The 232003-nt window shown below is 32.1% G+C and overlaps 24 protein-coding genes, 2 long non-coding RNA genes and 2 other non-coding genes across 72 annotated transcripts; 13 read left to right on the top strand and 15 right to left on the bottom strand.

Annotated features, from left to right (window-relative positions):
- The first annotated feature begins 1358 nt into the window (after positions 1-1358).
- On the top strand, positions 1359-5640 carry LOC123896856 (fumarylacetoacetase). Its single transcript, XM_045947264.1, has 14 exons — positions 1359-1726; positions 2138-2216; positions 2380-2438; positions 2704-2828; positions 2921-2995; positions 3352-3427; positions 3628-3727; positions 3814-3873; positions 4067-4137; positions 4251-4313; positions 4446-4510; positions 4619-4715; positions 4838-4963; positions 5356-5640. The coding sequence occupies exons 1-14, from the start codon at positions 1520-1522 to the stop codon at positions 5416-5418; spliced, it is 1266 nt and encodes a 421-aa protein (XP_045803220.1). The 5' UTR covers positions 1359-1519; the 3' UTR covers positions 5419-5640.
- A 1387-nt stretch (positions 5641-7027) lies between these two features.
- On the top strand, positions 7028-9042 carry LOC123898769 (BAG family molecular chaperone regulator 5, mitochondrial). Its single transcript, XM_045949783.1, has one exon. The coding sequence runs from the start codon at positions 7277-7279 to the stop codon at positions 7853-7855; it is 579 nt and encodes a 192-aa protein (XP_045805739.1). The 5' UTR covers positions 7028-7276; the 3' UTR covers positions 7856-9042.
- A 2021-nt stretch (positions 9043-11063) lies between these two features.
- Positions 11064-13005, bottom strand: LOC123898197 (acyl-CoA--sterol O-acyltransferase 1-like). Its single transcript, XM_045949092.1, has one exon. It carries the CDS (start codon positions 12436-12438, stop codon positions 11359-11361), a length of 1080 nt encoding a protein of 359 aa, XP_045805048.1. The 5' UTR covers positions 12439-13005; the 3' UTR covers positions 11064-11358.
- A 2162-nt stretch (positions 13006-15167) lies between these two features.
- Positions 15168-18520, bottom strand: LOC123899521 (rho GDP-dissociation inhibitor 1-like). The gene is made up of 5 exons (XM_045950672.1): positions 17850-18520; positions 17696-17762; positions 16612-16830; positions 16330-16454; positions 15168-15453 (listed from the first exon to the last, which is right to left on the bottom strand). Exons 1-5 carry the CDS (start codon positions 18048-18050, stop codon positions 15382-15384), a joined length of 684 nt encoding a protein of 227 aa, XP_045806628.1. The 5' UTR covers positions 18051-18520; the 3' UTR covers positions 15168-15381.
- A 4398-nt stretch (positions 18521-22918) lies between these two features.
- LOC123898543 lies at positions 22919-26187 on the bottom strand. Its single transcript, XM_045949526.1, has 5 exons — positions 25745-26187; positions 23801-23912; positions 23628-23709; positions 23328-23382; positions 22919-23219 (listed from the first exon to the last, which is right to left on the bottom strand). The coding sequence occupies exons 1-5, from the start codon at positions 26153-26155 to the stop codon at positions 23079-23081; spliced, it is 801 nt and encodes a 266-aa protein (XP_045805482.1). The 5' UTR covers positions 26156-26187; the 3' UTR covers positions 22919-23078.
- A 3146-nt stretch (positions 26188-29333) lies between these two features.
- On the bottom strand, positions 29334-34219 carry LOC123896795 (probable lysine-specific demethylase ELF6). Of its 32 annotated transcripts, none has more exons than XR_006804618.1 (10): positions 33627-34079; positions 33345-33503; positions 33141-33174; positions 32987-33016; positions 32264-32810; positions 31657-31735; positions 31420-31487; positions 30434-30529; positions 30195-30333; positions 29334-30037 (listed from the first exon to the last, which is right to left on the bottom strand). XR_006804618.1 is itself a non-coding variant. In XM_045947172.1 (6 exons), the coding sequence occupies exons 1-4, from the start codon at positions 32478-32480 to the stop codon at positions 31312-31314; spliced, it is 411 nt and encodes a 136-aa protein (XP_045803128.1). In that variant the 5' UTR covers positions 32481-32810; the 3' UTR covers positions 29334-30037; positions 30195-30333; positions 30434-31311. The 32 variants fall into 32 exon arrangements, 1 of the variants encoding a protein (XP_045803128.1); XR_006804635.1 differs by having other exon boundaries at positions 29334-30026; positions 33627-34072; XR_006804641.1 differs by having other exon boundaries at positions 31689-31735; positions 33627-34072.
- A 10739-nt stretch (positions 34220-44958) lies between these two features.
- LOC123896781 (fruit protein pKIWI501-like) lies at positions 44959-46703 on the top strand. Its single transcript, XM_045947152.1, has 2 exons — positions 44959-45097; positions 45837-46703. Exons 1-2 carry the CDS (start codon positions 45083-45085, stop codon positions 46305-46307), a joined length of 486 nt encoding a protein of 161 aa, XP_045803108.1. The 5' UTR covers positions 44959-45082; the 3' UTR covers positions 46308-46703.
- Positions 46704-47073: 370 nt separating this feature from the next.
- On the bottom strand, positions 47074-52994 carry LOC123896780 (E3 ubiquitin-protein ligase UPL5-like). Its single transcript, XM_045947151.1, has 3 exons — positions 51224-52994; positions 48685-49268; positions 47074-47726 (listed from the first exon to the last, which is right to left on the bottom strand). Exons 1-3 carry the CDS (start codon positions 52755-52757, stop codon positions 47463-47465), a joined length of 2382 nt encoding a protein of 793 aa, XP_045803107.1. The 5' UTR covers positions 52758-52994; the 3' UTR covers positions 47074-47462.
- Positions 52995-59997: 7003 nt separating this feature from the next.
- On the bottom strand, positions 59998-62397 carry LOC123898287 (F-box protein CPR1-like). The gene is made up of 2 exons (XM_045949202.1): positions 61057-62397; positions 59998-60610 (listed from the first exon to the last, which is right to left on the bottom strand). The coding sequence occupies exons 1-2, from the start codon at positions 62223-62225 to the stop codon at positions 60571-60573; spliced, it is 1209 nt and encodes a 402-aa protein (XP_045805158.1). The 5' UTR covers positions 62226-62397; the 3' UTR covers positions 59998-60570.
- A 4851-nt stretch (positions 62398-67248) lies between these two features.
- On the top strand, positions 67249-67820 carry LOC123899328. Its single transcript, XR_006805566.1, has 2 exons — positions 67249-67466; positions 67570-67820. It is a non-coding gene; the product is annotated as an uncharacterized LOC123899328 (long non-coding RNA).
- Positions 67821-73169: 5349 nt separating this feature from the next.
- On the bottom strand, positions 73170-73243 carry TRNAI-AAU. The gene has a single exon. It is a non-coding gene; the product is annotated as a tRNA-Ile (tRNA).
- A 497-nt stretch (positions 73244-73740) lies between these two features.
- On the top strand, positions 73741-79982 carry LOC123899702 (tonoplast dicarboxylate transporter-like). The gene is made up of 6 exons (XM_045950913.1): positions 73741-74255; positions 75639-76116; positions 77909-77952; positions 78061-78156; positions 79011-79524; positions 79790-79982. Exons 1-6 carry the CDS (start codon positions 73761-73763, stop codon positions 79825-79827), a joined length of 1665 nt encoding a protein of 554 aa, XP_045806869.1. The 5' UTR covers positions 73741-73760; the 3' UTR covers positions 79828-79982.
- TRNAI-AAU lies at positions 77060-77133 on the bottom strand. The gene has a single exon. It is a non-coding gene; the product is annotated as a tRNA-Ile (tRNA).
- Positions 79983-82409: 2427 nt separating the features above from the next.
- LOC123896169 (26S proteasome non-ATPase regulatory subunit 12 homolog A-like) lies at positions 82410-96444 on the top strand. Of its 5 annotated transcripts, XM_045946588.1 has the most exons (12): positions 82410-82548; positions 82662-82853; positions 83214-83285; positions 93098-93253; positions 93367-93471; positions 93584-93640; positions 93751-93947; positions 95168-95267; positions 95376-95488; positions 95595-95745; positions 95838-95915; positions 96009-96444. In XM_045946588.1, exons 1-12 carry the CDS (start codon positions 82546-82548, stop codon positions 96225-96227), a joined length of 1443 nt encoding a protein of 480 aa, XP_045802544.1. In that variant the 5' UTR covers positions 82410-82545; the 3' UTR covers positions 96228-96444. The 5 variants fall into 5 exon arrangements, with proteins under 5 accessions (XP_045802544.1, XP_045802548.1, XP_045802545.1 ...); XM_045946592.1 differs by lacking the exons at positions 93098-93253; positions 93367-93471; positions 93584-93640; ... (4 more) ...; positions 95838-95915; positions 96009-96444 and adding exons at positions 83485-83589; positions 83702-83758; positions 83869-84065; ... (3 more) ...; positions 85956-86033; positions 86127-86562 and having other exon boundaries at positions 83238-83369; XM_045946589.1 differs by lacking the exons at positions 93098-93253; positions 93367-93471; positions 93584-93640; ... (4 more) ...; positions 95838-95915; positions 96009-96444 and adding exons at positions 83485-83589; positions 83702-83758; positions 83869-84065; ... (3 more) ...; positions 85956-86033; positions 86127-86562 and having other exon boundaries at positions 83214-83369.
- A 1230-nt stretch (positions 96445-97674) lies between these two features.
- Positions 97675-103323, top strand: LOC123896168 (tonoplast dicarboxylate transporter-like). Its single transcript, XM_045946587.1, has 6 exons — positions 97675-98614; positions 99445-99922; positions 101490-101533; positions 101814-101909; positions 102363-102882; positions 103154-103323. The coding sequence occupies exons 1-6, from the start codon at positions 98135-98137 to the stop codon at positions 103189-103191; spliced, it is 1656 nt and encodes a 551-aa protein (XP_045802543.1). The 5' UTR covers positions 97675-98134; the 3' UTR covers positions 103192-103323.
- Positions 103324-107003: 3680 nt separating this feature from the next.
- Positions 107004-107726, top strand: LOC123897728 (cysteine proteinase inhibitor 1-like). Its single transcript, XM_045948471.1, has one exon. The coding sequence runs from the start codon at positions 107079-107081 to the stop codon at positions 107430-107432; it is 354 nt and encodes a 117-aa protein (XP_045804427.1). The 5' UTR covers positions 107004-107078; the 3' UTR covers positions 107433-107726.
- Positions 107727-117527: 9801 nt separating this feature from the next.
- Positions 117528-123680, top strand: LOC123898560 (putative MO25-like protein At5g47540). Its single transcript, XM_045949545.1, has 11 exons — positions 117528-118016; positions 118925-119089; positions 119321-119439; positions 120839-120913; positions 121213-121306; positions 121409-121468; positions 122106-122174; positions 122566-122664; positions 122995-123039; positions 123108-123210; positions 123300-123680. Exons 1-11 carry the CDS (start codon positions 117897-117899, stop codon positions 123362-123364), a joined length of 1014 nt encoding a protein of 337 aa, XP_045805501.1. The 5' UTR covers positions 117528-117896; the 3' UTR covers positions 123365-123680.
- A 2450-nt stretch (positions 123681-126130) lies between these two features.
- Positions 126131-130664, top strand: LOC123898559 (inositol-phosphate phosphatase). The gene is made up of 12 exons (XM_045949544.1): positions 126131-126262; positions 126350-126408; positions 126496-126546; positions 127362-127442; positions 127554-127657; positions 127756-127840; positions 128099-128153; positions 128230-128273; positions 128652-128720; positions 128808-128908; positions 129885-129941; positions 130398-130664. The coding sequence occupies exons 1-12, from the start codon at positions 126247-126249 to the stop codon at positions 130492-130494; spliced, it is 819 nt and encodes a 272-aa protein (XP_045805500.1). The 5' UTR covers positions 126131-126246; the 3' UTR covers positions 130495-130664.
- A 9056-nt stretch (positions 130665-139720) lies between these two features.
- LOC123898558 (cytochrome b561 and DOMON domain-containing protein At5g47530-like) lies at positions 139721-142201 on the bottom strand. The gene is made up of 3 exons (XM_045949543.1): positions 141364-142201; positions 140424-140678; positions 139721-140281 (listed from the first exon to the last, which is right to left on the bottom strand). Exons 1-3 carry the CDS (start codon positions 141997-141999, stop codon positions 139946-139948), a joined length of 1227 nt encoding a protein of 408 aa, XP_045805499.1. The 5' UTR covers positions 142000-142201; the 3' UTR covers positions 139721-139945.
- A 13087-nt stretch (positions 142202-155288) lies between these two features.
- LOC123896284 (cytochrome b561 and DOMON domain-containing protein At4g17280-like) lies at positions 155289-155867 on the bottom strand. Its single transcript, XM_045946695.1, has one exon. The coding sequence runs from the start codon at positions 155865-155867 to the stop codon at positions 155289-155291; it is 579 nt and encodes a 192-aa protein (XP_045802651.1).
- A 3091-nt stretch (positions 155868-158958) lies between these two features.
- LOC123896283 (cytochrome b561 and DOMON domain-containing protein At5g47530-like) lies at positions 158959-159534 on the bottom strand. The gene has a single exon (XM_045946694.1). The coding sequence runs from the start codon at positions 159532-159534 to the stop codon at positions 158959-158961; it is 576 nt and encodes a 191-aa protein (XP_045802650.1).
- Positions 159535-165746: 6212 nt separating this feature from the next.
- On the bottom strand, positions 165747-169542 carry LOC123898557. Of its 10 annotated transcripts, none has more exons than XR_006805340.1 (8): positions 169112-169542; positions 167836-167975; positions 167545-167694; positions 167266-167453; positions 166730-167178; positions 166416-166480; positions 165970-166143; positions 165747-165883 (listed from the first exon to the last, which is right to left on the bottom strand). It is a non-coding gene; the product is annotated as an uncharacterized LOC123898557 (long non-coding RNA). The 10 variants fall into 10 exon arrangements; XR_006805343.1 differs by having other exon boundaries at positions 165747-165879; XR_006805337.1 differs by having other exon boundaries at positions 166096-166143.
- Positions 169543-172584: 3042 nt separating this feature from the next.
- Positions 172585-175588, top strand: LOC123898555 (U-box domain-containing protein 4). Its single transcript, XM_045949541.1, has 2 exons — positions 172585-174303; positions 174850-175588. The coding sequence occupies exons 1-2, from the start codon at positions 173002-173004 to the stop codon at positions 174910-174912; spliced, it is 1365 nt and encodes a 454-aa protein (XP_045805497.1). The 5' UTR covers positions 172585-173001; the 3' UTR covers positions 174913-175588.
- A 3176-nt stretch (positions 175589-178764) lies between these two features.
- On the bottom strand, positions 178765-183301 carry LOC123898554 (inositol transporter 4). The gene is made up of 6 exons (XM_045949540.1): positions 183018-183301; positions 182302-182372; positions 181073-181408; positions 180872-180979; positions 179757-180362; positions 178765-179564 (listed from the first exon to the last, which is right to left on the bottom strand). Exons 1-6 carry the CDS (start codon positions 183151-183153, stop codon positions 179073-179075), a joined length of 1749 nt encoding a protein of 582 aa, XP_045805496.1. The 5' UTR covers positions 183154-183301; the 3' UTR covers positions 178765-179072.
- A 9655-nt stretch (positions 183302-192956) lies between these two features.
- On the bottom strand, positions 192957-195156 carry LOC123896282. Its single transcript, XM_045946692.1, has 3 exons — positions 194851-195156; positions 193008-193515; positions 192957-192975 (listed from the first exon to the last, which is right to left on the bottom strand). Exons 1-3 carry the CDS (start codon positions 194858-194860, stop codon positions 192957-192959), a joined length of 537 nt encoding a protein of 178 aa, XP_045802648.1. The 5' UTR covers positions 194861-195156.
- Positions 195157-201194: 6038 nt separating this feature from the next.
- Positions 201195-202100, top strand: LOC123896281. Its single transcript, XM_045946691.1, has 3 exons — positions 201195-201510; positions 201634-201789; positions 201880-202100. The coding sequence occupies exons 1-3, from the start codon at positions 201195-201197 to the stop codon at positions 202098-202100; spliced, it is 693 nt and encodes a 230-aa protein (XP_045802647.1).
- An 8229-nt stretch (positions 202101-210329) lies between these two features.
- Positions 210330-210626, top strand: LOC123896279 (putative F-box protein At3g16210). The gene has a single exon (XM_045946690.1). The coding sequence runs from the start codon at positions 210330-210332 to the stop codon at positions 210624-210626; it is 297 nt and encodes a 98-aa protein (XP_045802646.1).
- Positions 210627-215979: 5353 nt separating this feature from the next.
- Positions 215980-219796, bottom strand: LOC123896817 (heterogeneous nuclear ribonucleoprotein 1-like). The gene is made up of 4 exons (XM_045947201.1): positions 219514-219796; positions 218743-218965; positions 217013-218225; positions 215980-216506 (listed from the first exon to the last, which is right to left on the bottom strand). The coding sequence occupies exons 2-4, from the start codon at positions 218956-218958 to the stop codon at positions 216493-216495; spliced, it is 1443 nt and encodes a 480-aa protein (XP_045803157.1). The 5' UTR covers positions 218959-218965; positions 219514-219796; the 3' UTR covers positions 215980-216492.
- Positions 219797-232003: the final 12207 nt, after the last annotated feature.

The raw sequence follows: 232003 nt of genomic DNA, 5'->3' as shown, positions 1-232003 counted from the left end.
AAATGTTACACCTCTCAATAACGTTTTAACCGATATAAATTTTATAAAATCCACCGTTGGATTGAAAGTTTACATCATATAGATCATTTGTGTAAAATTTCAAATAAATCCAAAATCATTTGATATGTTATTGAGATACATCAAAATTAACGGTTTTTGTATTTTTTTAAATGCCGTTAATCTTTATGTGTCTCAATAGCATATCAAATGATTTTGGATTTGTCTGAAATTTTACACAAATGATCTATATGATGTAAACTTTCAATCCAACGATGGATTTTATAAAATTTATATCGGTTAAAACGTTATTGAGAGGTGTAACATTTGGTGTCAAACTAGTTGGTGTCAACGGATCCTGACTCATATATATATATATATATATATAGAGAGAGAGAGAGAGAGAGAGAGATCCGTTGACTCTAGGAGTAAGTCTCCATCGACTTACTCCACTTAATAACTTGATATCGGCATTATATTTCTTCAATCCAATCGTTGAATTCAAAGATCTCATTGAGTAGATCAACTCCACAAATTTTTATAAAAATTCACAACCGTTTGATACTTTTTCTGATAACTTCAATTGAACGTACAAACTTTTAAAAAAACCGTTGAATTTCAATAGTTTGAATACATAACTACATTTTTGAACGTACAAACTTTTAAAAAAACCGTTGAATTTCAATAGTTTGAATACATAACTACATTTTTTTGAATTTTTATAAAAATTTGTGGAGTTGATCTACTCAATAAGATCTTTGAATTCAACGGTTGGATTGAAGAAATATAATGCCGATATCGAGTTATTAAGCGGAGTAAGTCAATAGAGATTTACTCCTGGAGTCAATAGCGATATATATATATAATGCCATATCTCTACTAGATAAATTAATTGGAATGAACAATTTTTTTTTTAATAATTTTTGTGATTAAAATATATAGAAGGGATCCGTTGACTCCAGGAGTAAGTTTCCATTGACTTATTCCATTTAAATAACTCGATATCGGCATTATATTTATTCAATCCAACCGTTAAATTTAAAGATCTTATTGAGTATATTAACTCCGCAAATTTTTATAAAAATTCAAAAAATGTAGTTATTTATTCAGACTATTGAAATTCAACGGTTTTTTTAAAATTTTGTCGTATGTTCAATTGAAGTTATCAGAAAAAGTATCAAACGATTTTGAATTTTTATAAAAATTTGTGGAATTGATCAGCTGAGATCTTTGAAATCAACGGTTGGATTGAAGAAATATAATACCGATATCGAGTTATTAAGCGGAATAAGTCAACAGAGATTTACTCTTGGAGTCGACCGATCCTACCTCTAAAATATAAGCTAAATCGAATTATTAGCATGACAACAAATTAATCGTAGCAAAAAAATAAAAAAGAGTTTCCATTTCCTAGTATTACTCTAGCAATTCAATATATATAAACACTTCACTCTCCTTCAAAATTCATTGTCTCTTTCTCTCTACTCTCATCCTTGACTTCATCATCATCATCACTACAACAATGGCGATTCTTCAATCTTTCATCGAAGTCCATCCAGATTCTCACTTCCCCATACAAAATCTTCCATACGGAATCTTCAAACCACAACCCACTTCTTCTCCTCGTCCTGGCGTAGCCATCGGTGACTTCGTTCTCGACCTCTCTGAGATCTCTTCTGCTGGTCTCTTCAATGGCCCTCTTCTTAATAACTCCGATTCCTTTCAACAGGTTCGTTCATCAACTCAACGAAACCCCTCCTCTGTTTTTCACTAACCCCCTTTCCATTTTTGTTGCTTCAAAATCTCAACTTTAAGCTGTTTTTCAGTTTTTTAATCGATTAACTTATTTGGGTTACTTCAAAGTCTTCTTTTTTATTGCCTAAGATTTCGTTTTTAATTTTGCTACTTTTCAGTTTTCACACTCTTTTTGTTTTTAGCTTAGAGATCGGAAGGAAGTGAAAAAATGAACCTTATTCTTAGGATGAACAAAAAGTTTGTATCTACTATCTACTATCTACTACTAGTATTATATATCCTTTTTAGTAATTTGAAACAAATTTGCAACATTGTAGTTTTATTTTTTATTGTTTTAATGTATAGTTTAATGATGATGTTTTTTGTTATGATTTTGATTTAACAGCCTAATCTAAATAAGTTTGTATCACTCGGAAGGCCAGCATGGAAGGAAGCTCGTGCTACTCTTCAAAAACTCTTATCATGTATAATACAACTTCACTGTACTTTGATTTGTTTTGTTTATTTGTTTAGATCTTTAGTATGATTCTGTCATGTTCATGCATGTTCAATACATTAATTTTGTATGAGGTGTAATGTTTGGTTTTCATGTCAATTGAATTGAATTGTTATTTTCTTTGAATTCAGCAACTGAGCCAACTTTGAGAGACAATGCAGTTCTGAGGCAGAAAGCACTTGTGCCTTTGGTATTACACATTGTAGTTAATGGTTATTTTCAAAGGTGAATTCTTCGGTACACATCTTATTTGGATATGTACCGGTACACTACTGAGGTGGATAATACTGATAGGTTTACAAATAGTGTTTATTAATTTTTGGACCTGTCAGAATTATTATCACCTCAGTGGTGTATCGGTGTATATCCAAATAAAATGTGTAACGAAGTGTTCACCATTTTCAAATTGTTGTGTTGTGTTTTTTCCTTAATAATTTTGATGTGTACATTTTCAGAGTCAAGTAGAATTGCTTCTCCCTGTTGCAGTTGGGGACTATACAGACTTCTTTTCGTCTCTACATCATACTAAAAATTGTGGACTCATTTTTCGCGGACCGCAGACTCCTGTTCTAGAGAATTGGTGCGTCGGTTTTTTTAAAGGCTTTTCAAATAAACCAAGAGTAAATTTTTTTCTTGTTGTGTATTGAAAAATGAGTAAAATTTGTTTCGTAGGTATCACTTGCCGGTTGCTTATCATGGAAGAGCATCTTCTGTTGTTGTTTCCGGAACAGATATTGTTAGACCAAGGTGAGAAGTTTTGTTACTAATTGAAATGTTTTCTAGTCATCAGTTCATGTTCTTAGAGGAATTTCTAAATTATCTGTTTTTTTTTTGTATGTTCAATTATTATTTATGAACTTGTTGAGATATATAATATATTCAATCAATGTTTTGTTTCTTAACATAGGAAGTTTTGTAATGCATGCTTGCCTCTAGCATATGTAGTTTTTTTCTTAATATGTGGGAAATAAGCAACCATGACAATTATTGTGGGACTGAGGAGTAATAAAAATATAAATCTTTAGCTCTTTTTGTTGACATGTTTATTTAATTGCTTTGTATGTCACATTCACAATATTGTGTTACTTTGTGTGTTTGTTCAGAGGTCAAGCTCATCCTGCCGGAAACCCTTCGCCTTACTTCGGCCCTACATTGAAGCTTGACTTTGAGTTAGAAATGGTTAGCTTTTTGTCTAAATAGATTTTCTTATGCCACATTTTTCGCTATAATACATATTTAGTATTTTATCTAAAATTATGAAAATCAAGGTTATTTATTCTTTCACTTACTTTGTTTTTCGTTGTTCTAAATTAGTTGTTATGGTAATTACTGCTTTTCATTTGTTTTATTATGAATTAAAATCTTAATTTGCTTTACAGGCTACTATTGTCGGACCTGGAAATGAACTGGGAAAACCTGTGGATGTTAACAACGCCGAAGATCATATCTTTGGACTTGTTCTACTGAATGATTGGAGTGGTAATTGTTCAATTCAATATATATTTTTTATGTTACGCGCCCTATAATTTATTATAATCGAAATTTCACTGAATTGTATTTCGCAGCTCGAGATATCCAGGCATGGGAATATGTTCCTCTTGGTCCATTTCTTGGCAAAAATTTCGGTAAGTTGTTTCATTAATTACTTCAAATGTTAAGTCACATTGAAAAAATCTGAGCATTTGGGCTCATGTAGTATACCTGACATAGATGATTGCCCGTAATATTTTCTCTAGATGGTCGGAAGTTATCATTCTCCTTATACGTGCTATTATAGTGTTAATCTTCCATTATGTTTATGTGTCAAAAATTATATAGCTACGTCGATATCACCTTGGATTGTGACCTTGGACGCATTAGAACCTTTTGCTTGTGAAGCTCCAAAACAGGTAAATGGTCTAGAGACTATATATTTAGGCTACTCATGTCTGAAGTTCATAATAAACACTTCGATCCATTTTTCTCTCTCGATAAGTATAACACGCTGATCCATAAAATGCAGGATCCTGCTCCACTTCCTTACTTGGCTGAAAAAGTATCCAAAAACTATGATCTTTCACTAGAGGTAAGATAGCATTTCGGTATTTCCTATTCCTTCTTTTGTACATCAATGACAATATTAATTCACAATCTTAGTAGACAACTACCTACTTTTCGATTGATTAAGTTAATCATAAAACATCATTTTTGGTACAAGGTTCACATTAAACCTGTCGATCACAAAGATTCAAGCGTTGTGACACGGAGTAACCTCAAGCACTTGTAAGAAATTTATTTTCAAATAATATTAATTTAATCGGTCATGTACCATTTGAAACTGTTATACATAAATAATATGCATCAGCTTATTTTAGCCCTCTTGCTTTGTAGATATTGGACATTGACTCAACAACTTGCTCACCACACAATCAATGGTTGCAACTTGAGGCCAGGCGATGTCCTTGGAACCGGGACAATTAGTGGCCCCGTAAGATTCAATATTTTACACCGTCTAACTTCCCAATACATTTTTTTGTCTTTCAGAATTTGTTACCTATCAATCTGGTTGATGAATTTCAGTTATATTATAATGCTTGTTTTTCACTTTAGGAGCCAGAAGCTCGTGGATGCTTACTAGAGTTAACCTGGAATGGACAAAATTCACTCTCCTTGAATGGGTTAGATAGAAAATTTCTTGAAGATGGAGATGAAGTCATCTTAACTGGATATTCCAAGGTTACTATCAATTTAACATCTTTAATGCCTTTTTTCCTTCTCAAAAGTGATGTTATCTTTCTTCAAATTTTCACGAGAAGTTTCGGTTATTTGTTTTTTACTAGTCAGGTTCCTGTGCAATTGCACAAGTTGCTTTCATTTTACGCATGTTCAAAATAGTACTGTATTTAAATTAGAAATGTGAGTTAGAATCAAAGTAGTAGTAGTAGTTTTTGAAAGTAAAATATCAATGAAGATGCACTTCAGTTTGTTAAGATTTAAGAATCAAGAGAAAGACACTGTCTTGATTCTATAGCACGTCACAGTGGTTTCTATGTATGATCTAATACTGCTTGTGTATATAAATAAAAGTATATATTGTCTTGAATGATGATCTAAATCTTGCTTTGCAGGGAGACGGTTACACTATTGGGTTTGGTACGTGTTCGGGCAAGATTGTTCCAGCAGCACCGTGAGGGCAAGTATTTTTTCCACGCTCTTTTCCAGTGTGTGGTATGGTGTTGGTCGTTGAAGCTATAGAATCATGAAGCCCTATGTGATCTTACATCTGAATTGTTAACTGTTTTCTGCTGTAATTTATTCATTACTTGACTTCGGAAAGTGACTTGAATAAAACCGGCTTCTATGAGGATTGTTAAGTGCTTTTAATAATGGTCATAACGTTCTTTAGCTAGTTATTTTTCGTTGTTAGAAAATTGTTATCCAGTAACCAAAATAAACCAAAGTATAAACGGAATTGAACTCTTAACATATTGCAATTTGAAGATTGGGAGTTAGGACCAGTTGATCAAAGTGAAGTGTTAGAATGGCAGTTCCCGTGCCTTGCAAAGCACTAGATAAATGACTACTCGAATCTGGGTTTTGAGCATAAAGATTCCACTAAACATGTAAAAAGTGGACCTAATCCTTAAGGGTGTGGCAATGCACATAAGAAATTATTCCATCGAACAGTTTCTCCTCTGAATCCTGGAATAGCAACATGATCCGAATGCCCTGTCCAAGCTAAGGAACTGACTCTAAATAGTCTTGACAAATGATAATTGAGGCGGGATTTGGCATTTTAAACCACGGAACGTTTGGTTAGATATCAAACCAAAGTTAAAGAAAAAGGGAACCCAAAAACATGATACATCAATGCTAGAAGACTCCATATACCTTAACAATGGATTTAAAATAGCAAACCCAATCATATAGATTCTAATATTCTATAAGACCAGTCTAACATTCATCTCAAAAAGGAGTAGTTTAAATAACCAGTTAGTACGATGAGTAATAATTACATAATGCACCCAAAAAAGTAAAGCAACACAAAAGCAAAAGAGAGAAACATCAAGGAAAAACATGTTCTCTTATTGTTACCTTGATTGAGCTTATCATCATCTTAAAATATATGAATTGGAGCAAACTCATCGAGTAGTAACAAAGATAGTTAATTTTTTTTAATAGCAAATATAATATTATATATACAAAAAATACAAGAATGTGTTGCAAATACACAACTAGAAATTCAACACCCAAACAAGTTTTAAAATAACAAACACCAAGAAAAAATAAAAAACATCAAAAAATATACTACGAAGAAAACAAAACAGACGCACCAACTCCTAAAAACAAAGCATACCCCACCACCCCAATCATGAGAAGACTAGACTCTCCTCGATGAGAAGAAAATATCAACTATTGAGACAAGACGGACACTAAAAGACCTCCAACCAACCAGGACCACCGAAACCCAGCTCCACACACGCACAAAGCTAGTTACTATTAAGGTGAGGGTTGTGTGAAGTAATTCATAATCAAATGTCAATCCAAATTAACATGGACACCAATAAAGTATTTTTACCTTCAAACCAATGGTTTTCATCACATTCAAACAATAAAGTAGAAAAAATTAGTCGTGCTCTCCATCAAACCAATGATTCTCATCACATCCAAATAGTATTTTCACCTTTTTCAATATTTTTTATTTATAACATTCGATTATTTATTCTTTTTTAGACTATTATACAACTTTGACACAGTTTCACGCAATAAATCTTTGATTGTTGTTATGTAATCAAATAATCTAAATCATGCAATTAATTCACACAATATAACGATATCTACTGATGACCTCTGGTCTCAGAAGTTAACACAACACCTAATAATACTAATGTTGCCGCCAACACCATTCAAGGAAATAATATCCCAAACACACAAAACAACAAAATCCCTTTCCTATTTTACTCCAAAAACTCCACTGTCACAAAACTGAGATCTCTCACTCACACTCTGCAATCTCTGACTCCAAAATCACGCCCTTTTCCCAATGAAATGAAACCTTCTTCCAAATACAACCCTATATTCTTCCACCACAATGACCAAACTACCCCTCCCCAACACCCAAATTCCACTCAACTCCCTTCTTCCAAATCCCAATCTCAATCCAACGCCGCCCTCACCATCCAATCAACCTACCGATCCCACCGCATCCGCACTCTCTACCGCCAAATCTCCACCGTCGATTCCGAAGCCGATCACCTCCAAAACCTAATCCAGCTCCAAGACACAGTAGACTCTATTCGCAACAACCACATAGAAAAACTCAAAATGAACGAATCACTCATGAAACTACTTCTGAAACTCGATTCGGTTCCAGGAATCGATCCAACGGTGAGAGAAGCCAGAAGGAAAGTCACCCGTCGGATCGTTGGTTTGCAAGAGATACTTGATTCTGTTTCGGAAGCTAAAGTTGATGAATGTAATTGGTGGTCGTTGAATAACTGGGATCATGTTATTGAAGAAATGGAAGAAAGTGTTTGTAGAGAGAATGGTGGTGATGATGATATGGAAAAGTTTTGTGCTCAGAATCTTGGATTTCGTTGCTTACAAAGGTTTCTTCGTGAACCTTGATTCACTCTTTATTAGTATATAAATGTTGTATACATAGTGTTTGATAAAAGGTCTACGACTGCGATCTGGATCGCGATATCATAGTTTTTGATGTTTATACAAATGTAATACATATATAATTGAGTCCAAATGGTTAGTTGCGATTCTATGCAATCTATGGAAACACAATACTATCTGATCTGATAAATTTGGTATTATAAGTTGCATCCAACTTATATTCATGTCTTGTAGGACGATATTTGCCGGTGTGCACTCTCAGTTAGCTGTTTCTGGAACCTGTAGATCATCAGTTTTTTTAACACGGCATGAATCCTAGTTTCCTGCATGCAAAACCAATTAGTTAGTTAATCAAAAAATTTCAGCATATGCAAGTAAAGAAATAATGTAAAAGAAAATATACCTCAAAATCCAAGTTCCAGTGATCTGAACTTGTTTGGATTGTTGAACTCTGGAACTCCCCACAATGTTACAACCTCAACTATCAATCTACAATTCCTCGGAACATCATTGATAGCTGAAATCATATCAACGTTGTGGGGAGTTCTTGAGTTCAACACACCAAACAAGTTCAGATCACTAGAACTTGTGTTGATGGATTATGAGGTATATTTAATACTCCCTCCGGCCTTAATTATAATCAAATGTCACTTAGACTAGATACATTAGTTATTCAATGTATCTAAAAAGTGACATTTGCTTATAATTAAGGTCGGAGGAAGTACACTTTTTTACATTTTTTTTACTTACATGCTGACATTTTGATTAATTAACTAATTTTAATTGTTTTAGCATGCAAGGAACTAGGATTCATGTCGGTGTTAAAAAACATTGATCTACAGGTTCTAGAAACAACTAATTGAAAGTGTGGTTGATACCCTTACCGCGTTTGATGTGGTCAGAAGCACCCGCAAATATCGTCCTGTAAGAGATGAATATAAGTTGGATGCAACTTATAATACCAAATTTATCAGATCTGATGGTATTGTGTTTCCAGAGATTGCCTGCCGCGATATAATAGCTTTCGATTCCCAGGCCGCATAGTATAGTTTTTGAAAATATATGATGCTTAGTATAGTACGTTATGTGTTGTATAATATTAATTGTACTACCTAGTTACCTACTAGTACCTTAGAAGCTTTAATTGTACTTTAGCTAGCTATAGCATATCTACAAGGCATTGAGAATGAGATTGATGTGGCATAAATGTGTCAAACTAAATTAAACCTTAGTTGAATTTCAAGTTATATGATAAATTCAGAACAAGTGCAAGATACATTAACTATTTTGGATTTTCTTATCTTTGTTGATTCAAATATAGTAGGAGCTTAGGAGTTTATTTGTAGAACAAAAAACAAGTAGTTAAGGCAATAGAAGAAAAGTACAGCGATTTCTCTAAGGGGGCTAGTTGACGCAGTTACACTTGCATTTGAACATGCATCTCTTGCAATCATAGAGTGTTGGGTAGCAAGTTTTGCAGGCACATTTGTTGATGCAATTGTACTGGAAACCACCGTCCCACAAGCAACGACCCATGCAGTGAAGCATTGACGTGCATGCTGGACAACTTGTTTTCATCTGGTATACAATGCAGTCTTTGCACCCTCTGCCAAATGGGGGAGGACAAACCATCATCATAATAGGTGAAACCATCAGTAAGATCATCAGTGACAGTGCTTGGATTTGGATTGCCATTCTCTGCTTGTTCATCTCCATGATGTCTTTGTCTTGTGCAAAGTATGGAGAAGAGTGTAATCTAGGATATGAAGATACTACTATATATGGTAAAGTCTTAATGCTATAAGAATTCTAACTTCTTGATGGATCTACACAACAACACAAGGCATTGGAACTTGGAAGTGAGGAAGCATTTAATTTGATATTGAATACCACATTTAATCTGGGAAGGTTTGGCAGCAGAGCTCTCTTGGTTTGCACAATACTCTATCTTATTACTGTCACAGGTCAAACTAAAATAATCAAATGGAATGCAACTGTCAAAGGCAAAGTAAATACCTGCTGGGTGGGTTTTGGACTTCATGCAGTCCAAAATACTGCAGTGCAGACAACCAATCTAACCCATTTGTGTATTAATCAAAATGAGTAAATCACCATTTTACTTCTTTAATTTGTAATCTTTGTTGTTTGGATTTGGAATCACAATCAGATAGTTCGACATAATTACGGTGACACTCTAATTATGTTTAAACTATTTTTTAAGAATAAATCAGTAAATTAGTAAAAAAAGGGAGAAACTATACTAAGTGGAGGGCCAAACCTTTACCTAAAGGAAAATAAAAAGAAAGAAGCTGAAAAAGCAAAAATAAAAATAAAAATAGAAATAGAAAACAACACCAAAATTAGAAGTGTCAATCCCGCAAAAGTTCCAAAAGATCTTCATAAGGAATGAGGAGGCGGTGAACTCTTAGAGCGGGCGTGATAAGTCCCAATGCTTTTTGCTAGCCGTTGTTGATGATTCTTAACTTCTTTTGAGATATATTAAACTCTTCTCACATCCTTCACTTGCTCTGTTCCCCAAGCTTGTTTTATTTTCTCCATATCATCAATTACCACATGCGGCAATTGTATTTCAGAAACAACGTAAGAGTCAACATCAGAATGAACTTGGTGCAACTCGTTTTCGACATAAATCCCATGGCCTGCCTTGTGATTTGGTGCATGTTATAAAGTAGGCGCTCTCTCCGACTGCGTTTCAGGAACCAATAATATCTCATTGTCCTGCTCTTGTTCCTCATGATCCTTATTCATCGGAGAACACATGTCTTCTTGTTGTAACTTATCAACACCGATAACTTTCCCATCAACAATGGTTATTAGTGTATTAGAGTCCGCAAATCCTAAAAGAGGATTATTATCCACACATTTGTGAGCAGACATATTATTGGATAGGAATATATTTACTCAATATTATCCACTTGATTAACTTTTCCATTAGCCAAAACCTCTTTTTGGATAGGAATATATTTACTCAACGTACGTTTTGACTTCTCATAAAAGACTGCTTTCTCTTGATCCAATTTAGCATTAAATTTACAACAAGAAAATATATGACCAATACAGTGGTAATGTGATCAAAAGAGCAGAAGATTATAATATTCAACATTAACAAGAAAAACATAACCTAGTAGAACCAACATTTAATGCATTTAACATAGAACAATGACTAATGATTGGGTGAATATGATTTTTTCAGAAAAAAAAGGAATTTGGATTGAATGTTGTAAGTATAACACAAAGATACATGCAATTTTCAATTACAGCCGTTCAGACAGCTCAAATTACATACTAATAAAAAAAAGGTTATATTTAGTCTCAATCATCAATCATTGATTAGACGATTCATAAGAATAACTGCATGACCGTATCAAATCTAAGTCCAAGAAAAAGTAATATCTTGTTTTTACTTTACAAATGGCAAAGAATATCATCAATGATGGTATACTATCCACTTTTTCTTTTCACACAGAAAACACAGCGCTTACAAGTTAGTACAACATATGGTACACGTCCTTCCCAAACTCAGTTAAAGCAATCAACTCTCTAGAAGCCTTTTCATAAACACGACACCGTACAAGCGCCGGAACAAACAACCACAAAGCCGTATACCACACGAAAACCACCGTAAACAACCACGAAACCACCTTCGGCAACCTCAACTTATCACCAAACGCCTTTTTAACTCCAACTTGTATAACCAAACACACCCCATGCAAAATAAAAAAACACATTGCATCCCACGAGGGTTCCCACGTTTCCCACGTGCGTTTCTCTCTTTTAATGTAATAAAAAACAACTTCATGCATCATAGCTGACACGACAAATGTAGCCAGAATCCCGGGTACTGGGGCCCACTTTCTTCCAATCAAACGGCTAGAAATATTCATCACGGGGTCATATACCGTAGGGTGTAGTACTCGATTCACCGTAATATTCCACCTTTTCCCCCAAAAATCTTGAAGTGATGTACTTAGATATGGTTTATCAAATTGTGGCTCTAAATCAACATTCAGAATTTTTCTGGTGAATGTTGAAGCTAATGCAAAAAAAAATTCAAGACCAATATACATGTGGATTGTGTATAATAAAAAAACAAATTTTGGATGGAATTTTTCTTTTTTACTATAGAGAGGAATTAATAAGGCTAATATGATAATTATTGTTACACATGCATAGCTAAGTGTTGATTTTGATTTGTGGTCTTTTTTTGAAATATTGGGTTTTGAGGGGTGATTTTTATTGGGTTGGTGTTGGAATTTGATGGGAAGACATGCTAGGGAGATGAAGTGAAGTAAAGAGAGAGGAGGGTTAGTTGAGAGAGGGCCTTTGTTAAAGGCAAAAAGGAAAAGTTTGAAGGTGGAAAGCCAACCTATGAAGAAAGAAGAGGGGCCTCCAAGGTGGATTGAGGTGAGTCTTAGAGGGAGGAGGAAGAGGAGGATGATGGCTGGTAAGAGGGATAGAAGTCTTGGTATGCCTTGAGAGGTTAGTTTGCCAATTGTGTGGCAATAGGACATTGTTGATGCAGCTATTGTCCATACCATGATGAAATTGTTAATTTCTCCTTCCATGTTTTGATATTTGATTTGTCCACCCTTTTTCTTTGTTTCTTGTGGGGTGGTTGGTTCCTATAGGTAGGGAGGGTACTAGTAGGGGTGGACAGGACCCGCATAACCAAGCCAACCCAGTTAAACCGGACGGTTTTTTATGTTACGGGTCGGTTTTAAATGGATTTCGGGTTCAAAAAACAAGAAAATTGGTTTTTAATGGGTCTAGTCGGTCGGGTTCGGTTTTCTAAGTTACACCCATCGGTGACCGAACCGGCCCGAATGTGTCTTGTTATATGCCAGTGATGTAGATCAGTTACTGTATTTTACTATGTAGTCAAGTATATTTAATACTCCCTCCGTCCCAAAATATAAGCAAAAGTGGGTCAAATAAACTTGATGTTTTGTTGACCAACTTTTGCTTATATTTTGGGACGGAGGGAGTAGTTTTTATTGGTAAGTAATTAATGCATTCAATTTTGACATATGGATAATAGCTGGACATTCACGTGTAATGCATACTTGGTACAGTTTCCTATAGTAGTACTAGCAAGTCTATTACTGTCAAATAAAAGCTAGATTAACTATTATTAATATTTATATTTATTATTATATACTACTCCATATTTACCCGTCAGACCCGAGACCCGAAAAACCGAAGCAAAAAAGGGGTTGAAATGGGCCTAATAATAGCAACCGTGGATTGGGCCGATTGGTGGTTTTGGGCCTGTACCGATCCAAACCGGCCCGTTGTCCACCCCTAGGTACTAGTGTAGTGTATATATCGTTGGGATCCAAAATAATATAATATAATATACATAATTTGAAAGGTTATACATTATTATGTTATGTATAATAATATAATATTAACTCAGCAATCCAAAGTTAAAGTTTTTCTGTTCGGTTAATATTGATGGGTCTCATAAAAAATTTATAGAAATTTCTACACGTGAAGGCCTGATTAGAGATTCGCACGACAAATTCATTCGTGACTTATATAATAGACTTGAATCATGCTCTGCTATGTGGGCGGAACTATGGGCATTCATATTGGAATAGATATGTCAAGTCAGTTGAATATCAGAAACGTCGGTTTTGAAATGGATTCTCTGGCCGTGGTTAATATGATTAATTTAGGCTCAACTCCAAATGCCTTCCTCCAACCTCTTCTCCAAGAGGTAATCTCTCTTCTCCACCGTCCTGGATGGAGAACTTCAGTCTATCATGTGTATCGCGAGGCTAATCGATGTGCTGACCTGTTAGCAAACCTTAGACACTCTTCTTTAGATTTTAATTGCAATTTTTTCAATGTTTTTCCTTTTGCTTTGAACTTCTTCTAGAAGATGATGTAAGAGGGGTTAGTTTACCTCGCTTAGTAGTTTAATTCATTTTCTTTATATATATATTTTGTGAATTTTGTTTGAAGAATTCAAATTGTAATTGGTTTTGAGTTTATTTTTTAGAATAAGAGTTCTAGATTGTTTATTGTCTAATTTTTTTATAAGAGTAAGTGTTTCGGATTGGAGCAAAGACTCAATCATTTAAAATCTAGTTCAAGGCCCACAACCTAGTGCCTTCTAGAACTATAATGCATTTCTCATTCCTTGACCTCGACGGCTAGAAGAAGACAAAAGGTGGGGGATCCAACGGGAGTTCAATGCATATGTCAATATGTGTACATCTTCTCCCTTGATCAAACCCCTCACTCATTCTCATACTCGAATGTATCACTTTCGGGGAGACGAAGTGCGATCCAACTTGTTCGCCCATTCACCCAGCATCTTCAGTCCAATCCCGATCAATATGTTTAAAAGTTAGTGTGGTGTTTTCCTTTTAGTAATCAACGCAAAGTTGCTAATATGATTTTTTTTCCTTTTCAAAGACAAATTGTTTGATTAATAGCTATAAAATCTACGCAACACAAACAGTTTGAATCTTCTACCGTTGAAGTATGGTGTTACAGTTGCAAGAACCGATATATTTAAAGAGATTAATTACTAGAATTGTTTCTCTAAATATAATGGTCGATTGTAGCACTATACTACATGCGTATAGAATCTAAGTCGGAGCACAAGATGTGCAAGGATAAAAGAGTACAACGACAAAGCTATATACCAGAATCAGATCACGACATATATAAAGCAGGAGACCTTCTTTTGCCATCCTATGAGTTTTTCGCGCGCTCTATTTTTACTCATTCGCTATTTAAGTAGCAAATGTTATAAAATGGTAAATTTTAGAACAAACACCGTCCACTACTTAAGTAGCAGATGATGTTTAAGAAAGTGGTAGTGCAACAAAAGAATGTCTCAAAGTAGTACCAGAATAAAACTCAATAATCCAAACATGACCTACAATGCCATTAATTCCTTCTATCCACACCACCCAACTATAGCTATCACCCCAGCTGCATTGATTGAGCCCACTTCAATTTAAACTACACTTTCTCAAGCCTCAACCAGACAAACAAATTTGTTTTTTCTCACAAAATAAGTATTATAGCTAAAAAATAAAATAAAAGATAAACAAAATTCTGAATATTTTTTTAAAAATTAAATCAATGTACTTATAGGTTTTTTTTTTTTTGACAATACAATGTACCTATAGTTTTTTTTTTTTTGACAAAACAATGTACCTATAGTTAAATGACCAAAGGAGTGAACATTTTAATAAAGTATTTACATGCAATTATTCCAATAAGAAACAACTAGCATATATAAGAGGCAAAACTCAATTTTATTGAGAAAACTATCTATGAAATGAATAGAAATACCAATTTCATCCTTCAAAATCCTCTCATCATTGTTAAGATTACCGGTCTCAGACAGGATTAGAAACAAACAAATAAACAATGAAAAAGAAGCAAGTAAAACACTGAAGGAGATTTCAGTACAAATAACAATGATTAAGGATTAAACATAATCAATCCATGATTAAGGAAGATAATTCAGCTAGCTTGACTCCTAATTACTGCCAGTCCTTTTTGATATCAAAAGTGTAGTTGATCTCCAAGTAGCACTTGTTATCATCATCAACAAACTGCAAAAAGAGAAACAAAACAAGAATTTATCAAATCAAACAAATGAATCAACACACCGTGTCCGTGTCTGGTGTCTATGTCAGTGTTTCATATGTTAAAATAATGTGTTTTTACTTTTTAGCCTTTGTCAATTGCTTCATGCAAAAGCAAAAGCTTCATACGTTAAAATGCATCAACACACCGTGTCTGTGTCTGGTGACTATGTCAGTGCTTCATACGTTAAAATAATGTGTTTTTACTTTTTAGCCTTTGTCAATTGCTTCGTTCAAAAGCAAAGGCTTCATTACAATTCTATACAAGAATTAATGACTCTCAAATGCTATCTATTTTTTCGTCTCGGATTCAATCAAAAATTCATTAGAGTAGGGAAAAGGAATAGATCAATCTTGAAATGATAGTCCTTTCACTTGTAAGGGAAAATATGATTCAAATTTCAGAAAAGTGGTTGAAGGTGTGCATGTGAAATGCAACATCAAATTTATTAGAACATTTATTGAAGGACTGATGTAGATGCAAAATAGTATAAGCATTAATTCAGCTTCACATGATTTCCAGAACAAGTAAAAAACTATGGAAGCAGATAAGAATTCAGCTCAAGATTAGTAACTCATAGCAGCTGGCAAATGAAAGCAACAGCATTCATAGTAGTATGAACATAGTAAATACACGAAAGTTGGTACAAATTTATACCTTCGTCTCAACTCAATTTCAAACGGTACGCGACCAGTAATTTAGTTTACATGTTTGGAATCACAGCGAGTTTGATAAAGTCATAGTGACACGCTATGATTCTGTCAAATGCACTGGAAAACCTAACATGCACTAACTCTTCGTTCGGTGTTAATGAAGCGCATGGATATGTTAAAAAAATTTACCTTACTTCTAGCTGTGTATGCCCCTCTAGCAAAAATCCCAGATGGTGTTGTCTCTTCAGGCATCTCATGAGTGTAAGTCTCAGTTTGAGGACTAAAAGTTCCAATCATTTCTTTACTGCTATCAACTGTAACAAACAAACAAACAAGATTCGACAATGAGACAAGTTTATGGTTTGTCATAAGCTGTTTCGATATATCTCTAAAACAGTCTCGCGAATGTTTATATCAGTGGATACACTCGAATAACGCAATCAAAACAAGGTTATGGTTGATATGAGTTACCTTTGATACCAGTTTTCCACACAGTGTTGGTGTATTTGAGACCAGAAACAATGTTATGGTTGACCTGAAAAGTGAACTCCAACCTGTATTTGCTACCTTCTTTCAAAGTAAACCACATACCCTTTGGATTTCCATCTTCTGGTATTGGAAGGACGATATCATCTCTACCAGCAGATTTTATTGCAAGACTCAGGATCTTCACTTCTGGCTCTAGACTTTCTAAATTACTCATAACCAATGGATTTTCATGAGGTCAAGTTACAAAACAAGGAACAATGAAATGATTTAATGTAACAAATATTATTATAAACATGATTAAAAGCAAAAATCGACCACACTAAAATGATATTTGATACTATTTCAATTACCAGATAATGATACAGAATTTGTACAATTTGAAATGATAACATTTTTCTGTCTTAACCCTTTGGTTCCATGGTAGGGGACTCTCATAAATCCGAGTTCGGACGGGAGGTAAAGTTTGGCTAAGGATTGTTCCGGCACAGAATTCGAACTTGGATTCTCGTTAACGTTTTGTAATGATAATAACAATTGAAAAAACATACTTAGGCCTAAAAAAATGATGCAAATTGTTCAATTTCTTTTCCTTTTTTGAAATCAATGACCAAGGGCCCGTTTGGATTAACTTAGTTAACTTATACAAAAAATAAGTTTTTATGTTAATTCATAAGTTCTCGCTAGTAAAAATTGTATCTTCATAAGCTATTATTTCATAAAATACCTTAACAAACTTATAAATAATACATAAAAGCTTGTTTATTTCTATAAGTTGTTTTGTATAAGCTTAAAAATAAGCCAATCAAGTTGGCCAAAATGACATTTTTCTGTTTTAGGCAATGCTTTGGGACTGTGACTCAAAATCTTCAAAGGAAATTCATAGTATTAATTGAATTGAAGCTTATTTTGAAGCCAACAAACAATGCAGAAAAAACAATACAAAGATTTAACAGATATAACAAAATTAGAAACAGATAAAGTAAAATTAACATATCATTAACATGAATAAACATAAAATTGAAAGAAAAAAAATTGATCTAAAAAATTAGATTGAACAATAAATTACCTCCAACAGCATTGATGTCAACACTTCCAAGAAGCTGCTCCTTCCACCTCCTCAAGCTTTCATCATCCTAAAATCACAAAAAAAAAAATTAGATTTTTATTTTCTTTTTCTAAAATTTCAAAGACAACAAAATAAGAAAGAAAGAAAGAAAAACCTTATCCTTTTCAAGTTGTTCCTTTAAGGTACATTGTGGACCCAATTCAATCTTCCTATCTTCATCATCATCTTCGTCCTCAGTTGCAGCAACAGAACTTTCACTCTTGTATCTGCTAAGACCACCAGCAGCAGCAGCTTCTTCATTATCACTTTCTACAACTTTTTTATCTTCAGAAACATTGTCATCATCAAGACCCATTTTTTCTTCAGAAACCACTTCCTTCAATGGTCGTAGAAGATATCAAAAACAATAACCCATCAACGAAAAAAGGACAAAGAAGAAAAAACAAAAATGACCCAGTTGGTAGAATCTTCTAAAAACAAGAATGGGAAAAGAAAAAAGCTATCTTGGGTTTGTAACAAAAAGAAAGAAAGATAGTGTTTTTGTCAAAGAATCACAAAAAGGTGAGAGATTGAAAGAATAACGGTTGCAGAGAGAGAGAGAGAGAGAGAGAGAGAGAAGAGTGTGTGAGGTTTTTTGGGGAAAAGAAACAGAGAAGAAGGAAACGGTCTTGTGGTGATCCGAAAGAAAGGAAGTTTCAATTTTGAAAGAGAAAATATAGTAATGAGAGAGAAACTTTGTGTGGAGAGAGAGAGAGAGAGAGAGAGAGAGAGAGAGAGAGAGAGAGAGAGAGAGAGAGAGAGAGAGATTTTGGATGTCACTCTCATGTTGTTGCACCAAGACCAAGATTCGAGGAAACTTTTTTTTTTTTATTAGTATAATTATTTTTGTCAAAATAATTATTTTTAAAAAATAATTAATTGGAATTTTTTAAAGCTTTGCTTTTTAAAAAAGAGAAACAGATAACAAATAAGTTATTCTTAATCCAGAGTTTGGTCACGAGATAAGTAAAGTCTGACTGAATTTTTTTTCACCCAATAATTGAACTCAAGTTAACAATATGCCCTTTTGATGAAATTATTAATTATTTAAGCTCAATGTCATAGTTAAAGATAAGTTATTTTGTTTGACAACAAATAGTAGATAGATGATAATGTGTTTATGAAGTTTTAAAGCTGACTTATAACCAATAAGGTGAATAGTTGAATTTTCGGCGTTTGATAAAATTAGCAGTTGAATTAGTTTATCAATATGAATTGATATAAAAGACATATGTTTAATTAATATTTTAACTTGTTTTCAAGCAAGATTACAAAGATAAAAATTGAAAGGAAAAATATAAGCTATAAACTAATTCAATTAGCTTATCAAATAAGCAATAAGCTAGAAATAATAAGCTATAACATTGTGAGAAAAAAAAAAGTTATTAAGTTTACATTTCAATATGAGCTTATAAGTTATAAACTACAAGCGGCCGTTCTGCGCCTGTCGGTGTGATCCATATTTTCTATTATGTAAACTTATATAAAAAAACACAGACATGCCTTATGTTATGGAAAATTTGTTAATAAAAGATTTTTGCTGCTAAAAAAAGACATGCCTTATGTTATGGTGAGTTTGTTAATAAATTTTTTTTCCTACTCAAAAAAAAAAAGTCAAAGGTATTACTGGTATTATGAAAAGCCGACACCAAAATTTTTTGTATCTTCTTTATATATAAGTATAAAAGATAAGTCATAAGCTAAAATTTTGGTATTGCCAAATATAGCATCGATCGATTGATAGCAAATAATTTATAAGATAGTTTATAGCGGATAAGTTACCTAAATTAATGAGTTTATAGTGTTTGGTAAACTTAATAGTTAAATTGTCCATAAGTCCTAACTCAGCAGACAAAAATACCGAAATTATTAGACCGGACGTCATGACCGGGATTTAAACCCTAACTCCTTCACTTTTGTACGAGTATATAATTGTTTTGTCATTTAAGCTATAAAAAAATAAAATATAAGCACATGAGAAACAAATATTATAAGGAAAATGCTAAACAGTGCCCCCGGGACACTGATTAAGCATGTTAAAATAGAAATTTTGTCTTGAAATACGTGCATTCAATGCCTCAAAAGTACAAAAAGTTGTCTTTTCAATATAAATTTTATTTTTTATTTCCTTTTTAAGTATGCTTAACAAGTGCCCGGGGGCACTGTTTAGCATGACCCATATTATAAAACAATTTTTTCTTTTGTCACATGTAAGTTTTAACTTAACGAGATTTGTGAGACTCAAATAGACAACAAATTCTTTTTAAGAGTTTTAACGCTATTGCATGCTCAACCTATTGAGCTATTTGATTTTGATGTATCTATGAAAAATTTTAGGCTTAATTACTAAATTGGTCCCTTAAAGATATTTTTGGTTTCAAATTGGTCCCTTAAAGAAAAAAAGGCCCAAATTGGTCCCTTAAAGACTTTGCCGTTAAACATTTTGGTCCTTTCCGTCCAGAAACTGTTAATTTGTACAGGTGGCAAACTGAGTGCTTATGTGGCATACAATGACTAGGCAAAAAAAATAGGTGATTGTCTATTTAAATTTTCTTGTTGATTTTAATCAAAAAAAAATTAGGGTTCATCCTCATCCATTCTCTTCTTCATCCTCATCCATTCTCTTCTTCTTCTACATTCCAATCCTCTTCTTCTTCTTCTACATTCCAATCAGCATAAAATTAGAAAACCCACCCACACCAACAACCAACCATTTCTTTCTCAACAACAACTACAAACCCATCAAAACAACTCAAAATTAGCACAAAATTAGAAAACCCCAAAATTCCAAGATCCGGAAATTGAACCAAATTAAAACCCAAAATCTGGAAATAAAGAAGGTCCACGCGATGATGATGTTGTTGAGAATCAATTTTTGAGAGATTTATCTCCGATTTATAAATAGAAGACATTGAAGTCGTAGATATTGTATTTTATTGGTAGTTTTGTTTCTGAGTGTGAGTTCCATGTTGTCTGGGAGCCTTGCTTTTGTTTTAATTTCTTCTAAATTTTTTGCGGTTGCAGCATGCTGTTTGGTTTTCTCCCTTTGTTTTAGGCACATTTGTTTTTATTTTTTAGGGGATTTGGTTTTTTAGTGCTTCGGGTGGGTGGCACTTGTTGTGCTAGGAGTTTGTTTGTTTGCCTTTTTTGCTCCTCTTCAAGAAAGTTGCAGATTTGTTGTTGATGTTGTAGATGAAGAATCATTGATGAAGAAGAGGATTGGAATGTAGAAGAAGAAGAAGAGAATGGATGAAGATGAAGAAGAAGATGAACCTTTTCTTTTTTTTATTAAAATCAACAAGGAAATTTAAATGCACAATCACCTATTTTTTTGCCTAGTCATTGTATGCCACGTAAGCACTCAGTTTGCCACCTGTACAAATTAACAGTTTCTGGACAGAAAGGACCAAAATGTTTAACGGCAAAGTCTTTAAGGGACCAATTTGGGTCTTTTTTTCTTTAAGGGACCAATTTGAAACCAAAAATTTCTTTAAGGGACCAATTTAGTAATTAAGCCAAAATTTTAACATTTGTATTTCTTTTATGCGTTATTTAATATGTTATATCGTCTTTTTCTTTTTAGGTGTTAACATTTATATTTGAAGTTAATTGTAAGTTTTGTTTTGAACTACTTTGATGTTGTAACTTAATGATTCAAGATAGCTTTATCCCTCAAATTTATTTCATCTTTATTAGTGTTGGTATATCTTACATCATCTATATTATCCTTCCCCCAATTCCCTCCACAATTCTCTCTCTCTCTCTCTCTCTCTCTCTCTCTCTCTCTCTCTCTCTCTCTCTCTCTCTCCTAGTTTGTCCCTTTCACTTTAACATCACCATGGCATTGTAGCACATCACTACTATCCTATAAAACATTAATAGTGACATTGACACATGATTAATAATTTAAACAAATATAATTGATTAATTGTAACTGCATGTATTACACTTGTTTGTTTCCATGGCAATAAGGCCACCGCCGTGCATTTTATATGAAGCTACACTTTTTTATTTTCACGGTGCAAAGGATATAGACGTGCGTATTGGAAGTACAACGTGTATCCAATCGGTGCAAATCATAAATTTGCTTTGACGTTTGTAAGTAATCAAACACGCTTTCAATTTGAAGTTCCGATTGACAGCTTTAAATTGAGCTTCAAATCTTTTATTCTACAATTTTACACCAAACAATGAAGTTCAGGTGAAATATTTTGATGCTTAATTACATCATATGACTACACAAAAATACAGTAGATTTATGGTAGCAATTCAATAATGTAATGCAAAGACATTGAAATTGTTCTCATTATTTTATTCTCAATTAGTTATGTAACAGGGAATTGTTGTTAGTTAAATAGACGTATATTTTTTGTATGGAATTGATTTTGGCCGACAAAAGTTAGTTTTTATTTTATTTTAGATGCTTGCCTTGCATGCTGTGTTTTCATAATTAATTTTTTATCAGAAATGATATATAAACACAATTTTTAGACAAAAACTAGACAAATATTATATACACCTTTTTATTTTTTAAATAATATAATATAATTTATAAATTTGCGTGCGTACTTATTCCCTCTTGTATTAATACGATGTCAAATACGTGTCAACCAAATTTGTGTTTAAATAACTCGGCTCATTTTTTATTAGTGGTATTCTCTAGATTACTATATGATTCATTCAAATGTGCTCAAGTTTCTTGTTGAAGTGTAATCCATGTACAGATTGTAATCACAATTCTAACACATGTTCTGAAAATTAATTTTTCAAATGGGGAATTTTTGCACCATTCTCCTAATTTTATACTCAACAAATATAATGATCACTCGCACTTGAATTTCAACAATCAACTTACAAACAAACTCAACACAATCTAATAAGAAATTAGAAGATTTACGAGAGTATATTTTCTTCAGAAATTTACTCCCTCCAGTGAAATCTAAACTACTCCTTTGACTTTTGTACATGCAATTTTTTTGGATACAATATACATGTAATTGTAATTTTAAAAAACAAATGATATAGATTGCACATGATACTCTCAATTAATGGAGAGGGTCCTTTCTCAAAGTTTACGATCCGATTTGGTATTTTGGAATTTGAATTCAATTTACAAAGTAAAAATTTAATTAAGTCGTCTAATCTTAATCTAATGATATGTATAATAAAGACCTAATTAAAATATATGATTTTAAATATGCTTTACTTTTTACATGATTTTGGTTCTTCCCTATTTTTTTTTCTTCTATTAATAATATTATTTTTGCATAAAAAAGGTGTACCTAAAAATGACAAATTAATTGACCATGGCATGATTAATTTCTGACAAGGTTTTCTATAAAGCTCATTTCATAAAGAATAATAATAAGGCTGCCATAGAGAACAAAGCAAGCACAATACATAAAATTCTTTTTGCCATATTCCCAAATTCTGATCTTGTTAATGAACTTATCTTCAAAATCTCTTTGAGGTTTGTCTTCATTTTCTGTATCATGTAAGGAAAAAAAAAAGTGACACACAAGCATATATTAATCATCAAACGTTTTTGAATTGTATAACATTATTATTCATATTAAAAAAAATTGTTGCATACCAGTCTCATGAAGGGCTCCAAGAGTAGCAATGGCTCCATAAACATCTCAATATTCCTGAATTAGGCACAAAAAATATATGTCATCAATTCTAAGTAATCTTAATTAGTTGAAAATTAAATGTCTTAAATTTGATGTATGTTTGATATCACAGATTGAACAAAGTTATGATGATAGCTTCGTGATTTTGTTGAAACTACACTGTAATATTTGTAAAATTACAGTGATTAGCTCTGGTTTTGTCAAATTCACCGTGATACCAAATAAACACTCTACTCTCTGTGGTTTATTTGAGAACAAACTTTATTACTGCCTTTCCGCGATAAGTTTGGCATATGTGGAAGCTAAAACCTTTCCCTAAAGGAATGTGTATAGTGTTCCATTCTGCACATGGAAGAAATCATATAAGATTAAGGATAATTTGGTGATTAAGTAACTTGATTATGTAAGAGGAGATATTAGGATTAATATTTACCAAATTTCCAATGGACCCCAACATTCATGCCATCATGAAGACTGGGTTTCACCACAATTTGAATGTTGTCACCTAATAAACGTATCAAATGAGAAAAGAATTCCAACACTTGCTGCAATGGAAAAATGGATGAACCATAAGACATCATGAATTAGATATTTTACATTTAGAATTATGATGGTTCAATATTTTTTTTCAAAGAGCCTATCAATAAAACTTATACATGTCAGAACTGACTCCAAACCAGATTAAGCGGTCCAGTAAATCGGATACCGATGATGAAAAAAAATCATACATGAAAAATGCGAAGAAGAGAGATATTGCGAGTTCAAACCCGCACCCTATCACATTAATGTCTCAACAATATTTTATCATTCGAGTTGCACATATAAATACTATTTTGGTTCAACATTTATGGTTTATGGATATTTGAAGAATTTAAGCATTAGCTGACAATGATAGAAAAATTAGATTGTTGGTATTTATCTTAAGTTTTTTAGTTTTATATTACTCCTTTATCTTAATTTCTAATTAGTTCTTTATCCTTTTCTTGTTTAAATTTAGACCAACATGTTCTAAAACATAAACTTCCAGGTAAAATTATTGGACCATCTACAACAACAAAATATAATTGTGTCACAAACATAACTTGTGTTACAATCTAAAAGCTGTTGTAGAAAGCTAAAAAAAAAATAGGCTTAAATGCAGTTTTACCCCCCCTATTTTGAAAAATGCGGAATTTTACCCCCCCTATTTTAAAATGCGGAATTTTACCCCCCCCTATTTTATAATTTGTTGGATTTTGCCCCCCCACCAAAATTTTGCACAAAATCTACTTCTGAGCCTCAAGTTCAAAGCTACGCACAGAACTCAATTTGGATCAATAACTCACCAAACTGGTACCGAAACGACCGCAATCGAGTTAGTTTTCCACAGAATCAAACTCCACTAAATTTGGAGTTACAGAGAGAGATTAATTACTGTTTTAGTGAAGGTCTGTTCAAATTAATTATCGTATGAAACTACTACTGGTATTCTCGTCATTCCTCTCACCCTGTAGCTCATTTTTTAATACTATTTACATGTATGGAAATCTAACGAAATTACCCTTGTTGGAATTTCAATTTCGTCGAATTTGGAGTTACGATGTGTTCGGTAGACGATGTTGAATTTGAAGATCACAAGTAGATTTCTGCAGAATTAGTAATTGGACAGACCTTCACTAAAACGGTAATTAATCTCTCTCTGTAACTCCAAATTTAGTGGGGTTTGATTCTGTGGAAAGCTAACTCGATTACGGTCATTTCGGTAGCCATTTGGTGAATTATGGATCCAAATTGAGTTGTATGAGAAGCTTTGAAGTTGTGACTCGAAAGCAGATTTTTTGCAGAATTTTGGGGACATACCTTCACTAAAACGGTAATTAATCTCTCTTTGTAACTCCAAATTCAGTGGGGTTTGATTATGTGGAAAGATAACTCGATTACGGTCATTTCGGTATCCTTTTGGTAAATTATTGATCAAAATTGAGTTGTGTGCGAAGCTTTAAAGTTGTGACTCAAAAGCAGAATTTTAGGGGGGGCAAAATCCAACAAATTATAAAACAGGGGGGGTAAAAGTCCGCGTTTTAAAACAGGGGGGGTAAAATTCCGATTTAATCAAAACAGGGGGGGCAAAACTGCATTTAAGCCAAAAAAATAAAAAAATATGAGTTCGATTTGTAGAGTCGTTCGTTTATGAATAGTTCAACACCATATAAAAAAAAATGTCACGTTACCGACTCACGAATTAGTCTCATAAGAGGATTAACGTTGATAACATTTTATTACGTATAAAACTAAATTGAACCAAAAAAGAATATAGGATTAATTAATTATTAATTAATTAAGAACTAAATAGAGTAATTTAGTTTTGTTAGTGTTGATATGAAATAGGAGCAAATACCGTTTTTCCTTGAAAAGCTTTGAAGAATGAGAGGAAATTGCACACACATCTACATTCATCAGCAAGTATCTCAGACAATTCGTGGATATTTTTATTCTTAAAAGCTGAATAAAGTTTCATAACTGCATCCAATGCTTGATCATTATCTTCTTCAATTGGTTCTTCTGAATTCTTAGCATCAAAAGAAATAATTGAAAATCCTCTCTTCTTTCTAGAATGCAATTTTTCATGAATTGAATTTTTGCATGAAAATGAAGTAAGAGAATTGGCATGTATATGAACATTTATATGTAGTTTTCTAGGAAGAGAAATATTGTAACAATTATTATAGGTTTTAGAAAAGGGTAGTGAAGAAAATGACATTATTCTATTATTACATTTTATGGGACCATTGATAGAAAAGGGAGACATTGAAGATGGGAACAAATTTCAAATTTTCACCATGGAGGAGATAGGAAAAAATAAAATAAGTTCAATCTCCAAAGCAAAAGAGAGAAAAAAGTGTTATATAGAAGGTGTATAAAATAATATGCTTTAATCTTAAGGCAAGGTTGAAGAATATTTGATGATATAAAAAGAATAAAAGTTATTGATCCTTAATTCAACTTCTAAGCTAGGTATTTCCTCACAGAGTCGTATACTATTATCCAAGATTTCAACCAAGTGATATATATTTTTTATATTTTAAATAATAGTTTTTGGTATTAATTAGATTTTTTCTCTTATTGATCTTACCTTATATCACTATTTTTTTTTTATCACTATTTTTTCAAGCATATAAAAATAATCTTAGTAGCTATTTAATTTATTTTTTCAATTTAAAATTCTGTCTTTTATTCATCAAATTTACTCATTAAAACACCTTTTTTTTTTCCTGGAAGTATTTATAAATTCAGAGGGGGTGTATTGTTTAGGAAACGAGTGAAGAGAGTAAAGTACCTCTCATTTGAAGGTTCTTAGTAAAATGGGTCAAGCCCAAACTATGATAGAAACAATCTATCCACAATTGCTAAATGTATACCAACAATAGAATGTACCACACACACATACATATTTGGCGAATTTGACTACAGTGCTAATTTTATTTATTTTTTGGTACATACTACAGTGCTAATTTAGTATTTAAAAATCCTAAATATTGGACCATATTTTAAACTCTGGATGTATGAAATGTGCTTTTCAAAACTTTTACATGTGTGTTTATCATTCACTAAAGAGAAATTGTCTTCTATTCAAAATTGGAGTGCTAGAAGATCCGATGTTTTCTCTCCCCATCCCCTGTGATTCTTTTATACACTCCAATATTCCAATTTTGCCCTTGCAAAAAACTTCGGTTCGCAGAAATCGAATTTTTTCTAGTACAAATTCAGAGTAAATTTTGGTTTTTATAAACCGAAATTTGTTTTCAAGACAAAAAAAACTTCGGTTTCTATAAACCGAAGTTTTTTCAAGAGCAAAATTGAAAATTCAGGGAATAAAAGAATCACGGGAGAGGGAAGAGAAAACATCAGAAGATCCATCATGAAATTAACCATGTGACTGATTCATTTGCCAAATAGTAGAATGGGAATTTTTAGTTTGTTGGTTGATATGAGTGTTGTCATCTTTTATATATAAGTTTATAATTTTATCTTGTTTTGTTAAACCTTTATCTTTCACAAACAAATTTTTTGTTTATTAAAATTGATTAATTGATGGATAGATTAAGAGATGGATAAATTAGGAGGTGTGTTATTATGACACAAGACGGACATCATTTTTGACATCATATAAAATACAATTCTGGTATGAGTGGTGTTTAAATTGAGGCGAGAGAAAGAAAAATTGAATATAAAATTTTGTTTTTGAAAACACTTTGGATAAACTAATTAACAATCTTCGATCCTTGATCTCCAATCTAGTATAGGAAATTGGAATATGGATAACTCAATTTTCCTATGTGTTCTTGCTTGAGTTATTTTAGTGATACTTAGTAATAATAAATAAATGTCTCAACTGATCAATATCATACTTTATATATATGAGTGTGACGAGAGTAGTGAGTGAGTTTCTCTCTCCGGTTCTCCTAAACCATTTCGATGGTTTCTCTTCCCCCTTCTCCAAAATGGAATTTTTTGAGTGAGAAGAGAAACATGAGGAAAGAGAAATCATCAACCATTTTGGTACATAGGCAGATCTATTAGAGATTAGACTTAACTTCGAAATATTCGAATTCATCTGATTCACAACAAAATAATTATAACGGTACAACTATAATGTATATGATTGAGCAAATACTATACTAGTACACTATTTACTCCAATTATTCTAATAATATAACATGGGCATGGCAGCTAGCAATGTAACAAAACTAGGGTTTTACCCGTGCTTCGCACGGGTGGATTAAATTTAAAATTAAATTTTTATAATATCAATGATAAGAATTTTGGGAGATTAAAACTTAGACTAAAATTATGATGTATTATTGAAAATATTTCTGTATAATTATTTTATGATAAATATTTTGATTATTAGGGATGACAATTGGTAAGGTATGGTAAGAGTACTATGATACCTATTCCCATACCCGCACGTTGAAAAAATACATATATCCATTCTCATACCCGCTTGTGTAATAGAGGAACAACAAAGTAGGAACAACAAAGTAATAAGTTGTTTGCGGACATGAATATATTCAAACATAAATCAATTTATCTTCAACTCAATTTATGTCAAAATCAATTTTACAGAATCAATTCTGCCAAAATCAAATTTTCTCACCGCAGTACCAAACATACATTAAATGTTTAAAGGAAAGAGTGATACTCAAATGGAACCTTCAACACTTTTCATGAGTTTTTGGAATATTCAGCCTACTTTGATGCTGTAAGTAAACTAAGTGCAGATAGTAGTACCAAAGCAAATACTGTTTTAGCTTATTGGACATAAGCTTATAATAAGGCCATTGATCTCAGCTCCATCCAAATTAGTTAGAAATGCTCCTTGTGGAATTCAAATGGTACGGTAAGGTTTCCTTCATTTACGAAAATTGTGTCTTCGGATTGGAATTTGATGTTTCATCTCCTGCAAGTTGACATCATAATATTGTCCCGCGTGCCTCTGGTGGTTGGAGTCTCTTTGGAATTTTTTAGATTGACTTTGTTTTGTGGTTTTTTAGTGCCTGTTGTGTGTAACCTGGTATTTTTGCAGATTCTGTATCTTTTCTCTCTTTTAGTATCTCTTGAGCTTAAGGATGAATCATTAATATATTAGTTGATTCAAAATTCAAGTTGACCGGATGAACAGGCTTACCAAATTTCAATTTATTCACTTTATATTTCAATTTGATTTGCGTTTTCATATTAACAAATGCTACACTACATAATCTATGCATTTAATATACAATCTCAGCCAATTCTTAATTATTTAAACGTGTACTTCTTCTCTGTGATAATAAGATCACATCTCATTCACTTAGTATATTTTTTAGAAGCAAGTAATTTATAGTGGACAAAAGGGATTAATTATATAAACGTGTACTTCTATCCATGTAATGCAGTTCAAATTGCCAATAAATCAATCCACCAGCACAAGTTAATTAACACCAGAATGATACTCTTGTCATGGAGCTTAGCAACACATCACCTATATGAACAATGTTTATCAAAATGAAGAAGCATGTACGTGGATGCAAAGCTGGCATACAAATGTCTTAATATGCATAACTGTTTTACAAGTAGTCCAGTCCAGGATATTAAGACCAGTACATGAAAATCATCTTTTATGGTGTAAGTTCTAATTTTGGTGTATGGCGTATTCAAAATTAGTCGCACACTATACACATCTAACAGAAATATCAACAACAATCAAAGCTTTATCCTACTATGTAAGGTCAGATACTTAGATAAAACGACGCCATAATGTTTTATCATATAAATTATGTTGACAGCCACACAATTAGCATCTAAGTATTTCTTCTTAATTTCACCTATAGTTTGTCTCAGCCTTCCCTTGTAGCCATTAGGTTGTGCTCCATCTGATCTACTCTTGTTACTACTAAATCTACAGGTCTCCTCCACACATACTCAAACCTCTGTAGTCAATAGCAGTGGTGGCGGCCGTATTCACAGAGGTGCATGGTGTAGCGGATGTCTGGTGCTACGCAAAACTCCATGGTAGAGTGGATCTACATAACGGCCATAGCGCAGTCGTGGAGGAGTTGTACCGAAATCCCGGAGAGTGTGTCTGTCATTGACTACATACACTCAAACCACCTAAGTCTAGATACAATCATCTTTCCTTCCTACAAAATTCCTAAAGAGAAGAAAAGTTAAAGTAGCTGAATATGAAACAGATCATTCTAGAAAAGTCCTAACAAAGCTTCTGAATTATCAAAGGAAACAAGTTGAAAAACCATTAAAAACCTATGCTGGAGTCTAGACATATTGTGTTAGGTAGAAATCAAATTTACCTATATAGTTTTACAAGGAACAGCACAGCCTGCTTCCATCCGCACCAGACAAAGATGATTGAGCAATGAATGCCAAAAAATCCTAGAATATTTATTCGAAAGAAGGCAACTTCCAGAAATTCCATGAATTGAAATCCTCCTGCAACCAATGTTCAGCAAGAACAAGGCCCAAAAAGTTATATCATAAACAAAACCTTATGACACATGCGAGAGAGAGAGAGAGAGAGAGAGAGAGAGACCTGCTCAGATGATTCTGTCGGGGGCGCAAAACCTCACCAGATTCAGACTTGGATTTCACTTTGACCAAGTTAGCCCCCTGAGTTTTCTTTCTTTCCCTATATGGAAGTTCATCAAAAGTGAGATTCGTAGACCACCTTAACTCCAACAACTTGGCTGCAATCTCAGCACGCTCCACTAAATCTCCATCAGCATCTTCACCATCACCATTAGAACTTGGCCCAAATACAAACCTATATATTCTCGAATTACGAGAACCATTCCCAGCTACAACCTGATCCTCAGAACTCAATCTTTCCGAATCATAATTGCAACTTTTCGACTTGAATTGCGTCTTTGACAACTTTTTGACAATAGTTTAAAAGATACTACCATGCAAATTCGCTACCATAATTGCAACTTTGTGACAATAGTAACTACTATGGAGCATCATTGGTTTTGTAGCATGGTAGTATCTAGTATCTAGATAGCCCAAAATTCGCTACCATGGAGCATCATTGGTTTTATAGCTATCTGATGAAAATAGTTTAACAGCCACTTTGTGATCACAAGTTGTGCCTAAAGAATTCTACCATTTCACCCACCTAAAGGATATATTGGTATTGTTATAAAGAAAAATTGGATCTGCCACCAGTTTTGATTAAACACTAACTGGCTAGAGGATATATAAATGACCAACACATTCTACTTTTAACCATTTGCTTTCAGAATTTGAAGGCCATTGGCCAATAAAAGTTGTCTCCTAATTCTTCTTATCGCATATCACAGAATATACAGATATTAAAAAAAAATCTACAAACCACGAGCACTTTAATTGAAACCGTGAATATGTATGTGATTTGTCATGTACCGTATGTCAAACAGCTCTATATAGCACACATTATAGAAATGTCTGTATTATCACTCCATCATATACAGAGTAAAAACCTATAACATTAACAGTATTATGCAAAATATCAGGAATGTACATAAACTTCAAAGCAATTACCATGGCTGAATCCTACATGATAAGCTCTTGGAAAAGTCACCACAAATTCACCAGGGTTCTGTACTAACCTAGAAAAAATCACCGGCATGGATATTAGTACTAATTCAACAAAGAGAATAGGAGAAACAGCAGAAAAAACACCAAATATAGATCTCAAAAAAAAAAACTCTAAGCATATGTTCAACATCATGAGTCATTCATGACATAACAGCATAACAAATATGGCAAACAACTGACCTGCAACAAGGAATCCCAGATGCAACAATTACCTCAGGTGATAAAAGAGTTGTTTTCTCGCCCAAAAGTTTCAAAGCAGCTGCCAAGATAATAAATTGTACTTGAGTTACAAATACTTTAGGAATAAAATGGATATCCTAAAAGGAAAACATATGAGCTGAACAGGATTTGAAATCAAACGTATAATTCTCTTTTGGCAAAACCACCAAGAGAATCCACATTTTTAGAGAACATAAATATAAAAAGAAGTTTAGCAGCATCAAGAGGGATTGGGAGAGCCTTCTAAGTTGCCTACTTGCTTTATAATATCATCCTGATAAAACATAAATATTCATAGTGATGGATATTAAGGCAGACATGTATCCAAACAGGAGACAAATTTGCTAGCAAATATAAGAAAACTGGCACTCTAGTACCAAATATTACAGATCAAGTCTTGTTATAATTTCCCCCTTCCATATGCATGAAAGAAATTCCAGAAGCAATATAGTAAAAATATTTAATGAAATTATTAATTCTATCTTCAACCATAGGTGCAAAATTTTCATACAGTTATAGGAAGAAAAAACAATTTTGTAAACAGATAATAGTCAAAGAATTCACATACCTAATTGATCAATATCACCACCATAACCCTCTGTACGGATGACTTCCTCAAAAGCAAAGGCATAATTTCCAGGAACAGAATACCAAGTCTTAGATGAGCCAGTGTGATGAAAATTCAAGCTGTGAAGCTCATGATCCTCTACATGCCAGGCAAACCAACTGAACAACATGCCAATGTATATCATAGGTGAAGTAACACCGGGAATATCGTCTGGCATGAAACGTGTTAGTGAGCCTGAAGCGCGAGCAACAACTTGCAAATTCCAAGGACTATTTGAAAGTTTCCAACCAGCAGTGCCTTGCAAATCATTGTAGGCATCTGAACTCTTCTCCTTAGAAGACCGCGACACAGTTCAAGGTATACGAAATACAAACATAAATACTCTGATAAATTTCATGATTTTCTATCAGATTGAAGAATGAATGAATGAATGAATAACCCAAACGACGTGACGTACCTGGAGATTTAGAGCAAACAATCAAAAGCAAGAATGGTACCAGATGGTCTATAGTGTAACTTTAACCATGGAAGCGCAACTCGATCGTCACTGAAAAAAAATAAAAAAATAAACACAAACCAACCAACACAAAATAGAAAGGCTACAGAAAGAACAAATTTGAATCAACTGCACAAACAAGTCATGCAAAAGATGTATGAAAGTAAATAAATATTCCGCAAATATGAATACTATGAACAAAATGAAAACATGATTAAGAAACATACTGTTAACTGCAGTCTGAAACGAAAGTTAATCTGTAAAAATTAAGAAAACAGGGTTGACAAATTCTGAAGTATGATGGTAAGAATGCTTTGATCACATGATAAAAACAATCAAAACAGCAACCTTAAAAGAGAATGGTTGTTAAGCAAAACTCACCTTGTATGCACAAATAGGTCGGACATAAACTCCTCTGCAAAAACAGGGCAAACATGAAGAAATATGAGAGATAAAAATGAGCACAGTCAAAAAACAAAACATCAAAACAAATCCACAAAACACAAAAACAAACTCAAAATAACAAATCCAATTCCAAATAAAAAGCAAAACATCAAAATAAATCTAAAACCAAATGAAACAAACCTTAGTATCAACAAGAACCATTTCAACCGAAGTAGAATAAAACAACCTCCCAAAGCTTAGAAATCTGGATCTTGAACCTCCAAAAGCTTAGAAATCCGGATCTTGAACCCCCAAGCAGTTCTCCCAGGAACAACATCGGACAAACAATCAAACCCAGACCTAAAAGCCATCACCGATTGCATAGCAAAAACGAATACAGGAAGAAACAAAAAGAGGAGAGAGTGAGATGATGAGAAAACCACCAGAAACGAAGCCATATATATAGCAAAAACAAGGACGCACCAGGACAAACAAAACGCAAAAGGAAGATTGAAAAGCCTGAAGACTAAAAGGCTGGCGGACCAAAAGGCTGGCGGAGGGAAAGCGGAAAAGCAACCGGCTGGCAAAAGGCGAAAAGGGAACGGAAGAAGGAAAGCGGTTACGCAAAACACCCAAATGTGCAATCTACAGTAGCACTTTGGGCGTATCGTATTGTAAGGTTTATTGATCCTCCCAAAAGGACAAGAACATAGTTGTAAGTTGTACGTGCTTGGATTGGATGTTTTGAACCATTGATCCAAATTGTTAAAGATTCAATTCAACAAACGTTAACGGTTCAAGGTGGGGTTTTATAGGCATAACAAAAAATTTAAAATTATTCTCATAATCACAATCATTCAATGGCATTTGAAGTTTTAACAACATTGATACCACACACCCTTCCCATGGACCTTGTTTGTTCCTAATATGTGACACAAAACGAAAAGGCAAATGTATTATAGAACAATAATAAAAGAAATATCCAAAAAGAAGGATCTAAATGAAAACGATGTTTCTCAAGTGGTAGTAGTCGTTTTCTAAACTAAAGCTTGTCTCCCAAAACGAACTAATTTGATAATTAGTCCCAATCTTGTTGAGTCTTCACTTTCAAACTGAATTGTAGTAAGGTAGAATTTCTTTCATGAATCAAAGATTAATGTCTTCGAATTACATTGAGCTATAGAAAATAATTTACTTGAGGCATTATATGTATGCGAATACTCTCTCATTTATATGTTATTCAACATCTAGTCTTTTATTTGATGTAAGTATTTTTTTAATTCACACTTGACACATCAATATTCTATCGGTCAAGTGTGAGAGCACACTCAACATGCTTGATCTAACACTAGGAACCACTTATTGCTCCCTCGTTGAATCACGTATGAGAGTACTCCTAACATACTTGATCTAACACTAGGAACCACTTATTGCTCCCTCGTTAAATCAATTTGGGCTATGATATCACCGTTAGAGCTTCCAAGTGCACTAGGATGAAGAATCATCACATTGGGTCAAGAGTAATAACATAAATGAGTTTGAACACCGATTATTCACGTAAAATTTTAAGACCTTAGGGATACATGAGAGGAGCATGGATAATAATTCATATTAAGCTATGAACAACCACACAAGGAATCTGAACATCAATTCTTAACCCAAAATCTTAAGACAATAGATATACTAGTCTTTTTGTTGAAGGCAAGTGTGAGTGATTAAATATACATTTGAAGCTTTATTTTACATTTGTTAATAATTGTTCCATTCTCTGAACTATTGCGGTAATCTTTGTGGTGTGATGTCATCCATTTCTTTGTTTTGTGTTAAATTTTGTTTTTAAATATTTATTAACTACTCCCAAAGTTTGATTATGAGCACCCATTTGGGGTTGATCTAGTGGTGTTGGCTTGGATCCTTGGAGTATGCTCCTCTCCAAGTCTCATGTTCGATTCCTTCTGGTGCCAATTTCGGTGGGATAGCCATACAGAGAAAAAAAACTCTGGTTTTAAAAGAGCTCCCGCAAGTGGGCGGTGAGATTGGTCCCCTTGAATTAGTCGGTCCTAGGGCCGGATTACGAAGTATTAAAAAAAAAGTTTGATAATGAGTAAAGATTGGTCAATTTTCGGTTTACAATATGTGCTGGGGAAGGAAATGGTGTGATTTTTTTAAAATCAAAGTTATGTTGGTCGATCGTTCCTAACAATTGTTTTTCCATATACACAGATGAAGAATCAAACCGACGACCAAATGGTTGAAGGATCTAAATATCTATCATTTATGTCATGGTAAAGAAAAAAATAGTATTTAATTTATACAAAATGATGTTTTAAATAATGTATCGGTTTAGTAAAAAAAAATAAATAATAATGTATGGGTTTTGTTATTTTATAAATGTAAATTGGGCTATTACGAGAAGGACATTGTGCAGCTATTAGAAGAAAATTAAAATTGGACTTCTTCTTTTCCCACCTCCCACCATTTCTCACGTGTCCCATAAAATTACAGAAATATTTCCTTCGCATTTTAGAAAGCGAACATTATTCGCACCGTAGATAGCGAGTGACCAATTTTTATGACCCAACTCCAACGTCAGTATCAACCACGTCCCCAGGTGAAAATTTTGAAAATATTTGTTTGCACCTTTGGAGGCGAAAACCATTTTATATGTTCGCATTGTAGAATGCGAACACTCCACCTATTTATAGAGTGCCCCACCTTCTTCCCCTCATTTGAACTGTTTGTAAAAAAACCAAAAACTAGCTCAAAATCCCAAAACGCGAAAACATCACAAAATCGACAGGTTGTTGCTTATTGATGGTTGACTGGTTAGTCCACATTTCAGTGAATCTATAATTTTTTTCGTGTTTTTTTTTTATCTAGTTGGTTAATTTCACTTTCTAGAAAGCGAACCATGTGTAAGTTGTTTGCTCTCTATTGAAAGTGAACTACTCTGATACTAATGGTTTGTTGGTTTTTGACTAATTCGATTGATTATATATGTATATATTTTGTCAAAAAAAATTGATATATATATATATATATATATATATATATATATATATATATATATATATATATATATATATATATATATATATATATATATATATATATATATATATATATATATATGTTATGCAATTTGAACTATTGTAATTTTATTGTGCATACATCGTATAACTAATTTAGTTAAGTGTGTTAGAGAGAAAGGGAGGTTGAGATCGAGCGCCCGCCTAGGCCTCAACGTCATCGTCAGCGCCAACCTGAGTCTGAACCTGAGATTCAGGACGATGAACTTTTGGATCTTAAGCCATTGCAGATCGAGATGTCAGATAAGGAGGATCGAGGAGGAGGAGGATAATGATGAAATACAGAAACTATAAGGTAGGAAAGTGAAGTATAAAATTCATTGTGTCGTTTTTTATTCCTTCTATCTTTACCTTGTTGTACCTTTCATTTGTCTTAAATTTGCTTTCAAATTTATTTTAACATTGGTATTTTCTCAAAAGAATTTTTTTTTAACTAATTAATTCAAACATCTATTTTATTTTGTTTTCTTGTACTTTCATACATAATACAAGGTTTACTCTAATCAGCATGTATTTAGGGTCGTTCTTGTTCTGGTTACAAAGAAGCAGCAAATTTCAAAACGACAAGTCACAAATCTCGTCGTCTCAAACAAAAATTTTCAGTGAGTATTAATTGAAGTGAATGAAGTGCTTATGTGACGATGTAGATGTGACTTCGCTAATGTCCATCCCAAAACTACGTGTTTACACGCTGGAACCATTATTATTATCATGCAATATTCTTTAATAACGACATCAAAATAATAATAAATAAATTGTAAAAAAAATAGAATATACGAAGATGATGCATGAAAGGAATCTATCCATGCATGCAGACCGGATGATGATGAAAAACTCTTGTATGGTCATCATATTTTGGACATGTCACTTTCATAAAATTGTCTTAAATAATATATATTTTTATGCGAGAGTTTAATCTACAAAATATAAGTATTAGATAAAACACCACTGGACAAAGTTTAATTAAAGTATTAAATAAATTTTGTCATTTAGATATTTGGTCACTGTTTGCTAAAAATAGTTGATAGCTGATAAGTTAGTTTATAGCGGATACTTTATAATTAAGCTAGTTTTTAACTTATAGTGAATAAGATGACTGATTGAATTTGTAGTGTTTGGTAAAATTACTGGTTGAACAAGCTTATAAGTATGAAATGACATATAGATATGATTAATCAATATTTAATTTTTCTCAAGTAAAATTTTAGGGATAAAATTGGAAAAGAAAATGATAAGGTATATGCTCATAAGCTACTTGAAATAGTGTCTGAAAAATAAGCTATAAACTCATAACGAAAAGATCGTTACCAAACATGGTTTTTAGCTTATAAACTATAAGCTAGTTTATTTGTCTTCCCAAAGAGAATTTTGGTGAACAAAATATTATTTTGATATTTTAGATAATTTGTGAAAAAAAACAAAAAATTATCTCATGATTCAATGGAAAACAAGAGTTTCAGATTTTCAGTTCTTGTCCGATTTATTAGTTTCAAAACAATTTTAAAATCAAACAATTATCACATTCAATCTTTTATTTTATAACCGATCAAATATACCGAGTGTCTTCAAATCTAATTGTGGTGTTCAAATATTTTGAATGTAGGGCCAGTATTATGAAAGTTGGAATGATTCAGTCACCTGGTTGGAAAGCTCACCATAACATGTTCTACCACGTAAAGGAATCAAACCCATAATGGTTAAGTTGTTTTTTTAGACAGCCAGACATGGTCTTATTCAATTATCAAATGTGTTGGTCCTAGTCAGCATTGACATGGCAAGATCTTATTGGTTAATATATAGGTTAAATGCTCTAAATTAAATCAAACCATCAAGCTCAAGGATGTCTTTGTTGTCCAATTGTAGTGATAACTCTCCACCGCCCTTCAAACTTTTCATCTAAACTTTTGTCGCTTTACAGATCATATTTTGTGGTAAAATGTCTTAACAAAGTTCTAAATTCTTGAGCACATCTATTCTATATACTTTTATAGTCAATAATTCATCGGTAAAATTCACACACATTAAATGTAATGAAAAAAAATGCTGATTTGATCATCCGCCTCACAAGTCATTAAAATCGATTAAAAAATCGCCTGTCACACCCTGGGAATTGGTTTCACCCGAAGCATCGGATCAATGATCACCCAACGTACTGAAACAACGTAATTATATTGTTTTCGGAGATTAACTAGGATATAAAGTCATTAAATTTGGTCTAATGGTGAGAGATTTATGTAGTAGGTTAGAGGTCCCAAGCTCGATCTCCAGCTCAATTGTAAATAAAAAAAAAAAAATAAAGACTAACTAGCATATTAATTCACTCAATAAGTTTCTATACATTATTATAATTTATAAAGATCACATAAATATTTATAAATTCTAGTTTAATTGGTAAAAATATCGAAATTATTAGATATAACGTTGTGATCGAAATTTGAACTTTGATCTTTTGATCATTTATGTATATAAATTTTTAATGACTTTTGCGATTTTATTAATCTACCAACAAAATAAAAAGGAGGATCACATAAATAATAAGAGACGTTGAGAATTGATAATCGAGGATGGCAGAATGGATAAATTTGTGGTGACATTCAAATGGAGTAGCAATTAACATCATCATTTGTTTTTGTTGATAAATAGAAATTAACATTATCTTGATATATACATTATAGAGCAATGAGCATGATCATGAAGATCCACGATAATGTTTTTTATTTTAAATTATTTCATAGCCAACATGATAGTGTCTAATACCAAAAGAACAATAAGACGTGTACGGCTAGAAAATAAATACAGATAAAGGACAAAGGCTAATTTAGTAGCGTGATTCGTGATATATGATCATATCATGCACAAAACAACTCATCACTTGTAAACAAAAACATATTCCAAGAGCAACCCTATTTTTAGTTTTTACTCTATACGTACCACAATATATATCGTTTTGCCATTTTTACATATATTAAGAAAGATAATTAATATTGTATGGAAAAGAGAGATTATGAGTTGATTTACAAAATTGTCCTTCATTTATGGTATGAAAAAAATAAATTAAAGAATTGAAAGAAGAGAGAGTAATAAATAGTTAAAGATATAATAGAAAAAATAACATTAAATGCTTCATTGCTAATATAAAGCGACATATTGTGGTACAAAATTTTCCCCCAAATTTAGTAATATATATTGTGATACGGAGAAAATACTTTTTAGTGTTTTCTTTTGTTAATAAAGAGCAAAATAGGGGAAAAACCTAATAGGCTAATACACTACGTATACATATATATATATATATATATATATATATATATATATATATGGGTTTTCTAACTTAGACCCTAGTTAGGTCTAAGTTAGCAAGGTGCACCTTTTCAATTGGACCAAAATACCATTCTTTTAATTTTTGAAAGAATAGAGCAACAGGGGCATTTCTGTAATTTTACATAAAAAAAAAATAATGACACGCGCCCCCACCTTCTTAAAAATTAATAGACGTGGATCCAATGTCGCGCGCGTACGGAAGGACCATGGTTACAGACCGTTGATTTCCATCAGACAGCCAAGATGTGATCTCATTAAGGCTGTCTGATTGATCAGACAGCCCAGATCATCCTACCATCCTGTCTGCGCCACACTAGATTATAAGCTGGAGAGAGAAAATTTTACTTTTGAAAAAGGCAGCCACGTGTCAGCATATGACTGGGTCTGCCTGATTTTTTCCATTTTATGCTTTAAACTCGATTATTTCGTCGTAAATTAATTTTTTATTTTTTAATTTTTATACCAAAATTCATAATTTTTTTTTCTCTACAAATAGAGACTTGGTTCGTTTGATTTGGACACCGAAAAAAAAACGCGATTTTTCACTACTTTAAACTCGATTATTTCGTCGTAAATTAATTTTTTATTTTTTATTTTTTATACCAAAATTCATAATTTTTTTTTCTCTACAAATAGAGACTTGGTTCGTTTGATTTGGACACCGAAAAAAAAACGCGATTTTTCACTACTTTAAACTCGATTATTTCGTCGTAAATTAATTTTTTATTTTTTATTTTTTATACCAAAATTCATAATTTTTTTTTTCCTACAAATAGAGACTTGGTTCGTTTGATTTGGACACCGAAATCCTTCTGAAACCATTTATATGGTAGAATGGTTTCAGAGAGTTGTAATCTGAAACCATTTTGCTGGTAGAATGGTTTCAGTGAGTAATTTATTAATTGTGTTTGCTTCTGAAACCATTTATCTGGTACAATGGTTTCAGAGAGTTGTAATCTGAAACCATTTTGCTGGTAGAATGGTTTCAGTGAGTTGATTATTAGTTATTTGCTTCTGAAACCATTTAGCTTGTAGAATGGTTGCACATAGTTGTATTCTGAAACCATTTTACTGGTAGAATGGTTTCAGTGAGTAATTTATTAATTGTGTTTGCTTCTGAAACCATTTATCTGGTACAATGGTTTCAGAGAGTTGTAATCTGAAACCATTTTGCTGGTAGAATGGTTTCAGTGAGTTGATTATTAGTTATTTGCTTCTGAAACCATTTAGCTTGTAGAATGGTTGCACATAGTTGTATTCTGAAACCATTTTACTGGTAGAATGGTTTCAGTGAGTAATTTATTAATTGTGTTTGCTTCTGAAACCATTTATCTGGTACAATGGTTTCAGAGAGTTGTAATCTGAAACCATTTTGCTGGTAGAATGGTTTCAGTAAGTTGATTATTAGTTATTTGCTTCTGAAACCATTTAGCTTGTAGAATGGTTGCACATAGTTGTACTCTGAAACCATTTTACTGGTAGAATGGTTTCAGTGAGTAATTTATTAATTGTGTTTGCTTCTGAAACCATTTATCTGGTACAATGGTTTCAGAGAGTTGTAATCTGAAACCATTTTTCTGGTAGGATGGTTTCAGTAAGTTGATTATTAGTTATTTTGATGAGATTAAGGTAGTGAAAAATTGGGTTTTTTTTTTCTGTGTCCAAATCAAACGAACCAAGTCTCTATTTGTAGAGAAAAAAAAATTATGAATTTTGGTATAAAAAATAAAAAATAAAAAATTAATTTACGACGAAATAATCGAGTTTAAAGTAGTGAAAAATCGCGTTTTTTTTTCGGTGTCCAAATCAAACGAACCAAGTCTCTATTTGTAGAGAAAAAAAAATTATGAATTTTGGTATAAAAATTAAAAAATAAAAAATTAATTTACGACGAAATAATCGAGTTTAAAGTATAAAATGAAAAAAAATAAACGCAGCCAATGAAAGAGTGACACGTGGCCTTGCCTTTTCAAAAAGGCTTTCTCTCTCCGCGTCAGGCTTCAGCCACGCGCGCCTGTCGGCGCGTGTGATGCACGCGCGTGATTTTTCTCCAATAATCGCGTGACACGTGTCCTGGGGGGGGGAAAAAGAAGTGGGGGCGCGTGTACTGTTGCATAAAATTACAGAAATGCCCCTGTTGCTCTATTCTTCCAAAAAATTAAAAAATGGGTATTTTTGTCCAACTCAAAAGGTGCACCTTGCTAATTTAGACCTAACTGGGTCTAAATTAGCAGCCCCCATATATATATATATATATATATATATATATATATATATATATATATATATATATATATATATATTTAGGCATAAGTTCCTAAAATGCAATTAAAGAGAAGACTTAAGTTCAATGAGGGGAGTTTCTAAAAAAGTTACATTATATGAACTCTTCAGACTAAAAATAATTTTCTAATGCTATGACTCCTTTAAGATTTGGATCGCTCCTCCTCTTCAGTTGGATAACATTTTTCTTGCAGATACCTTCAGAGTGTATAGACAACGAATGACTGGGCATGTGTGCGCCAATTTTGATTTTTAGTTTTTAAAATGTGTTTTATAAGTGTGTTTTTGAAAATCATTTTTAAGAAGAGAAAAACAAAACTCCTTGAACGTGTTTTACTTTTTTAGTTTTAAAATTGATACACGGAAAACAAATTTTTAAAACACTTTTATAAAACAGGATTACCAATCAAGTTTTTTAGTTTTCAATTTTTAAAAACTAAAAATCTGTTTTTGAGAAGAGAATCAAACATAGTTGTTTTTCTTCTTTTTATTTTTCTCATAATAAAAGAAAATGATAAAAGTGATTAAAAAACATTTTTTTATAGAGCAATGATAAAAGTGATTTAAAAAAAAAAAAAAATCTGAAACAATATCCTTCTTAGAATCTAACTGAAATGATCAATCTATGCAAGTAATAGTAGTAATTTTGGAAACATGTACTAGTCTTTATGATCAAGATTTTGATAAGAATTGAATGTATTAGCCATTAGGAAGAGCATATACAGCATGATAATAGTATGACATGGCGCATCAAACGGCTGGAACAGGGCCCATGTCACGAGTGTATGACATGGAAAGCATAGCCACGTGGGACCACATGGATTTTTTTTTACAAAAGGAAGGGTTCCCAATGCACAGATAGACCGATTCAGGGAACCAAAAGTTGTCCACGCAATTAATCACTTTTTCTTTTCTTGTTTTTTCTTTCCTATTTTTTTCTTAAGTGGGTCCTATTTTTTTACCCTTTGAATTTTGGACTGTAATAATGATGCCAATTGATGAAATGAAGGGTCCCTTCCCTTATCATGCACCGGCCTAGTTCCTTTGTTGCCTTTCTATTTGGTTACTTGTCTAATCTTTTCAATCTTTGCTTACCAAAAGCTACTTATAAACCTTATATTTGGCTAACAACTTTACTTGACCACAATAGAAGAAAAGAAAATAGAGGTGAGTTAAAATTGTCATGTTATTTAGAAGAGTGAATGTTGAACGATTTATAAATTTATTGTTTTAAAATTTTGGGGTAAGATGTGATGTTCAATTCACTTGTATCGATGCTTTGAGCTCAACGTGGATGATTTCCGGCTGAACCATCTTGACCCAACATAGACGAAGTAACAACAAACTCACACACACAACTGACGTAAATCTGATACCATTTGCGCACAACTACAAATACTAATCATTTGAGTTTTGTGGAACCCAAATAGACAGCAAATTCTCCCCCTTTTTTTTTGTGACTAACACTTCCTAAGAGTTTTAAAGCAGATACATGTAAAAATTAGCTGAACAATAAATTTAATAAATTTAAGTGTAAAAATCAATTATAAAATTAGAAGTTACAATTTTTAAGTTCATGTAAAAACAAACTTGAGACAAAAATCAATTATACTCTAAAAAAATCAAACATATTAAAATTAATTTTACACCTCTAAAATTAATTTTTGGTTAATCAAATATACACTCACTCTTCACATGATATTTGAGAGTATAGGGGTTGGTATATATAGGCCACTAATTTATGTCTTCACATTCAATCAATACTAGCATTAGGAAAAATTACTATAATGAATACAACACTCATCAACCAAAACCTAAATTTTTATGCGTATAATTACCAAAGCTAACTCAACTACATTTTGAAGTATATTCTATATTGTGTACGATTAACGATTTCAGTGCACATCTGTATTTTTCTTGTCTATAAAATTTATTGAATTTTATGTTTACCTATTTTTCTTTATTTATGATAACTCCATTTTGGGTTGGGTACCTCTATATAGCTGCTTAACTTTTTAGTATGGGAAAGCATGGCTCGACTCTAGGTAGTGTGTTATAGAATTAGTGACGTATCACCAACCATAGATCAGTTTAAATGATAAGAAAGTTAAAATCTTTTAACAAGTGATTAGAGATTAGTCATTACTAAACAATAATAAAAAAAATTCATCTAAAATTGGTGATGTATCTGAGGCCCTATTAATTAAGAGATGTAGAATTTTTTAAATAAAAAATTAATTATTTTATCATACATGTAAAAAATTATTGAATAATTGTATAAATTCTTTTTGGAGAATGTTAACTTGTGCCCTTAAGGGCACATGTTAAGAAGATAAATGTGGAAAAAATTTATTAAACTTGTGGTGTATTCAATTATCTAAACATTAAATGTTTTGTATCATTAAATGCTATATTTCTATTTTTAGGTAGCTTAACATGTGCCCTTAGGGCACAAGTTAACATGACCCATTCTTTTTTTACTCATCAATCATCATCTAGTCTAGTCAATACATAAAACCTAAGTTATAGTTTGATGCTTTAATAACAAAGATGTTAGTTGGTGCAAAAAACTCTTGACCGAAAATTTAAATCTTTTGGAGTACATAAAATTAAACATATTTGGTAAAATAACTTTGAGATGCTTAGTAATAAAATTGAATGACATATTTTTAATGTCCCCGTGAGCTTAGCTCAGTTGGTAGAGATGTCGCACTATATGTGCAGGAGCTCGAGTCCGAACCCAGGACACTCCATTAATTCACTTTTAAGGTAGATTTTCTAGCCACTAAGCTACTTGACAAAAAAAAAATGTTGTTAACATTAGACTCTTTAAAAGGAAAACAAATTGGTTATATTTGCTTCATTTCATTATATATACATAAAATAATTACAGTAATTTCTTAAAAAAAAATTCCAGTGATTAGCAATTTTATTTTATTTAGCAAGGACAAATAAACAAAAGGAAAAATACACTGACAACTAGACATATTGAATGTCTTTTAATTAATAATAATAAGTGACATGAGCAGTCTAGTTGAAAAAGATTCTTACAGAACAGGTCACCACACACACACAATCACACATGTACATTTCTACAACTATTCATGACTTTATACATCTATATAAACCACCCTCACTTTGATCACTTCCTCATCTCACTCTCACTACTATTAATTTCTCTATTCCTTATTCATTCACACACCCTTTAATTTCTCAGTTTTATTTCAATCCTTTCTCTCTTTCCAAATGGCCAGTGTTGAGGTAAAATAACTCAATAAGATACATAGTTTCTTTTTATTTTTTAGGCAAGATACATACTTAGTTACTTTGTGACTCTATATAACAATTTTAATTTGTATATTTTCCTTTTATTAACCTACGTGTAGTTTAGTTCCTACATCAACACGATGAAAATCAAAGCTTACTAAGTACTAACACAATACTACAACTATTTAATTTTTTTTTCTTTCATTTTTCTTATTTTGTTTGCTATAATTATATATCAATCAACTAATTAACGAATCAATTTGATCTTCTTTTAATTTCCTCTAACGTGCGATCTACAAATAATCACAGCAGATTACCATTGATATACACAAATCAACGCTTTGTAATAATGATCTATTTCTTTTTCTCGATACATTAGTACTTCAGATCAATTATATAAGCACTTGGTGGATGATCGCGCTTCATCGCAAAATAATTTAATTGATCAATAGATCATATAGTTGCATACAACACAATATCATAGTGTGTGAGTCTTGCTGCTATACTATTTAAAAAAAAAAAAGTTCAGATGATCAAACCTACCATTGCCCAATGTATCTAGCAAAGCTAAATAGATTAGTTCTTCCACTTCTTTAATATAGCCTAAGCTCTAAAGTATATTTTGTTATTACCATTATGGTGTAGAGTTTTTTATTATTATGATTATTTGATGTTTCATTGGAGTATATTACAAAAAATTTGCTAAATGAAAGATGGTGCTAATTAATTATAGGTTGCACATCAAGTACCACCAACAACAGTGCAAGAAAATGAAACAACACCAGAGATAATCAAGACAGAGGAAACAATTCCAGAACAACCAGCCACTGAAGTTACTGTCACAGAACAACCAGAGTCCGAAGTTCCTGCTACAGAAGTACCAACAGAAGAACCAACACAAACAACAGAAACAACAGAAGAAACTCCAGCTGCTCCTGAAACACAAGATCCACTTGTAGTTGCGACCAAAGAAGTGGTAGCAGAAGAAGCCAAGGAAGAGAACTCAGAAGCACCTAAAGAAGCAGAGGAATCAGTTGAAAAAGTGAAGGAAGAGGCGGCAGAAGTAGAGGAGGCTAAAGCAACCAATGAAGATGAGTCAGCTCCACCAGCAGCAGAAGCAGTAGTAGAGGATGAGAACAAATCAGTTGAATCAGTGGAAGCTCCAGCAGCAGAAGCAGTTCCAGTTGAGACTCCAGAAGCTTAAACTAATGAAGAAGGTGTGAATGGAACTGATAAAGAGAGTTTAAATTAATGGTTCTAGTTGTTGGGATCAGGTCTACCATTTTGCATGTCAAGGTTGAAAAGCTTTTCTATTTATTATTTCTATATTTATTTTCCTTTATTAAGTTTATTATTATAATTATATATATGGTAAGTCTTTGGATATGGTTAATTTATATGGAGGGTATAACTTGGCTCCACATCAGCATATATACACATGCCGAGTGGTGGACATGTGAAAATCTATTCCATGAGTTGTGTATTGAAGTGATCAGCTATAAAGTGCTATGCATCTTTGGGAAGGTTACATGAGTTTGTCATGGTGTGTTATTATGTTTCTCTAGATTTGAATAAATGATATTTACTGTACTTTATTTTATGGTACTCTTGTTTTTCTCCCTAACCTAAGAATAGTTATTTCTTATGTTATGTTTTTAATTTGGACATGAATCAGTATATTATATACTACCTAACTCCTAACAAATACTAGGTAAGAATTTGTTTCACATAAACCACTACACCTACTTGAGATTTAACAGAGTGAGACAGTCATAAGTTAACATCTCTCCATACATCTTTCTCGGTGCCGGGTCTTGAATCGAGTACCTCGAGGTTGAAGAGTAAATCCTCAACCAAGTGACCTCTCGGAAAACAGGCATCTCTCCACACATCTTAGAGTGAAGAAGAATTGCTTTGCTTCCATAACATTGTCACCAGAAGAATAAAGAATGATAAATTAATTGTAGGAATTATCAAAATGCTAATGTTAATGCTAATTCTTAATAATGGGGAAGAGTTTCTCTTGGAGCATGATTGTCCTAACTTAAATGTCAAAGCATGGCTAAGCCATTGCTATCTACTAAAATGACCAAACATCAAAACTTTTGTTCTTTCCTTCAATCCTGTTTTCTTGACCCCTCATATAAACACTTCACAGAAGATCAACTACATTGCTACCCCGAATTGATTTGAGAAACAGAACTAGAAAGCCTTCTCAGATTATCATTTCGAGAAAGAAAAAACAAAAAAGAATAATCCTATCCTAAATTTGTACAAAGGTGAGTAATTGTATTTCTATGTGCAATCAAAAGATTCAAAATCACTTCTAGCCAAATTGCAGGTGTATTCTATTAATCATTCACAGAGTACCGAAACTGCAGCTCATGTGTTCTTGAGTGATGATTCTAAGGCGATCTTGCATGATAGCCCTAGAAGAATACTTTGGAAAGCACAGCTCGTAAAAACATGTGTGAGATGAGGGCAAGTGATTATCAGATTTGCTGGATTTGCAAATGAATAGACGGGAACCCAAACCACGGAAACCTTCAACTGGTAAATGTTTCACAGATGTCCAAAAGAACAGTAGAACCTTCTTTTGCTCTGCCGACATTCTCCCAACGATCTGCCAAGTTTTCATGATAGAATACGATATTAAAAAAGTTAACACCAAGTAGCATCTCCTTGCAAATTTAAATGATGAGATATTTTAAAAACATTCCAGAAAGAATCATTTCAAAGGTTTCAATAACCACAGGCTTTTACTTCAAATAGTAACTTAAACTATTTTTAAAAAAAAATTAATAAGAATAATGATACTTTAAAAAGGCATAAGAACTTACTATGCAGATTTATTGTATGTGAACATATAACATGGAAGTATTGAAAATTCTACATTCTGGCATTTTGGAATTCTTCATAACATCGATTTTAACAAGACTATGCAAAGGTAAATACAGCTGTACTATGGTAGTTTAGAGTTCAATAGTCTATCACTGAACTCAATTTATTATAGAGCATGGTATTTATGGTTGTTGTTATAAACGAAATATTAAAATTGTGATTTCATGCATCAGTAACAAAAGTATGTTACTATTTGGAAGCATAAATGAACTAAAGGGAGACATTTATACAGAATGTATCAAATCAAAACTTGATCCAAACAGCGCTAGAAAAAATGAATAATTTAAACAAGCACATGATAGAACTCTAGCATTACTGATGACCAGGTAAGGAGAGAAATAGATTTCAAAAGTGGTTTTATGTCGAAACAAGGCACAAAATTTCGTCATGGAAATGGGGAAACTTTAAAAGTAATCAAGATTAGAGGACATGGAAACAGGGACAGCCTTAGAGAGCACCATGTAGCAGGATACATGTTTCCCAATAAAGCCACTTCTGCATATAAAATATTCATATAGGGGGGAATTGATTTAGTTTGTTCCTGAATATGAAAATAGAATAATAAATTTACACTCACCAAGGAGTTTAAAAAATGCAAGTGAAGAGTGGAAAATAAAATAACAAGTTGTGAAGATAAAGGTAAAGAGAATGTGATTACATAAGATCAGTATCCTACATACCTCCCAAAACCAAGTTATCCGACAATCATTCTCTTTATAGCCATTATACTTAGTATGTGCCTTCCAATCTTCAACAGAAATGGCATTTTCACTTCCATGCAACATCCAATCAAGATCTTCAAGTTCTAAATATCGAAAGAACTCTAGCCTTGAGCCAGATATAATATCAGCAAAACCCGCGGCAAAATGTGATACCTGCCTAGATATGGATGTCACAAAACGATTCTGTATAAGAAGATCAACATACTTCTCCCTGTTCTTACTACCCACAACAAGGCTTTCGCCACCAGGGCAAAGCTCAATCACTTTCCTGTGTCCTAATTCTTCCACCTCTATAGAAAATGTCAGTCCTAATTCATCTGAATCAATATAATCAGCATTCATCTCCAATATTTGCTTGCAGCTACGATACATTATAGGATCGGCATCTCGGATATCTTCTAAAGTAATATAGTTTCCAGCCAATTGCTTGAAAAACACACGATCAAAATAAATACCCACTTGCACCTTACTCTTCAAAGCTAATGCAATCATACGTCCAGAGAAGCTGAAGTACTTTAGGTGTAGAGGATGTACCTTAGATGCTGCAGACAATTAAAAGAAGAATATACTAAATATGATTGCACAGAAGCTCTTCAATATTAACAATAATATCTATTGATAAAAGATTACAGAAAAAAAACATCAAATACTAGTATTACACAATGTCTCCCGATACAGAGTTAACCGATGGAAACTAAAGTTTTGTGACAAAATGCTAATGATAAGATATGTAAGTATTACACAATCCAGAGTTGATATAGGTGGACTGGCAGCCAATCACCATTCCACTTTAACTCTTTTTTCTTCCCTTCCTATCTCTTTCAATGCAGTTCAATTTATCATGCAGATTTTGATATGTATAAATCCTAGATAAAAAAAACAGTATGCCGTTATAACGATGCTATGAACTTTGGATGTCAAGTTTTTGGCCTGCCATCTAGCATCCCAATAAACAGTCATTTCTTAAGTTGAAAAGTTATTAGTATAGGGTTGGGTTGCAGGAAAATTGTTATTCGACTCACAATAAAAAACGTCACTTTGATATGGCAAACTAGTGGGGAAGAGAAAAAATAAGCATAGAATTATGTAATAACTAAGTTCATCCCTTGAACACATAAACAGTCATTGCCTAAGAGCAGTTACCATAGTCAGCAGATGGGCAGAGTACATTACATGTGATTATGATTGATCAATTCCTGACAACCTTTTGTTACAAGGTTATCATTGTTGAATTTGTGAGATATATGTAAAAGAAGACAGAGAAAAATAGGAACCTGAATGTTATTGATACTGACTCAATAGTAGATTGATACAAAAGTCTCAACACTTGCTCTCGAAGAATCAAGAAACCCAATTTGGGAACAAACGAATGATCAAAAGCTTAACCATTAAGTAGAACTAACTGCTCAAAGCTTAAAATCACTTAAAATAAGGATTCATATTCATCAATAAGAAAAGCTAAACTGCAACGATATTAGGTCAGTGCTCACTCCAGCAGCTGATTCATTCAGAGAGAAATGCTAACTAGTAACAACACATCGCAAAGCATTAAGAAACATACAAAATAAACGAGCAATGTGCAAATATGCACAACAAACTAAAAATATTGTTACGAAGGACCTAAAATACTGAATCCACAAACATTGGGATGCAATCACAGTGACAAAAGACCAAAACAGCAGAAAAGCCACCCGGACATGTTCACAATGATTAAAAAAATCTATGAAACAGCAAAGAAACCTCTAAAACACACTTCAAACGTGGGACCCACGGACTGGAAGTGGTTCCAACAGAAACCAGGAAGAGGAGGCAAGTCTAACAGAACCAACAGTGAGCTTGTCGGTGGTCTGGAGGGTGGCGTGTGGCCCTTACGTGCTGGCAGGCCTGACGTCAGCGGAAACATGCATTGCTTTGGGGACTGGTCGATCCGACTCTGGCGAATCTGTTGGCGAGGTCTTTTAGGATCAAACTTGGACACCCAAAAACCCAAACAGAAAAATAAACTAGGGTTAGCCTTGACAGTGGCTGAACTCGAAGACAAAGAACTAGGATTTCGAACCTTGCTCGGAAAAGAGAAAAAACTCTTACAATATTACCAACTTTGGGAATTCTACAACATAATAGTGGTGAGACGGTTCAAGGAGGATCGAACCAAACTCTAGATACCATGTTGAATTTTGTGAGATTTTATGTAAAAGAAGAGAGAAAATAATAGGAACTTCGAATATTATTAACACGGACTCGATAGTAGCTTGATACAAAAGAATCAATTCTAATCCCTATTTATAGAGATACACAGACTCACTCCTAAATCAAGAACAAATCAAAATAACAATAAGTAATATCATTTTGTAAACATTCTATAAATCTTTTCAAATATATGTTTCTTTCGAAGGACACGGGAACAATGTAATAGCCATCGAAAATACTTTGAATGCATGGCAAACAGAAGATAAAAAATTATGCATTAGATATCCAGATTACAGAAGAAACTCACCAGCATTAGGAAAAAATCTCCTTTGGTCATTTGGACATGCCACAAAAAGAGCATTTTTTGGATTAAATATTTCCTTACACACCAAAACAAACCACTCCCTCAGAACACCTGGTCCTGTAGCAACTTCATTCTTGAATGCCATAAATAAACCTCCTTCCAGAGATGTAGGCTTAGCTCGTGATATGTACTCAAAAGATTCGGCCAAAACATCAGACCTGCCAATAAGCATCTCATATCCCAATAATTCATGTCTTAAGTCAGGGAATAGTGTCATCGCCAAATGCCTCCTGGATTCAAAATCGGTCACACTCATGTTCTCAAGTACCCACCTATGATTATCCTTCTTATCCGCAAACCGGACAATCAGTTGAGATAGCATACTTTTTCGACGCAACAAAACTCCCCAAAACATCACTTCTGCCCCGCTATATAGCTTAGATATGTGATACAATTCCTTCAGGATTAAAAGGTAATGAGACTGCCCATTATGGATAACATCCCCACCCCCTTCTCTTTGTTCCTTGTTAACCAAGCAATTCTCCATGACTTGAAAACACTTGTCCATTTTGGTCAATAACTGAATAAATACATTACGAAATTGATCAACTACTCCTGCAATTGAAGGATCCTCCTCATAGCAAATTCCATTCTCATATTCACCGAATGCTGGTTGTTTCTCGGCAATTCCATTCCTCAAAGGTGTCGAGAATTTGACAAAAGCCCAAACAACACTACATGAAAGCCCCTCACTAGTCGGATAACTCATACTCAAATCCAAATAACTCAACAACACCTCTAAAGTCTCACAAACACAGAAAAAAATACCACGAAACAAAACCCTCCATTTAGAATAATTCCTAAAGGGGGTAACACCACCAACATTCGCCAACAGAGTTGCAAAACCATTCCGGCAAAAAACATACAAAAGATCATCACACTTACACCCTACCTCTCTAAGCAATTCACAAAACTGCAAAAGAGCTTCAAGGTAAAAAACCTGCACCTCTTTGCACTTCAAGTCTAAACATATTTGCACAAATTCCTTAATCAACAAATCAGCAACGCTTTTATTACTAGCATTGGGCGACATATAAAGTTCTACCAACAATGAAGGAATTTTCATAAACATAAAAACATCAAAATATTCAGATTTTTTCATGTAACTTCTAAAGTGACTTTGAATAAATTTGAAAGGATCATTCGCATTTTCACCTCTACAAAGTTTGAGAATCAATGAAGCAATAAATTCTGTTGCTCCCCAAAGTTGAGGACACTGTGTACTCCTCAAGTATCCGAGCAATTGAAGAGTTTCATCGTTTTCGATGCCGCATTCGCCGAGATTCTGTTCTACCTGAAGCTGTTTTCCTTTGTAAATTAATCGTAATTCTTTAATCGGAATTTTGGTTTTGGATGAAAGTTTCTTGAGAAGCAATTCCACTGTGTCTTTTCTTGAAGCATGAATCACTAAGGAGTTACTGTTCCAGCGTACGAAGAATTGGAACCTCGACGACGTCGTTTTGGTGTTTTCTTTCATCTTTGGAGGAGGAGGTGTAGTTGTTGTTGCGGCGGAGCTATTGGTGGTGTGTTGGTGGATATAAGCGACGGTGAGGGTTATGGTGAATGATGAGTGATGACATTTACGATAATAACCCTCACCGGCGTGAGTGAGAAATTAGAAGCTAAGTGATCGGTGACGGTTACGGAGCGAGTGATGAAATAATGAAACAAAAGTTGTTGCGTCACTTGCGTGTGTTATAAAAAGCTTTATGCTACTACTACTGTATCTTTGGTGCCAAGACTAATTTTACGCGAGGATTCGGGTAAAAGTAGAGTAAAGATTCTTCTTTTTTTGGACTAAAGATAGAGTAAAAGATTTATTTACTTTAGGTTTCGTTTGATGTGAAAAATATAAATACTGCAAAGAACAGTACATAGGGCCGGCTTCGAGATTTTGGAGACTCAGGGTAAATAATAAAAATGGATCCCAAATAATAAATACATTTTTTTTAAAAAAAATCATTATTTATCTGAATTGTAAATAATATTAACATCAAAATTGGTATTTCTTATGCCATTTTTGAGGATTTGCAATAAAACTTTTGATGTTAAAAAAAAAAATTATTTATCTATGTAACTAACATAAAAAAAAAAGTTATATTTCGCAACGTTAATATTGAACCGATAAATAAAAAATTGAAAGATAATTAATAAATTAAATTATTATAATATTCATTAGGAAACAATTATGGGAATTGCTATATATTACGAAAGAAGATACGCAAGAAAAACAAGAATGGCTAGGTGCTCTGCTTTAAACAAACTAAAAAATATCAGTTGCGTGAAAAACGGAAATCATGACCGTGCCTTGATAAAATATAGGGCCAAGATCATTTCGTGTGTTTCTTATTTTCACTTTCCCGTAACATTAAGCATTTCCGAACAAGTATAAAACAAATAGACATATTATGCTAAAAAGTAAACAAAAAAACTACAAAGTAAACACGGGATCCCCATCACCCTAGAAACTTAGCAACAATCCACGCACCACTGAGCCATTGGATTTCTCTTGTAATATTGTCTCCAGAAAACTATATAACCAATACTATGATTTGTTGGGCTAATAAAAAAAAATTGAGCCCCAATTTTTTGGAGGCCCTGGGCTCGGACCCAGCTTGCCCTGGCCCAAAACCGGCCCTGACAGTACAGTATAAGACAGAACAACACAGGATAAATGTTTGAGGTGTTGAATAAACTTTGTGTTGTATGATGTTTGGTGGATAAAAGGTTATTTTGGTATTTTAGACAACTTGTGCTGAGGACAAAAAGTTGTCCCGTGGTTCTGTGGGGGACAAAAATTTCAAGTTTTGTCCTGTCCTTTGGCCCCCAGTTTGTCCAGTACCAGAAACAATTTTAAAATCAAACACAGTACAGCAGAAGTTGTGCTGTTCAGTTCCTTATTTTAATGTCTGTTTGGTAAAATGGAAAGAAAAAAAATGAGAGGAAAAACATATTACAAAAAATTGATGTATTTAGACTATATTATAGACTGTATTTAAACTATATTATAAACTAAATACATTCATTTTTTAAAAATTAGTTTTTTTCTTACATTAAGGACTAGAGGAAGTACCAAACGAACCATTATAGTAAAGACTTATTTACTTTGTTTTTTGGTCAAAAAGATTTATTTACGACTAAAGTAAAGATTTATATTAAAATTTTATTTCATTTACTTGTAAAATATTTATGCTGTGTTTGACCAAAAAAAAATATTTATGCTGTGTTTAAGGTTTTTATAATATATTATATCTAAATAATATTGCTAATTTTTAAATAGTAATCATTTATCATGTGTGTATATTGATAATTTATTTCTACTAAAATATTAATTCACGGTAACTAAATAATAATAATAATAATAATAATAATAATATTCCATAACAAATGTTCAATCTTTTTTTATAGGGTTTAATAGTTTATAGTAGTTCACTTGCAATGACGGTTGGATTGGGTTAGGTTAGACTTAGACTCATATGATAAACCAATTTTTTTAATTATGATCAAGATAAATATTGACATTAGTACTCCCTCCGGTCATATATATATATATATATATATATATATATATATATATATATATATATATATATATATATATATATATAGGGTTTTCTAACTTAGACCCTAGTTAGGTCTAAGTTAGCAAGGTGCACCTTTTCAATTGGACCAAAATACCCATTCTTTTTAATTAATTAACCAAAATACCCATTAACAGACGCGGATCCAGTGTCGCGCGCGTACCGAAGGACCATGGTTACAGACCGTTGATTTCCATCAGACAGCCAAGATCTGATCTCATCAAGACTGTCTGATCAATCCGACAGCCCAGATCATCCGGATCCATCTGATTCCAGCGCGTGCGCCACACTGGATTACACCCTGGAGAGAGAAAAATTTGCTTTTTAAAAGTAGGACACGTGTCACACAATGGTTGGCTGGACGTGATTTTTGTTCATTTAATACTTTGAACTCAATTATTTCGTTGTAAATTAATTTTTTATTTTTTATACCAAAATTCATAATTTTTTTTTTCTACAAATAGAGACTTGGTTCGTTTGATTTGGACACCGAAAAAAAAATACAATTTTTCACTATCTTAATCTCATTTTTTGTCTACTAAATACGTTACTTGTGTGTTGTAATTTAACACGCACCACTCAACCAACTCACTGAAACCATTATACCAGGAAAATAGTAGATAATATTATGGAACTTTTGGTATATTTTATGAAATTTTTGGAGACCTGAAACTATTTTTAGTTAATTAAATGAGATAAAACGGTAATTAAAAACTAATGTTTGCTTCTGAAACCATTTTACTGGTAGAATGGTTGCACATAGTTGTATTCTGAAACCATTTTACTGGTAGAATGGTTTCAATGAGTAATTTATTAATTGTGTTTGCTTCTGAAACCATTTATCTGGTACAATGGTTTCAGAGAGTTGTAATCTGAAACCATTTTGCTGGTAGAATGGTTTCAGTAAGTTGATTATTAGTTATTTGCTTCTGAAACCATTTAGCTTGTAGAATGGTTGCACATAGTTGTACTCTGAAACTATTTTACTGGTAGAATGGTTTCAGTGAGTAATTTATTAATTGTGTTTGCTTCTGAAACCATTTAGCTGGTAGAATGGTTTCAGAGATTTGTACTCTGAAACCATTTTCCTGGTAGAATGGTTTCAGTGAGTTGATGTAAGGTAGTGAAAAATGAGATTAAGGTAGTGAAAAATTGGGTTTTTTTTTTCTGTGTCCAAATCAAACGAACCAAGTCTCTATTTGTAGAGAAAACAAAATTATGATTTTTGGTATAAAAATAAAAAATAAAAAATTAATTTACAACGAAATAATTGAGTTCAAAGTATTAAATGGAAAAAAATCACGCCCAGCCAATCAGACAGCGACACGTGTCCTGCTTTTAAAAAGTAGATTCTTCTCTCTCCAGGGTGTAATCCAGTGTCGTGCACGCGCTGGAATCTGATGGATTCGGATGATCTGGGCTGTCTGATTGATCGACAGTCTTGATGAGATCAGATCTTGGCTGTCTGATGGAAATCAACGGCCTGTAACCATGGTCCAGCGGTACGCGCGCGACACTGGATCCGCGTCCATTGATGGTAATTTGGTTAATTAATTAAAAAGAATGGGTATTTTTGTCCAACTGAAAAGGTACACCTTGCTAACTTAGACCCAACTGGGTCTAAGTTAGCAGCCCCCATATATTTTATATATATATATATATATATATATATATATATATATATATATATATATATATATATATATATATATATATGGGGGCTGCTAACTTAGACCCAGTTGGGTCTAAGTTAGCAAGGTGTACCTTTTCAGTTGGACAAAAATACCCATTCTTTTTAATTAATTAACCAAATTACCATCAATGGACGCGGATCCAGTGTCGCGCGCGTACCGCTGGACCATGGTTACAGGCCGTTGATTTCCATCAGACAGCCAAGATCTGATCTCATCAAGACTGTCGATCAATCAGACAGCCCAGATCATCCGAATCCATCAGATTCCAGCGCGTGCACGACACTGGATTACACCCTGGAGAGAGAAGAATCTACTTTTTAAAAGCAGGACACGTGTCGCTGTCTGATCGGCTGGGCATGATTTTTTTCCATTTAATACTTTGAACTCAATTATTTCGTTGTAAATTAATTTTTTTTTTTTATACCAAAATTCATAATTTTTTTTTCCTCTACAAATAGAGACTTGGTTCGTTTGATTTGGACACAGAAAAAAAAACCCAATTTTTCACTACCTTAATCTCATTTTTCACTACCTTACATCAACTCACTGAAACCATTCTACCAGCAAAATGGTTTCAGATTACAACTCTCTGAAACAATTGTACCAGATAAATGGTTTCAGAAGCAAACACAATTAATAAATTACTCACTGAAACCATTCTACCAGTAAAATGGTTTCAGAATACAACTATGTGCAACCATTCTACAAGCTAAATGGTTTCAGAAGCAAATAACTAATAATCAACTTACTGAAACCATTCTACCAGCAAAATGGTTTCAGATTACAACTCTCTGAAACCATTGTACCAGATAAATGGTTTCAGAAGCAAACACAATTAATAAATTACTCATTGAAACCATTCTACCAGTAAAATGGTTTCAGAATACAACTATGTGCAACCATTCTACCAGTAAAATGGTTTCAGAAGCAAACACTAGTTTTTAATTACCGTTTTATCTCATTTAATTAACTAAAAATAGTTTCAGGTCTCAAAAATTTCATAAAATATACCAAAAGTTCCAGAATATTATCTACTATTTTCCTGGTATAATGGTTTCAGTGAGTTGGTTGAGTGGTGCGTGTTAAATTACAACACACAAGTAACGTATTTAGTAGACAAAAAATGAGATTAAGGTAGTGAAAAATTGCATTTTTTTTTCGGTGTCCAAATCAAACGAACCAAGTCTCTATTTGTAGAAAAAAAAAATTATGAATTTTGGTATAAAAATAAAAAATAAAAAATTAATTTACAACGAAATAATTGAGTTCAAAGTATTAAATGAACAAAAATCACGTCCAGCCAACCATTGTGTGACACGTGTCCTACTTTTAAAAAGCAAATTTTTCTCTCTCCAGGGTGTAATCCAGTGTGGCGCATGCGCTGGAATCTGATGGATCAGGATGATCTGGGCTGTCGGATTGATCAGACAGTCTTGATGAGATCAGATCTCTGTCTGATGGAAATCAACGGTCTGTAACCATGGTCCTTCGGTACGCGCGCGACATTGGATCCGCCTCCATTGATGGGTATTTTGGTTAATTAATTAAAAAGAATGGGTATTTTGGTCCAATTGAAAAGGTGCACCTTGCTAACTTAGACCTAACTAGGGTATAAGTTAGAAAACCCCTATATATATATACACGCACATATTTAATTTATTGTAGAAATGATGTATATAGACAATATTGTAGTCTAGATACATCAATATTATTCTGTATATATGGACTAGAGGGAGTATTTGACACATTTACAATATAATTATCTCTAGTGGAAGGAATAATTAATTATTTAAATAAAAAGATGCAAATAATAATTTTATGAAATATATCATCTATTTTAAAATTTTCTTTCATTTACTTGTAAAATGTATGTCTTGTGTATAAAGTTTTATAATATTCAAAAAGATGTTAATCTAATATTTCTTTTTTTTTTTGGTCAAGTTTAATCTAATATTTCTATTATAAAAAGATGTGAATCTAATATTGACTAAATTTTTGTAAAAATTAAATGAATTGCTTAAGATTTATTATATTTAGTTTGAAGAATAACAAATGAGAAAAAAAGATATGATTGGGGGAGTATAATCAATCCCTTATTTGAATTGATTACCATGAAATCATCACTAACAAAATCAGGTGATAAATCCTACCACTTGAAAGCACAAGCACTCTCTTCAAGTCCTTGACTTAAATAAAAGTCTAAACCTCTATAAGTGGATCTTGAGCCAAAAATTGAACTAGCCTTTATAGAAGTCAATTTTTATTGTTACATTATTTTATTTTTTATTTTGACGGTAATTTTTATTGAAGCAGTGCTATTTGGTACGAAGGAACACCATAAGAAAGGCAAGAACGCATGGTCAGTCACGTGTTGTATTAAGTACCAACTCACTCATCTTCACGTGTAGTGCTCCGAGCCTTGTAACCAAGCCTCTGATCAATCCAACACTTCATCCCCTTACTCAAATTACTGAACTTTCTTCTAAAGCAACTTTCACAATATCAGTACAATAAATTGCATCTTTGTTATTCATGTATTTATAAGTTCTATAAGATATTTGCTTGTGGGCAATTGCATCTCTATGAATCAATTTCATCAACAATATAGACATAAACAATCCAAAAATGGAAGTTTTCTCTGCATCTACAAAAAAAAAAAAAAAACAAACGGAAGTTTTCTCTGTATCTACAAATCGAATACTTCGATTCTTTCACCATCGTGGTTCAATAGATCCAGTTAGTATCTTAGCCATCAAAACTTCTTCAGGTATCAATTCCACTGATCAAAAACCTCCGCAGGAAGAATCAAAACCTATCTGCAACTGGAAATCAGACAATATTTTATTCGGCATCAGATGTGACAAAGAGATTGAGGGAGACGGTGATGCTCCTCAAAGTGCATCCTTTTCCCCAATTTCTTTTTGGATTTTTTGTAAGAAGAAAACAAAAATTAGAGAAAAAAAAACTGAGATGGGCCACGTCATTCGCGTGTTTCTTGTATACATGGTTCGTACCAAAAGGCATTTCCCTTTTTATTGTTGCCATGACACCATGAAAATAACATATAGAGAATAAGTATTCCTAATGAACGGGCAAAAACAATACCACGACAACCTAATGTGCCAAAAGCCTTTGACTAACCATCAAAATTAAACTTCAACTAATGGAAAAAATCAAAATACTAATTGACTTGCTTGATACAAGGAGAAGAGCAAAGGGTGACTTGCCGGCCTAAAATAAGAGTTATATCCTTAATTTGCAAGCTCCAAGAGTCATTGATAGATTGAAAAACATTGAGAAAAATGATCAAAATCATGATTGAAACAACGCAAATCTAATGCCGCATTTTGACGGTGAAGTTATCAGAGACGGTTACAAAGTCACTGATGAAACAGAGCAAAAATAGATTTTCAGGGAGGAAAATGTAGATGGGTCACACAAGTAGTGCACAACTAGTTTGGTTGACAAGAGTTTTCACAAGCAAACAAAGCATAAATACAATTAGTGTAAGGTTGTCAAATGTAAAAGTTTCATTACACTTGATGGTAAAAACCAGATTAACATGCATACATACAAACTCACACAGATAATAAAATTAGTCACTACTTTTTACACTATACAGGCTTCTAGGCAATTTTTCTACACTTTGTATAACCGGTGCGGTAGGATTACTCACAATTATAGACCAAGTGATACACCAAATAAAAGGAAAGAAGTCATGTACATCTGGTATCTGTATCTGATCTTCACCTTCTTTTTTCCTCATCTTCAATATTCTATTCTGGCTTTGAGATTTTTGTTGCACTTTCGCAGGCCTTTCGTTCACCATAGGTCATCCCCATTCATGGTTCCACCGGGGTTCCCATCATATGATATTTTTACATAAGTGTGATCTCACACCATTCAAAAAGATAGATAAAAATGGGTGGAGCACTGGAACTCCATTCCTTCCATCCCCAAACACAACCTGAACATCCTGTTTCAGCTACACATCACCAGTTCTTCCTTCACTCCCTTACAATGTCAATTTAAATCCTTGGGACAAGAAGTCATCCCTGTATGAAAAACATGAATTCCATTGAAGTAAGCTCGACAATATCACAAAAGAATAGTGATAAAAAATCAAATTTTGGAAATAAATTATGCCATAATTTCATGGCGTGCAAATTTCTAGACAACAATTTTCTTCAAAAGACGGAATCCTGCAAATCCTTTTGTCTAACTTAATTTCTTCCCCCATGAGAGGAGGATCGACTTTAGCTAGTCACAAGGTGAACTCTTAAACTAACATACAACACATCATTCATTGTTTGCTACTCTTGAAATCAACATAAACACTATCAAATACATATAACAACATTTACATAAACAAATTATACAAGGAAGGTGATTCAATTTGACCTTAAATATAAGTTCAAATACAAATATCATATATATGATGGGCTCAATGAACTAATATAACTTATACACATAAGAAATTCAGATAAACTATAACAAGTACCTTCTCTTGCTTATACTTTCGCATCTCAACTTGAGCTGATTCTCCTTCCTATAATTATCAAAAGGTAAAGAAGGTGGTACAAGGCTTCCAACACAAACCATAGCTTCATTCAAACTAGGAATTCCTTTAACATAACTAACATTTCCACTCTTAAAATCATACCAAAACAGCTTCTTACGATCGACTTCCAATAGAACCATTTTTCGATCACTAGAATAACATAAAGGCCTCAAAGATTTCACAGGTAAAATCAAACATGATTCCACCAAAGTTAACAATTTACACCAACTATCTCTACACCCATATTTTCTCATCAACCAAACATCAACTTTAGTAGCTTGATAATTCACAATCATACATAAACATCCACCCAAAACCGCAACATCGATTTCAAAACTCGCATTCTCAGCGTCAAAACCATCAATTTCATTGTTAGTATTAACTACTCCTAGTTCAGGAAGATCAACCTCATTGAAAATCTCATGTGTTAAATCAAAAGCAACAATTAAATCCGGTTGAAATGGTTCGAGTTTCCGAGTAACAATCCAATGAAGAGAATTCTCAACATAAACACCCATAGTTCTAGCACAACAAAGAGCATAAGGCATACTCGGAAGAATTTTCCATGAATTCAATTTCGAGCTGAAAATTCTCACTTGAGAATCAAAAGTACGGTGTTGTAGATCAACAAAATAAGAGATTCTAACGAGTTTATAATCTCCGGTGACCGAATCGAAACCGAATCCATGAACACGAGCAGCGAAGAGAGTAGTATCGGATTCAGAACGAGGAGGAAGTTGAAGATAAGGAATAATCCGATATTTACGGATGTTAGGGTTCCAGAAAGCGATATCATCGGCGATGTTAGAGATGCAGAGAATACCGTTACATGAACCGAAGAGAGTTATACGGTTACTGTAACACATGAGAGGGTGGTTAAGTTGAACGGAGGTGGTTAGGTTAGGGAAATCGATTTGGTAGAGATCGGAATTGTGACGGAGGATTAAGCTGAAATTGAAATTGAAAGAGTTTTTGAGATGAAGGTTGATGAAGTTGATGCTATCGATTAAGGAACGAAGTGATTTTGAAGTTGATCGGAATCGGAGAAGGGATTGCGTCGGTAAGAGGGAGAGTATGTCGGTGAATAACTCCGGTGGAATGTTTGCCATCGGCGGTGAGATTGATAAGCGATTTTTTATTTAAGCGATTATTTGTTTTTTTTTTTTTTTGTTTGCTCTGACGCTGAAATGAAAATGAAGGAAAATGAAGGGAGGTTAGGGATTAGGTTTGGGTAGTTGGTGACACGTCAGCAGCATTTGGAGTGAAATGAATGACGTTGACAGATAGAGTTCGTATGGCCTAGTGTTCACGAAAAGGTAGTCAGGCGGGAAGGTGACACGAAATTACTTTCTTTTCCCCCTTTCTACGGCAAGAAGGGGTATTAAGTACTTTGTTTGGTTTTAGTTGGAGAAAGTGTAAGGAAAATGTGTGGAAAATGTATTTCTATGTAGATTTTAAGAGGGTGAGTGAGTACTGAGTAGCAAATATTGCTCTGAAATTGCAAAAAAAAAAGTACTATATCTCTATGGAATTTAAGAGGTGAATAGTCAATTACTGTTTTGAAATTGTAAAATTCTTAAATACTCTCTTCGGTCATTTTTATCAAGGAAACGCATTTAATATAGTTGTTTAAATTTATTCCATGTATACCCTTATTTAATTCCTCTTTATTCAACTAACTTGATTATTTTTAAATTCTCTCTCATAATAAATAAGGGTATAAATGAAATTGAACATTTAAAACATTTAAAAATTGGTCAAAATTTCTTATAAAACAGACCAATTTTTTTTACAAAATATTTCTTATAAAAAGGACCGGAGGGAGTACTTTTTTGAGTTTTTTTTTTAAGTAGCAAGTACAGTAAGATTGTGAAATTGAGTGGCTTTTATTAAATTGTCTCTACCTTTATTTATTTTGTTTGTGGCGATGATATGTACTTAACTAAATACGTGACACATATCAACGTCACTTCACGTCATAGATATTAATTGATCATGATAGAGAAAGAAGGAGGGGGTGGGGGGAGGGAGTTGGAGAGAGTGTGCTTGTGTGAGTGAGAGAGGGAGAGAGAGAGGGTAGTTGCAACATTAGCAACAATAACAACAAATTTAATAATATTGTAAAATATTCAAATTAATTTGAGAGGAAGTTAGAGAGAGAAATAAAGAGAGAGATGTATGGGAAGAGAGAGAACAATGCCAGCAATAACTACAACAAACTCGTAAATATTCAAATTAATACCTAAATTTTACAACTTAATAACTTAAAAGCAAAATATACCCCAAAGTTTTCAAATGTTATACAAACTGAGATCTATGTTGCATAGGTGTGGGTACGGTATCGGTATTCGGTATTGGTACAGGTGCGTGTACGGTACCGTACTGGTACCGGTATGTGGTACGGCATTTTAAAAAAAACTAAGGTACGAGTACGCTCGTATAATTTTTTTTTTAATATAGTTATATAGTTAAAATAATAAAATTATTTTCTTAAAGCAAATAGTTAAACATAAAAAATAGCAAATTTTAAAAGTAGTTATATTGTGGTTTACACGTTTAGGAAATTATGAGTAGTAGTAAGACTATACGGCTCTATTTTTAAAAATAAATAAAAAGGTAAGGAGACTGGATTGATTCTAATTTTAAACTAAAGTAAATCTTTATTAAAAAAAATAAATAATAAAAAAAGAATGGGATTGGAAAGTGTTGAAAAAAAAAAAAAATAGTTTTTGATGAAATATGTACCACGTGTGTACCTGGAGAGTACTACGCGCGTACCCCGGAAGTACCACGTGTGTACCTGCATGAAAAAACAAAAAAAAAAAACTCGGTACTTTGAGGATACGTATCATGGGAGTAACATACACATATCGATACCCGATGCCGGTACTTTGTCTAAAACGGAGTACCCGTGTAACATAGACTGAGATAACATTCTTGTGTGATCAGGTCACATAAGTATTAATTTTAGACACACTCACTAACTCACATACACTTAAAAATATACAATTTTTTTATTATATATGAATTAATTAAAAGAATAACATAAAAAATTAACATTTATTGAGTGTGACTAAAACACTATATTTAGTCATGTCACCATATAAGAATAACTAGTATTTAGACATGTGTCAAGCATGGATAAAAATGCATTTGTAGATTAATTGACTTATAAATAATATATTTTAATTAAGTAAAAAAAAATAATATATTTTACTTTAAACTGAAAAAAAACCACATAAATATTTAAAATCTTATATAATTTAATAATTAAAATAATACTATGTGATAAAAATTAACTGTAAAATTTATGTATAGATTTTCTTAGGAAGATTTCTATATATCGTATTTTTTTTATCAAATAAAAAATGTATCATAGTTGTTGTTTGTATTTCTCCACCAAAATAATTATAAAGTTGATGGAAAATAATTTCTCCATGGGATATATGGAAGATACTGTGAGGTTTCCTAAAAATAATTTGAGGTGGATATGAATTAAAAAAAAAAATTATGTGTATCAATATATGAGTATATAAACTACAATATAATTAACAAAAAAATTGAATCCCGTATTAATATCTAAATAGAAATATAGGTTCCCGTCGAAATTTAAAAATAGTCTCCCCATTAACATATGAGCAAAAATATAGATTTAAGTAGAAATTATTTAAAAAAAGTCATTTGTATTAATGCATAAATATAAATATATGTTCCCGTATAAATTATAATAAAAAATAGGCCTATATTGATGTATGAGATGAAATATAAGCCACATAGAATATTTTTAATTTTTTTTATTAATATATGAGTAGAAATGTAAGCTACAATATACATTACAAAAATAAAATAGATCCCATATTAATATATAAAAAGAAATATAAGTTTAGGTAGTAATTAAGAAAAAATAATCATCGTATTAATAAGAGTAAAAATATAGATTTCGTAAAAATTACAAAAAGAAAAAGATGGACCTTCAAATTAATATATATTAATAGATCCCGTAGAAATGATTGATTTTTATTATGGGATATGATCAATTGACATCAAATATTTTGCTAAAAATGTCAAATTTGATTCATTTATTTTATTTAATCCAATGATTTAAAACAATTGCTAAAAATGTTTGACAAAATTAAATAATTTGTGATTTCGGGGTGGGATAGGTAGCTCAACTGGTTGAGCTAAGAGTTAAAGAGCAGGAGGTCTAAGGTTCAAGTTCTGACAAAGGAGTAAAAAAACTAACATAACATTGTAATACTAACAACTAACATTGTTTATATAAAAAAAATAATAATAATTTGTGATTTTTCTCAAAATCTTTCCTTAAATAATATTTTTTTTTTTACTTTTTGTCCATCACCTGAAGAGAGAAAAATGGTTATAGTCATAAATTCATAATGGTGATTTTTTTTTTCAAAAGAGGAGTAGCAAAGTGCTACCCCCTCATAAGTCATAATCATGACTTTAATGCAATATTATCATACCAAAATGTCATAATTTTCTTTTCCAATCCATATCTATGTTTGTGGCAGCCACAACATATGAGGGCAATGATATTCTAATTTAAAATTTAATATTAAGGTACACGAAAGATTGAATTTCAATCAATTTTTCTTACCTCTTGTTACTACTTTTACGGTTTAGTAGGCTTAATATAAATGATTTGTCCAAAATTTTACAACTTACAAAATTAGAGAAAGTGTGGTGTTCATAAAAAAAAGTGTGGTTTCTTTTGAATGAAAAAATAGAGATCACAATTGCACTCTCTTTAGAATTTATATTATTAAGGGCATGTTTGGTTCGAGGTAGATGGAGGAGAGGTGAAGAAAAATGATGGGATAATCTTGACAAAAAAATATTTCTTTTTTTTTAATCTTTTTTATTTGTTGCGTTTCTACTAAAAAGTGGAGGGGAGAAGATGATAGGAACTTGCTAACCAGTTTATTACTCTCTTTGCCCCATTTCTACGGCAAGTGCCATTATTTGTTAGGTTTTAGTCAGAGAAATTGTGACCTGTGAGGAAAATTGTGGAAATTATTACTAGAAATTACACTGTATTCCAAATTATTAATGTAAACAATTTTATACGGTCATTTTTACCACAAATTATCTTAATAAGTTCGAGTTCAATGTCTTAGTTTTCAAAAAATATCTTCTCCCAAACAAAAATTGATGTTTTTTTTTATTTTATTGTTAATCATGTTGTCTAGTAGTTAGAAATTTCACCCTTATTAAGATGAATAAGCGGAATGAAGAGATTCGAACTTTGACCCCTGCAATGTCCTACTAACTGAGTCAAGCTCACGAGACCAAAAATTGATGTTCTACTTGTGTATAAACATGCTCTTACCCAATAGTGCGTTATTCCAACAAATAACTTTACCATGGTCCATAAATAAAAATATCCTTTAATTGTCATGAAAGGTTAAAAAGTAATGAAAAAGTTAGGAGTGATGAAAGGTTAAAAAAAAATAAAAAAATAAATCAGTTTCATATAAGGACAAATCGTTTAGAAGAAACCGCATTCAATTCTTAAAATAAATAATTTTTTATTAGACTTTACTTATCTTTCAACTAATGTGTAAATTATCATGGCTCTCTCCGTATAAAAATCGGATGGTTAACACACAAAAATAAAATAATTTTTTTTCCTTTACTAATATAAAATGTGAAGTAAAAAACCCTTTATTACAGTATTATATGGCTTCCTTCCTAGGTATGCTAAAAGGACAAACACAATACATTAATATACTTAGGAGATTTTTTTATTTTTGGTCTAGTACTTAAAAGAGATATTTAATTATAATGACTACTCCGGACACAAATAAAAGAAAAAATAATTGTTTACGCAGTGTTTAAGAAATTTTGTTAAATGTAGTTAATTTTCTTGATTTAATGCAAAATATGAGTTAAGTTTACTATATTACCCTTTGAAAAAGTGATTTATGCCTTGGAAATCATATAAACTTTTGAAAAGTGAAATGATTAAATAAGAGTATATTATGAATAGTAGTATTAATTAGTTTAAAAGTAATTGACTTTTGCTTATATTTGTGTCCAAAATTTGAAGTTTTTTTTTTCTTCTTATATTTGTGTCCGAAGGGAGTATAATTTTATGAGGGTGTTTATAACTTCACAAGTACTAAAAACTATTTAATTATATATAGGAGAGTATGAACTTTATACAATATAAAGAGATCGAATTAATGTACCCAAAAAAAAAAAAAGAGATCGAATTATATTCTAAATGTTACATGCAAAAGGAAAAAATATGCTTGAAATTCAAAAGTTTGCCTATGCTTTGATTTTATTATTTTCCTTACTTTTTGTTGCAGCGAAATTTGACGATTGTAAGTCATTTTTTTCATCATTTTCAAATTTATTTCTTTACATCATAGTTCGTACACAATCTCTTATCATATTTTAGTAACATTTTTTTTTAATCTTTTACAGATTATCATGAACCATATTGTGAAGATGATGCCGATTGTGAACAAGTTTGGAACATGTATTATGTTTGTAAGTGCATTAATGAAAGATGTAAATGGGTTAAAAAGCCTCTTTGATTCTATGAGTATTAAACTCAATAGATTAGAAAAACACCCTACAAAGAAGAATAAGTTAATTATTGTGTGGCATATTAATGTGCAACATACATTTTGATAGAATTAGTTATTATATATGCATTCAATAATTTTATTTTATTTTCTTTTCTTAATTTGATGAACCCTAAATTTATGATTATGTACTATATATATAAGATAAGATGATGGTAAGGCAAGACAAAGTACTATTCTTTTTTCTTGATTGTATATGCTCAACAACTGTGTTAAGTTAGAGAAGCTCTGCTATTATTTTCTGCCACAAAACTCGACAAGTTTGATAATGCAAAACCTTAAACTCAACAATTTATCTATCGTAAAATGAATCATTATAAAATTTGATTCAATATGTTGGGTAGCCTCCGGCTATATTAATATGTTTGTAAGTGTAATGTTGAATATCCCTGAAGTATACTAAAGAAACAAAATTGAGTTCATTGAGTAAACAAAATTATTTCATTATGCAAATAGTTATCGTTCAACCAAGGGTGTGTTTGGTAACATAAATAAGCTAACTTATAGCTTATTATACGAGCTTATAATCTTGTATAAAAAAATTAGAGGTGTTTGGTAACCAACTTTTTTTACTAGCTTATAGCTTTTTTTCATATGTTATTTCAAGTAGCGTTTGAGCTTATAGCTTTTTACACTTTATTCCATTTTTACCCTTTAATTTAATTACTACGCACTCTAAAAAAGAAACTACACACTATCAATTATGTCATTTTATATTTATTAACCACTTTAAAAATTAATTTTACCAAACACTTTAATTTCAATTAACTAGTTTTTCAGCTATTAGCTAGCATTTTCAGCTATCAACTATAAGCTAACTTTTCAGCTATTAACTATAAGCTAACTTTTCAGCTATCAGCTAGCTTATAGCTTATTTTTACCAAACAGACCCCAAGTATGCCACGCTTATCCTTATTGGTGAGTGCTGTATAGCTATAAAAATATATGATTGACATAATTTTTGTGAAATTATAGGATTGGCTCGCCAAACCGACTCTCCGTAAAAAATAAAAAATTGATTGATAAGGCGGTTGATTTTTTTTGTTTCATTCTCTGGTTCCTAAGGGAAGGGGGCCCTAGTAGTCCAGAGTTCGGGGGTGAGTTCTGGCATCAAGTTGTTTCAGTCCCCTCCCAAATGCAGTTGCGGGGATCGAACCGTGGTACTCCCTACCAAGTTCAGCGCCAATTATGCATAAATTTTGTAAGGTCTCAATGAAGTTAATGGTTACTTAATAAAAATAAAATAAAAGAATTGGTGGTTTTTTATTATTACGTCTCTCCAGATCTAAAATAATTTACATAAGAAAGAGACTACCCTAAACAAATTAAAATAAGTCAAGATAAATATGAATTTTACATTTTTATTTTGGTGTAAATTAAAAATCAAATTAAACTTGAAATAATTTTTTTTAGCATAATGTGGGAAAAAGGGCCAGTCCAGCTCAAAGTGGAAGAATGTTTCTCTTCCTCCCACAGCCCGTGTTCCATTTTTACCCTCCATTTTTTCATTTTCGTCATTGTATAAAAATTTCGGAACGTGTTTTCTAAAGTTTTTCAAGTTTAAATTCGGGAAATTTTTTAAAAACACATTCTGAAGTTTTTTTCCAAAGCACAAAAAATTTGAAAAACGCGTTCTGCAATATTTATCCAAGGGCAAAAATGAAAAAAAAAAAAAAGAGGGGTAGAAAAGAAAGAAGGGGTGGAGAGAGAAATCTTCAAAGTGGAATTGGGATTCATAAGGCTGGTCCAGAAAAACCAAAGCATTTCTTTGGAGAAAAATTATCTTTCCCCCTCCTAAGACTCTCTTCCCCCCCTCCCCCGAATTTCCTTTTTTATCCTCGCGAAAAAACTTCAAAACGTATTTTCTGAAGTTTTCCTAATTCAAATATTATTTTTACCGACAAAATGTTTCAGAGAATACATCCAAAGTTTTCTACGCAAGGGTAAAAATGAAAATGAGAAGGAGAGGGGCGGGAAAGATAATTTTTCTTCATTGGACTCTATCCGAACTGGCCAATAACACTAGTCCACTTAGCGCCATACATAGATGTAAGATAGTCTTTCTTATATTTAAGATATAATTTAAAATATAAATGTAAGATTGCTTAAAAAAAATATAAATGTAAGATTGCTTAAAAAAAATATAAATGTAAGATAATTGATCTTCTCCTTTGTGTTACGCAAACAGACAAAATACATTTTTTTTTTGACATAACGGTTGCTTATAGCATTTCATTCATAACTAAATCACGAATACATGTTGGTACATCAATGAAAATATTAGAGCTAGCTAGAGATGGGGCTACCCTTGCAAGAGCATGAGCTACCTCATTCGCTTGTCTCTTCGTAAACTCAACACGAGATTTTTCAAAATATAAACTAAATAGACGTTTGCATTCCTCTACCACATCCCCCACCTCTGTTAAAACACTCCCTTCATTATGGAATTGATCAACAACATTTTTGGCATCCATAGCAAAGTCCACATTATCAATTTGCAGATTTTGAATCCACCGGATAGCATGCAAAAGACCGAGCGCCTCGCCTAAATCCACATTACATATCAGTGATTTCCATATGGTTTTTGCGAGCACAAATCTACCTTCGTCGTCGCGGATGCACATGCCAATACCGACTCGATTAAATTGAGTCGTGAACGACGCGTCAATGTTACACTTGTACCTCCCTTGTGTCGGTTTCTCCCACTTACACGCCATCAGCCCGGCCGTGCTTCTGCTGGATTCGGCCGAATTACCATGTTCTGTTGCTGCCATATCTGCAGAATTCGGTGTTAACATGTTACTGTTATTGGCCTGCACCCACGCATCAAGCAGTTGCATAGCTTTTTCTACTATTTGAGCACATGTCGCTGTAGTGTTTTGCCAGAGTTTGAGGTTTCTGTGTTTCCATAAACTCCACATGATTGCCGCCATCCGAGCACTTTCTTGCAAATTTAACTGCTGCAGTAGCAGAAAAATGGTTTCTGGTGCGGTACTAGTTGTGTTAACAGCACCTTCAACTCTATTCCAGAGGCCACTCGCACTCCAAACTTGGATAGACAAAGGACATGTGAATAAAATGTGAACAGTATCTTCATAATTATCATCACACACAACACAGTTCGGTGGACATTGAACTCCTTTATCTCTAAGTCGTGCGCGAGTTGGGAAGCATCCCCGACATATTCGCCACACAAGATTTTTAACCTTTGGAGGAACCTTCAATCTCCAAATGCTAGACCAACAGCCCGATCTTTTAAGATGAGAGGTACAGACAAAATACATTATCAGTTAAAAAAATACGGTACCAAAAAATATTTTTTAGTAGGATATATACCATCAAAAAATATTTTTCAATGAGATTGAGAGGGTTATCAGCAACATAGAAAAAAAAAGACCAATTGTCGAAATGTATGGGTGTTTGAAAAACATGACTTGTGGTTTATAATTTATATACATGATGATCAATATCATTTATTGATTATTTCTGTATTGTCCTTGTTCACCAATAAAGGAATCACATGTATTTAAATCAACTCAAATATACTACTCCCCGATCTAAATTATAAGTCGTTTTGAGAAATATTTTATCTTAAATTATAAGTCGTTTTATAATACTATTAAAATATTAATATTATTTTTCTGAGTGAATATACGAAACAATAATAACCATTAAAAACTTAACTTAAACATATAAGTAAAGGAGTCAGGATTCGAATTCCGCTCACATTGTCTAACTTCACCATTTCGACATTTTTATCAGTTGAATTAGAATTTGGGACGTTAATATTAATTTTTTAATTATACTCTCAACTATATATCTTTCTCGTACTAATAAAAAACAATTTTATAAAATAGTAACTCTTAATTTTTGTTTTCCATACTAAATTAATTATAGACAAGGTGGACAACCACGAACCATTGGTTACACACACCTACTAGTATTTTTGTACGAAAGGAATGCTGATTTTAATATTCCATGCCCTACAAATCGATTGTACAATCCTAGTGTTCTATTCACCACACAGTTTACATGCAATTAATTTCCTTGTTATTATTATCATCAAGTAGTAGAAACAAAAGGGCCATCTTATAATTGCTTTAAGCCATTTGACACGCTTTTGATGGGTTTGGCAAACTTTAATTAATTTTGGACCATGTTGGTAGATGAAGTTGTGTTAAAGTAGATACTTATCATTTATCAAGAAGTTTCACATAGTTGGAAGAAAAAGATAATTAGAAAGTTATTATAAATATGACGAGTTATATTGAATTTTGAGAGAGTTTACAATTTTTATGTGCAAAAAATGTATATAGTAAGGCAAACAACTAAATGTTGATCATATTCATTGATACGGGAATCATGAGTAATCGATTTAGATACAAGAAACGGATCCAAGCACTAAAGATGTAGTGTTAAAAGTCACTTATTTGGTTGTTTAAGACCCAATATGTTGATCCAACTCAATAAGCTCTCCCTCACGGTCCAACACATATTAAAATATCGATAATTTGTTGTTGTTGGTCCACTGTACATCCAAAAACTATTTGATCTTGTTCAAGCCAAAGATAATAGGTAGATAAAAACCCTCATTTTAATTGACGAGTTCTTCCACGGCCTCCTGAATTTGGATATAAACAAGCGACTTAGTGCGAGGGATGCCCGGGCTCCGGGGAACGCTAAAACATGAAGAAGGTGGACATTACATAGACTTTTAGGGTGAGAATGATGGGGATCACATTACTTCGAGCTTTGAGCATACAATGCAAAGGAAGTCAGTTTCAAAGGACTTTGGTCTGAGGATACACAAACCCTCACCTCAGTGTTAGCTAAATGTTTACGTTAAATATAATAAGAGTGTGAGGTAAACTATAATAATAAGAGATTGAATTGTGATATATGCTTCCTGGTATAAAAAAATTCTAAAAGATATAAATTTTTAGTATTTTTTTGGCCCATGCAGGTCTCGAACTTGTGACCTAGCACGACGCTCTAACCAACTGAGTTAATGGGCCAATTGTTATTAATATGTTGATCCAATATGTTGATCCAACTCAATAAGCTCCCCCTCACGGTCCAACACATATTAAAATATCGATAATTTATTGTTGTTGGTCCACTGTACATCCAAAAACTAGTTGATCTTGTTCAAGCCAAAGATAATAGGTAGGTAGGTAAAAACCCTCATTTTAATTGATGAGTTCTTCTACGGCCTCCTGAATTTGGATATAAACAAGCGACTTAGTGTGAGGGATGCCCGGGCCCCGAGGAACGCTAAAACATGAAGAAGGTGGACATTACATAAACTTTTAGGGTGAGAATGATGGGGGTCACATTACTTCGAGCTTTGAGCATACAATGCAAATGAAGTCAGTTGTGATATATGCTTCCTGGTATAAAAAAATTCTAAAAGATATAAATTTGTAGTAATTTTGTTGGCCCATGCAGGTCTCGAACCTGCGACCTTCGCGTTATTAGCACGACGCTCTAACCAACTGAGCTAATGGGCCAATTGTTATTAGTTTAAGTTGTTTTGAATAAGGACGTATAAGCAGGAAAAACATTTTCATGAACATATTCAAATAAGGTGAATTTTTCAATACATATATTATATGGATATGTATCGGTACATTTGTTAAGGTGGATGATTCTGATTGGTTTAAAAATATTATTTATTGATTTTTCTATATTAAATATTATTTGTGGACCACTTACAATCATCCACTTAAGCCGTGTACTAATACATATTTATATAATATGAGTACAAGAGTGTTCACCTTATATAACTACCTTCGATCTCGAATGATTTTCCAACATCAATGAATGAAGGCAAGAAGCTATAACACAAGTATTATCAACATATCAACTTTTTAGAATTTTACTATTATACAATTAAGGATATTAATATTCAAAATTATATACATTTAACATGTGTAAAACTGTCAACTGAGTCGTTCATTGCAGAGTCGGAGGAGTAATAATAAAGGAAGCTATTTTGGCTACTTATGTGTTACATGAAAAAAGTTCATGAATAAATGCCCCACACTTCATAACCACCATTATTTTTTTGCTTCAATTTTTCTCTCATCCAACATGGCCGGAGAAAACAACACTCTCAAGGCACCACTTCTACCTCTTCATGAACCACCAATCCAAGAAACACCCAACAACAACAACAATTTCATTGCAATAAAACCAATATTAAACCTTAAAAACTTTTATATAATTTTAGGACCTTTATTGTCAATTATTATATGTCTTCTAGTGAAACTAGATGCTCCTATGACAAGCACAAAAATGGTTGGTGTGATTGCTTGGGTTTTCACATGGTGGATAACTGAGGCTGTTCCACTTCCTGTTACTTCTATGTGTCCTCTGTTTTTGTTTCCTCTGTTTGGAATTGCTTCAGCTGATACTGTTGCTCATTCTTATATGGATGATGTTATTACTCTTGTTTTGGGAAGTTTCATTCTTGCTCTTGCTGTTGAACGATACAATGTTCATAGAAGATTGGCTTTGAATGTGAGTATTAGTATTACTCCAAAATGTTTAAATTTTTCAATTGTTTATATTTTTTTAACCCTCCGATTTTTAAGAAAAATTAAGCCCTGATAATCTGAATTCGAATAAAAAATAAAATCTGATCAATAAATATTTTGATCAGATATGAATACAATATTTCTAATTGATTTGATCCAACTAGAAGTTCCTTAGACGTTTGGGTTCAAACCTTTTTTCTTTTTTGTTTTGGTACTAATCATATGGTTCTCGGGGGAAGAGACTCTTGTAACTCAAAGTTTAACGGCGAGGTAAGTAAAGTGTCGCAAAAAATTATTTCTACTAAAAATCAAACTTCTATTCTTCTAAATAATTTTTCTTAAAAGAAACTTACTAACCATTTAAGTTCAATGTCTTAGTTTGAGTTCAATTTTTTTTCTTATGTGGTTTATGTTTATAATTAAAGTTTTCATTAATTTGATTTTGATGATTTAGAATGTTCTCTTGATTTAATGTTAATTTGATCGAATTTATTTTATGTTTGTCTTGCAATCTTTGTGGAAAATATTTCATTTTAATATTATACTCAATTGTTTGTTGTAGAGAATATTTGAAGCTTGGACTCTTCTCCACCTATTATCATAGGATGAATATTTTTTATTTCTATTTTCTTTGAAATTAAGTTGATGTTACGTGGCAGAAAATAATTGAATGTCTGATTTTAAATAATAAAAAATGCTAAATAGTGTCTCGAATCACTGGTTAAGAAAGCAAAAACCAAAAATAGTAATTTAGCATTGAAACTTGTACAATCAACTTCTCAAAAGTTTAAAAAATGTTATTTTCTATTCAAAAATTTTTTGTTTTTGTTTTCTTAACCAGTATCCCAGGGCACCGGTTAGTATGTCCCTTAAATAATCTCCTAAATAATTTTGTTGCACTTAAATAGCATGGCCAACATGTTGCAACATGATTGGCACTTAAACATGTGTTTAGGGTTCAATATCATGTACACGTGGTGGAGCATATAATAATGCACTAAAGTCACAAATTCTTGAAAAAAATGTTAATAATTAAAAATAACATATAACATTCAAATGCTTCTCAATATTTCTAAATAATTTCAAAAATAACTTATGATCAAATATATTCAATTTCAATTACTAACTCTTCTGTTTTGATTCTTCTCCACATACTTACCGGATGATCTAGGAATTTTTTCTCGTTTTGAGACATTATGATTTTGAGGTCAACCCAATAACAAAAAAGGAATTTATAAAAACGTGGAATCCAAACTAAACAAAAAAAATTACTAACTCAAAATAGTAATAATTTTATACTAATTCACATCATGCTAAAAAATAATCCGCTATGCTATGATGTAACATGATGTAATTCTTATCGTAGGTAACTTTGGTGTTTTGTGGCAATCCACTAAATCCATCAATGCTACTATTAGGCCTATGCGCAACCACATTTTTCGTGAGCATGTGGTTACACAACACCGCAGCAGCGGTAATGATGATGCCGGTAGCAACCGGAATCCTACACCGCCTACCACCAGCAGATGAGCAATCAGAACTAATGAACAAATTCAGTAGAGCAGTGATTCTAACTGTGGTCTATGCTACACCAATTGGAGGCATAAGCACTCTAACAGGAACAGGTGTAAACTTAATAATAATTGGATTGTGGAAAAGTCTTGTTCCTAATGCAAAACCAATAAGCTTCAGCAATTGGTTTTTATTTGGGTTTCCTGTGGCTGTTTTGTTGCTTCTATGCTTTTGGTGTATGCTATGTTTGATTTATGTTCGAAAGGATTCAAGTAGGGTTTTGTCTGATTATTTGGATAGAGCTCACTTGAAGAGGGATCTTGAAGCTCTTGGTAAGTTTTTCACTTTTAAGTTTAATTATTTAATTTTTCTTCTTCTTCTTCTTCGTAAATAACTAAATACATCACTTTTTACCAACTCAACTTTCTTTTATTTCTAAATATTGATAGTTTGGTTCTTTATTTTGCGTTTTCTACAATCTATAAGTTAATAGAAAGAAAGATGTCCATCGTGTTCAAAAACGGAATCTCTTTTTGCTTATTTATAAATTTTAGAAATGTAAATGACTTATTTGTTCTGGTATACCTAAAAATCTTACATCGTTTAGGAATCGAGGCTAAATATAGTTTATATACAACACTCACTTTTTAATACATCGAAGCGTCTTTTACAAAGAACAAAATTGTGATGGCTCACACGCAGTCCAAAGCGGACAATACCTCAAACATATCCGATACACTTAAAAATCCCGAGAACTCACATGCGACCCAATGCAAACAATATGTTAGAACATAGTGTGATATACTCGAGATTAGTTTGGCAACAAAACAAAAGGAAATGGGAAAATATGTCTTTTGCAACCCACGTTGCTTCCTCTCCCTCTCGGCTTCTTTGGATGCATTTTAAATGTCAATTGTCAAAGGCTTGATGGAGAAATTTACAGAAATATAGTTATAAAATTTTGGATTTTCTTCTTCTTTTGTGATAAATCTCCATCGGGAAAATATTTAATTAACAAGAAAAATTTAAGAAATATATGACATTTGACTTCATTTAGGACAAGAGAAGTAGAGAAAATTTCATTTTTTATATCTATAAAAGTAATATACTAGTATATTTTATAAATAAGACAGTAAAACAAATTATTTTGGGATCATAAAGAAACATAAAATGTTTTAGATGAAGAAAACGAAGACTAAAAATAAAATTAGATGATTATTATAGTTGGAGCGGCACGGAAGGGAAGGGAAGGGAAGGGAAGGGCACAAAAATTATTGGCCCATGCAGGTCTCGAACCTGCGACCTTCGCGTTATTAGCACGACGCTCTAACCAACTGAGCTAATGGGCCACTTGTTAATTATTTTGTTTTGTTGGATGATAATAATTTAAAAAAAAAAATGAATATTTAACTACTCTCTAAATTTGAGGAATCGAAACTTTTTATGTAAGTCAAGCTTTATGTTTTTTTCCACGATGCTTTTCTCTCCATAACTAACTAACTAGGAAAAATAGTACATTTTCCGATTTCTTAAATTACCCAATTTTCTATTGAAACAAACACAATGTTACAATTGACAAGAAGACAATGAAGAATCAGGATTAAAAAATAGACCAGTTCTAAAAGTTGTAAAATTATTTTGCACATAATGTGCGTTGCATAGTACATAGATGATTTTGACCTGACTGTATTTTTCTACATATAGTAACTTAATTGATTCATCACTTTTTTTAGTATTTTACTATGTTAAACTCCACCCATATGCTGAATAGGATGTCTCCAAAATTTAAACTTCTTTGCTCTAACATGGAAGTTGTTCACACTGCATGCTAAAAATGAAATTTATTTATTTTATATAGTTTTTATTTTGAGAAAAAGAAATATTTATAAAATTATTATACACTGTCAACTAATACTAACTATTTTTTCCGTCACGTCATCCCACTTCATCCCAATTTCTTAATATGACATGATAAATTGATAATTTTTTTATTGGACTTTACACGGTTGATGCATCTACATTAAACTCTTTTATTTTTGAGGTAGAATTTTAATGTAAAAAATATTTCAAACATTTACTCCTAAATAAGTTGATGTCATTGTAACTTTTTGGATTTTTTTGCAGGTCCCATGTCTTTTGCTGAAAAGATGGTGTTATGTGTATTTGGGGTATGTATAACTATAAATTTTGGCTTTTTGAAGCTAATCATAGAGAAACTTATATTGTTTTGCAAGGAAGTAATGAAGTTGTGTGATTAATATTAAAAATATATACAGTTGTTGATAATACTATGGATGACAAGAAGTATCTCAGATGACTTACCAGGTTGGGGAGTTTTGTTCCATGGCCTTGTTGGTGATGGTAGTATCAGTGTAAGTAGTATCTTTATACCCAACTCTGGCAACTCGTACCTTGTGTGCCCAAGAAATTCACGGCAAAAATTAATCACCGCTAAATAATAGTGAATATTTCGTACTTATAATATGATAACAAAAAAATATCCGACACTTGTTTGGTCTTGGAAAATAAAAAATAACAATTTATTTTTAAAATTTTATACTGTCAATTGATAATTCTAAGGGCCTTTTAGTCTTCATAAAAATATATTTGATCATATTTGAATTTTTTCAAAATCAAATCTACATTTTTTATATTTTAATTGTGGTGTGACATCGTGATTTTATCAAATTTATCATCAATCAAACCTGCACTCAAATAATTCAAACACACTAAATAAGCCCCGCGGCCAGTTTATTTTAGCTCAAGTGGTTTGATGAGCTCCTTTTAGATGGTTTCTTTCTTCACCCCTAACTTTCTTTTTTCACGCAAAATACGCCGAAAATTTCAGAAAATATTTTCCGAAGTTTTTTTTGGTGTAACTTTTGGTAAAATTTACACTAATTTTTTTTTTCCAAAAAACATTTTATGAAGTTTTCTGCACGAAAAAATAAATTTGGAGGGTGGAAAGAGAAATCCTCCTCCTCTTAGACGAATCAATCGTTCGGGAGAATCCAAATTCGATTCTTGGTAGGAATAATTCTTGACTATATTTTACTTACCTTACGATCGAACTTTGGATTATCAGTAATCATACCACTTTTCCTTAAAAAAACTATTATTTTCTTTTCTCTTCATAAAATAAAATCTCTTTTAATTTAATCTAAAATGACTCATTTACACCAAGAATTGTAGTGTACAATATTAAAATGTTATGCAATTAATGTAGGTTTTGGCAGCTGTATTATTGTTCATAATCCCAAACATGAAGCAAGATGGTGAAAAGCTGATGAGTTGGAATGAATGCAAAAAGTTACCATGGAACCTAATTTTGCTACTAGGAGCTGGATTTGCCTTAGCTGATGGAGTACAATCTAGTGGTCTAGCAGAAGTAATGTCAAAAGCATTAGAATTCTTAAAAGATGTTCCATACTTAGCAATTGTTCCTGCTGTTACTTTACTATGTAGCATAATCACTGAATTCATTACTTCCAATGATGCCACAGCCACACTTCTAGTACCACTTTTGTATAACATAGCCAAAACTATTAATGTGCATCCACTTCTTCTTATGATCCCTGGTGGTATAGCTACTGAATTTGCATTTTGGCTTCCAACTTCAACACCTTCAAATGTTGTTGGATTTGCTACTGGACATATTGAAATTAAAGACATGCTTAAAGTTGGTGTGCCACTTAAGGTTGCTGGAATTTTGGTTCTGTCTCTTCTCATGCCAACACTTGGTGAGTTGTTAATTGTTTTTGTTTTGGATTTTGAGTTTTGTGGCACCGATACTTCTGATGATGATTTATGTGTTTGGTGTTCGATACTGACACATGAGATTATATTCGATTAATTAATTTTTTTAAATTATTAATGTGATCGACATGTGATTGTAAATGTTGTTTCCATTATCAGTGTCGGTGTTTCAAAAGTTTTGATAGATATTAATTGTTTAGACCAATTTGGTTGGAATAGAATTTTGATGTCTAAGGTTTGCTTTTGCAGGATCTATTGTTTATGGTACAAATGGTGGTACACAATAGGTGGCAGATGTAAACTCTCATTTGTTACCACATAGATTTCTTTTTCAAATTATACTTTGGTTTATAATATGATATGTTTGGGATAGAATATGATTGTATAATTGTATTTATAGATGGTACATGAATAAAAAATAATAGATACACATTCATGAAAAGGAAGATGTTAGATAGTAGATACACATTCATTATATAATCATGAAAAATGAATATTTATTGGTTTATTATAGGGCATTTTTGCTAACATATATTTTTCTTATATTTATTGGATAATGCTAATGCACACCCACTCAAAATTTAGAATGTGTGTATTAGCGAGCTACATCTTTCTACTTTTGTCACAAAAACCATTTTCTATTTATTCAAAAGTAATTAAATCTATGTCTTTTTTGGTCATTTTGCAACTCAACACAACTTTTTTATTTCTCCTAGTTTCAACCCATCATCTTTGTTGCTGAAAGAAACTGATTGTATTTCATTAAAGGCAAAAATTTTGAATGTGGCAACATGATCTCCAGACCAAAAAAATGCATACAAATTAAATTAAGACATAATGGAAGTATATATGGAACACACAAATATTAAAGGCATGACAAAATGGTTTCAAATTAATGGATTGAGGTAGAATTTTAATGGAAATGAGAAAATGGTTCACTGATAGCTCTTTTTCTCGAAGACATCTGAATGTTTTTAACACATGAGCGGTGGATAGAGACAAGGAGAAATAAAAAAGTTGTGTTGAGTTGCAAAATGAGAAAAAAAAACATAGATTTAATTACTTTTGAATAAATAGAAAATTGTTTTTTTTGTTAAAAGTAGAAAGGTGTAGCTTGCTAATGCACAATTTCACACCTTCTAATTTTTGAGTGGGTGTGCATTAGCATTACCCATATTTATTATAGTTAATTTGTATGTATAGTTGATTTTTTTGACGAATTGTATGTATAGTTGATGTTCCATGCATTTTTTCTTTCTTTTGACAGAAAAAAGTTCAAGATATGATTATCATTTTAAAATAATATAATCTTTACTATATCAAATATATAGAGTAAACTTTGGTCCTTGAAAGTGACACTCGCTGTTATTGTAGTCCATGAATCATCAACAAACATTTTAAAATTCCTGAATGTAACTTCCGTTAGTTAGAATAGTCCATGACGTTAATTTTTAACAAAGAACCGTTTGATAGTGTTGACGTGGACGGTTTGTTGACCAATACATGTCACTTCTCTTTAAAATTTGATGCCACGTAGACAGGGACCATATTGAAGACAAAATAGAGCATAAAGGAAGAGGAACGTTGATGACTAAAGTGACTGTTTTAGATGAACGGTGAGGGACTAAAGAGAAAGGGAGAAGAGAGGAGAATAACAAAGTCTGTATTATTTAGTATGAGTTTTACGTGATATATATGTTCTATTTATAGGCAAATGTAAAAGACCAATAACATGGGTCAAGAACCTATATAGACATCCACTAAATATTCATAACACTCCCCTTTGAATGTCCATCAATGATATGTCTCATTAAAATCTTTACTAGAAAAAACTCAATGAAAAAAATTCTAATGAAGGAAAAAGAATATAACATCCTTTTGAAGTTGTCTCAAGTAGGGGTGTACATGGGTTGGGCAAATCCGGTCGACCAGGTCAAACCCACCCAATCCAACCCAAAATAATGGGTTGGGTCGGGCAAGTGGGTGGATATGGATTTCAAAGTGCTGCACTTAATTTTATTTTTTTATCAATGTTTTTTCTTTTACTTAAATTTTTCTTATTTAGGTCCGTTTAGGCCCGCCCAAAAGCGAAGCGGGGCGGGGCGGGGCAACTTAGTTGTCTGGGCTCAACAACTCAAGCCCGCCCGTTTATTGGCGAGTTGGCGGGCCGGCCCGCCAAATACTTTATTTTTATTTTTTTTTAACTATTTGAATTATAACTTCACAATTCTTGCCTCTTAGTTAATGTTAAAAAAAAATACTACAAGAAACATTAATTAAGTTAATAAGTAATTTCTTACAATTACCCTTAATTAAACTAACACTTACAATTACCCTTAATTAAACTAATAGAAACATCAACTAAGTTAATAAATAATTCATTACAATATAAGATAAAAAGATAAATACTAGCAAGTGATAATTCCCATTTGAAAAAAGCAAACAGCCTGTGATGCATCCAGTTCCACCAAAACATGGCTCAAAAAATTACAACTATGTCAATACCAAAAAGCCAAAGACCACAACATAGTTAATGAATTCAGGGACACAAAACATCAAAAAACTAGCAGCAATTAATCAATCTTTTGAGTGGATGAGTATCACGGGGGCGAAGTGGAAGAAGGGAGCAAACGGCGGATGAAATGAATGAAACCCTAATTTTGGAAGAAGGGAGCAGACGGTGAAGTGAACTTTTATATGAGAGAAAATTGGATTGAGATTTGGGTTTTCATTCCAAGCTAAATTTTCAATAAAAGTAAAAAATTATAAAAAAATTAAAAAGTCGCGGGCTAACACGCCCCGCCCCACCCGTCTCGTTTTTAGGCGGGTTAGATGGGGGCGGGCCACCTTAAAGTAGCGAGCCGAAAATCTCAGCCCGGCCTGCCAAAAATGGCGGGTCAAACGGGTCGGCCTGGCGGGTCTGGCCCGTTTTGCCACCCCTAGTTCTCACACTTTTTCTTAGCTTTTCGATTTCAATTCTCATCTCGCGCAAACCTCACTCAAACATGGTATTCATCCATCCAGATTCCTCTATTTCGGTTTCCGCTACTGTTTTCTTCTTTTTTGATTTTCACTTTGATGTTATTCTAATGCTATAATCGCTTTTCAATTTGTTTTGTAGGCGTCAGAGAATTTAGATGCAAAGATAGAGCAATTGCTGAACGTAGAGAAGCAGATGTGGCTCGCCGGTGAAATCGCCGGCACCAGAAAAGCTGCAATTGACATTTTGCAACTCTGCTTTGAAGCCGAAGCTTGGAAAACTCTAAACGATCAGATTGTCGTTTTATCTAAACGACGCGGTCAGCTTAAGCAGGTATTTGATGCAATGCGCTGAGGTTTAGGGTTTTGGTTTTTTAGAATGTAAATTGTTCATTGTTGTTTACAATTTCAGATTGATCAGTAATGTTAGATGAGATTATTGATGGAAAATTTGTTTAGATAAGCAACGAGGCATTGTGTGCTTAAGTTAGAAAGAGTTTAGGGTTTTTGTTTTTTTAGTCTTTGATGTTTCCGATTTCACTATCGTCGGTATTTAAGGAACTTATATCAATTCACTATTGTTCCAGATTATGTATAATTTCACTGCTAGGGTTCAGTTTAGACACCTTGTAGTTGTTGTATAATTAGTGATGTTTTATGGTACTAATGATGAGCCTATTATATATGGATGCAGGCTGTAACCGCTATGGTCCAGCAGGCTGTAACCGCTATGGTCCAGCAGGCTGTAACCGCTATGGTCCAGCAGGCTATGGAATATATTGATAAGACACCGGATATTGAAACTCGTATTGAACTTATCAAAACACTGATCAGTGTATCTGCAGGGAAGGTTAGTTAGTTATGTTTGAATTCTCCATTGTGTTTTATTATCTTTTCACATAGAGTTATCCATCTTATAAGAGATATGTTTTGGCTATTTGTATGTTGTACCGTGTTCTTCTTAGATATACGTTGAGATTGAGAGAGCACGATTGGTCAAGAAACTTGCCAAGATTAAGGAAGAACAGGGGCTTATTGCTGAGGCTGCTGATCTGATGCAAGAAATTGCGGTCAGTGTGAACTTGTTATGTTTTCATGGCTTTTGTGTATCTTTGTTTTTGGATGATACTGATTAGTAGAAATTATTGGTTGGTTCACTTATTTAATGGGTAATCTTAACAGGTGGAAACTTTTGGTGCCATGGCTAAAACTGAGAAGATTGCATTCATTCTGGAACAAGTACGAGTCTCATTTTTTGTTTGTTTCAGTGATGATAAAAGTAGCAGGCTGATAAATTTTTATGTTGCTAATAAATTACTAATTTGGTCATCTCCCATGTTAAATTGTAGGTTCGGTTGTGCTTAGACCGTCAGGATTATGTCCGTGCACAAATACTCTCAAGAAAGATAAGTCCAAGAGTATTCGACATAGATGCATCTAAGGAAAAGAAAAAGCCCAAAGAAGGCGATAACATGGTTGAAGAGGCTCCTGCTGATATTCCGTCTCTACTGGAGTTGAAAAGGATTTATTACGAACTCATGATTAGGTAAAAATTCATAAAGTTGAAATGAACTCCACCATAAAAAACTGAACCCCATTTTGTACCGTTCATAAACTGAACTGATAATTTAAATACAATTCACACATTTTACAAATTGAACTCTCCGTTATTTTAAATTCTCAGAATACAAATTCACTCACTTTCACATATTGTCATGATTCATGAACCATCTAAAATTTATATTATAAATAAAAAATCTTATATTGTTGAGACTTCAGAGTTACAGAGATGCTATGAAGGCCATTTATAGTTCTTGCCATTTGCAAACTCTAACATTCTGTACCGTCACCGTGTATACATTTAAATGGCCACAACAGGAACCTTTTGGTTTGGATCATATTTCCAATTCCTTTACAGACATTTCTAAATTTTAATCACTTATTTCCTTTACAAATCCAAATTTTTTGTTTTTCATCCCTGCTTTCTATTCTTGTTTGCCACATCCCAGTTCTTAACCATTTTGAAATAAAGCATGATGCCTGTCATTGACCTGTTTTAAGTTAGACATTTTGACATAATGCAAAGTTTATCTGCCATTTAAAATTTTATGAAAGAGGATTATTAAAAAGACGTAAACTAGATATATAAAATGAGTTTGGATTTTAAAGTTGATAAACATGCTGGTTATAGTTATCCTTCCTAACATGCGGATTCGTTGTCTTTTACCGTTGTTACTGTTCAAAAATATAGTGAATCTGTCACATTGTGTAAATTTGATCTTCAGAAAGTCAATTCTTTTATTTTCATTGTAAATTTTAAATAATGCAATTCCTATCGATTTTCGTTTATATCTATGTTTATGCTGTCTGGTTGTTGAACCATTGTTTTGGGTCTACGGTAGGCAGCCTTTCACCATTGCAAGATGTTTTTTTTTCTTCCCATAGTTTAAATAATTTTCAAATGCGTATAATTCAGTCCATTTGAATCATGTTTCAAAATTATTTTGTGTTTGGTAATTGATTTGTTACACGTGAGTTGTGACAATAATGAAGTGTAGGGAATTGGTCGCAGTGCAGTATATGTGGCAGTAAATTCCACATAGCTTTCTAAATTTGGTGCTATGCTTCTATACCTTATGTCGAATTGATATAGTTGATTTATCTTCATGCTACATATTTTTCAAGTACCAGGTTCATAATATTTCTTGCCGCTGATCCTGAAATCTTTTTTTTTTTCTTATGCTGTTTTTCTGTCCGTGATTTTAGGTATTATTCCCACAACAATGATTATCTTGAAATTTGCCGTTGCTATAAAGCGATATATGAGATTCCATATGTTAAAGAAAACCCTGCTGAGTTTATTCCTGTAGGCTTTCGATTCTCTTCCTCTATTTGCTATCTCTGTTACTGTTTGATTCTATTGCTAAACGATATTATGATACGACTAATTTCCAAATACTATCTTTACATGTAGATCCTGAAGAAAATATCTTGGTGCTTGGTTCTTGCTCCTCATGATCCACTGCAATCAAGTCTTCTGAATTCAACCTTAGAGGATAAGAATCTATTTGAGATTCCAAACTTCAAGTATGTTATCTATTTTTTTATCTCGCATGCTATCTGGTGGTCATGTTCAAATATTTTGTTTAGGATTCCTTGTCATTGGATGTAACTGTTATATGTTTGTGTCTAGGCTTCTCTTAAAGCAACTGGTCACCATGGAAGTCATCCAATGGACTGCTCTTTGGGAGACATATAAGACCGAGTTTGAGAACGAGATTGTATCTGGAAAGTTTTTAAGTGAAAAAGTCGCAGAAGATCTAAAACAGAGAATTATTGAACATGTGATTAACTTATGCCCTTGCACTTCTTCTTCTTTATGTTTAACAGCTATTTATGTGAGTATTAACATGGAGTAATTTTGGTAATCTTTCAGAATATTCTTGTTGTGTCAAAATACTACGCAAGAATTACTTTGACGAGACTTTCCCAGCTTTTGTGTCTCAGCCTAGAGGTGTGTAATGCTAGTAATGGTTTTGTTCTGTTAATCTTAATTAATTTGTTTTTCAACGGGATTTTCCTAATCAATTATTCTTGCATAATTCAGGAAGCTGAGAAGCATCTGTCTGATATGGTTGTGATAAAGGCTCTGGTGGCCATGATTGATAGACCTATGGGAATAGTTTGTTTCCAAACATCGAAGTACAGCAACGATATTCTTAATTCATGGGCAGCAAACTTAGAGAAGCTGCTCGATCTTGTTGAGAAGAGCTGTCATCAAATACACAAGGGAACCATGGTCCATAAAGCAGCTTTGAAGGTTTAAAAAAGGTCTGCATATCGGTAATTTTGGGTTTTTCATTTGAACGCATTTGTATTAAACAGAGTTATCTTGATTATAATTTATGAAATTTGATTTTATTAATAGGGAGAAATAATTTTTTTATCAGATTTTACTTCCTTTGTGGTTGAATTTTGGATTACTAGAACCTCCTTTCTTTGAGAAATGAAGAGTTGACACAAAAATAAGTATTAGTAAATAAGAGTGAATGTTAGTATCATATACATATTTATAAATATTAGGAATATTACGTGTAGTTAGTTTTTTTATTTTTTACAAGATTATGTGTAGTATATTATAAACTCTTGATCTGACTGATTATATGTAATCTGTTTTCATTATATCGATAATTTATTATTGTTCTTAATGTTTTTCTGACTTAAAACTCTGAAAATGACTTTTTGATTTAAGTGTTTGGAAAATATTTATTAAATAACAGAATATTTCAGTTTTTTTTTTTGTGTGAAACAATGTGGTCCAACATGATTTTAGCTTTCATTTTCTAAAGTCACATTGAACTCGTAAACTCTATTTAGACTCGTGAATCTGAGTTTGTATGAGTCTATCCGGATATAATCGAGTCTACCCAAAAAATAGTTTGGAGTGAGATAACTTATTAATTTTGGCCATCTAATCTCGTAAGTCGACTCACGAGTTTGACCCGATGAAACAAATCGATCTTGACAAAAAAGTATAAAACATAACTGTATAACTTTTGTTGTACAAAAATAACCCTCAATAATTATCTCTCAAGCATTTAGAGAAGGGCATTTTTGCTAACATATATATTTCTTATGTTTATGTTTATTATAGTCGATTGGTTGTATGTGTAGTTGATGTTCCATGCATTTTTTGTTTCTTTTGACAAAAAAAAGTTCAAGGCTATGATTATCATTTTAATATAGTATAATCTTTACTATATCAAATACATATATAAGAAAAAAGGTTAAATAAAACAGAATGATAACGAGTGTTCTTTTTTTGGGTAATAAACAATTATAAGTGCTGTTAAAATACATATTATCTCTTATTCCAAATTGTCTAACACGAGACTTTTTACGCCCAATAAATAATTGTATGTCCAACCCCTCACAGTCACATGGTTCAAATTGACTTTATAAACCAGCAAAATTAAAAAAAAAAAAAAAAAAAAGAGTGTTGTACGAAAATTAAGATAAAATAGCAACTCTAGTCTAATTCAAAGCAAATTTTAGATAAATATATTCATTCTTCTTTTTTGACAAAACATTAGTGTAAATGCTAAACCTAACTCAAAGTTACGGTTAATTTTTAGTTCTAATTAATTTAAAAAATCTAAAATTTACTTAATTTAAACTAAATAAGTGTAATTAAGCAAAAAAAATTACTAATAACAGTGTTATTAGTGTTATATATATCTAACAGCCGGTACGCATGAAATTTGAACTTTGTTCATAAAATTTAGAAAGTTTAGCTATTCATGAACAATTAAATGGAATGCATCTTCTACAAATAAAAGACTGTGGTAAGAAAACCCTTCCGATCAATGCAGTAATCCTTAGGCAATCAAAACTAAAACGAAATGTAACGCCTGCCAACAACCATTAATCACCTCGACATTGGTGAACATCGATTGTTACAACTCCACTCATCAATGGCTCCAAACGACGCTTATATAACGTAAAACCTCTCATTTGACTTATTATACTAACTTGAACGTTAAAGTGTTTGCAGAAGCCTCCACCAACTTCAACCTTGACGGTTCACTATTCGACATCCGACTAGTTCTTCTATCACTTAGATCAACTACTATTTTTATTTTATTGATGAAAATATTTTGGCTACTTTCGTGTCCCATGATAAAATATTCATGAATAAAATCCCCACACTTTTATTTATATCTCCCAAACATGTTTTCCAATCATAGCCACCATTTCTCCTCTCATTTTTCCAACATGGCCGGAGAAGACACTCCATCACCCATTCTTGAGGCACCACTTCTACCCCTTCACGACGAACCGATCCAACAAACACCCAACATCAATTCCTTTACAATAACATCATCAATTTTAAACCTTAAAAACTTTTATGTCATTTTAGGACCTTTGTTATCAATTATTATATGTCTCCTAGTGAAACTAGATGCTCCTACAACAAGCACAAAAATGGTTGGTGTGATTGTTTGGGTTTTCACATGGTGGATAACTGAGGCTGTTCCACTTCCTGTTACTTCCATGTGTCCTCTGTTTTTGTTTCCTCTGTTTGGAATTGCTTCAGCTGATACTGTTGCTCATTCTTATATGGATGATGTTATTGCACTTGTTTTGGGAAGTTTCATACTTGCTCTTGCTGTAGAACGCTACAACGTGCACAAAAGATTGGCTTTGAATGTGAGTACATTATTCCAAAGTTTAAATTTTGTACTATAATTTTAACATCGAAACGGATATTAATTAAACCGGATGATACCTCCAAGTAACCGCTTTGAATTGATTTTTTTTTAATCAAGACATTGTGTTCGGGTGATTAATGAGTTTTCTCTAGAGCGAATTGTTTGAGAGAATCTGAGGGGCCCCTTCCTCGAAAACCAAATGGTTAATACTTAATACTAAAAAAAGATTATTTTATATGCATAAATAGCTTAAATTTGGACAAAACTACAATTGAACCATTTAAATAGCTAAATTGTAGACAAATTTTTTTTTTTTTTTTAACTATTTGAATTATAACTTCACAATTCTTGCCTCTTAGTTAATGTTAAAAAAAAATACTACAAGAAACATTAATTAAGTTAATAAGTAATTTCTTACAATTACCCTTAATTAAACTAACACTTACAATTACCCTTAATTAAACTAATAGAAACATCAACTAAGTTAATAAATAATTCATTACAATATAAGATAAAAAGATAAATACTAGCAAGTGATAATTCCCATTTGAAAAAAGCAAACAGCCTGTGATGCATCCAGTTCCACCAAAACATGGCTCGAAAAATTACAACTATGTCAATACCAAAAAGCCAAAGATCACAACATAGTTAATGAAATTCAGGGACACAAAACATCAAAAAACTAGCAGCAATTAATCAATCTTTTGAGTGGATGAGTATCACGGGGGCGAAGTGGAAGAAGGGAGCAAACGGCGGATGAAATGAATGAAACCCTAATTTTGGAAGAAGGGAGCAGACGGTGAAGTGAACTTTTATTTGAGAGAAAATTGGATTGAGATTTGGGTTTTCATTCCAAGCCAAATTTTCAATAAAAGTAAAAAATTATAAAAAAATTAAAAAGTCGCGGGCTAACACGCCCCGCCCCACCCATCTCGTTTTTAGGCGGGTTAGATGGGGGCGGGCCACCTTAAAGTAGCGAGCCGAAAATCTCAGCCCGGCCTGCCAAAAATGGCGGGTCAAACGGGTCGGCCTGGCGGGTCTGGCCCGTTTTGCCACCCCTAGTTCTCACACTTTTTCTTAGCTTTTCGATTTCAATTCTCATCTCGCGCAAACCTGATGTAGGAGGGTTTCCTTAGTAATTTATTATTTTAGATAGATTTAGTTTTATTATATTTTAGGTAGATTTCTTATTTTTATATTTCACCTAGATTAGTTATTTTTATATTTTAGGTAGATTTGTTATTTTTATTTAGTTAGGTTTGTTATTTTCTTTTACAATATTTTAGGAGATTTGTTATTTTTATTTTTCACTCCTATTTAAGGTAAACTATTGTAGCCTTGAAGACAACCTTTTGATTTAATAAAATTCAGAGATTTTTCTCAAATTTGGTGGATTCCAAATTACTCTTTCGGTGGACTCCGAAACCCTATTTTGACAAGTTTGTGTTTGCGGCTTGTCTTTATCCATTAGGTTTAGCGTTTTGCTAACCTAGCGCTTCCGTACTGCGTCAGTTGGTATCAGAGCCTCTATGACTAAGTGGTCTAGAGTTCGATCCCCGCCCCCCTCACTTTCTAATTAAAAAGTGGAATTTAAGCATATGGTAGGTGAGCCTATGCATTATCCACGCTTCAAGCCCAAGTGGGCTCTTGCGTGAGGGGACATGTTAGAAATAATATAAAACCATTGATATGACTTTATTCCTAACAGCTTAAGCTTTTGGGATAATCGTTTATTCCTGACGCAGTACGGAAGCGCTAGGTTAGCAAAACGCTAAACCTAATGGATAAAGACAAGCCGCAAACACAAACTTGTCAAAATAGGGTTTCGGAGTCCACCGAAAGAGTAATTTGGAATCCACCAAATTTGAGAAAAATCTCTGAATTTTATTAAATCAAAAGGTTGTCTTCAAGGCTACAATAGTTTACCTTAAATAGGAGTGAAAAATAAAAATAACAAATCTCCTAAAATATTGTAAAAGAAAATAACAAACCTAACTAAATAAAAATAACAAATCTACCTAAAATATAAAAATAACTAATCTAGGTGAAATATAAAAATAAGAAATCTACCTAAAATATAATAAAACTAAATCTATCTAAAATAATAAATTACTAAGGAAACCCTCCTACATCAGTCTCCTCTGCCTCAAAAGAACTCGACCCCGAGTTCTCATCTTGATATTGACTCATGCGTTTATCATAATAGAAACTTAGTATTGGTTCTGCTTTAATTATCAAATTCTTTCTCGTTTGCTTGATTGCTACTTTTTGCTCTCCCTTTAGTCCTGCCTCATACCGACTCTTTTCTTCTTTAAAAGCTTGATTTTTCTCCTCTAACTTGAGATAATAGCTTGTTAATCCGTTTAATAACTCCACAACGGCGGTAGAGCTTATATGCATAACATGAGAGTACCCATAAATGTTCATAAGTTTCTTTGTTTGTGTTGTCCTTAAGGTCGCATCATATTGCGCTGCCAATGACGATAAATTTGTTACACGACATTCTTTCTCCTTTGTTTCTTCATCAATTTCTGGCGTCGCCTCTATTTGGATGTTGCAATCCATGCCATTGATGTTCTCGTTGAAACTACCCTTCAATTCTAGATTGAGCACTCCTTCCTCATCGATTGTAGTTTCTACCATTTTAGACTCCACATCCGTTTGATCCTCTTTCTCTGAATCATCATGTTCAACGATCTCTTCCTTCTCATCTTTCGATTCATCAACTTCAACCGAAGCATCTTGTTCAACAACTACTTCGGTTTCTTTCGGTTTAGATTTATAAGCAGGATCGTCAAGTTTCTCGGGAAGAGATAGTTGGTTATCATATAGGGTTTCAGTAGCCATGTGATGTAGATGAAAATTATTGGCATGATTGTTGGTATTGGCATTATTGAAGATGCTACATGCTTCCTCGAATTTAACATTAACATACCAATTAACATACGTTATCAAAACAGAATGTTTAGCAATATCTTTAATCGTTTTACGCGAGTTACCTGTCATTCTGTAAGCATGCCTCAAAAGGTCGGACAACGAGTAATCTTTGTTGTAACAAAACGGACAACGATATGTCGAATCAGAGATTTTAAACTCGTAGTAATCATTCTTCAACCTTTTGTAATATCGACGCTCATAGTATTCCAAATCAGATTCACCATGAGTATGTTCTGATTTTATGTACGTAACAACATGGTTGTTATTGCGAACCCTAATAACCGGAATTGATTCTCCCATGGCTGATCACGTTAGGAAAAGAACAGGAGAAACCTGCTCTGATACCAACTGACGCAGTACGGAAGCGCTAGGTTAGCAAAACGCTAAACCTAATGGATAAAGACAAGCCGCAAACACAAACTTGTCAAAATAGGGTTTCGGAGTCCACCGAAAGAGTAATTTGGAATCCACCAAATTTGAGAAAAATCTCTGAATTTTATTAAATCAAAAGGTTGTCTTCAAGGCTACAATAGTTTACCTTAAATAGGAGTGAAAAATAAAAATAACAAATCTCCTAAAATATTGTAAAAGAAAATAACAAACCTAACTAAATAAAAATAACAAATCTACCTAAAATATAAAAATAACTAATCTAGGTGAAATATAAAAATAAGAAATCTACCTAAAATATAATAAAACTAAATCTATCTAAAATAATAAATTACTAAGAAAACCCTCCTACATCAAAAGCTCACTCAAACATGGTATTCATCCATCCAGATTCCTCTATTTCGGTTTCCGCTACTGTTTTCTTCTTTTTTGATTTTCACTTTGATGTTATTCTAATGCTATAATCGCTTTTCAATTTGTTTTGTAGGCGTCAGAGAATTTAGATGCAAAGATAGAGCAATTGCTGAACGTAGAGAAGCAGATGTGGCTCGCCGGTGAAATCGCCGGCACCAGAAAAGCTGCAATTGACATTTTGCAACTCTGCTTTGAAGCCGAAGCTTGGAAAACTCTAAACGATCAGATTGTCGTTTTATCTAAACGACGCGGTCAGCTTAAGCAGGTATTTGATGCAATGCGCTGAGGTTTAGGGTTTTGGTTTTTTAGAATGTAAATTGTTCATTGTTGTTTACAATTTCAGATTGATCAGTAATGTTAGATGAGATTATTGATGGAAAATTTGTTTAGATAAGCAACGAGGCATTGTGTGCTTAAGTTAGAAAGAGTTTAGGGTTTTTGTTTTTTTAGTCTTTGATGTTTCCGATTTCACTATCGTCGGTATTTAAGGAACTTATATCAATTCACTATTGTTCCAGATTATGTATAATTTCACTGCTAGGGTTCAGTTTAGACACCTTGTAGTTGTTGTATAATTAGTGATGTTTTATGGTATTAATGATGAGCCTATTATATATGGATGCAGGCTGTAACCGCTATGGTCCAGCAGGCTGTAACCGCTATGGTCCAGCAGGCTGTAACCGCTATGGTCCAGCAGGCTATGGAATATATTGATAAGACACCGGATATTGAAACTCGTATTGAACTTATCAAAACACTGATCAGTGTATCTGCAGGGAAGGTTAGTTAGTTATGTTTGAATTCTCCATTGTGTTTTATTATCTTTTCACATAGTTATCCATCTTATAAGAGATATGTTTTGGCTATTTGTATGTTGTACCGTGTTCTTCTTAGATATACGTTGAAATTGAGAGAGCACGATTGGTCAAGAAACTTGCCAAGATTAAGGAAGAACAGGGGCTTATTGCTGAGGCTGCTGATCTGATGCAAGAAATTGCGGTCAGTGTGAACTTGTTATGTTTTCATGGCTTTTGTGTATCTTTGTTTTTGGATGATACTGATTAGTAGAAATTATTGGTTGGTTCACTTATTTAATGGGTAATCTTAACAGGTGGAAACTTTTGGTGCCATGGCTAAAACTGAGAAGATTGCATTCATTCTGGAACAAGTACGAGTCTCATTTTTTGTTTGTTTCAGTGATGATAAAAGTAGCAGGCTGATAAATTTTTATGTTGCTAATAAATTACTAATTTGGTCATCTCCCGTGTTAAATTGTAGGTTCGGTTGTGCTTAGACCGTCAGGATTATGTCCGTGCACAAATACTCTCAAGAAAGATAAGTCCAAGAGTATTCGACATAGATGCATCTAAGGAAAAGAAAAAGCCCAAAGAAGGCGATAACATGGTTGAAGAGGCTCCTGCTGATATTCCGTCTCTACTGGAGTTGAAAAGGATTTATTACGAACTCATGATTAGGTAAAAATTCATAAAGTTGAAATGAACTCCACCATAAAAAACTGAACCCCATTTTGTACCGTTCATAAACTGAACTGATAATTTAAATACAATTCGCACATTTTACAAATTGAACTCTCCGTTATTTTAAATTCTCAGAATACAAATTCACTCACTTTCACATATTGTCATGATTCATGAACCATCTAAAATTTATATTATAAATAAAAAATCTTATATTGTTGAGACTTCAGAGTTACAGAGATGCTATGAAGGCCATTTATAGTTCTTGCCATTTGCAAACTCTAACATTCTGTACCGTCACCGTGTATACATTTAAATGGCCACAACAGGAACCTTTTGGTTTGGATCATATTTCCAATTCCTTTACAGACATTTCTAAATTTTAATCACTTATTTCCTTTACAAATCCAAATTTTTTGTTTTTCATCCCTGCTTTCTATTCTTGTTTGCCACATCCCAGTTCTTAACCATTTTGAAATAAAGCATGATGCCTGTCATTGACCTGTTTTAAGTTAGACATTTTGACATAATGCAAAGTTTATCTGCCATTTAAAATTTTATGAAAGAGGATTATTAAAAAGACGTAAACTAGATATATAAAATGAGTTTGGATTTTAAAGTTGATAAACATGCTGGTTATAGTTATCCTTCCTAACATGCGGATTCGTTGTCTTTTACCGTTGTTACTGTTCAAAAATATAGTGAATCTGTCACATTGTGTAAATTTGATCTTCAGAAAGTCAATTCTTTTATTTTCATTGTAAATTTTAAATAATGCAATTCCTATCGATTTTCATTTATATCTATGTTTATGCTGCCTGGTTGTTGAACCATTGTTTTGGGTCTACGGTAGGCAGCCTTTCACCATTGCAAGATGTTTTTTTTTCTTCCCATAGTTTAAATAATTTTCAAATGCGTATAATTCAGTCCATTTGAATCATGTTTCAAAATTATTTTGTGTTTGGTAATTGATTTGTTACACGTGAGTTGCGACAATAATGAAGTGTAGGGAATTGGTCACAGTGCAGTATATGTGGCAGTAAATTCCACATAGCTTTCTAAATTTGGTGCTATGCTTCTATACCTTATGTCGAATTGATATAGTTGATTTATCTTCATGCTACATATTTTTCAAGTACCAGGTTCATAATATTTCTTGCCGCTGATCCTGAAATCTTTTTTTTTTTCTTATGCTGTTTTTCTGTCCGTGATTTTAGGTATTATTCCCACAACAATGATTATCTTGAAATTTGCCGTTGCTATAAAGCGATATATGAGATTCCATATGTTAAAGAAAACCCTGCTGAGTTTATTCCTGTAGGCTTTCGATTCTCTTCCTCTATTTGCTATCTCTGTTACTGTTTGATTCTATTACTAAACGATATTATGATACGACTAATTTCCAAATACTATCTTTACATGTAGATCCTGAAGAAAATATCTTGGTGCTTGGTTCTTGCTCCTCATGATCCACTGCAATCAAGTCTTCTGAATTCAACCTTAGAGGATAAGAATCTATTTGAGATTCCAAACTTCAAGTATGTTATCTATTTTTTTATCTCGCATGCTATCTGGTGGTCATGTTCAAATATTTTGTTTAGGATTCCTTGTCATTGGATGTAACTGTTATATGTTTGTGTCTAGGCTTCTCTTAAAGCAACTGGTCACCATGGAAGTCATCCAATGGACTGCTCTTTGGGAGACATATAAGACCGAGTTTGAGAACGAGATTGTATCTGGAAAGTTTTTAAGTGAAAAAGCCGCAGAAGATCTAAAACAGAGAATTATTGAACATGTGATTAACTTATGCCCTTGCACTTCTTCTTCTTTATGTTTAACAGCGATTTATGTGAGTATTAACATGGAGTAATTTTGGTAATCTTTCAGAATATTCTTGTTGTGTCAAAATACTACGCAAGAATTACTTTGACGAGACTTTCCCAGCTTTTGTGTCTCAGCCTAGAGGTGTGTAATGCTAGTAATGGTTTTGTTCTGTTAATCTTAATTAATTTGTTTTTCAAAGGGATTTTCCTAATCAATTATTCTTGCATAATTCAGGAAGCTGAGAAGCATCTGTCTGATATGGTTGTGATAAAGGCTCTGGTGGCCATGATTGATAGACCTATGGGAATAGTTTGTTTCCAAACATCGAAGTACAGCAACGATATTCTTAATTCATGGGCAGCAAACTTAGAGAAGCTGCTCGATCTTGTTGAGAAGAGCTGTCATCAAATACACAAGGGAACCATGGTCCATAAAGCAGCTTTGAAGGTTTAAAAAAGGTCTGCATATCGGTAATTTTGGGTTTTTCATTTGAACGCATTTGTATTAAACAGAGTTATCTTGATTATAATTTATGAAATTTGATTTTATTAATAGGGAGAAATAATTTTTTTATCAGATTTTACTTCCTTTGTGGTTGAATTTTGGATTACTAGAACCTCCTTTCTTTGAGAAATGAAGAGTTGACACAAAAATAAGTATTAGTAAATAAGAGTGAATGTTAGTATCATATACATATTTATAAATATTAGGAATATTATGTGTAGTTAGTTTTTTTATTTTTTACAAGATTATGTGTAGTATATTATAAACTCTTGATCTGACTGATTATATGTAATCTGTTTTCATTATATCGATAATTTATTATTGTTCTTAATGTTTTTCTGACTTAAAACTCTGAAAATGACTTTTTGATTTAAGTGTTTGGAAAATATTTATTAAATAACAGAATATTTCAGTTTTTTTTTTTTGTGTGAAACAATGTGGTCCAACATGATTTTAGCTTTCATTTTCTAAAGTCACATTGAACTCGTAAACTCTATTTAGACTCGTGAATCTGAGTTTGTATGAGTCTATCCGGATATAATCGAGTCTACCCAAAAAATAGTTTGGAGTGAGATAACTTATTAATTTTGGCCATCTAATCTCGTAAGTCGACTCACGAGTTTGACCCGATGAAACAAATCGATCTTGACAAAAAAGTATAAAACATAACTGTATAACTTTTGTTGTACAAAAATAACCCTCAATAATTATCTCTCAAGCATTTAGAGAAGGGCATTTTTGCTAACATATATATTTCTTATGTTTATGTTTATTATAGTCGATTGGTTGTATGTGTAGTTGATGTTCCATGCATTTTTTGTTTCTTTTGACAAAAAAAAGTTCAAGGCTATGATTATCATTTTAATATAGTATAATCTTTACTATATCAAATACATATATAAGAAAAAAGGTTAAATAAAACAGAATGATAACGAGTGTTCTTTTTTTGGGTAATAAACAATTATAAGTGCTGTTAAAATACATATTATCTCTTATTCCAAATTGTCTAACACGAGACTTTTTACGCCCAATAAATAATTGTATGTCCAACCCCTCACAGTCACATGGTTCAAATTGACTTTATAAACCAGCAAAATTAAAAAAAAAAAAAAAAAAAAAAGAGTGTTGTACGAAAATTAAGATAAAATAGCAACTCTAGTCTAATTCAAAGCAAATTTTAGATAAATATATTCATTCTTCTTTTTTGACAAAACATTAGTGTAAATGCTAAACCTAACTCAAAGTTACGGTTAATTTTTAGTTCTAATTAATTTAAAAAATCTAAAATTTACTTAATTTAAACTAAATAAGTGTAATTAAGCAAAAAAAATTACTAATAACAGTGTTATTAGTGTTATATATATCTAACAGCCGGTACGCATGAAATTTGAACTTTGTTCATAAAATTTAGAAAGTTTAGCTATTCATGAACAATTAAATGGAATGCATCTTCTACAAATAAAAGACTGTGGTAAGAAAACCCTTCCGATCAATGCAGTAATCCTTAGGCAATCAAAACTAAAACGAAATGTAACGCCTGCCAACAACCATTAATCACCTCGACATTGGTGAACATCGATTGTTACAACTCCACTCATCAATGGCTCCAAACGACGCTTATATAACGTAAAACCTCTCATTTGACTTATTATACTAACTTGAACGTTAAAGTGTTTGCAGAAGCCTCCACCAACTTCAACCTTGACGGTTCACTATTCGACATCCGACTAGTTCTTCTATCACTTAGATCAACTACTATTTTTATTTTATTGATGAAAATATTTTGGCTACTTTCGTGTCCCATGATAAAATATTCATGAATAAAATCCCCACACTTTTATTTATATCTCCCAAACATGTTTTCCAATCATAGCCACCATTTCTCCTCTCATTTTTCCAACATGGCCGGAGAAGACACTCCATCACCCATTCTTGAGGCACCACTTCTACCCCTTCACGACGAACCGATCCAACAAACACCCAACATCAATTCCTTTACAATAACATCATCAATTTTAAACCTTAAAAACTTTTATGTCATTTTAGGACCTTTGTTATCAATTATTATATGTCTCCTAGTGAAACTAGATGCTCCTACAACAAGCACAAAAATGGTTGGTGTGATTGTTTGGGTTTTCACATGGTGGATAACTGAGGCTGTTCCACTTCCTGTTACTTCCATGTGTCCTCTGTTTTTGTTTCCTCTGTTTGGAATTGCTTCAGCTGATACTGTTGCTCATTCTTATATGGATGATGTTATTGCACTTGTTTTGGGAAGTTTCATACTTGCTCTTGCTGTAGAACGCTACAACGTGCACAAAAGATTGGCTTTGAATGTGAGTACATTATTCCAAAGTTTAAATTTTGTACTATAATTTTAACATCGAAACGGATATTAATTAAACCGGATGATACCTCCAAGTAACCGCTTTGAATTGATTTTTTTTTTTAATCAAGACATTGTGTTCGGGTGATTAATGAGTTTTCTCTAGAGCGAATTGTTTGAGAGAATCTGAGGGGCCCCTTCCTCGAAAACCAAATGGTTAATACTTAATACTAAAAAAAGATTATTTTATATGCATAAATAGCTTAAATTTGGACAAAACTACAATTGAACCATTTAAATAGCTAAATTGTAGACAATATTTTTTTTTTTGACAGATTGTAGACAATATATGTTTTTTCAAACATTAATTTTGCAGTTGTTTATGTTTTTTGTTGTTTATGTTTCTAAGTTTTAATTAATCTTGATTTAATATTAATTGATGGGATTTCCTTTATGTTTGTCATGTGATCTTTGTGGATATGCTCAATTATTGGTTGTAAAACATATTTGAAGCTCTTAAATAGTTTGGGTTAAAAGTTAAAGAAAATAATTAAAGAGAGTCAAAAGTTAAAGAAATTAAATAGTTAAAAAGACTAGAGTTTTAGTCTGAATAATAAAATTAACAAATAATTATTAATTTTAACCGTTTAAAGAATAAAATAAAAATTGAAGCTTGGACTTTTCTGACATGGGTGGATGAGACCTTGCTAAATGTGTCCGGTCAAATTTTTCGATAGATATTAGTTATTGACAAATTCAGTGAATATTTTGCAACCAGAACATATGGTTGCAAAAATAGATCATCTATAAATGACTTGCTAACATGATACGCATATACAGATAACCTTGGTGTTTTGTGGCGATCCATTGAATCCAGCAATGCTACTATTAGGTCTATGCGCAACCACATTTTTTGTGAGCATGTGGGTACACAATGTGATAGCAGCGGTAATGATGATGCCAGTAGCAACCGGAATCCTACATCGGCTACCACCGGCAAATGAGCAATCAGAATTAATGAACAAGTTCAATAGAGCAGTGATTTTAACAGTGGTGTATGCTACACAAATTGGAGGGATAAGCACTATAACAGGAACAGGTGTGAACTTGATAATAGTTGGAATGTGGAAAAATCTTGAACCAGAAGCAAAGCCAATAAGTTTCAACACTTGGTTTTGTTTTGGGTTCCCTGTGGCTGTTTTGTTGCTTCTATGCTTTTGGTGTATACTTTGTTTGCTTTATGTTAGAAAGCACTTGAGTAGGGATTTGTCTAATTATTTGGATAGAGCACACTTGAAGAGGGATCTTGAAGCTCTTGGTAAATTTTCTCTTCTAACATTTTATTCTTGTCTTAAATATAGTTTTAGTTCTCCATTTTGTGTTTTCATTTTTAAAATATTTGGTTCTTGAATTTTTAAAATATCTTACATTATCTTCATCAATACATTTGGTGATATTTTTTATGATGTTGCTAATCTGGAGTGATCAGAAGAAGTGACCATCGTCGAACAGCGAACTGTCAATGTTGTAGTTGGCTGAGATATCTGCAAACACTTTGACATTCATGTAGAATGTGAAATGAAATGTTTTTAGCATAAGAATTGTGTGCCTTGAAGTGTTGGACGAGAACGCCTTATATACGAGGGACAATGGAGTTGTTGAGGCATTGGTGAGTGGCCGTTACAAGATGTCGTCCATCAATGTCGAGCGTCGGCACCATTGAATATCGTAGAAGTGTTACGCTTCTCATTGTACTTTATTAAGTTGAGAAAAAAAGAAAGTGAAGAGAGGTGTTTCTTCAATACACCCTTCTAATTGGCAAAACAATTTTTTCTCTCCACCACAACTAGCTAGGAAAAAATATTACAATTTGTGCCCTATCTGTACTTTAACCTATTTTTCATTGAAACAAACACACAACCCTACAATTGATAGAAGAAAATGAAGAATAAGGAATTAAAAATGGAGAAGTGCTAAAGGTTGAGAAATTATTTTGCACAAGAGTGTATACATAAGATGATTTTGACCTATCTGTATTTTATACAAATAGTAACTATTGATTGATTACTTTCTAATTTTTTTATCACGTTTTTCATGTTGAATAGATGTCTCTAAAATTAAACATTATTCTTTAATTATGAATCCTCAAACTTTGCAAAGTCCCTCTTTTATTTATTAAGCAAGTTGTACCTAGAGAGAATTATTGAGACTTGAGACAATATATGACAATTAAAATATACTAGTAGATCTCACTTTCTTGAATTTGGATCACTTACTGTTGTGGAGCTTGTTCACAACGGCATCCTAGAAATACACACAATAATTTCTTTTATATAGTTTTTAAGTTTAACTATATTTTTAGTACTTATAAAATGAGGACTATTTAAGTTTAGCACACACATATCCAAAAAAAAAAGTTTAATTGTACTTCCAAATTTTATTCTATTTGTGCAACAAAAATATGTACTTGAGTCATATAAGCAAAATATGAAGTAAAATTCAACAATTTTTTGTAGAGACTAAAATTGAAATATCGTAATCTTTACCAAAAAATTAAAAAAAATAAATCGAAAGATTGTAATTGTTTTAAGAATTTAAAATTTTTTTACTCATATTTTACTTTTGATGTAGAAGTGATAAACGAAAGTTGATTCAGTTAATAAGAAGTTGACTCATATCTTACAAGGATGTAGTTTGAATTTCCACTTACGGTTGGTATGATCCGTAAGTACACCCGCCAATGCTCTCTGAGTCTTGAAACCTATGTGGTTTTCGAGACCCAACCCATCTAAACCATTTTATATGATATAAAATGACAAAAATATTTCTAACATTTGCTCCTAAACAAGTTTATGCAGTTGTAACTCTGTTACGGATTTTTGCAGGTCCAATGGCTTTTGCTGAAAGGATGGTGTTATGTGTGTTTGGGGTATGCCGTATATCTAGCTAGATTATGCCATGATTATTTCATCTTTCTTTGCCTTTGCAAAAAAAAAAAAAATTCTAGTTAGATTGTTTGTATCCCCTCTTTTACGGGTCATGCTCGTCTTGTGCAGAGACCTAATTATTATTAATAATATTTGCTGTTAAAAAAAAAATTATCATTAATCATGATCATGAGTATTTCATTTTTTTTTTTTTGACAAAATGGGGTAATTAATTTATTTTGTTTTCCAATGACTTAATGAAGCAATGTGGTTAAAATACAGTTATTGATAATGCTATGGATGACAAGAAGAATCTCAGATGACTTACCTGGATGGGGAGTTTTGTTCCATGGCCTTGTTGGAGATGGAAGCATAAGTGTAAGTATCTCTATACAAAAATTTCATTAATAAATTCCACAAAAAAATATGTTTGGTCATGAAAAATGAAAAATATTGATCATTAAAAATTTAAAATAGGGAATTTAGTAGCTCAATTTGAGCTAAGGGTTATATGAACTAATTAAGAAGTTAAATAACAAAACTCTTGAAACCACCGGATTCTGTGCGGTCAGAGAGAGGTGAATGCACTTCAGTCGGTCATATTGTGACCGTTTGATTAAGATCAGATGGTCCAAATTTTCAGCTTGAATTTTATATTTAAAAACAGTAAAACTTAGATCTTAAAATCCAGACCGTTTGATATTGATCGGATGGTCCAAATGTCCTGACTGTATACACTGTGACTACACATAATCCAATTTCGTATTTGACAACAAAATTTTGATCTCCAAACATAGTTTCTCATAAAAAAATGTCATGCAATTACTGTAGGTTTTGGCTGCTGTTTTATTGTTCATAATCCCAAATATGAAGCAAAATGGAGAAAAACTAATGAATTGGAATGAATGCAAAAAATTACCATGGAACCTAATTTTACTTCTAGGAGCTGGATTTGCCTTAGCTGATGGAGTACAATCTAGTGGTCTAGCAGATGTATTATCCAAAGCCTTAGAATTCTTAAAAGATGTTCCATATTTAGCAATTGTTCCTGCTGTTACTTTACTATGTAGCATTATCACTGAAATTGTTACTTCCAGTTCCAATGCTGCCACAACTACTCTTCTTGTTCCACTTTTGTATCACATAGCTAAAACTATGCATTTGCATCCACTTCTTCTTATGATCCCTGGTGGTATAGCTACTGAATTTGCATTTTGGCTTCCAACCTCAACACCTTCAAATGTTGTTGGATTTGCAACTGGACATATTGAGATTAAAGACATGCTTAAAGTTGGTGTGCCACTTAAGGTTGTTGGAATTTTTGTTCTGTCTCTTCTCATGCCAACACTTGGTGAGTTGTTAATTGTTATTGTACTTGTTTTGATTTGTGTAGCAATGATAGATACTTCTGATCGAATGTGTGTCTGATAATTTATACTAACACGGCACTGACACATTTGATTATGATCAATTTTCAATTAATTAATTTTTTCAAATAATTACTAGTTTGAATGTGTGGTGTTTGTGTCTATGTCTTCATAGGTTCATATAGCTAGACATTTGCTTTGAGAAGACCAATTTGGTTGGAACAAAATTCTGATGTTTAAGGTTTGCTTTTGCAGGATCTATTGTTTATGGAACAAATGATGGTACTCAATAGGTGGAAGAAGCAAACTCACATTGGTTACCACTTAGATTTCTTTTCTAAATTATACTTTGGTTTATAATTTTGAGTATATGATTGTTTTTAGAGTGTAAAAGGTATGAAAAATTGATGGGAGAAGAACACACACATTCATCACAAATCATGAATATATTAAAAAAAAATTAACAAATCATGAATATATTAATATCAACTGTTACAAATCATTTGTTAACACTTTCTCAAAAAGAAAAGAAAAAAACAGGAAAAGAAACAAAGCATGAAACAGAAAACAAAGAAAATGTTTTGAATAAACAAGGAATCAGATTAAAGGATTGATGAAAATTCATTGCTGTTACGGACATCTCTAGGATTAAGTGTGTCGCGGTGTCGGACACGTGCCGATATCCGATACTTGTATGACACTCGTATGACACGTGTTAGAAAGTGTCCTAAAAAATTTGTTTTTTTCCTTTGCTTCGACACTCCCAGACCGGTGTCACTTCTTGTCATTTTAAGAGGCGCGTGAGAAATGATGGTGGATGCAAAAATAAATTCTCTATTAATATAGGCTAAACCACTAAGCCCAGTTAGTATCGACTGTTGTGGAACAAAATGATACAAGGTTAACATTTGCCAATTGCCATCTTTGGCCCCTTCTATCGACACCCCCTCCTCATTTTCGCTATCCACGCCCCTATTAAAATTTTCTATTGTCCAAAATACTCAAGGCCTCCTCTCATTTTGACTCTAATAAGTGTGAAATACCCTATTCCATTCTATTAAAAAATAACTATAAAATTTGTGCACCACAAATTCTTGATAGATATTAGTCATTACAAAATATTGACGAAAATTACGTACATAAAACATAGTAATAAAAAAAATAGTCTAAAAATCAACAGCAAATACATCATCTTTTTCTCACGATAGTTGCTTGATAAAAAAGATGAAACGTTGTTTTTTTTGTTCAACCAACAATGAATTGGTTTAAGTAGTAAAAGTATTGAGCCTTTTAAATAGGTGGTTAAGAGTTTGATTCATAACTTTTGCGTATAAAAAGAGTTTGGTTGAAAGAGGATAAGCCATTTTATGTATTCCACATGTTGTTTCCCTGACAAATATTAGTTATCACTAACAATGACGGAAACTTCGTACTTATATCACAATACTTTAAAAAAAAGTAAAAAAAAAAGAAAGAAGCAAATTGTTATTAGTGTAAGTATTTTTATTTATCATCCAATCATTTGACCAAATGTTTAATCAGTTGATTAAATAGCAAATCTGCTAACACATCAAATTAGTTTGACAATTATCAAATTAGTTTGACAAATACCATACTAAATCTTGAATTAAGAACTAGTCTTATTGTCAAAAATGTTGAAATATGTTGACGCGACGGGGAGGCTTGAGTCCTAAAACGTCTTTATCACGGGATGTGGAATTGGATGTGTCTTCATGTTCACTTGTGGGTGAGGGTACATCAAATTCCAAATTTGCACTATACATTTTTTTAAGATGTTCACATATTTACTATTACTACTCCTATTTCCTTTGAATTTTTTAAGCAATTATTTACTACCATTTCCTTAACACGCATGATTTTGCGTGTTGATATGTCTCTGCTATCTATTATTATATCCAGCTACCCAATTTATTTCATTTGTTACAACAAGCTCTTCAAATCCAACGGCAATTTTTTAAGCTCGTTTATGACCAATGACCAAGGAGTTGGAGGATGACATTTTCTTACTACTAAACTAATACTACTACCTCATAAACAACATCTCAAACATTCTATCAATCTTATTATGATTTTTTTTTAATGAAAATATTGTTTAAGATATGAAAAAGTGTTAATTTATATAATAAAACAATGTATTCAAAAATAGACAAAAATATGTATTAAAATTATTATATTAATTTGAGTGGTTAAAAATTGAAATAAGTAATTGGGTAAATTATTAAATTAAATGAGAATATTATTAAATATTTTTTACAGAATTAAACATTTTAATAAATATTGTAATAAAAAGTGACAAATAATTCAAAACAATTGCCACAACAAATACTCAAAAACGGTGTTTATAAAATTAAAAGCTAACATTTAGGACAAAAATGAGAGAATAATTTTAATAATAAAAATGTTAACACGTGGTCTAAGAGTAAATGTTAAGAATATAAGGATGCATGTTAAAAATATAAATGTAATAATATTTTATTAAAATTTGTGCATTATATTCTTACATATTAAATTCTTCTATATTATTAAATATAAAAATTTCTAATTTTTAAATAATTTATGGTGTGTCCTTATATGACCTAATAAATCAGGTTTCCTTATTTGTCCTTTTATGAAAGAAAAAGGTGTCTTAATAATTTGTGTATAATTAACGCCACCCATATACTACTTTTTCTTTGCTTTAACATAAAGCCATCCAATGATCCAATTAGTTAAGTATATCCCAGTCAAGGATTTGTAAATTGCACTAGTTAATGGTTTTCTTGGGCGTTTGTTTCACGGAAAAATGGATTCTCATTTGTGAGAAGTACTATATTTAGTTAGGCACAACATAACACTAAATAGTATGGTACTCTTTCCGGTCTTTGTTAGTTGAGAAATTTTCCTTTTTAGATTCATTGTAAAACTAATGTATCTGAACAATATTATAGTCTAGATATATTAGTTTTACAATGAATTTAAAAAGTCAAACTTATCTTTTAATAAGGACCAGAGGGAGTATAAAATTAAAAAAAGTTGAAAAGAAATTGGTTAAAGTAATATTTATTGATTTGATTATTTTATTTTTTTTTCTTTTAGTATTTTTATTTATGTGTTTGCGTCTAAATTTTGTAAGTAAATGTTTGTGTCTATGTAAGACTATATCCTCATTTATCATCTGTCATAGTTTCTGCAGTGTGTCAATAAAGTAGTGCGGCTGATAGAGTATTTGTTTTGTGTCGGAATTAAGATTATGCTATTATTGGTAGGGTGGTTACGCTATTTTGGAGTATATAACACAATCGTGATGATAAAAATATGGAATGATAATGCTAGAATGCCAAGTCAAGTTGGACGAGCTGCATTTGATCATTGGATGAGAGGTTTGATGTTCATAAGATGTGAAGTACTGATGATCATTATGTCCTATTTTTAAGCACACAGATCGGTGGAAAAAGTCTAGTATGGAATGGTTAAAATGCAATTTAGATGCATCGTTTTTTGTCGATCAGAAAGGACATCGATTAGTGCTTGTTTTCGCTATAGCTTCGATATGATGTGTTTACTGCTGGATTCACACAGTGGGAGTAGATTGTTCTATCAACAAAGGAGAGTGAAACATATAGACATTATTGTAAGTCATGAATGAAGCTAAGTATAGAGGCTTTGAACGAGCTCAATTTGAGAGTGACTCTCATGTGCTGGTTGAAACAATTCGTATGAAGCTGTGAGACAATTAAGAGTTTCTTCCAATCGTTAATGATATTATTCTTATTATGTTATCATGTATAAATTTTGAAATTAAGTTTATTAAAAAACAAGTAAATTTGTTCATGTTTTAGTTAGGACGACCAATTCTTTAACTAATTTTCATAAATTTGAGATTATTTCTTCATATATTAAATTTTTGGTAATTAATAAAATTTATTAAGCCATATGTTAAAAAAAAATTATTAAGCTTATTTGGTTAAAAAATAAATAAATAAAGTAAAGATTAGGACGAAAAAACGCGTGGTTATTGAGAAATAATATCGAGGGGTAAATCCGTAAAAGCAGACACGCGAATCTAGCGTAACCTACCGGTTATAAATAGCGCCACCAAACACATTATAAATGTATAACCAATCTTGAATCGAATAAACAAATTCCTAAATTTCCCCAAAAAAAAAACATTCTCAGAGCGATGAAACTTCTTAACAACGTTGCAATCTTTGTTCTTCTCATTCTATCCGTCTCAGTAATTTCCGATGCTGTGAAGAAAGATGTTCTTGTCGGTGGGTATACTCCAATCAAAGACATAAAAGACCCACACGTGGCAGAGATCGCGCAATTCGCGGTAACAGAGTACGGTAAACAATCTGGTACGAAACTGATTCTTGTTAAAGTGATTAAAGGTGAGACACAAGTTGTTTCTGGTACAAATTATCGTCTTGTTTTGGCTGCTAAAGATAAATCTGTTACTAAGAATTATGAAGCTATTGTTTGGGAAAAACCATGGCTTCATTTCAGGAATCTTACTTCGTTTAAACCTCTTTAATTGATTTTGTTATGTTAATGTTATCATTGTAAAAGTATTATTATAATTTGTGTTTATGTGTATTTTGGATTAAGGATTATTATAATAAGGTTTTGATTTAGCTAGATGAAGCTAAATCTATGACCGATGATGTATATAGTATATTTGTGTGTGTTTAGTTCTTCTTTTCTGGGCATTTGGGGTTTTCTTCACTGTGTTGTTAATCGTGATGTCAAGTTGCAGGTTTCTTAATTAATGTACTTCCTCCGTCCCATTTTATAAATATAAATATTAGTATATAAGATTTTATTTTGATCAGTATTTTTAAAATATATAAGTTTTTATAATTTTTACTATAGAGAATTAAAGATATTAGTGATCAAAATTGTGTGTTGGCATACGTGTATTAGCCAAACTAGCTATTATATTTTGTGACGGAGGGAGAATATTATAAATATGTCATCTCTTATTTATTTTTAACATTGCCATTGGAGAGTCTGAGAGTGATGTATCTTATAAATGTGACCCTTGCTTATCTTTTGTTTTTGCTGGTACATCCCTTATGCAAGGGATGAAGCTACAAAATTTTTTAGCAATAAATTGATATAAAATATGAAAAAATGTTAAACAATGTTCCCATAAGCATATTAATACAAAAAATTGTCTTAGAATTTCGACATTCAATATCTAAATAGTATATAAGATTAGTATATAAGATTTTATTTTGATCAGTATTTTTAAAATATATAAGTTTTTATAATTTTTACTATAGAGAATTAAAGATATTAGTGATCAAAATTGTGTGTTGGCATACGTGTATTAGCCAAACTAGCTATTATATTTTGTGACGGAGGGAGAATATTATAAATATGTCATCTCTTATTTATTTTTAACATTGCCATAAAATATGAAAAAATGTTAAACAATGTTCCCATAAGCATATTAATACAAAAAATTGTCTTAGAATTTCGACATTCAATATCTAAATAGTATATAAATATTAGTATATAAGATTTTATTTTGATCAGTATTTTTAAAATATATAAGTTTTTATAATTTTTACTATAGAGAATTAAAGATATTAGTGATCAAAATTGTGTGTTGGCATACGTGTATTAGCCAAACTAGCTATTATATTTTGTGACGGAGGGAGAATATTATAAATATGTCATCTCTTATTTATTTTTAACATTGCCATTGGAGAGTCTGAGAGTGATGTATCTTATAAATGTGACCCTTGCTTATCTTTTGTTTTTGCTGGTACATCCCTTATGCAAGGGATGAAGCTACAAAATTTTTTAGCAATAAATTGATATAAAATATGAAAAAATGTTAAACAATGTTCCCATAAGCATATTAATACAAAAAATTGTCTTAGAATTTCGACATTCAATATCTAAATAGTGTAAAAAGTTACATATTTTACCAACATTAATTTTATCTTCGGAGACACCGTTTAGCGTGTCACCTCCTTCCTCACTCATAATATATAGGGAATATGTGCTTTTCTAACTTAAACCCCCATGACTTTAAGCAATCCTTTCCAGCAAAATGGATACTTTATTATCTCAAAGGTGCAAATCGATAAACTTGATGAGTGGCACTAAGATTGTTCATGGTTTAGTTCAGACAGAAAACTGAACTGAACCAAACCATAACAACAGTTTGAAAGAACCGAACTGAACTGTTACTGTTATCTCCCGAACTGAACCGAACCAAATTAAAGGTTCGGTGAAACAGTTCTTGGTTTCTAACCGAACCATCAAGTGGAATCCTAATGACTTGATCCTCATTTTCTATGAACTGCATACTCTGTCCCATGATTTAGGAATTGCAAACTGAAGAATAAGGTCTGTAACTGTTTTCCAATTTACCCATTTTGCTGTTTCTAATGCTACTGTTTTCCAATTTCCTCATTTTACTGCTTCTAACGTTACTTTGGATATTCTATGGATTCTACTACTAGATAGCTCCATTGTTTATTTAATTTATTTAATGTATCCTATGAAGCAGCGAAAAGTGATTTGATTTTGAAAAAAGAACAAAAAAAACTGAAATAAATTACTAGCGCATGCAGTTCAGTTCGAAATGGTTTGGTTCAGTTATTTGCGGTTCAGTTCTGGTTAGTGAACTGTACTTTAAATATAGGTTCAGTTCACAAACTCTTCATTTGGTTTGGTTATTTTTAGTTCGGTTCGACGGTTCAATTCAGTTCATGGTTATTTTTGAAGAGTCCTAAAGCACAATACTCTCATAACTTATTTCAAGAATGCAGACTTATTAGGTGGAATTTGATGTCACTCCCGTGTTTTTTTGTTTTAGATTTAACTTTTGGGTTGAGTCAAGCTTCATGTTATATTCATTAGCCTATATATATATATATATATATATATATATATATGCAATTTTTCATCATCTCACAAGGCATGGAATATTCTAACCTCGACCTATATCTCAAACTTATATCGACTTGGACGTTTGATTGTTTTCTACGGATATTAATATTACCCCTTTTTGTCATTGCTGATCATCTCCGACACTCGGATTCCGACCTTCGGATCGAAGCATCCTTCTACCAGTCCATCACTATAAATTCTCTACTCTCTTTTTATCTCATCGGATTAAAATTGAATTCTATTCACAACACTTTTACTTTTCTCGTTTACTACTAACGTTTTTCGTTTCCTAAATCAAACATTTCCTCTCTTTTTTCATTTCAGTATGTTCCAAAATTCAATACTCTTTCTCTTCTTTGCTGAAAGGTTTATACAGTAAAAAAATGAAGTGTACTCCCTTTCGCTAAACTCAATCTCTATTGGTTGAGATTCACATTTAATAGGTAAAAGAAATTCAAAATTCTTAGATTTTAGGTGCTCAAATTCGCTAAATTACTTTAATAAATCAAATTTATCAACCAACAATAAAATATACATTGAAATTTTTCAATTTAAATGCAATTTTATTTTTCCAAATTTTTTAATAGTGCAATTTAACTTCATAATTTTAATTATGCGATTTTGAAAAGTTAAAACCAAAGCTACACCAAATGGACTCTTAAGGTTTTAGACTTTTAGTCACTATTTAAAAGTCTTCTTTCATAAAATATCACTATATAGAAGTAGTCATTGTTCAAAGAATGTGGCATATAGAGACAATAATATTTGAATTTTTTCTTAGTTTATATTTTTGGTTGATAGATTTTTTCATACTTTTTGTTTTATTTTACTGTCTTTTTGTTCATGGGAAGAAGTGGTGGAATTGGTGAATAATTTATATTGAAGTTTCTGGGGGTGCTAGGGGAGGAGTTTAGGTTTAATTATTTATGAAAGTCATAGACACAAATGAGATATTAGTAAAGATCCATTTATTAAAATGAGTTCAACTAATTTTCTACTTGTATCCAATTTCTTTTATAAATAGACAACAAATGAATCATAGATAAATAGAGCAAACCGGCGAATATAATTAGGACTAGATATTAAATTTAACTTTTGTTTATCATTTAATTGTGTGGTCTATTTGAAAGTCTCATAAAAAACTTATTTTTTATGACAAGATTTTGTTGCTTATTTTTTAAGCAATTGGTGGACAAGTTAATTCTCCTCCTTAAAGACTCAAAGTAGTATTTTCTACTCTAATTGTTTTCAGTGCATGTCTTTTCAGAATGTTTGCAAGGCCTAAAGTCCTAAACCGATACCTACGTATCAAATGAATTATACATAGTTTGTAGTATGGAGACAGACACATATCAAAGGAGTGTACCCAAAAAAAATAAAATTATATTTTCATCATACTACCCATTGCATACGCTCTATTTAAGTGAGGAACTTAAAAACTTGGTTAATATTTTATATTTATATCCAAAGCTAACCAAATTATAGTTTATCAGTTTTTTAAAGTATATTTTTTATGTCGTACCTACATATTTATAAACTATTTCAACTGTTAATTTTATCAAACACTACAAATTCAATCAGATAACTTAGTTTATAAATTATTCATTATAAACTCAGGTGTTATAAAGTAGCTTGATTGAAACATAATTGGTAACTAGTTTTAAGTAATTTTAAACTAAATTTATCTGATTGCATGATATTTTATTATTTTGTGTGCCATCAGTATGGGTTGCACATTAATTAGGTAAATAGATGTACTAGCTACACAAACATGTGAATGGGGGAAGGCAAGAAAGAACCTTATCGGTTCAACAGTGGCTGGCCCTACTGGCCTTAAGTCATGCATATCAGTCTTTTTCTTTCAATTCATGTTTGTGATGGAACACAACTCGTGTTCGGATCAAGATTTCCTGCTGCAGAAAAATGACGTAGTTGATTTAACATCAAACGACCCAAATCACAATAAAAAAAATCAACCTTGAACAATCTCAGCAGTTAATTATGATCAAATGGATGAAAGCAGTAACTACATCACATAATTACTGCGGTAAATCTGTTTCTCTCGTGTTCTCGTGTAGCACACATGTACAACTCATCATCTTGTTGTGGAGGGATCGATGTGTACAGCATAATCTAGTATGCTTAAATAGATGAAACAGAAAGGAAGTATGCTATAACCAAAATTATTGGTACCCTTTATTTAAATTATATTGGATTGTTTTATGATTAAAAATGTAAACCATAGGTAAGAAAGTTGATATATATGTCTAAATTAAGAGAATAAACAATTATTTATAAAAATAAAATAAAAATAGAACTACGGTTTGTTAAAAAAAAAGTTCCTATAAACTTAGCTTAGTGTGTGTTTGGTTTAGCGGTAATTAGAATTGAGTTTGGTAGAATTGAGTTTGATAGAATTGATTTTGGTTAAAAATGAGTTGATTAGAATTGATTTATGTTTGTATATATCAATTTAAAAGTGATTATCAACATTTGATGTTGTTTGGATGATTTGAATCAAAATTACTTTTGAATGTGCAATTACCAAAAGGGTCTTTAATTATATTATAACTAATAAATAAATTTTAAACAACACACTTAAAAATTATCACCGAAAATAAAGTCTTAAGCCCAACCCATTAGTTAAAAAAATCCAATTAAATCATTATCCCAGAACCTTCTTCCATTTCTCGACTCTCGTGTCTCTCTATCCCATTTCTTCATAGCCTTTCTTAGAAATGAGTATTGGGCCTAACTCATCATTACAAAACCGGCTTGTAAGGTGAGGATTGCCTCTAGTATATAAACACTTAGTCAGGCCATATCGCAACCGATGTGAGACTTCTTAACACCCCCGCTCGCGCCAAGCGCTATGGGCTTGAGGCGCGGATATGAATGGTGGAGGGCCCGATCAGAAACCTGATTGCAGGCGGCCCGACGAAGTGGCCCAGCGAATCGTGGATAGGCTCTGATACCATCTTAGAAATGAGTATTGGGCCTAACTCATCATTACAAAACCGGCTTGTAAGGTGAGGATTGTCTCTAGTATATAAACACTTAGTCAGGCCATATCGCAACCGATGTGGGACTTCTTAACAGCCTTCAATGGCTTTCTACCCTTTTGATATTTGTCCACCTCATAATACTCTTCTACCATTTCTCCTTCCCCTAAAATTTCAATATTTCTCTACCATTCTATGATTTCTCCATCACTCAATACTTGTGTAATGGCCTCAACTCAAGCTTACAAGGGAAAAAACAGATCGTATGATTGTGTTTCTAATGGAAACGGAAACATGCAACTAGTTGAAGGAGTGAATCTGAGTGATGTGAATTAGAAAGTTGTTTGCAGAAATTTGGAGAGAAAAAGCGAGATAGATCCAAGGGTAAATAGATAGATATGTAGGTGAGGGCAAAAAAAGGAAGAAAATGAGTTTATTAACTGTCAAACCAACAGTAAAGAAGAATTGATTTGAGACTCAACGCAGAAGCTAGGATTTGGAGCTTCTCCTAGAATTGCTTTTGGAAGACTGAATCGATTTTACAAAGAAGAGTCAAACATGTTGAAAAACTGAAAAATCATGGTGATGGCATTAAAACACACGTCTAGGGGTTACAAACGCGGAACCAAACAGGCGCTTAGTTGTTAAAAAAACACAAACTAAGATACATGTCACCTCTATTCTAATGAATCTTAGTAATATTCAATACAAGATGAAGATTGAAATAAAATAGAAACATGTCACCTCTGCTATGAGAAGTCTTTGAAAAGCATTGGCAATTGCAGGATCAATACCAATCATGTCAAACTCAATGTCATCATTCGTGAACCGTATCACATCAACCTTAAAGTTTTGACAAAAAATATCCAATCTTACACTGTTATCAACTCCCAAGGCTGCATAAGCCCTAGAATAATTTTTGGGATCTGTCTGCATACACCAAAACATGAACTTGTAGATAATTGAAAATAGTTAAAAAAAACAGTCAGATACAGAGAAAAGAAGGGGAATACAAGTGGAGAAACCCAATCGGAGACTATTTGGATTAACTTATTTGAATGTATTGGTTTAAGCGCCACTTGTGAGACTGTTTGAGAAAATTTATGAAAATGCCAAAAGTTGTTTTCGGCTTATATCTAATAAGTCATTTAGGGTTTATTTGGATCGCCTTATCTGAACTTATCTACTGGTATTAGTTTTGTGAGATTGTTTCAGAGAACATCTTATGACAATTTTTTTAAGTTTGTTTCAACCTATTTTCATAAGCTCTCCAATATAACTTATGAAAAAAATAGCTTGTAGCATATATAAAAACAATATATTTTTATTTTATCTTTTTCTATAAAAAAAAAGCTTATGTAAGCTTATAAATAAGCGTTTATCATGATAAGTGTTTGTTCTGTAAGCTGTTTATCCAAACAACATCCTGGGAAAGCTTAAGAAAATAGCTTATAGGTGGGTTATATCATATATGAAAACAGTTTGACTCCAATGTTTTATTATTAAAGAAATATATCAGTTCACATAATACTCCAATGTTTTATTATTAAAGATTATGAAATGCATGATGACGTGGTTTTCGACATTCATGAGTTGTTGGCATATATGTTCCCAGTTATTATTATTATTAGATTAAATAACAATGCCACTAAATTTTTTATTTGATTTTTATTATTAAATTAGTAACTTACAAATGATTTTAGTGAATTTACTAACAAAAAGTTTCACCCTTTAACATTTTTTTTAGGATTCTCCTATATTTGATTATGGAATATATGAAGAGTCCGTTTTTAAACCGATCATGCGATGAACAACTCTGTATCAGAATACAACTCTACATCAGAAGTCAGCATCTAGCTCCAATACTATTTTTCTCACAAATTAACCACTGAGTATCTTCTCTCCTTGATTCATTGAATCTTTAATATAAACCAAATACTTATTCAATGAATTTGAAAGGTGAATATATTTTATAATTAAAGCCGGAGAGAATAATTACTTATAGATATAAGTGGTTACTTAAGTTGTTTATCTAAAGGGTTATGTTAATCAAATATGTACGGTACAATTAATATATAGTTTTGCCATTATAAATTTACAAACACTTATAAGCGCTTTTATGCAACAAAATACTGAATTGTGAAGTTAGACCCTGTTTGGATTAGCTTATTTTTGAGCTTACACAAACAGCTTATGCAATATAAATTAGATTTTATGCTATTTTATAAGTTCACACTAATGAAAATTGTATTTTTATAAGCTATTTTATCACAAACTACCTTAACAAACTTATAATAATACATAAAAATTACATAACCTGTTTGCGTAAGCTCAAAATAAGCTAATTCAAACAGGACCTTAATAACTTTGGTGAAGCAGGTGCAATTTAAAAGAACGATAATAATAAAAAGGGGAAGATAATAGATACATGTTGAGGAGCATCGATGTTATAAATGACGCAAGTTTTGTGAAGTTCAAGATGTGTAGGACGCTTCATCGGAATTCCTCCTCCGACTCCATTAAAATTACTCCTTGATTGATTTTTCCTGATTTGGAGCCCTTTTAAAATTACTCTTCCATCTTTGATTTGTTTCCCATGATTTCCTTGCTTAAACTTAGCATGAAGTTACCATGATTTCCTTTATTGACGTAAAATTGGTCCCTCATTTAAATTCTCATTATTTCCTTCCTCCATATATCATTCTCATTAACAACAGCATCAGCATTAAACTCAGGGAATCTCCTCGCTTAAGAAAATAAATCTCGACCCCTTTAATGACATTTCATTAATTTTTGTTGGTGTTTTTGACTGCGGCCAGATATTTATAAGGTTTATTAGTTAAGGTGTAAATTGAGTTTGCACTCTACATAGCAAACTATGTTTGAGTTCATACTCTACACAGCGAACTGCGTTTGTGTTCCCACTAAGTTGTGAATTGTGTTTTACCATAATAGTTTTATTCATGGAGGTGTGAAGGGTTCATATGTTGAGTAAAAAAAATTGTCACCCGTTACATAGAATGCGAACTGAATTTGCTACCTAGATATCGAGGGGGTATTTTGATTGTTTTAGGGAATGCGTGAGAAAGTTTGGGGGCACAAGATAAAATGTTTGGTATGCTATGGCAAATTAATTTCTAAGATTTTTTTTATGCCTCTCGTACTTCTCGCGCCATGTTAGTTTTTTATTTAGCTCTTTAGTTACTTAAGTAGCAGAAATTATTAAAATGGAAATTTTAGAAACTTTTTTGAAATCATGACATTTGTTGAAAGATAAGCAGAATGAAGATTATGAAATAGAAGACAACATCATACGGTCGGAGCGCCGCCACGCCGGCCACCGTTGGTCGCGTTGATCGCTGTGTTGACCACCGGTCCTCCACCACCTCTTTTAATTAATTATTTTATTATATAATAAACAATTTAAAGAATTTTAAAAAATTGAAAATTGGGCCTGAATTAGCTATTGGGCCTGAATTTTCAAACCAATTCCAAACCAAATTACAAAATGTGGTTATGGTTTATAATTGGTGTTCTTTTATTGGAGTGGTGTGGTTTTTTTTTTTAAATGGATTTTGCAAACTATGATTGGATATGAATTGGTTAGTAATTTGGTTAAGGATAACCAAATTTTTTGCACACCCCTAGTTTTAGGGAATATGTGAGAAAGATGTTTGGTATGCTATGGCAAATTAATTTCTGAGTTTTTTTTTTACGCCTCTCGTACTTCTCGCGCCATGTTAGTTTTCTATTTAGCTCTTTAGTTACTTAAGTAACACAAATTATTAAAATGGAAATTTTAGAAACTTTTTTGAAATCATGACATTTGTTGAAAGATAAGCAGAATGAAGATTATGAAATGGAAGACAACATCATGTGGAAAAGGAACAAACTGTCATTAGTAACTTGAGTTGCAAGCTATCAAAGCTCGTAAGCCTCTACGAGCAATTATAACTACCTCTTAAGTTGTTAGAACTGTTAGTTATGATCTTGTGTTACTTACTTCATCATAGTTTTCATGTACTCGATTGTGACTAGTAAAACACCATTACTCATTTATCACCATAATATTTATCACATCCAGTCGTTTAGAACAATGACATCACATCAGGGTAAATCCATTCCTTACATGAGTGGAGGATGTATCATATTTTGTGCCAGAGTTGTTAAAATTTGTTGTCGTGTGTAGTTGGGTCTCAGTGGTCACCTTATTGTATTTTCTTTCTTAGTGGTTGTTTATTTTCTTTTCTTTAGGGTACGCAGTATACAAAGGTAAAGTCAGTGCGGTATGCAGTGCCGATGGTTGGATTTAATAACAGTGGTGACAATCTAAGTTAGATCATGATGGTTTAGAAGGAGAGAAAAAGAAATTAGCGCAAAATATGAGGTGAGATGGATAGCTCAGCTGGTCAAACTAATTGAGCTAAGGATTAAAGAGCCTGAGATTCAAGGTTAAAGCCCTGACAAAAGAGAAAAAAAAAACAAACATAATATTATAATACTAACAACTAACCTTCCTTATAATAAAAAATATTAGAGCAAAATATTTTTTGCCTTTTAATTAATATAAGGACGTGTGGCATTGGATGATGCCTCAGATTACTCAAACGGCTAATAAAGAACCAAAGACAGTATGTCTTTCGCGCCATAAAGTCACTCGATCCCGATCCGTATTAATCATAACTATTTTATGGACAAAAATCATCCTATCATAATCCGATATTATAAATTATGGAGTATTTTCATTTTCATTTTTTTACCGAACTTAGAGTGGTTGAATTAAAATCGACGTAAAAGGGGGAAAAAAGATGAAACAAAAGTTTGTTTTTTCTGGTATTAGTATCAAAACTTGAATCTAATCTCATAACAGATCGTATCCTAATGCATCTTCATTCTGGATTATCCACACATAATAATTTCATTTTTTTTCTGATAAAAATCTGAATCATAAATAGTAATAATAATTGAACTAACTAATATTAATATGGCAAAATAAAAAATCTCTCTCTCTCTCTCTCTCTCTCTAACTCTCTCTTCACCATTCATCTTCATCTTCCTCGCTGAATCAGAAACCCTAACCTGAGAAGATGAAGGGTCTCTTCAAGCCAAAGCCACGCACTCCTATTGATATTGTGCGCCAAACCAGAGATCTTCTTATCTACTTCGATAGCAGCACCGAATCACGCGATAGCAAGAAGGAAGAAAAAGTTTGTTTCTATTATCTTTAGATCGCAATTTATTTTTCAGATTTTTTTTCCCGTTATGTTTGAATTATGAATGAACTCATTGCAATTGTTAATCGTTGATGAAATCTTCAATTTCTATTAGCTATGTGCATTTTCAGCTTCCGATTTTTAAAATTTGTGTTTATGATGTTTTTATATATTTAATTTTGATATCGTGCTGTTGTTTCTTATTAGGAATTAGGATATGATTATTTTTTTCTTCCATATTTTGTATTCATGCTATAATCAGCAATTTGCAATGAGCATATGTTAGATGTAATTCGCAGCTGTATTTGGCAGTGATTTGTTTCAAATGATTACTTCAATTGTTGGTGATTGATGAATGATGATCATATTTTATCATTGCAATTTTCTTGTAGATGTTATTTGGAATTGTTTAGTGGAAATTTTGTTACGGTATTTAGGACTTGTTTCGATTAGCTTATTTTAGCTTATGTACTAGTGTAAGTTTTGTGTTTGCGAGACTGATTGGGAGAACTTATGAAAACAACTTGTGACAATTTTCATAAGTTTTTTTCAGTATATTTTCATAAGTTCTTCAATATAACTTGTGAAAACAACTTATAGCATATACAAAAACAACTTGACTTTATTTTATCTTTTGCTATAGAAATATCTTATGTAAGTTTATACGTAAGCATTTATCATGATAAGCGCTTGTGCTATATGCTACAAATGAGTTGTTTATCCATGTAGGGCTAGTTTTTCCCGGTAGGAACTTATACTTGTATGTCAATGTTAAATGTAACTGTGCTTGTAAGTTATACTTGTAAGAGAGTAAAATTTGTGTAAGGAACAGCTGACTGCATATGCTAGCAAAACCACTCATTCTTATTTGATGTTTACTATGTTTATGATGCATCTTACAGCAAATGAATGAGCTATGTAAAAACATCAGGGAGCTAAAGTCAATTCTTTATGGAAATAGTGAATCTGAACCAGTGACGGAAGCTTGTGCGCAGTTAACTCAGGAGTTCTTTAAGGAGGACACGTTGCGACTGCTTATCAATTGTATTCCTAAATTGAATTTGGAGGTATTAAGGAATTTTGAGACCAATATATTTGCAGTTCAATAAGCATATTTTTTTTATTACTTATTTGATATCGTAACTGCCGTTAGATTTACGTGTATGCTTGTTAAGATGTTAGCATTGTTGCACCGTCGGGTGATGGTTTGAGTCGCACACGGATGTTTTATCTTTATACTGTATTGCAACTGTTTATTATTTGTAAAAATTGAGAGTCAAAACTATGGGCTTTTGCAGGCCAGAAAAGACGCCACCCAAGTTGTTGCAAATTTACAAAGGCAACCGGTTCAGTCTAAGTTGATCGCATCTGATTACCTGGAGAAAAATATGGATCTTATGGATATTTTGATAGTTGGGTAAGAAATATTAATATTTTTGTTGCTTAATCATTTTTGTCCTACTAAGCTTTGAAATCAATAGGGTGTACTTTTCTCCTTGACCATGCATGGAAAAAAGGCAGTCAGAATCGAGATTCTATCCTATGCAATATAGGGAAGGGGAAGTAAAATTGTGGAATCGTATCACTAATCCCAAGATTATACAAAATGATAGGGAATATCAAGTGAGAGAAGTGTTTATAATGAGAGGATTGGATAACAACCCTTAGATTAAATTAAACGGCTGTGATCAATTTACTAATTAAAAATCAAACCACATATTATACATTTCTGCTCGCTATTAATTTACCGTGCCTTCATGTTCGTTCTGTAACTTCTCTGTTTCCTGATGCCTTTCTATGGACAACAACATTTAGTTTAAATCCGCACTAATAAAAAACATTCATCTTTTGTCTCTGATTCAGTATATTTTTTTACCCCTTTTATCGTTGTGTGCCACAATTGCAAAATCCCTAATTTTGTTCGAAATAATTTTTACCCGTTCTCTTGCTGCTCTCTTTGATTGTTTTGGATATTATTAACACTCAACAGGGAGTTTTACTAGAAAAATGGAAGAAAGAAGCATAGAGGTCAATTCGATTCATTAGCAGAGAATTTTAGTTTCCATTTCCTGAGTTATTTTTAGCTAGATATGGAGTTAAAAACACAAGGGGTCTTAAACTGACATAGACTAAGATCACCAAAACCATTGCAATGATTTTTCATGATAATAGTGTATTTTTATTAGCCTAGTTTGTTGAAAGAAATTAGTAGGGAGAATCAAGAAACTGAAGGAACTTACGTGTTTCCGTGAGAGAACAAGGAAGGAGAAGGTTGTAGAAAAAAATCACGTGCAATTAATTTTATGTGGAACTTTTAATGTGCACCATATTATTTATTTAATGTTCATTATCTATTTCTCTTATCTCTCTCATAATAAGATACTCCTCTCACTTGATATGCATTAAATTCATTCATAAGCATAATTACACAAACGTTTCAAAGATCGTAGATCATTCGGTTCAATGATTAACAGGGGACAATTCCACCAAAATAGCATTATGCTTATACTCTTAATCGTTAGGGCAAGCATTACCATAAAATCATAGGATTTTACAATTCAAATTGGGATTTTGACTACCGTGGATGGAAATATACATTTATTTTCTCACCAACCATTGGAATAATTTCGCTGAATTAAACAAGATAATCTACGTCGTTGGTCACCATTTCTGAATTTTAAGTAAAATATAGTTTTGTCACATGTCTGTCTTGCTATGTGTTTGATTTCCTTTGTTTCTTATAGACCTTTTTACTAGATTATACTTTGCTCAGTGTTGTTTCCATCATGCAGTTACTGACAGTTGTCTCTTTATAGTTATGAAAACACGGATATGGCTTTGCACTATGGGGCAATGCTGAGGGAGTGTATAAGACACCAGATTGTTGCAAAGTAAGCATAAAAGAGCAGATAATTCATTTTGTGTTATTTTTTGTTATGTGTATCAAGCTCTAAGCTTTTAATGATGACTGCTAGAAACACAATCCTTCTAGTAATAAACAGGATCTTTTGGTTCCTATAGATCCATGTAACTGCACCACTTGTAGATTTATGCCAAATAAGAGGGGTAATGTGCAGGAAGGTCATATAAAGAAACTGAAATTGAGAATTAGAAAAGAAAAAACAGTCTAGGTCTGATAAACTTTTCCCCATCTCTTGTGATGCTCTAATGCTTCATGGTTTTGTATCAGATATGTTCTGAACTCCCCTCATATGAAGAATTTCTTTGATTATATCCAACTTCCAAATTTCGACATTGCTGCAGATGCTGCGGCAACTTTTAAAGTGGGTATCATCTGAAAGTACTTTTATGCTCGCTGTTTCTTCGTTTGTGACATGCACATTTTTGAAACTGAACCAATGTTATAATTTGTTTTCCACTTTCAGGAACTCATGACCCGACATAAATCAACTGTAGCTGACTTCCTTTCTAAGAATTATGAATGGGTAGGTTCCCCTTCAACCTTAGAATCAATGTTATAATTTTAATCTATATACACACTTGTATATCGACATGCCACCATGTATTTCTTCTGGCATTGTTTAGCTAGATAACATGCATGGGTGGTATGCTTGATTGCCTCATGAGTTTGTTATTTGCTGGTAATGTTAGCATAAGTTAGATCATGATTTTATAATTATAATATGACAGATACTATTCTGATTATTAGTTTAAACTCTATTCTTTCAATATATATAGCATACTCATTTTTCTTTTAAAAAAATTGTTTTGTTGCTTTTAAATAGATTTCTGTTACATATAACAATATCCTTTTTGGTAAATGAATCTTCTTGAACCGAGGGTGAAAACATTTTCTAATCATTAGGCATATTGTGGCCACTAATCACTGTTACAATGAATCTTCATGTTTATTTTGGCTTATCTAGGAATAAAGTTTTAAGCTAATTCTTTTTTGAGTTATGTTTTAAAACTTTCTGCTTGCATACAATCATCTAGTTATCACTTTCACTTGTTTTATTTTACTTAACATGTTTAATATATGTATCTGTTTTATTGAAATGATTATGTATCATCAGTTACTTATTAACTGTTACTGACCATCTTTATTGTTACTGTTTTCAGTTTTTTGCAGATTATAACTCTAAGCTGTTGGAATCTTCCAATTATATTACAAGGCGCCTAGCTGTTAAGGTGCTATATGAATTTGTATTTGATCTTAATTGTAACTTACTAAATTGTATGACTATTTAAGGAAGCAAGAATGCAGATCTCCTAGCTGAAAATTTAACTTCAAATCGTAGAACATTTGATTTCATTGCTTGTTTGTTTATTAATTATTACATTTGCAGTACATATGACCTATGAATGTTACTGAAATGTTAAAAAACCATCACAGCTAGTCAACAATAACATAATCGGTGCAATGATATTCTTTGTTTTTCCCTCATAAAATTTGGAACATTAGTCCATGTAATCTGATGTTATAATTAATATGTGTTGTTACTGAGGTCTTTATTACATTTTTTCATGTTTCGGGTGATGCATAGAAAATTGCTGAGATTGATTTCTTTCTCTTTCACAGTTGCTGGGAGATATGTTACTTGATCGTTCAAATTCTGCTGTAATGACGCGATATGTAAGCTCAAGAGAAAACCTGAGGATTTTGATGAATCTTCTAAGAGTATGGTCCTTTTACATAAAACTTAATTACATGCCTCTCACTTATCTTCTTGCCTTGATTGTGTGCTTCTCCCCTACTCCCTCTTTTGATTGTAATGTTTATTCCTTTCCTCTATCTTTTGCTGTTTTTAGTTTCACCAAAATATATAGCCCATCACCATTCTTGTTATAGGTACAGTTTGTCCAAGACTCTAAGCATCGATATCTGAATACCGAACACATTTCTATTTAGTTTTGGATGTTAATATGATCAACGGAGAAAAGAAAATTAAGAATTTATATGTATGTGCAAAGTGATTGTTTAATGGGTCATTGCTGATTAACTATGCAGGAGTCAAGCAAGAGCATACAGATAGAAGCATTTCATGTTTTCAAGGTATTACAATTAAGTTATATCATACATTTTGATCTGTGCAAGTTATTGACGTTTCCTTGTCAAAACAGCTATTTGCTGCAAACCAAAATAAACCAGCTGATATTATCAGCATATTTGTTGCAAACAAAAGTAAGATGCTGAGACTATTGGATGAATTCAAAATTGAGAAAGGTAAGTGATACCGTCTATTGAATAGTTAGTTGTTTCTTTTATCGTATAAAATATTTTCCGATGATAACATGTTTGTTGGAATTGTACAGAGGATGAACAGTTTGAAGCTGACAAAGCCCAAGTGATGGAGGAAATTGCTGCTCTTGAAGGTTAACGAATAATGTGCTTGAGTTGCAGACACAGTTAAATGACAAGTTGCAATGTGGTATTTTACCTTAAGAATTGTGTATTATAATAGCTATGTTAGATGCAACTATCATTTTATTCAGATTTAAATCTTTTTCTGTAATTCTATCGCCTCGCCTCCCTGTAAAATATTAGATAAATAAATTGTTTAAACGAGCTACATCGGTTTATACTTTCCATGTTTTAGAAAGTAATAAACATATTCCTAGCCGCATGTAATTATAAATGTTTGAGGTCGTGCTATAATCTGACCCCCGCAAATTTATTTGACTCATCCTTTTATACTTATGTGTATGATGGTCTTCTACTGCTTTTGTAACCTTGCACTAGTTGGGGAATCTGCTTCAGTCCCCTACCAAGTCAGTATTTCGATGACTGTTGCGTACATGACTGGTTTCTCTTATGTTGGTCGATTTCAATCGATAATTTCTCAATCTGCCTCCGCATATTACTGGAAGTAAGCATGCGTCCGGTAGTGAAATTTTGACAGATTTGAGAAGTTACCTACCTTATTTCCCAACAGTGTTGGAGACTTCACTGGAACAAAAGAGGACCACAAGATCTCTACCCTTTTCTCTGGTATAATCTTAGTCTTGTCGAGGGAAACGTAACATTTGGAAAAAGTGTGGGGCACGGGAATATGGGATCGGCCAAAATATGCATCAGGATAGTTTTGGCATATCCCATATGCCAGTCACTTTTATCACAATTGGAAACAATAATTCCATTATACTGTTTGAAATAATTCATCATTCCTTCCATCTGGAATTATTTTGGATTTTATATTACCTTTTAAATCATTTTAAAGCATTTTCAATGTGCTTTTGAAGTGTTTTCTTTTGGTAAACAAAGGGGCGTGAATCCAAGAAAAGAAAACTTACATAGACACTACGTACTATGGAGAAAGAAACTCTCCCAAGATCATTAGCAAACACTTGCACCACCTCACTAGGTGGATGATAAAAAATCACCTCTTTGATGCTGTCGTTACAACCCATATTTGCGCACATCAGCTCAACGATCGATTTCTTGGTACACATGACAGCCACTGCACTTCCTTCTCTACCCAACCTTGCTAAGCATAGCCATTGGTGAAGCCTCCATAGCTCAGCCATATATGAACTTGTATTACCAAGTTGTCTCACAAGCATTGAATATTCATTTCAGCAAAAAAGGTCACATAAGTGTTACCACACCAATAATAAGCATGCCACATTAGCAAAAATACTTCGAAATGAAATGGAGGTAGAAAATTAAGAAAAAACAAAATTAGAGGCCAGCAAACTAGTTTTTAAAATAGTAGATTAAAACATCATTTTAAAAAATAGAGGGACAATCTAAACTGCATTTTCGAAAGAAAAAATTGCATGATGGTAAAAATTCACAAGTGAACTTTAAAAATAATATGAAAGGAAATATTTTACATAATTTTTCAAATGATATTCCTTGTTATTATGTTCATTCAGTGTGAGAGTAGCTTACATTACAATTTGAATATTGTTGCCCATCCATGTAAGTCCTTCACCATATACTTGAGCTAATGACATTTCCTACTTTTTAGAGATTTTTAATATCTATTATTGATATAGTTCAGTGGTTATTCGTTAATAAAATAAGCTATAAACTCGTTTTTAAAAACTGTTACGAAACAAAGCTTTTAACTTATATGAGTTAAAAGCTATAAACTAGTTTATTGAGATTTGAGAAGATAACTTCAATGGAACAACTTTTGTTTTTATTATGTTACTTGAACAAGTAAAAAGAAAAAAAACAGTAAGGGCCCGTTTGGTGCGCAGGATAGGATAGTGACAGGATATGATATACAACAGGATAGTGATAGGATAAAATATCAGCAGGATAACAGTTATCCTCGGTTATCCTATCTTGTGTTTGGTGCACACAAGATAACAAACATGATAACTATTATATCATATTTTTAATACATACTTGTTCATACCAATATGATAAGATACATAACATATTTAAATGGCAAAATTACCATTGTAAAACAATTGTTATTTTTTAAAAATTATATTGTAATACTTTGAATTTTATAAATAAAAATATAAATAAGTAATCAAATATCTTTAAATTTTAAATACAAATCATGAGAAAATAAATAAATTAAGTTTTTTATATGAATCATGATCAAATAAATAACTCATTTATACATGGTAGATAAGCTAAATAAATATATGATATATCTCATATGTAAATAATAAAACTACCATTGCAAAAGAATTATATTTAAGTTGTTATTAAATTTAAATTAATATTCCTATTTTGAAATTTTTTAATAATTATTTTACTTTAAAATATTGTAATTTTAGGAAAATTTTAATTTTTTAGATTATATAAATTACTAAATTACCCTTATGAGAAAATCACACACATATATATATATATATATATATATATATATATATATATATATATATATATATATATATATATATTTACTATCAAATTATTTTATTATTTATATTTTATTAATTTTCAGTTTTTTATTTTAAAATATATTTTATAGAATAAATAAAAAAATTCTTATCATATCCTGGATAGGATAAGGATAGGATAAGATAAGCTTCAAGATTAACTTATCATATCCTGCTGTGTCACCAAACACTGAATTGAGACAGGATACAATTATTTTATCTTGTCTCTTATTCTGTGCACCAAACGGACCTAAAGGTGGAATATACCACTGGTGCCTATATATTCCATTCCAAATAGCTAGTTCGGTTGTTGTGACTGACTGGTTAGTGCGCGAAAGGAAGCATCAAGAACAAAGCACAGCCTCTCCCATATCATCGCCTCCGTACCCTCTCTCTCTCTACAATTCTACACAAAATGGTTGACAACAATGGTACCTCTCTCTCTCTCTCTCTCTCTCTCTCTGAGATCTTAATAATTTGTGTTACTCACTGATCCACTGAACTGTTCTATTCTGTAGATTCACTCTCTGATCAATTCCTTGCATCTGCTGTCGACGCTGCTCAAAAAGCTGGCGACGTTAGTTCTTTCTCATTTCTACTCTCTCTCTCTCTCTCTCTCTCTCTCTCTCTCTCTATTGATTCACTGTCAATTTTTTCTTTTCAGGTTATTCGAAAAGGATTCTACCAGACCAAACATGTCGAACACAAAGGATCGGTTTGTACTTTCCCATTCTCTTTTTTTTTTATAATTTATTTTAAATCCTACTTTCATTTCATGTTCAATTTTATTCATATTATTGCAATTGGTGTTGATTTTACTTATTGTGACTGATTTCTTAGCCTTTGATTTTTATCACATTTTTCAAATTTGCTTTCGATACACTAAATAAGCTAACTTGGTGACCAGTCTAGTCATCGGCAAAGTCGGTGGTCAGCCAAGTTCTCAGTATTCATCGACAAAATTGGTAGATAGTTCACATTAAAACATAGTTAAAAAAAATAAATCTAGTGATAGTACTTAGCCTATGTTTGGTATCACGATGGATGTATTAGAATCATGGTGATCCACAATGATTTTGCAAAAACTACACTTTGTAGCTTTTGAGCAATCAAGGTGGATCACTGTAATTATGGCATACCCACCGTGATACCAAACATACACTTAATAAGCTTGTATGAATATCATTGTCTATAGACATGGACAGTTCTGTCAGTGGACACGACACTGACATGTCTATAGATAATAGACCATTAATAATTTGAGCAAATAAAAGTAGTAGTTGAATATAACCACATGTGTCAGGGTTGTGACAATGTCATGTCAGACATCAGACACACTTTCAATTTTAAGTGTCTGCACTTCGTAGAAAAGTGAGAAGTCCGAGGTTCTTAATTGTACTACTATAACTTCTTTTAAAGAAGTTCAGGTAGTCATACAATTGACTAAAATCTGGGCATTATCACAGCTTATAAAGAATAAACTATTATTGCTCTTTTCTTACAATGTTATCCCTTCGCTGTGGTGTACAGGTTGATTTGGTGACTGAAACTGATAAAGCATGTGAAGACCTAATATTTAATCATCTCAAGGAGCTTTATCCCACTCATAAGGTTCGCCTGGATCTTCCTCCAATGATATGGTCATGTTTTAAATGGGTGCCTATTATGGCCACTTGCCGGTATTTATTTCCTGACATTCATTTGTATTTGTGATTTTATTAGTTCATCGGGGAAGAAACCACAGCTGCTTTTGGCACTACAGAACTTACTGATGATCCCACATGGATTGTTGATCCCCTAGATGGAACTACTAACTTTGTGCATGGGTAATCATCAATTCTGATACTTAAGTTGACAGTGATTGGTGAAACATACTCATATTTACATATTGATTAGCTATAATTTGACTATCTATATTTTGTAGGTTCCCTTTTGTTTGTGTCTCTATTGGTCTTACAATTGGAAAAGTTCCAACAGTTGGTGTTGTGTACAATCCTATAATGAATGAGGTGTGAAATCTTCTCTCTTGAATATGCTTTATAAGTGGTTGACCACGCAACCAATAAGTTTTTCTGAGAGCCTTCTAGTCATACAGCAATAGCTCTAAACATTACTCCAAAGCTCGTCTTTGAGGACTTGACATTGAAGTAATTAATTTAGGAATATGATTCAATAAGGATTATAAGCATGGAATTATGTGGTATATGAAATTAAGTTTCCTGTCTTGCTAAGTATGCAAATTGAAATTTGGGATTGTTGTATTGTAGCTTTTCACTGCAGTTCGTGGAAAAGGTGCTTTTTTGAACGGGAACCCTATAAAAGGTGTGTAATCTGTTTTGTCGTCTTTTAATCATTTGTTATTAATATAGATGTCATACTTATACCTTGAATTCCACAGTATCATCGCAAACTGAATTGTTGAACTCTCTTCTTGCAACTGAGGTACGTCAAACCTGTTATAATTGATTATGTGAAGTCTATTCAATTTTATTTTTCATTCACATCAATGAAGTGTATTCCTCTCCCCGCCTATGTCATGTATCTGTGTGAATTTGTGGAATGACCATCTATGTGAGGATAATACTTTTAGTTAGACAAGCACATGAACTATAATCAACTTTGTTAATGTCCTGTATTTGGTCTAATACCTAATTTGACTTGTACATAAGTTTCTCATTCTATTAAGCAGATGATCCTTATGACATTATCAAAATATGACATATTAGATTAGAGCCTTATTTCTGGCTTGATTGCTATGTGATGCATTTTGAAATAATGCAAATTTGAAATTCATTGGGTTTTCCCCTTCTGAAAGAGCAGGCTGGAACAAAACGTGACAAGAAAACACTGGATGCTACCACCGATAGGATTAATAGCTTGCTTTACAAGGTAAAACCATGACTTGCCATAGAATCTTTTGAACTAAAGATATATAAACTGTTCTGTCATAATAACTACCCTCTTTCTATATTTCAGGTGAGATCTATTAGAATGAGTGGCTCCTGTGCTCTGAATCTTTGTGGAATTGCTTGTGGAAGGCTGGATGTATTCTATGAAGCTGGATTTGGTGGTCCATGGTATGAGTTTCTCCTGCATAAATTTTTTAGCATTATCATTATGTTACTGGGCCAGCCCAACCATTGGGCAAGTAAAAGCAAGGGCTTTATAGGTCCATAAATATTTTAGCTTAGTATATAGATCACTTTTATATTGATTTTATACATGTAAGATAATTGCACATGAATGAAAGGCAAGCAGACAACAAGTTGAGCCGCTAACTCTTTCTAGATGGCAAAACAAATTCTCTTAAAAACAACATCCATAGACCTAAGAGACACAACATTATATGCATGACCCTTTGAATATTTTGCAGAAGATCCATAAAGTTTGATGCTATGAAGCCAAAAGTGTATGAAAATAACTTTTTCCTCCCCCACATTTTTTAAAAGCCTCTGGAAGTGTATTTCTGGATAGTACACAAATTATATTTTTGTCTCGAAGTACACATCCCGACTAGGGATGTCAACGGGGCGGGGAATGGGCGAAGAATACTTTACCACACACTTCCCCACCATTTAAAATATTATCAATTTTCTGTTATTTTCAATCAAACTAGTTGTAAAAAAAGTTTAACCATGAAACAAATAAAAAATTAAGAAATTATTGTGAGTTGTGACAATAATAAAACATCACATAAAAACAAATTTATGCAAATATTGTGTGAAAATATATAACATATAAAGTACCTAAATATATACATATAAAGACTATTTTAATAGTGTTTGGGGATGGGGGATCAAATTGACATCCGTAATCCCGACAGTGCAAAAACTGTGTTTTTTTGTGTACATTTGAAGTGATTTTGGGGGGTGAGAATTTTTTTCCCAAATAAACATGTAGAGGCCTAATTGCTAAGGCCCCTAATTTTAATTAAAGATAGGCTTCATATTCTTTTTAACGTTTTTCTTCTTATTTTACATTGTAAGGTTAAAGTGTAAACTGTATTTGGATTTTATGTTAAGTGATTAACATAATTACATGGTCTCTTTCCAGGGATGTGGCAGGTGGTGCTGTCATTGTTAGAGAAGCTGGAGGTGTTGTATTTGATCCGTAAGTAACTTTGCTTAGACATAAACCCTATTCTTAACGAAGTGAAACATGTACCAGTTTCTAGATAGTTTTTACACATAGTCAAGTTAGGTACATAGTCTATTTACTTTACATACATGTGTCTCCATTTTATAGATACATAATGAAATCATAGTTGGATTTACTATAAGTACAGAAAACTATAAAACATGAAGCTTCATATATATATATATATAAAGAACGAACACTTTTTAGATTAGACGTGTCCCGATATCGGATACGCGTCGGTGTCCAACACTGACATGACACCGATTACATTTATCAATTATATCATTTTTTAAATGACTATCAGTGTTGACGTGTCGGTATACGTGTCGCGTCTGGTGTCTTTGTCTTTGTCGTGCTTCATATATACTAATATATGTTGGGAAAGATCTTATACTAACGTTAACATCTGATGTCTTTGTTTTCTTTCAGATCTGGTGCAGATTTTGACATAACAGCTCAGCGTATTGCTGCTTCAAACCCTTCCTTAAAGGATGCACTTGTTGATGTTCTGCGCCAAACGGAGTGAACTGAAAATTGTGCACACATTTATTATTAATCAATGATTAAGAGAAATTGTGATAGTACAAGTTAAGTTAGTCTTTGTTATCTCATTTACTTTTTCTCAAATAATCAAAACTCTCAATTTTGGATATTAAATTATCCAATAAAATTATTGGAGTAGTTTTATACGTTCTACTTTTTGTGTGAATTATTTAAAGTATTCAATGATAAATTGCTTTTAAAGCTTCTACAAAAACGGAGTGAATGATGTAACTTTGCTTCAAAATTCTTGCTCTAATTTTGATTGGTGCATCAGCATTACGTGGTGAATGATGCAACTAATTTTGAATAAAGTTTATTCATATGTGAAGTTTCACGAAAGCTTCCATCTTTAATAATGCTATGATTCTTTTGTTCTTGTCTCGTGACCCTTTTTATAGTACTTTATGTATGTCTAGTGGCCTAGTATTTTGGCACAATCTTTTTTTTGGAATCATTTTGGCACAATCTTAAAGTTAGAAGAATTTGGCACATTTGGAAATACCAAGTCATTACTCAATTAAATTCTATCAAACCAAAAATTAGTAGAAGACTTATTAGCATAATTTTTACTATAAGTGTGGATAGCTTGATAAATTAGTTGATACTTGACAAGTTTGTGACCAATATATTTAATCCGTCTCATAAATAATATGAATTAGTAAGATCATATTTTGCGGTTCAAGATTGAGGTGGGGATAGGTTAGGTTAACCGTTTGATATTAAAAAATGTTAAGTTTGCTTTTAGATAATCAGATTTGTCCTATATACACATATAATCTTATCATATAGTACTATTTCATTTTATTTGGTTATCGTTTTTATTTTGTTTTAATGTACTTTTTTAAAGTTTGAACTCCTTTTTCTGAAAAAAGTTATAAAGTTTGAATTCCTTTTTATTATGTCTTTCAATTTTTTGAATTATCCCATACTTTTGTTATAATAATTGTCGTATTAAAAAGTTATAAGTGTCGAGCCACCTTTCTAAATTGTTATAATAATTTCAGTATTAAAATTATATTAATCATATATATTTATCTATCACCAATATTATATTGGTCTATGTAGAACTAAATTTGAATCCCTTAAATAAAGTTTCAAGTTCAAGTCTTGTGAAAAAAACCTTCGAGACTCGATCATAAATATCATATATGGACCCGCATATAATCGTGTTTACTTTGCTTGAATTTAGAGCAGAGTTTGAATTTAAAATTTGACCTTAAAAGTTAGTAAGGGACAAACAAAACAACTTTGAAGTTGAACAACTACACTATGAGTTTGTCATAAGTTATAAGTTAGTCAAATTTGTCTGTCTTGAAAAAATATATTAGTCCAAATTGTTGGTGAAATCTAACTAAGTCAACATATACAACGAGGCTTATACATTTCCTTCGTTACTAATGCATTCTTATTTGCGTGAGTTTTGGTTTTCAAACACTTGAAAAGTAGGGAACATGAGATATTAAATACAGAAAATGATAGACCAACAGTATAAAGCATAGTACAAAAGTGTAAATAAAAACTCGTACTACATACATATGTCCATAAAAAAAAAGTCGTACTACATACATAGAATGATTATAATTAAATATTTAATATTTAATTGGTCAAAGGTTGTTTTATTAATAATAAAATTATAGAGAAAACCCCAATAATAAAATTATAGAAAAATGGTCATGTGAGTTAAGCTCAGGTGGCACATGAATATGCAGAGGGCGGACTTCGAACCCTGATCATCTCAGTTATCTACTTTAAGTGTGAAATTTATAGTTATCGGCTAATTGACAAAAAAAAATATGAGATTCAATTGGTAAAGACATTGTATGTAATGTGCAAAGACCAAAGTTCGAACCTGGTACTCCCACTTGTTAACCTTAAAAGTGAGAAAGCCAACAACCCAAAATATAAATATCACAGAAAGGTGTGAAACAAGTTTTTAATACAATTATATTTTTTGGTAGAAAGGTTTTAATACAATTTATAAACAATTTGTTAGTCTAATAATGATAAAGAGATAGTTACAATTTTTTAAAATTCACATTTTTTTTTATTTGAAAATTTAAATGATTGGATCGAAATTAATTTAATTTTTTTATTTATTTATAAAAGATATGTGAGAAAGAAAAGTATTATATTTCTCATTCTCAAACGTAGATTGAATGTCTTTTATTGAAAAATGAAGATTGAAATTTATTGCTAAGGTATAAGTATTCAACAATGAGATACCATATTTCAATATGAGAAAAAAGAGAGCACAATGCATCAATCCCTTTGGAAGAATCAATTCAAAAGATTCCAATAGAGGCTTGGTCAATGCACAACGAATCCAAACTCTACATTTTTTTTATCTCATTAAAAAGTTCTCTCTCAATTGTATTCTAAAAGTCTACAAAGAAATTTAATTTGATAGTACAACTTGTTAGTTGTTTATGGAAAAACAATACCAAATTGCATGTGCCTTTAATAGTGGATCAAAACAAGTTTAGTATCTAAGATGAATTAACAATTTTTTTTAGCATAATCTATAATGCAAGTGGAAATACGTTTTCTCAGGGTTTTTTATGTCTATGCAACCACCACCGTAACTACATCAGTTGTATTTTACTGTGATTTTTTGTAACATCAATCATCACGACTACAATGGATGATTGATATTTAAAACCTTGTGTTGTAAAACGGTTTACTGAGTTTAATAAAAAACAGGAAAACGATTTTTAAAAAATTGGCAACGAAACTATTATTGGCTGAGTCGCGTACTAGGTCGCTTTCTTTAAGACGTTTCGCGGAACTACTCGAAATAGTGCACTGTAGTATATCAACCGCGAAGTCCCCAGGATAAAACAGCTGTTTTCAAAGAAAATACCGATAAACTACTGCACTGTAGTATCGGCCAGAATAACACCAAGTATGGTCGAAAATTTCGAACCACTCTAATTGATATGCGAATATCAATTCTACGGTTTACAACCGTTCAAATATTGAAACAACAATAATTTAACGAAGAAGGAAAAAATAGAGAAGAAAGAAAGCAGTTTCTCAGAATGCAGAGAAAAGAAAAGTGAGTTTCAAACTGAAGAAGTGAAGTGTATTTATAGGCAAGTAGGGAGCTGGAATCAGAGAGTTTTCAGGAGTTGAAGGCACACGATTTTGACCGTTAGTGCTCAGTCAAATTTCAAAACGTGGCATAAAAATAGGACACGCAGGCACACGTATTATTTGACCGTTTAACAGAAATTTAAATTCAAAAATTTCTTTTTTCTTAGTATTAAAAAATTAATATATCACCCAAGCCCAAGCCCAAGCCCAAGCCCAAGCCCAAGCCCGGCCGGTCGGACGGACGGACGGCGGCGGCGGCGCGCGCGTGTGTGATATTCGACATTGTGTGTGGTCTCCCTTTCTTACAAAAGTGGGTACCCCAAGGGCACACCCTTGGATTGCCACCTTGTGGTATATAAACACTACCAAGTGGTGTGATTTTTCCAATGTGGGACTCAAAGAGCCTTTTTTCAATTCACACTACACATGGTTCTAACAAATGTGTTTACTTCAATACCAAGTTTCCTCTTATTCCTTCATCATGTTCCAACAATCCCCCACTTGAATTTAAAAAAGTTGTTTCAGTCATAACGTTAAACGTTTCAGTAAGATTGTGCATAAGCGAAGGTGAGCTAAGTCTTGGAACCTTCACGTAGCCAGTAAGAGCCTGATTAAGCAAGAGTGACGTTTAGTCTTGGAACTCTATCTCAGATTTTCCTCAAACCAGCACACAACCTTTCTTAAGGTGTTTTCTAAGGCCCGTGCATTAATGGCCCTGCACGTCTATCCCAGTTTCATGAATGCTCTAGGAATTCGCCCCGAAATTCCAGAGGAACCGGCCTCAGTTCCACATTCATATAGGTGATTCTATCAAGAGTACTCCTGATGTACTCCACTCCTATAGAGTATAGATTTCATTAAGAGTTTTGCTAACTCAACCTTTCTCATTACAGGATTCATGCCTCTTAATTTGCATGTTCATCTCATATTACTCACAACTTGTTGTTTACCCATTGGAACCTAATTCTTGGGATCTCCAGTCTTTTAGGTTGGGTTACCATCATAAGTAATTCACTTCATAGGCATTAGTCCCATCTTGACAGATGTATTTTGGACTTTCTCTCTAGCTAGTCCTTTCGTCAAAGGATCTGCTAGGTTATCATTAGTGCGTACATGATCCACTCTCACAGCACCTGTAGTGATGAGCTCTCTCACTGTGCTGTGCTTTCTTCTAATTTGACGTCTTTTACCGTTATAAAAACGATTCTCAATTTTAGCGATAGCTGCAGTACTATCACAATGGATCAAGACAGCAGGCATAGGTTTTTCCCATAAGGGAATCTCAGATAACAAGCATCTCAACCAGCTTGCTTCTTCACTAGCAGTTGCTAGTGCTATCATCTCAGATTCCATAGTGGACTGTGCCAAAATGGTCTGTTTCTTAGACTTCCATGATACAGCTCCACCGGCTATACTAAATATAAAGCCACTAGTAGCTTTGGAATCATCTGACAAGGTGTTCCAATCAGCATCACTGTACCCTTCAAGTACAGCTGGAAATCTCTGATAGTGTAATCCGAGATTCATGGTCCTTTTCAGGTATCTCATGACTCTCTCAATAGCGTGCCAATGCTCATCACTGGGTCTGCTGGTAAACCTACACAAGAGTCCCACGACATAGGCGATGTCGGGTCTAGTACAATCAGTGGCATACCTAAGACTACCAATGATGCTCGCGTATTCTGTTTGTCTTACGCTATCACCAGTGTTCTTAAACAGTTTTACACTGGGATCATAAGGTGTGCAGGCAGGTTTACAGTTAAAGTAACCGTATTTCTTTAGGATCTTTTCCACATAATGTGATTGATCTAGGGATATCCCCTTCTCAGACCTAGTGATTTTTATTCCAAGAATCACACTTGCTTCTCCGAGGTCTTTCATATCAAAGTTGTTACTCAACAGTGATTTCACATTATTTATGGCAGAAAGGTTTGAGCTAAATATCAACATGTCATCTACATAGAGACATATTATAGTGCAAATGTTGCCATCACTTTTATAGTAAATGCATTTGTCACTCTCATTGAGTCTGAACCCATTCAATATCATTAAGTTATCAAACTTTTCATGCCATTGTTTCGGAGCTTGTTTAAGACCATACAGAGATTTATCTAACTTGCAGACCTTAGTTTCTTGTCCATGTATAACAAACCCTTCGGGTTGTTCCATATAGATTTCTTCTTCTAAGTCACCATTTAAAAAAGCAGTTTTAACGTCCATTTGGTGTACAATTAAGTTATAAATAGCTGCTATAGAAATGAGTACTCGAATGGACGTTATTCTAGTGACAGGTGAAAATGTGTCGAAGAAATCTATATTTTCTCTTTGTCTAAAACCTTTGGCTACAAGGCGAGCCTTGTATTTTTCAACCGTGCCGTCGGGTTTTAGTTTCTTTTTCAAAATCCATTTGCAACCAATTGGTTTGCAACCGGGAGGTAAGTCTACTAAGTGCCATGTTTTGTTAGATTCTAGAGAATCCATCTCATCATTAATAGCTTCTTGCCAAAGATCTGCATCCATCGATGACAAGGCTTCTTGAAGATTTGCTGGATCTTCATTCAATGTAAAGGTCGCATAGTCTGGACCATAATCTTTAGCAACTCTTACACGTTTGCTTCTACGAAGTTCATTTTCTACTTCGTCATTGCTATCCGCATTTGGTATCACTGGTAAGTGACTCGACTCAGGAATATTATCCTGTTCAGTGCCCCCACTATTTCTTGATTTAAAGGGAAATTTATTTTCATAGAAATCTGCATCATTAGATTCTATGATCACTTTTTCATTTAGGTCGAAGAACCTATATGCTTTACTGTTTGCTGCGTAACCAATGAATACACATTCATAGGCTCTACTAGCGAGTTTAACTCGCTTCGGGTCCGGTTTACGGACATAGGCTAGACATCCCCAAGTTCTTAAATAAGACAAGTTTGGTTGTCTTTTCTTTAATATTTCATAAGCGGATTCGCTTCTTTTAGATTTGGGAATTCTATTCAAAACAAAGCAGACAGTCAAAATTATTTCCCCCCACCAATGTTTAGCGGCACCAGAATTTAACATAATAGCAACTACTAATTCAGTAAGAGTTCTATTCTTTCTTTCTGCTTTACCATTCATTTCAGGGGAATATGGTGCAGTCGTTTCATGTATAATTCCGTGTTGTTTATAAAAATCATTAAATAAACTAGAATTATATTCGGTTCCCCTATCACTACGAAGTCTTTTGATTTTCGTATTAAATTGATTTTCTATTTCTTTCACAAAAATTTTGAACATGTCAAAAGCATCACTTTTATTTTTCATTAAATAAACAAAAGTATAATCTGAACAATCATCAATAAAAGTGATAAAATAACGTTTGTTATTCCTAGTCATGGTTCCATCTAGTTCACATATATCAGAATGTATAAGGTCCATTGGTTCAGATTCTCGTATTACTGATTTATGTTTGCTCTTTGTTATTTTAGCTTGACTACAAAATTCACATTTTTCTATGTCATTAAAACTAAGTTTAGGAATTAATCCTAAGTTACTAATATTCAAAATAGATCGTTTATTAACATGACAAAGTCTAGAATGCCAAATATTAAAATCACACAAAGAGTAAACAGAAGGAGAAATTTTATTAATAATCATTTCATCAACATTAAGCTTAAACATGCCATCAGAGGCGTACCCTTTCCCAATAAAAATACCATTCTTAGTGATGGTGTACATATCAGCCCCAATAGTTTGATTAAACCCAGCCTTATTTAAGAGGAAACCAGAAACAAGATTCTTCTTCATTTCAGTAACATGAAGGACTTCCTTCAAGATAAGAGTTTTTCCAGATGTGAACTTCAGAACCACATCTCCAATACCAGCAACATCAGAGGTGTGAGCATTACCCATCTGCACCTTCTTATTTTCAGCATTCGTGTATGTTTTAAACATAGCACGATCATAACAGACATGGCGGGTAGCGCCAGTATCTATCCACCATCCATCAGTACCACCGACCATATTAATTTCGGTGATCATAGCAGCATATGGCTCATCAGCCACATTCACATTAATATGTGCAAGATTAGCCGGTTTAGGCCTCTTTGGATTTCTGCACTTCTTTGATATATGACCTGTTTTCCAGCAATTGAAGCAGTAAAATGGCTCAACAGCGTCATTTCTAGGAGGTGGTTGTTGCTGATGTTGTTTAGCAATATGGCCCCTAACTGGGTTACCATTCTTAACTCGGTTTTGAACGCGGCTCTGATTCTGATTTTTCAAAGGTTTGCCCGTAGGCTTCAGAGCTGCACCGAATTTCTTTTTATTGGTGTTAGAAACAACCAATATCTTTTCTTCCTCTTTCATATCCTGTTTCCGGGATTCTTCTTCTATACGAAGACGGGTAATCAAACCCTCAATGGAAAATTCCTTTGTCTTATGACGGAGCTGATTCTTAAAGTCTTTCCAACTAGGGGGCAGCTTATCAATAATAACAGAAATCTGAAACTGCTCATGTAAAGGCATACCTTCGGTTATTATCTCATGAGCAATTTTCTGCAGTTCATGTGACTGCACTTCCACTGACCTTTCATCAACCATCTGGTATTTCAAATACCTACTCACAGCATACTTCTTCACTCCAGCTTCCTCAGTATCATACTTCTTACTCAGAGCCTCCCACACCTCACTGGCTGTATTATAGGTTCTGTAATAATCATACAGATCATCCTCCAATCCATTAATGATATAGTTTTTGCAAACATAATCATTATCAATCCAGAGCTGCCTATCTATTTCTAGTTGCAGCGCTTTCTCTTTAAGCTGTTCTGCCGTGGCCTTGCCTTTGTCTTTTTCGGCAGATACAGCATCACCGTTGGTGTTAACGGTCTGTTCATTAGTTCCAGAAGCAGAAGCTTCAACAGGAACCACAGGAATGGGCTGTTTCAAAACGTAGGCACACTTTTTAAGAGTCAGGAAGAAAAACATTTTTTGTTGCCAACGTTTGAAATGATTGCCCTCAAATTTAAACGGCCTTTCGGTAGCACCGACAGATGAATTACCAATAATCTCTTCGTTTGCCATGATATTTTCGAAACGTCTTAAAATTGTTGTAAAACGGTTTACTGAGTTTAATAAAAAACAGGAAAACGATTTTTAAAAAATTGGCAACGAAACTATTATTGGCTGAGTCGCGTACTAGGTCGCTTTCTTTAAGACGTTTCGCGGAACTACTCGAATAAATATTGAAACAACAATAATTTAACGAAGAAGGAAAAAATAGAGAAGAAAGAAAGCAGTTTCTCAGAATGCAGAGAAAAGAAAAGTGAGTTTCAAACTGAAGAAGTGAAGTGTATTTATAGGCAAGTAGGGAGCTGGAATCAGAGAGTTTTCAGGAGTTGAAGGCACACGATTTTGACCGTTAGTGCTCAGTCAAATTTCAAAACGTGGCATAAAAATAGGACACGCAGGCACACGTATTATTTGACCGTTTAACAGATAGAAATTTGTTCAGACTTGGTCTTAGCACATTTAACATGTGCGAATTAAGGGACACACTTAAAAGAAATTTAAATTCAAAAATTTCTTTTTTCTTAGTATTAAAAAATTAATATATCACCCAAGCCCGGCCCGAACCGAGCCGAGCCGGTCGGACGGCGGCGCGCGTGTGATATTCGACATTGTGTGTGGTCTCCCTTTCTTACAAAAGTGGGTACCCCAAGGGCACACCCTTGGATTGCCACCTTGTGGTATATAAACACTACCAAGTGGTGTGATTTTTCCAATGTGGGACTCAAAGAGCCTTTTTTCAATTCACACTACACATGGTTCTAACAAATGTGTTTACTTCAATATCAAGTTTCCTCTTATTCCTTCATCATGTTCCAACACCTTGCTCTTGCCACGAGAGAATATTAGTAAATTTTTATACTATAATCTATAATGTAAGTGGAAATACGTTTTCGCAGCATTTTTTATGTCTATGCAATCACCACCGTAACTACATCAATCATATTTGACTGATTTTTTGGAACATCAATCATCGCGACTGCAATGCATGATTGATATTTAAAACCTTGCTCTCGCCACGAGAGAATATTAGTAAGAGAGAAACTGCAATATAAAAATGTAAATAAAAATAAAAAAAATACAAAATATGTATGTAAATGATACAAAGTATCCACTGAAATAGCATGGAGATAACCATACTCCAGGATTTTACTATACTATGAAAGAATAATCTAAAAATCATAATCCAAGAGTATACTACATACACTCATGCAACAAAATATACAAAAAAAGGTTCTAACACCAAAACTCATATATATATAAAACTCGCCAGTATCAATATCTATCTCAGCCTACACCTGCTGTGGCCTAGAACCATATCCATTAGCACCATTTGTTCCATTCATTCCTTGTGAAAACTTGTTTTCTGACTTTTTCCTCTTGATCACAATGATCCATGTGTAAGCTTCTAAAAGTACTGCAATGCCTCCTAAAGCTGCAATAATGCCGGTGTATGCATGCTTCCAGTTATCATAACGATCCCCTGCGGATACCTCCAATGCATTAAAGCCTTTAAAGATGTTGATGATGCTGATGATTATAGTTGCGTATCCGATAGCCCAATGGTAAAAATTCCAGTAGATTCTGATTTTGTGATCTTTGTTAGGCCTCAATAGTAGAGCGAAAACCTGAATTCAAGTTAATAGCAGAAGTTTCGATCAATTTCATTACAATTATTAGTAGCATATGCATAACATTCATATCGATGACAGTGACACAACCTTGTATACAAGTGGTTTAAGAAACAAATCATGAACATGTAATTCGTACCTGAAGGGTTCCAAGGCAGAAGAGGGTGATTCCGAGTGCTCTATGAGTTGAATAGGTAACGCCAACTGAGTCACTCCCAAGTTTGAGACCGGTACCCCATCCAGCAACACCAACTATATAAGCAGCTGTTTGGCAGGTAACATGAAGGTAAAACCAAGCAGGGTCTGCGGACTTGAACACCTTCAAGTACCTTGCAATTACAGCTCCCAACGGCATCAAGACCCCCCAGCTCACTGCATTTAGTATTCCATGGGTCTGAAAACAAATTAACATCCTTAATCAATTTCCAATTAAGCAAAAAAAAATATAACAAAACCTTCTTGTCGTGTATAATTATAACTAAGGATCTGTTTGGCAAAGCTGGTACGCTAGCTTATAACTTATAAGTTAAAAGGTCTGTTTGGTAACCGTCTTTTCATCGTGAGTTGGCCAGACTTTACTTAACTCGCCTCTCAGCCGAACTCGAGATCCACTTCCCTCGAGAACCAGAGGGTTAAATAACAAATAAATAAAAACAAAAATCCATTATACATAATCATTCATCCATTTTAACCCACCTTTAACCTAAAATCAATTTAACATACTCAATTCATTCAAAGTCAATTGTTGTCACAACAAAATAAACAACACTAAGACTACTACTGGTAACATCGGATCGCAATTTTCCCTAATATTATGGATCTCAATACAATCATAACCTCAAAATTCTTCTGGTAAACACAACCGCAGAGACTAATCCCTCAAAATAACTCAGATCCATTTAAGCAGTTGACCTCTCCCAATTTTAAAACCTTTGATCATGACATTGAATTTTAATATTTGCAATTTTATAAAAAATAAATAAAAATTCAGACCCTTTGATCTAAGTTGATGTTAAACAAACAAAGAACAAATTTTTATATTAAAAAACACAATTTTTAAGAAAAAAAAAATTACTCACATTTCTTCTTCTACTAAGTGAACCACCACCTGATCCTTGTTGAGTAACACCAGATGTAAGATCCAAACTTTCCTTAGATTGTTGATTAGCAGAACTCATATCATGTGCTTGAGGTGCAGTACCAGACATAGCACCATCTTGCCAAAGATGAACCAAAGAAGTAGTACCAATAGGAAGATTAAGACTCGCATAAATCGTAACTTCACCATTAGTATGTGTAGCACTCAATTTTGAATGAGGATAACTAATATTACTCTCTGCTAATTGAGTACCAGCATTAGCAATATTTGAAGTATAAGCTTTTGGTGAACCACTAGATTGTGGAACAGCAACTAAAGCTTGTGCTCCTGTCATGGCAGATGTTAGATCATTGTTTTTGTTGATAGCCCAAGCGACCCATCTGTCTGTTGATGTTATTCCTGTTCTTCTGAATGCTATGTCGAGTTTTCCGGTGGATTGATCGAATGTCCAGTGAAGATATGAGGTGAGTTGTGGTAGATCACGACAAGTACTGAATTTTTCATTGTTGTTGAAGGTTTGTGATGAACATGTTTGTGTTTGTGATAAGGTTGTTTTTGTGAATAAAGTTGTTATTAAGATTGAGACAAGGAACATAAACCTTAAATTACGAACCATGTTCTTGTTGTTAGTGTTGATTGTGTTACTTTGTGAATTGTTTGGTTTTTGAGGAGATTATTGAAGTGAAGATGAGTTTGTGGAGAGAGATTGGGAGGAAAGGGGTTAATATAGAGATGGTGGTGGGTTTAGGTAGTTGAGTGGTTGATGTCCAACGATGACTAAAAGTCTTTTGATATAATTGATTGTTGAAATAATCAATAAAAAATAAAAGAGATTATATGTTAAAATAAACACCGCAAAACTCTGATGAGATATTTTTTTTTTTTTTACGCGGCTCTAGATGAGATAATTAGATTGATATTATGGCTTAAAATTATTGTATAATATAGTGTTGAGAATAATGTTTAAATATTTTATTTAAAAAAAAAAATAGATTTAAAAATATTTTAAATTTATATTTAAAATATGATTATATTATAATTTAAGATTTATATTTCAGTTTAGAATATTTAGGATTTGTTTAGAATTTACAGGATTAGTTTGTTATTTGAAATATATGATTTGTTTTTATGTAATTTGTATATAAAGTCATATAGTTATGAATAATATAAGAGAAAGAAAAATAAAAACATAAGAGTACGTATTTTCCATCCTTTAAAAAAAATAAAAAGAGTATTTTTCGTGTAACAATTTATTTTCTTCTCCGTATAAACATAAAATATATCCCACCAAATTCTGCAAAATCAAAAATACAAAAATACAAAAAAAAAAAAAAAAAAAAACAGATCATATAAGATAATAAAAGGGTTAATATGTGTTTATCCTCTGTCATGTGGTAAGTTTTGGTTGATCTCCTGTAATATATTTTTTGTCGATTATTATATGTAATGTGAAAATTCTGTCATTTATCCTCTCATTAAATATGTGGGTCGAAATTGCTAGATCAGACGTTGTGATCTGATTTTGAACTTCGGTCTTTTCAATTTGTGTGTGTGACGGTGTGAGTCTCCAATAGCTTGCTATTTTGGCTATCTATAAAATAAATAAATAAATTTAAATGAATGGTAAAATTATAAAAAGAAAAGCAATATTAAAATTTGTTATCTCTTTATAAGTAGTTAATATTAAATTTTATAATACTATTTGCCAAACATAATTCATACATATTTATTATTTTGTACTTAATATTGAGTATATTATACAGTACCTTGTATAAGCTGAAGTTATTTACCATAAGTATTATTTAGATTGTGTTTGATCCTACTTTTCGAAGATTTAAAACTACTTTAATAAAGTTGAAAATTAAAAATTTAAAGTTAAAGTTGAGGTTGTTTAGTTTTTTTTTTTTCAACTTAATTATCATTTTTAAGTTAAAATCTGTTTGGTAAAATATTTTTTATAAAAGTTTTGATATTTTCGTATAAGTTTATCATAAATAATAAGGTTATGAACTCATGTTTTTTTTAATAAGAAAAGATTATACTATGTTGAGAAGTGACTTTTAAAAGATATTATCTTAATAATAATAAACTTATGTAAATAATATTTGGATAAATATGGAAAAAAGATAATAACAACTAATAATAACAACTTTAAAAAGATAATTACCATAAATTCTTTTTTTTTTTACACAATTTATCATAAATTCTTTTTTTTTTTAAATTACTTATATTGTGTTTTCTTCATCATTACAAAATAGACACTTCTTATTTTAAGAACTTTATCAAAATTGTGTTTGGCTCACTTCTCAATAAAAGAAGTCGATAAGAAGAAAATAAGTAGGGTCAAACATAACCTTAGACTCAATTATAAATGAAAAAAAATACTTATTTTCACTATTAATAAAGATGGTAATTTTGTCCCGTGAATTTAGCTTAGTTGGCAGAGACATTGCATTATATGTAGGGGTCCGAGATTCGAACCCTGGTCATCCACTTAACCACCTTTAGGGCGGAACTTCTAACCATACAAGCAAAAAATTAATCGTTTTTTAATTCATTGAATAGTTAATCTGAAAGATAGTTTTTTGTTGAAATCGAAGGGAATAGTTTGTTTTTGTTTTCTAATAAAAATTTAGAGCGAATAGATGATGTACTAGTTCAAGTCGCTAAAGGAACAAGCAAAACAGGAAGAACGCCAGTTCCTAACTCTTAGAAAGAAAAAAAAAAAGGAAACCAATGGTTAAAGAATTTTTTTTTGTTTACAATTAATGAGTTGGGGATCGAACTCAGGATCTATAACGTACTACCCAAACCCCTCACTACTAGACCAAACCTAGTGGCTTAATGGTTAAACAATATTATAGAGTTGAAAGAACACTTATAAAAATTAAAAATATTTACATTTATCTTCTAAAAATATAATTAAATGTATTAAGTTTCTTGATTTTATGTCTAGAGGAAATACATTTAATGATCAAGAATTGTGTTTAGTGATATTTATTTATATTTAAGTCCAATAAATGTATTTTTTTTGTTTAAAGTTGTTTTTTTTTAAAGCAAAAAAGGAGTAGTAAACTACTACTACCTCAAAATATTCAATAAAAGGTAAGAAACGTACAAAAGAATGATGGGGCTATACCAAAACCTCCTTACGGGTTACAAAATCTATAGTCAGCTCTACCAAGTTTATCAACAATAAAGCTTTTAAAGATAGCTTGTGGAATGTGATACCAAATATAACCAACTACTACTTACCTTTGCTCTGGCGGAGCTTTGGGGATGTTTTTTAGGACCAGACTTATGCTAGGAGGAGGTTAGGGTTCCCAGCAATATAGGCAAATGTGGATTCACCAGTTAATTATTTGAATGAGAGTGCTGAGTTCGGTGAAAAATTGTTGATTCAAAGAATACGTTTGTTGTTAATATTGGATGTTCATTATATGGAGACATTTTTTATGATACTTATCCTGAGGAAGTTAGTCATTTGTTAACAAGTGATATATGGATTAAGATTCCAAAATTTATTTCTTTTTAGTCTCTATTTTCTGCGCTAATTAGGGCCTCAATGTAATAAAAAAAACTGAATTTTATTTTAATTTTTAATCACATGGTATTTTATCTCAAATTTCGATTCAAATTAAACCGCAAACATTTCTACTAATTTCTTAAACTAAAAAATCTTTCGCAAACAACTCAAATCTATTTAATAGGTTGATCTTTTCCAATAAATATTTCACTATATATGCACTAGCTAAGATATCTCATGAATCATCCAAGAATACTTAGATAAGACGCAAGTCTCATATAGCTTAATCAATGTATTGAGTTCGATCTCTGATTTGAATATATATATATATATAGTAGTGTTAAAACTTTTAGGAAGAATTTGTCATCCATTTAAATCTCACAAGACTCGATGCAGGATTAATCTATGCAGTTGCGTATAGAGATATCCAATTTACGCTAAAAAAGAAAGAAAAAAATACCATGAATATCTAATTTAAAAGCCTTAATCATCGATCACAAAAAAAAAAAGAAAAAAAAAGCCCTTTAGTCATCTAATTGTATTGTAAAATGAAATTAATTACTATCTGTGTTGTGTGTGAAGGCATGGTCCACCCAGTCTATGAGTGGAAGCTTCCATTACGTGTGTTAAGTTAAGACAATTTGATTTGTTCTACAAAAAAAACAAAACAAAGTTGGTATATATTCCGACTTATTACTTCAGTTGACAGAGTTTTTCCATCTTTCTCAAACGACCATACTTTGTTTTCACACCTGTCTGTCCTCTCCTCTCCTTACGTCGAATCTAACATCTCTTTACATACACATTTTTTATTTTATTTTATTTTATTTACACTATTGAAATGGTGTGTTCAAAAGTTGTCAACGTGAATTTTATGGGTGAATGAATGAATCCTAAGTGAAGCATAAAATATTTATTTGTTCAACTGTTTAACCAAACTCATGCCATCTGTGATGATATATATACTTTTCTGACTATATATGTGACGATTGATAAATACATTATAATATATAAAAATTAAAGTTTATATTTAAAATTTTCAACTTAAGAAGTGAAATTTAGTCAATAATTATTTTAAAAAATAATTATATATACTTCGTTTTGGCCGTTTTTAAATTTTGCGTAATAATGGCGTCAGTACTATACCAAATGGTTGACTGCGTTTTTTTATATTTTTCGTCTTGCCATACGGTACGGTAGTCGTATTTATTTAATAATAATAATTCAAATGTACACCAAAACAATAAAATGGTGTCTCAGACGCGGTCCTGTATGAGGCACGGCGTAGGTATAGTCACACCAGTCCGACCCAAATTTTTTCGAAAAATAATAATAAAAATTTTATAAATAATTTTAAGTTATTCTTTATACATATTCATATAAATATTAATGCAAATATTAGTTTAGAGTTTATTATTAATGACTGTAAGTTTTTTGGTACACATTAGTTTAAATATTAATGTAAATATTAGTTTATAGTCTATTATTGTTGATTTCAAATCCTTAGTTATACGTAATGTATGATTTTAAGTTATATACTTTATTTTTATAATAACCAACTTTGATTTTGTTTGTCAAAAAATGGTGGATTACTAATTGAATTTGTAGAATTAACTATTGAACTAACATAAAACAATAGGTTTAATTTTTTTAAGTAAGATGATATGAGTAAAATTGGAATAAAAATTACTCCATAAGTTATAAGCTAATTGAATTAGTTTATCAAAATAATCTATAAGCTAGTATAATTTTGGGTTTTATATATTTTAGTCCAAGGTAGAATCTTGTGAAGTATCAAACAATAGTAATATTAATATGTATGATTTAACATATATTCAATAAGTTATAGCCTTTTTTTCGAGAATTTTGTAATTTTTTGTATATAATTTGTTGTTTTCTTTTTTTGAATAGAATTTTTTTGGATTGTTGCTCTCTTGTTCTTCTTCTTTTGAATATACATGTTGTATTAGGAGTAATTTCATATATTGTTTGTTGTTTAACTAAATTATTGGGATGCTGAATTTTTTCGGTAATGCTAAAAAAATTTAGCCCCACTGATAATTCATGTATGGGTCCGCCCCTGAGTGTCCTAGACACTTGTCACTTTTTAAGTATACCCAAAAAAGAAACAAAAAATAAAATTGATGTTGGTAAGAAAATATTTTGCACTTTTAAAGTATTGAATGCACAAGTTATAAGATAAAATTTCCTTATTTATGTGCTTAATTAGTGACCTGGGGACACTGTTAAGCATTTCCCATAAGGAGAGTATAAGCAAAGAAAAAACAATTTTTTTGGACACTTGTTTGACACTTGTCGTACGAGTGTCTTACAAGTGTCAGACACTGATCAAAGAAGTGTTAAAGTAAAAGAAAAATTGACTATGTAAGCAATCCGACACGTGTCGTACGAGTATAATAATTTACAAATAATATATTAATGCCATATTTGTTATAAATGTAATAATGTAAAATATATAGTACTATAATTAGAAAATTTGAAATTTTATAATGCCAAAAAAGAAAAATTGGAAATTTTTCAAAATAAGAAAAACTCTATAAAAGATACTATTTTCCATTTTTTTTTATAAAAATGATATTTCTTTAATTATATACAATTAATATTTAGTTTGAGAAAATAACTTGAAAATTACTCCTAAAAGCAATCCAAAACTAACTTGGCTCTCAATTATCTTATCTCAATTCTACTTTACATTCCAACAAGGATTAAATGGGATCACATTTAAGAAGATAGTTTTTGTTTGTTATATATCGTTGTTACTTGTTACCATGACTAGAAATAAAATTTCAATATCGATGATGGAGTAACTTGTGAGTTTTGCATTGCATCTAAATCTAAGAAGACTGAGTTACCAAACATACTTATGGATTAATTGAAAATGTACACATGACCAACACCATTACATACTTCGTCAATGTGTGGATTCCAATTTTTTGTTTTATTTATATTTTGAGTGATTCTTTATCTACTGCACTACAATTACAAAAATATTTACCACGTTAATTAAGGAAGCTTGGTCGGAGTCAACTTTGAGAATTTGTGTACAACATGAACGAGTGTACTTAATTAGTATAATAAATTAATTAATAATAATTGTGGGTGCTCCATTTGAGTCAGTCAACAAACTTGTACTTTAATAGCACGCACATACAAGTAGGAATACGCGGCTATCAAGTATAGAAACAAGAAATCAACACATTGAATTGAGGTAAATTCTAATATGATCAAGTAGTCCATGGTGGACCAGTCATGAATAACATTATAATGAATATGAATTTTATAAAATGTTGGGTTGAAAGTTTATATCATATAGATCATCCATAGAAAAATTTAGAAAAATTGAAAATCATTTGATATGTTATTGAGACACATCAAAATTAACGGTTTATTAAATAACGTAAATCTTGATGGGTCTCAATAACATATCAAATGATTTTCAAAAAATTTTAAAAAATTTATGGATGATCTATACGATATAAACTTTCAATCCAACAGTGAATTTCGTAAAATTCATATTCGGTAAATTACTTGTCCACGGTGGACCACTTGTAAAGGTGGTCCACCGTAGCATTAACCTTGAATTGAACTTGATATTTAGGTTCAAAAGAATTCAAAATTAATTTTGAGTAGAAATAAATATTTTACTTATTTTATAGTTAAATTTTAAATTATTAGAATCTCTTTCTTTTCAAAATAAGAAGGTTAATACTAAAAAAACGTAAAGAAATGAGAGTAAATTTTCTAATATGATATGACATATACTTGTGTCATCATTTTACTTTATTTATGATTCGATTTTTTATGATGCTTAAAGAAAAATGTATATTAAATAATTTTTTAAATGAATTTCGGTTATTTTAAAGATGTATTAAGAAAAATGTATATTAAATAATTTTTTAAATGAATTTCAATTACTTTGAAGATTTGTCTTTACGGTTACGAGAATACTTTGGTTTAGAAAAAAAAAAAATACAAGATTAAATTAAGCCAATGAAACCACACACCCATGCAAGGACTATACCGGTTCACAGAACATTTGCATTAGCATTACCCTACCAACCAACAAGCCAATTCCCACTACCACATAGAACAAGGATATGGTCTAAATTAGGTTGTTTCCACGTTTGAGGAGATAGATATATGGTGTGTTTGTTCAAGTCTTGGTAACAAAAATAGTCTTTGCAACAAATCTCATATGACATGAATTTGGATAGTGTATAAAATGTAAAGTGAGGTATAATTGTTATAAAATAATTTTGTTTTCTAAACAAATTGATTTGCAAAGCATCAAACAAGATTCTTTAATTTCAACCATGTTGCTACCAAAGTGTTATCTTATAAATGTGTGTCGGGCCTAACTCATTTCTATAAAATAAACTTAAAATTACTTATAAGATGAGGATTGTCTCTACTTTATAAACATATATTCAGACGATCTCACAACCGTGATGTGAGAGTTCTTTAACGAGAACCACCTCGGTTTAATATTATCAACGAGTGATGTTTTGGTGATAAAAAACTTACAGCAAGACAAAAGAATATAATTCGTCTACCAAAAGAATATAATGAGTAGAAGAGACTCTTTGTCTATGTTGTCCTCTACTTAGTTTGCCTAATCGTGCTTAATTATGGCAATATTTCTCTAAACAACCTCGTCGAAAGCTTCACCAGGTTTGTGTTTCTAGGAAAATGGGACCGAAAAATTTAATATTGTTACCAAAAACGCTAATATCGAAAAGATCGATATGTTAGACCAAGTCTCCCTTTGTCTGATCACATGCTTCGGGATTTGATGTTCTCAATGGGGCAAACCTAAAAAACAAGCGTATTTTGACGTGACGACAAATGAGACATATCCTATCTATTTATAAGATAACAACTATAGTTAGTACTATCCATCATGTATCCTAGAGGTTGGACTACACTTTGTTTATACACGAATCAAAATTAGTGTCAAAAGCTCATTATTACTGATCCTAATTATTGAGCCTAAGTATCGTCAAATAGATCACATCAACACCAACATGTTTTTATTAAAACCAAAACACACAAATCATTGCGGCAGTAAATATTGCAAAACATTCTAACAAATATTTCTCAAAACAACTTCATCGAATGCTTCATGAGGTTTATGTTTATGGGGAAACTTTATGCTAAATGGGAATCACCAAACTCTTGATCTTTTGCCTCTTTATCATTTGAATCTGTTTCTTGACTTGTTAACTGGACCGGAAGATTTGACTGGTTCAACACTTTATTTTTTTTATATATATAAAAGCCTAAAAATGAAAAGAAGAAGAAAAGTAATATGTGTATTCATTTAGCTTATGGAAAAAAAAAACCTAAATGTACGTATGATTATAGAAAAAAAGAAGCGAGAAAAAACTTGGTCTAAATATTAATATATATATATTTTTTCATTTCAAAACAAATTCTAGATAAATTTTATCATTGAATTTCATTTAGCTTATTTCTCATTCATTTTTATTTTGTCCTGTTTTACGCCAAATAGCGAAATTTCATATGCTAAGGACAAATTTTAAATTATTTAAAATTGAGAGTTTTGTCTAATTCATCCTTATAAAATCGGGTTGTAAGGTGAAAATTGTCTCTTCATACTTGTTCAGGCCATCTCACATCCAATGTCAGACTTCTTAACAAAAATGATATAGGAATTGTGTTAAAAATAACCATTTTAAAATGTTGAGAAATTGAATACACAATTTTAAGAGAATATTCATGCATTTAGTTTATTAACTCGTGTTTAGTAGATATGTGATAGAACTTAGCAATTCCTATTCCTATTAATGTTGTTATTATGTCATGGAAAGAAAATATAGGCAACATGACTTATCAAAATTATACATTCTGTTGATATTTGAATCTTCCGTACTTATTAAAAAAAAATTGAATTTTTCCTTAAAACTCTGATAAACTTTTGTATACACATGACATCATAATAGATAATAGAGAACATAATTGTACGGTTTTGAATTAAAAATTTCAAAGCCGTGTAGCCTGATCGTACAGATTTGAAGAAAAGTATTAGAAGAAGAAAGAGTCTTTGTATTACAAATTCCATTTGAAATAGTTTGTGCTTAAAGTCAAGCAAAGCTAGAGAGTTTTTATTTATTTTTTCGACTTAACAAAAGGTAGACTTGCAATTGCAATTGCAATTGAATAAGGGTTTTTGAATGACTAACAAACATAACTACCTACTAATACACTTATCTATAATAATGCGCGCGAGTCCTACAAGCCCGTGAAAAGGAAGGCATGATTGCCAAAAAATTGATTCGAATAGAACATAAAAACAACAACAGGCTCCTACCAAAAGTTTTCTCTTAACATCAAAGTTTTTCAAGATATGTTCACTCTAGGAAAAAATGCCTAAAATTTTGGGAAAAATCTTGGATACAATACAACGAAACGAAGAAGGATCATTTGCAGAAAATTTGGAATCTATAAGAGGTGAATTCGATATCATTAATAATGATAATTGATTCTATGTGGTTAAATTTGATCAAGCAACCAACAAAGATAATGTTACTTCTAATGGTTAGGGGTGGCAAAGCGGACTACTCACCCGTTTAACCCTGTTTTAAAGAGGAACAGTTCAATTTAGGGGTCCTAGTTAAAAAATCAAGTTCCTTTCATTTATTGGTGAGTTGATGGGTACAAATTATTTGTCTGAAACCTTTCCTTTATTAAATTAAGAAGCAAGGCACATGAGTTTGAAATTATCATAGCTAATAGTGTCACTTAAATTATTATTTAAATATTACCACAGTAGCTAATAACGCAACTCAATTTACGATTTAAATATTACCACACTATCTAATAATGTATAAATGAAGCATTGTCTTCTTAAACCAATATTATACTCAAACCCATGTGTCTTACTTCTTAATTTAATAAAGGAAACATTTTTTCTTGAAACAGCAAAATATTATTAATAATAACCGATCTCTACACAAGACGAACAGAGGTCGGGATAAATGGAATTACAAAAACAGAGGCGCCGTATATAAGCGGAACACCAATGAGAAAGCTAAAAGACGGACACCACCTAGTACACACTCCACAATCACCAAACCACCTAGAGCACACACCACAAACACCAGACCACCAAAGAGGACCATCAACCCGACCCAAAAAGATGCCCTAAGACTCTAACTTCCGATCTCGAATCAAAAGTGATCGGCCCATAAGAATACAAAAAGCAGCTTTGTGAGGCAAAAATTAATGGGGCAACGACAGAATGAAACCTAGGCTGTTAAGTCCCCAACTCGCAGTCAACACCGATGCGAAAAAGGTCGACCAGATACAAAGAAACCTGCAAATCTCAAAAACAAGTCCTGCAAATCTCAACAGATTTGAAAGCGGTCAGATATTCCCGTATCGAGGAAAACCAGTCACACAAAACATCAACCTCCCACTGGCGGCGCCAAAACCAACACCTCTACTTTAACCCCTCACCACCACACCTTCGCAACACCTTCAACTCAGGACCGTCGCAGCCGTCACCACACCACCCATTCACTGATCTGACGCAGCTACCACCATCCCAACTTAGAACCGTCACAACCACCACACTCTCAGATCCGTCGCGAGCACCTTCAAAACCGTCGGCAAAAGTTGGATCACCATAAACGCCGGCGAACAGAAAAACGCCGGCGAACCAAGAGCAACGGAAGAGAGCCGCTCGTCACAACCTACTCCAAATACCACCACACCAAAACAAAACCACCAAGCCACCACCACGAAAAACAACAGCATACCCGTCACCACCACCACAAAAGACTTCAACAACCATCACCCAACCGGAGCAGCGAAGTGACCTCCGGGTAAACAACCACCTCCACCACCAAAATCAAAAACCACCACCGGATCGCAAGAACAGCAAGGCCACCACCACAACCTAAGACCACACAAAACTTTCGGATCCGCGTCGAACCACCACACCCGCCGGAAAACAGTTGCCAAAAAACAGCCACCAAAAAACAGACCAGCGGACACCAACACCAAGATCCGAACCTACCAAGCTCAGATCCACAACAACAACTCTGGCGCGGAGATGGCCAGCAGACAATGGTAGCTCGCTAGAAAACGAAAGAGAAGGAGGTTTAGTACACAGGAGTGAGAGAGCTCGTCGGAAAGATGGGTAACGTGATGGTGTGAAGTGAAGAACACCACACACCACCAGCCACGGAAGTTACATCTTGAGAGAGGGATGTAGCTTTGAATATTAGGGAGGTAGACAGCGGTTGAAATCTAGAGAGAAGGCAGAGAAAAACGATTTTAGTGAGAGAAAGTAATTTTGTGTAGAAAGGAAACATTATCTATATTGCCACGTTAATTTATCAGACAAATAATTTGTACCAGCCCGCTCGTCAATAAATAAGGTGAACTCGATTTTTTAACTAAAACCATCCCAATTTAAAACGAAATAAAATATGTGGGTAGTCAGTCCACTTTGATACTCATATTTTGGAGACTCCTCCTAATAAACTTCAAAGTTTGCTTTTCGACCATATATTTGGGTCTTATATACTTAAGGAATATTTGTGTAACAGTCCGATTTTTTTTCTTTTGGACTTTGCTCTCTTATTTTTTAGAAAAAAAAATACTTATAGAAGAATTTGTTTCTCTGTAGGTGTGCTTTAATGTTATTTTATCTTTCCTCTTATATAGTAAAAAGGAAAAAGAAGAAAATAAACAATGTGCAGATTAACTTTAACACTTGTCTTTTGATCGAGAAATCCACCTGTTTTCCAATTCCACCAATTTTTCAAGTTCATAACTTCTAGTTCAAGCTTCAACTATCGAAATCATATCATGCCACTTCTTTTATTAAAGTACTTTATATGTTGAAAATTACTTTTCAGTTGCTTCTAAATCATTACATGTTCAATTCTAAGACCACACACCGCTCATTTTTTGAAAACAAAATAGGAATGGGCCGCGGTGAAGAAAATGTTTGTAACGATAATGATACCATCATTACTCTTTAGACCCCCCCCCCCCTTCATATATCACATACCTTCCAAAAATCTCAAATATTAGAATCGGGTGATATATTGTGAGCCATTTGAATGATATCTAATAATCTAGTGGTGGTATATCACCCGATTCTAATATTTGAGAATTTTATAAAAATATATTAAAATAAAGGGTGGTGGTCAACGTCAGAACCACCGGTCAACGCTAGAGCACCACCATAGGCCGCCAGAGCTCCATCAGACCGCCACCGCCAACCGTCGTCGGTCGCCGGAAAATTTGGATCCCACCACCATGGACTGCCGTGCCGGTGCCGGGCGTTGACCGGCAGTACCACCACCTTAATTTATTATTAAAAAAATAAAATCTTAATAAAAAAAAAACATTTTTTTTATTACAATAAAAGAAAAAAAAACACATTTGAGTGAAAACAAAATATTTGGGCTTAGGGATCATTTGGGCCTACCAAAATTTGAGTTGTTTTTACTTTTTACACCATTTCATTGAACAAAAAAAATATTTATAAATTAAGCAAAAATCCATTTAAATAATTAATAAATAAATAAATATGCTATTAAGAAATAAAAAAATAAAAAAATTTAAAAAGTGGATCATAAATTTGAACTAGTTATGAACTGGTTTTAAACTGAACTATAATTGGTTTTTAAAAGTGATTCGGTTCGAAACCATATCAAATGGTTCAGTTTAAAATATGGGTCAATGTAGTTCGAATTACAATTTGGTCCAATGAACTGTATTTTTGAACACCCCTAATGATAAATTGAGTTGAACTGTTAGGTACTGTGACAATAATTTGAGTTCCACTATTATCTTGCGTGTCGCATTGAACGTTGGAATTTACTACACTAGAAACAAAAATTGAACGCACATCCATTTCGATAATATTTATCAGCCTGTCCATAGACAAAAAAAGACATAAGAAATTAAATGAATCTAAAAAGTAGTTTATCTCTTATAATAATGAATGAAGGTAGTAATAAAAGGAGTATTATGTAAAGAAGAGTTATGAGTTAATACTTTTTTTTTTTTGGTACAAATGAGTTAATACATTTTGTTTTGGGTACAATATGAGTTAGTACATTTTTTCTTTTTAGAAAAATATTTAAAAAAAGAATAAAATTAATAATTGATTTTGACCCATATCCAATTTATGGTTTGAATATTGATTGGAATTAATTTTAGCATGTGAACAACACATTATTGTCTTCATAATATCAATGCATTCATAGCAAATAAAAATAAAAACTCATGCCTTAATTTTTAAAACACTTAGCTACAAATATGTCTAGATTTTTATTAAAGAAATTACAACAAAATGAAAGTCACCCAAAGGAGAATCAACCCAAATTCAAGATCCCCTTAGAATTGAGATTAGCATAAGCTAGGTCATGCTTTTGAGGTATAGAATCCAAAAGAGGACCATCTTGCCAAGTGTGAACCACAAATTTTGAACCAACAGGAATAATTCTAACTTCTGTATAAATTACCACTTCATTATTTTGATAGTTAACTTTAATGTTATTGTCACCCCCTGGATAGAAAACGTCCCCCTCTTCCAAATGTGTGTTATAGCCACCTTCAATGACTGTAGTATATGCCTTTATGGAACCATTGGATTGAAGAATAGCTACAAAAGCTTGTGCTCCAATCATGGCTTTGTCGATTTTATTATTAGGGTTTAAAGCCCATGAAACCCACCTATTTGATGTGATTTCTGTGCGTCTATATGCTACTTCCAAAACCCCATTTGAATAATTCCAATGTAAAAATGAGGACAAATGAGGAAGATCACTACAATTACCATAAACTTTGTTGTTAGGGAATTTGTATTCTTTGCATTTTTGAGCTGAGGATGTTAGATGCAAAGTGCTTAAAACAAATAAGCATAATACAAGACTCAATATGTTTGAGACCATTTTATTTTTAGTTTTTGGGTTTAAGATTTAACTAATGGTTTGGTTGAATATAGAAGAGGGGTTAATATAGGAATTGGTGGGTTTAATTGATTTATTATTATTCTATTATTACTTTACCAAATATAAAAAAAATTGGTCAAACCACCAACTCCCAAAAGAAATTTCATTAATTACATACTACAATTACATTTAAATAATCAAATAATTAATAATTCTTCAAAAATAGATTTTATCTACTTAAAGATAAAAAAATAATTTTTTTTGTCTAATTAAAGAGATTACACAAAAAGGTAAAAGTTGTATGGTTATTGGACAGGAACATGTGGCTTTGAGCCACTGGCTTATTGGGCCGGGCTCAACGCCTAAATAAGCAAAGTTTGACTTTGAGTTGAGCCTAAATTCAGTTCAGAACACTAGCATTACCCTTCATAGCTAGTAAAGGCATTTGTTTGGCAAGTGAAACACGATGACAAAAAATTAATCTAGAAGTACAATTTTGATGAAATGACTTAAATGGTAGTTCTTCCTCAGCTGTGAATGGATTATCGACACACAAAACAACATCAATGAAATGGGTATAAATTATAAAGTCAATTTGTCCATGTCTAGTTCATATGATAGTTGTAATATTGTAGTGTATAATTCAAGTTAAAAGTAATAAAAATTTGAACATGGAAAAAAAATTGAACTTATTTTTAGAGGAAAAACTTTTGATGTTCATTGAATATACTAATATATATTTTTGTACTAATATATAATAATAATAATACAAATAGAAATATAAACAATATTTTTCATAAAAAAATACTATTAACTATTAATAATAATATAATAATAATACAATAAAGTTTAATACTATCAAATTTACTAAATTATCCTAAATATTTCTAATCAAATTTCTAATTTTTTATTAAAAAAATATACACGGAACTATTATTTGTGACAGATACATAAAAAAATGAATAATTTATCATTGATAATTATAATCAAATTTATTCATTTAACAGGTTTTACAAAAAATAGCACAATAGTTTCACTTATATTTTAACAATATTATATAACAAATTTTATATCATAATATAATGACAAAGTTAAATATTGAATAAAAGTCAATACACATATCTTTTAACTAGTTTTTGGTAAAGTTTTACACATTCAAATTATAAAAATTGAAAGTATAAATATTTTAAAATATTTTATTTTGCCACAAGAGTGTTCGTTTGAATTTTAAATTAAATTAAAATTTGGATGTGTAGAATGAACTTTTTATAAGTTCGGATTCTAAAATTCAAATGTATAATAAACTCCTAAAATTTTATTTTGTCATAAGAGTAGTTCAAATAATATCTAATGAGCGTTCAAATTCAAAAATTTGTATGTGTAAAAATCTTGAAATTTCCTTTTGTTAAAAGAGGGAATCAAATTATGCACACATTCAAATTATAAAATACGAACAATGCATGAGAGGTGTGTGGGCATGGGGAGAACTTCCCACTATGTATTGATATTTGATACACCCTACCAATGCATGTACTATTTTGGATTTTAATCTTTTTGCGGTTATTTATTTCTCTTTAATTACCTAAGTTCTGGTTTTGCAATTTGAGATAAACAAAGCAAAAATATATAAAATACAAAAAAGCTTTGAAAGAAAATAAATGAGATCTGACTTTTGAAAACGATATAAAAACAAGTAAGCACCACAAATTAATATTTCCACCTAAAATTAACCTACAAATAAATATTACTGTACTAGTACAATTTTTTATTTTGAGTTAGGTTAGAGTATACAGTGTTGAGTTTCAAGTTGAGTGTTTAAGTCTCATATCGACTATGTGTGAGAAGAATGTTGGATTTATAAGAGAGGTGACCCATTAACCTAACACCTTAAGGTTCTGGGTTGCGATGTGGCGTCTCTCTCTTTTGTGTGGTCCTGGAGCATTGACCCGTTGTTTCTCCCGAGCTCCCCAACAGTGGTATCAGAGCCTAGGTTCGGCTTTGTGGGGGAGCAAGAGAGGATCCTGGCTTGGATCAACTATAGTATGTGGGCGAACTCACACTTGGGGAGAATGTTGGGTTTCAAGTGTGAGTGTTTAAGTCCCACATTGACTATGTGTGGGAAGAATGTTGGATTTATAAGAGGGGTGACCCATTAACCTAACACCTTAAGGTTTTGAGTTTTGTGATGTGGCGTCTCTTTCTTGTGTGGTCCTGGAGCATTGACCCATTGTTTCTCCTGAGCTCCCCCGGACTTCCCAACAGACAGATAGTGCTCCAGAAGACTATACTTGAATGTAAATAACCTAAAGCCCGAAATTCATTTGCAACTTAAAATATTTTGGTATAATGTTTGCTGATAATACTAATATATATATATATATATATATATATATATATATATATATATATATATATATATATATATATATATATATATATATATATATATATATATATATATATATGGCATCGGCCCTCTTTTATACCCAAAAAAAATATTTCTTTTATAAAGGCATGAAATGAAAAGAATCCTAACAAATTTTTGACAGTGACATTATATTAGTGACATCACACTCGAAAGGTTTAAATTTTTTATTGTTTACCATAATTTACAATATCTAAAATACTCTAAAATATAGTATATGAAGTTTTTTTTTTAAGAAAACCAAATATATTTAAGTGAAATTTAAGTTTAAATAGTACTATATACTCACAATTTGAGATTAAATACGAGGATATTCAACCCTCAAAATAAAAGTAGAATAAAAATACACTAAAAACTAAAAAGATAGTCTCTAAACATATCTACTAATACTATTCACACACATGTAAAATACTCTCGTAATATCTAAAGAAGATTTATGACTTAATAAATTTTTTATCTTAAAGAAAAGAAGCTAAATAATAAATAAAATAAGAATTGCTTTTGATCCATATCCACTTTCTTTTTTGACCAAGATCCATATTCACTTAAAAAAAAAAGTTTTCATATTATTGATTTATGCATTCATAGCAAATACAAATAAACTCAAAATGCTATAATATTTTTATTAAAATTACAAGAAAATGGAAGTCACCTACTATAAGAGAATTAAACCAAATGCAAGACCTCCTTAGAATGGAGATGAGGATAATCTAGTTCATGCATTTGAGGGACAGAATCCACAAGAGGACCATCTTGCCAAAGGTGAACCAAAGATTTAGTGCCAATAGGAAGAGTAAGAGTTGCATAAATCACCACCTCACTCTTTTGATAGGTAGATATCAAACCAATATAAGGATAAATAATATTGCTTCTATTTTCCAAATTGATGCTATAGCTAGTAATTGAAGAAGTATATACCTTTGCATTACCATTGGATTGAGGGATAGCAACTAAAGCTTGTGCTCCAATCATTGCATTGTTGATGTTATTTTTTGGATTTATAGCCCACGCAACCCATCTATTAGACGCGATTTCAGTGTGTCTAAATGCTATGTCCAAATCTCCTATCGCTTCTGAATAAGTCCAATGGAGGAAAGAGGACGAATGAGGAAGATCTTTACAATTGTCATAAACCTTATGGGCAGGGAAGAGTTTTTCCTTGCATCTTTGACCTGAGGATGTTAGATGCAAGGACTTTAAAACCAACAAGCACAACATAAGCTTCAACATGTTTGAGACCATTTTGTTTTGTTTTAATTTCTTTCTTAAGATTCAATAATGGAGAAGGTTGTTGCAACATAGATTGTAGAAGAAGGGTAAATATAAGAATTGCCAATATACTCCTCCTCCTAAGCAAAATATAAATAAATAAATAAATAAATAAAAAATGTACATTTTGAGTAAGCATCAAATGCATGTAATTTTTTACTTATATTTTATTTTTTAGAGTTAAATATAATTTTAGTACCTATATAACGACAATCTTTCAAATTTAGTTCCTATTAAGTTTTTATAAGAATAGTCTCTATTTTTAAAATAAACAAAAATTACAAAAAATATATATGTTTAGTCTTCAAAATAATCCCTATAAATTATATATAGGAACAAAAAGTGGAGAATCTTTTTAGGGACTAAACTCAAAAATATCTTAATTTTTCTCATGTGCTCTGAGACCTCTTTTGTCCCTACAAGCACTTAATCAAAATTAAATGGTTCTTAATGGTTAGGTTGGTGGATTAATCAGTGAGGATGCTCAATTTGTATTTAGCTTTGGTTGTGTCTTTGGCGTATTTGTGATGACAAAATAAGGTCATATGAAAGGCAAGGACAACATATGAACATTTTTAAAACTAGTTTTTATAGTGATTAGTGGATTGCATCACATGGTTTTGTTTTTGAACTATTGCCCAATCAGTTTAATGTCTTTAATGGTCGAGTTGGTTTGTGTTTTGTTGGTTTGAAAGTTGAGGAGTGTCTTTTTAAATATGAGATTAGAAGTTGATCTATATTAGGTGGTGTCGGTTTTGATCTTCTTCATTGGTGTTCCGCTTATATACGGCGACCGTGTTTTTGTAGTTTCGTTTCTCCCGGTCTTTGTTCGTCTTGTACGGAGAACGATTATTATCAATAATATATAATATATTTTGTTGTTAAAAAAAAAAAGTTTAATGTCTTTAATTAGTATAAATAATAATTAATGTTACACTATAAAATTTAATTTTAGTTTACATTTTTTCTATTGAGATAATATTAAGATATATACTACGAAATTAGTCCGGTTACAAAATTTATCCGAGGAAAATTTGGTGAGGGTTGTGGGAAATGGGGCTAGGCTAATTCTTTCTTTTGGATTGACCCGTGGTTGAAAAACGTGATCCCCTTAAGATTAGATTTAGAAGACTTTTCGAGTCGTTTTGTGTCGGTATTAGAGATGTGTAGCCTTAGTTAGAGGGTGCATGGTAGCAGTTGGAAGTGACATATAGGAGAAAAAAAATTACGAGATGCCGTAGGAAAATATGTTGAAAGAGAGTTTTTCTTTATTGGATGATCAATATAATATAAATTTTTAATCTAATGATGAGTATTTTAATACAAGAATATATGTAATAGATCTTAATCTATTATCTATAATAAACATTTAAATTCAACTAGGATAAAAATAAAATTTCGTGGGGGAGGAAAAACAAGGTAGGGTGCGGGGGTAGAATGTTTCTAAGTATAACTAACCAGCCCAAAATCATATCACGTTGTTGCAGGTTGGCCCGAATGGGTAGCACCAGCCCTAATAGGAAATTTCAGTTATAATTATTAGTGTATTTCTTTTTACCCCCTCCATATTTCTCGAGCCATCCACAAAAGTTCGAAAATACTTTACAACGCGTTAATATTTAAAATTAGGATTTTTTTTTTACTATTATAAATTCTATGAGAAATCCTCCATTAAAAAAGAAAAAAAATTCTAATACGTAAAAGTCTAGTTGAACCGTAGCCAAGGTGTTTTTTTAGAATTTTTTATACATTCAGATTTTAAAATTTGAATATGTAAAATACATTTTTAAGACTTTTTTTTGTCAAGTAGTTTAGTGGCCGAAAATTTCACCTTTAAGATGAATAAGTGGGATGTCTGAAGTTCGAACTTCAGGCCTTACATAAATAATGCAATGTCCTTAACAACTAAGTTAAAACTTTTACACATGTTTTTATGCACATCCAAATTTAAAACATTTTGCACATCTAAAATTTAAAATTACAATATGTTAAAAGTCTATTTTACACGTTTGAATTTTAAAACTCGAACGTATTAAATCTTATACAAGGTTTTATCGATGTTTGTGTATTATCAAGGTTTCTTCTTGTCCTTGACCATTTTTGTTGCAAGTTCAACTACGAACTGCAAAAGAAACACTTAGAATAGTCACTTCCATTAAAACTCAATAGAAGATCTCATGCACACTCATATGATTTTTTTCTTCTCAAAAAGTAAAAATAAGCATATGATTTTTGTATTTTTTTTTTTGACTAAAAACAATGTGGAGAATTAGGCTTAATTAGTAAAATGATCCCTTAAAGATATTTTTGGTTTCAGATTGGTCCCTTAAAAAAAAAGGTCCAAATAGGTCCCTTAAAGAAAAAAAAAGTCTGAATAGGTCCCTTAAAGACATCTCCGTTAATCAGTTTGGTCCTATTTAGACCTCTTTTTAGGGACCAAACTGATTAACGGATATGTCTTTAAGGGACCTATTCGGACTTTTTTTTCTTTAAGGGACCTATTTGGACCTTTTTTTCTTTAAGGGACCAATCTAAAACCAAAAATATCATTAAGGGACCATTTTACTAATTAAGCCGGAGAATTACCATATGCTAAAGTTATAAAAAAAATGGATAACCTGCTACTATAAAGTTGCTCTGGATGATTGGCAAATTTTTTGAATGGAATTTGCTCCAACTTTTGTTTCAAGATTCACCTAACCTTAGATTTTACTAACACAACATATGTGGAACATTTAAATCTAGATCCCAATATATGAATGGTAAATCAGTCTACAAAAATTAATATTATTAGGTTGAATGTCTTTACCTAAGTTTGAGTTTGCAGCCTCAATTTTTTGTGAGAGTTAAGGAAAATAAAAACAATAGGATATGTTTTTTTCCCTATATAAGTTGTAACTAGAGATTTCAACAATGTGGAAATTAAGTACTGTAGAAAGTATTTTACCATTTCCTTTCACACCATCTAAAACTATATGTCATGGATAAGCTGCTCCCACGTGGATTGTTAACAAGGATTTTGGAATAATATTGTGGGGTCAATAATTATTAACTATGTGTATTGAGATAAAATGAGTGTCATTTTTTATTAAAAAATTGAAAATAATTGATTTTTCTAATTTTCAATACGATGATCCAATACTTAATAAAATTGCTTTAATAAAAACAATATTCTTTTTCATTTTTTTAATGTGTGAAATGAACAAATAGATTACTCATTTTAAAATGGATCTTATGTTTGGTCAACTTCTTCATTTTCCATTTCAAGTGGCTGATTTATCTTATCCATCATTTTGAAATTCAATGATATCGTGTTCACACTTTTATTCAATTTCCAAAAGTCCATCTAAGTGTTTGACATTAGTTTTGTCACTCTTCCAGAACTATATGTAACTCATTTATATTAAATGTAATTTTTATAAGCAATGAGAGATTATATAAAAGAAAGTATCATGGTACTTCAACCATTACATGAAAAATTTTAGATGTTTTGAAGGTAATTTAAAAGATTAGTACACTAAATATTGGAAGAAATAACATAATTTCTTTCACTCCTACTAATAAATCAAATCCAAAAGAAGTATTTAATCATTTCTGGCATGTAACATAAAATGATTGATTCTCCCTTAAAAATAACATTACTTCTAAGAGACCAAATACACTAAGTTGTCGCACACTAAACAAAATGTCTCACCTTAAACTTGATAGATTTGAGTGGTTCACAAAAAGCCAGAAAGTGAGCCCAACCAACTTCATGCATAGTAGGTCTGTAGCTGAGCCAATCATAAATATCAGTCAATAAATGGCGCGCCAACGAGCATTCGAAGAAAAGATGATTATGACTCTCTGAGATGCAGCAGCAAAACACACAGGACATGTTTATGATGTCTGTAATGATCCCCCTTGCTAAAGAAATCCTCCATCGTTGCCAATTTATTATGCAGCAAGCGCCAACCAAACACGTCAATCTTAAATGGTATATTATTCAGCCAGAGTTCGTTTAGCGCCCTCAAAACGTTGTGATCCACCATATCGATTTGATTGAATATTGTGGCTAAAAGATCGTAACAAGACTGACTGAGAAATTATCCGAGGAGTCCGCAATCCATTTGCGCATATCTTCTTTGTTTATTTTTGATTTAATGTCTTGAAGCACTCATTCTAAGTCTGATAGCTCTGCAGTATCTATGTTGAACAAATCCTCATTGGACTCATTTTTTGCTTCAAAATGATTAATTAATCCAATCATTTAGCTTTCATTTTTTTTTTAAATAAGATATTTTCTTTATCAAACATACGGTTCAACAATAATTATATTAATTGTAAAAAAAAAGGGTTATATTAGTTTAATTATAAATTTAGAAGTCTTATCAGTTCATTTAATTTACACCAATATTAAACCAATATTGTGAAGAGGAGGAGAGTTGTTTTTTTCTTCTTCTTCTTTCTCATGGATTTTTTGTAGTTCTTTGTTTGTTCAAAGTTTCTTAAGGGATATTTTGTATAAATATCCTAACCCCATAGCTGTATGCAAATAATTCACATTCAAATTTTATATAAAAATGTAACATTAGCTGCAAAATCTTGATGATTGGGGCCATCCATAAATATAGTTATCTAGACCATTCCAACAAAAGAATCCTATTCATAGGTTCCTTTTTTCACTTTGCCTCATGTAGCAATGTACCATAATACTATTATCTAAAGTGCATCCACAAATAATCTAAAGTGTGCATCCATCATTAGGCTCATTAACAAATTAAAGTTCAAAAGTAACTTTATAATGGATTCAAGATAATCTTTCTTTCTTAGTTAATAATTAATGATCTTCCTATAAATCTTTCTCTTTGTGATCTCACTTACTTGCGTGTATCAAGTCCTTAGTTTCCTAACCAATAGTACTTTGTACCACTTTCTAGTCTAATTGCTTTAGTAGGTGGCAAATTCATATTTTATGGGTCAAATACGCGTTATAGTTCATCCAATTAATCTAAAAAATTATTTAAAAGTATAAACATATTAAAATATATTAGTTTTTTTGGAGGCATTAACCATAACTACGTATAATTTGTATGCTCTAAATCTTTTGATTAAGAACAAAAATTTAACAACTACTACCATACCTTTCATAACAATAATATATGTATAAATGTTTTGCAATAGTATTTTAATAACGTCACTTTTGCTACGCATCAGCATAAGCATGACATTTATTTTAAAAAAAGTGTAAGCCCAATTATAGAAAATCATAAAGAAATGTTATAATTATTAACTAAGGATCATGTTTAGTACTCCACTACAAGAAAATACGGGATTAGCTACGATCACTTTTTTAGGTAATCCGTAGCTAATCTCTAGTAAAACAGAGTTAGCTACAGATTTGTTGTGAATTAGCTGTCGTATAGGGCGTAGCATGGATTGGGTGGCAAATCACCTATCAAAAAATTTCCTAGCTAATTTGCAACTAATATACAGTAAATCCTAGCTAGTTCCCAATTAATACCTAGTTAAATAACGTTCAAAAGTTTGTGTTTCCTAATTAAATCGCTAGGATATTGTCATAACAATTTGGCAATAAATCTCTAGCTACATATTCCTAGCGATTTCGCAGCTATATCCAAGCTATTTAGATTTTTTTTATAATTATAAAATGGATTTCTAATCAAAACTGATTAGGCTAAATTGTAATTAACTATTCAAGCAGATATGATGCAAAACACAATTTATTTCCTTTATAATATTAATATTATAGAAACCTAGGAACTTAGAATTTTAGAATTTCGGCAACAAGATCAGTAACTCAAGAAACCACTACTTATCTAACTCTGATGTACTGTAGCAGCTAACAAGTTCAATTTCACTACAAAATGCAATATGCATGTATAAATAAAAACCTACAAGTAAAAATACAATTAAAAAACAGATTATATGGCAAAGTACCTTCATAGTGCAATCTCAATATGCATATGCATAAATAAAAACCTACAAGTGAAAATACAATTAAAAAACAGATTATATGGCAAAGTATAAAGGCATTACTTGAGACTGCATTGTGAAGGGAGGCTACCAAATAGTTGAAAGGAAGATTCAGGCAACCATTCATATTTCATGGGAGTACGATAATATACCATCCATAGAGTAGTATCTATGTATTGTATAGAGGCTGTTCTAGAAGATTTTCTCACCTTGAAATAAAAGACATGGTAGCCAGTAAAGTAGTTGATGATGGGAAAGCATAGGAAGATGATTCATTGTAGCTCTATGCACTGCAGTTTCTTTAGCTATGCCAAAGCCATTGTGGAGTCCCAAAGTTAGCAGCTTCCTTGCATTTAAACACATAAGAATTATATTGAAGATTGAAAGGGAGGTAAACCTCACAGGACAGTATAACACAATAAAAATAGTGACCTTCTAAGATACAAAGGGAAAATAAAAGGCTTTTCTAGTAAAACCAATTAGAGCAAGTTCTTTTCTGTTGGTTTCTCCTAATGGTTCCCAGTAGAACATTTTAATTTAGGCTATCTGATCACTCACTAGATACGGGAGACCAGGATAAACATCTGCACCAAAAGCAACCTTCACCTACATTCAAGCAGAATAAATTTTAAATTTAAATCTCAACATTTGCTATCAGATTAAAGAAAAGATAAATTATTCAACTTCCGATAAGATAACCATTCCTTCATTTTTTTACATTTGGTCAATTAATATTAATATTACATTACAAAAGCAGTTAATACAACAGAATATTTACTCCTGTGCTAGCAAGGAAACTAATGAGAAAGATGCATTGAATCATCTACTGTTTATTTTCTGAACCAAAGTTCTCAATGTTCTTGTTACTTGCACCTTACCTGTTTGTTTCTTACATCACACGGTGCAAATGAACTTCCATAAGCATCGGCTCATATTATCCAACCTGCTAATAGAAAAAAAATCACAGGTAACCAATTAATTCAATCATAAGAATGAAGAAAAACATTCAATTCTAATAGGTTTTTTTGTTATATAGCACTATAGCAGTTGGTTCTATCAAACACATACTTATTCAAGAATCCTCTTATTTCTAAGACAGTGTATCTCAAATTGTTAATTCTCAACTGCTATGAAATTATCAATTCAATTAAAAACTAATATGTATATGATCAAATGGTATTAGAGGACAAACTCTTGAATGAAAATTCCTCCTTTTTAAAAGAATCAGTCTCAACTATAAGCTCTGAACTTCATTGTATTTGATTAAACAATCATACATCCGCGAACCAAGAAATTCTGCAACCTCAGGATGTTTCACCTGTAAACGAAAAATGGCAACAAATGAAATATAAGAAAATAACATCACCAGTGAGAGAAAAAGCTTCAATGTGAAATGAAGAACTTATACTAATAGCAATTCAAGATCACAATTAGCAAAATTCCATTTCAAAGTGAGTAGTAAAACAGCTTCAATGTGATATGATGCAAATGATGTAAAACACAATTTATTTCCACCAATGTTGTTAATCTAATGCTGTGTGATATTGTGGACTTCACACTTTCACATAAGTCACAGTGTCTCACACCACCAAATTCAAAAAGTTGAACGAGATCCTTGTTTCTTGATTTAATGACTTCTTTCTGGAATGCATAAAAAGAAAATCTATAACTCATAAGTTCAACAGATATCACAATAAAAATCGGGTAAAAAATGTTTATTCTAACAACCTTCATAAAGAAATAATGTGGATTTGTGTCATTATTGAAGAGTTCCAAGTCTTCATTCATTCGTGCAAGTTCAGCCTGTTGAACATGACATAAAAATGATGATACTGAAAGCAAAACATGGGGCAGAAACTAGTATAATCTGTTCATATAGACCAAGTGTATAATACAAAATAATGGTTTCAGCAAACCTGCAATATAAGGAGAAAGAATTTCAGATCAAATAACGTGACTATATAAGATGAAAGAGAGTGAAAACAGATAGTCCGTTCATGGACTTACCGGCATCTGGATAGTCCATTCATGGACTTGACCACTGAGGTCAAGTTTGGTCAGAGGAATGGTGATTTGTGATTAGAGGCATTCATTTTGATTTTTGAGCAATTAATTTAGTATTATTAATACCTAAAATATCTGGGTGTTGTTTGTCCCCTGCGTAGTAAAAATAAAATGCAGAGTAAGACAATATAGTAATTCTTAGAAAGAGACAACCTACATCTACTCAAGATAATAAGCATACGTAAACACTTAGAAAACTGAAAAAGCTAACCATTTGAACATAAGCATTTATACCTTCAATGTCTAATAGCAGAAGACTGTACAATATTCCATCAAGAGCAGTCCTCTTAATAGGTGAGCTCCACAACCAAAGACCTTTAGTACAGGGTCGAAGTGTAGATGCTACCTTGGAATCCACTACTCCATCCTAAGAGCTACAATACGAAAACACATAGGCCGCATATTAATCAGGGTTAAATAAGTTTGTTTTATCCACCTCAAGTTAGGAAAAGTTCCACAAATATGCAAATGGAAAAGAGAGAGAATGAGAAACATCAATGTATAAATTCATGCTAATTCACCATGTCTAATAATTTGATGTTTAAACTATCCATACAATCCATCAAAGATAAATAATCCCTTCAAAATAAGTAAAGCTATGAAGTAGTTTGCAATTGCAATGAAGACTTGATAGAAGAAGTGTTATTTGGAACGCTGAAAGTTATACATTGGATAGCTATATATATACTGTCATAACTGCACAAATATATTTATACTAAGACATACATTCCTCTAAGCTATGTAAGACTTTAGTCTAACTATCAATTCATTTTTTATTAAAAGACAAAGCTGCTAAGGTTGATATGAATAATCTATAAATTAAGTTTAATTGGTTAACTTACAAATCACCTACACTAGAAAAAGGACGATAACATATAAAGGGGACAACGACTCATTGCTCTGCCCAATCAGAAGTCAGCAAGCAATATACAGAGGAAATTATTGTCTCACAACAAATTTTGTCAGTAAGAATAAGAATCGTGTATCATCTAAATACATGTCATTTGAAATGTGACTTATAGAATCAATCAAATAAGTATCATCTAATTCTATATCATACAGTAAAGTAAATTTGGTGAACAAATTGAATAACCTGAATTCAATTTGTGCAAAACCTAATATATTTAAGCCTAATATGCAAAATAAACACAAATTCACAGCATTCAAATCAAATCCAGAGTTCAATTAGTGAACACAAACTAAATCAGAGAAAAGAAGCATAAAAAATGCCAAAGAAATAATCTGAATTAGAGTTTTGAAATTCAATTTCATACAGTAAAGTAAATTTGGTGAACAAATTCAATAACTTGAATTCAATTTGTGCAAAACCTAATGAATTCAATTTGTGCAAAACCTAATGAATTTAAGCCTAATATGCAAAATAAACACAAATTCACAGCATTCAAATCAAATCAGGAGCTCAATTAGTGAACACAAACTAAATCGGAGAAAAGAAGCATAAACAATGCTAAAGAAATAATCTGAATTAGAGTTTTGAAATTTAACTTACGCAGAAGTAATCTGAAACGAGCACAACATCAAATTTCAACTAAGAATAACAATCGCGAGAGGATCGAGTCTATGTTGGAGTGATATATGTTCGAGGATCAAGAGCAAGATCGGACGGAAAGTGAGATCGGAGCAAAATCAGAGGGAGAGTTAGATCGGAGCAAGATCGCGGCGGAGCAAGATCGAAGGAGAGAGGGGTTTCACGATACGTGTTCTGAGATTTTGTTTTTTTGACAGTCAACAAATTAATAGTAGCAATAAAAAAGAATAGTAAAAAATAAATAAAATAATAATAATAATACTGTGATTTGTTAAAAAAGTAATATAAGATTAATTTCAGTCAAATGGTTGTTAATATACTTGAAATTAACTAGAAACACTATTTGTAGCAAATTAATGGTAGCAAATCACGTTTTTTCTTGTAGTGCTCTTACAAAAAAAAAACACATAGTATAGTATATATAATGTACATAAAATTATCAATGTGAAGTGCTAAGTTGCACTGTTGATGACATTAAAAATCATCTTTTATATCAGCAAGGAGTTGTCTTGTGAACATTGAGTTTGTATCGCGTTTTAAATTTAAATTAATTTTTCAAGATTATTGGGTACGAGTTTCTTCTAACTTAATTAAAATCTTATATTTGATTTTTGGTTTAGACATGTAGGAGGGTTAAAAGTCGTAAGAAAAATTTATCATCTATAATTAAGTTTTACAAGACTCGAGAAATTTTTACAGTTATGTGTATAGAGTATCTAATTTACGTTTGTCGACCGTAGGCAATGAATTAATTTGCATTCTCATTTCTTATTTTGAGTATAATCTCATATCTCATATAATCTAATAGTTGTAATTTGTTGTGAAAACAATCAAACTGTGCCTAAAAACAAAACTGCGGCAAAATATGAACGAATTCTATATTCTAGATCAATCTATGTCAGACTATTATTATTTGTAAACAACTTAGAATGCTACGTCCGAACATGACATTAGAAATAAAATATTGCTTTAATTAGTGAATATGGAAATGATTTGTATTATTTACTAGATTTGTATCCATAAAAGATAGACTCAATAATATTTAATATGTTTTAGTGATGGTGTATAAAATTAAAATAATTTGCATGTCTATAAAATTGTGTAAACCAAGCTGTATATTAAACTATTATCACCTCCCCGTTTTTCATACCGATTAGGACTTGGATCCTCTCAATCTTCATTTATCTTCTCTTTTGATGTAAATAAAAAAGGTCAAGTCTATCGATAAATCTTAACTTAATTGACAATATTGATATGATTAGTAGTAAATATCAATTATTTTGATGTCGGATATTACGGAAGGTTAGCTTCTGTGGCCGTTGAGTTGAGAGGCACGACCTTGGGCCTTCGTCGTGTTGGGCCGAGCTTGGCACTTGGACGAGCAAGATCCCCGCATATTGAACATTAGACCCAATCCAAAACACTATGTATACTTTTTTTTTTATAACTTCAATTTTATAAATTCAATTGTATTATAATTAGGTTTTATCACCACAAAACCAACGACTTACAAGAGCTTCCACCAAATTTGGGATGAAAAATTGCATTTGTAGTTGAATATTAGTGCATGGCTTAGTGCATATTGAAATTTGACACTGACTTAATAGAAGTATTAGTACTAATATTTTACACGTGTTTGGTGATTTTCATTTACTATAGTTAAGTAGTCCTGCATTAATCACTTTTATTTGACCGCTACATTATTTTTTTTGAGAATTTTTTTGACTAGTATCCACCACTATTATCATTTGTCCTTGTAATATTGTCTTGTGTTTTTGGCCATACATACATTGGCTTACTATATGGACCACCAGAAAAGAGAGCACACTACGCACGTGTGGAGATTATATGGACAGATGTAATTTGAAGGTTAGATCAAATAATTCAATAATGATTCACAAAACACAACAATGAGTACTCATTACTCAACATAACTATAGTACAATATAAGACATAAATGAATTAACATTGAGCTAAGTTTTTCTTAGAATAAATTGTGTAGGGGAATTCAAGTTTGATTCAAGATGAGAATAATTATTGACTATATTTTATTTACTTCGTGGTCGAATTTTAAGTTATCGGGACTCCCTTATTTTGAAAACACGAGAGTTAATGTCAATGAGACACACAAACTCTTATTTTATTTTTCATTCTCTTGCTACGTGTTTTGTCTTGTATTTCAATGACCAATTTTAAAATCAAACCGGGTGCAAAAAAAAGTTGTCAAATCCCTAATTTTTCAACGTATTAAATGCCCTCTAGTAGTACACTGTACTCCCTCCGTCCCAAAATATAAGGGAAAATTGGTCAACTAAAATTAATGTATCTAGTCCAAATTTTTAACCAAATACATCAACTTTCTTTGACCAATTTTCCCTTATATTTTGGGACAGAGTAGTAGTAGTTAGTAAAAATGTTCATGAATTTTGGTTAGTTGATAATGAGTTAATTTATACATCATAAATGTTCGGATTTAATTCTCGCCAATGTAAATACCTCTTTATGGGCATATAAATACATGTTATGTTATGAGGAGAGTTAAAAGAAGATTCATATTAGATCAAAAGTAACCCCACAAGTGGATAAAAACTACATCTCTAATCAAAATATTAAGAAATTAAATTTATGGATTCTCTTAGTTATATATTGTTTAACATTCATTTCTCATCTAACGTAAAACTTTCAACTCACAACAATTTTTCATTCAGCTTTTTTCATCTAAAAACCCTTGCATCATTATTGTTTGTTGCATCAACTTGACACACTTTTAAGACAACGTAAGATTATATTATTACTTCTTCCGACCTTAATTATAAATAAATTTCACTTTTTAGATATATTGAATAACTAATGTATTTAATCTAAAAAGTAGACTAGATACATTAGTTATTCAATGTATCTAAAAAATGACATTTGCTTATAATTAATGCCGGTGGGAGTATATTGTTACTCTAAACACTCTTAACAAATCTCTTACACAAAAAATGTTCATATCCGAACCAATATAAAAGTAAAAGTGTAAATCGAACCAATCTAAATTGAAAATCGAAAAAATTGCATTTACTTCAAACCTAATCAAATAGAGTCGCATGCATTTCTATCTCACAGTTTGGATGACTTTTATATTCAAAATCGAACAACCCACACCGAAAAAAACTCTCCTATATACACACTTTTCCGACTGGTTAAAAACAAACACGGTTAGCACACACATGAAATAGCGCAGACATTATTTACCCAATGAGTGCAACACGTGTCATTTATCCATCCATTTGTACACTCTTTGTGACAACTGTAATTGAACCATTTCCTACAGCTCCTTCCCATACTATTACTACGTCCCCACACACAAAAACTTACAAGGACACTTCAGTCATTTCCACCACACATATTCAACTTCAATAAAGTCGAACAAAACGACGACGGTTTATACATACGTCGACGACAACCCCACATAAAAAAAATCCTATTACTACTACCATCACCTCAATCCATTCACCTACCAACAAATCTCTGACCGTCGATTCTGTCTACAAAAACCGGTCCCACCTTATCACCACCGCCTGTCATTTCTACAAATGTCACCCCCAAGTCACTCTATCATCCCCCATGATACCAAAGCCACTACAACACTCACAGCAAAAACCAGCCTTTAAATTTCAATTCACATAAATCACATAAATTAAAATAATTAAAATTTAAAAAAAAAAAAAAAAAAACAGTTACTATTATTCTTCATCTTCTTCTTCTTTCTTCTTCACTCACTGAAATGAAACTTTTCAAACTTTCTTAAAATCGGAATCAAATTACAAACCCTAATTCCCAAATTTGTGAAATTTGAAGCTTCAAGAATGGTTTCTCTTGAAGAATCACGTTCGAATTCGAATCGTTTTCCGTTGCCACGAACCTATCAGTATCATTCCTCCAAATCGGAGCGTAACATCGGAAGATCCATGCGAACAAGAAGATCCAGTATCTTCGATGAAGATAATAGTAGTTGCACGTTTACTGAGAGATCCACGTGTGTATCGGAAAATTTAACCGATTCCGTCGTCGACCTCCGTCTCGGTGAACTTGCTTCCCGGAATAACAAATCCGGGAAATCCTCTGCAACTGAGCAGGAGCTTCTTGATTTATCTCAAGTTTTCAGTGAATATTCTGCTTGTAGTAGTGATATCTCCGGTGAGCTTCAGCGGTTGGCGACGTTACCGTCGCCGGAATGTAATCTGAAGAATGACGGTGGATGTGATGGTATGGTTGAAGTTGAGCCGGAGCCTTGCATGGGGTTTTTGCAGAGAGAGAATTTCTCAACTGAGATTATTGAGAGTATTTCGCCGGAGGATCTTCAACCGACGGTGAAGCTTTGCATCGACGGTCTACAATCTTCTTCAGTTGCCGTGAAGCGTTCCGCGGCGGCGAAACTGAGGTTGTTAGCTAAGAATCGTGCTGATAATAGAGTTCTGATTTGTGAATCCGGAGCTGTACCTTTTCTTGTTCCTCTGCTTCGATGCAGTGATCCATGGACGCAAGAACATGCAGTAACAGCACTTTTGAATCTTTCACTTCACGAAGATAACAAGAAACTGATATTCAATGCCGGAGCAGTGAAATCGTTGATTTATGTGTTGAAAACAGGGACAGAGACTTCGAAACAGAACGCAGCTTGTGCACTTTTGAGCTTAGCTTTAGTGGAAGAAAACAAGAGCTCAATTGGAGCTTCTGGCGCGATTCCGCCTCTTGTTTCGCTTCTGCTAAACGGTTCAAACAGAGGGAAAAAGGATGCTTTAACGACACTGTACAAGCTTTGTTCTGTTAAGCAGAATAAGGAGAGAGCCGTTACTGCCGGTGTGGTGAAGCCGTTGGTTGAGCTTGTTGCTGAGCAAGGGAATGGTATGATGGAGAAAGCAATGGTGGTGTTGAATAGCTTGGCAGGAATTGAAGAAGGAAAGGAAGCTATTGTTGAAGAAGGTGGAATAGCTGCTCTTGTTGAAGCCATTGAAGATGGGTCTGTGAAAGGAAAGGAATTTGCGGTTTTAACACTTCTTCAGCTTTGTGCTGAGAGTGTTACAAATAGAGGGTTACTTGTTAGAGAAGGTGGAATTCCTCCACTTGTAGCTCTTTCCCAGAATGGAACTCCTCGAGCTAAGCATAAGGTAGAAACTTCACTCACTACAAATTTGAAATTTCAATCTCTGTACTTTGCTTCATACTGTAGGAATCCAAAGATTTCTTCATATGGATATTTGTTTATTAATATTATGACAACTTTGTTACTTCAGATATCTTGACTTTGAGTATTTGATTCTTTATTCTAATGTTGAAAAATGTATTGACTTGTTCTGTTTTTCCTCTTATGGATATATGTTGAAATCTTTTGACTATGTTCTGTTTTTCCTTTCATGTATATATATTACACACATTGAATAGCTGTAATTTACATTGGCAAGAAAAGGGTATTTCTTATTACATTATTAGCCAATGTTGGTTTGTTTTGAGTCACTGAATTAGAAGTTGGAGTCATTAATCTTTGATTCTTTCTTTAGGCATTGTTATGCTTGTGATTAAATTAGTTTTCGATGATGGGTGTTGTTGATTTCTTATCTATCGTTGTATTTGGGGATTTTTGTGGAAAACAAGGATCTGCATTTCTGACTTTTGGTTTTCAATTAATTCATTAACTCCTCTGTTTTGTCTTGCAGGCTGAGACGCTTCTTCGATACTTGAGAGAATCAAGACAAGAAGCATCAACTTCGACTTCTTAATGAAGTAATTGCGAATTTGGGTTATTAGTTAGGAAGGTAATTATACAATGTAATTGATTATTGTATATATAATGGTTTGCCTGGTTTGTACAGTGTGGCAAACATTCTTGGAAGAATGTTTATTGAAGTTAGAAGAAGTTAGCAATCTAAAAGACTATAGACTGACCTTTAGATGCATGAATATAGCTAGGTTTGGTATTCTGCTTTCCCTTGTATCAATTTGTTGTGTTTCCTCGAGTTCCATGGCATGGGTTTGGCTTTCACCGAATCCTCGGCCTCACTGTACGTTAGCTTCGAAGCTATGTATTACTTCAACTGCATGCACGGTGCATGTTTGCCCAACGCAGTACCAAACACAAGCATGGTTGTCTTCGAGTTTTGGGCTGATTAGGTTTTTAAATTTCTTTCGTATAGACAACCCTAGTTTTGGGAAAAGGGTTTCTGATTTCATCATTGTATGTTTTATCTTCCCACTTGTTGTGAAAGTGCGGAGCTAGTGGCCTATTTGGATTATTTCTTTCTCCATACTCCATAGTTCCTTTTAGTTAAATTGGAGCTTGAGTTTTGTGTATTTTATACTGATGAATGCAAGCATAACTGTAAGCCAGTTAGTCAGCTTCATCTGTTTTGAACTGAAAGTATGTAACTCTCAACTGAAGTGTGCTGTTTTTGACAATTTAACTGTTTCTCAGCAAACAGACACATATTTTCGGACCCGGAATGCATGCAGTCAGGGACGGTTCAAATATAAAGAAGATTTAATCAAACTTATATCTCGGCCCTGCGTGCAATCCAAATCCCATATTTTCATGACGAGAATTCCATAACTGATGCTTTGTCACGAAATTTCAGTCTTAATATGGAATATACTCTTGTGTTCTTGAAAAAGCAGGTAAACCAGCAACTTGTATGGCATGAGAGTTCTGTGTAGTAGGGACGATGCTGATTGTGATATCTAAACTTTTCCTACACAACTGAAAATTGTCAGAATTCTAAAATAGACAAGAATCTTTAGAAAACTTTTCGAATATTAATATTCTAAGTTAAGACTGTCCTTGAAATTTAGAGTTTGTCATGCTACTGAAAGATCAGATATTGCATGTATCTTAGTAGAAGATCTTAAATCAAATGAAGAGATATGTTTGGTTTTAGTAAGAATGTATGTAAAATTATCATTAAGGGGAGATTAGGACATGTTGATGATATATTAATGAATTATTAGTAATATAAATTGGATTATCATAATGTGGGTCCCTTGAGATGCATGTTCTTTCTTCAGAACCATTTAACCCGCTGCATGCTACCAAATGAGGGTATAAGTTACATCTGTAATGGCTAATCAAAGCCCCACCTTGTCCTTGAGTTTAATTCCACTACACATTTTATCATTATTTTGTATCTTACATAGCATATTGGTGAACTATAGTATTTTCTTTTTCCCTTTCAAATCTTCTTGTCGCTTATAATAATCATCAGTTAGCTGGCAGAGCAGGTGTGTCTTGTCCTGCCGTTTGTTTGGATGGTTTCATTGCATTTTCATATCCTAAGTTTTGAATTAAAACCATAATCAGGTGTCGGTGGTCTCCTATTTTGCTTTTTTATAGCATATGGTTTTTTATTATTTATTACATACACTATTATTAGGTTGATTGCTTGTGATCATCAAAAGGCCAATATGTTTGGTGAAATAGTAGTGACCTTTCTTAAAGCAAAGTATGAATCATCTTGGGACATGCAATAACTTAAGAAAGATGTTGAATTCTCACGTCTTATTCATTACGCTATTTCCTATCAAGTAATTATGCAGAAGATCTACTCAATGTTGCTTTCAAATTACTATTTGAGTAATAAGAAAAAATTATCATTTGAGATATACTATGCTTTTATCCCAATTAAATAACTTTTTCATTTAGGTTAATATCTCTTTTGGTAATTTAATACATGCAAATATTTGTTTCTACTATACAAACAAAACCATTATTGTTTTGGTTCTCTATTCGCACAATTGAGCCTTCAATTTTGAATTCTCTAGTTTTAGAATCTCCTTTAACTTCTTTGGTAATTTATGATTCAAGTTGCAACAATGAATTCAACCTATGTGGTTGAAAAAGTTTTCATTGGCTACACTTCTTTGAGCATTCACAACCTTCGATTCACCATGTTGCTCTTCTCCAAACCAAACCTTTCCAGTGAACATGATGGTCACCATGGTTTTAAATTGTGGACTGTGGTTACGGAAGCGGTAGCAGTTACAGTCATTGCGGATGTGGTCGTTGAGGTAGTTGCAACGTGCATTACGGCTGTTGCGATGTGAAATAAATAGTTATAAGGTTAAAAAAATTCATTGGATTTGGCACAAATTGGAATTTGAGATTCATACATTTCAAATTTTGGTGAAAAGTTTTGAACAAACATAGTTGAAATTGTCTGATGTTGTTAAAATACGGCCATACACAGTGATTAAAAATTACACCGATATTGCGGTGCGATAGGGTTACCATTATTAGCACCCTCGTCTCTAGGCCCACCTCCCTATCAATCGTAGGTATCTCCCCTTATCACCACCACCTCGTCCTGCCATTTTCCGCGGTGCATAATTGTACATCAATTAATCATGAGTTTAGTATAGGATACAAGATGTGCGAGGTTCTTATGACCTACTTCATGTGGAGTTATTGTATCCAATAGGAATCACTTTTTTAAAAAAATATTACATACTTTCATGTAATTAAGCGCAACTAGCAATTTGCAATGACAAAAATCTTGCAGCCAAATACCAATAATGATCAACTAATTCTTGAATGATTACATGCATTGGTTACACAACAGATTACTTTAAGGGAAAATTGCTACATAACAATTGAAAACAAGACGAGTCCTTCTTGATGAACATAGCAACAGTTAGGACTTGGCACTTGGGAGATTCTTACCGGAGTTGGATCAATACATTAGGTTTAGAGCAAGAGTTCCCAGGTGAATTGAATACCACGTACTCGAACATGCTAAGATCATGAAGAACATAATAAAGGATGTTGAAATTTCTATGTGCAACATTTATTATGTTCTTCATGTTTACCGAGGAACTGTTGAAATTTTTATATGCAATTTTACCGTGTTCTTCATCATCTTCTTTTTCCTCTCCGATTTTATTTCCTATAAGCCACAAAAAAAAAATACTGAGCAAGCAAGATTTATCAACTTTTTCAGTTGAGTGATCGAAAAAATATCATTTTTTCACTCTTGAGAGTCTTTTGATCTCATCACTTTGAGCTAGAAAAATGGAATCTATAAACCAAGAAATGATGTTACTCGTTCTTCGATTTCTTAACGGGGAGAATATGGTGAAATATTTCCTTCTTATTCTCTTCTTGAAGAAATTGAAGAACAAGTAACACCATTTCCTGATTCATAGATACCATTTTTTAGCTCAAAATCCATAGATACCATTTTTAGCTCAAAATGATGAGATTGAAACACCATTTCCTGATTCATAGATACCATTGCGTTTATGGATCTTTTCTTTTATACATTGCTCAACATCAAATTTTTCATCAAACTGAGAAAATTTTCTTTTGTTAACCATTCAATGCGAAACTTTAACCGACACTTTACACTAATATCAGAATCACAACAACGACATGATTCTATGCACCAGTACCATGTAATAATGTTAGTCATGATTCTGTAAAGAAAAATAGTCAGCAAAGTTTTGAGTCTAAATGTTGCTTTATCAAGATTAAAAGAAAGATTAACAAATTGAGTAAAAGCAAATGAGATTATGACTTAATAACATCATCACTAGTATGCAAGTTTGTGAAAAAGAAATCAAATAAAAACCCAAGAGGAAATGTAGAGAGCAGACAAAGAATAATTAGATAAGCATGGAACAAATTAACCAGACAATCATCAACCAATAGGTTCTACTACAACTTCATCTTGGATGTTTAAAACAACGTCCACAAACCTCCTCCTTTCAATTGATACCAACATGTGTAAAATATTCTTACACTTGTATACAAAATAACCTCATTGTATTCATAATAATGTCCATTTTTTGAAAATTGAAATCATTATTGATACATAGTTGGTATTTATTGCAACATATTTCTGTCGTTAATCCAAACACAACATGTTTTGTCTTAAACAGAAACACATAACGATCACGCTACATCTTCCATTACTTCCTTCCCTTTGCTGACATCCTTTTTACTGTTGAACGGGAAAGGTCTAAATCCTTTCTGAAGCAATTTCTCAACCTCTTCGAATTGAAGACCTTTGGTTTCCGGCACTAACAAATAAATGGCTACAAGGCCAATCAAAGAGAATCCTGCGAATAGGAGGAATGTTCCAGAAGTTCCTAGAGCCTTTATCATGCTTAAGAATGACTCACTCACGATTAGATTAGCACACCAGTTGAAAACTGCTGCTATACCTCCACCTAGTCCTCGGAACCTTAATGGATAAATCTCGGAGTTTAGAACCCAAGGTACGGTTCCAATTCCAGGAGCATATGCTATGATGTAGAATCCAAGGATTATAACTGCAAGGATTCCAATTCTGCTTGGACAACCTTGGGAAAACCATACACGATTATCTGCACGACACATGCCTCTGACATTCTTTTCTGCTGCCAAGCACGCTCCCGGAAGAAACTGTATGACAGAAAAGAGAGAATGGCATTAAAAACTATATGACGAGACTACAAGAGCTAGTCAACGTTCTGTGACTCTTGAGTTCTGTCGTGACCCTGGAAAGCCTTCTGGACCGAACTCACCAAAACTTATTGAAAGAAAAAAAAAAAAAAAAAAAAAAAGAGTAGAAGAATATAATGTAGTAGAACTTACTTCATTCTCGCTACTGGCACAAAAGGCACATTCTTCATGCAAACATTGCATACAATTCCACGACGAGAAATTTGGTGCAGATGTATAAGCCTTGCATGTAGAATTCCCACCAAAGCTAAGGGAATCTTTATAACTGAGTGGAGGGGCATGGTGAGCTGCTTGGTTGAATGTAACACTTAATATTACAAGCGAAACAAAGATGCCGACCAAGGAAACGAGCATCAACTTTCTCCTTCCGAATCTATCAATCAAAATCATGCTCAATATAGTTCCAAAAGCATTTAGACCAGAAGTAACCAAGGAAAGTGCAAGTGCTGTGGAGTTGGAGGCGATTCCAGCAAACTGAACTATGGTTGGGCTGTAATACATGACTGTATTAATACCGACAAATTGTTGAACAACTTGGACAGTGATACCTGCGTAGAGCCCTCTTCGAACTACATCATTAGACCAGGCACCCTTTAGCTTTTGTCCGAGAGTTTGGCCGATTAAGCCTTCTTCTGCCTTCTCGGCTTCGACGGATTCATGCATGGCTTTCATCTCGTCGTCAACTTCCTCAGGGCGATAAATTTTTGACAGAATAACCTTTGCTTCCTCTTGCTTGCTCTGAGGGAAAAGAAAACAATTTCTATTATATTTGTATTGATCCTTCACAATTTAGACACGAAGTTAAGCTCAATGTAATATAAAGACTCTTGTAAATAGCTAAGAATTTAGTCGCAATATATACACAAATATTATTTACAGATGAGCAATACAAGAAGCGTTAACTAAAATCCTTCAAGAGATTGTATGAAACATAAGATTGACATCAAATCATAGCCGACTTAGTTAAACAACAATCATATTGAAACAATGATCTTGTTACATTGAAGCAATTTTTCATTGGCATGGTTGATAACAGTTTTGTGAATTGCGATTGTGGAAAATAGCGGAATTCCTCTATGCAACAATGCTGTACCGCTGCTATTTAACAACATTTTGTACTAAAAAACATATCACTGAATAATACTGATTTGTTCAAATTCCGCTATGCTATAGCACCGCTATGGGGCTATGTAGCAGCACAAGTTGACAAAACTGTATATACATGACACGGCGACACTTTGGATTACCTGTCTGTAGAGCCATCTAGGTGACTCGGGGAGGGACAACATTAATATGAACTGCACTATAGCGGGAATCGCTGCAACTCCAAGCATCCAACGCCAGGTTCCAGGTGCCTAAAACAAATCAAATTGATGACATACATAAACAAAAATCTCATTCAAGTGTTATGTTATGAACTTCAATAACCTTGGTAACATAGAACATACCTTGGTAAATGCCAAATTGACGAGGTAAGAGAGGAATTGACCACCGGTAATAAGTAAACCATTGGTACTTACTAATGCTCCTCTAATCTTAGCAGGCGAAACTTCGGAGATATATAGAGGAGCAGTCATGGATGCAACACCAACTCCTAAACCAACTAAAACTCTTCCAATAATGATAACCCAAGGAAAAGGAGCAGCAGCCATAACTAATGCACCTAATGTGAACACCACATCAGCCATCATAATAGTTTTCTTTCTTCCCATTTTGTCATTCATGTATCCTCCAAATGCAGCACCAAATATAGCTCCGGCAACAGCCATACTAACAATGGTTTCCTGCATAACAAAACAGTCATGTCAACCACTCAACCATCTTGAAATTGAACTCAGATGCGCCTGCATCAAGGAGAATCCGAGTCACAAAGTCCAGAGATGTCGGATGAAGATCTAGAGTATGACTTCACTATGTTCGTCTAATTAATAACATGTGCGATTGTGTTTATGCAAAATTGCCTCCAAAATTGATTCCAACATGAAGCTAGAACTTGTAGCTTTTGTCTCTACAATCGATTTTGTTCAACACACTTATAGCATATGTTTCGTAACCTGATGCACTAATAGTTCTTATTTCCCTATGCCCCTCAATCGTTTTCTTTTATGCAAAGCAAGAAATCGGAGAGTTGGGCAGATGCATGACACAAATGTGAAAACAAACAATGCTTTAACCATAGTCAATTTTACAGAATCAATTCATTCAAAATACTTATTGCCATCTCAGAACCAAATACACATAGAATTCATTTCCCTCGAAATGCATATGAATCACAACTTGGGGTTTGTTCAGTTCAACTATTATCGATTTTGACTATGTTCAGTATAAGGGGTTCAACAATAAATTTGATAATAAAAATCAATACTCAATACAAAAATTCCAAATTTTAGCTCCCAATAAGAACAATTTTAAAGGCAAATTAAACCAATTTTATCTGAGAACAATTTCTTGTCAAAATCACATTTGTCTCCATCAAAAGTCAACAGTTAAAAACAAAAATACACATGGATTCTCCACAATCACATTAGTAAAATTCCATTGGTAAAGTTTCAAAACATAAACTTTCTGATCTCACCCACTTGACTTTTGCAGTGACCCCCAAATGGGTCCCACCCAAACCAGTTCCAATCCAAAACTAAGAAACAAAAAACAAAGTACTATAGTACAAAAAAATCACCTGAAGCCATGTTTTCTTATCAACTTGTTCAAAGTCATCACGGATATATAACAAAGCACCAGAAATCACACCTACACATCAAAGAATTCAATTATTATGACATGCAACAACACCAACAAAATTTGTGTCTCTCAAAATATATTAATCGAATATATATATTCACGATAATTACATGGTAACAAGCTTATGTTTGGCATTGTTGAGTTTCAATTGTGAGTGTTTAAGTCCCACATCGACTATGTGTGGGAAAAATGTTGGATTTATAAGAGAGATGACCCATTAACCTAACACCTTAACGTTTTTGGGTTGGGATGTGGCGTCTCCCTCTCTTGTGTGGTCCTGGAGCATTGATCCATTGTTTCTCCTGAGCTCCCCCGGACTCCCCAACAGGCATTACAGCGAGTATGCCAGAATTACGGTAATAATCCACCATAGCTTCTACAAAATCACGGTGGATGACTGTAATTTGACATACCCTAATACCAAACGAAGGTTGAAAGTACAACTGTGATTAACCGTGTATGTTTGATATTACGGTGGGTATGTTGATCCACCTTAGTTTCTGCAAAATCACTGTGAATCACAGTGATTCTGATATATCTATCCACCGTGCTATCAAACATAGGTTAAAAGTAAAACGGACAAACAAACTGCACCGTTAATCCTTTCAGCATCGAAGAAATTAACGTTGTGAAATGGTTTTACTAAGTACTAACCTGTATCATAACCAAAAAGAAGACCACCAATACCAGCAGACAAAGCAAGACGCATAATATAAGGTGATTCAGTTGTTCTTCGCCAACATTCTGTAAACTCTGTTTTATCAGCTAATTGATGACCCCCTTCAGCCATCTTTTTCTACCTTCAAAATCAAATACAACACAAATTTGATAATTTGATGATAAATCTTAAAGCTTGTCTGAATCAGATTGAAATGATGCGTTTTTTTTTTTGTTCATGCAGAGAACAAAAGTGTTGTCTATGTGTATTTTTCGGGGATAATATAAGGTTATTGAATTGAATGCAAAGAAAAAAACAAAAAAGAGAGTTAATATTGTGACCCCACATAGTAACAATTATTTTTTAACAGTGACAAATTAGTTACTGATATATCGTGATGACTCCGCACCAAGTGCATTGTTCTTATCACATTATGGATGGCATTTAGATGAATTAGCTATATTTAAACTTTTTTTTTGTTTTTTATTTTATTTGTTGAGTCAAAATAAATAAATTATTTGTTGTGAATTTTGACATTTGGTAAACTTGGTGAAACGTCATAAAAAAAAGAAGATAAAGTTGCCAACTTGGTCAAACTTTGGTTGAAAATGAACAAGTAATTAAATATTGGTCATAGTCAAACCTCTTTTATTTTTCTTCCAAAAAATATTTATTTAATGCTTGATTGTATTTTTTGTATCTGTTGAATTTTATGATGTTAGCTGAGAGTCCAGGTATCCTCCATTTACTCCATTTAACTCGTGGATGTATGACACGTGGCAAACAATTATCCAAGGGTTGAGAATAAATATTAAAAAGTATGATTCAGTTTGCTTTCCTCACCGTAGTCTCTGCTCGACTTGGCACCGTCACCCCTCTTCTTCCGTTACAGCACCGTTTGCCGTTGCCATATTTTTCTTTTTCAGTTTGATTCAAACTCAAGATTGTTTGACCGAAAGTGAAGATCTTTTGGTGGTACTGTAAATCTATAATAAATTTTAGGATTCAATCAATTTTAGGATTCAATTTGAGACTATAATTAAAAAAAATGTTTTGAACTTTTAAGGTTCTGCCATTCTAAGCTTCTACAATTTGAAGAACCAGTTAGCTTGTTCTTCTTGTTACTGAGGTACCGAATTTCCTCTGTATTTGTTTTATCGAAACTGAGTTGGTTTGTCATGGCGGCGGCGGAGAAATTGGCCACGATTGGCGACAGAACAGATATAGAGGAGTGACTATGACACTTTGACGATGGCGGCCAACGGCACCGGAACTGACGGAAATGGTGATTGAGGTCGAGCGATGATGAGAGGAAGAAGGAGATTTATAGTTGTAACAGCTTTGTTCAATTTTTATGCATAAGAAGAAAGAAGAGTGAGGTGCTACAGTATTTTCTTTTCATATTTTGGGACATTATGTCAGCCATTAGATATTTCTTTTACACATGGCACCCATCCATGTATTCAACGGACTAAATGGAGATATTAACAAATAGAGGGAACCTGAACTCGTTAGGAGAGATGTAGACTTGTAGTGGATATATTGATTTGGTTTAACCATATATAGTACCGAGAAATTCTTAGGTGAGTTATCACCTAAGCATTAATGATTAGGCACAACCAATTACATAATTACAACTCATTATTATATTAAATAATTACATATAATTAGTAGATAAATAATTAAAACTAAATCTCTATAAATAAGGAAAGGAAAAAAATGAGTTATCAAAAAACATGTATTGTGCACTTTATTAATATTTTTTTTCTAATTGCTCATATTTTCTTTTCTCCAACTAAGCTCTCTCTTTTGTTTTTAATTTTCTTGTTTCAATTATTTTTATGTAAACACTTCGATGATCAATAAATTGCTAAATATCTGTATGTTGATGTTAGTCGGTGGTGTTATAAATATCGGTCATTAACATTTGTCTTAAGTATTTAGTAAAAAAAAAAACATTTGTCTTAATTGCCTCCGATCCTTAATATAAGAGAAAATTTGTTTTTTAGATTTATTGAGTTTTTAATGTATTCAGCCTATAATATAGACTAAATATATTAGAAAGTCAATGAACCTAAAAAATTAAATCTTCTCTTATATTAAGAATCGGAGGGAGTACATATTAAAAATATTTTAAAGGATTGCAACCAAAATAAAAAAGAATATTTTAAAGAAAAATGCTAATTAATGTCTCGAGGCAATGGTTAAAGATATGTTAAGAATCCAAATCCAAAAAGGAAAATTTGTCTCAGAATTTATGCATTTAACTAGCAGGACACCCGTGCGTCCGCACGGGAGTCGCGGCGTTGCCGCTCGTCACTTGGTAACATGAAATAATAATTTATTAGAAAGTAAATCAAAAGATAAAAAAAATCAGAAAGGATATAATATTTGGTTAAAAAAAATAGAAAAAGAACAATGGTAAAACCATCACGAAAAAATCTTAGGTATCCGTATTAATTATATAAATTTTGTTAAAAAAATAAATAAATATAGATAACGTAGAAATTATGAAAAAATAGGCTACCTTATTAATATATTAGTAAAACACATAGGTCTGTTAAAATCACCAAAAACTTATGTCCATATATTCAATATATGAGTATAAATATAGTCGTAAAAATTATTAGAAAATAGGCAACCTTATTAATATGTTAATGAAAATATAGGTCTCATAAAAATCATCAAAATAATTAAGTCACCGTATTAAATATTAAATATGAGTATAACCCATAAAATTATAAAAAAAAAAAAACAGCAATGCTATATATCGCGAAATTGAATTCACAAATATATCACGAGCGCTTTTACTATGTGTAATGTGTTCAATTTCGATCCAAGTAGTCTACTATTTAGCTATTTAGTTATATAATTTTAGTTTTTTATTTTAAAATTAAAGGTACTTTGCCAATTGTCCCCACACCACTTGAATGGCCTATTAAACGTGTCCCATTCACCTGCCTGGCTGCCTCACTAAATAAATCAAAATAAATATTTTCATTAGCATTGGAAATGAGTCGAGTCGAATTTATTTGAGCTCGACTTGACTTTATAAAAATTGTCTCACTCGAAACTCAACTCGAGTTCAACACGAGCTATTTTTTTAGCTCGAATTCGGCTTATTTAGAGTTCACGGACAGTTTGGCTCGGCTCGTTAGAATCAGTTCGTTTTCAACTTGAAACTCAACTTAAGAGTTCGACATGATTTTTTTCTATTTATTATCTATTTCTTATACACTCTATGTTGTCAATAGCGGCCGTTACAATCGTTATAGCAGCACGACGCGACAAAATGGAGGTCACCGAGTCAGCCCAAGGCTACGACCATCCAGGGTGTAGCAGCCGATATTTAAGTGAAGCGGGCGCTATAACGCGTCGCGAGAGTAGCAGTTTCATAGCACCGCTTTTAATTGAACAACAAAACGACGATTTTGCCCTTAATTTTTAAAGTTTTAGAGAATAATTGTGAAATTTCGTTAAACCCTAATTCTTTATCTTGTTGTTACGCCTCTTTCTCTACATTCCCCATCACCGTTTTGTGTTTGGAGACAAACAAAGATGCATAAAATTTCATCGTTCTTCTTTCTCTGCTTCTCTGTTTCATTTTAATGACGCTTGAATTTATATTTAATGCTTCTCTGTTGCATTACTGCGTCGCGTCAATTTTGGGTTGTCCGCGTCGCGTCAATTTTCCGCTTTGACAACATAGTATACACTCTGATGTGAGACTATTTATTTTTCAAATTCGTAAAAACACATTATTGTGCATGATGTTGTCTATCAATTTTAATGTTACTCATTTTTATCCTATTATTGTTAAGTGTTTGTCTTGGTCCCCTTAAGCTTGTGGTCAGGGATTCGATTTCCGACTCATGTATGGAGAAAAAAATCGATTGAAAGGGGAGAACGCACCATATGTGCCCTACAGATTCTCCGATGATGATTAGTTATTGCTAACCATGATAAATAAAAAAATAACTCAAAGAAATATTTTAACTATACAAATAAGACATTTTATTAGAGGAGGGAATAAGAGATATATGTATTCCCATGTTACCTTTAAATACAGTATAATATTAATACTTTCATGATAAAAACCCTCTTTGATAATTAATCAAGTTATTGTGCTTTATGAGTTGCAGCGGTGATTCAGAAGCATGTAGCGATCAGGTTATTTCAATTGCCGCTTTCTTCGTGAATCTTTCGTGAAATATCGTTCGCTATAATAAGCATTTTCCAAAAAAAAATAGACAACATAAAAAATAGGTTTTCATGTTAATATATGAGTATAAATATAGGTTCCGCATATATTATAAAAGAACGTGCAAGCTTATTAATATGAGTAAAAACATAGGTCCCACAGAAATTACACAAAACATTAGGTCATTGTATTAACATATAAGTATAAATATAGGTCTCACAAAAAATAGCAAAAAACTTGAAACTTTATTAATAAGAGTAAAAACATATAGCCATGTAGAAATCACACAAAAGATTAGATCTTGTATTAATATATGAGTATAAATATATGTCACTAGATATTATGAAAGAATCGGTAACCTTATTAATATATTAATAATAAACACAGGTCTCGTAAAAATCGACAAAATAATTAGGTCCCTGTATTTATATATGATCTACTATAACCCGTAAAATTATAAAAAATTAAACAACTTTATTAAAATATGATTAAAAATATAAATCTTGTAGAAATTAAAAGAAAAGATTCTCGTATTAATATATGAGTATAAATATAGGTCCTACATAAATTATTAAAGAATAGGAAACCTTATTAATAAGAAGAAAACCATAGGTCCCTCAGAATTCACACAAAAGATTATGTCCATGTATTAATATACGAGTATAACTCGCAAAATTAATAAAAATATATACAACTTTATTAATATATGAGTAAAGATATAAGACCCGTAGATATAACCAAAAAAATTAGGTTCTCATATTAATATGAATATAACCCGTAAATTATTAAAATAAATAAACAACACAATATATTAGTAAAACACAAGTTCCGCGAAACTAAATATATATTCTGCATAATGTATTGATGGTCAATCTATTTCAAAAGAATGACCAATGTATTGATGACAAGTGAATTTTTTGTTACGGTAAAATAAAAGGGAATTTATTTCTCAAAAAATTAATTAGTCCTAATATCAACAACAAAATATCTTCCAAAAAAAAAATCTTCTAAAAAAATGTCATTTATTTTTCAACTATTTTCAACTTTGTATTTAATTCTTATTTTTTTAAAAAATAAAGTATCATCCGCGTAACCCTACACACCAATCCCCTGGAGAATTATTATTGTTTTAGTCTCATCATTTTTTCGGGAGTTTTTCAGTTTTTCTCTCACCATATTCTCATATTAAATTAATTAAATATAGGACAAAACTTAGAAATAATTCCGTTTTTCTCCCACCATATTCTCATATTAAATTAATTAAATATAGGACAAAACTTAGAAATTGTTCCATAGGTACTATTCATACTATTCACCAATTAAAACGCGACACTTGAATTAATTTATTCGTCATTAATAAATATTAAACTCCGTCAGTTCACCGTTATCTAAAAATCTAAAAGTGAAATTGGGTTTTTAATTTCCACCATTGTTATCAACATCGATTGTATCATTGAAAGTGAAATCAACAACAACAATATAAACATGGCAATTGATAGATTAATACAATTGATCCTATGTTCCTGATAACAAATAAAGAACAAGATCAATAAACCAAATGCGGAAAAATAGAGATTAGCAATTACCTCCAGCCATTGTTACAATAGAGTTGTGAGTGAATTGCTCTTTTAGTCTTCCAAGCTCTTACTTTCAACAATATAGATGGTGTATATTTTCTGAATAGTGAATTGAGAGAGCTTAGGGACCAAAGGCCACTTTATATGCTTGATTCTACCATCAAGAAATCATGAGCCATTACCACCCAAATAATGACCATTAAAAATTGATAATGACCATTAAAAATTGAGACCCTCCTTATCATGACTCATAAAAAAAACCAATGGACCACTTAATGGGTTTTTACTCATAATAATGTGAAAACCGTTATATTTTCTTACATTCTCCCACTTGGTCCATAGGATTTTAATTGTTGACCTAAATTGAGTCATCATATATCTTCCTTAAGAAATAAACACACGAATCATAGCGATAGTTCCTCTAAAAGCGAGTATTTTCATCTATGTATTACAACATGTTTAGTTTCTCAAGTATATACTTAATGTGGTAATCAAACTTAATGAATAAATTATATATTTATTCTTGGTCCAAATGAAATATATTTTCTCAAAAACTATAGTGCGCATGAATATGAGAAAAACATCACAACATAAGAGTTTTTTATTTATTTATTTATAAACTGAATGTATACAATCATAAAGAGGAACCAAGTCTCATATTTTCTACATGATCCTTGAATTTTAGTGGTGGCATGCCCTTAGTCAAGGGATCAGCGATCATTAAATCAGTGCTAATGTGCTCAATGACCACTACTTTATCTTTAACTCTTTCTCTAATGGCTAAGTACTTAATGTCGATGTATTTACTTTGACTTCCACTTTTGTTGTTCTTAGCCATAAAAACAGCAGCTGAATTATCGCAGAAAAATTTCAAAGGTCTAGAGATAGAATCCATGATTCTAAGCCCAGAAATAAAACTCTTAAGCCATACACCGTGAGAAGTTGCCTCAAAACAGGAGACAAACTCAGCCTCCATAGTAGAAGTAGCAATCAAAGTTTGTTTAGCACTTCTCCATGAAATAGCTCCACCGGCCATCATAAAAATGTATCCTGATGTTGATTTTCGAGAATCAACACAACCTGCAAGGTCAGAATCTGAATAGCCGATCACATCTAGATTGTCCGTCTGCCTATACATAAGCATGTTGTCTTTTGTTCCTTGAAGGTATCTCAAAACCTTCTTTGCAGCTTTCCAGTGGTCCATACCTGGATTACTCTGATATCTTCCTAAGATTCCAACAGCAAATGCAATGTCGGGTCTTGTGCATACTTGAGCATACATTAGACTTCCAACAACAGAAGCATAAGGAATGTTCTTCATTTGTTCCCGCTCAAAATCATTCTTAGGGCATTGGTTCAAATTAAACTTATCACCCTTCACAATGGGAGCAACACTAGGTGAACAGTTTTGCATCCGAAATCTCTCTAAAACTTTGTTGATATAGGTTTCTTGTGATAGACCTAGAACTCCTCAAGGTCTATCTCTATGGATCTTGATGCCAATAACATAAGATGCCTCACCCATGTCCTTCATATCAAAATTTTTAGAGAGGAACTGTTTCACCTCATGTAGCAAACCATTGTCATTAGAAGCAAGTAAAATATCATCCACATACAAAATAAGAAAACAAGTTTTACTCCCACTAACCTTCTGGTATATGCATTGATCCATAGGATTTTCAACAAATCCAAATGAAGAAATTATCCCATGAAATTTAAGATACCATTGACGGGATGCTTGTTTCAAACCATATATGGATTTCTTAAGCTTGCAAACCAAGTGCTCACCATCATTAGAGAAGAAACCTTCAGGTTGTTTCATATAAACCTCCTCCTCTAAATCACCATTAAGAAAGGCTGTTTTCACATCCATTTGGTGCAACTCAAGGTCAAAATGTGCAACTAATGCCAAGATGACACGGAGAGAATCTTTCTTTGATACAGGAGAAAAAGTCTCTGTGTAATCAATTCCCTCCTTTTGAGTAAATCCCTTAGCAACGAGTCTAGCCTTGTATCTCTCAATGTTACCTAATGAATCCCTTTTGGTTTTAAATACCCATTTACAACCAATGGCCTTCATCCCATTAGGTAACTCTACAAGATCCCAGACATTGTTGTTTTTCATGGAATTCATTTCATCTTTCATGGCATCATACCACAAATTTGACTCTTTGCAACTCATGGCTTGTGAAAAGTTTTCAGGATCATTTTCAGCTCCAACATTATAGTCAGATTCTTGTAGATACGCAATATAATCACTAGGAATAGCTGATTTCTTTGTCCTAGTAGACCTCCTTAATGTTGGACCAACATTTTCTTGTGGATCATGTTGTTCAACTAATTGTTCATCATTTTCAGGCATTTGATGATCAATTTGATCTACTGGAACATCATTATTTTGTGGAATCTCAATGATTGGTGGTTGATCAACATCCATTTGAACTTGAGGGGTATTGTGAACAACAACCAATCTATCACCTGAAACTGAAGGTTGGGTCTCTATATGATCATGCACAAAAACTATGTTCCTGATGTGATCACTCCCACTAGTCAAGTGATCTTCAAGAAACTTTGCATTTCTTGACTCCACAATCCTAGTTGTGTGAGATGGACAATAAAATTTATAGCCTTTAGACCTTTCGGCATATCCAATGAAATACCCACTAATGGTCCTCGGGTCAAGTTTCTTCTCTTGTGGGTTATAAATCCTCACCTCAGACGGACATCCCCAAATGCGCATATGTCGCAAACTCGGTTTCCAGCCTTTAAATAATTCAAAAGGTGTCTTTGGGACAGCCTTGGAAGGAACCCGGTTGAGAATATACACAGCCGTCTTTAGTGCTTCATTCCACAAGGATTTAGGAAGATTAGAGTTGCTAAGCATACTCCGCACCATGTCCAATAAAGTTCGATTTCTTCTTTCTGCAACACCATTTTGGTTCGGAGAACCGGGCATGGTATATTGGGCAACAATCCCATGTTCTTGAAGAAACTTAGCAAATGGACCAGGTGCTTGTCCATTTTCAGTGTATCTATCATAATATTCACCACCCCGATCAGATCTCACAATTTTTATTTGCTTTCCACATTGGTTCTCAACTTCAGCCTTAAAGGCTTTAAAGGCATCCAATGCTTCGTTTTTATTATGAAGCAAATAAATATTCATATATCGTGAATAATCATCTATGAAGGTGATAAAATATTTCTGACCATATGCATCCATATCTGGACAACATATGTCTGTATGAATTATTTCTAATATGCTTGAACTTCTGTTGGCACCTTTCTTAGAAATGTTGGTCTGCTTTCCCTTAATGCAGTCAACACAAGTTTTAAAGTCAGTAAAATCTAGAGTATTAAGTACCCCATCTTTTACTAGCCTTTTAATTCTCTCTATGGAGATATGTCCTAATCTCCGATGCCATAATATAGAAGAATTTTCGTTAATATTACACCGCTTAATGCCAGTTTGAACATGCATTGAACTATAAATGGATTCGTTTTGTAAATTAATACGATAAAGACCATCAGACAATATACCATTCCCAACACATTCCGAATTATAAAATAATTCAAATGACGTGTCTTTAAAATTAAAGGAATATCCAAAAGGTACAAGTCTTGAAACTGAAATCAAGTTTCGTGAGAAACTTGGTACATAAAAGGTCCTTTCTAATTTCAAAATAAAACCATTATTCAAAATTAAAATGCAAGTTCCAATAGCTTCCACATGTGAGCCCATCCTGCTTCCTGATAGGACAGTTTGCTCACTTCCCACTGGCTTCCTTAGGCTTTGCATACCCTGTAAGGAATTGGTTATATGTATTGTAGATCCAGAATCAATCCACCAAGTATTAATATTAACGTTAGTCATATTAGATTCATAACAAACAAATGAAAATAAATTACCTTTCTTCTCAAGCCATTCCTTAAATCTAGGGCATTGCTTCTTCATGTGTCCTCCCTTTTTACAGAAAAAACACTTGTCCTCCTTCTTAATATCACCTTGAGGTGGTATTTTGAATTTACCTTTTTGATTTGCTTGAGCCTTGTCAGTTTTGATAGCTTTGTTCTTCCCGCGAGTGGTTGTCAGCAATGCACTCTCACCCTGTTCCATCACAAGCCTTTCTTCTTCTTGAACACACATAGTCATCAATTCATTGATTGACCATTTGTCTTTATGTGTATTATATGAAATTTTAAAAGGCCCGTACTCAGCTGGAAGAGAGTTCAGAATGTAGTGCACCAGGAAGGACTCAGACATATCAACCTCAAGTTTCTTAAGTTGAGCTGAAATGTCGCGCATTTTCATTATATGTTCGCGCACACCTTTCACACTGGTGAGTCGGTAGGAAGAAAACTTCATAATCAAGGTACTTGCTAAAGCCTTTTCTGAAGTGACGAACTGATCGTCAATGGCTTTCAGCAAATCACGGACATTCTCATGCTGATCGACAGAACCACGAATTCCAGCGGTAACCTTAGTCTTAATGAACATTACACTGAGCCGGTTAGATCTCTCCCACCGCTCATATAGTGCAATTGCAGCTGGAGTACTTGTTTCAGTAATTGCAGGTGGTTCGTCTTTCCTAATAGCATAGTCTATGTCCATCCACCCTAAATGGAGGAGAATCCTTTCCTTCCACACCTTATAGTTATCTCCTCTGAGCTCGGGAATGTCACATCGAATATCAGAAAAATTAGCAGGTTGAGAAGCTGAAAAACCAAAAGTTCATGTCAAAAATTGAGGCATATATGTTATCTAAATTGTATGTATTACCGATTAACAAAGTAAACATACCACAAATAAATCTTATAACATAAAAACTACCTGCGGGCTAAATTTTGATGTAATAAGATTTATTTAAACTTTATGATAGAATTTTCAAATTACATACACAACAACATACTTTACGTGCATAAAATAATTTGTTTTTCTATCCAAAATTATACTTTATGATAAAACTATCAAATTATGTACCAATTCATAATTCCTGCGGGTAAGTTATGAAAATAATTTGACATTCTATCCTAATTAATCATACAAATATAGTAAAAATTCCTGTAGGATAAGATTCACTATACCACATATAATTAATTACAATGTTATGTCTAATTTCTTATGTGACCTTAAAAACTTTAGAAATAATTTTAACTAATTGAGGGTGCTGCGGCTAAACCAAAACTAATTAAAATTATGAAGATCACTAGACATAACAACTCAATTATATGAGAAATTAAATTATACATATCAAAATAAGATATAAAAATGAATAAAAATTCTCATATATGATTACATAACTAAAAATAATATTATGTACCTGATTAAACTTTTTCCAAAATTGTAAGGCATAATCAATCAACTTAATCAGAAAACAGCATATTCAGAGTACAAATATATAATAAGATAAAATCATAACAGAAGTTGTTACCCGTCCCTGTCGTCAAGAAGGCAAACCTTTTACAGATAAGGAACTGTGTTCGGAATCCCTGAATCTAAATTCTGTATAAATTTTTTTTTTTTTTCCTTCAAAATAACAGTTTAACGTATATATATAATTTGAATTCAGTATTATAAAGAAAAGTAGCGCATGGCCAAACGGTAACAATTGCTGATAGACACACGGGGGACGCGGGTTCAATTCCCGTATCCTACAATCCCCCTTTTTTTTTCTTTTTTTTTTTAATACTGTTACTGTTCATCTTCAACCTTGAGCGGGTCAGCTTGACCCAGTTACGACCCAACTTAAACCCGGTTCGTTCTATGAGTTTTATACATCGTTTTAAGCATTCTAAATCACAGATAACTTAGAAAACTAATAAATTACGAATTTTTAATGATGTTTGGAAATATAATGCTTCAAACTCAAAACTCAAAAAAAACAAACCACAAAATACCAAATTTGGAAGAACCAATACGTAACAAGGCAGAGGCAGTAGACATGCTCTGATACCAAATGATAGATTAATACAATTGATCCTATGTTCCTGATAACAAATAAAGAACAAGATCAATAAACCAAATGCGGAAAAATAGAGATTAGCAATTACCTCCAGCCATTGTTACAATAGAGTTGTGAGTGAATTGCTCTTTTAGTCTTCCAAGCTCTTACTTTCAACAATATAGATGGTGTATATTTTCTGAATAGTGAATTGAGAGAGCTTAGGGACCAAAGGCCACTTTATATGCTTGATTCTACCATCAAGAAATCATGAGCCATTACCACCCAAATAATGACCATTAAAAATTGATAATGACCATTAAAAATTGAGACCCTCCTTATCATGACTCATAAAAAAAACCAATGGACCACTTAATGGGTTTTTACTCATAATAATGTGAAAACCGTTATATTTTCTTACAGCAATAACCCCCAACCATGGAGAATCTTCCAGCCAAATAACACGGAGAGACTTTGATGAAAGGCCAACGAACTGAAATCGTTTGAGTCATCCCTTTGATGAAGATATATATATATATATATATATATATATATATATATATATATATATATATATATATATATATATATATATGTGTGTGTGTGTGTGTGTGTGTGTGTGTGTGTTGTTAATTAAGCCATAAGTTGGGATGGTGAAAAAGGAAGGGATGAATTGAAGGAAAGAGTAGTGGTGATCTCCATCGCTTTACTCTTCTCTTCCACTTACTCGACGAAATTCAAATTGACAACGTGAATTTTATTAAAATTGAAATTTGTGATATATAGACTAAATTAATCCATGTGTCATGTTTTAATTTGTCATTGTAAAAATCGTTTCTATGGTTGTACCAAAATAAATAAATAGTTTCTATGGAATTGTTTCTAAGTTTTATTCTTAAATATATTTAGTTGAATTAAAAATTAACTTAATTGAATATTGGTTTGAAGTCCATAAATTGAGGTAATTTAGATTAAAAAATAAATAAATAAAAATAATGTGTGGTAATTTCAATTTGGGTTACATACAAAAAATTGGATTTGTAGATAAAAAAAAATCGTGGGAGTTTTTAGATAAAAAAAAAAAACCGGGAGAAGTAACAAATAAAGTAAGGTTTTGTGGTTGCAATTGGGCATTTAACTCATATTGGTTATATGTTGGTTACAAAAATATATCAAATTAATTGATATGACTTAGTTGTAAATGTAATAAGAAGTCTAATTAAAAGGTCGGGGGTTCGAATCTTGTTGAGAAATTTTTTAGCATTTTAATTTTCTACTAACTTTTGAATAAAGACACAAAATAACCTTAATTGAATGACGTGGCAAAAAATAAAAAAGGGGCAAATTGGGAATTTCTTATGTATATTCTTTTCTAATATAGGTATTTTCTACTAACTTTTGAATAAAGACACAAAATAACCTTAATTGAATGATGTGGCAAAAAATAAAAAAGGGGCAAATTGGGAATTTCTTATGTATATTCTTTTCTAATATAGGTAGATACCTTAAAAGTGTAAAAAGTTGTCTTACCAACATTAATTTTATCTTTTATTTCATATTTTGATATGCTTAACAAGTGCCCCGTGACACGTTTAGCATTACCTTTTTTTTTCACCCTCTGATTCATAGGGGAAGGGGGCCATAGTAGTCCAGAGTTCAGTGCGAGTTATGACATCAAGTTGTTCGGAACACTGTTTAGCATGACCCTATTTTAAATATTACTGTAATTATATTTTGATTATAATATTTTTTATTTTTAAAGATATAAAATATATAATTTTCAATACAAAATTATACTGTACGGTACACAAACAAACATGATATAAATATTATATGTCTGTTTGATGAATTTAATGAGCTAGTTTACTACTTCTTTGTCCCAAAATATAAGAGCTATTTTGACTAAATGACACTATTCACTTATCTTGCTTTGACCATATTTTCTTTTAAAAATATATAGATATAAATATTAACATATAAGATCTTGTTTGATTTGTTTTGATGAGTATTTCAAAATATCAAGTTTTTATAATTTTTACTAATAGACAATTTAAACATATTAATGATCAAAATTGTGCATTGACATACGTGCAGTAGTCAAACTAGTTCTTATATTTTGGAACGAAGGGAATATAATTTATTGAACTAATTTATAAAAATGTTTAATAAAAATGAGACATGTTTGATAACACTAATAACCAAACCAAGCTTTGAGGTCTCGTGAAAATTATTGACGATTTATACAAATAAATAAATACTGTAATTTGATTATTTGGTTATGAGTTTTACAAGGAGCGACCTTCAATAGAAATCATTATCTTTAAAGTATTATTAACATGTGCTCTTAAGGTCCATATTAGCATAACCCATACAAATTTTATTGGTGGTTGTTTACTGAGAAAATGAGAGAGAAAAAATTAAATGTAATTTGCATTTAATTTTAGGCTTAATTAGTTAAATGGTCCCTTAAAGATATTTTTGATTTCACAATGGTCCCTTAAAAAAAAAACGGTCCGGATTGACCCCTTATTGATATCTCTGTTTGCCACATTAGTCTTTTCCGTTAATTTTTAACCCAAAAATTATAAGATAGACCAACATTATAGTAGTCCACCATAGACCTCATTAATTTTTTTAATTTTAACTGTTTGATATTTTTGTCTAATTGAAAACGATTGAATCTTGTAGGCCTGTTGTATTCAATTTGTTTTCCTTTTCTTCATCTTCTTCATTCAATTGTTCTTGATGTTCTTCATCATATTCATGAGACAAATCGAAGAAGAAAAAAAAATAAAAAAATTAATGGGCAGAAAGTTATTTATCCTCTCAAAACCATTCATTAAGCTTTCAAGATCTTACTAGAACCGGAAATCCATCAATTGACGGTTCAACCCCCAAAATTGGAAAACCCCAGTCAATCCCTCTTCAATTTCTCCGGAACCTTGAACAATGTTTCAATTGATAAAAAAACACAATAAAAGAGAAATTGCATATCAATTTAAAGATAGTAAAAGTATGGGTCAATGTTTGAACCTTGTTATTTTGTCTCTGAGATCAATAAAAAAACAATAAAAACACATGAATGGTTTGAGAGCTATACAGAACATGTTTCTTCTTTTGCACTTGTTATGGGTAAGCATTTTTCTTATGGGTAACCATTGATTTGCTTCAAATTTGAATCCAAATTTTGTTGGGTAAGTATTGATATAATTTTTACTTGTTAATTGTTATCTCTTCTTCTTTACATGATTTTTTCTTCTGGATAAACATTGATTTACGTTAAATTTCGGATCTTGAAAGCTAAAAGAATGATTTTGAGAGGATGAAAAGTTTCCAGATCTTGCAACGGATCTAAACAAGAGGAATTTTTGTTGGATTTCAATTCTCCAGTTTGATGGGCGGAAATAATTTATGTGTTTTTTAATTTAAATTTTATGGATTGAGTTGTGTTTCTTGGATTTGTTTGAAGATCTGAATTTTTTTTGTTGAAGTTTATGAGATATTGAAGAAGAACATCAAGAACAAGTGAATGAAGATGATGAAGAAATGGAAAAAAAAATTAAGTGTTGATGATTTATCATTAGAACAATAGACCTATAAGATCCAACGGTTCTCATTTAGACAAAAATATCCAATGGTTCGCATTTAAACAAAAATAACTTTTCTTATAAAAAAATAAAATAATAACTTTTAAGGTTAAAAGTTAATAGCAGGGATTAACTTGACTAACGGAGATATCAATAAGGGATCGATCCAGACCTTATTTTTTTAAGGGATCATTATAAAACCTAAATTTTTTTTAACGGACCAAAATATTAATTAAGCCTTAATTTTATGAGAGTAAAGAAAAAACATTCTTAAAAATGAATTTTTCCCATTTGAGGAAAAAAAAATTCTTTAGTATGAAATATTTTCTTATGTATTCCTGAATCACTGGTTAACCCATTAGCATTACACCATTTTTTCTAGTTAAAATGTGACGTTAGGCAGCGATCACTTCACGGTAGGGCATCTTTCTTTAGGACCTTTGGAGTTTGGATAAACTTTAAATGGCTGGCATTAAATTTAAATGGCATCTTAAAACCATTGGAAAATGAGAATTTTGCACAAAAGTGTGTTACTTGTAAATGTTCCCTTTTAACTCTTGTTTTCTTAATTAAAGAAATCAACAATAGGCACATATTCATGTCAAAAAAAATAATAACAATATGCATATATTCTGCCTCTCCAATTTCTGGAACCTTGCTCCATTACTAATTTAGTGGTCATTATTTGAATGGTAGTCTTTAAATTTAAATTTTAAGTTTGTAATAAATAAAACATTTAAATTTTTAAATACTCCCTCTGTCTCAAATCTTTAGTCTTTTTACCTTTTTAGTTTTTACCCAAAACTTTAGTTCTTTTAAGAAATCAATTCACATTTAATGATATTTTATCATTTGTACCCTTACTAAAGTTAAATTATTAATTAAATATATTTTCTCTTTTTTAATAAAGTAAAAATAAAAATAACTTTACTTATCATTTTTTATCATTTCTTAATCTCCGTGCAAAACTCTAAAAGGAATAAAGTTTTGAGACGGAGGGAGTAATAGATAAGTTCTTTAGAGAAAATTGATAAATCATCATTCATGTCACCAAAATTTGTCATAATTCACTAAGCAAATTAATGCTAGCTTACGAATCTACTCTAGCGATTGACCTTGTCTCGATTCATCAATCTTTCAGCTCACTTTAGTGAATTATCCTCTACACAGAATCCTTGACTTTATGTTTTTGCTCACTACTATCTGATCACTTAGCAAATTTATTAGAGTTCAAATTCTTTGTTCATTGCCAATCCAAGCATCTTTGACACTCAAAAGTTCAATTGCTAAACATTTACAACAATAAATTTGAGAATTCTTTTAGATTACTTGCAAAACAAGTTAATACTTGTCAGATGTAAAATTACATAACTTTGACAATTAACTATATCACTAATAACATACAATCATATTTGATCGGAGAATATTGTGGCTCTTCAGTATATAATGACATAATTTTTTTAATTACTCTTTACATTATAATAGACTCGAAATGATCCAATTGATCTCACCAACAACAAATTTAAGTATGATCCAAAAAATGTCTGGTTTAAGTAATTTATATTTTTCAGTTGTTCTAATACATTTGAATCAATAGTGGACAAACATAATTTAAAGTTTTTTTTTGTCTTAAAAAAAAATAATTTAAAGTTTTTTGTTATCAAATGTCCTAAATACTTGATTAACTTTATTTTTCTTAATGATGTATATATGAATAACTTGGAACACAAAAATTTCTGCCACAAATATATATAGCGGACGAAAAATATGGATACAATTTTAATTTTTGTAGCAGAAAATCTTACCCAAATAGTGTATAACAAAAATATGGATCGTTTTTTACCGTAAAAAATATGGATTTCTTTTTACCGTCAAAAATAAAATATGGATAGTCAATTTTTGTATCTATATCTATAACAACATAAAAATGATACATGAGTTTGGACTGACTTTTTCTTAATACCTATTTTACCCTCACTTACTTGGTTGGTTATACAGTTACCATTGGAGTGAACTTTTAATATTGTCAATTTTGTTAAGAATTGATAATTCATCTTGAATTTAGTTTGTTAAATGTTTGAATAAGAGTTAGTTACAACCAACTTGTTAGTTAAAAGTTTGTTAGTAACTAACTAGGTTAGTTAGAGAATTGGTTAGGCCTAGGGATAAGCTTGCTTGTTATACAAGTTTCCCTATAAATGCAATGAATTTAATTTATATGCACCGTCGGTGTAAAGTTATTTTGCACATGCGTCCAATAATATACCGACACATCATGTATGGTAATTAAAAACACATGATGTGTCACATTCATTAAATGATGTGGCAATGCGTCATTGGATGTATGTGTAAAAAAAAATTACACCGACGGTGCACAACAATTAAACTCAAATGCAATTAGTGCATTCATTTGTAATTACTTTTTTGTGGCCCAATAAGGAAGAATAAAATTCTCTATTTCCCTAAGTTTCATATTCAGTTCTTAATCAATTTCATCAAGAAAGGTTTTTCATCTTGTATAACACTGTTTTGCAAAACTGTGTGTGCTCAAGCTCAAGACAGTGTGCCTATGAGTTTGCCTGCAACTTGTGCGCGCCTGTGCCTGCAATACCAAGCCTGCTGAGCCTGCTGAGCCTGCAGCTTGTGTAGGTGAACCAAGCCAATCTTTGCTTCTGCTGCGCCAACAATTGGCATCAAGAGTCTGGTTCAATCACAGGAACAAGAGTGAATTGTGAAGGAATCAAGTGGAGAAACACAAAGTGAGTTGTGTAGATTGATTTCTTGAAGATTCAAGATGAATACCCAAGGTTTTGGTACAAACATTCTGATTCTTGATGGAAAGAATTGGGATAAATGGAGTGCAGTGATGAAGTCCTTATTTGGAGCACAAGAGTGTCTTGAGGTTGTAGTGAATGAATACGATGAGTTGGGAGCAAATCCAACTAATGATCAGAGAAACACATACAAAGAAAACAAGAAAAAAGACAGCAAAGCTTTGTTCTATATCCAACAGAATTGTGATGCACAACATTTTGAAAAGATTTCAAAATCAACTAAGTCCAAAAAAGCTTGGGATATACTTGAAGGTTACCATGATGGTGGAACCAAGGTCAAGAAGGTGAAATTGCAGGCCTTTAGGAGGCAATACGAGTCTATGGTGATGGAAGAAGATCAAAAAGTAAGTGATTTCTTCTCAAAACTTCTTGCACTTGTTCATCAAATGCAAAATTGTGGAGAGACTGTCACTGATGAAATGGTAGTAGAGAAAGTGCTCAGATCCTTAACTCCAAACTTTGATAATGTAGTAATAGCTATAGAGTATGTGAAAGATACAGCTACTATGAAAATTGAGGAATTACAAAGTGCTTTAGAAGCACATGAGATTAAAGTACTCAGTAGAGGTTCAGAAAAGAAAGATCAACAAGCCTTGCAAGCTCAGACCAACAAGAAAGAAGATAATGGCAAGAATTACAAAAAGAAAGGCAAAGATAAACCAAAGTGGCTTAAAGATCAGAGTTCAAAAACTGATGACAAAGCTGAATCTTCTAAAGGAGGAGATTTTGTCAAAAGTAAAAACAAGAAGAAGAACTTTGACAAAAGCAAGGTGAAATGCTACAATTGTGAGAAGCCTGGCCATTTTGCAGATGAATGTTGGTACAAGAAAGATCAACAAGAGGCCAATGTAGCAGAAGAAAGTGATGTTAAGTCAGTCTTGATGATGGCTACCATAGGAGATGAATGTGAGAAAAATGAAGAGTGGTTTCTTGATTAAGGGTGCTCAAACCATATGACACCACATAGAGAATGGTTAACCAATTTTGATGCAAGCAAAAGATCTAGTATAAAGTTAGCAGATGGTAGAAAACTTGCTGCTGAAGGTATTGGTAACATAGTGATCAATAGCAAGAAGGGAGGCAAAGTGATCATCTCTGAAGTGTTATATGTCCCTGGTATGAATTGCAATCTACTCAGTTTAGGTCAATTGGTGCAAAGAGGGTTCTATGTGAGCATGGAGGACAATGCACTGATGCTATTTGACAAAATGAAGAACTTGGTTTTGATGTGCAGCTTGTCAAACAACAGAACCTACAGGTGTAAAATCTCAAGTGTAGATATGATGTGCATGTCTACCACAGTGATTGATGAGATTGAAGCACTTTGGCACAAGAGGTATGGACACTTGAACTATAGAAGTCTCAGTGATTTAAATTCTAAGGAATTGGTATATGGTTTGCCTAAGTTCAAGACAAAGAAGTCCATATGTGAAATATGTGTGAAGAGTAAGCATAGTAGAAAACCCTTTGTAGCTGAAATGCCTAAGAGAGCTAGTTCTGTATTGCAAGTTATTCATAGTGACATCTGTGGTCCATTTGAAGTTGCTTCATTAGGGGGAAGCAAGTATTTCATTACATTTGTTGATGAATATAGCATAATGATCTGGTTATACACTTTGAAGTTAAAGAGTGAAGCTTTAGAAGTGTTCAAGAAGTTTAAAGTCTTAATTGAAAAAGAAAGTGAGAAATCAATTAAGATCTTAAGAACAGATGGTGGTGGAGAGTATACCTCAAGAGAATTTGAGAACTTCTGTACTAATCAAGGCATTACACATGAAGTTACCGCTCCATACACACCACAACACAATGGACTAGCTGAAAGAAGAAACAGAACATTGTTAGATATGGCAAGAAGCATGATTAAGCAGAAGAATTTGCCACACAAGTTCTGGGGTGAAGCAGTACTTACTGCAGCCTACATTCTGAACAAATGTCCTACAAAGAAGCTGAAAGTTGTGCTAGAGGAAGCTTGGTGTGGGAGGAAGCCAAGTGTGAAACACCTCAAGATTTTTGGTTCATTATGCTATAAGCATGTACCAGATGCTATAAGAACCAAACTTGAAGATAAAAGTGAAATAATGATACTTATAGGGTATCATCCAACTAGTGCCTACAAGCTATACAATCCAGTTACTCAGAAGGTTCACATTAGCAGGGATGTAATTGTTAATGAAGAAGAGAAATGGAAATGGGAGAAAGAACCAGTGTATAGCAGTGAATTACAGTCAACCTTCATCTATCCAAGTTCAAGTGATGAATCTGATGGAGGTGATGAAGGAGAGCCAGCTGCTGAAAGTATTCAGAATCAAGGTACAGAAAGTGATGGTAATATGAATTTATCAAGTGATGATGATGATAGAATTCATATGATTGCAAGAACTCAGAGAACCAAACATGTACCAGCTAGATTGAATGACTGTGAAGTTACTCAAGACAATGCAGTGAATGATGAGGATGATCTCATTCACTTTGCATTACTAGCTAATTCTGAACCATTGAACTACAAAGATGCTTTGAAAAGTAATGTATGGAAGAAGGCAATGGAAGAAGAGCTTAAGTCAATTGAGAAAAAATCAGACTTGGAAGCTAGTTAACTTGCCAGACAAGAAAAAGAAAATCGATGTGAAGTGGGTGTTCAAAGTGAAATTGAACCCTGATGGCACAATTTCAAAGCATAAAGCAAGGTTAGTTGCTAGAGGATTCTTACAGAAACATGGAATTGACTACAATGAAGTGTTTGCACCAGTTGCTAGAATTGAAACTGTGAGGTTGGTTGTAGCATTGGCCTGTAAGAACAAATGGAGCCTGTACCATCTGGATGTGAAATCAGCATTTCTGAATGGTCCACTTGATGAGGAGGTGTATGTGTCACAGCCTCCAGGTTTTGAAATAAAAGGGAAGGAATCAATGGTGTATAAGCTGTATAAGGCACTATATGGCTTGAAACAGGCTCCTAGAGCAATGAACAAAAGGATTGATGACTTTCTGATTCAGATAGGGTTTAAAAAATGTGCTGCTGAGTTTGGTGTATATGTACATTGTCCTAAAGATGAAGATATTGTCATAATCTGCTTGTATGTTGATGATTTGCTCATAACTGGAAGTAGAATTGCAGAAATTGCAAAAGTGAAAGATAAGCTCAAAAGTGAATTTGAAATGTCTGATCTTGGTGAACTTTCATTCTTTCTGGGAATGGAATTTATGAGAAGAGAAGATGGTATAGTAATGCACCAGCAGAAGTACATTGGTGAATTACTTGAAAAATTTGAAATGGAAAGCTGCAATCCATTGTCAAATCCATCAGAGACAAACACAAAAATTGATGAGTGCTCAGATGAAGAGAAGGTTGATCCAACTGTGTTTAGGCAAATAGTTGGCTCATTGAGGTATGTGTGCAACAGTAGGCCTGATATATGCTATGCTGTGAGTGTTATCAGCAGGTTTATGCATGATCCAAGGAAGTCACACATGATAGCTGCTAAGAGAATCCTCAGATATCTTAAAGGTACTTTGGAAGTTGGTTTGCTATTCCCTATTGGTACAAACAGTGCAGGAAGTACTTTGATAGGGTATTCTGATAGTGATTGGTGTGGAGACATAACTGATAGGAGGATCACATCAGGGTATGTTTTCAAGTTTAATAATGCTGCAATATCTTGGTGTACAAAGAAACAAGCTGTGACTGCTCTCTCATCTTGTGAAGTTGAGTATATAGCAGGCACATTTGCAGCATGTCAAGCAATTTGGTTGAATTCAGTGATGATAGAAATCAAGTGTGAACCAGTGAAGCCTCTAATCCTAAGGATTGATAACAAGTCTGCTATAAGCCTTGCTAAAAATCCAATCTCACATGGCAGGAGTAAGCATATTGCTACCAGGTTTCATTTCATTAGAGAACAAGTGACAAATGGAATGATTGAAGTGCAGTACTGTCCAACTGAGGTACAACTTGCAGATGGTTTTACAAAGGCTGTGAAACTTGACAGGTTTGAGTTTTTAAGGAGGAGCTTAGGTCTGGTTGTTTGCAATTCAAGCATGAATTAAGGAGGAGTGTTAAGAATTGATAATTCATCTTGAATTTAGTTTGTTAGATGTTTGAATAAGAGTTAGTTACAACCAACTTGTTAGTTAAAAGTTTGTTAGTAACTAACTAGGTTAGTTAGGGAATTGGTTAGGCCTAGGGATAAGCTTGCTTGTTATACAAGTTTCCCTATAAATGCAATTAGTGCATTCATTTGTAATTACTTTTTTGTGGCTCAATAAGGTGTTGGAACAAAATTGATTTAAAAATGTTTGCCCCTAAATCTATAAAGGTTTTGATGATAACAAAGTATTAATAAACAATTGGAAGGACTAAAAATTTATTTTAAGTGCGCAGATATAAGCATCAGGTAAGCTCTGAGTGAACCTCAGAGGATGTGAATTCAGAAGTTCACAAGCGCTCAGAAGATGTTAGACTTCAGAAGTTACAACGTTCAGAGGATGAAGTCTTCAGAACTTCTTGACTGACTACTAGCTTCATCAAAGTCTGAAGATCTCTTTGAAAGCTGTGAAGATTCCTTTTGCTAGTCAACTCTTCTACCAATGAAGAAAAGGACCTTTCAAGCCTGATCAGTTCAGCTACTCTCGTTTTGTCTGTCCTTACTTGAGAACGTGGGTTTTCAGTTTTGTTAGCTGAATAAGGAAAGTCCACTCTGCAGTAGTCAAAGTAACTGAAACTCTTTCTTAGTTTTGGATACAACCAAACTGCATCAAGACAGACTGCTTGAAGACAAAAGATTATCAACTCCAACGGCTCCTTTTGCAACGACTCTTTTCTAGTGGTATATATACTAGAAGATTCAGCTACAACACATATACAATTATCAAGAATTGAACGTGCGCTGAACAAACTCTGAATTCTGTGTATACAAGCTCTGAACCTCTTATCAAGTGTTTTTGCACTTTAGTCAAATACTCTGTACTCTTTGTATTTGCTCTCTTTAGGTTCATCTAAGAGCATTTGTATATTGTTATATACTTTTCTATTACTTGAGGAAACTTAAGCTTGTGTGCTTAAGTGTGAAGTCTTAAGCTTGTGTGCTTGAGCATTGTTGAGAAGTCTCTTGCTTGTGTGCTTGAGCAGGTGTAATCTTGTGTGATTATAGTGAACTCCCTTGGAAGTGCAAGGGGACTGGACTACTCTCGTTTTGTGAGAGGAACCAGTATAAACTGCTTGTGTGATTTCTCTCTCTCTCTCTTGTTTTTATTTGTGTTATTTATCCGCTGCTAACGTAGTTGAGTTAAGAACTTGAAAAAGTTTTAACTTAGCTAAAACACAATTCAACCCCCCCCCCCCCTTCTTGTGTTTTCACACCTTCATAAGGAAGAATAAAATTCTCTATTTCCCTAAGTTTCATATTCAGTTCTTAATCAATTTCATCAAGAAATGTTTTTCATCTTGTATAACACAGTTTTGCAAAACTGTGTGTGCTCAAGCTCAAGACAGTGTGCCTATGAGCTTGCCTGCAACTTGTGCGCGCCTGTGCCTGCAATACCAAGCCTGCTGAGCCTGCAGCTTGTGTAGGTGAACCAAGCCAATCTTTGCTTCTGCTGCGCCAACAAATTTTACCCTTCAAAAACTTCCATGACCACACTTATGTACAATATCTTATACACAGTTCTTACTGTGCTAGATACATGGAGGTGGTTATTATTATTTAAAAACAGTTTTATTTTTAATTAAAAAAAAATACAAAAAACTACATTTTTGTAAGATGAACAGGAAAAACTGCACCTAAAGCAATGCATATAAGTTTTGTCAAAACTTCCATTCATCTAGAGCTATCAAAACGGGCGGCCCGTCCCATTTCGGGCCGGCTCGGTCGGGCTTCATCGGACCGGGCTAAAAAGCCCGGATAAAAATGGGCCACCAAAATTAGTGCCCGAGTCCGGCCCGGTACGGGTTGTCGGGCTTTCGGGCCGGCCCGATTTATTTTTTATTTTACTTTTAGTGTTCAAACTCAACATTATAAATAAGATCAATAATTCTCGCGCGCTCTGTTTTTAGTCATCCGTTACTTATATTATACATATATGTTATATATTACACATTTATATTATATTATATATATATATATATATATATATATATATATATATATATATATATATATATATATATATATATATATATAAAATAATTTTCGTGCGCCGTATTTTTACTCATCCAATATTTACAAGTTTTTCACGCGCCCTATTTTTACTCATCTGCTGCGTATGAGTTTCTCACGCTCTATTTTTATTCATCTGCTACTTACGAGTTTCTCGCGCGTCGCACGAGAAACTCGTAGGTAACGGATGAGTAAAAATATGTCGCACGAGAAACTCGTAAGTAGCCATTAGCCAATGAGTAAAAATAGGGCGAGCGAGATACTCGTAGGTAGCGGATGAGTAAAAATAAGTAGCACAAGAAACTCGTAAGTAGCGGATGAGTAAAAATGAGGCGCGAGAAACTCATATGTAATAGATGAGTAAAAATGGGGGGCGCAAGAAACTTGTTGGTAGCAGATGAGTAAAAATAGAGCGCGTGAGAATGATTGATCCTATATTAATGTATAATATAAATATATGGTTTTTAGGTACATTTTTTTGCCATAAAGTTTTCTAGACAACAAAATTTAATACAAAAAAAAACAAATAGTTCTTTAGTTTTTCGCGCGCCCTATTTTTACTCATCTGCTGCCTATGAGTTTCTCGCGCTCTATTTTTATTCATCTGCTACTGACGAGTTTCTCGCGCGTCGCACGAGAAACTCGTAGGTAACGGATGAGTAAAAATATGTCGCACGAGAAACTCGTAAGTAGCCAATGAGTAAAAATAGGACGCGCGAGATACTCGTATGTAGCGGATGAGTAAAAATAAGTAGCACAAGAAACTCGTAAGTAGCGGATGAGTAAAAATGAGGCGCGAGAAACTCATATGTAATAGATGAGTAAAAATGGGGGGCGCAAGAAACTTGTTGGTAGCAGATGAGTAAAAATAGAGCGCGTGAGAATGATTGATCCTATATTAATGTATAATATAAATATATGGTTTTTAGGTACATTTTTTTGCCATAAAGTTTTCTAGACAACAAAATTTAATACAAAAAAAAACAAATAGTTCTTTAGTTTTTCGCGCGCCCTATTTTTACTCATCTGCTGCCTATGAGTTTCTCGCGCTCTATTTTTATTCATCTGCTACTGACGAGTTTCTCGCGCGTCGCACGAGAAACTCGTAGGTAACGGATGAGTAAAAATATGTCGCACGAGAAACTCGTAAGTAGCCAATGAGTAAAAATAGGGCGCGCGAGATACTCGTATGTAGCGGATGAGTAAAAATAAGTAGCACAAGAAACTCGTAAGTAGCGGATGAGTAAAAATGAGGCGCGAGAAACTCATATGTAATAGATGAGTAAAAATGGGGGGCGCAAGAAACTTGTTGGTAGCAGATGAGTAAAAATAGAGTGCGTGAGAATGATTGATCCTATATTAATGTATAATATAAATATATGGTTTTTAGGTACATTTTTTTGCCATAAAGTTTTCTAGACAACAAAATTTAATACAAAAAAAAAAAACAAATAGTTCTTTAGTTTTTTTTTTTTTAGAAATTTCTTTAGTTATTTATAATGTTGAGTTTAAGCTTTAAAAAAATAAAAAACCACGCAGCCGAAAAGCCCGACAACTCGTATCGGGCCGAGCTCGGGCACTAAATATTGTAGTCCGTTTTTATCCGGGCTTTTTAGCCCAGTCCGACAAAGTCCGAACCCAACTGGGCCGACCCGCCTATTTTGGCAGCTCTAGATGTAGGGATGATAATTTGACTTATATCCAATGGGTACCCACAAAAATGAATGGGTATGGGTATTGATACCTTATTACCATAGTACCTTATTACACATTTTTAATAAAAATGATTATTTAAATGTAATGTGAATATCTCAACAAAAATATGAATTTTAGCACGAAATTAGTCATAATTTTATTTATAATTTTCAATTATAAACATTAAAAACTTTGGAGTTTTTTAAATTTTATAAAATAATATGATACTTTAGAATTGAGTGATTTATTTTTAGCAAAAGTTCGGGTAACAAGTACATGTATGAGTACTTAGAGCATCAACAATGAAGCTTCTCAAATTTGAGTATTTAATTGTGTCTTATGTACACATCACTCATTTATTATTTTTTAATAATTGTACTTAATAAATACTCAATCCCTCCAACAACCCAGCACCTCTTAAAAAGTTCTTAATGTGTCTCACTAATAACTTTATATCTCATTAATAATAGTTTTACACGATCGTCCAATAAATAACCATCATTTTGCCATGTCATGTCAAGAAAGTGGGGTGATGTGGCGGAAAACATGGTTGGTATTAGTCGACAGTGTAAAATTATTTTACACCGTCGGTGTAAAGTTATTTTGCACATGCGTCCAATAATATACCGACACATCATGTATCGTAATTAAAAACACATGATGTGTCACATTCATTAAATGATGTGGCAACGCGTAATTGGATGTATGTGTAAAAAAAATTACACCGACGGTTCACAACAATTAAACTCTTATTGAAAAAAGGGTGTCAAAATATTTGTTCAAATAAAATTATTTTGCACCGTCGGTGCATATCAATTAATTTTTTGAGATTCAAATATCATCGCTCTAATTGCTTTTTTTTTTTGGTACATTCTAATTGCTCTTTGTTAAGTGAAGAATTCTAACAGTTTTGGTAAACTTTGATTATTATTAATTTCATTTGTCTATTTTTTTATTTTTTATAAGCATTTCATTTGTCTGTTAAATCTATAAAGCGATTTGAATGTGTATGTAAGTCATGGTATTAATAACTCTTGTTTCATTATATAGATTATAGAGTAATTATTTCTTAACAAAGGATCGTTCTTATGACAATACATCTTTCTTACTACATCAAACTTTCAAATTAGCTTGGAATTATAAATATGAGTTGTATTATGTCAAAAAAATAAATATGAGTTGTATGTTGTTTCTGGTGAGAGGTTGGAGAATAAAGTCAAACTAGATTGGCCTAATCCGTTTTCTATGAATGAAATAGATTTTGATATTTTAGGGCCTAGTAGTATTCATGGAATTTTTTGTTTGGTGCATGAATTAAGAATGGATGCTATATTGTGGAATCCATATACCAAAGAATTTAAGGTCATTCCTCATAACCCTTTGTATTACTACGACCCTTATAAGAATTTTGATGTTGATTTTCTTAGATTTGGTTATGACCCTGTCAAAGATGACTATAAAGTGTTACGCCATGGGAAATTATCGACCAACTGTTTAATATGGGAGATATATAGTCTAAGAAATAACTCTTGGAGAAAACTTGATGTTTATATGCATCATAATCATCATTTTCGATACAGGAATCAAGTGAACATGGATGGAGTTTCTCACTGGTAGTCTGAAAGTGAAATATCTAATGAAGAATATATGTTGTCATTTGACTGGAGCAATGAGATTTTCCTTACAACTCCTATACCGTCATACATGATGAATCACAATATTGATTTGCAACTATTAAATGGGTCTATTGCTTTGATCTCAAATCACATAAAGATGGCTACAATACACATTTCAATTTTGGGTGAACTTGGTGTAAAAGAATCATGGACTAAAATCTTCATCATAGGGCCCTTAATTCGCCCTGGGGCTTTCATTGGAGTGGGAAAGAAGGGTGATATGTTCTTCCAAGATAAAGACGGAGGATTATTTTTGCTCGATTTAAATACCCAAATGATTAAAGACCTTGGTAGTTTCGACAAAAAAGATGATCAATTTGCTTGGAATAATAAGATAGTAACTTATAATTCTTCCATGCGAGAGTTGCATATAAGATGATATATCTTTGGTAAGTATGGGTTTGGAGGGGAACACAGACTCACAGAATTGGTGCAACCAAAGGCTTTCATGTCTTTCTTCCTAGTGGTTGTTCCAAAACCTTCATGTGATGGTGTTTTTGTCCAAAACTATATAGTTCAATTGAAGCATTTTTAATAATGATCTTTTTATGTATTTTACTTATGGGAAGCATTTTGTTTAATGTGATACATATAATATAAAAATGTTTACTGTTCTTTTTTGCAATATATTATATTAATTCATTCAGATTGCAAAGTTGAATAATTCTTGGTTTTTATATGACATCAATTTGTGTCTAGTAAATAAACAATTGATTTATTTTTTGGTTTATAATTATCTGGTCCCAGGGGAATAAATAATTGATTTACAATCTAAAGTAATTTTTATTTTGCTTGCTTTTATACGCAAGTTCTTCAAAGAATGGTTTGGTTAATTTTCGAACTAGTATAATACCTGTTTTGATTCGGAGTCAGTTCTGACGTCAATTGGTTTCAGCCTCGCAGTTGTGGGGATGAACTGTGCTCCTCCCAACCAAGTTCAGTATTAATCATCACAAAATCAACTAACGATTGGTGCCGCGATTTTTTTATGGTAGAGCGATATTATCGTAAATAGAAATAATGATTAGTGTTACAATTCATAATTTAATTTCAATTTACACTGTTTATTTTAAGATAATGCAACGAGTGGAACATATAAGATTGATAGCCCCTGATGAGGGTTGGATTCGAATTAATATGGATGGAGCATCAAGAGAAAATTTAATAGCAGGTTGTGGTGGTGTTTTGAGGGGAAATCATGACGAGTGTATATGTGGTTTTTCTAAATATTTGGGAACATGTAGTGCGAATGTAGCGAATTGTGGGGAGTATTTGAAAGCTTAAAGTTAGCAAGAGTTAGAGGATTCCTTAAAGGAAAATTCTATGGTGCATTTCAAATTTGGACTTCATTGATACATTTTATAATCTGGCCAATGAGAAAACAGTGTTGACTCAATCAATGACACTTTGAACTATATGGTACGAGTTCAGATCCACTCAATTACTTTATCCTTCTTTTCCTCCAGTTTTTTGATGGATGAATGACACGTGGCAGTTGAATTTTTCAACGCATGAGATTAACAACACCAAGTTTTGAAAGTCACAGATAAACAACCTCTCCTTTGTAATTTTAGATTGTAATTTTAGGTTTCAATTTTATCATTTTATGTAATCTTCCCCTTTGGTTATGTTGAATGTTCTGCATTTTTTTTGTGCAGAAAACAAAAATCTTGTATCTGTGTTATAATAAAGAGCGTGATTCTTTTTTATTATTACTGTTTTTCCCTGGATCGATGAGATTTTTATCTATTATTTATATGTCATCCCTTTAATTAGATAAGTTTTGTTAGGTAGTTTTCATTTCAATTTGCAGGTTGCAGGTTCAAATCATATAAATTCAATTTGCAGTTTGATGGGTAATCTATGGAAAACTGTGGTTAGGCCTTCAAACTGTGTTGCCGTCAACCTGTGTTACTCCTTTGAAGATTCTGCAATTTTTTATGCAGAAAACAATTGTTTTCTTTGGCTTGTTGTTATAATAACGAAAATTCCTCATATCTCATGCACAATTGTTATTACAAAGAGAAGTATCTGCTAACACTGCTAAGTTTCATTTGAATTGCCAATTTCTGCATAAAAAATGCAGAAGATAGATTCTATATTGTGAACCATATGCTAAGTTCATTTTGGTTCCAATTTGGTTCTCTTTTATCTATTATTTGCATATGTTCAATCAAAAGTCGATATAGCATAAACAAAAATCTGCATTAACAAGGAATGCGAGTTGCAAGGAGATGATAGTGGTGAATGATTAGCAAAGAGTTTACATGTTTCTTTCAATTTTTTTCTTTTTTAACCTGAACCGTTGATTTGTTTTATTGCCACATGTCACAGATCTAGGCAACTAATGGAGGAAAAGGAGGATATACTAATGGAGCTGATCTCAACTCATATGGTACATACCACTTATATGGTATTTACCATGTATCTTTATATCTATTAATATTGCAACTAAATCTCTACTATAATAAAAGTTAAAAAATTACCCCAATTGTTATTGTGAAAATCAATTAAAACAACATTATTGTTCTATTCAAACAAATGGCTTCTTCCATTCCTAATAAAAAAAAAACTCTTCTTCTTCCATCATAACAAATGGCTTCTTCCATTTCTTTACAAATAAATCAAAAGAATATTTCGTCATCCTCATTCTAATGATTGAATTTGATTTATTAAAGAAAGTTCGTGATGTAGATCTAATATTCCAACTAATTGATGAAAAAAACAAACGTAAAATAAAGTTACAAAAAATAATAGATATGAGTTCGTTATGACTTAATAGATCTGAATTTGAAGTTGCAAATTAAGAACGAACATACCACTTCATCAACAAATCAAATGCAACAACTTTGTTTTCATTAGATGTCTAACAATAAACGAGATCTGCCTAATATTTGTTTTCATGAGATGTCTAACAATAAACCTAGCTATGGTTGTATACCAATAATTGGATACTCCAAAGTGGAGGGGTGAGTACTATTATTTCGATCACTAGTTAATTGAAGATCTGTGATGATTGCTTGAGATTTCAGATTTCGTTGGTTAACTTTAATAACGATTCCTATTCTTTTTATGTTTATATATATATATTTCACTTAATGAGGGATTAATGTGCAATAAATAAAAAATTTATAGAGTTTACCATGGACTTGCGCTGATGTGACAGTAAGTTGATATTCCTATTGGTCAATTAAAGGGACTGCACCAAAAAATAGTCTAAAACAGGAATGCACCGTAGAAGCTCCCTTCTCTAAATTAGAGTTGCATGTTGATTCACAAGTGATACGTAACAACGCTTTTGACATCATCTGGCGGATCGCTAGATGGAAGGAGTCTAGTTCAACATATTCAAAAGCTTTTGACTTTTGATTGAGAAGTTGTTATAAGGCACATGTATCGTGAAGCTAACTGTGTTGCAGACGCGTTGGATAACGTGGCATGTGATAATAGTAGCGAGTTTATAGCTTATGATAGTTGTCCTTTTATAGTTAAAAATTGTTTTCAAGCTGATTTCCTTGGAGTTTCTACTCCTCGATTGCTAGTATTGTAATCTCTTTTCTCTTGAAAAAATATGATACATAGAGGAATATAGTAAAACTTACTTCATTCTTGCTATTGGCACAAAAAGCACATTCTTCTCAGAAACATTGCATACAATTCCACAACGAGAAATTTGGGGCCATTGTATGTGCGGTTTGGTTTGGTTTTGAAAACTTAATCTGAAATCTGATCCGAGCGATTTTTAAAAAGGTCATCAAAATGCATACAATAATTTTTTATTTTGGGCGGTTTTCAATTTTTTGAATCTGCTTGTGGTTTTAACTTAGATTGGTTTAGATTTGAACACCCCTAAGTTGTTAAATCAATTATTTAAAAAAAAAGTTGTTAAATGAATTAATATATATAAAATTATGTATTCATATGTTTTAAAGAGAAATTTTATTTTGAATGCTTTCCTCTTATCATTTAAAAAAAAAACTTTGAGTTAAAAGAAACCAATTTAAAAAAACTAAAGCTTGTTAAATTTTATTTTAAAACTCTTCTTTTTTTTGGTCAACAAATACTTTTATTTGAGATGGAACAAAGAAGAGTTTGATGGGCCTACCTCTGTTGTATTGTATGTGTGACCCCCCTCAAACATTCTTCAAACATCACATTGCACTCAATCACTTGCTCCATTACATGTCTACTCTTTTTTAATAAACCGTACAACTGTTTTTAATTAAATATAAAAGGGAAAAACACATGATGGGTACATTGGTGTTATAACTTAGAACTTATGCTTAAGGTACAAAATAAAATTAAATAGTAATGGCCATTAAAAATGTAATGTAAGGTTTATTATTTGATTTAAAGAAGCTTTCATTTCTTAAATATAGAGGGAAAAAGAAAGTGAGATAGGAATTTCCTATCTAAAACTAAATATAATTTTCAATAGAGCATTGCTATAAATCCCGAAAGAAGTTATCTCAATTGGATCAAGAAAAGCTTTTAACCAATCAAACTTCTTGGCCGGAAAATGTGGGAGATCATTGCTCATGAGTATGGGAGATAATGAGAGTAAGTAAATAGACGTTGATGACATTTCGCGAGGTTGGCTTTCGCTATAATTAGTACTTTCGCTATAATTAGTAATTTCCTTTTCAACAATGATGGAATCATTTCATTTTCTAAAATATATAACAAATTCAAAATTTTGTTCCTATAGAAATGGCATCTTTAATCAATTTCAAAGACACTCTAAACGGATAGGAATATAATTACACTAATATTAGTAATTACTATTAGCCTTTTTATTTGAAAATACTACTTATTGAAGTTCTAAAGTTGTGTATAATTTCTTAAAACAATCTTTTTGTTTGTATTAGTGTGAAAGTCAATAACCTCTCAAAGTGTTGATATAATCATACAAATAGAAAAACAAAGAGAGAATAGAGATGTCAATTTACAACCAGAGGCAGAAAATAAAATCTTCCCTGAAGATAGTTCAGGGACGAGGGTAGGGATGATGTCCCCCATCCTCGGGAATATTACAAGAATATCTTCATATATTATATTTATGTGTGTGTACTAAAAGATTCATCGATGAGTTTACATTTTTCACTCACAATTCATCGATAACATCAACTTTATTTTTATTGTTTTAACTTTAGAATTTAGAATGATATGATGAACACAAATTGTTGAAACATCAGCACTAGATGAATCATATCATATAATTCATAAATAAATGAAGCATATACTATAGCAAAAGAAGAAAACATTGTATTGTGTAGAAGATGAATCAGCTAACATTTTATGGAACCTAAATCAACATTCCAATGATAATATCATGTATCTTTTACAGATTCAAAGAAATCAAAACACAGAAGAGGAAATAATGAAAAGATACCAGCAAAGACTAGAAATATTGTCCGACAACTCTACTCGTCGAAAGAGGAATTAATGAAGAACAGTTTGAAAAAGAAAAAAAATAACAAAAGAAAATAAAAGGGAGAAGGTCTTCTTCTTTTGTGTATTACTTTTTCATGAATGGTGTGCATCATTTTGTGACAAACTCCATTATATAACCAACCTGATTAAAAGTCTCAAAATCCGAAAGAAAACCTATAATATTTCACACTCAACCCTTATAGTAAAATCCCTTGTAAGTTTGTGTATTTGCAAAGTTATTCAACATAGCCAAACCAATTGGCTCTAACGAAATTTTAGAAGCATCAAAGTATCTCGAACGAAGAAGATTTATGCTTTTCACATTCATTCACCTCATCGAAACACGAACTAGCATCATCCATCGCATAACCTTCCTAAGCAGCAATTCCTGAAGTAAAATATGTTCAAAAATACATTAATACAAGCTAGCTTTGTATCATCATACATATACTTAAGCATACAAAATAATCATATGGAAAATGATAACATGGCAAGTTCTATATCTTAGCTTATACGTTGCACTTGAAAAGTTCAAGATCGTGAACTTAACTTTTATGGATTTTCAATATGAAGCACATGCTCACATACACAATCAACTACAACTCAAATTATAATTATAACATGGCTAGTTAATTCGCGAGTAACTTGTGTATCCGCACTTCACACACACTACTATTCTTGGCTAGACTCTAAGGGACACAACAGTAATCAGCATATGAATATAAAACAAAAATCTGGAACTTTTATTACAATATTGACATCAAGTTTTGAACCTTAATCAAGTATAAATCTAAACATGAATCAACTTGGCTATAGCCAAGGTACACATGAAAACCTAAACAATGAAAAGCTTTTTAAATTTTCAAATGATAATAAAAAAGAAATGTGTTCTACCTCTGTTTGATTGTCTATTAGCAACAGCATAAGCTCCAATGTGATTGCCACTAGAGCTTTTGCGCATTAAATCCGAAACAGCATTTTCAAGGCCAAAACTAAGAGAACCGGAATCCTCTAGTTCTGAAGTTGTTGATCTCCAAGTATGGTCTTGATAAAATGGTCCAGCTTCATAAGTATTTTTGTATGCCTCACCATAATTACCATTTGAGAAAGCGTATGATGAATCTGATTCAACAATGCTTTCATTGCTTTTTCCATAACCTACTGCTTTTGACCCTAAAATCACATCTCCAAGCCTATAATTAAGACTGCTCTTACCATATCCAGAGCCGATAGTTCCAGCTTGATTAGTAGTACCCCCAACAGAAGTACTCCAAAGTGATCCGATATTACCGAAAGAACCCAAACTTGAATTTTCACTTCCGTAACCCACAAAAGCATCAGAGCTTGCAGGGTTATTAGCATAGTTAAGATTACCATTACTCCACAAACTCTGATTTGTTGAACTTATGGCTGAATTGTTGCCAGCATTGGAACCAACATACCCTATGGCATTATTGTACCTGCTCGGACTTGCACCGTATGGAGAGTTCAATACACGTCCCGTGACAAAGTTAGACATAAAGTTTTCATTATCATTTTGGCTCAATGGTGTCTCAAAGTTGAGTCCTGTCCCGTAACTTGGACTAAAAAGAGTATATCCACTACGACCAACATTAGCAGGACTCAATCTACCGTCTAATCTAAGTCCATGTCCTCCAATGAGGCTTGGACTATATCCCTGAGTGAAACCATTAGAAAAACTACCAACTCTACTCATAGTACCGTAACTAAATCCACCTAGCTGGCCTCTACTTGGACCTGGAGATAATTCCTTCGGCACAGCCCTCTTAACCTCAACCATTTTACCGTTAAGTTCGTGAAAAGTTTTGTGCAACACTTTCTCGACTGCTTCCTCAGAATCATATGTGATGAATCCAAAACCTCTAGGCCGTTGAGTGTTATGGTCATACATCACAACAACATCAGTAATTGTTCCAAATTGATCAAAGTAACTCTTAAAATCACTCTCAGTAACTGTCGATGCTAAACCTCCGACAAATATCTTCTTTGTGCGTATAGGAGTAGGACCAGGCGATCCATGACTGCTGCTGTTGCTTCTGCTAAACACATTCTGATCATCTCTAGGAACAGCTTTTTTTGCTTCAACCTGCATGTCATATCGATGACAATATAATTCAATTTAACAATATCATAGACGGAATTATAAATAAGCAAGTCACTATAGAAATCCATGATAGAGACACACAAAAATAATGTAGCAGATCAGATTTTTTTACATGACAATGATATTCATCAGGTGTTGCATATTGCATTAATATTTCAGGCATCAAAATTATCTGTCTCATACATATTTTTTCTATAGCCAGTGCAATTATGCGATTCATGCCAACTACCCTTTACAATTGCTTCAATGATTCAAGACCTTTAAACTAACATTGTCATGAACATGTTATGATAAATCTCATTCACATATTTAATGCTCAATTGTATCTTGAAAGAAAATCAAAACTTCAAAAACTAATCAGATTTCTTTGCACACCAATATCGTATGTGCAATTTTCACAATATTGAAAGACGGTAAATTGTAATTCACTTTTGTCGCATAAAGAAAGTGATACACACAACAACAAAGACAAATTGAGCACGGAGACGAGAAAACTCACAGTTCTACCATCTATGACATGTTTTTCCATAACAACTCGTTCGGCAACAGAAGGATCAGAAAAAACAACAAATCCAAAACCACGGGCACGTCCGGTTGTACGATCCTTCATAATCACAGCTTCAACTACATCTCCAAAGTTCTGGAAATACGATCTGAGTCGATCTTCATTTGTGTCCCAGGAAATCCCTCCAATGAATAGCTTCCCAGGGTCCATTTCCACTCTGCACTTCCACACAATCCAATCAAAATTCAATCTCTAACCATAATAATTTACATCCACGAAATAAAATCTTAAAAAATTGCATAATTCTTTTCCAACAAATCAATAACAAAAGTAGAAACACATCGGATCCAAATTCCAATCAGTCACTCATATTCATATTCATACAACAATCTCCAAACAAACACAAAACCTCGTATCCATGCTCTATCTAGCTAAAAAACAACCTTAAATTCATCAAAACAACCTTAAACTCATTAAAACAACCTTAAATTCATCAAAACAACAATCATCAAACATAAAACATGGTAATGCTGATTAAACAACAAAAAAATAAAATCAAAACATGCAACCCAACTAAATCTATGTTTTTTCAGACAACTTTACAAAAAACGATGATGTTTGTCTTACGTTAAAACAATTCACAAAAAAATAAAAACTTTATTCATTGGGTTTGTTTGATGGATCCTTATTGGATCAACCCAGAATTCAAAATCAAAAAAAGAATCAAACTTGACATGAGTCATTGGATTAAGAGAGAAAGTTTACCAAATGAAGACAAACCCAGATGAGAAAATTGAAGAAATCTAAGATCTGAGAGAAAGCATAACAAGGAGAGAGAGGGCAATAGGCCCTCAAAAAAATTTCCTCTTAGTTTCTTTGTTTTCTCTTACAAACAACAATTACCGTTGATTGAATCAGATAAATATATATATAATGGATGAAATGAATGAATGAGTGAATGAAAGTTTTGTGTATCACACACAGCAAGAGATATATGAATGAGAAAAAGGGAATTTGTATCACCTTATATATAATTTTTTTAATTTTTTTAATAAATTTTTATTTTTAATATATATTTATAGAGAGAGAGGTTTGTCATCAACATCTATCTATCTATCCTCTTATGCAAGAAATACCAAAGGGTAGGAAGATGGTGACTACCCATTAGCCATTTGCCCAAGTTTGAATTTGTTGAAAGAAAAAATAAAGAAAAATGTTTTACTTTTTTTTTAAAAAAATAAATTTGTTTTTAAATTTTTAAGAAAAAGATTGATAATCTTGCTCAACCTATTGTTTTGTGATTTTGTGAAAATAATAATTTATTTTAAAAAACTAATATTTGGACATTGTGAGAGAATTTCTCACTCGTGTCCGAATAATAATAAGTTCAATATAAAGTATTTACTTCATGCTATATTCAATATAAAGTATTTACGTCATGCGTTTGATGTTAATTTCACGATATACTAATATTCATTTATTATATTAATTTATTTTAAAATACTAATATTTGGACATTGTGAGAGAATTTCTCACTCGTGTCAATCAATCGGTGTTATATATATATATATATATATATATATATATATATATATAGAAGATTTTGACACATTGATTTTTTTGGTACTAAAACACATTGATTTTTGGTCAAGTAATTTAGAGGTTGGAATTTTATTTTTTAAGGTGAAATAGTTGGAGTATTATGGTTCGAACCCTGATTCTTGCATTTTACATGCAAGGTCAAGTAATTTAGAGGTTAAAATTTTATTTTTTAAGGTGAAATAGTTTGAGTACCATGGTTCGAACCTTGATTCTTGCATTTTACATGCAGTGTTTCTATCAACTGAGTTATGCTCGCATAAACAAATTTAAACTTTTTTTTACACATGGATAAATTTATGCGGAATACCTTTAATGTATACTTTTTAGTTTTTATCAATAATAACTATAATATAATTTTTTGTAGTCTTTATTATTATTATTATTATTATTATTATTATTATTATTATTATTTTGGTAACAAGTCTTTATTATTATTTAATCTTAATTATTGTTGTCCATCTCTTTGATCATTAGTGTAATTTTCATGGAGGTTCACTTTTAAATACAAATTCATTTTTTTTTATACTTTTTAACACAAATTCTAGTTTTAGCTCTCCAACATAAAGGGTGTAGATTGGAGCTAAAAATTAAGCTTGAACAAAAGAGAAAAAAAATAGTAATAACACAATTAATTATTAATATTGGCCATTAAAAAAATCTCCAATATAAAAATCAAATATAGTCAATGTATGAAGCATTTCAAATGTATGGTGAAAATTAATAATAATCCTAATTTTTTAAAACAATCAAAATTTTGGGTCAAAATCTAAAAGCTTAAGTCTTCCAAATTATAGCACAATGTTATTGCTTATGCAAATATTATTCCATAAAAAGTCAGCGTTTATAGTCCACTTTATTCATGTCTCAAAATGCTGCTAATTAGGTAGTATTTGATTGAAAATAAAGTAGAGATTAATTCTACTACCATTGCTTGAGTTCAAAGAAACCCAAAATCAGATGAAATAGAATATGGTGATGATAAGCAATGTTACTTGGTTAATTGGTAATTGACGCTGAATTTAGTAGAGAGAAAGTACGATTCCTTACAACTGCGATGAGTTGAAACCATTTTGATGTCAGAATTGACTTCCAAACCAGATTAGATAGAGAATACCATAGTTCGATCTTCTGTAATTACGATTGAAGAGGCTGAAGCCACTTGATATCAAAACTAATCTCAAGACAGTTCAGTAGACCGAATAATTAATGTGTGGAAAAAAAGGTATGGTGATGATATAATATGATGTAATATGTTTGTTAAAAAAAAAATGTAATATGATGAACAACAAGTAGATCATATGGTAAATTGGACTATTTTGATTTTGAGAAATGGCCATAGAATTTTGAGGTGAACCGGCAAAATCAAGCAACAAGTTGGAATGGGCAAAAAATATTAATATAAAATATGAGTGGTTGCTGTACAACAACATCTTTCTATCAACTTTCAATTATAAAATTAAAAATTAAATTTAAAAAAAGTAAGGTTATGTGCGAATGACAGAAGGGATTGCTTGTGTACCCACTCATCCAAAGAATAAACAGGTATAAGAGGAAAATAAATACATTTTATGTATAATGCATGTGCATAATCTTATTGCTTTATTCCCCATAAAATGAAGAAAATTTGTGTTCATAAGTTGAAGCCAAAAGCGGTAGATAAATTTAGAGGTTTAAAATAAATTTTATAGTGAGCCTTTTGTAAAAATTATACTAAGCTTAAAAAAATAAATTAAATTTTGTTAAGTATGAAATTTGAATCTAGGTCATAGAAGATGAGACTCTTATCCTAACCAAATGTGTTATCTAAATATCTATTAATATTTTTTCATATTATATATTTTAATCTTAAAATAACTTTTTTGGAGACATTTTTTTAGTTATAAATATTAAGGCCTAAAGTCATTGATTTGGTCGCTTGGCCTTTGAATCGGTCTTTGTTGTAACTCAACTGATAATGTCAATATTGTTAGATTAAATATTTGTACTTAAAATTTTTTGCTTTGCAAATTGACGGCAAGTTTTTTTTTTTTTTGTGTTATCCTTTAGGTTAAGTTCGACCGCGATGTAAGTAAAGTTTAACCAATAATTATTTATTTTCATAAGAATCGAACTGGAATTCTTCTGAACAATTCGTCATAGAATGAGCTCATTATCTATTTGAGTTGAATATCTTGATTTGATGACAATCGACAAGTTTTCTACTCACCTTTGTACGGTATTTGTTTATTTTCATTTCTAGTTATATGCATTAAATTAACATTTGTATAATTTTGCATTAAAAAAACTAGCACTAATCTCAACTATTGGTGCAAGTGATCATGAGAATGGTTAAAGGTAAATTTTGAATTTCTAAGAAAATATGAATAGATGAAAAACTGAAATTTTATTCACTCTATAAATGATTACATGGTCTTGGTATTTATAGTATTGGCTTAACACTTAAAATTTGTTATAATTGACTTAGTTAACTAACTAATTGAATCCATTCTAACTAACAATTAGTTATAACACCTAACATTTATATCTCATAGTTTGAATTAATTAATGCAACAAATACTCCTTACTTCAAACTCTCAAAATCACATAACTCCAAATTCTCTTATGAGCTTTGACAAACTGAGCTGACTTGTCAGTATATATGTCAACAATTTGATTTGTAGTATAGCAGTCTAACACTGCCAGCTTCCCTTATTCACATGTTATTTGATGAAATCGAACTGAATCTTCATGTGTTCAGGTTCTGCGGAAAGTATGGTCGCACGGATGAAATTGTAAAGGATTGACGGAAGGGCACCACCTGGAATGGAGCGTGCAGCTTAATTTGACTCAACACAGAAAAACTTATCAGGTCCAGACATATAGTAAGGAATATCGGACTACAAGAGCTCTTTCTTGAATCTTTATGTGTTTGCTCATTTCTTGACTTCTCCATAGACACCATACTCAACTGAGCACTTTTTAAATCCATGCTCCATTAAGAAGCATTATCCTGTTGTTTAAGATTCCATGAAAAAGTAGGGATAAAGCATGAAGAAGACAATGGTTGCATTATATTTATATATCTTCTAGAAAACCTTAAAATGCAATGTTGTCATTACCAAATTTATACTGTGATAACCAAAATACATTGCACATAGCAGCCAATCTCATTTTATCTGTTGGTATGGTTATACAATAATTCATAAAAATTTGCACATACATCTTTTAATGTCACTTTAATTAAATAATTTTTTTTTCATTTTCAACTATTATTTTTAAAAAAGTTTCATTATTCATTCAATTTATATGTTTATAAATTTGAAAAATAATTATGTTGGTAAGACCAAATCTGTAAGAGAGAAAATATGGATAAATTCCCATATAATCCGGACTTTATTAAATCAGATTTTAAAATGAGAACTATCTCCACTTATAAACACGTTTTCCAACCATATCACTCGAAGACAAGGAATTTGGACTGTAGTCATGCAGTCAATGAAGATTTTGCCGTCCGATTAAGATCAGACGGTCCCGATGTAAAGTAGTCATACAGTCTGATTATATCTTCTCTATATCTGGACCGTCTGATCTTAACTGGATGGCCAGATCTTCCATGACTACATGATTTTATGCAGTTTTGACTGCATGCAATCCGGAACCTATAAGAGATGCTTATCCAATAGAAACTCTCCATATTAATAATGTTATCATATAGTGCACCAATAGTTGGTAAGGTAATAGAAAAAATTATTTCTATCTTATATTATTTTTATCCCTTTTTAATGTTGTAGCCATTCGGTTATTTCCAAATAGAAAAGTACTATGCTATTTGGTATAATTTTTGCTTCCACAAAAACATGGATGAAATAAAGGATAGTGTACTAGTGGCATGAAAGACAAGTAATCCTTTTGCCTAACGTGTTTTGGTTGAGGAGGGTGAGTAAGGTTGGTTCTATATGGTGATTGGTGATTGATGACCGGTGAAAGATGCAATGTATATACTTTCTCATAGTTGTTAAAATCTTAATTCAGCAAAAATGAAGTAGCTATAATCTTAATCTACACCCTTCATCACATAAAGGGACAAAGAGGTTCCTTTCAAGGCTCGTGTATATGTTTATGTGAGTAAGGTTTGGATTATTTTGGGGCTTGGCCCCTTTATTTCAACAAAAAAAAAACGGTTTGGATTTTTTTTTTTAAATTGGTTTCTTTTTTAATTTAATTTCTATATACCGTTAGTGTAAATTTTTTTTACACGTACAACCAATAAATATAACATGTTATGTATTTTTAAACACGAAATATTATGCATTAATATATTATTAGATGCATGTGTAAAATAATTTGACAATTCTAGGGAAACAAATTCTGCTTAGTCACATTTTGTGCAGTCAAGTTGCAATCAGTGGCTCTCAACAGTTTGATCAAATTCATATGGCTTAAATTTTAATGCAGTTTAGTCTTATAAAACATATAAAAAAATTGTAAACAAATATAAAAATCTCAACTTTAAAATCTGAATCATCCGATTAAGATCGAGCGACTGTAATTGCTCCGAATGCATGCATGTATTCAGTGGTGTTTATGGCACCCAATCCACATCCCACTTATAGTGTATATAAATTAGTTTTTTTTTTTTTAGTTTATTAGAGATTTTTGTATAATTGAAATTCTCACGTGCCATGTAATAATGTGGATGGGGTCAATTGTCTCATATTGATGCCAACTTTGTGATAACATTGGTCCTTAGTCTAGGCATATGAATTTTAGCCAAATTTAATAGTATGACTAAAGTTGTAGTTAGAGATGTAGTTATATAATATAGGATAAATGATTGGAAACAGCCATAAGCCAACTATGATGACAATGCTCCCATTATCTCTTATGCAAAAGTTGGAGATAATTAACATTGTGCATAGCTAAATGATCAATGATGTTTAAACAAAAAAACAAGCATGATCCGTTTTAATTATTTTATTTGCAAATTTGTTTGTGTCAATATTTTGTTGTTGCAATTTAGTATCTTTTTCTCTTAGTAAATCACCTTTTTTGGTATGTAAAAATAAATCACTATTTTCAATCATGAAATTGCAAGTATTTGATAATTAGCTTTAGAACCTCAACATAGAAAGTAGTAGAATTAGCACTCAAGTAAATATTAGAGATGATATTGTTAATGGAAGTTTTCCAAAAAAATAAATTTATCCTAAACTTGCAAGTATTTCTACAATACCAAATAACAACAAAAATATTAATAATAGTACTTTATATAACGCACCATACATTGCACAGGACCAAACATTATCACAAGTGTAAAGAATATTAGTGACTAAGCCTATCAATATACACTCAATGATAATTTCCAACCATCACATAGTAGCAAAGTGACATTCACAAAAAAAGATGAAAGAAGTTTCAACATGTGAATCATAAATATTACAAATAGAAACGTTCTTGTAGCCTCTGTACCTCAAATTATCATCGGTTGGAAGCTTATTGTTAATGAGTAAGTAATCAAAGACTTGGAAGGAGGAATAAAAAAAATTGAACACAAAATATAATATTAATAAAAATTAGGTTTATGTACGAGATGAGTATAGACCAATAAAAGAGGGATTACAAAAACAAATTCGTCGTATATAAGCAGAATATCAATGAAAATATCAAAACAGACACCACATAATAAAAGTTTACTTCTAATCAATTCTTAGAAAGACACTCCACAGTTTCCAAACTACCAAAGAATACATCAATTCGACTCATAAAGACGCCACTTGACACTAACACTCAATCTCGAATTGTAAAGGTATGGTTTTGAGTATTTTTAACCCGTGGAATAATCCATGTGCATTGTTTTGTGTGTCTTTTAATCTAAATAAGTGGTTTTTATATAGATTAGATTTTTTCTTTTGTATTTTTGTTGTTGTGACTTGTTATTTTATTGTTTATATTTTCTTTGTTGTACAATATTCGTTTAGTTCATATTGATAAATTAACTTTGATCAACGACTTATTCAACAAATGACTAGGCTTCATCAACGATGTAAATTCGAAAACATGAGTCTTTTGATTACTTTAATTTTGTCACGTCATTTGAGGGAATGGGTATATTTTTTGATGTTAACTTAAATGTTATGAGTTTGCTCGCAAATTCATCCCATTTTGTTTCTTCAATTTCTTCAATCCCAAAAATAATTTTAAAATCAAACATACTCTCTCTGTCCCAATATATATGATATCTTTCATGTATGCATAAGAATTAAGAAAAGTTGTTTTTTCATTTAATTTGGCAGTAATATATCTTCTCTTTCCAAAATTATCCATCAATTATTAAGAGAGAAATAATGATCTTTTACTTGTCTTCATTTAATTAGGGATATTTTTGTGAATTTTTTTTTTGGTTACATTTTTTGTGAAAATTTAATTAATACATTTTGAACTTTGAAAATAGTTTTATAAAATGGGACAACAAAATTTTGCAAAAAGGTCTTATATATTAGAGCGGAGAGAGTAATACAATTAAAATTTTTCTCGTTCGGTTTTTTGTTTTGGTTTACAATAGAGTTGAGGATCGAGTTCAGAACCTCTAACATACCCAAACACTCACCACTAAACCAAACCTAATGTTCAATTTTTATTTTACAATATATCAAACTCACCCAAAGTGCAATGCTAATGTTTGTCTCTAATATAGTATACTTTATCAATTTAAATAAATAAATATTTTTTTTACATAGATAAAATAATAAATAATCATAAACTCACACACATAAGTGAAAAAGTCGGAATTTGAACTCTGGTCATAATATCTGACCTAACAATATAAGTATTTTTTTACGGTTGAACTAGGACTCGTAGACTAATGAATGTTCTATTTTTTTTTTAAAATTAATAATAATAATAATAACAATAAAAGAAAGTAAAAAAATCAAATCTGTTATGAATAATATAGATGTGGATGCCCATTAGTCTAGGCCCATATTCTTGGCCCATGTAATCTCCTATATATATGACTATCTCACAATGTAAAAGACACACCTTGAATAGAACAATACAATAGTCTATTCCTTTCTCTTCTCCCTTTCTCTCCTTCTTCTCTATTCTAGCTATTCTCTAGAAATAGTTCATAACACGTTATCAGCACGATAGTCTCTCTCCCTTCTCTAGAAAGGTATAGCAACCATGAGAGGTGATAATTTTATTTCTTGTATTTTTTGTTCTATTTTTTTCGTTTTTTTTTCATATTGATTCACAGCCTACGATCCAGAAGTATCGTAGTGAAATTTTTAAAATATGAATCCTGAAGATTCATAGTATGATGAAATTTTAAAATATGAATCCTGAAGATTCATAAACCTACGCTTCTAAAATATCAATCCCTGAAGGATTGAAAAAAAAAAAAAAAAAACTGATTTGATCTATTATATAGTTCTTAAAGAACTTAAAAATCCAAATTTTATTCTCCATGAAATCTTGATGAATTCAATTGGGACACATCCCTGAAGGATTGTACCAATATATGTATTCCTATTACATTATAATATATGTTATACAGTTCCTGAAGAACTCGATGTTGTATGCATTCCTGAAGAATTGCATAAATGATTAATTTTACATTATAATGATGTTATATAGTTCTTGAAGAACTTCTTATAAATTATTTCTTATGAATTCCAGAAGAATTCAAAATACATATACATGCATCCCTGAAGGATAGCTTTATCAATTTTTTTTAGAGTTTTGGCTATTTATAATTTTTATTGAATTTATTTTTTTATTGTTATAATAATAATAATAATAAAAATAATAATAATAATAGTGTATATATAATCTATGCATATCATGCTGATTAAAAATAAATAATAATAATAATTTAATATGTATCATCATATTGTAAAGCTAAAGCATAAAAATATTCCAATTTATTTTCAATAAGATACTAATTAATCTCATTCATAGCATATGTTACATTATAATTATTATTAATTTCATTATGTTACTATTTAATTTGCATTATAAAATTTTAGTACGTTACATTATATTAGTATTAATAAAAATAATTGGAATTATCTTTTATTAGACTGTGTTTACTATGTTTATCTAATTATTTGCTTAATTTTATTATTTGATGATAGTATATATCAATGATAAATGAATGAAAAATCATTCCCAGAAGTGAATGAAATCTAACCCACTGATGTTACTCCATTCCCAGAAGTGAATGTAGTAACATACGATTACCATGAAAAAAAAAATTTGTGGTCATGGTCGTGGTAATAGTCATGACTGTGTTAATTTTAAAATTTCGGCTTCTCACTAGAAGTGAAAAAAATAATGAAAAAAAAAAGAGTAAAAAGTGGGCAAATTAGTTCCTGAAGAACTAAAGAAGAAAAAGGGAAAATCCAATTGAATGCACAAGGAATAAATTATTCTTAATCATTATGAAGATCACTTGTGATATAGTTCTTGAAGAACTAATGCTTTAATAATAATGATCTCCGATGGATTACTCAAAGAATATGAATTTCCCGAACCATTGTTAATGAAAAATTATTTGTATAGTTCTTGAAGAACTTAAAATTCAATATTAAAGCATTTCTTGTAGTATCGCTCAAGAACAATTTTTCATAATCAATGTTTATAAATATTGGTGGTATAATTCTTGAAGAACTAATATTTTAATTTCCCTAAAGATATAGTTCTTGAATAAGCAAAAGTTTAATATCAAGTATTCCAGAAGGATTGGAAAATTGTAATTTTCCATAGCCATTGTTGATAGAGATATATTGTTAAGTTCCTGAAGAACTTACAAAATTTTACAACATGATTACAATCTATATGATATATTTGATCTTGGTATAAGGTGAACCAAAATTAAAAGGAAATCAATAGAAGAATTATTTATGTCTCTTGAATATGCTCTTGAAGTAGCAACTTTGAAAAGAAAAAAAGTTCAAGAATATTTTGTATATCCATTGTTGTACATACATTGGATGGATATTATTGATATATTAAACTCGTGATTGAATGCATGGTTCAAACGTTTTTTTTCTTCCTCTCATAATAATGATTATTCTTTGCTCTTAAAAAAAAAAAAAACAACAAATTATTCCTTGCAAACATAAATTGATTTTAATTATTCGGTTACATATTTAAATCAATTGATTGATTTTAATTTTAAAATCTTTTAATTGTTACTATATTTTATTTTCTAATTCTACTTAAATCCACATAAAAAAAAAATTTGTTATACTTTATTTTTACTCTTTTAATTCTCATACAAATAAATTATTACTATTTTTTTATTGTGTTCCACCGAAAAGATTTTTTTTGTAGAAACATATTTGTTTAGCTTGAAAATATTCATCGATACTACTATTCATGAAAAATTAAATTTTAGATTTGGTAGTACGAAAATTATTGAAGACTCCAGAAGAGTCAATGCATTGTTATATCGAGAAACAAAGTTGCACTTTGCTAATATATTTTATATTTTAAGTCTTAAAGAAATTTGTTACCGAAGGATATTCACATAAATGAATATCATATTGAAACAAGAAACGACGGAGATATTTTATCTCTATATTACGAGACATATTATCAACTTTTATCTCTAGTTTGTGGTGTACTTATGATATTAGTGCAACTTAAGCACACGTTCAAGTAAACCAGAAGTTTACAAATAAATCATATTAATTTTGTCATTGGCAAGATCAGTTGGGTCATTTCTGGTCTATTATGATGCGAAAAATTTCTATGGATATGTATTGAATGGCCAGAAGTTCATTTAATCTAATAATTTTTATGTGTTACTAGTTCCCAAAGGAAGTTGATAAATTAAGTAAATGAACATCTTTTATTTTTTTAGAATATATATAAGGTGATATTTGTAAATCAATACACCGATCATGTGGACCGATTAGATTTCTAAAATTTGAATTGATGCATCAACCTAATGGTCACATGTATGTTTGTTATAAACTCACAACCAGAAGTTTGTGAGATTATTTTTAAGAGATCATTTTATATATATTATTCTAGAAAGTATTTGATAAATATCATATGTTAATTGAAATTTATACCAAACATCTTGTGAAATATGTTCATACAAACAAAAAAATAATGGACCTGAAGATTCATTCTAAGTTATAGTTGGGAACACTCAAACATGTATGTTGAGATATTGAATAGCATCATGCCAACAAATTATTATATACATAAGCTCTCCCCTAATTTATTTGAATTTTAGTTTATAAACCTATTTTCCCATATAAACATTTTTGGATGTGTTGGGTACGTCTCAATTGCTCCAATATAATGCATTTAAATGGGTAGTAAAAGAATATTGGGAAAATAATTTTTATATGAATCTCCAAAGTGAGCCAATAATTGGAGATTTTTTTACAGCTTTATGGGCTGATTATCAATTGGTGAATTAGTTTTCCCAATATTAGGGGGAGATAATAAGCAGCTAAAAATATGAACTAGAAGTTCAATTGAAATGTTTTGAAATAAATTAATAATTGTTATTTTGATCCTCTTAGAAATCAATATGAACCAGAAGTTCAAAAGATAACTCATTTGCAAAGTTTATGAAATCAATCAACAACTGCTAATGCTCCAATAAAAATGAATGTCCCTGTTGGACAATCTAATATTGCAAATGATTCCTAACCACGCGTGAAGCATGGTAAGCAAATCGGTTCCAAAGATAAAAATCCTCAAATAAGAAAAGGAGCTAAAAACAAAGATGACCCGAGTGAGGATATGAAAATAGTATTTGACATAATTAATTTTCCAGTTCCAGAAGAACTTATCAGGTACCTGTAATTTACGAAAATATAGAGATCTCGACAAACTATGTCATGAATGGAATACGATGGAACCGAGATGAAGTCAACGTTGACAATATTTTTGCACATAATAAAGCGCTATATATGTGATAAATGACAATGAGGATCATAAATCAAAGTCTATTAAGGATTATGGACAATGAAATGATTGACTAAATAAGATAGACGCAATTGATACAAAATTAAACTAGCTTTGCAAAGCGAAATATTTTTGGACCAGTAGTCCATTTCATCTGCAGATGGAGATAAATCGATATGAATAAGTTTTCAAGAGAAAAATAATAAAAACAAAATGTTTAGAGTTTGAATTGTTATTCAAGTATATTGATAAATGTCAATCATTGATTTTCAAGAAGCATATTCACCTGAAGTGAATTCAAAAATTAATTAAGTTGAGTAGCATCTGAAATACTCAATTCATGTGAAATATGTGTTTTAACGTATTTGACTGGCTCACTTGATAATGATGATCCCTGAAGGATTTAGTTATATTTGACAATGAATTATTTATATCTGAGACTTATATTAATGATAAAATATCATCTAAACTCCCGAAGAGCTTATGAGATATTCTCATTTAAATTTATAATTTAAATAAGATTATATAGCAAAAGTGTTAAAACAGTTTGACATTGACAAATCTAATTTGTTGTATACTAAAAATGGTTGCAATGTCATTTGATGCATCATGCCTCAAGAAAATGATGAACAATTTGAATTGGTCCTGAAGTACCATATCTTAATTCAATTAAGCTCACTAATATATTTGCTATAATTTCGTAGTATTTTATTTTTGCCTATTCATCCAACCCAAATGTTGA

Source organism: Trifolium pratense, linkage group LG7 (genome assembly GCF_020283565.1).
Source record: "Trifolium pratense cultivar HEN17-A07 linkage group LG7, ARS_RC_1.1, whole genome shotgun sequence".
Lineage (NCBI taxonomy): Eukaryota > Viridiplantae > Streptophyta > Magnoliopsida > Fabales > Fabaceae > Trifolium > Trifolium pratense.
This window is presented reverse-complemented; position numbering and strand designations above follow the sequence as displayed.

What these genes read in the sequence shown, in the direction of transcription:
- LOC123896817 (XM_045947201.1), bottom strand. Translation starts at nt 218,958, where the DNA reads ATGGACCCTGGGAAGCTATTCATTGGAGGGATTTCCTGGGACACAAAT. An exon ending in ATGTCATAGATGGTAGAACT is followed by an intron (nt 218,226 to 218,742) that starts GTGAGTTTTCTC and finishes TATGACATGCAG; the next exon opens with GTTGAAGCAAAAAAAGCTGT.
- LOC123896168 (XM_045946587.1), top strand. Translation starts at nt 98,135, where the DNA reads ATGTTTTCCAATCATAGCCACCATTTCTCCTCTCATTTTTCCAACATG. An exon ending in TGGTGTTATGTGTGTTTGGG is followed by an intron (nt 101,534 to 101,813) that starts GTATGCCGTATA and finishes GTTAAAATACAG; the next exon opens with TTATTGATAATGCTATGGAT. An exon ending in TTGGAGATGGAAGCATAAGT is followed by an intron (nt 101,910 to 102,362) that starts GTAAGTATCTCT and finishes CAATTACTGTAG; the next exon opens with GTTTTGGCTGCTGTTTTATT.
- LOC123897728 (XM_045948471.1), top strand. Translation starts at nt 107,079, where the DNA reads ATGAAACTTCTTAACAACGTTGCAATCTTTGTTCTTCTCATTCTATCC.
- LOC123896284 (XM_045946695.1), bottom strand. Translation starts at nt 155,867, where the DNA reads ATGGTCTCAAACATATTGAGTCTTGTATTATGCTTATTTGTTTTAAGC.
- LOC123899521 (XM_045950672.1), bottom strand. Translation starts at nt 18,050, where the DNA reads ATGGGTCTTGATGATGACAATGTTTCTGAAGATAAAAAAGTTGTAGAA. An exon ending in GTGGAAAACTGGTATCAAAG is followed by an intron (nt 16,455 to 16,611) that starts GTAACTCATATC and finishes TGTTTGTTACAG; the next exon opens with TTGATAGCAGTAAAGAAATG. An exon ending in CATACACAGCTAGAAGTAAG is followed by an intron (nt 15,454 to 16,329) that starts GTAAATTTTTTT and finishes CTCTTTTTGCAG; the next exon opens with TTTGTTGATGATGATAACAA.
- LOC123898197 (XM_045949092.1), bottom strand. Translation starts at nt 12,438, where the DNA reads ATGGAAGGAGAAATTAACAATTTCATCATGGTATGGACAATAGCTGCA.
- LOC123896169 (XM_045946588.1), top strand. An exon ending in GACGCGGTCAGCTTAAGCAG is followed by an intron (nt 82,854 to 83,213) that starts GTATTTGATGCA and finishes ATATGGATGCAG; the next exon opens with GCTGTAACCGCTATGGTCCA. An exon ending in TCAGTGTATCTGCAGGGAAG is followed by an intron (nt 93,254 to 93,366) that starts GTTAGTTAGTTA and finishes TGTTCTTCTTAG; the next exon opens with ATATACGTTGAAATTGAGAG.
- LOC123896856 (XM_045947264.1), top strand. Translation starts at nt 1,520, where the DNA reads ATGGCGATTCTTCAATCTTTCATCGAAGTCCATCCAGATTCTCACTTC. An exon ending in CTTGTGAAGCTCCAAAACAG is followed by an intron (nt 4,138 to 4,250) that starts GTAAATGGTCTA and finishes CATAAAATGCAG; the next exon opens with GATCCTGCTCCACTTCCTTA. An exon ending in ACTATGATCTTTCACTAGAG is followed by an intron (nt 4,314 to 4,445) that starts GTAAGATAGCAT and finishes TTTTGGTACAAG; the next exon opens with GTTCACATTAAACCTGTCGA.
- LOC123896281 (XM_045946691.1), top strand. Translation starts at nt 201,195, where the DNA reads ATGAAGTCCTTATTTGGAGCACAAGAGTGTCTTGAGGTTGTAGTGAAT. An exon ending in GGAAGAAGATCAAAAAGTAA is followed by an intron (nt 201,511 to 201,633) that starts GTGATTTCTTCT and finishes TTGATAATGTAG; the next exon opens with TAATAGCTATAGAGTATGTG. An exon ending in CAACAAGAAAGAAGATAATG is followed by an intron (nt 201,790 to 201,879) that starts GCAAGAATTACA and finishes AATCTTCTAAAG; the next exon opens with GAGGAGATTTTGTCAAAAGT.
- LOC123898559 (XM_045949544.1), top strand. An exon ending in ATGTCGAACACAAAGGATCG is followed by an intron (nt 126,547 to 127,361) that starts GTTTGTACTTTC and finishes TGTGGTGTACAG; the next exon opens with GTTGATTTGGTGACTGAAAC. An exon ending in GAACGGGAACCCTATAAAAG is followed by an intron (nt 128,154 to 128,229) that starts GTGTGTAATCTG and finishes TGAATTCCACAG; the next exon opens with TATCATCGCAAACTGAATTG.
- LOC123898554 (XM_045949540.1), bottom strand. Translation starts at nt 183,153, where the DNA reads ATGGCTGAAGGGGGTCATCAATTAGCTGATAAAACAGAGTTTACAGAA. An exon ending in TCTTTTTGGTTATGATACAG is followed by an intron (nt 182,373 to 183,017) that starts GTTAGTACTTAG and finishes TTTGATGTGTAG; the next exon opens with GTGTGATTTCTGGTGCTTTG. An exon ending in CTAGATGGCTCTACAGACAG is followed by an intron (nt 180,363 to 180,871) that starts GTAATCCAAAGT and finishes CTTTTCCCTCAG; the next exon opens with AGCAAGCAAGAGGAAGCAAA.
- LOC123898769 (XM_045949783.1), top strand. Translation starts at nt 7,277, where the DNA reads ATGAAACCTTCTTCCAAATACAACCCTATATTCTTCCACCACAATGAC.
- LOC123896780 (XM_045947151.1), bottom strand. Translation starts at nt 52,757, where the DNA reads ATGAAAGAAAACACCAAAACGACGTCGTCGAGGTTCCAATTCTTCGTA. An exon ending in GAGATTTTTTCCTAATGCTG is followed by an intron (nt 49,269 to 51,223) that starts GTGAGTTTCTTC and finishes AATTGTCTGCAG; the next exon opens with CATCTAAGGTACATCCTCTA. An exon ending in GGATAACTTGGTTTTGGGAG is followed by an intron (nt 47,727 to 48,684) that starts GTATGTAGGATA and finishes AAAACTTGGCAG; the next exon opens with ATCGTTGGGAGAATGTCGGC.
- LOC123896283 (XM_045946694.1), bottom strand. Translation starts at nt 159,534, where the DNA reads ATGGTCTCAAACATGTTGAAGCTTATGTTGTGCTTGTTGGTTTTAAAG.
- LOC123896279 (XM_045946690.1), top strand. Translation starts at nt 210,330, where the DNA reads ATGGATGCTATATTGTGGAATCCATATACCAAAGAATTTAAGGTCATT.
- LOC123896795 (XM_045947172.1), bottom strand. Translation starts at nt 32,480, where the DNA reads ATGCCAGACGATATTCCCGGTGTTACTTCACCTATGATATACATTGGC. An exon ending in TGGTGATATTGATCAATTAG is followed by an intron (nt 31,736 to 32,263) that starts GTATGTGAATTC and finishes TTATCTTGGCAG; the next exon opens with CTGCTTTGAAACTTTTGGGC. An exon ending in TCTGGGATTCCTTGTTGCAG is followed by an intron (nt 31,488 to 31,656) that starts GTCAGTTGTTTG and finishes GATTTTTTCTAG; the next exon opens with GTTAGTACAGAACCCTGGTG.
- LOC123898560 (XM_045949545.1), top strand. Translation starts at nt 117,897, where the DNA reads ATGAAGGGTCTCTTCAAGCCAAAGCCACGCACTCCTATTGATATTGTG. An exon ending in AGACACCAGATTGTTGCAAA is followed by an intron (nt 120,914 to 121,212) that starts GTAAGCATAAAA and finishes GTTTTGTATCAG; the next exon opens with ATATGTTCTGAACTCCCCTC. An exon ending in TGAATTCAAAATTGAGAAAG is followed by an intron (nt 123,211 to 123,299) that starts GTAAGTGATACC and finishes GGAATTGTACAG; the next exon opens with AGGATGAACAGTTTGAAGCT.
- LOC123898558 (XM_045949543.1), bottom strand. Translation starts at nt 141,999, where the DNA reads ATGGTTCGTAATTTAAGGTTTATGTTCCTTGTCTCAATCTTAATAACA. An exon ending in CACTTAGTAGAAGAAGAAAT is followed by an intron (nt 140,679 to 141,363) that starts GTGAGTAATTTT and finishes ATTTGTTTTCAG; the next exon opens with ACCCATGGAATACTAAATGC. An exon ending in TCTGCCTTGGAACCCTTCAG is followed by an intron (nt 140,282 to 140,423) that starts GTACGAATTACA and finishes ACTTGAATTCAG; the next exon opens with GTTTTCGCTCTACTATTGAG.
- LOC123898543 (XM_045949526.1), bottom strand. Translation starts at nt 26,155, where the DNA reads ATGTCTCCCTTTTCTATCAATGGTCCCATAAAATGTAATAATAGAATA. An exon ending in AAGCTTTTCAAGGAAAAACG is followed by an intron (nt 23,913 to 25,744) that starts GTATTTGCTCCT and finishes TTTCCATTGCAG; the next exon opens with CAAGTGTTGGAATTCTTTTC. An exon ending in TGGGGTCCATTGGAAATTTG is followed by an intron (nt 23,710 to 23,800) that starts GTAAATATTAAT and finishes TTCCATGTGCAG; the next exon opens with AATGGAACACTATACACATT.
- LOC123899702 (XM_045950913.1), top strand. Translation starts at nt 73,761, where the DNA reads ATGAATAAATGCCCCACACTTCATAACCACCATTATTTTTTTGCTTCA. An exon ending in ATAGAAGATTGGCTTTGAAT is followed by an intron (nt 74,256 to 75,638) that starts GTGAGTATTAGT and finishes TTCTTATCGTAG; the next exon opens with GTAACTTTGGTGTTTTGTGG. An exon ending in TGGTGTTATGTGTATTTGGG is followed by an intron (nt 77,953 to 78,060) that starts GTATGTATAACT and finishes AAATATATACAG; the next exon opens with TTGTTGATAATACTATGGAT.
- LOC123898287 (XM_045949202.1), bottom strand. Translation starts at nt 62,225, where the DNA reads ATGGCAAACATTCCACCGGAGTTATTCACCGACATACTCTCCCTCTTA. An exon ending in GAAAGTATAAGCAAGAGAAG is followed by an intron (nt 60,611 to 61,056) that starts GTACTTGTTATA and finishes TTTTTCATACAG; the next exon opens with GGATGACTTCTTGTCCCAAG.
- LOC123898555 (XM_045949541.1), top strand. Translation starts at nt 173,002, where the DNA reads ATGGTTTCTCTTGAAGAATCACGTTCGAATTCGAATCGTTTTCCGTTG. An exon ending in CTCCTCGAGCTAAGCATAAG is followed by an intron (nt 174,304 to 174,849) that starts GTAGAAACTTCA and finishes TTTGTCTTGCAG; the next exon opens with GCTGAGACGCTTCTTCGATA.